The sequence below is a fragment of the Amphiprion ocellaris genome, chromosome 6, assembly GCF_022539595.1.
Source record: "Amphiprion ocellaris isolate individual 3 ecotype Okinawa chromosome 6, ASM2253959v1, whole genome shotgun sequence".
Classification (NCBI taxonomy): domain Eukaryota; kingdom Metazoa; phylum Chordata; class Actinopteri; family Pomacentridae; genus Amphiprion; species Amphiprion ocellaris.
Window position 1 is genome coordinate 3,317,360 of NC_072771.1, and position 203,389 is coordinate 3,520,748.

Below are 203,389 nucleotides of genomic sequence, written 5' to 3' on the forward strand. Positions count from 1 at the left end.
GTGTGTCATGTTTATGTCATTTTCTGTATGATTTGTGTTGTTTTGTCAAAATTTTTGTCATTTTGTGTAGTTTTTATGATTTTTTGTCATTTTCTTTTTGACTTGTATCTTTATTCATGTCATTTTGTGTCTCATTTTTGTCATTCTGTGTCTTATTTGTGTCATTTTGTCTTTTTTTCTTGTGACGTTTTGTTATTTGTTTTGGGTTTTGTTTGTGATGTTTTGTCTTATTTTATGTTAGTTTTGTGTCTTATTTGTGTTGTTGTGTGTCATGTTTATGTTATTTTTCTCTTATTTGTGTTGTTTTGTCAAGTTTTTGTCATTTGTTTTGTTTGTCATTTTTTTGTTATTTTCTTTTTGATTTGTATCTTTATTTGTGTCGCTTTGTCTCATTTTGTATCTCATTTTTGACGTTGTGTGTCCCTTTTATGTAATTTTATGTATTATTTTTGTTATTTTATAAATTTTTTGTTGTTTTGTGTAGTTTTGCGTCTTTTTCTTTTCAATTTGTGCCTTTATTTGTGTCATTTTATGTCATTTCGTGTCTCATTTTTGTCGTTCTTTGTCTTGACAGTGTTATCTCCGGGCATTGTGTGTCTCGTTGTTGTTGTGTTGTCCAGCACAAGCCAAAGGAAAGAAAAGGAAATAATGTCGATGTCAAACTAGCTGCTGGAAGGAAACATGCAAGTGTGGAACATGATGATGTAAATAAGTGACGGACGTTTAGCCTGGACCTTCAGCAGAGTGAAAAGCAGAGTTTTAGGAAGAGAACAACTTACTTGAGGGGAACTGTGGAGGTTTGCAGAACTTCAACGTTCTCAGGAGGAACCGTAAAAGCAGAGAAAAGGTTCTTTAGAAGGTTCAGAGCGAGTCTCATTGATCTACGTTGTCGTTCTGCAGCTTGATGAGCGAGAAGAGGATCTTCGAGATGATCAACGCCTCCAGACATCCGTTCCTGGTCAACCTTCATGGCTGCTTCCAGACCGGAGACCACGTCTGCTTCATCATGGAGTATCTACCTGGAGGAGACCTGATGATCCACATCCACAACAACGTGTTCACCGAGGCCCAGACCAGGTGAGAGCTGAAGGTGTTTTTACCCACGATGACAAAGATCCTCTATGACGTCAAACTCATCTTAGTTCAGGTTCCACGTTCAGCCCAGTTTGATCCCAAGTGACCAATAAAACGAGAACATAATAACCTATGAATAACCACAACTCAACAATTGTTATCTTTTCACAAAACATCATGAACTACCTGAAATTTCTTAAGAAAAATAAATTAAATTTCAGCAACATTCAGCCTCAGTTTATCACTTCCACATAACAACTTCCAGATCACAGAGTGTCGACAAAGGAACACAACATTTAGTCACAGGAATCTGGAACTGAACAATCTAGTGTTTTACTTTATGATCAAAACGAAAAAAGACAAAAAAAAAAACCTACAAAAACGAGGCAAAGTATTACAAAAAATAGACACAAAACGACCAAAAATGACAAAAATGAGACACAAAAGGTCAAGAAATAGACGTAACCCAACGAGGCAGTGTCTAATGTAGTGTGTGTTGTTGTTCCAGGTTCTACTCAGCATGTGTCCTGCTGGGTTTGGAGTTCCTGCATCTCAATAAAATCATCTATCGGTGAGTCACACAGCTTGTAGTGTTACTGTTGTGTAACTAAATACCAGGCTGTCTTTCCAATACCACAACTAAACCTTACAATAATACACTATTTTTATTTTGTGTCATTTTGTCTGTAATAATTGTTGTTTTGTGCTATTTTTTTGTTGTTTAATGTTGTTTTGTGAAATTTTTTCTCGTTTTGTGATAATTTTTTGTTGTTTGGTGTTGTTTTGTGTCTAATTTTTGTCATTTTGTGTTATTTAGTGTCTAATTTTTGCCATTTTGTGTTATTTAGTGTCTGATTTTTGTCATTTTGTATTTTTTTGTTGTTTGATGTTTTGTCTTTTTTTGTTGTTTTGTGTCATTTAGTGTCTAATTTTTGTCATTTTGTGTTTTTTTGTCGTTTTGTGTCATTTAGTGTCTAGCTTTTGTCATTTTGTGCCATTTTTGTTGTTGTTTGTTGTTGTATTGTGTCAATTTTTTGTTGTTTTGTGTCATTTTTTGTTGTTTGGTGTTGTTTTGTGTCTTGTTTGTGTTGCTTCGTCTTCTTTTTTGTCTTATTTTTGCCATTTTGTGTCTAATTTTTGTCATTTTGTGTCCTGTTTGATGCTTTCTTACTGACAGTTTTTCAAGTTTCCGTCATTTCTGTGTCATTTCTGTGTCTCATTTTTGTCGTGCTTTTTTGTCTTGTTTTGTTTTGTGTTCCTGTTTTTGTTGTGTTGACATTGTCATTTTGCAGTAAGCAGCTGTTAACAGTCATTTTTGGTTTTGTCTCCATAAAGCATCAGATTTTGACAGTTTTTAACAGTATTCTGGACAAACTGAACACCACTGTGAGTATTTTAACAGTCATCTATTACAGTTTACTGCAGTTTTCTGTGTTTTATTCAGAGACCTGAAGCTCGACAACCTGTTGATGGACGCAGACGGATTTGTGAAAATCACAGACTTTGGACTTTGTAAAGAAGGTAAACAGATTTCTGATCCAGATAAACCTGATAAAAGTTCATTTTCATTTTAATGTTTCAGATGTAAGGTAAAGTTTCTGTAGCATCGTGTTTAGAGGCTTGAATTTACTGATTATTCCTGATTTAAACCCACTCAGACCTGTTGATTTAAACCCACTCAGACCTGCTGATTATTCCTGATTTAAACCCACTCAGACCTGCTGATTATTCCTGATTTAAACCCACTCAGACCCGCTGATGAGTGGATCTGTGGTGTTTTATCTCTTCAGGGATGGGTCATGGAGATCGGACCTCGACGTTCTGTGGGACTCCAGAGTTTCTGGCCCCGGAGGTTCTGACAGATGATAACTACACCAGAGCCGTGGACTGGTGGGGGATGGGGGTCCTGATCTACGAGATGCTGGTCGGAGAGGTCGGTGGTCCACATTCAGTCCTTTCTGTTCACAATTAAAGCTCTGAATGACAAGAAATAAACTCATTCTAAAATAATATTTGAAATTATAAAAAATAAACATGACTTGCTCATTAGAGGTCCAGGAACTGCTTCATGTTCATTTATTCAACTTTAGCTCTAAATTAGTTAAAATCTAGAAATAATTTAACAGTGTAGGATCTCAGCCTAAAAAACTTGACAGAAAGGACACAAAGCTGTCACAGAGACACACAAGATTACACAAAACAACAGAAGTGAGACACAAAATGAAACAAAACAACAAAAATGAGATAAAAAATGTGACACAAAGTGACAAAAATGAGGCAAACTGTCCCAAAGAGACATGAAACAACACAAGACACTAAAGAAAAATGAGACTAAACACCAAAAATTAGACACAAAACAACACAAATAAGACAAAAAAAGACAGTGACAAATTTGAGACAAAACAACACAAGACACAAAATGCTAAAAAATTGAGACAAAACAATACAAACAAGACAAAAAATAGACACAAAACAACAAACATTAGAGACGAAACAGCCCAAAACAGACACAAAACGACAAAAAATTTACACAGAATGACAAAAATTTGAGCCAAAACAGCACAAACAAGACAAAAAACAACAAAAAATGCACACAAAATGACAAAAATAGACACAAAACAACACAAAAGAGACAAAATGTTATAATATTTTTATTTGTTATTATTACTATTATAATTATTATCAGATAAAGTCACAATAATACAAAAATAAATGTGTAGAATAGTTTGAATATGAAATATCTGGTAAAAAAAATGTGAAAAAAATTATTTTTGTTGAACTTTTATAACCGATTGAGCAGGTTTGACAAGTTGTAGCACCAAAATTAAAATATTGGTAAATAGTTCAGGAGGTTCAACATCATTCTGCAAATATAAATAAATATGAAATGTATTTATTTATTTGTCATTATTATTATTATTTTTTACTTCTTTTGGATTTAATTTTTTCTATGGGTCATATTTTTGACCCATATTTACTCACCTATAATCAGAGATTGTTTGATCTATTTGTCCAATAATACAGATTCTAAATCAATGACATGATGAGAAAAAACAGTGAAAGTTTCAGGTTTTTATCTTTAATAGTTCCTGAGATATTGTGGTTCAAACAGCCTCAAATGTGCAAAATTTAAAAAAAAAACTGCTGAAAGTGGTTTGACAGTCACTTTTTTTACAAATTTCATAAAGTATTTAATACATCAATCTAAAGTTTAACTGACACCATTTTAAATATCAATAGTTTATGACGAAAGTATAGAGAAGAAATTGTTTTAAAAGTAATTTAAGTGTTAAGAATTAAAATCTGACACATAATTATACAAAAGACAACATTCAGTTACATGTGGTTCAGAAAATATCACTAGCTGACTTCTGGATTATCAGTTTTTGTGATCCTTGGCAGGATCCATCATTCTTTATTTGTACAGAACATTTCAAACACTTTAATGCAGGTCAAAGTGCTTCACAGGGAAGGTGATAATAAGTTAAATTAAAAACAATAAAGCAATAAAAAATAGATCTAAACCTCCATAAAATACAGTAAAAGGACAGAAACATGATAAATTTCACTGTAAATACGATCCTCCACCCCGTCCCAGAGTTAATCTTTTCTTTGTGCCTCCTTTAGTCTCCGTTTCCTGGTGAAGACGAGGAGGAAGTGTTCGACAGCATCGTCAACGACGACGTTCAGTATCCGCCTTGTCTTCCTCCTGGAGCCGTCGGCATCGTCCAGAAGGTCGTTTCCTCGTCTTCTAACTAAACCATGACATCCTGAATAGTTGGAGGAAATTATTAACGAAAACGTCTCCTTTCCAGCTGCTGAAGAAGAATCCTCTGAAGAGGCTCGGAGCTGGAGAACGAGACGCCAACGAGGTCAAAGGAGAGAAGTTCTTCGAGGTAAACCAGTTGTCTTTAATGTCGTCTCCTCTCTGAAGCTCTGTTCACTGTTTCTGAGCCATGCCACATTTATTTATTCATCCAGTAGCTTTGATTTTACTCTCAGTGTCTCTTGACGTCTCAGTTTGTCCGATTTTGTCTAATTTTTGTTGTTTTCGGTCCAATTTTGTCTAGTTTTGGCCATTTTATGCCTGTTTATGGTCACTTTGTGTCAAATATTTTTGGTTTTGTGTCTCATTCTGGTCATTTTGTGTCTTGTTTTTGTCATTTTCTGTTTAATTTTTGGCAATTTATCAAATTTTTTGCCATTTTTGGTCTCATTTGGGTCGTTTTGTATCTGTTTTTTGATGTTTTCTGTCTTGTTTTGTGTCTCATTTGTCATTCTGTGTCTCTTTTTGGTTGTTTTATCGCCACATACTACAGATATTTAACTATATCCAGCCTCTCCAGAACTGTCCTCTCTGTAGAAAGATGTTTCACCCTGCTGAATGGATCTTCAACAACCTTCTACATGACTTAATGGCAGAATACTGACATTTTAATGATTGTTTTGTCCTCAGATGTACAATAAAGTGCAGATATTACCGATAAATAACTTGAACTTCTTTGCAGACCATCGACTTTGAGGCTCTTCTAGCCAAGAAGGTGAAGCCGCCGTTCCTGCCGTCCATCAAAGACTCCACCGATGTCGGGAACTTCGACAGCGAGTTCACTCGACTGCAGCCGGTTCTGTCGCCGCCGTCCAAACCCTTCAGCCTGTCGGCCGAGCAGCAGGAAGCCTTCGCTGACTTCGACTTCTGCGCCCTGCACGGGTGAAGTATGAACTAAGAGGACCAGGGCGGGAAATTATCACATGTATGTGCAAGGAACCCCCAAATGGCAACCAAAATAACTCAATTAGTTCACATCATGATGCTGCCACCACCGTGCTTCACCTCATGATGCTGCCACCACCATGCTTCACATCATCATGATGCTGCCACCACCGTGCTTCACATCATGATGCTGCCACCACCGTGCTTCACATCATGATGCTGCCACCACCATGCTTCACATCATGATGCTGCCACCACCATGCTTCACATCATGATGCTGCCACCACCATGCTTCACATCATGATGCTGCCACCACCATGCTTCACATCATGATGCTGCCACCACCATGCTTCACATCATGATGCTGCTACCACCATGCTTCACATCATGATGCTGCCACCACCGTGCTTCACATCATGATGCTGCCACCACCATGCTTCATGTCATGATGCTGCTACCACCATGCTTTACAGTGGGGATGGTTTATTTGTTATGATGTGGAGTGACTATTATTCAATGCTGAAAAGCAGTTGAAGACTAAAATTTCCAAGGGGGTAAATACTTTCATTAGACATCATAACTTGTACCGGCTATTAATTGTCATAATTATTTACAGTTTATTTACGACATCGGCTGATTAAGAAAGCAACAGCAAAAAGCAAGCAATTATTTACAAGAATAGTCTGACATTTTAAGAAGTGAGGGTTGTGGAAGGTGGTATTGATTTTAAAGCCCCAACACTTTATCCTCTGGAGGAAATAAAACCTCTTGAAAGGAAAGTTTCCCACCCTGGTCTTCATGAAACCACCAAACGACCACTTTCATTCTCAAACACTGCGATAACGACTGTTCAGCAGCCAATCAAATAACCAGGCAGCGACTTTTTTGTTTCTACCAGAGCAAAGAAAGTGATTGTAGCCTTTTATAATCCCCGCGGAGAGTCAAACTTTGCAGCAGTAATTCAGCTCTTCCTCCTGCTAATAGAGTTTATTTACGAGGTTTGGTCTGATGAAATGTTGTACAAACAAAAACGTCAGGTGGACGCAGGACGCTTGAAGGGTTTCTGACATTGTTACGTCTTCCTTTCACACCTTTAAAGCCTCTTTACAGGTTATTTCAATACTCCAACACCAGTTAGTTTGCTATGTATGGCTGAAATACAATGGGGTTTACAAAGAAGTGCAAACAATAGTCTAGCAGTACATTTTATCTGAGGTGTCAGGGATAATTTAGATGCAATTAAATAATATAAATACGTGTAGTTTTGTCTTTTTGTTGACACATATGGATCCTGCTGCTGTCTGATGCTGCAGTTATTTAATAAACTCTGAGGAAAAACTCCTAAAGAGTTGGAAACAATGAATTTAAACTTCCTGTTAGACAAAACCTGAAATACATTAATTATCTCATTAATCTGTTACAGATTAATTTGGCAATTAAGTTAATAGTTAATAACTAGTCGATTGCAGCTGTAATAGTAAGCTCAAATATATTGACATTTTTCAAATTAACTTTAAAACATCATGGAAATTATTCCCACACAAATTTAAAATTTAATTGTGAGTTTGGTCTATAAAATGTCAGAAAATGGTAAAAGACATTCCCAAAGATATTTAATTACCCATCTTGGAGGAGGAAAGACACCAGAAAATATGCACATTTAAGCATCTGAAAATATTGAAATTGTTCTTAAAAACTACTTAAACCAATCAAGTGATTATTAAAATAGTTGCCATTTAACTTAATAATTCACAACTAATTGATTAATTGTTTAAAAGCAATAATTCTTTTGATCCAACTTAACTTACTTGGATTGGATCAACTTAATTTACAAGTGTAATTTGGAATTCTGTAAAATTAGTTGGCTCAACCTGATTGAATAACTTTTAAAATAAGTTGAATCGGTCAAAATAAATTAGTTTTACCAACAGAATTGCTTCATACTAGAAGAAAGCTATTTAACTGTGACTTTCAAGTAGCCCAACTTGCCGAGGTTGGATCAACTTCTCCTGTAAATTAGTTGGTTCAACCTAATTAAATGAAGCTCTCGGAAATAAGTTGAATCAGTGATCAATGAAATCATGGTGACTCAACACAAGTACGTTAAGCTTAACCAACATAATACTTTAATACTGAAATAAAGCTAAAAAAGTGTGTGGAAATACTATCCATGATCTTTTGTAGTATTAATTCAAAGAGTTATTTATTTGAGTATAACTAGATATAAACTAGATTGAATCGGTTTAGCTCAACATTAATCTAAAACATTTTTTAAGTTGATGAATATCAGACAAATATTACATGATTTCGTTGTGTTTATCTTGGAAACATAAAATAATATCATAGAAAACCCGCTTTACTAAATGTAACATGCAGCTGACACCAAGTCACGTCCTCTTCAAGCGTCCTGTGCGTTGCAGACTCAGCTTGCTTTGTGGCCTTTGCATATATATATATATATATTATTAATAATAATAATAATAATACATTATTTAAATGTTTAAAGGGACAGTTTGTGCTGCCGTTTCTATGCATCACTGTGACAGGCTTCGCCCACTGCCTTGACCAAACAACGGAGCAAAATAACCCAGTTTCTGTTTTATGAGAAGACGTTAAATCGACCTAATATTCATCAGCGTCACTCCGACCAACAGCGTTCTGTTCCGACTGTAGAAGTGCATGGCACCGTGGTGAACTTGTGCACTAGAGATCCTGTAATCGCTAGAAGCCATAGATAATCTAATATAGCCATATTAGCGAGAAAATATTTTGAATTTAGCCGATTATATTCTGTGATACTGAGCTCTAAGGATGTCCGGGCGATGGGGGAGTTTTTCCTCGCAGCTGTCAAACTCACAGCGAGTTTACAAGCATCGGTTAAAATGAAACAGAGGACTTTAAAGAGTAACTTAACACTTGATTTGCATTCGAATCAAGGTAATGTCATGTAATGTCACTTTTATTGTACTAAGACATGTCAGGTATTCTAGATTAGCTAGTAGCCTCTTATGGTTTGGTACTTTTGTGACCATAAGAGGCAGGATGTTTCATGTTGGAATACATTGTGGAGGTTTAGCTCATAAAGGGGCACCATGACAAAGACTTCTGTGACACTTAATGACGTCCAGGCAGCACACATGCTCAAATCAAGTCAAACATCTTAAAGATAGAACATATAATGTCTTTTTTGGTGCTGAACACATGACTAATACAAAGTATCCTGAATTCTTATGATCAATTAATGATTGACGTTTCTGCATATGTCAAGTAAATGAAAGCAAAATGTCTGACAGCAGACGTAAACAAAAGATTGGACTGAAGATGCTGATAACATTTAGTTAAAAACTGCCTTAATAAACTCCCGACAACCTGAATTATTAGACACATCTGCAGCTTCTTTATTGATTACTATTTGTAGAATTTGAACTATGATAATGTCATGTAACATCACTTTTATTATACTACTATACACGTCAAGTATTGTAGATCAGCTGTAATAGCCTCTTACTGTTTGCTACTGTTGTGACTAGAAGAGGTGGAAAGTTTCATGATGGTAAACAATGTGGACATTTAACTAGTAAAGGGGCACCATGACAAAGACTTCTGTGATGCTTAATGACCTCCAGCGAGCAAACACACACGAAATCAAGTCAAAGTTCTTTAAGATGGCACATATAATGGTTATTTTGATGGTCAACACATGATGAATAGAAAATATCCTGAATTTACATGATCAATTATTGACGTTTCTGTTTTACAAAATGTCCAACAACAGACGTAAACAAAGAATCGGGCTGAAGATGTTTATACCATGTAGTTAAAAACTGCCTTATTCAACTCCTAACTACCCGAATTATTAGACACATCTGCCTATTATCAATATTTAGTCCATGAAGGTTTGATATTTGCTAAATAAATTCCAATATTGATGAATTTAGTCACACTGATGGTCCGGAAATGTGACAATAAATAAGAGAAGCCACATTGCTTTCTTAAAATGTTTAAATAATTCACCTGTCAGGCTCTAGACATTTTTTTTCACAGTTTTATGATCACTTACACTAATTTTTCTCTTACAAATCTGTTCCCTGGGTTCTCTCCAAGGTCATCTTTAATGATTTTTAATGCCCGCTCAGTTATTTTTTTTTTTTTTTTTTAATGGGTAAAAGTGGCATATTTAGGTTTTTACGGGGTGTTAAGTTGCTCTTTAAACAAACAGAACTGATGTCCCACAACTGGAAATCTCCTGAGAGGCCAAAACATCAGAGCTGAAGTGTTCCTGAGCGAAGACACCGAATCACTGAACCTGGGACAGTCAGCTGGTTTAGCTGTTGTAGCACTTTAAGTTAACGCTGCTGAATATTACATGTTACTTCTGTGTCGGTACTGTATGTATAAATGTATGTAACTGACGAGGAATGTCAGCATGTACAGGTGTACTCTGTAACAACATGCATATCATCATCCGTGTTTTAATGTACTCTTGTTGTCAATAAATACAAACAGAACATATATGGTAAAAAAACAACAACACGTTTGTAAAATATTTAGCTCTCAGCGTGAACATTAAGACACAGTTTCAACAGTGAAAACAACGACTGACATCAGGTAAAGGCACAAGACGTCAACAGATTTAAAGGCAGTTAGTGTTAAAAAGGTTAAAAATCAACAAACATTCACAGACCTGAGTAAAAATCAGTGCTTCCATCAGACACAGTCCACAAAACAGCGTAAAAATACAGATTTCTTTAAATGCAGAGTTCAGTTTTGTGGGCAATTCTTAGTCCAGAGAGGTAAATTAGAGATTCAAGAACCAAAAAAAGTTGGACTTTACCAAAAATTAACCACATGTCAATTTTTCATCCAAAGACGCAAATGTCAAACTGTTAAGAGCCAAAACTGAGAGCAGATTATCAGATTTTTAGGTTTTTTCCTGCAGCAAAGTTAAATCACCACCCAAAATGATTAGAATTAAGAATAAAGATAACAGTATGACATATTTTAAGCAGTTTTGTTGACTGGGGCTTCAAAAAAATGGCATTTTTGTTAAATAAATTGACAGAAATTAAAGAATTGTGTAAATTTCTGTCAAATTGCCTTTAAAAAGCACATTGAGCTTCACATGGATAAACACTTTCCTAAATACAGGAAAAAGACTTTCTCCAGTGAAAATCTACATTACACCATAAAAACAACTTATTGACATCTTAGCAAGGTAAAAATACCTTGTTAAGATGTCAATATGGTGTTTTTATATCATAAAAGACACGTCAAGACTTTAAAAAATCAATTAGCTTCATGTATTTCCACGTTTGAACTGCAGTTTACCAATGACAGCCTCAAAAAAACTGATTCAGACTTCAGAGGTTTCATACAAACAAACTTAAAGAACCAATACTCTAAACCTGCAGTTTAAGTTCAACAGTTCAACAATAAAAAACCCTGATAAATCTGACTTTTTAGGAGTTAAATCAACAACTAGTGCTTGGGCATTTGTGCTCTCAGAGAAATGTAAACTTAGCGAGCTGATTATTTAGAGGTTTAGTCGGTGTGTTTACCTTGTTTATATCTTCGTTTGAAACACTACAGTTTGCTAATTAGCACTTAGTTGAGGCTGACGGGAGTGTAGTTAGTTTTGCAGAATTATACTGCATCTGAAACAGTAAAGGGGTATAAAGCACCAGAATTGTTAAAATTCATCCTGAGAGACATAAAAATCCAATCCAATCCCAATCCAGCTGGAATTCCTCATTCAGAACTTCAAACATGAACCTGAAGGTGGCGCTGAAGGAACACTAGATTGAGCAGGACTCTTGTGCCAACCCCTCTGGTACACGTTGACATACTTAAATCAAACACTGTGGTGACATCTTATCTCTGGGTCAGTCTGTGACATTTCAAACAGCGTTTATCTTTGTCCTCGCTACATTTTATGGCTCTGGGAGCTACAGTGTTGATAAAAAGCTTTCACCCCTCTATGGACGTGATGGGAATGTAGTTAGTTCTCTTTTACTGCTTGTCAACACTGAATCATGGCTTTTTTGATAAGAATTTCCAAAATAAACTACTTTCATTCCAAAGTAAAAGCAGATTTCTACAAAGTCAGGTCAGTTAGTTCAAAATACTAAATGTGAAATACGTGACTGCATGAATGTCCACACCCTCTAAAGTGACTAATTCAACACGTGTGCAGCCAGTTGGTCCTAGAAGTCTGACAGTTAGTGAAATAAAGATTATCTGATTAAATGAATCAGTTTTAATGTCTGTAGTATAAAGACTCCAGTATCTGGAAGGTCCAGTCACTGGTGAATCAGTAGAACTACACCCTGAAAACTAAAGAACACTCCAAGAAACTCTGAGAAAAGGTTGTTGAAAAGTATCAGTCAGGACGATACAAGAACATTTCCAAGTTCCTGAATATCTCTTGGAGTCCAGTTAAATCCATCAGTAAGAAATGGAAGGAAGATGGAAGATGAATAAATCTGACTAGAGCAGGACGTCCTCAAAAACTGAGAGACTGAGAAGAAGGAGACTAGTGAGAGAGGCCACCAAGACACCTATGACTCCTCTGAAGGAGTTCCAAGCTTCAGCAGCTGAGATGTTAGAGACTGTTCATACAACTGTCTGTTCTTCATCAGTCAAAGCTTTATGGAGACAAAGAGAAAGACGATGTTGGAAAAAGCTCAAACTAAATCTGGACTAGAGTTCACCAGAAGACATGTGGAGACTCTGAAGTCACCTGGAAGAAGGTTCTTTGGTCTGAGGAGACCAAAATTAAGCATTCTGTCCATCAGGCTGGACACTGTAATTGGCGGACACCAAACACTGGACATCATCACAAACACACCATCTCAACTGTGAAGCATGGTGGTGGCAGCATCATGGTGTGTAGCATGGTCGTAGCAGCATCATGGTGTTCCTCAGCAGCAGGTCCTGGAAGGCTTGTACAGGTAGAGGGTAAAATGAATGCAGCAAAGTCTGGAGAAATCTTGGAGGACGACCTGATGCAGTCTGAAGAGAACCGACACTTGGAGAAGATCAGTTTTCCATCCAGACGATGAGTCGAAGCAAACAGCCAAAGATCCTCAGAAATGGTTTGAAGACAACAAGGTGGAAGTTATGGAGAGAGTCCAGACCTCAATCCAACTGACGATTAGTGTCTGGACTTTAACAGTTTTCCAAGAAGAATGAGGTAAAACTGCAAAATGTAGATGTTCAGGTTGATTGAGACCAACAGGATCAATGATGGAATTGCAGACAAAGTTGCATCTACTAAATACTTTTGCTATTTCTTATTTAACATTGTATATTTTTAATTAATTGACATGACTTTGTAGAAATCTGTTTGCACTTTGACATGAAAGAGTCTTTTTTTTGTACATTCTTGTGAAAAAACCCTAAATAAATTGATCATAATTTGATGTTGAAGAGCAGTAAAAGGGGAAACTTCCTAGAAGGGGGTGAATACTTTTATAGGTGATGTAGTTCTGGAGATTTTGAATTCTTAAAATGGCTTTCATGGTAAGACAAAACTTCTCAGGTCGAAAATGATCAAGTTTCTGGGTTCTAAATAACGAACATCTACTCTAAGGTGCTTCAGTGTTTGGTTGCTCTACTAGTCGACCACCTTTCCATCACTATCTGGCCCAAAGTTTGACCTGGATGTTAACATTTAAACAATGTTCTGAGGTCAGACGGGGTTCGGGGAGTTCCTCTGGTAAACCTGCTCCCACACCACCATCCTGCAGATGCAGAAGAAGTCCCAAAGGTTGCAGAAAACTCCTCGGTCGAACGGGTTCTCCTCGTCCCTGAAGGTCTTCAGGTAGGAGATGCGGTGGCGCGACATGAACTCCCAGGTGGTGCAGTTGACGGACACCAGGTAAAGATGGCAGCCCAGCAGCAGCGCCACCACCACGGAGAAAACCCCGACCACGGCCAGCGCCGCCAGCAGGAACCCGTTCCCTCTGAACCACAGCTCCCAGGTGACGCCGCTGGAGATACCTGAGCTGAAACAACAAATCAGGTCAAACAAACACCTTACATAACAGCATTAAACATTATTGATTTGGTCTTTATACAGCAACAAGCATTTGTTTGCCTTTACTGGCTCTGCTGATGCCCTGAATCTTGGCTGGCAGACAAGACATGACCTATGACCACCAATCAAATACTTCTGTCCAGGTTCAATAGTTTAAAATTGGACTAACCATGGATTTAGACATGTAAGATAGTCGTATGTCTAGTTTAAAGGATTGGATTGGACTGTAGACACACGTTTTATCACTTCGAGCACCAAAAGCCGAGTCCCATCTAGTTCCCCTATATTCAGCAGAAGGCAGGCATCTTCTAAACCCTAATTTACACCAAAACACTCTAGATGGGAAACAGAACTGGAGGGAAATGCGAAAATGTGATTTTTTGAGGTGAACTATCCCTTTAAATCAGTCGGAAAGGGGCAATAAACGGTTTTATAGCATCTTTTTTTATTTATTGATTTCCTGCGGTACAGTATATTAATTGAAGTTGCTCTACATTCGTTAAAGTTGCTCTATATTAAAGTTGCTCTATATTAAAGTTCCTCTATATTATTAAAAGTTGCTCTACATTATTTAAAGTTGCTCTATCTTAGTTAAAGTTGCTGTAAAGGAGTTGAAGTTGCTCTATATTAGCTGAAATTGATATTATTTGTTAAAGTTGCTCTATATTAAAGTTGCTCTACATCCCACTGGAGATAAGTTTCCCACTGGAGATAAGTTTCTGCTGGCTGGGGGCTTCTGTCCGGGCCCGGTGCTGTCCTTGGGTGTGGTGGGGTGGGTGGGGTCTCGGTGGTGCTGCGGGGTGGGTGCCCTGCATCCTGGACGTGCCGGCTCCGGGGTGGGTGTGGGGGCTCGTGGCCCTCGCTCCCTGGTGGTGCGGCCTGGTCCTCCCTCCGGGGCAGGGTGCTGCATGCGGCTGGCCCGTGGTGGGGCTACGGCGTCTGCCGGGGCGCTGCTCCAGCGCTGCGACTTCTGGGGGTTTCGGTGCTGGCCGGGCCGGTCGGGTTCGTGTGGGCCCACCTCGGCCTCTTGCCTCTGGGCTCTGGGGGCCCTCTGCATCAGTACCGGTGGTCTTACTACCTGTCTCCCCCGCTGCTCTCTCCTCATGGGCCGGATCCACACCAGACTGCCTCTTACTGTGCACTTCACATACTTCACACATCACTGTATATAGTTACTCTTAGGCACATATAGGGACACAACAGCTAGGGCCCCGAGAGCAGGTGGGGGCAGGAACGATGGGCTCTGTGGTGGGGCGGATGGCAGGGCTCTACGGCCTTGTCTCTTCCCCATCACCCTCTTGCTTGCCTCCCCTGCTCTCTAATTTCTTTTTAATGCACCACACACACTCACACCTTGGGGGTAGGTCTGGGACGGCTCGGGGAACTTGGGCCAGGGTAGGCTGCAGAGTAGCCATCCTCTGTGGTCCTCTGGCCTGCCCCCTGGACGCCTCGCCCAGCCTCCCCACTTTTAATGCACCACATGACACTCAGGGTTACACTATCACGGTGCAGGGATAATGTCTCCAGTCTGGGATCGGGAGACATATTAATAGGGAGTAATTGGGGGATTTCACTAATATGGCCTCGCTGGTGGGACCCGGCCCCCTTATGGCTATGGGGTGGCGGGGGTGGACCATCATCCATGTTGCTGTGGCTGGGGGGTCCCCGGGACCTGGGGGCTGTGGTCGGGGGGGGTTCTCCTGCGTGCCCGACGGGTCCGGGCAGGTGCGATGGCTCTTGGTGGGCTGCGGGGGCTGGATTGGCCGTCTTGGTGGGCGCTGTGGCTGTGCTGCGGGCTGGTGGCATGTGGTGGCTCTGTCCTGGTGGGTTGTCAGGGCGCATTGCGGGGGGTGGGGGCCCTGGGTGTACTGCGCTCGCCTGGGGCCTGGTGCGGCGGGTATGCGGGGTGCCTCCCTGTCGGCGTCGCCGGGCCCCACCACACTGTCCATTTTTACTCTCTGGACTCGCATCGGGTCCCGGCTCCGATTTCCTCTGGCCGGCTCCCGGTGGTGGCCTGCCTTGTGATGGGCTGGTTGCCGCCCCTTCGGTGGGCCGCTCGGCCCCTGTGTCTGGCTTCCTGGCTGTGTGGGGCCGTTGGCCCCCTCGGGGGAGGGAGAGGGGATGGGGGTGGGCGGGTCGGGTGGTGGGGTGGGGGGTTCGGTGGGGGCTGGGGTGGGCGGGGTTGGGGTTTGGGTGGCGGGTGGGTCCTCGTGCCCCGGGCCGCCTGGGTCGGTCTGGGCGCGCTGGGGGTGTCGGTAGCTGCTCCCTCTTGTTCTCTGGGTCCTCGTCGTTCACGGTGGCCCCGGTGGCTCTCTGGGGGTGCCACCCTGTGGCTCCTACTGCCTGGGGGGGGAGGTGCCCTGTTGGCTTGGCCCTGCCTTGCCGTGATTGCTGTTCTGGGCTTCGGGGTTCTTCACACTTGCATGTTTGATCAGGTCTCGCCAGCTACTGCCGAGTCCCATTTCAGCAAATGATGGGTCCCGCCAGAATGTGCTGAGAATCTCTCCAGTCTCTACCCTAAACTCATTCTCTCTCGCACTAGCATCCTCTTCTGGCCTATTCTATTCTATTCTATACTATCAAGACACACACAATTATGGTGCTCAGTACCGTTTGTTCATTTATTATTGAATCTCTTTTTCTTTTGTGTTGGTTTGGTTTTCTTTTCTTTTTTCAAATTTTTATTTTTTTTTTTCTATTGATGGACAGTTAGTAGTTGGGCATAACACACCACCTTACAATCTTTAATTGCAATAGCAACGCCTGTTATTTTCTATCCCTGTTCATCCTGTTCGTCCTGTTCGTCCTGTCCAGTCTTTGTTTCCCCCACACATCACTGAGGTGTAGCACTGCCCTCCCTGGCTTATAATAGGGAATTCTAATAAAGAAGGTCTGCTTAGCTTTCAGGGAGGGCCGGTGATGGTCACACACATGCACTAAATATTAAAATATTTGGTTGCAAGACTAAAATATGCATCAATCTCATATAATGTTGACTCCCCTTTTGTGGAGTTAAACAATGAGAACAAATGCAGACAAAAAAAAAAAAAAAAAAAAAAAAAAAAAAAAAAGTTGCTCTACATCAGTTAAAGTTGTTCTAAAGGAGTTAAAGTTGCTCTATAATAGTTAAAGTTGACATAAAAACAAAGCTTACGCTCGATAAATCAACTGCAGTTTTAAACAAATCTGCCTCGACCCAACTGGGGGAGGCAGACATCCACCTTCCCTCAGCCTGGTTCTATCGGAGGTTTATTTTCTCTCCCTATCACAGGGTCTTTTTCGTTTCTTCCCACCATCATTCATTGGGAATCCAACAGCATCTTTGGATTGTTTGGTTTTCTCTGTTCTCTGTAATTCATAAGGTCTGCAGGGACGTCCTGATCAAGTTTTCTTTGCCATAAATGCAGTCAGAGTCCTTTAATATTTAACATTTGCTGATACCGAGTCCCAATCTGACACTATTTTCCCAGATAGTACACACCTTCAACTACATTAAGTTAATATTTAAATATATTCATGACTTGCCAGACAAACAAAGCTTACGCTTGATAAATAAACTAGTTTTCAACATATCTGCCTCGACCTACCAGGTGAGGCAGACATCCGCCTTCCCTGAGTCTGGTTCTGTCAGACGTTTTTTTCTTTCTCTATCCCAGGTTTTTTTTTCGTTTTTTCCCACCGTCTCTCATCAGGAGCCCAATGGCATCTTTGAATTCTTGAATTTTCTCTGTTCTCTGTTAGAATTCGTAAAGTAGTAGCTTCCTATGCTAAGCGCCTTCAGCTATATGGATAAAATTGAACAGAACTGAACAAATTCTAGATGTCTTTTTGGCTTTATGCTGTTATCAGCTGCTTTCACTTGGGAAATAGCAGAAAGTAAAAGCCTCTCCTCAACGACATACATCTGCTGTTAGTGAATTAACAGTAAATCTTTATTGTTTTTTCGCCCTAAATGCAGTCAGAGTCCTTTAATATTTAACATCTGCTGATACCAAGTCCCAATCTGACACCACTTTCCCAGATAACACACACTTCCAACTACATTAAAGTTAACATTCAAATACATCCATCATTTGTCAAACAAACAAAACTTATGCTCTTTAAATAAACTACAGTTTTCAACAAATCTGCCTCGACCCAACCCAAACTTTGAAAGTGGACTTGAGCAACACAATAAATCTCATTCTTACACAACCTAAACAATCGATTCGCCGCCGTTGTTCTGTAAAACTGGTGAGTTACCTAATTCCTGCTGCAGAACAGAGTGCAGCTGATAACGTTTCACTGACTCACTGACTCACTGCTGACAGGGACAGCTGTGGTGTGAAGGTGTGCAGATGTTTAGTGGACCTACAGGGCGACGTGAAGAGCCCAGAGCAGGACCAGCAGCTGCACCAGCAGGTAGACGACGAACCAGCGGTGGTTCCTCTCACCGACGCAGTTCTCCATCCACGGGCAGTGATGGTCGAAGCGGCGGACGCAGCGTTTACACGTCTGGCAGTGCTTCGCTCTCATTGGCTGCTGCTCCCAACACACAAAGACAGAATTAATTAACACAAAAGCTGTATTTTAAATCCTACTGCTTTGATCTGCCACTACTTTTGTCATCACATCAATAAAAAATAGAACTTCTGCAAGTTCAAGGCTCCAAAATGTGGGAATATGTCGCTTTTGTTGCACTGACATGACTGTGAACTTAATATTTTAAGATTTGAACTGTTATAATTACTCCGCCAAGGAACAGAGGAGTTATATAATGATCAGCGTACCTTTGTCTGCCTGTCTGTTTGCAACATTACTTACAAACAGACTAATGGATTTGGATGAAATCTTCAGTGAAGGTCAGAAATGACACAAGGACCAAGTGATTAGATTCTGGCAGTGATGCAGCTTATAGTCTGGATCCACGGATTTGTTAAAGGTTTCTGTATCATTGCCAGAGAGCGGGAGTCACTGTAACCATGACAACAAGTGAACACTACATCAGCTGCCTGCTGACGATCACATGATTGTGATCCTACTACAGATCCACCACTGAGGACTTATCAGGACTTATCTGTCAGAAATGATCCAAGGAACAATTGATTAAATTGTGGGGGTGTTTCTGAGTCCATTAATTCCGCTACATATTTAGGTCACATGATTCAGTATCTGTACATAACGTACACATGCAGAACACACGCCTGTACTCAGCGCAAGGTCATTGTGTTTGTGAGTACATCTACATTAAATGGACACATTCTATGGTGCTGTGATTTCTGCCATGAATGTTTAAAGATTTCATCCGTCGGAAATGATACAACGACTGAGCAGCCTTGGAGAAGGACTGCACTCTGAGTGCTTTTCTTGTTTATTTTATTTTCATTATATTCTATTTTATTTCATTTGTGTACATGACAATAAAGTTCTTGAATCCTGAATCTAGAAATACTTGAATTTTTTGTTTCTAGATGGCTTGATTCAAATCATTTTGCAACAGGATGACAAGATGTTCCAGCACGTGTCGTCTGGTTGTCAAAAGTTCATCACTGTCATCAGCCTCTGCAGAAATACCTTCACAAGCTGTAATAAAAATACAAACACACCAGGAGAAGATCACGCCGAGAAAAATAAATAGAAAATTCAATGTGAGCCGGACGGCAAACAGAACCCGTGCCAGACACACAGGCGTACGTGTTCATGACGGACACGTGTCGGAATTCACATGCGTGTGAAGACGCTGTAGGCAGCAGCAGCTGGTTTACCTGCAGCAGACAGAATCCACAGCGTCGTAGTCGAGGGGTCGACGACTCGGGAATCATGGACTCCGTCTCTTCACTCGAACCGTGAACTCCCTGCGTCACAAAGACGTATGTGGGTCACACGTGTACACAAATCACACACGCACGCACGCACGCACGCACGCACGCACGCACGCACGCACGCACGCACACACACACACACACACACACACACACACACACACACACACACACACACACACACACACACACACACACACACACACACACTGCAGCCACTGCGACCTTTATTTTGAAGGACTTTACATGATACATGAGACGACACGTTTCGGTCCGTGTACTGACACACAGGTATGTCGTCAATCATTTTCTGACCATTTCTGGTTTAGGTTTAACTCCACCACTAACATCAGAACAGACAAAACCACCTTCAGAAGACCAGACATGAGGAAAGAGATGAAGAATGACGTCTGGATTAACGACCTCTATGACCTTTAGGTCTATGACCTCCCCCTTAACTGAGGGATCACTTCCCATCGTGTTCTTCTAGCAGAAACTTTCAAAAGCCGGTGTGTGGAGCTGCTAACTGTCCAACCAACCTACACTGATCAGCAGATTCCCTGATCATGTTGTGTAAATGTAGAAACTGCTGGAATTTTTCATCATCTTCTACCACTCTTGTGTCTGACGTCTGTATGTGTTCTATCTTTGTGACCTGTGTGTTGTTCAGTGAGTTTACCTTGACGGTGTCCGTGAGAACGAAGCCCGGATCCATTAATGAAACTGTGAAGTACAACAACACCGACAGGACGACCAGCAGGAAGAAGAGAGCCGGCAGCAGCAGCTCTCCTCGCTCCTCACATCTCCGCAGATCTGCACACAAAGCATTAAAACCAACAAACAACTCTGTTCAGATCGAGATATTATTATTAGTCAAACTAAAAGAATTAGATGTAAAAACACTCACTGCCAGATACAGAAAAATGGTACATGGAATTTTGTTATGAATTAATGGGATTCTACTGTAGTAGTGGAGTGTATTGATTGGTTTGATTAACTTGTAAAGGAAAAAAAAATCTCTGACTGCAGATTCTTTAATGTGAATATTTTAGGCTTTGATCAACATTTTTCATCATTTTAAGTGCCAGTTTAATCAACTACAAAACTAATAAAGTAAATTTACAGCTATAGTCATGTTTAAGTTCAATTTTTATCATTGATCTTGTGAATGTTTCACAGGTGATGCTTTGATTTTGTTTTTTATTTCTGTGCTGCTTTGGCTCTTGTTTGAGAAAAAAAAATCTAAATTCTCTGACTGAATTTTCTAAAATTGAATATTTTGTGTTTTTATCCCTTCTCTATGACAGAAAATTTAATGTATTTAGGTTGCAGACAAAAAACAAAACATAGAAAACACCGATAAATGTTTTCTCACTAATTCCTGACATATTATTAACCAAACAACCAATTGATTAATCCAGGAAATAATCTGCAGACTATTTGACAATAAGATTCAAGGATTCAAGGTTATTTACTGTCATTGCATTTCCATAATGAAACTTTGTTGGCACTTTTTAAAAAAATGACACAGTATAACAGACAACAAGAAACAGCTTTATAAAAACAAGCATATAAAAAAAACAAGTATTTTAAAAAGTGTACAAAGTGCAACAGTGCAATGAGGTGCAATATCAGCTTTAATAAATAAAAACAATCACTTGCAGGGCTAAAGATTATTTGCCTTTATTGATGAACCTGCTGATTATTTTCCCTAATTAATTTAATGTGTAATAAATCAGAAAAAGTGATTCAAAAATGACATTTTCATTGTTTTGTGCAACCAAAGATCCAAATTTGGAAGAAAAAGCAGCAAAAATGATACTTCACACACTGGAACCATGAAAGCATCCTTGATTTATTATCAATTAATCATTTTTCTATTAGTCAAATTGTAGATCTCTACTTGTTTACACCACATATAGCTTCATATTCCATCAGATCCTCATATACTTTGCATCCAAAAACCTGAATTTGCTAAACAACCTGTACCTGCAGCTAATAAATGAAACTAACTGAGTAAAAAGCACTATATTTCCCTCTGATATGTGTTGGACTAGAAGCATAAAGCGGCCTGAAAGCACTCAGAAGAAGTAACAGAATACATGAGTACCTTAACTCTGCTCTAAAGTGTCCTCTGACTAGCCTCCCTCCAGCAGCTAGCAGGCTAATTTGCCCCAGTTTAATGAACTCACCGGTGTCATGTAGAAACAGAACCACGGTTACGATCCAGGTCAGCAGGGTGTGTGAGGCCCGAACCAGGAAACCGGTCCGGAACATGTTCTGAACCATTTTAACAACAAAATCTCTCATTAGCTCCTCATTAGCTCCGATGTTAAGGAGCTAGCTAGCTGCCTAGCTAATGGGGTTAGCTTCACAAAAAACGAAATAAATACATTTAGACAGTATCTCCAAACTGTTCTTGGACGTTAATATTACTATCGAAAGTTTACTAGCAGAGTGTGACGCTAGTCATAGTTATAAATACGCGTTTTATTTGTGTTTGTAACGTATATTTTTAAAAAGTCCATCCTATTGTCGCAACTTCCTTGTTTTGGTACGGCACCCTGGTGGGACAAACTAAAGCGATTTGACCGTAATGGGAAAAAAGCGATTTATATTATATTATATTATATTATATTATATTATATTATATTATATTATATTATATTATATTACATTACATTACATTACATTACATTACATTATATTATATTATATTATATTATATTATATTATATTATATTTTATTATATTTATTATATTATGTATTATGATGTTATGTTATGTTATATTATATAATGTTATATTATAGTATATTATGAATAATACTATAATAGGATTCATTTTACATCAACTAATGTTAAATATCAACACTATTTAGTATTTTTTTTAAGTAATCTTTTACTAATAAAACGTCCAGTTTAAAGTTTTTACTAGTTTAGCCGTTAACTATCAGTTGTCACAGGTAATAAAATTAATACAAATTCTGATGTTAAAATTAAAGTTAAGTACACTTTAAATACACAAAGTTAAAGTTCTCACTATGCAGAATGGCACATTTTATAGAAACCTATATTATACTGTAAGATTATAATTACTGAAGCATTTATCTGTTTATTACTTTAATGTTGAAGCCAGTAAATGTGACTTTATGAACTTTATATCATCATCAAATAGTTTCCAGGAAAAAATCCACTCAGTAAAAAGTCTTTTGTTCCTGTGACACACTAAACCAGCTGTTTGTGTGTGTTCTGTGTCGGTACACTGACTTTAATCTGCCATTTATCTTCCTCCACCCAGACACAGGAGAGTTTCTAGAAGGTTTCTGAAGCTTCTAGGAAACAGCTGATTAACAGAGAACTGCTAGAAGTTCCAGACTAACGACTGATTAACTTAACTTCTGTAAAACATTTGAACTTAAACCACATTTTCTGGAGTTCATTAGGTTTTATTTGTAGACGTATTTAATCCACTGACATCAGAACAGCTCTGGGTACAGTAGAACTGTTGTAAATCTATTATGTAACGTGTAAATCCTGCTGTTTATGGTATACATGGAGGGGATTAAAGCACCATTAAAGGATCAGGTTCAAAATAAGTAAATAAACATATATATTCTGGTTCAGGATAAGAGGCCAACTTCTGTGCAAAACATACAGAAAATTTAAACTCAACCCTGTAAAAATGTGCAGTTTTGTAGATTTTGCATGTATTTATATGCACATTTTCTTCATTTTTATGCGAAATGGTCCCCGTAGAGTGATAAATTAAGGTTTTTCTATGATGAATGCACAGGTTTAGCCTCTTATCTTGTACAAAAAGATAAAAAAGTAGAAACCTTAAGGCGCCTCAGAGGCCCTGAGCTGCTGCTGGTTGAACTCTGGTGACTCATTGTTCATGTGAATCCCAACATATGCAGCTTTATACAACTGTGTCATGCAACTCATGCAGGGCTTCCCCTTTATTTTGTAAAAATGCACTTTATACTGGAAATCAAAATTAGAGAACAGCTTACAAGTTTCTAAATGTCTAAGTCTCCACATAGTCATATTTGAAAATATCCAAACAGGAGTTAAAGAGCAATATTTATCCCTCATGTCGTCCTGTGGGTCAAAATTGACCCGTTTTAAAGTTTGAAAATGTGGAAGAAAAAAAATTTCACAGTGAAACTTCTGATGTCCACATTTTCAACATTTTGGGGGAAATTTTTAAACATTTTTTGGTGGAAAAAAAGAAATGTTAAAAATGTTTCTTAAGAACATTCACATAAAAATCAACCAAAATCCAGAGAGATCCGCTGGATTTTGGTTGATTTTTATATGAATGTTCTTAAAGAAAATATTAGAAGTTTTACTGATATAAATGGAAACACTTTAGATATTTTTAGGATTTTTTTTGGAAGATTTTTACTCATTTTTTGAAAATATTTACAAGAATTTTCTTGCCAAATTTGGGGGATTTAAAAAAAAATTTGTAAGGAGTTATTGGAATTTTCTTCCTGGAGGTTTTGCAAATTTTCAGAAATTTGGGGAATTTTTTTGGCAGATTTTTTCAGACAAGGAAACAATATTTTTTGGTGGGCATAAATGAGGACAACAGGAGGGTTAAAAACTCAAGACAAACAAATAAAAAGCAGCTCATCTGGTTTATTTTTTACCAAAAAATAAAAGTGAGAAACATGCACCAGTCTGTGTGATATTATCGCATTATGATGTGAATTAACTCCACAGGTTTTTTTTTGTGGAACTGTGTTCAAAACATGGGATGAACTTTTAACCAGCCTCCAACAAAGTGTAACTGAAATGAAGAAAACATTACATGAGAGAAACCCCCGGAGCCAATTCTGTTCCCGTTTCAGTCACATGAAAAAAAAAAAAAACATCAAAAACCACAATTATCTTCAGAATGACTCAGATTTTAACACTTTCATGTCCTGAGTTAGCAGGAATTCTGACTTTTGTCATTTTGTGTTTTGCTTTATTCGCTGTTTTGTGCATCTTTTTTGTAGTTTTTTTTGTTGTCTCACTTGTGTCGTTTGTCCATTTTTTGTCGTTTTGTTTCTTGCTTTTGTCATTTTTTGTCTCGTTTGTCATTTGTCTAATTTTATATCTTTTTTGTTTTCTCATTTTTGTCATTTTGCATCTCGTGTTTGTAATATTTTGTTGTTTTTTCGTTTTTCCTTTTTGTCTTGCTCCCGGTTTGTCTTGCTTTTGTCCCTTTGTGTTTGGCTTTATTCCATTGTTGTGTACCGTTTGTGTCATTGTGTTTTTGTCTTGCTTGCGTTCGTCTATTGTTTTTGTTTTTTGCTTTTATCATTTTTGTCTCCGTGTCATTTTCCTGAGGTGCTTGTTAACATATAAATCATAACCTCATTCATAGAACATTTTACTCACAAAACGTGCCACAGATTGATTTTGTTTACTTGTGGTTGACAGTTTGTTGTCAGATTAATGCAAAAAAGAAAATATCTAAAATCCCCCTTTTTTTTAATAAATCTTTGACAGTCATGTCAATAAAATTGTGCTGAAATTGTGTGTATGTTACAAAATGAGACTTCTTTGTGGTTGAAGTGAGAATCTTTTGAAAGAAAAACAAAACCAGAGCTCATCTCGTACAAGAACTTTGCATTTATTTGCATGAAAATGGTCCATTAAAACGTTACTAAAATTCTTTAGAAAAGAATTTAACCCTGTGATGATACGACAGTGATTCCTCGGAGCTTTGATTAAAGTGCATCGTGTCGCCCATCTCCTCCTCAGAAGCCCTTTGCTTTCCAACACTTCAGTGAATTAAACTAGAATCTCTCCCTTAAACCTGAGGTGAACATTTAAAAAAGAAACAAGAACGTCGATCCTAAACCGACCCGCGTCCACAACACCAGACGTTTAGTGTCTCGTACATCTTAAGGCTGTTTTCTGGCGTCCATCCATTCCCACCCTCAATTTCTTTTTGGCTCTTCACATGTGAATCAAACCTGCACGTCCTCTCAAAGAAAAACGATAAATAAATACAGGACGGGTGGGAATAAATACTCATTCATTCATTCAGGACGGGGAAGTTGTGGAGAGAAATCAAACTCCAGTGCAAAAACCCTCTCATGAGTGGGGAAACAATCACTTCAAGGCAGGAGCTTATTCTCATTATTATTAATGCTAAATCTGCCCGGTTACTCTTCTCCCAGCAGCAGCGAAACCGACCAAACAAAACCACGAGAAGAGCAGAAAAAAAACAAACCGAAAACATTTGGTCCGTGATTCACATTCCTCAGCTCCCTCTAAAAACATAAATAGCAGCGATGGTGAGCTCACAGAGTCCACTACTTCCTCCTCTTCGGCCTTTCTCGTCTTTCGTCGGCTGACATTCACAGAATGAGGCGGCTCCTGAACCTCCGGAGGGTCCCGGGATTCCTAGCGGAGCCCTGATGGGTGGAGGGGTGAGGGGGGAGGCGTTCAGCGCGACGTCACCCCCAGCTGGGTCTTCAGGTGTTCGTACACCACGTAGCTGATGCTGACGGCCGGGATCACCTTCAGGAAGTTTGGAGCGAGGCCCCGGTAGAGACCCGTAGGACCCTCGGTCTGGAGGATCTGTCTGAACAAAGCGCTCATGGACACCTGCTGCTGGGAACCCTCCATCGCTGCTGCAGAGACCACAAGAAGAAACACAAGAATTACACTCACAATCATTACATTCTCTGCAAATATGTTGATGCCGATTCATAATTTGACAACAAATATAGGCTAGTTTGAGGTTTTTATATGGCATCCAAAATAAAAAAAAACCCAAACATTTAGATTAATAAAAAGAGACTTTCCAGACAAATAACTGATTTTTAATCTTGTTTGGGACTCTTTAAAGCCACAAAAATGAGCAAAAACAAGCCTGTTAGCACTTTAGCATATGTGCAAATATATAAATTTATAATCCATCGAACAAAAACAACAAAAATGAGCTAGTTTGATGTTTTCACATGGCCAAAAGAGACAATAATTAGCCCATTAATAACACAATTATTCAGATCATTCAATAAAAATATTAGCTGCAGCTTTAAGTTAAACATATTTAGAATTTGAAGGTTTTTCAGACAATAAACATAATTTTTGCTCATTAGAGCTGCAGCTAATGATTATTTGCCAGATTAACTGATTAGTAGTTTGATCTTTAAAGTGTCAAAAAATGTTAAAAAACATAAATCTGTGTTTTCTTAAGCCCAAGATTGTGCTGTAACAGCAAAAATTCTAATTTAAGAAGCTTCAATTAGACTTTTTCCTTTAAAAAAATCGTCAAACCAATTCAAACAGTCAATAATTGTGGCTCTATTTGATATTAGTTGAATATTTCAGGTCAGTTTGTGCCCATAAAGTGGCTTTTAATGCGTTGTTTGTGGGATAATCTCAAAGCCTTTTATAGTATTAACGTATCAAGCATCCATCCTCACCTTGAGCCTGCATGCGGGTCCGGACCAGAGCCAGCGGGTAACTGGCCAGCTGACCACAGGTGCTGGAGACGGTGCCACAGGCCAGCAGGACCAAGACGCCGGGGTCGGAGCTGTTGGTGCCGAACTGCTGCAGGTACGAGTTCTTCAGAGTCTGGACGCAGAAAAACACGACGACAGGTCAGAAAACGACAACTACACTCTGATTTAATAAAGTCTTTAACCCTCGTGTCGTCCTGTGGGTCAAACTGACCCGGTTTAAAGTTCGAACATGTGGGAAGAAAAAAAAAAAAATCTATTTTCACAGTGAAACTTCTGATGTCCACATTTTCAACATTTTTGTGAATTTCGCTGGATTTTGGTAGATTTTTTTCTGAATGTTCTTAAAGAAAATAGAAGTTTTACTGATATATATGTAATCACTGTAGATATTTTTAGGATTTTTTTTTTGAAGATTTTTACTATTTTTTAAAAAATATTTACAAGAATTTTCTGCCCAAATTCGGGGGATTAAAAAAAAAATACTTTTAAGGGAAACTTTTAAGGAATTATTGGAATTTTCTTCCTGAAGGTTTTACAAATTTTCTGAAATTTGGGGAATTTTTTTGCTGAATTTTTAAATTTTTTTCCGACAAGGAAACAATATTTTTTGGTGTCCGTAAATGAGGACAACAGGAGGGTTAAGAAACATTTTTAATATTTCTTTTTTCCACCAAAAAATGTACAAAAATGTCCAAAAATGTTGAAAATGTGGACATCAGAAGTTTAACTGAAGATATATTTTTTTACTTCCACATTTTCAAACTCGATTTTGACCCGCAGGATGACACGAGGGTTAAACAAAACATTTCCAAAAACGTGCAACACTATGTGTCTTATTCAAGTAATCGTGATGTGTGTGTTTGTTTAAAAAGGACAAAAAGGAGGGTTTTTTTTGGTGCTCACCTCGTACACGGCCAGGTCGATGCCGGCGTAGGGGATGATTCCCAGCATGTTCGGGATGTAACCTTTATAAAACGCTCCCAGTCCTTCCCTTCTGAAGATCTGCTTGGCGCAGTCCGAGATGCCGGCGTACTGACCGGTCCTCCTGAGAGCCAGGCGGGTTTTCAGCACCTGGTTGGGTAAAGATAGCGAGTTAAAAACAGGATTCCTTACGCCGTCTGATGAGGAGCGGATCCAGTTAAAGCGATAATCACCTCCATGGGGTAGATGGTGCTCTGGGCGATAACGCCGGCCAAAGATCCAGCAATGAATCGCTCCAAGATGCTCAGAGTCTCCTTATCACTGCCGATTAGACGCTTGATCTGGAGGATTAAAGGAGAATTAAGTCAGAATGACATCGAGAACGAGGCGGTTTGTTTCTAAAACACTGCGAGGAGTCCTACCTGCTCGTAAGCCATGAACTTGAGGGCCGACTCGGGGGCGATTTTGATGACGTTGATGCCGTTCCCTCTCCACAGCGACCTCATGCCGCCTTCTTTGATCATCTGCATCATCCCGGTCATGATGCACATGTTGTTGGTTCTGGAGCCATAAACCTGGCAAAGAAAGAAAAACACACACACAAAAAATTTACAATAAGGCAACGTGGAGACTTAAACTACCCTTCAAAAGTTAGAAACGTCCGTATTTTTGAAAGAAAAGCAGTTTATTTTCAGTGAAGATAACATGAAATGAATGATAAATCCAGTCTAGACATTGTTAATGTGGTAAATGACTATTCTAGCAGGAAACAGCTGATTTTTAATGGAATATCTCCATAGAGGTACAGAGGAACATTTCCAGCAACCATCACTCCTGTGTTCTAATGCTACATTGTGTTAGCTAATGGTGTTGAAAGGCTCATTGATGATTAGAAAACACTTGTGTAGTTATGTTAGCACATGGATAAAAGTGTGAAATTATCTGGGTGACCAGGAACTGGGATAACTGGTTATTTTTGGTACTATATCGCATCCAACTGGGTCAGGTCTGTTTAATTAATTGCTAGGAAAATAAGTGTAGTTGCTAATTGATGGGGCTGAAAGTCGATGACGACTGACGCACATCAGGGCCGTTGACACAGATCCCGATTGTGATCACAGGTAGACCTTCATCCCGTTGACGAATGCCGGGCGGTGAGGGTGTGACGGCCGACCGTGAGCTGTGATTGGCCGACTGTCAGAACGGTTGCTGGACTCCGGCCTCCAGTTCTGACACACCGGTTTTTAAACGTTAACTTTTTTTACGACTCTTAAGCAACTCTTGGGTAACGTTCTCCTCTCTTGTGTCACCCACAGTTACAAAAAAAACTCAATCTTGCTCTGATTTCACCCCTCAGTGTCCAAGAAAACACCTGACTGAGAACATATGAGTTTCCACAACACATGCTCTGGTTCCCACAACACACACACACACAAAAAAAAAAAAACAGCTTAAAAATGCAGATTCTTTACATAATTCCCACCCCGGCTGAGCAGCGGTTTCATCGAGGTTTGGTTTGGTTTTCTGACCTGCATCATGACTTTGAGTCGGTCCAGCGGGGCGGTGCAGGTTCTGGAAACAGCTCCAGCTCCTCCACCAGCAACCAGATGCCTCCACCACATACCAGTCAGCTTCTCCTCCATGGTGAACTCATCCGGTACCATCAGGTTCTCACCCACATCGAATATCTGCCACAAAGAGAAACCATTAGACACAAAAATCTACTCAACTCACAGGAAGAAGTTACAGAAAACACATTTATTTTACTACTCGTAACATTTAAAGTTCATTTTACCTTGTTAATTTGACTATTTGTACTCAAAAGATTAATATTCTTGCTCTGATTTTAATGATGGTAATATAAAAGGTCAAATTGATACAATTAATAAGATGAGATGCCAAGATTTTTATGATTTTAATGGATTTCTTTCAGTCCAATGGAGACAAAACACCCAAAAAACACATTTTTTGCATTTATTTTGCTACTTTTTAATCAATTAGCTTGTGCAGTTTTAAATATAATCCATATTTTTAAATGCAATTTCCTCAAAATAAGTGGTTTCTTCATGATCTCCACTTTAGCAGCATCTACAAACTTCATAGTTTTATTCGCGTCTATTTTTTAAGAGATTTTCCAGAGGTGCTCGTTAATATTTTAATCATAACCTCATTTACAGAATATTTTAGTCGTAAAAATGTGCCCAAGATTGATTTTTTTTTTACTAGTGGTTGACTTTTTTTCTGATTAATGCAATCAGAAAAGGGAAATATCCAAAATTCCCCCTTTAAAAAAAAAAAAAGTATAATTTGAGGTTTTCATATGGCATCCAAAATATATAAAAAAAATAAATAAATAAAAATCAGATGAATCCAAAAATAGATTTTCCACACTCTTGTTTTGGACTCTATAAAGCCACAAAAATGCTCAGAAACTAAGTAAACAGCATAAATATTAGCTAGTTTGAGGTTTTCACGACATCAAAAATCTAAAAAGAAAAATCTGATTAATCATAAATAAATAAATGCATAAAATAAAAATCACATTAGCTGCAACCTCAACTTCAACATAAATCACGATTTGAAGAGTTTCCAGACAAATAACTACTTTTGCACTTTAAAAACCTGTATTTTTAAAGGCCGTTTCCTCAAAATGACTTTTTTCTTCATGGAGACAGAGCTTCTTTTCCTTAGCACTCGAATGAAAGTGTGACTTTTCATGGCAAACATGAAAATGTCTGGGTGACTCCAAACTTTTGAACTGTAACGTAAATCTTTTCAGCATTAAATAAGGGCATGCTATTTATCGTTTTGTTTATGCCTCTTCATCTGTTCTCTAGGATTCTATTCTTAACCAAACATCCAGCTGGTCAGTAAAGTGTCAGCGTCGCATGTGGACTCTTCTGGACATCCGTCTTGTGTGACGGCGGGTTAAGCTTAAAGCAGAAAGGTCGAGCTGGGTGACGGTCAGCAGACACCGGCTCCGTTTTCAGTCTAGGTCGAGATTTAATTGATTACAGCGGGATAATCAGATCCGGTTGAAGGTAACGATCGGCATCAACGCTTGTCCTCTTTAACTTTAGTCTCAGTTTCTACATTACAAGACAGAAATTCAGACTTTGTAGCATAAAAAGGGCTATTTCAGTGCAGCTGACAAACATTTCTAAATGTTTTACTTCTTGAATCATCATTGCACAACTCTGAGTCAATGAAACGGTTCATTTATTGCCCCGTTCTAATTGCAGGGCGTCCTCATGATATCTGCTCGCCAGGCTGCACCCTGGACATCGACCCCGTTTCCGCAGAGCTGACTTTTTGAAATGATCCAACAGTTTAGGTTTCATCATTAATCTAATCCGAGTATTCGCTTCGGCCTTCAGGGAAGAAGCAGTAACTTCAGCCCTAATCTCGACCCCGTTTCACCTGCTCAGGAAATATTTGTAAGATAAAACTCATCCTGTGGGAGCTGTACTACATTCCTTTAACGTCCACCTGCTGCGGCTGACTGACCGACCGCTGCTCTCTTTTACATAACAGCCTGTAAATCCCTCCAGTTTAATCCTGCCATGAATGGACCCAGTTCCTTTCATGGCCTAATAGGGCTTAATTTCTGACGCACAACTCCAAACTGACCCGTTTATTCCAGGCGGCAGCAGCGAGGCGCAATAACACCCCGAGCGATACCGTTATCAGACGTAGCAGGACAGTTATCACACCTGAAATAGGGCATGAAAAAAGTTACAGAAGAGTGTTTTTCCCCTCATCTCCCTGCTTGGGTTCTGACAGTGAAAGAGCTCCTCTGTTCGAGCCACATTACTTCCCTTTTGGGCAGAATTTATGGTTTCGGTGCAGAACAAAAGGACTAACCGTGGAGTGTTTCCAGTACAGGATGATCTCGGGAATGTTCTCGGTCTTTTCCACCATGGGGTAGTCGCTCCAGTCTTTGCTGCTGATTGTTATCATTCCATTCTTATCCATGCTTTAGAGAAGGAAAAAAGTGAGATATTTAATCCTATAAAAACAAAAACATCCAAGATTCCAGTGGATTAAACGGATGAATTAAATTACCTCTTCAGGGCTTTTTCGGCGTGCTGCTGGGAGATATGCACGCCGAGGTCACGAAGGGATTGGATGAACTCTTTGGGATCGACGCGTCCTTAAAAGGAAACAAAAAACACATTTGTTTTGAGGACATTTCTCACACTGCAGCTGCACTGATGACACAAAGTGAAACCAAAGCAAAAACCACGAGGCCGCGGTTTCCTACCGGCATTCTTCTTGTCGAGACTCTTCACCACTAGTTTCAGGTCTTTCTCATAGTCTTGTAGATAGTGAACGAACTCCTCGAAGTCCAGCTGGCCGTCAGAGTCGTTTTCTTCCCTTTTTAAGGTTTTCTGCAAGGAATGAAAAGCAGCCAGTCAGACAAGATATGCAGTGTTTCACATCAGATAAGAAAGCAGGGGAGATTAGGTAGTTAGAAGTACATTTTATCCAGGACAAACCAGTGACTTGGTGCAGTTTTGACACAGTTTCAGTCTGAAAAATCAGTCTGACGAAATATGAAATAGCGAAGTTTAAAAATGAGCAAACAAAAAGATTCAATAAATTCAGGTCACCATGGGGTAAGGACATGGAAAGATGATATAAAATGCAAAGAAATAAAACAAACTCAAAACCCTAACTAGCATTAATAATAATAAAAATAATAATAGGAAAACAGCTCTGTTTTTGCATTGCTTATTTCCAAACCTACAAAAACTACATCCTGAAAATATGATGAAAACAAAGAGTTTAAGTATTTTTTGTTTTTATTGTTCAAAGTTTCAAAAAAACAAAAAAAACAAAACAAAAACGCATTCATTGTAATACATTAAGAATTCTAATTTTAAAAATGGTTCAGTTCAGTTTTCATTATCCTGCATGGCAAATTAGGCCTGCAAAACAATATTTTAATTTAATAAATTAAAAAAACACTGAGGGTTTTTTATTTTAAATTTTCTCCTTCCTTTCTTTATTATTATTAATTTGAATTATCATTTTCTTGTTTATTGTTTACTCAGAGTTTTCGTAATTTATAAATTTTCTCTTCTTTTTCTTTTATTATTGTTAATTAGAATTATTTTTGTTTATTGTTTACTCTTTCAGTTTAATTTATTAATTTTCTTTCTTCTTCTTCTTCTTCTTCTTATTATTATTATTATTATTAATAATAATAATAATAATAATAATAATAATAATAATAATTAATTTGGGGTGGTTTATTGTAAGGTTTTCTGCAAGGAATAAAATGCAGCCAGTGAGACAAGATATTCAGTCTTTCATATCAGATAAGAAGGCCGAGGAGATTTACAGTAATGAAGGTTACTGGGGGAGTTAGAACTTCACTTCACTGAGGCTAAATCAGTGACTTATTACAGTTTCAGTGTGAAACATCAGTTTGAGGTGTCGATAACATCCTGCTGTAACATGCAGAAGTGTCATCTGCACCGACACATCCAGTTGCTTATGAAACAAGTACAGCCAGTTCAAAATGTACCCAATGTCTGTCAAGTGATTAGCCTAATAGGGTAGCTAAAGTCCAGTTCTGAATTTGATACTTGAGATTTCAAGGTGGCCCCCCGGCTCGTATTTAAAGACCCCAGAGGACACCACTCGTGACCCATTTGCCGAGCTGCAGCCAAGGTGGCTTCCTTGAGTGACACACGACGTCTTTTGACCCGCCAAACGTTTTATAATCCGGTCTGGGCCTGAACCTCCTGAGCTAAAAGCAGACCGGGGACACTGGCTGAACTCCAACCTGCCGGCCAGCGCTGATACCTGACCTGCTGCCCACGACGAAGGCATGTGACGGTCACAGTGTAACGCTACTCTGCAGGAACATTGCTGCTCTCCCCTGCAGCTCACATTAAAACTCCCTGCACATCAATGTGGATGTCCAGCCACCACTTTCAGGAATTTACACTCTGCTATTCCTGTCTGAAGGGACACCGAGGTCGGGGCTTGTGCTGCCCTTTTCCTAAAAGACTGAAGCAACATAAACAAAGACATAAACCAGTGCAGCTGATCTTCTCACAGCAAATTAGGCGCTTTGGCTTGTCCAGGAAGCAACCTGAAGGCTTCACACCAACATGAACAAATCATTTTCACTGATAAATCTCACACTGAGGGACAGAAATGAATAATCAGACACGTCGGTAGCAGGTCATTGTCCATCTGATTACAGATGAGTCACAGTCCAGGTGACGCAATCATTCAGAACAAAAGTTAAGCTTGTTATTTGTCAGATTTCAGGAATGTGCATTCAATTGTAAATTAGAAGACAACGCCTTTATTGTCACCATGTTGTGGGGAAAACAATGCAAAGAAGCACTCCATGCAAATGAAACACTACAAATATATCTCATAAATTGATTAAATGAAAAGATAAAAGTTTAAAGTTAACAGAAGTAGCCACAGTAGCTCAACTGCACACAAGTTTGAAAGAAAACTGCACACTATTTATTCATTTGTCTTCATTTAAATTTCAATTATCATGTGTCAATTCACTACATAAGTCATCCCAGGGCACTTTAGAGTGACTTGCATATTTAAATAGCCTTCTAGAGGCCAAATTTACGGTTTAAGACACAGTTTGAGGCCAAATTAATGTGCTATTAAAGAAAAAAATATTCAATCTATGCATATTAAATTAGTTTAAAACACATTTTGTGCATCTGCAAGTTGGACTTCGTGGTGAAAATCCTACATATGAATTTTGATTGAGGATATGGTTGCTTGTGCATGAAAAAAGCCGATGCAGCCACTTTAAAATTCCCCTGGAGAAGCATGCATTCCTTCTTCGGGTGGGATTTCCATGTGAAATGAATGACAGACGACTGGGTTCATTCAAGTTTTCAAAAAAATCATATTTTTTACAAGTGAACGACTGGTAATAACTTCACAAAGCAGTGGATGTTAAATCGACATCGTATGTACAATTATAGCAAAGAATAAGTATAGAAAAATCTAAAAATTAAACTCTCGCCGCGACTTTTCCAGAACCCGCTCAGTTTTGCGGCCTACCCGTAAGGCTTTCTACGAGCTAATGCTAATCCTTTTCCGGCGCCCGGAAAGAAAGGATTTACTGAGGCAAACTAATTGTATCTAAATAAGTAGGTGACTGTAGTCGCTAAGTAGGTTGTAGTGTGACACATAAAGCTAGAAACAGTTAAGTTCCGGTGATTTTTGCTCACCTTTCTCCATCTTTGGTAGCTTGAAAACTCCTGGGACGGCAGGAACACGCTCAGTTTGTTAAAGAGCGACTTGAGCTCCGACGGAAGGCCGTTAGACTCGAAATATTCCACTTCGACCGGGTCCGAGTTGGACACGGGGACGTAAAGGCACAGACCGAGCATGATGAATTAAAAAAAGAAACTAGAATAAATAAATAAATAGCACACGGCGGCGTCGCCTCTTCACGGGATAATACTGAAATGCCGGTGAGAAAACGCCGGCCGGCTTCTAAAGAATGTCAGGAGACCCCGCCCCTTCCAGGAATACACCACGTCATTGGCTGCACAGTGCGCCCGCCGAGAACAGAGACGTCATTTTTACTACTGACCAATAGTAGAGGCCGCCCATGATGGGCTCGGCTCTGTCCCGCCTTCTTCTTGTGAAAGACGGAGAGGACAACTGACCAATCCCGTATCGCCTTTTATCCAGCATGTGAAAAGATGAACCAATCGCGTGTTGGCTTTAATTCAAACTGGGATAGAGGCGGACACGGGGGAAGCTTGGCGGCACGTGTGCGAAGGTCACTTTAAAAGACTGAAACACCCACCAAATAAATATAACTACAAGAAAAAAAATAGAATAACTGGAAAAAAAAATAATGAATGTGTTCTTTGAGAATCATAGCTCTGTAGTTTAAAATGTATGCCATAAGAATGACCTATTTTTTATATTTACTGTTGTTATTATTTACTGTAAACATAATTGCAAATGCTCTAAAAACAATAATAATTTTATAATGGTTATTTTGATTTTAGTCAAATATAAAATAGTGAAAGTTTAAAAGTGAGCAAAGAAAAAAATAAAAGAAATTCAGGTCACTATGGAAGAAGGACATGGAAAGATGAGAAATAAAATATAAATAAATAAACAAAATCAAATCAGAAGCACAACTGGCGTTAATAACAACAACAACAACAACAACAACAACAACAACAACAACAATAATAATAATAATAATAATAATAATAATAATAATAATAATAATAATAATAAATGGAAAATAGCTCTGCTTTTGCGCAGCCTATTTCCAAACAAAAACTGATTCAAATTTTTAAAAAAATATATCAAAGATCTACTCCCATATTTTATTTCTACCTCGTGCATATGATATTTTTCCACACCTACTTCATCTTTAATATGTTTAATCTTGTTAGTCTTGATGTTGTGATGTTTTGAGAAGCCGTATTGTACAGAATTTACACATTAACTATTAATTACACAAAAACTATTAATAATCAACTATATTTACTAAAGCAATGCACTTTATTTGAGTATTTTCATCTTATGCAGCTTTATACCTGAAATAAAAGCACACTAAAATTCAGACAGTAACATATTTATTCTTTAGGAGGTTTTATTATTTATTTAATAATGTTATTTTTAAAATTTTAACTTTTTAGATATTACACATTTATTATTATTATTATTATTATTATTATTATTATTATTATTATTATTATTATTATTATTATTATTATTATTATTATTGGAATTAGTATTATTAGAAATAATTTATTATTATTTTTTATTTATTTTATTTTTATTTAATGTTATTAAATTGAATCTGCTGTTTCCAACCATTTTCCCATGTGATGATTTACACAAAACTTCTATCTGGAGTTTGTTTTTACTTCAGTAACTTTCCCTCCAAATGTGGCTGTATTTAAATATGAAGCAGAATTTCCCAACAAAATAAAATATTAGAGAAAACTATGGAAAATGCTCTAATAAAACTATGTAAGTGTGTGTTGCAGGCGTTTGTTTTTCTGCAGTTTGAGCCTCAGATTGATCTGCAGCCTCTGATCCTTCAATCAATGGATGAAACTGGATTTAAAGACATGATGTCCACCTCCAGCAGCAGGAAAATGCTGTTTGTTGTATCTGGATCAATCTAATAATAATAATAATAATAATAATAACTATAATAATGATGTCACATTTTACTGCAGAATCTGTGTTTTTATTTAGAAGTGCTTGTTGCTGCTGATGCTTTATTTGAGCAGGACTTTAAATGCAGGACTCTGTGGTCATTTTGAGTCACATTTTGCATCTATTTTTAAGCTTTGGTCATTTTCTGTCTATTTGTGGTTGTTTTTTGTCATTTTTGGGGATTTCATGTCTTATTTTATTCTTTCAGAATCTCCTCTGTCTCTTTGTGCTCATTTTCAGCTTTATATTGTTACATTTTTTGTGAAAATGTTGGTAATTTTGTGTCTTATTTTTGTCCTTTTGTGTCTCCTGGTCATTTTCTGTCACATTTTGTATATTTTTGCAGCCTTTCTGTGTCATTTTGTGGTAATTTTCTGTCACATTTGGTCTTTTTCCCTCCTTTTATAGCTTTTGTGTATCTATTTTGCACGTCTCTGTGGTCGTTTTATCTCTTTTTGGTCTTTCTGTGTCTTTTTCAGTTGTTTTTTTGCATTTTGTTTCTCGTCTTTGTTGTTTTGGTTCTCTTTGGGCTTGTTTTGTTACTTTGCATCTATTTTTAGGTGTTCGGCCGCTTTGCAACCATTTGGTTCCTTGTTTTGGCCATTTTGCATCTTTTTGTGGTAATCTTGAGTCACATTTTGGTCATTTTTCATATTTTTGCAGCCTTTATGTATCACTTTGTGGTCATTTTCTGTCACATTTGGTCACTTTTCCCTCCTTTTGTAGCCTTTCTATGTCCATTTTGTATGTCTCTGTGGTCATTTTGAGTCACATTTTGTTCATTTTGCATACTTTTGCAGCCTTTATGTATCATTTTATAATAATGTTCTGTCACATTTGGTCATTTTCCCTCCCTTTGAAGCCTTTCTGTGTCCATTTTGTCTTTCTGTGGTCATTTTGAGTCACATTCTGGTCATTGTTTGGTCATTTTCTACCACATTTTGGACATTTTGCATCTTGTTTACAGCCTTTCTGTGTCATATTGTGATCTTTTCGTGCCTTATTTTGGTCATTTTGTCTCTCTTTCCATCACTGTTGGGTCATTTTCAACCACATTTTGGACATTTTGCATCTTGTTTACAGCCTTTCTGCATCTCTTTCTAGTCATTTTGAGCCACATTTGGTCATTTTCCCTCCTTTTATAGCTTTTCTATGTTAATTTTGCATGTCTCTGTGTTCATTTTGTCTCTTTGTGGTCATTTTCTGCCTTATTTTGGTCATTTTTCCTCTGTTTGCATCGCTGATTGGTCAGTTTTTTTCACATTTTGGCCATTTTACATGTTGTTTACAGCCTTTCTGCATCTCCTTCTGGTCATTTTGTAGTATTTTTAAGTCACATTTGGCCTTTTTCCGTCCTTCAGTTGCTTTTCTGTGTCCATTTTGCATGTCTCTGTGGTCATTTTGTCTCTTTGTGGTCCTTTCGAGTCATATTTTGGTAATTTTTTGTCTCTTTGCAATCATTTTGAGTCACATTTTGGCACTTTGCCTCTGTTTGTATCGCTGTTTGGTCATTTTCTGGACATTTTGCATCTTGTTTGCAGCTTTTCTGTGTCATTTTGTGGTAATTTTGAGTCACATTTTGGTAATTTTCTGTCCATTTGTGAGAGTTAATGTTTGTTTTTTGCCCCTTTTTGGGGCTTTTGTGTTGTATTTTAATCTTTCAGCATCTCTTCTGTCTCTTTGTGCTCATTTTGTGCTGTATATTGTTATATTTTGGTCATTTTGTGCTTTATATAGTTCAATTTTGCTCATTTTGTGGTTTATATAGTTAAATTTTGGTCATTTTGTGCTTTATATTGTTACATTTTAGTCATTTTGTGCTTTATATTGTTACATTTTAGTCATTTTGTGCTTTATATTGTTAATTTTTGCTAATTTTATGTCTTATTTTGGTCCTTTCTCATCTCTTTGTGGTTGTATATCATCACATTTTACACGTCTTAGTAGCTGCAGTGTGTTTCTGCATGCTAACTGTGTAGTTTTATAGGAGCAGGACTTGAAATGCAGGACTTTTCCTCGTGATGCGGAGTTTTCAGTGTGTTTTCAGAGTGTGTTTTCAGAGTGTGTTTTCAGAGTGTGTTTTCTGGCGTGTTGTTGTCTCTGAGTTACATCATGCTGTCTGACGTCTGGTCTGATCTGAAGTCTGACGGAGATGAAGAAGATGCAGAAAATAAACCGACGAGGATGAAGGCCAAGAGACGGAAAAAGGCTCTGAAGGAAGAACGCCAAGAGCTTAACACACACACACACACACACACACGCACACACGCACACACGCACACACGCACACACGCACACACGCACACACGCACACGCGCACACGCGCACACGCGCACACGCACACGCACACGCACACACACACACACACACACACACACGCACACAAAGCACATTTATGGCCAAAAGTATCTGGACAGACGTGATTTATTGATCATTTTAAGGTCCATTCTGCACCTATCTGTGGTCATTTTGTGCATCATATTGTAAATTTTGTGTCTCTTAGTGGGTGTTTCTGGTTATTTTCTACCACATTTTGATCATCATGAGTCCATTTTTAGCCTTTCTCTGTGTCTTAAAGGTAATTTAATGTCACATTCGAGTCATTTTATGCCTTAGTTTGATCATTTTACATCTTTTTACAGCTTTTCTGTGTCTCTTTGAGGGCATTTTGCGTCACATTTCCATCATTTTTTATCTTATTTTGGTCATTTTGTATCTCCTTGTAGATGTTCTATCTTTTACTGTCCATTTTGCACCTTTTTGTGTTAATTTTGTGTCTCTTTGTGGGTGCTCCTAGCTATTTATGTGCTATTTTAGTAATTATGCATCTATTTTTAGCTTTTATCTGTTCCTTAAAAGTAATTTTGTGTCACATTTGAGTCATTTTATGCCTTATTTTGATCATTTTACATCTTTTTATAGCCTTTCTTTGTCTCTCTGTGGTTATTTTGAGTCACATTGCCATCATTTTTTATCTTATTTTAGTCATTTTTCATCTCTTTATGGTCATTTTGTGCCTCATTTTGTTAATGTTGTGTCACATTTTCATGATTTTTCTTCTCTTTTTAGCCCTTCTCTGTCTCTTACAGTCATTTTGTGTCATATTTTGGTCCTTTTCCATATCATTGTAGCCATATTATGTGTTTTTCTGTCCATTTTGCATCGATTTATTGCTGATTTTATCTCTTTGTGTCACATTTTTGGTCATTTCCTGTTTCTTTGTGAGAATTCATATTTTTATCTCCTTTCTAACTCATTTTCTGTCTCATTTTGGTCCTTTTGTGCTTCTTTATAACTGCACCATGTGTTTCTATGTCAGTTTTACATCTCTTTGTGGTCATTTTGTGCCTGTTGTTGATTTACTGTCTCTATTTGAGTGTTTCTGGTTGTTTTTTGTGCTGTTTTGGTCACTATGTGATGCATTTCAGTCATTTTGCGTCTATTTTTAGTCTTTCTCTGTGTCTTAAAGGTAATTTTGGGTCACATTTCAGTGATTCTGCATGTAATTTTTGCCATTTTGCATGTCTTTGTAGTCGGTTTAGATCTTTTAGTGGTTGTTTTGTGTCACACATGGTCATTTTGAGTCTTTTTATAACCTTTCTGTCTCTCACACACTCTTCTCTGCATGTGGTTAAACTATCAGTATTTATGGAGATTCTGCAGTCAGATGTTGTTTGTTTTTCAGTTGGTTTCAGTTTGACTTTTGTCTTAATTGATGTTTAACTGATGCAGAGTTCAGGACTGTAAACAGATTTATAGCCAAAAGTATGTGGACAGATATGATTTACTGTGTAGCATTAGATGTTTTGCATCATTTTAGGTCCTTTTATGGTCTTTTTTTGTCATATTTTGGTCATTTTACATCTTTTTGGGGTCATTTTGAGAATTATATTGTTAATTTTGTCTTTTTGTGGGAATTCATGGTTGTTTTTTTGCCCTTTTGGTAATTTCGTGTCACATTTGATTCATTTTGTGCTTCATTTGGTCATTTTCCATCTCTTTGTAAAAGTATTGTGTATTTTTCTGTCTATTTTATATCGCTTTGCACTCATTTACTCTCCTAAGGATCATTTTATAACAAATTTGATTTATTTTAGGAATTATATTGGTAATTTTGCATTTCTTCATGGTTGCTTTGTGTGAATCTTGCATCTGTTTTTAGGTGTTCTGTCTAATATGGTTCATTTTGCATTTCTTTTTTATTGCTTATTGTCACATTTTAAATATTTCGCATCTCTTTTAGGAAGTTTAGTGTCTCATTTTGGTCATTTTGCACCCCTCTGAGATAGTTTTGTGTCTTATTTTGGTCATTTCGTGTCCTTTTCGTTTATTTTTGCATCTCTTTTTAGGTGTTCTGTCTCTGGAATCATTTTCTGTCTGATTTTGGTCATTTTGCATGTCTTTGTCGTTGTTTTGTGTTAATTTGCATGTCTTTTTCAGTGTTCTTACTCATATTGTTCAGTTTTTACTTCTTTTTCATTGTTTATTGTCCTATTTTTCATATTATGCATCTCTTTGTGGTCATTTTGTGTCACTTTTTGGTTGTTCTGCATCTATTCATGGTTGCATTGTATTATTCTTGCATCTCTTTTTAGGTGTTCAGTCATTTTGTGTCTTATTTTGGTCTTAGAGCCCTCCCAAGGAGGTGCAGCCATCTGTCCCACCTGCAGTCAGGTGACCCCCAACCACCCTCCTAGAGGGCTGGGAGGGGTAACGACCGCCCATCAAAGGCTAACGACTCACATTAACACCTAACGAGTCTGTTGGTTTCGGGTCTTTGTCCACTTGTTTTTGCCACCACCCTCCTGGTGGATAAATATCTGGTACTCCCCACCAGGCTTTCAGAACTGAAGAAGCCTCTTGGATGAGAGGTGAAACGTTTTCGACTCACACGAGGTTAGTCCAGTTGCCATAACTTATGCTTGCTTGAGACTTATCATGACCTGGATGACTGAGAACATCCACAGACTTATTTTGGTCATTTTGTTCGTCTTTTTAAGTGTTCTGTCTCATATTGTTCATTTTTAACTTCTTTTTTATTGTTTATTATCACATTTAGGATGTTTTGCATCTCTTTTTCGATGTTTTGTGCCCATTTTGCATTTCTTTTTAGGCGTTCTGTCTCATATTGTTCACTTTTTTTGCTTCTTTTTCATTGTTTATTGTCCCATTTTTAACATTTTTTATCTCTTTATGGTCATTTTGTGTCACATTTTGGATGTTTTGCATCCCTTTGTGGTTGTTTTGTGTCAATGTTGCATGTCTTTTTATGTGGTTTTCTTATATTGTTCATTTTTTGAAGCTTCTTTTTCATTGTTTATTGTCACATTTTGGATGTTTTGCATCTCTTTATGGTTGTTTTGTGTTATTTTTCATGTCTTTTTTTAACATTCTGTCTTTTATTATTCATTTTTTGTGGTTGTTTACTGTCACATTTTGGACTTTTTGCAAGAAGTGAGCGTTGTTACTGTGAGGTTGAAGGTTTTCGCCAGCAGGTGGAAATAATTAACTGAGGAATTGAGAGCAGCTTCAATAACAGAAATAGATTTTATAATCCTCTGCAGCTAAAGTTCAACACAAACATGTTGCTGCAGTTGTTGTTGCTCGATCTTTGTGCGTCACTTTGACCGTTACCGTGGCGACAGACCGGACCCAGCAGCCCTTTAACCTGCAGCATCAGACAAACAGTCCAGACCAGACTGAACCAGGTGAGAGGTGAGGGGGCGGGGCCTCACAGTGACATCGTTTTACAGGTGAGTTGTGGTGATTTTATGGATGTTTTTATCACAACACGTTCACCTTTGTTATTTAATCCTGACATTTATGACTTTACTGTCCAGTCAACAGGAAACATGGTGACCTTTATCAGTCTTTACAGACATGAGGAGAAAAATAAACAACTTTATCACATTCTTATGTAGAATTACAGTAAATCACAGGCAGATAACTGGTCTAAAAGGACTTTAATAAGAGGTTTATCGTTTTATACGAGACTTTCTAATAGTATATTGTAGTTTTATCATGTTTCTGCTGTAATCAGTGTTAAATTTAACAGACATTTGGTTCATTTTGTATCTTATTTTGGTCATTTGCATCCCTTTGAGGCAGATTTGTGTCTTATTTTGGTAATTTTGCACCAATTTTAAGTAGTTTTGTGCCATATTTGGTTATTTTTTGTGTTATTTTTGTCATTTTGTATCCTTTTGTGGTAGTTTTGTGTCACATTTACATCTCTTTTTAGCCTTTCTGTGTCTCTTTGAGTTGGTTTGTGTCTTATTTTGGTCATTTTGTGACTTATTTTGGTCATTTTGCATCAATTTGAGGCAGTTTTGTGTCAGATTTGCTTCATTTTGTATCTTAGCATCCCTTTGAGACAGTTTTGTGTCTTATTTTGGTCATTTTGCATCCCTTTGAGACAGTTTTGTGCCTTATTTTGGTCATTTTCCATCCCTTCGACACAGTTTTGTGTCAGATTTGGTTAATTTAGTGACTTTATAATGGACAAATGTGCAATATTCTCACAATGTGCAATAAGTATTTTATTGATTGTTGTGTTTTATCTATTTATGCTAACATCTGTATTTAATTTAAATTTATTTAAACTTTTGTGTGACTTATTTCAGAGTTCTTGTTTCTTTTTAATTGTTGCTAAATTGTTATTGTTTTGAGTCGGAGTCACATACAAGAATTCCAATGTACCTGTACTGCGATGCACCTGTGCAAATGGCAATAAATTCTATTCTATTCTATCCTTATTTTGGTCCTTTTGCATCCCTTTGTGGTTGTTTTATGCCACATTTGGTTGATTTAGTTTCCTTTTTTGGTCATTTGGCCATCAATCTCTTTGGTGTTCAGTTTTTTTTTGTGGTTCTTTTCGGTGTTTGTGGTCATTTGTGCTGAGATATATGCCAGTAAATCAGTAAATCATAGAATTTAAAGCTGTCAGCTTGCTTTAAAAAGAAGACAAAATTCTCAAACAGAAGCTGAGCTGAAACTTTCTGACCATATATGCTGATTATGTCTCATTTTTCTTTGCATGTCTCTTTTCTTTTTACCAATTACACCTTTATTTCTCTGTGATATTCAGAAGTAGACAGTGAGAAGGCAAGTCTGCCTTTCACTGCAGCTGTAATGTGTAAAATGACAAACTAAATGTCATGTGTACAAACAGGTGCTGCAGTAGAACTGGAACAGAGAAATGTTAGATAACAGAAACAGATCTGCTCTTTCCTCCAGCGCTGTGCTGCTCTCTGCTGGATCAACTTAGAGTGAATTTATTGATTTATCTGATTAAACTAGACTCTAAAATGTCATTCACCCCTTAAATAAAAACTGGAATTTATAGATTTAGATCAAACCTTTAAGTTTCAGACCTCATTCTGACATAATATCTGTATTTACATGAACTTACTGTTGTAGTTAACTTAACCCTTGTGTTGTCCTGCAGGTCAAACCGACCTGGTTTAAAGTTTGAAAATGTGGAGAAAAAAAAAACATATTTTCACAGTGAAACTTCTGGTGTCCACATTTTCAACATTTTTGGGAAATCTTTAAACTTTTTTGGTGGAAAAAAAGAAATGTTAAAAATGTTTCTTTAAGAACATTCACATAAAAATCAACCAAAATTCAGTGAATTTTGCTGGATTTTGGTTGATTTTTATGTGAATGTTCTTCAAGAAAATATTAGAAGTTTTACTGATATATATGGAATCACTTTAGATATTTTTAGGATTTTTTTGGAAAATTTTTACTCATTTTATGAAAATATTTACAAGAATCTTCTTGCCAAATTTGGGGATTTTTTTTTTTTAAATAAAATATTTAAAGGAAACTTTTAAGGAATTGTTGGAATTTTCTTCCTGAAGGTTTTACAAATTTTCAGAAATTTGGGGAATTTTTTTGCTGAATTTTTGGATTTTTTTCAGACAAGGAAACAATATTTTTTTGGTAAATGAGGACAACAGGAGGATTAAATTCAAATTTGTTGTTTTTGTTCTCTCAGGTTATATATTGCTTGTTCACACACACAACTGCAAGTAAAAAATAATATTAATTTAAAAAGTATACAGTTTAGTGCTGATTTTTAAAAATTTTGTAGAATGAATTTCTTAAAACAACCTAAAAATGCTTTTTTATGATCAAACCTGCAATGATTAATCAATTAGTTGTCAATTATCACATCATTTACAAATTATTTTCATAGTTAATTAATCAATTTGAGCTTTTTTTTAAAGCAAAAATGACTCTGACCACCTTAGAATTTTTGATACCGACTCCAAATGCCAAAAAGTTTAAATAAATACAGAATATTTTAAACATACGAGCTGGAAAATGGTATAATTTTGAGTTTGTCTCACTAAAACAACAACATAATGCACATTAAATAAATGAAAATGAGACTTTTTAAAAGGGTTTAGCAGCTCAGTTCATTAATATCAAAATAAATGACAATAATTTAGTAAAATTGTGGGCAAAAAAAACTTTTAAAAATCCCATTGGAGCAACTTACAATTTTAAATATGTCCCAGCTTAAAAACATTTGATCAGAATTATGATGATCAAACACGTATTGCTTAAAGACTCCTTTAATTTTTACTTTTTAAAAATGAGTAATCAACTTTAAAACCTGTCATTAAATAGGTTGTAATTAAAAGCAGAGAAAAAGCGATTCCCTTAAACTTAAAGTAGTTTGTTCTTTGAACATAATTAATTTTTATTTATTTATTTATTTATTTTTAAATGTCGTTTTCCTGGAAAAGTTTTGCTTTTATCAGACAATAAATCGACCAAATTCTGGAGTTCATGAGGCGTTTAAGTGCTTGTTTTTGTGTCCCTGAAGGCAGCATCAGAGCAGAAAGTCTCCACCTGGTGGCGCTGTTTGACTGAGCAGCTCTGAATGGAGAGTCAAGTTTACCAGAATGAACCAGTGAGAGAAAAGGAAGTGAAGTGGTTTAACTTTAAAAGATATTCTACTGACGACGTCTACAAATAAATGTTCAATATAGTAGGAAGAGTTCAGCCTGTAAACAGATTTAGAAAGTAAAACTACGCGGACAGACGCGATTTATTAAGCATTTTACAGATATTTGCATCATTTTACGTCTGTTTGTGGTAATTTTGTGCCTCCTATTGTTGATTTTGTGACTCTGGGTATTCCTGGTTATTTTTGTGACATTTTGGTCATATTGCATTTAGTTTTAGACTTAAAGGTCATTTTTTTGGTCACATTTCAGCAATTTAGTGCCTTATTTTGGTCATTTTACATGTTTTTATAGACTTTCTTTGTCTCTTTGTGGTCATTTTGTGTCACATTTCCATAATTTTTTGGTCATTTTGCATCTCTTTGTAGATGTTCTATCTTTTAAGGTCCATTTTGCACCTATTTGTGGTCATTTTGTGCATCATAGTGTTAATTTTGTGTCTCTGTGGGTGTTTCTGGTTATTTTTGTGACATTTTTGCATCTATTTCTAGCCTTTCTATGTTCCTTAAAGGTCATTTTCGGTCACATTTGAGTCATTTTGTGCCTTATTTTGGTCATTTTACATCATTTTAAAGCATTTATGTGTCTCTTTGTGGTCATTTTTTGTCTCGTGTTGTCAATTTTGTCGCTCTTTGTGGGTGCTCCTTCTTGTTTTTGTGACATTTTGGTCGATTGTGTCATATTTTCTTCATTTTGCATGTCTTTTTAGTCTTTCTCTATGTCTTAAAGATCATTTTGTGTTACACGAGTCATTTTGTGTCTTATTTTGTTAAGTTTACATCATTTAAAAGCTTTTCTTTGCCTCTTTGTGGTAATGTTGTGTCACATTTCCATAATTTTTTAATCTTATTTTGGTCATTTTGCATCTCCGTGCAGATATTCTATCTTTTTATGTCCATTTTGCATCTCTGAGTGTTTGACAGATATTTTTAAGTAACGTTTTTCTGACTCGATTTTAGCTTTTATTCTGACACCAACCAACCGGAAGTCCCATGACATCACAGCTAACTTGACGGAACTGTTAGCGCAAAAGTTCCGAGAAGGAAAAAAACGTCTCGAAGCGTCTTTTTCTGTCATTTTCTGTCCCGGAGCCGCTGACGGTGGACCTCAGAAGCCCCGAAATGTCTCCGGGTGGGTTCCACGCCACTTTTAAACCGCAAACCGTCGCGTTTTCTCCACATTTACGCGCATTTTAACCCCAAAACTGTGATTTTCTCCGCAGATTTCGGAGCTGAATCTCGACTGGAGCTGGATGAGAACTGAAGCTGCGCCTCTTTTAGCCCGTTTTCAGAGAGGTTTTTTTACTGCGTTTTTTTTTTTTTTTTTTTAAGAGTTTTATGCCGGTGAAAGTATGGCGTTTTTCGTGAAGAAGAAGAAGTTTAAGTTCCAGACTCAGCTGACCCTGGAGGAGCTCACCGCGGTGCCTTTTGTCAACGGGGTTCTCTTCTGCAAGCTGCGGCTGCTGGAGGGGGATTTTGTCGCTACTTCTTCCAGGTAAAAACACACAAAAAAACTCCCTAAAACTCCACTTTTTCCTCCTTTGACGTCTTCTTTTGCAATTTTCTTCACAAATCTGCTCCATTAAAGTCACTTTTATGCACTTAAAAGAGGTTTGAAGTGCATCTGTGTGTCTGTTTACATTGAATTTCGCTGTTTTTGCTCATTTTATATACATTTTCCGACATAGTCTATTTTTTTAATTCTAACGTTGTTTACGATCAGAGCTGCAACGATTAATCGATTATTTGTCAATTATGACTTCATTTACCAACTGTTTTCATATCAAATTAGTCGATATGAGCAATTTCTAAAGCAAAAAATCAGTCTAATCAATGTAAAATTTAAAATATTGTATCAAAATATCAATGTTAAATAGCTGATATTTAATGATTTTGTGAAAAAAAAGACAGAAATTGACTTGGTACATTCAGCAAATATGTGAAATGAGGCTGCAATCATTAATCAGTTTGCATTAATCACCAACCATTTTCATAATAAATTAGTCGATTTGAGCTATTTTTAAAGCAAGAAATGACTCTGACCACCTTAAAATTTAAGATACTGGCTCCAAATGCCACAAGTCTGAATTAAATATAGAATATTTTAAACATACAAGTTGGAAAATGGTATAATTTCAAGAGTATCTTGCTAAGACAACAACATAATGCACATTAAATACATGAAAATGAGATTTTCTTAAAGATTTGGTAACTTTGCTAGTTCATATACGGTATGTAACAATAATTCTGTAAAGTTATGGGCAAAAAAGGCAGGAATCGACCTGGTATATTTGGCAAATATGTTAAATGAAGATGCAACTAATCAACTCAAACTATTTTTTAAGACAAAATATGAGTCTAATCACCATAAACGTCTCCAAATACTGGAAATTCTAATTAAATGCTGAATATTTAAACATATGAGCTGGAAAATAGTATAATTTTGAGATTATCTTGCTAAAACAACAACATAATGCACATTAATTGAATGAAAATGAGGCTTTTGTGAAGGCTTTAGCAGCTCAGTTCATTCATATCAGAGTGAATAACAGTAATTTAGTAAATTTATGGACAAGAAAAGGCAGAAACATTCAACAAATTTGTCAAATGAAGCTGCAGTCATTAATCAGTTTGTTGTTCACACTAGTCGCCATTTATTTTCAACATAAATTAGTGATTTGAGCAATTTTATCCTGCAAATGGCCAAATCATTACCTTGTGGAAAGAGTTAGTTGGATGTTGGACATCTTCAAAACCAAACTAATCAATTATTCCAGAAAATATGCTGGCCAGCTTTTTATTTGAGAGTTTTGTGTTCTTTGATTGACCAACCAACACTCCAGACCCCCCAAAATTCCATTTACTACAATACAAGACCAAAAAAAAAAGATGAAATTCTTGTAGATATTGATGATGTTCTTGGTTTGTACAGTTTTCTGTTGGTAGAACCTGCTTCAGAGTCAACTGTTGTCCTTTAAATTACATTTAAACTAGTATTTAATGCAGTCTTGACATCTAAACACACTATATAATCATGTGTAATCAAGTTTAAACCTAGATTTGTAAACATCTATGAACCTGTATATGACCAAGTCACTGCCTTGTGGAAAGGGTTAGTTGGACGTTGGACATTTTAAAGACCAAACAACTCGTCAATGATTCCAACCAACACTCCAAAATTGCAAAATATTCAATTTACTGCAGTACAAGACCAAGAAAATCATCAAATTCTTAGAGATATTGATGATGTTCTTGGTGTGTATAGTTTTCTGTTGGCGGAACCTGCTTCAGAGTCCAATCTAGTCCTTTAAATTACAGTTAAACTAGTAATTTAATGCAGTCTTGATATCAAATAACTCTGTATAGTCATGTGTGATCAACTTTAAGATGTGCAGACACCTTTGAACCTGCATTTGACCAAATCAGTGACATCTGAAAAGGGTTAGTTGGATGTTTTTCAACATTTTTCACCACTTTGTGACTCAAGAAAATAATCAACAATGTGAGCAATCATTATTTGCAGCCTGAGTTATGATAAATCCGGTCATTTTGCAGTGACCACGCAGGATTTCTCATACTTTCTGAAGCTGTTTTAGGGTTTTTTAGTGTCTGTCAGGTTTCTTGTAGGATCTTTGCTGTAGTTTCTGCTTCCTGCAGCAGCTTCGCTCTTTGCTCAGGTTGGTTAATGAAAGGCTGCTTCCCTCTCAGTCACGTTTAAACGCTGGGTGTTGTCATGTTTAGTGGCCTCTCTGTATATCAGCGCTGGAACCAGACTAAACACTAAACTGAACCCCTGAAACCAGCTCAGATTGTCTCTGAACATCCATGAAACTGCTGATTGGTGATTAAAAGAACTTTATTTCTGTAGCGCCTGTAAAAAGTAGAGTTATAAGATGCTTTTCAGAAAAGAGCAACAACAAAACATGAATAAAAATATGATAAAACATCAGAAACGACAATAAAGCATTAGTAAAAGACAGTGAAAAATCAGAAAATACAATAAAACTTTCATGAAAGACAATTACAGGTCAGAAAAGACATTAAAACATTGCTTAAAAAGACAAACCATTAGAGCAGACCACAGAACATTAATAAAAAGACAGTACAGTTTTACGTGCAAATATTATACAAAAAAATCAGCACTTTTTGTTAAAAGTACAGATTTTTAAGTGGACATTATTTACAGTTTTTCTTTATGATTAACATAAAACTTGTTACTTTTTCAGTGATTTTACCAGTTATTATATGAAAATCACCAAATAACAGTAGAATGTTTCCAAAAATAGACTTAAAAACTGAAAAACTTGCATTTTTCAATTCAGTTCAGTTCAATTTTATTCATATAGCACCAATTACAGGTCAAATTGTCTCAAGACGCTTTACAGAACCCATAAACCTGAACATATTTCACAGCCAGAATGAGAGAAGAGCTTGTTTTAAGTGATTTGTCTGCTTTATTTGTGTCTTTTTGATCTCAGATTTAAACTGATGAACACATGGAACACATTTTTGTTCCGTTTGCTCTTTTTTAAACTCGACCGTCAGACTCTGACCTACTAAACTAACCTCGATGTGTAAAACAACGCGAGTCTTTCTACTGTCGGCCAGCAGAGCGTTTTATTGGCAGCAGCATCACTAACCCGTTTCACATGAAAGGACGACGCTGATTCTCCACTCGGCTTTCTGTTCCGGGTAAAAGATGCCCCACATTCAGGAGTTTGTTTTAAAACAGAGAGGAGGCGTTTTTATCGAGGCTTCGGTTTTCAAACAGAGCTGCTGGAGGGAAGTTTCCTCCTCGTCCTCACGTACAGAAAGAAGGAAAAGCAAACAGAAGCAGCAGCAGCATCTCCATCAGGTTTCTATCAGCAGATGTTTCCTTTTCTTACCTTTCATCAGCGAGGAAGAAGCAGTTTGGAGCGTCTGGAGGCCGAGATAATCATAATAATAATGTTTAGATCAGAGACTTCTGGTTGTTTTTGTTAATTATCAGCATGTAGATTTGACTTTTTCCGATCTTTTTAGGCCGTAAAAGTTTGAGGTTAAAGTTAAATTCCCATCGTGAGTTCCCTGATCTCAAGGCAATGTCTTGCAGTTGCCAAAAAGCTGAAAATCCACACAAGAACCTGCAAATATTTGACAGTTTTAGGTGAATATTTATTCCCTCAGAGGAATTAAAGATATCCAGTAGCTCAGACATAATAAGGAAACTAAAGTGCAGAAAAAGGTGCAAAATTGTGCTGAACAGGGGTGTGTGGTTCCTAGTGTAGCCAGGATTATTGGGTTTTATTGGCTAAATTGCCTAAAGCTGGATTAATGAAGTATTGAATTTAATCTCATAGCACTTTGAATAATGAGTTGAAAACCTTACACCCAATAAATCTTAAATGTTTGGATTCCCTTTGAATCCCTCAGTTTATGTTTCACAGTAAATGAAGAAGAGCACAGTAAAAATGTTGTTGTCGAGGAACGTACTTTTGTGGCGATTCTGTGGCTCTGCTGTACTATACAAAAGTTTGAGGAAGTTTAGATGTTTAAGAAGAAGAAGATTTAGGAGAAAAAGATTTAGAAGATGCAGATTTAGAAGAAGAAGAAGAAAATTGAGAAGTAGATTTTGAAGAAGATTCAGATGAAGAAGATGATTCAGAAGTTTCAGATTAAGAAGAAGAAGAAGTTGATGAAGAAGATTCAGAAGATTTAGAAGAAGATGATTCAGAAGGAAAAAAGATTCTGGAGATGAAGGAGACTGAGAAGAAGATTTAGAAGAAGAAGATTGAGAAGAAGAAAAAGATTGAGAAGAAGAAGAAAGAAGACCATTCAGAAGAAGAAGATTTTGAAGATTTAGGAGAAGATTTAGAGGAAAAAGATTTAGAAGAAGGTTCAGAAGATGAAGAAGATGATTAAGAAGAATCAGTAGAAGATTGAGAAGAAGATTCAAAAGTAGAAGATTCAGAAGATGATTAAGAAGAAGAAGAAGAGTCAGTCTTTGATTATAACACAGAAAACCCTGAAAAACACTAAAATTCTCAAAGTTCTCTAAGATAAACGTACCGAGCAGAACCTGGACGATGTTTTCACCAAATATTGATTTATTTTAGTTTTTCCTTAAATTTACGGCATCTTCACTCTACTTTTAGTGTCAGAAAACCTTTGACTGGACTGTATTTCCATTAAAACACCACTAATCTCCATGAATTCATCGGCTTCAGGTTCCTCCTTCCACACCAAACTTTGTCGTGTTGTGACACCAACAAACCGGACTTCTTGGGTTCTGAGTGCTTTTTTCTGCCTCCACGTGATCGCATCTTCAACGGAGATGTTTATTTGTCCGACTGAAGCTCTGATCTGTTGGGAAACGTCACGGTGAACGACTCCGAGGCCTCCCAGAGGTCGGTTATGTAACATCTCCCTCCCATCTCCGTTATCATCTGTGAAAACAAAGCGCTCTCAGAGGAGGACGGAGGTCGGCGTTACATCACATCTGACAGGCCGGGGCTTTGTGTCGGGGCCTCGGGCACAGAGGGGGGATTAACCGAAACCCTCCCAGATGCAGCTGGATGCAGGATCACGTCATGCTAACATGCTAACGTAACCGATCAGAGCTCCAGTTCTGGTTGATATCTGACTTTATCGATCAGAAAAACACTGAAAAACAGATTTTTTTTTAGTAGTTTCTCATCTGTTTTGGAGCTCTGGTGTCAAGATTCCTCTGAGTGTTTTAGTGCTCCACACGTGTCATGTTTCTTCATGCTGTTGTGAAGATCCTCAAGAATCAACATCAATTTCGCAAGATGCAATCTGGCCCAGCATGGATATTTTTCATCAGCTGCATCATAGAGGAAAGTTTTGCACAAAAACAAACACCAGATTTCTTTCCTCAACGTCTCAACGCACAAATCTGTGTAAGATGAATCCTTCTCGACATTCAAACGTGTTTAAAGCTTGAGGGAACAATATTCGTTACCCAGGTTCACCAGCGTACAGAGTGAAAGTAAATATCTGTAACAGACCAATGATGAACAAATAAATCATTAAATAACCGAAAAACTAATAATGAATGCAGCACAGTAAAAAAAAACAAAAAAAAACAAACAGTGTGTTGATAAATTATTCTTCGAACAACTTCGAATATTAAATTTCAATTTTTTTTAAATGATTGGTTGAATTGAATTTTTCCAGTTATGTGAAATTGCAGATAATATTTATTTTAAAAAAGTAATTTAGGTGTCAATTACAAAATAACAGACCAAAAATTTAAAAAATGTCCAGACAAAAAAAATCAGAAATATGTATTTTTACAAATGGTTAAGGTTCTTTTTCTTTTTACAAATTTATGATGAAATTGCACTTTTTTTTTACTGTATTTAAATTTAAAAAGCTGGCAAATTTTCTATATTATGGATTAAAAAATGATAATTTCTCAAACTTTTATTTTACAGATTTACCAGTTCCATTTAATTACAGGTATTTAGTAAAATCACAGAAAAAATATTATACTTGTCAACTACAAAATAACAAACCAAAAATGTAAAAAAAATCCAGATAAAAAATATCTGAAATCTGTATTTGTACAAATAGTAATAGCTGTTGTTTCTTTTTACAACTTTGACGATGAAATCACAGGTTTTTTTAAACTGTATTTAAGTAAAAAAGCTGTCAAATTTTCTATATTAAGGACTGAAGATTGTTAATTTCTCAGATGTTTATTTAACTGATTTATGTTGTTAATTACAGATAATACATATTTCTAGTAAAATCACAGAAAACAACGTATTAATTTACACGTTGACGGCTTTTATTAGCTAATGCTGATGTTAGTGATGCTGATATCTCTGCATTTTTAATAGTTTATGTCCAAGCAGACAGAGGTTCTTTGTAATTTGTCGCCTCGGTGGATCTTGTGGTTTTACAGTTAGTGATATAACATTAAAAACAACAACGTCTTGCATTGATGCACAAAGATTAGCTGACGGCTAAGGAAGAATTACATAAAAGCCTTCATGCATGTTCTCAGAAATTCAGCTGAACAGAGCTTGAAGGAGGAAAAAAACGATAAGAAAGTTCCTCAGTTAACATTTCTGCATTTACGCTGATCTCTGAAGGTACACAGGACTTTTTTTAAAAATAAAAGTAAGGAACTAAATCTCCTTCTTCTCCTCTGTTAATCGAGTGTAAACTGACCTCCAGCTGTTCTGCCTTCATCTAAATGACAAACAGGAATGTGAAGTCGGCCTCCAGATCGCCCAAAACCTTGTTTTTTTCCAACTTCTGCAACAGATCTGAACTGGAAACACTCAGCTTTTTCTATCGACTCAGACTTTTTCAGCGTTTTAATGTATACATTCAGTATAAAAAGGGATTAAAACGTCTAAAAACAGTTCCAAGTTTGAAATGAAAGCTTGTTTTTGTTCTTGTTTGTGGAAAGTGTCGGCTACGTCCTGCAGACGATCTGCTGGATGTTTTCAATGGGAGCAGCTTCACAAACCAGATGGTCTCCATCTCCATTTGGCAGAAAACTCTGATTTTTCTTTGCCGCGTGACTTCAGCCTTTATCAGCGCCTGTCTGGCTTTTCAGTTGAAGTTTACATTCTGGACCTTTTGGATGATGTTTGCGTCCGTGTTGCTCTTTCAACACCCGAAGACAGTTTTAAACAACAACCTGATAGAATACAGCGATCACATCAGATGAGTGCCAGGAGTCTAAACAAGAGCCAAGGGAGGGAGACGGAGGGGATTTCTGTATTTAAAAGTTCAGGAGAAAACCTCAGAGGAGGGTGAAAGAACACGCAGAAGAAGTAAAATGTTGACATGTAGCGTGTTTTCATGTTTATAACTGAGGGAAACTAGCATGAGTGCATCACATGACCATGTCAAAGAAGAATTAAAACCTCAATTTTCTCCAGTCGACTTCACAAAGCTCCCTGGGGAGCTGTTTAACTGTTTGGTTTTGGTGCACAAACAGCAGAATTACACAGTTAGCAACTAGCTGGTCAGCATAATGAAGCATTTAGCAGCTAAACAGCCCTCAGGAGTCGGTTAAGACCAAAATCAGAGATACAAAAGAGGAAATAAGATAAGATAAAGTTCTTTATTTCTCCCCACTCCAGGGGAAATTTACATTGTTACAGCAGCTTTATTTACAATATATACAAGGGTGGCAAAATTTTTTAACAGAAAAAATAAAAATAAAAATAAAGTTTAAAAGTGCAGAGATGTGCAGTGCAAGAATGTCAGTGCAAATTTTATGGTTTGGGGTGGTAATGATGTAGTCCAGTTTATGTTAACATCAGCCAGTGATGCTGATGTTGTAAAGTCTTATAGCAGATGGGATGAAGGACCTGCGATAGCGCTCTTTCTTGCAGGGTGGATGTCTCAGTCTGCTGCTGAAGGAGCTGCTTAAAGACCCCACAGTGTCATGCAGTGGGTGAGAGGGATTGTCCATGATGGATGTGATCTTTGACAACATCCTCCTCTCACCCACCTCCTCTATGGAGTCCAGGGAACAGTCCAGGACAGAACCAGCCCTCCTGACCAGTCTGTTTAGTCTCTTTCTGTCCCTTTCAGTGCTTTCAGCGCAGAAGAAGTAAAATGTTGACATGTAGCGTGTTTTCATGTTTATAACTGAGGGAAACTAGCATGACCATGTCAAAGAAGAATTAAAACCTCAATTTTCTCCAGTCGACTTCACAAAGCTCCCTGGGGAGCTGTTTAACTGTTTGGTTTTGGTGCACAAACAGCAGAATTACACAGTTAGCAACTAGCTGGTCAGCATAATGAAGCATTTAGCAGCTAAACAGCCCTCAGGAGTCGGTTAAGACCAAAATCAGAGATACAAAAGAGGAAATATTGAGCGAATATTTCTTCAGAACTGCTTTATTTTCAAATATACAGCTGTGTTGCACAATTAAATGACTTCAGAACCTAATTAAGCTAATTTTTGGTTCTAAGCTGCTGCAGAAACTGAATGAAGACTAGAAACTTCTCTGTGCACAGCCGCCTAGCTAGCTTCCAGTTAGCTTGCATGTAAGGCGTTTAGTAAATTATAGTGTCTAGAAATAAGCAGATGTTCAGGAAGTGATGCATTTTAGGTGCAATTTAATTCATAATTTGCCTCCAGAAGATGCTCTGAAGATTATGTTGAGTCTCGTGTTGGAGTGGAAGTGAAATTTAAAAAATATTTTGTCCTCAAACTCATTGAAGAGTCAGTACTGAGCTCCTGTTGCTTAAGAACTGCTTTATTTGCAAATATACAGCTGTGTTGCACAATTAAATAACATTAGAACCCTTTATTTTACAGTTTTAAAACTAATTTGTGTCTGAGCTGTTGCAGTAATTGAATGGAGACTAGAAGCTTCTCTGAGCACAGCTACCTAGCTAGCGTCTAGTTAGCTTCCACATGAGGTGTTTAGGGAACATCGGTAAACATCGGTCTATAAATAAGCAGATGTTCAGCAAAGCGAGATGTTTTGGGTACAATTTTCTTCACATTTCGCCTCCAGAAGATTATTTTGAGTCTCATGTTGATGCTAAAAGTTGTACTTCAGCAGGAATGTAGCGCAAAGTGGAAGTGAAATTGGAAAAATCAGTATTATAATGTCAGTATTGATTGAAACAATTGGCAAATTCATCATAGTTGCTTATAGTGTGATATAAATTCTACATCTGCTATTGCATATGTCAAGTATTTGAGTCTTTTTGCATTTTTGCTATCATATTTGGTGCTTCAAATTAAAAAAAAAAAACTTTAAAATTCCTTTTCTGACTCACCACAAGGTGCAGTTAGCAGCTGTTCTGGAGATTTCAATCATAACTTTCATTCTGTTTTCTTAAACTTTTAAGCTAATGTGTCCTATAAGTGCAGTTTTAACATCCGTAAATCCACAAGAACTTAACAAACGTTCTCTGTGCACCAGTATTGTGGGCTATTTTTTATTTATTTTTAATTAATAATGATGTTTTAAGATTTTTTTAGTGTTGGAAATGTGTCCAGATGACACATGGTTAATGTTTTTTTGTCATATTTGGGTCTTTTTACACCCAAAACCTTATAAAACATTGGAATTCCCCTTTCACATGACCAGTAAGACCATCCGATCTGTACTTGTAGAGCTTCTTTATTGGGTTAACTCGGACTTTAACTGTTCACTGGTTGTGTCAGCGTTTCCCAGAAGTATTTCCAGGATGTATTTCTTAGGACCCTCTAAACCACCGTGAACCTTTGGGTGGAGTTTTCAGAGTTTCCTGACCATCGGCTTTCAGGCGTCAGCAGCACTCGACCAGTTTGAATTATTGGAAATGTCCTTGTTGAGGGTTTAAAGTGAGTTTTCCTCTTTAGGTTCACATTTATGTAATATTCAACAACATGTGACGATGGTTTGTTTGGTTTCTCTCTTGATTTGTTGTTATTCTCCTTCATTTTCACACCTTCTTTTAATGTTTCTTACATTTTTCTACCGTTTTTGCTTCATAGTTTCACGGTATAGAAGGATAAGAAGTGTTTAATCAGTAATTCAGTGGACAGAAAATTAATTTAACCAAGCAACATATGCCAACGCCTCATTGGAATAACTGTGTTTTCTTGTTTGTCGTAGTTTCAAAGAGTTTACGCAAAAACAACACTGCAGAAAACCAGTTTTTAACTCTATTTTTTTAATAATTTAGTGTTGTTTTCCCTGTTGTGTTAAGATTACAGATAATAAATATTAAAAACACATGAAAACAATTAATCTAAAACAAGTTTTTTTTAAATAAAAAACTGCGAAAACTGTAAATAGCTTGTGAAAAATCTGTATTTTTATAAATGATCATTGGTTCTTTTCCAACTTTTAAGCATCAAATTGCGCAATTTGTGTTGTATTTAAAAGAAAATGATGTATGATGATGTAAAAATAGTTTTCTTAACTGGTATTTTACAGAATGTTCAAATTTTGGTAAATTATAGATATCCAATAAAATCGCAGGAAAAAAGTGTTAAATTACATGTTGAACATTCAAAAAAAAACAACTGAAAAAAATGGCAAATACTGTACATGTCTACATCAAAAATCGATTTTTAAAAAAAAAATGCTAATTGGTTGTTTTGAAACATGATCATAAAATGACACTGTTTTACTGTATTTAAATCAGCAAAAAATATAATTACTATAGCGATAGTTGCTTTTATTAAACAGAAAAATGAAATATATTAAGGATCGGGGGTTAAAAAAAGTTCTTTAAGCTGTTATTTGGCATTTTTTTCACTTTTGTTAAGTTACATATAATAGTAATCTAGTCAAATCACAAACCAATGTGCCTCCACATCAAAAAAAAAATAAAAAATCTGTGTGTGTGTGTGTGTGTGTGTGTGTGTGTGTGTGTGTGTGTGTGTGTATATATATATATTTATGTTTTTTTTTTTAACAAATGCTAATTGGTTCTTTTGCAATATTTTTTAAATGTATTTTTACATTGAAAATTAAATTATTATTATTTTTAATTAATTAATTAATTGATTGATTGATTGATTGATTGATTGATTGATTGATTGATTGATTGATGAATGAATGAATGAATTCATTCATTCATTCATTCATTAAAAATAATAATTTAATTAATTAATTAATATTTTTTAATTAATAATGATTTCTTTGATGCTGGAAAGGTATCCAGATGGTACATAGTTAATGCTTTTTGTCATATTTTAGATCTTTTTCCGCCCAAAATCTAGTATGTCTTGTACATCTACACATAAAAACGTGGTTTATTCACATCTTTTAAACTGGTACGATCCCTCAGTTTGGTTATCTGATGCTGTTAAAGCCGCTTCAAATGGGGAAGTTAATGACTAAATTGTTATTTTTGCAAATGCTAATTGGTTCTTTTACAACATGCAACCATAAAAATACACCATTTCAGCATAAATACAGTTATTTTTCCAGATATTTGCTTTAATTTTCACACTCTTCCATTGTTACATTGACATATTTTTCTGGCACTCTTGCTGGCAGTTCATTTTACGAGATTTTTTTCATTTATTTTTGCAGTAAAGACTAAATGTCCCGTGTTGGAACCTCATGAGTGTTGGTTTTAGTGAAGCATTGATGGAGTTCAGTTCAAACACAAGCAGGAAACCATCCTCGTTTTGACCAAACATCCAACAGAACCTACCTGCAGAAGGTGGCGGTTTTCCCACCAGGTCGAAGCTCTCCAGACGTAATCGAGGTTAAACGTTCGTTTCAGAGAAGGGAAGAGACGTGTAAAAAAAAAAACAGTCAGGAAGAAGTCCAGAGAGGAGGGTTAGAAACCGAGCGGGACCAGCAGCTGTTTCCTGTTTTCATCGGACTTTTCCAGCCGTTAGCGTTTTGCTGGGATGTGAGCGTAGGCGTGTTTGGCCGTTATTCCTGCCGCTATCTGACCAGGTAATCTGAAGGAACTTCCTCCGTACGGCGGGAATTCCTGTCAGGTTGATTGTTGGAGCTTCTCTCTGTGAGGTTTGACCTTTTTACGTTGTCGTATGTGTTCACAACACTCAATGACACGGTCAGGTTTAGTCATGTTCAGAACAAAACCTATCTTTGGTTGAGTTCCAGATGAAATGGTGAAGTTCTACCATAAGATTCATGATCTCAGAAACCCAACTTTGGTGTTCAGTTTCACTTAATCCCATTTAAAGGAGGAAATTTGCGTATATATTATAAAGGTGAAGTTATAAACGGTGTCAAGATTAGAGTTAGGATTTGACAAATGGTATATTTTTCATTGTCAATCATCATGCAACAATTGTACAGCTTTTTTCAAAGATAAAATCTTTTTTCTCTCTTATGTCATGGTTTTATTGCTAAAAAGTCAGATTTTATGCTGTTCATTGGACAGAAAAGGATCCTTAAAGACGTCACAACTGGACTCCTGGGAGTTGTGATGGATTTAATGATACTGTATGAGCTGAACAGTTGTTTGATAATTGGTTAAAGTAATGAAAATGCTAGTTAATCGACCAAATTTTCATTGGTCGGACGATCTCTATTGTTGCTTTCACAAGGAGAAAAGCTCTACATCCACAGTTTCCTGGGATTAATCCATCATTTTTAGCAGCGGTTGGAACACAACCACGTTTTCACAACTTTGGACCACGAGGTTTAACTTATTTAACTGAACATTTACTCCAAATAACCAAACACAAGCTTTAATGGTTGATTTGGAGTTTATTAAGGCTAATTATGCTAGCAGGTAAGGTGTATGGATTGCATTTTGGCAGATTTAGTTCTTGTGCAAGTTTGATTTTCCTGCCTTTTCCAATCAATTGGTTGAGGAGTAGGTATAATTTCAGTCAACCAACATTTTTTCTTTGGTTCACGACATCCTTTCTTGCTGTGTTGCATCAACTAAACATATTAGCTTGTGTGGCTATTACTAGCTAGACCTCTATCTTTTCAAATGCTAGTGTGTAATGTTCACTTCATTTTAGGGTTTTTGAAGCTTAGAATGGGCCTTTGATGATAGTAGTAATTTTTTTATGACTCTCATCCAGGCTGCTTTCTCTTGACTAGATCCTTGCTTGTGTTGTACCTACTCTCAGATGTACGTCGCTTTGGATAAAAGCGTCTGCTAAATTAAATTGTAGAGATTGTTGTAGAAAAATGATTGGTACACTGAAGACAATGAGTCTTTGTGACCTTATTTAACAGAAGTTTCTGCATTTTAACATCATTTCGATGAGCAAAAACGCCTATTTTGTGGAAGTAAACTAAACCCCAATATATAAAACTGGTTCAATAACTTACATATTTAAAAAATAACACCATTCTTAACTTTTGATGCTAGATTAAACCTCTTTAGTGGTCATAAAAACTTAGTTAAAACCCTGCATTCATGATGTTTGTGGAGCCTCCACAAACAGGACTCTTTGATTAGTGAACGGATATTTACATCTTCTTCTTAAAGTTCATTCCAGTTCTAAAGGTTACATAAATATAAGGCTAAACACGAGTCTTTGTTACCTTATTTAACAGAGATTTCTGTATTCTAATGTCATTTCTGACAAGGCAATGAATAAAAATGCCCTTTTTTCGAAGTCAACTAAACCCTAATGAACAAAACTGGCTAAAAACTCATGTATTTCAAAAAAATCTCAATTTTTACAACTTTACAGATGGATAAAACCTCTTTAGTGGTCATACAAACTTACTGTATGCGATTAAAACCCTGCATTCAGTGTCCTGTCCTGAAATAACTCGTATATTTAAAGAAAATCGACATTTTTATCTTTTTGTCACTGGATTAAACCTCGTTACCGGTCATAAAAACTCAGTCAAAACCCTACATTGACAGTGTCCAGTCCTTAGAGGTTCCACAAACATGAGCTGAACATGTTTACAGCTGTTAATTTATCATCCAGCAAGAGGAACAGGTGTTTAAATGAGGCTTTTTGCTTAACTTAGCACATTTACAGTGGTATTAGTTGATTAAAGTTCAGTTCAGAGTCTCTCTAACGGTATTTAGGATGCACTGGGTTCGTTATCGTCGGTCCTGACGTCACCTCAGGATCCGGCTGCTTCCTCAGCACTCTGCCGTCGTCGTGTTTATCCGAGGCCTCGGTGCGACCCGACCCGGCCCCCGGCTCTGTTTGTGTTTCTGCCACGGCCCCCAGGAGCCACCAGCCAGGACGGGAGATAAGATCCGACATGTCGAGTCATCACATGTGGAGGATCAGCTAGAATCACCCGGCGACTGTTTACGTCTCAGTCCGACGGTTCAGTCAGAGGTGTTATTCTTCAGCTAAAAAAGACGCTGTAAAACAACAAAATGCATCAATAAGTGGTAAAAATCCAGCAGGTACCACAATATGTTGTATGGAAAAAACTGTGGCATTAACCTTAACTAAAATAGTTACATTTTTAACTGATTTAAACACAGTTCTACAGTGTAATTTTACAGAATTATTAACTATTATTTGCATTTTGAACATTTTTATTGCAGTCAACATGTAAACTGAACCATTTTATTTCTTACTAGATATTATCTGTGATTTTATTAATTTATCTTCAAAATAACAGCAAAAATCTGTAAAACAAACAAATTAGATTTAACATTTAAATGCAGTAAAAATGTGTAATTGTATTTTTTATTTTTTAGCAGTATTTTAGCAGAACATTGAAAATCTGTATCACAAAGATGTTTAAAATGGTTTAATAAACATATTTTTTTCTGTCAAATAACAAACATCTGTAAAATAACATTTTTGCTGATTTAAATGCAGTCAAAATTGTGTAATTTCACACTAATAAAAATTTCACATAAAAGCAAAAGTAAATAATAGTAATTTTTTTTTACATCTGACCATAAAATTGCAGTTTTACTGTCTTAAATCAGCTAAAAATATCATTATTTTACAGATATTTTCTATTTTTTTCACAGTTTTTACAATGTTTTTACAAAATTGTGTAATTTTTCCATTTTGATGGATGCTGAAGCTGTTGAAACTGTCGTGGATCCTGTTTTAAAAGCAATTATTGCATCAAACATACTGAGATAACCAGTTCTGGTATGTTTACACCTAAAGCCTGAGTTCAAAATTGTGAAAAAACAGACGTTGTTCTTGAGTGTTCTGCCAAAAATAATGGATTGATCCTAGAAGACTGTTGATTTAGAGCTTTTCTCCTGATTAAAGTAACTCTGGAGATTGTCTGACCGATGTGAATTTGGTTGGATGAGCTCAACCAGTCGATACAGACACAGTAATCCAGATGTTTTTGCTTCCAGATCTGGTCCAGGATCAATGATCAGATGTTAAAAGACCAGTTGACCTGGAGACTAGAGCTCTAAACTCCACAACAATAATCCTACTTTATATCTTTCTTCCTTGTCTTCTTGCGTCTGTATTTTCCTGTCTTGAGGTATTTTGAAGCTCTAAATCCCGTCTTCTTCTGCTCATATTTGCTTCCTAATCTGTTCTGGATACGAAACAGTCGTAGGAATGTTTGCTTCCATCTCTTCCACTCTCTGGCCTCTCTGCTTTAATTTGGGTGTAATTGCTGATTATGTCGGAATGTGAGCCGCCTGCTCTAGTTTACTACTAAATGAACATGGATTACACGACTCTTGGAGCAGACTTCAGCTCTTCTTTCTGTCTTTTTATTCGTTTTTGTTAACATTTAAAGTGGATGCTGGTGGACAGGACATCAAAAATCTGGATTTATTTAAAAGTAATTTGGTTTTCTACTAGTTTTTTATGAGAATTTTAACAGAACAGGGAAAATCTGTATCAGAGAGATTCATAGACTTAATTTTTCTGTAAATTATCAGCAAACAACTGTAAAATAACTTTTTTGCTGATGTAAATATAGTAGAAATTGTGTAATTTCACCCCAAAAAAAGACTTTTTGTAAAATACAGATTTTTCATGCATAGTTTTGGCTTTTTTTTAAACAGTTAACATAAATATTATCTGTAACTTTACAAAACAGGATAAATCTGTGACATAAAATAATAAAATATTTACTATTTTTCAATCAATTTATATAATATACGTTACTTTTCCTTGAAATAACGATGAAATAATAGCTTTCTCTTTATACAGATTTAAATATGGTAAAATTTATGTAATTTTATTGTTAAATATTGTTTTAAAAAACCAAAACAATTTTTAATGTGGACATTATTTATATTTTTTGCCAGATTTTTCCCACTTAGCTAAATTCCAGATAATAATAACTACTAAAATCACAGGTCTTCTGTCTTTTTAGGTTTTTTTGTGTTTTTGTAGTGTGCTGGTGGTGATTTTGCTGCTTTGTCTTCGTGGCGATGTGTCCGAGGACACATCAGGGTTTGATCTGCTTTCAGATGTTGGGAATTCTGCTCAGTTAAGGCAGTTTTCTGGTAAAAATACTCTTAATTTGTCTGAGCGTGATGAAAGGATTGGCTGCAGGACGAATGCATGGGAGAGGAGGCACACAATGACGTCCTTTGTGTTGGTTTTTTCCTGGTTTTCACGTCAGCCTCCAGTCCGGTGTTTATACTGTCTCTGTTGGGCTGCAGGAGAGCAGCTCCAGTGTCTGTCTACTGTCACTGTGGCCTGGTTTAACTGGGAATCTGCAGAGCTGAAGGGTTTTCTGACTCCGTTCACTAGTCGGCTGCACTTTAGTTTGACTCGGTTCAAAGTTTTCTTCTTCTAGAAAAGTCTGGAAATGCTTCAAGTCACTGCAGAACAATTGTAGATTGCAAAGTTTAGCATGTATTAGCTTCACTCCTGCTCTCTGTGCTAATGTCTACTACTTTCTAATACAGCTGAATTCACTATAAATAAACTCCATTTACATATTTTTCAGTTTTTGTTGTCATACAGCTAAATAAAAGTGAATAGTGACTGAAATGCTTCCTTTTAATGCAACATTTGAACCAGTAGTCGCTTGCTAACTGCTGTTCCGTGCCGCTAACTACCTGCAACGTCCGACAAACTCATAATCAAATACTTTACCAGAACTCGAAGCTACTAACAGAGTCACAATAGCGAGAAAAGTAGTGTTTTTTTTCTTCTTCCTGCTTGTAAAGTATCCACAAACTTTGTTTCCACAGTGTTGGCCAATCACATGTGCATGTTTTGTCTCCTAAAGTGATTTTTAATGTGCATTTGCATTGTATCTGCAACTAAAATTCGGCCTTTCTAACGAAAGATTCGAAGTCTGTTAAGATTTTTCTCTTAAACTGGATCCGACCTGTGCCTGGAGAGCAGGTAAAGTACTTGATTGCAGTGTGAAAGCATTGAATCTACAGCATTTGTAGTATTTCTACTTCTTTCTTTAAGGCCAGTGTTTCATAATCACATGTTGTTGGGTATAACCTGACAGATTCTGGTTTCAGGTTCTCGTACAAGTCGTATGTAGACGTCAAGATTTAATATTGGACATTCGTTGAAGTGCTGGATTGATAAGAGTAGTAGTACTGTCCTTTTACTGTGCGGTTCTGAGGAGAACCGACTGCATCAGAGCCAAAGTAAGTAATTTAATTGACTTAATCTGTCTGAACGTTCTTAGAAATAGACGAGCCTCGAGGAACTCTGTGGAGTTCTTTATCATTGCTACTGTGCAAGAAACAAAATGGTTCTTTGAGGAAACCTCATAAAGGTTCTTCAGTGACTTGTTTTATAGGGTTTGGGATTCCAGAAAATACAACATTTTCATACTTTCAGCTTTGTTATTCCTGCATCATAAAACGAACGTGCTGTTGGGTATAATCTGACAGATTCTGGTTTTAGATTCTTGAACAAGTCGTATGTAGACGTCAATATTTAATATTGGACATCCATTAAAATACCGGATTGATGAGATGTATTGATAAGAATAGTAGTACTGTATTTACAGAGTGATTAAAGGGAGAGAACTGACTGCGTCAGAGCCAAAGTAATGCATTTAATTGACTTAATCTCTCTGAATGTTCTTAGAAATAGACGAACCTCAAGGAACTTGGTGAGATTCCTTATCATTGCTACTGTGCAAGAAACAAAATGGTACCTTGAGGATCCCCTCATAAAGACTCATTTTATAGGGTTTGGGATTCCTGTATGAACTCTAATTGTGGATCAAAGTAAGGTATTTTCAGCCTTGTTTTTCCTGTATCATAAAATTAACATGTCTTTGGGTATAAGCTGTCAGATTCTGGTTTTAGGTTCGCGAACAAGTCGTATGTAGATGTCAAGATTTAATATTGGACATCTAGACTGATTGTAGTGTTGATAAGAGTATCAGTACCGTTAAGATCTTAATGAGACCCATCTCTACTTAAGATTACAGAGTGATGAAAGAGAGAACTGACTGCATCAGAGCCAAAGTAATGCATTTAACTGACTTTATCTCTAAACTTTCTTAGAAATAGAAGAACTTGTAATTCCTGTATCATAAAATTAACGTGTCTTTGGGTTTTAGCTGACAGATTCTGGTTTTAGTTTCTTGAACAAGTCATATGTAGACGTCCAGATTTAAAATCGGATTTCTGTTAAAGTACCAGATTGATAAGTAGTAGTACCGTTAAGATCTTAATGATACCCATCTCTACTTATGATTTCAGAGCGACTAAAGAGAGAATCGACTGCATCAGAGCCAAAGTAATGCATTTAATTGAGTTGATCTCTTTGAACTTTCTTAGAAATAGAAGAACTCAGTGGGCTTCTTTATCATTGCATGGTTCTTTGAGGAACCTCCCATAAAAGTTCTTCAAAGACTTGTTTTATAGGGTTTGGGATTCCAGTTTGAACTCTTACAGTGGATAAAAATAAAACATTATCGTACTGTGAGCTTTGTTTTTCCCGTATCACAAAACGAACGTGTCTTTGGATGTAATCTGACAGACTCTGGTTTTAGGTTCTTGAACAAGTCGTATGTAGACGTCAAGACTTACTATTGAACACCTGTTAAAGTACCATAAGTAGTATTGATGAGTAATAGTACTGTACTTACAGAGTGACGAAAGAGATAATCGACTGCATCAGAGCAAAAGTAACGCATTTGATTGACTTTATCTCTTTGAATTTTTTTTAGAAATAGAAGAACTTCGAGGAACTCTATGGGGTTCTTTATCATTGCATGGTTCTTTGAGGAACCCCTCATAAAAGTCCTTCAAAGACTGGTTTTATAGGGGTTTGGGATTCCAGTTTGAACTCTAATAGTGGATAAAAAAAAAACCATTTTCATACTGTCAGCGTTGTTACTCCTGTATCATAAAATGAAGCAAACAAATATGACGGACAGAGACAACCGACTGCATCAGAGCAAATATAGAGCATTTATTTAACTTTTTTGAACAGATTAGCAAAAATAATGATGCACATGATCAGAAAAATGCAGAATATCGGCTCTGATAATTGGTCGATCTCTAGTTTTTATTAGAAAGCTTTTATGAGAAGCTGAAGTCAGTCTTGGAATAATTAACTGCTAACTAAAAATACAGAATTTTTTTATGTTGACATTATTTAAAAGTTGGTTTTCTGCAGAATTGAAATGTTTTGCTGGCAGATTCAAAGGTTTCAGGTGAGAGTAGAAACAAACTGGTTGTAAAATCCAGCTGAGAGAGAGAGTGTTGGTGTGATCGCCTCCTCCTCCTCCTCCTTCATCGGCCGGCCGGTCGGTGGGTTTCCATGGAGCCTGAACAAAGCCATCTGGACTGAGGAATGTGGTTTTGGGAACGCTCCACCTTCCACAGTGGAGGACCGAAGCCCTGGAGGTCCTGATAAGAGCTTAGGCTGTGTGTGTTCTGGTGCACAATGTTTCCAGGGATGGTCGGATTAACAAATATCCCCCCAAACAAGGACGTTTTCACCTCTTTTCACATCTTTAACCGCTCCGTTTCGTACTCCGGCTTTAAAAGATTTGTAGATTGGCGCTTATTTAATGGTTTACCATCTTTGTTGTGGTTTATTCTAACAAGAAACAAGAGCGGGGGACAGATTTAACACAAATTCGTCTGTTCATCAGTCAAAAGAACTCACATTTAATGCAGAAAAGCAATAAAACTCCATTTAATAAACCGCCACCAACAAATGTTTAGCATTATTAGTCAAGCATCCTAAAATAACCCTTGTCAAATGCTAATAAATCCAATAACTCACAATGGAAAAGATGTTTAATTTCATTTAAATGGCATGAGCATGTAAAATTTTGCACGTTTTTTTAATTTAAACAGTGTGAAAAGTGGTTCAGTGAGGGAAATAAAGTGTTAAAAACCACATGCCATGTTGTGTTGTTGTGATAATAGTGAATAAGATGGAGGGGGAGGGGAGCGTGAGGAGCAGCTGCTGCCACTGTTCACCATTGATTGTGTGTCTGTGCATCATTTGTACCTTTTGTCTCACGTGATAACACAAACTGCCTCATTTATACTCATTAAAAAGGCTGAAATTCAGCTGAAAAATAATTGGTTTTTCCATTTCCCTGGGTGGTTTAATGATTGAACACTTTGCTCCAGAGCCACTTCAGGCCACGTTTCATCTTTGATTTATTATGTATCATATAAAGAAATGCAGTTGTTTTTCTGCTCTGGGTTCATGTTTACACAGTGTTGTCCAACAGCGGGTGCATGTTTTGGCTCCTAGGAGGATTTTTAAAGAGTGTTTGCATCCAGAAATCCTTCAGTGTTCGTGTATCTGCAACAATTCAGCTCTTTGAACCAAAGATTTGAAGTCTCTTAAGGTCTTTTACCAGAGCTGAATCCAACTTGTGCTTGAAGAACTATTAAATAACTTAAATGCAGTGTAAAGACAAAATAAAACACACAAAATTAGAAACAACAACCTAAGATATTGTCTGAAAATGAGCAGGATGAAGTTCAACTAATTAACTCCTACCAGCTACATCTCATATCTTACTGTTTCCTGTTTGCTTCAAACCCCATATACCTCTTTAAAAACCCCAAGAACACTTTTATTATTGTTATCATAATTCTATTTTTCTTTTACTTTTTGAAAATAGTTTCTTAAATTGTTTTGTCGTCGTAATTATTTTGAGATGTAGCCATTTAGTCACATAGAAATTACCTGAGCACATTCACCATCTCCAAATTTTTGATTTTAGGACAGTAAATGTCCTTGTTAAATATTAAATAGAGGCATAAATTCATTTTTTTAGAGCTGTAGTGAACCAAAGAACCTACTTTTCCACCAATCGGTTGTGGAAAAACACAAAGCTGTATGTTATCTCTAGATTGATTAAATTGACCATAATGAACTGAGTTTCTTCTACTTGCAACTTCATTAGATTATATACATTATAAATCAACATAAAATGCTAATAGTTACAGCATGTTAAATTATTTCAACCGAGTTATTTTGTACTATGTGAACAACAACTATTGAGGAATAAAACCTAGAGAAGTTAGCTGTTATTTTTAGATGATCTGACATGTTGGTTGTTGAGCTGCAATACACAAACTGCTGTTTGTAGAGTTTAAACTCAACTTTTTGGAACCAAATGTAATGTTAAATCAATGCAAAATAAGTCAAACCCAGCAATTTCTATTAGGTTGGAGGAGTCCAGCATTATAAAAATAGGGGTTTTCACGGGTAGTTTCTTATCCTGTTGACCAAAATATTGGATTTGTCTTGACATAGGGCTTTTTTTCTTACGAAGGCAACACCAGCAGTTGTGTGACTAATAAGAATTTGGTTGATTTGGTGTAGATGATGGCATTTTGACCAGTTGATTAACCAGTCGAACCTGGAATCATGTACAGATTGTACTATATATAGTCATTATTGTATTTTAATATTAAACAGACACAGAAATCTGGTTTTTATATGTGGTAATAAATATAATTCTTTGGAGTTGATTGAGTTTAGAGGTGACTGCGTTGGTCTTAAACTCATTGGCGCTAGTCGGAGGTCATTTGGCACCACAAAAATCTTTGTCATGGTGGAATCTCTGTTTTAGTGGTAATAGTAGTGTTAACAGTAGGTATAAATACAGCAGAAGTCAGTTTCTTTAGCTTGTTGACCAAGATAATGGATTAATGTTGATGTAGGGTTTCTTTTCTTTGGACAGCAACACCAGCAGATTGTCTCACCAATCAGACTTTGGTTTAGATGATGACATTTTGACCAACTGATTAAGTCGACGTGGAAACTGCATCTCTAATGTTTTTGTTCCCATATGTTGCAGCAAAATATGATTTTTTTAACCTCTGCAGACCAGGTTTTTATCAGTATTTTAAGGAGTAGTTGCACATCAGGATGCTTCCTTTATTTTGATAATTTTGTTATTGTATTTAGGAGGAACTTGCTCATGCTGCCTCAATGGAAATCATTCACAGATTGTACTGTATGTAGTCATTATTATGTTTTAATTGTAAACATGCAGTAATAAATATACTTCTTTGGAGTTGATTTAGTTTAGAGGTGGCTGTGTTGGATGCACTGTTATTCTTGGACTTTTTTTGACATTCTATAGTAGAAATAAGCTCATCAGATGGATTTTTACGTGGTGGAATTAAAGAGGCGTCACATCGTTTAAGTGACTCCAGAAACACTCGGCTGTTCAGTTGATCTTCTCAGCGTGCTGTTGGACAAAAGCCAATCAAAGTTTCCAAAGCAAGCTGTCTGCCATTTAAACTGAGAAAAACAACTTTTTTTTGGTTTCCATTGGTGATTGACAGAACATTTGCAGAAATGACGGAGCCCTTTAACAGGATGGTGTTTAGCTGGAATGGCTGGTTGACTAAATGATGGTGATTCACAGAACAGTGGAGGTTCGTAGCGTAATGAAGGTATTTTTCCTTCCATAATGAGTATGTAGTATTTATAGCTTTTAGAACAACTTCAAACATCCTGACTTTTGGGTTTTCTCTGTTTTAGCAGCGGAGACGTTCATAATTACCTACAAGTAACACAGACAGATGACTACTGCTCTCTGTGAAAACACATTTTTAACCAGGCTAAGAATATATATATGTCTATAGACGACATTGTCAGACTGAAATATCTCAACAAATATTGACTCTGCTACCATGAAATTTTGTACAAACACTCAAAGTTCCCAAAGGGTGAATGACTTTGGTGATCTCCTGACTTTTGACGCTGAAATTTTCCAACAGCTATTGGGTTTATTTATATGAATGTTTGGTGCAAACATCCATATTCCCATCTCGGATGCATTAACCAAAAGGTTGAATGATGCGGCAGAATCAGGACGTTCAGCCTTTTAGTTTACGGCCAAATGCATGGATAATTAATGACATTTCCTGTAGCTACAGGTGCACTTTGCGTTGAGCATTAATGAGTATTTCATTGTACTTCCATATCTGTAGGGTTTTGTTGATTTATGAGAACAAAAGCTGTATATTTTTTAATTGTACTGTGTATGTAAAAAGCCCAACTAAAGACTAAAGTTGAAATCAGTTTCATGCTCTTGCATCTGGTAAAACTGCATCGTCTCTACATTTAAATTAGCAGATGTTTGCCATTTTTTAACTGACTCGTATTGTTTGTATACGTCCACTGTCACATAGGGGCCATAAAGGACAGATTGTGGCAGTACGCTAGTTTTGAATCATTTAACATTTACCCTCTAAAGCTACTCAGAGACCCCTAAATTGTAATGTATGGTTAAGAATGTATAAGATAAGAATGTATAAGTCACAGAGAATGCACAGCATAAAATGGCACAAAAGTGTTTTCTAGTTTCATAGATGTCATGTTGTGTTGCAGAAAATCCTATTTCGATGGGAATCTTGATAGGAAATGCTACATTAATCAATTTTCAGTTACATAACCCAAGAATCTGGATGAACATTTCCCCCCTCCTTCTGCTGCCGTGACAGTTCCCAGGAATTTGTTGACTTGCAGATCATACTTGTTTTCAGGAACAAACAGATCTGCTCTGTTTTTACGCCTCTTATTGATGAGTCTACCTATTAACCAGGATGTAAAGGTCGTTCTCTGGCATTTCTGACGAGACAACGTGTGTTTTTACAGAAGCCCATTGACCATTGTACGCAATTTCCTTCACTGCTTCTCTTGTCAGTTAAAGCAGGAGGGAAAACCAAGATTTCATGGTGGACATGTTGTTCCATCAGTGGATGTGGGGCTCAAGAGGCTGTTTTTGTTGAGAAAATGTCAAAACACTGCGTCTATTTTCAAAATCTTTGAGAGAACGGTCCAAGTTTTCACAATGAGAAACAGTAAACAGCGTCAGGAGTCATGGGAGTCGGCTCTGCAGGCCTGGTAGTTTTGGAAAAACTCGCTCATGACAGGTTTTCTCAGAGTCGCTCTGATTAATTTGATCCTCCGTGGACAAACTGGTCATGAGACTGTGAGACACGAATGACAGGACTGGAAAATATGTGTTGTCCTGAAGTCAGAGCAATGTTTGAGCTAAAAAAAAAATAGTGGAGAAACATCTGATTTGATCCAGCTCAGGGTTTAAATACAGACTTTAGAGCAGGGGTGTCAAATTAATTTTAGTTCAAGGACCACATTCAGCCCAATATGATCTCCAGTGACCAGTAAAATCAGAGCATAACAACCTATAAATAAGCACAACTCCTAGTTGTTCCCTTGTTAAGTGCCATCAAGTACATTCTGAAAAAGTTACATTTAAGGAGTTATCCTTGTACACAACATGATGAACAAAAAAAATTCTTAAGAAAAATAAATTCCAGCAACATTATAACTCAGTTTGTCATTTACACATTACAACTTACAAATCAGAGTGTCTACGAAGGAACAAAACATTTAGTCACAGTTGGAGCTGGATGATACAGTATTTTACTTCATGATCAAAATGACAAAAATCAGACACAAAAGACAAAAAACAACAAAACGAAGACAAAATATTACAAAAATTAGACACAAAATGACAAAAACGAAACACAAAACACCCAAAAATGAGACAACACGAAACGAAAGAGACAAAAAATTTGACAAAAAAATATACAAATGACAGAAACGAGACCAAAAATGACAATAGTGAGAAACAAAATGAGAAAAATGTAGACCAGCAACCCAAGCGAGACAAAAAACCACGCACATGATACACAACAACAAATAAAGTAAAACACAAAATGACATAAATAAGACAGAAAACGCAAGCGAGGCAAAAAGGAAACAAAACGAGAAAAACATGAGACACACCACAGAAGTCAGACAAAAAGCAAGACAAAGTATTACAAAAATGAGACGTAAAACAACCAAAAATGAGACAAATGACATGAAAAAAAAGGGGGGAAAAATTGGCAAAAAAGTTACAAAAGTGACAAAAACAAGACAAAATGCTACCAAAATGAGACACAAAACGATACAAGAACAATGAACAACCTAGAATTTTACTTTATGCTTTAGGGTTTTCATGTTTTACGTAACGTGTTTCAACGTCATTGTGAGTGTTACTGCCTCAGCACGTCAAGAAAATGAATCATTTTTATCAAAGTGAAGACAGCAGAGCGGCATTACGACATGAACAGTTCATTGGAAGGGATTCATCAGAGAGATTCATGTCCTCCTGCTCTGTTTTCTGTGTCCTTCCAGAGAGGAGGTCCAGGAGAACTGTGTTCGCTGGAGGAAGAGGTTCACCTTCGTGTCTAAAATGAGCGCCAACCCTCACACCGGAGTCCTGGATCCGTCAGTCTGCAGGGTTTCAGTCAGGAAGGTACGACTCTAAGCTGGACATAAACCATAAAAATGCATTTATTTGATGGGGGCAGTTCACATTAATGAACGACTGTTTAGACACCAATAGACGTAAATATGCCGCTATTTATGCCAAAGATATCTTTGGACCTGCAAATTACCAAATCAGTGTCTTGAAAAGGGGGTAGTTTTTATCTGTAAGGTTGGGTCTCCTTTTTAAATGACATCCAGACCTACAGAACAGCATCTAAACTTGTTTACCCAAAGAAAAGTACAGACTGTTATAACAGGTTTGGAATAGAACTACAACGAATAATAGATTATTCATCTATATAATATAGTTACCAACTATTAAATTTATCATCAACTATTTTGGTGGTCAATTAAGCAAGTATTTTCTGGTTTGTGTCCTAATCTATGACAGCAAACTAAATGTATTTGGCAAAACAAGACATTTAATGATGTCTCCTTGGACTTTGGAAATACTCGACATTTTGCACCATTTTCTGACATTATATTGTCTGAACAACCAATCAGTTAATCAAGAAAACAATCCACCGGTTGTTCAATAAAGAAAATAATCAGCTCTAATACTCCTGTCTGTGTGCTTCCATTGATTTAAAAACGATTTTTTGAGAAATATATTTCTTCTGCAGCCCAGAAAACTGTAGCATGTGTCTAGTTTGGTCTGACCAACACTCCAAAACCATGAAATATTCAGTAGACTCTACTGCAAATCATAAACAACTTTCTTTTAAGAACCTAGAATCATTACATTATTGGCATTTTGCTAGATTTTTGTTGGATTGTTGAATAAATGGTTAACTTTCTGTTGGTTGATTGACAAATTGTTGTGGCTATAAATGTCGTGCAGACGGAGCTTGCTTTTCAATTATAGGCATTTAAAATTAGGTTTAAACCATTGGTTACAGTGATGTGACCATCTAAAAACTAAAGTTTAAACTTTTATATGTAGATATCTTTGTATTTTTACTATTTAAATCATATGAGATCAACAGAACACCATCTAAACCTAATTAGTGAGTTTAAACCTTGATTTTTAGAGATCTCAGTGCGTTTTGGAAAGAATTAATTGGGTTTTTTGTTCTGTAAGGCCAAGTATCTTTTGGTTTTTATTATTTAAATCATATCCAGACCTACAGAATGCCACCTAAACCTAATTAGCAAGATTAAACCTTGATTTTAGGAGATCTCAGTGCTTTTTGGAAGTAGCTATTTGAAAGTTTTGTTCTGTCAGACTGAGTATCTTTGTGTTATTGCTCTTTAAATCATATCCAGACCGACAGAACAGCATCTAAACCCAATTAGCAATAAGAAAGTATCGACTGTAACGACAGGTTTGGACGTTTTCTCACAGAAATGCATCGAGGATATTTCAGTTCAGTCTCTCCCATGTGAATTCTGCCTCATTGAACTACACAGGAGCCACCGGTGTGGTCCCAGCCTGTAATTTCATGCGTCTCGATGGAGGCCTGTAATCGGAGGCCTCTGTAATATAAAGTTGGATCACTGGCTTCATTACTGTCTTCCTGTTTTCTCCCCTGCAGGAACTCAAAGGAGGAAAAGCCTATACGAAGGTAAGAGTCGCCTCATAAACACATTGAAACAGTTACAGATGAGCTCGTGTCCGTCTCTGTAAACCTTGATGCCACATCGTGTAAATATTAGGATTTCTGCCACCAGCCGGGCGCAAACTTAAATCTAAAACCTGCTCACGTTTTCTGGGAATCTGCAAAACATCCTGCCGACACCTCGGCTAACGGTAATGGCTCCTCCAGTGTGAGTCATGAATGAAACAAGGTCGAAGCTCTTGTGAAGATAAACTCACGTCGATGCCCGGCAGGAACCGTTTCCTCTGTTCTCGCCCGCCTCTCCTTTTAGATTTCCTTCGGTTAAATATACCTCGCTTCCCTCCTTAGAAGTTGGCTTCCTTAAATAAAATACGCACCTATGAAAACAGACGCCGCAGAAAGGGAAACCTGCAGGATGAAGAATGGGAGGCGTTTTGCTCGAGAGAGCTGCAAAGTTAATTTAGAAAAACATCAGACAAAAGCAGCTTCCGCCTGGTCTGAGATAAAGGTCATAAAGTCAGGTGTTGTGGTGAAATCTCTGACCTACTAATGTTAGTGTTGATCTGGGATTTGTAAATGTGCAGGAGTGTCAAAATCTCAGTTTTACAACTTTAATAGAACTTTTACAAAAATAAATGGTTCATTTGAATTAAGCTAAGGGGCTTTTATTTTAAACGTTAATTCAAAGTTTAAAAATTTGATTTAAAGACAAACAAGGACTCGTCTCATTTTTGAGATCCCATATTAAGCCTTTATAGTTAGCTTTTCAAGCTAATTTTAAAATGATTTTTTTCTCTTAAAAACTGCTGAGAAACAAAAACTCAACAAATTTTGTTGTTTATCACTCCAGCAATAGAGAAACTCAAAGATAATTGTGCTGAATCAACCTTAAATCCAGAAATCCATTGATTATACAGCCTGGAGGTACTTTCTACAAGATATATTAAGATTTTTTAATAGCCGAGAAGCTAATATTAAGGATTTGTATTTAGCTTTTCATGCTAAGTTATCTTTAGATGAGTTTCTAAAATGATTTTTCCTTTTAAAAACTGTTGAGAAACAATAAAAATTAAAAAAAAACTTTTGTTGTTTATCACTCCAGCAGTAGAGAAACTCAAAGATAATTGTGTTAAATCAACCTTAATATCCAGAAATCCATTGATTATACAGCGTGGAGATGCCTTATGCAAGATATATTAAGATTTTTTAATAGCTGAGAAGCTATATTTTAGCTGCATATTTTAAATATACTGTTAAATCAGGGCTTGTTTTCTTTATTGAGAATGCAAATACTGTAAACATTCATTTGTTTCCTGCAAAATCACTTTGAGATAAATGATTGGTTCATTAATTAATTAGTTTTCTTAGTGTTGGTCTGAGATTTATAAACGGGCAATAAAAAGCGAAAGTGCAGGAAAGGAGCCAAAAAAACGGGGCATTCATGGCCCAAAAAAGGAGGGAAAAAGTGCAAACGGAAAGTGAAAAGTGTAGAAATGGAGCCCACAAACAGGAATTTTAATGGGTCGTAAATCCAGAATCTGACGCAGGTTTCATCATTACAGGTTTTTTGATACATTTAATTTATCAAGTGGTTTAAGGCTGAATAACATTTTAAAAAGTGACATGAGGGCCTCATCTCATATGGGAGATTCTCATTTTAGTAGCTTGCAATACCAAAAAAAACTGTAAAAAAGCAAAATGTTGAACAACCACAAAAAAAGAAACAAAGAAAAAGTGAAAGTAACAGCAAATATCTGTAAAATGATGGTACTTTTTTGCTGATTTAAATACAGCAAGCCGGTTGTACGTTCACATTCTAAATTAACAAATTAGTATTTGTAAAAATACAGATTTATGATGTGTACATTTTTTCAGTTTTAGCCTGTTAGGTTTTTTTGGTGTTTTTTTTTTTTTTTGTAGATTAATACTTCTTTTCTGTGATTTCTACTTAATATTATCTATAATTTAACAAAACGAGGGAAATCTGTACACTAACAGGTAAAAAAGAAATCTGTATTTGATATTTTCTGATTTAATTGCAGTATAAAAAATAGTGCTATTTTATGGTCAAATGCAAACAATACAGATACTTGATGTGGATGGTACAAGCAGCTGTTTTTTAGAGTTAACTTGCAAATTTATCTTTTTTTATCATTTTGCTGATTATTATCTCTACTTTAATGAAACAGTAGCTGTAAAATAACAGTAAAAACAGTGCAATACAGTAAAAAATTACAGCTAAAGACTGAAAAAATGTGAAAAAAAACTAAATAATGACTTATTTCTGGTCATTTCCTTCACTTTTTTTTTTTTTCCAATTTCTTAGTTGTACAGTCAAGACCAACTCAAGTTGTTTTTGCCTCTGTACCTGCAGAAGCTTTTTTCTTCTCTCAGAGACTTTAAAAGCACAGGTTTCCCTCAGTCTGGTTCGATGTCTGTTCAGACTGACGTGTGGTTTCTGCACTCTGTCATACGGCTTCAAACACTTCAAAAAAACGCTGATGTAAAATTACTCGGTGCGCTAAGTGGTGGGTGTCTCTCCTTTCCCAAACATGCGCCAGAAATAAGGAGCAGTGAAGGCCCAAATTAGCCAATCTACAATTAACTTGTTCTTCACCCTCAGCTGGGTTTCACAGACCTCAACATGGCCGAGTTCGCTGGTTCTGGTTCTACGGTGAGGTGCTGCCTGCTGGAGGGATACGACACCAAGAACACACGGCAGGACAACTCCATACTGAAGGTAAGGAATTGGGCTTTTGCTGGTTTAAAAAATGGGAGGGAAAAGATGTAAACAGAAGGAGAAAGTGTAGAAAAGGAGCTGTACAAACAGGGCATCCAAGTGCATAAAAAGGAGGGAAAAGGTGTAAATGGAAGGAGAAAGAGTAGAAAAGGAGCCGTACAAAGGACATTTGTGGACAAAAAAGGAGGGAAAGTGGTAAATGGAAGGAGAAAGTGTAGAAAAGGAGCTGTACAGACAAGGTATTCATTGGTAAAAAAGGAGGAAAAAGATGTAAACAGAAAGTGTAGAAAAGGAGCCCTAAAAACAACATTTGTGGGCAAAAAAGGAGGGAAAAGTTGTAGAAAAGGAGCCGTACAAATGGGGCATTTAAGGGCAAAAAAGGAGGGAAAAGGTGTAAATGGAAAGAGAAAATTGTATAAAAGGTGCTGTACAAACAGGGCATTCATGAGCAAAAAAAGGAGGGAAAAGGTGTAAATGGAAGGGAAACGTGTAGAAGAGGTGCTGTACAAACAGGACATTTGTGGGCCACAAAAAGGAGGGAAAAGTTGTAAATGGAAGGAGAAAAATGCAGAAATGGCACGTGCAAACAGGAAATTTATCAGGAAATAAGGATGGAAAAGGAATCGGATAAAGAGGCTGTACCAACAGGGCATTTGAGGGCAGAAAAGGAGGGAAAAAGTGTAAATAGACGGAGAATTTGTAGAGAAGGAGCCGTACAAACAGGGCATTTGTGGGCATAAAAAGAAGGGAAAAGGAGCTGTACCAACAAGGCACTTAAAGGGCAAAAAAGAAGGGAAAAGGTATAAATGGAAGGAGAAAAATATTGAAAAAGAGCCATACAAACAGGACATTCATTGGCAAAAAAAGGAGGGAAGGTGCAAATGGAAGGTGAAAGTGTAGGAAAGGAGGTGTGCAAACAGAAATTTTGTTGTGTCATAAATCCAGAATCTGATGCGGGTTTTATCATTAACTTCAACACTTTGACCTTTTCACTGATCGCTCCCAACCCCCAAATTTAGCGCAAAGGCAAGAGGATCAATTATCGCTTTGTCATGTGAAACAGGCAAAAGACTTTGGTTCAAGTGCTTTGGTTTCTCTGTTGAAATGAAAATATAGTTTTTAGGAACTGAAACGAGCTCCGTCAGCTTCCAGAAGAGGTTAGATTGTATTTTAACCTCTTCACCTTTAGTGTTGTGTGTTGTGGTTTTACAATAACAGGGTGGAACCAGTTCAAAAAAAAGCACAAAATATCAAATAAACTGTTTCTACAGCAGCTATAATTAACAATTAACCAGCTATAAGTCAGTGTCATGCAGCTAGTTGACTTCAACTTTGCTATCCTGACATGAATAGTTAAATTTTTAAGAAGAAACTGCAGTGAAAGCAGATAATTTCTAATAAATGTGAACTTAAAGAGATTTTTTTCATGGTAAATACTCTTAAAAAATTTTTTTTTGAATAAGCCTTTAAAAAAACAATGAAAACTCAACAAAATTCAAGATAATTGTGTGTTAAATCCAGAAATCCATTGATTATACAGCCTAAAGATGCTTTATGAAAGATGTATTAAGATTTTTTTAATAGCCGAGAAGCTGTATTTTAGCTGCATATTTTAAATAAACTGTTTAATCAGGACTTGTTTTGTTTATTGATAATGAAAATACTGCAAACATTCATTTGTGTCCTACAAAATCACTTTGAGATAAATGATTACTTCATTAATTAATTAGTCAATTAAGCAAAAATGCAGAAAATATCCGTGTTCTAGCTGCTTCTCTTTGTGTTATCTGATAATAAACTCAGTATCTTTTTGTTGTCTGACCAAAAAGAAAGATTTAAAGACATTTTCCACAACTTCCTGACATCCAGAGATTAATTGATTAATTGAAAACCTAATTTCCTGACAGTAGCTGCTGAAAACAAAGCAGTAACTGAGGCAGTTTATTGTCTGAGTGAATGAAGCAGCTTCTGGTTTTCTTTGGTGAGGAGCTCTGCAGCGCCAACCAGAGGTCATCCACTCAAACTGCTCAGTGAAGCCAACAGAATCTGGAGGAGTTTCGTCATTCATTTTCTCTGGAAAAACTTCATGCCGTGCAGATGTGCAGAACTCACTGAGCTTCATGGGAATTTACTGCATTTCTAGGTAGTGTTACTGCAAAAAAAAAACAACAGGCCCGATTCAATTTATAGACTAAATGGAGTTTCAGCTCCTAGTTAGTTACGCTTTAAACCCTTTTTTCAGATATTCTTGTAATATACAAGTTTTTCTGCAAATATTAATAAAATAGTGATATTCTTTAGTGCATTTAAAATAATTTATCAAGAAAATTGTGACATTTTATGGTCAAATGTTGTAAAAGAACAACTTCCATGAGGCAGAATGAGACATCCAGTCAAGGCTGATGATGTTATGAAAATATGAAAAACAGTAGAGAGGACATAGCTTTGCTCTACCCATTCTTTAGGAAAACTTTGATTCAATTATCACTAATTCTATAATCTGTGTTGCGTCTTTTGTTTTGTTTTGACATCCAATTCTATGTGTGCACATACACTGCCTGTTCCAAAAAAAAGTTGGATTTAACTAAGCAAACAGGTAAGAGCCTTCCATTGGATAATTAACACAGTGATGACAACACTTCTTTAACTCTAGCTGATGCAGTGAGAAGCTTCTCATTTCTTAAACAACCATGTTGGAAGACGTATCCTGTGGTCATAGAAAGGATGTTATCTGTTTCAGAAGGGTCAAATTATTGACCTGCATCAAGCAAAGAAAACAACTAAGGAGATGAAACTGCTAAAATCAGGTTAAGAACCGCCCATCGCATTGTTAAAACCTGAAGGATAGTGGAGAACCATCATCTTCTAGGAACAAACTCTTAGATGATCATAGGTCATAGATCAACAGTAGAACTCACGGATATGTTTAATAGTGAAAGTAAAGCATTCCAACATGTGCAATGTGAAGGGAACTCCAGGGATTGGGACTAAACTGCTGTGTAACAATAAGAAAACCACTAATTAGTGAGGTTAAATGGAAAAAAAAAACGCTTCAATTTTGCCTTCTAGTCCAGATGTACCCTGTTCCAAAGTGATAGGTGCACTAGTTTAGGTTTGGTTTTGGTCCTGACTTTGTGCTGGTTTTTGACTTTTTTAGGACTGGTTTCAGACTCTATTCTGACTGGTTTTGAAAATTTTTTTGGACTGGTTTAGGTTTGATTTTGATCCTGGTTTTAGACCTTGTCAGGACTAGTTTAGGACTGGTTTTACAATGTCTTGGACTTTTTAGGAGTAATTTAGGTTTAATTTTGGTCATGGTTTAAGACTTCTTGAGGACTGGTTTAAGACTTCTTGAGGACTGGTTTCAGACTTTCTTAGGCAGGTCTTGGACTTTCTTTAATCCCAAGAACACCAAACCTACCACCAAGCATGGTGGTGGGAGTATTATGCTCTGTGGAACTGGAGCTTTACACAAAGCAAAGGGAATAATAAAGGAGGATTACATCCATGTTCTTCAAGAAAACCCAAAACCATCAGCAGGAGGTTGATCTTGGACACAGTTGGATGTTTCAACAAGACAACGAGCCCAAAAACACATCAGACGTGGTAAAGAAATGGTTCCATCAGGCTAGAATGAAGGTTCTAGACTGGTCTCCCCAAAGTCCTGACTTGAACCCATCAAGAACGTGAAGCACCTTGTCAGAAAGACGACAAATTTAGTGGAACTGCACCTGAATTGGTGCAGTTCCACTAAATCTGTCGTCTTTCTGTCTCAGACTTGAGTCACTTAAATTGATAGTATGATGATACTGCCACCTACATGCCTGATAGTAGGTGTAGTGTCCAGAGGAGTCAAAGATAAACCAGCAGATGGGTTCATCAGGGTAAGAAGAGAGGCAGATGAAGTGATGCTCTCATCATGCCTAGTGCCTACCAGCCTGTGAGGGTTAGGGTTATGATCTGGGGTTGGTCAGGTTCAGCAACGTTATGTTCCCAAAGAATGAGGTCAGCTGACTACCTGAATATACTGAATGACCAGGTCTTTCCATCAATGGAGTTTTTCTTCGATGATGGCATGGACATGTTCCAAGATGACAGTGCCAGGATTCATGGGGCTCACATTGTGAATGAGTGGATCAGGGAGCCTGAGACATCATTTTCACAAACCAGATCCCACTGAGAGTCTTTGGGATTTTCTGGAGAAGACTTTGTCCGACTCTCCTATCATCAATATAAGATCTTGGTGAAAAATTAATCCAACTCTGGACAGAAGTAAATGGTGTGACATTGCAGAAGCTTATTGAAACACAGCAAATGTTTGCCATAATCAAAGCTAAAGGTGGTCCAACAAAATATTACAGTGCACGACTTTTTTTTTTTGCACTTGCAGTGTATTTGAGCTGTTCAAAGTCATATCTTTGTAGGGATTTAAGTGGGAAGATGTGATGGAAACAGATGTGATGCAGTGTCACAAGTAGGAGAGAAAAGTCTACAGTTGTGCCCGTACATGCTCTGATAGGGGTTTAATTTAATCTGCTGCTGGGGCTTCTTCTTCTACATGAACAGGTCGAGGAAACTGTTTACTGTCCCGTTAGATGTCTCCTCCACAGAAAGTCCCCCACAAAAGGAAGGCACCTCGAGGACCTCAGGGTTCTTGATCCCGCTTTCAAGGTTCATGAAGCTGCAAGAAAGTGATGCAAAAATGACATGGAGATTATTTTTCCTGTGTCTGTGCATCCGATATGTACTATCAAGTATTAAAAGCAGTGCAAAATAAAAATATAAAAACCTGAAAATGACTGTTGTAGACTTCCTGTAGTAGAGGATGCTCACAGGCAAACATCCCTTAGTTACAGAAATTACATATTTGCCTGAAAAAGAGAACATTCAACTTGTAATAACAGGCACATCACGAAAAGGTTTGCATATTGTTTTCATAGAGTCTCCCCTACCTGTGTTGTCGGCCACTGACCCTTCCCACATGCTGAATTCTAATCCCTCTCCAACAATAGATGGATTCCCTAAATTCATCGTAGCCAGGAATTGGGCATCCTCGGGAATACGTAGAGCGTGGTGGTTGTAGTGCAGTTTTTTCTTCTCACAGCTCTGGTTCTTGCTGTTAATCTCGTAGAATATCCCCTGACAGAGGCAGACACAGATCCAGACACAGATCCACATGTCACGATGCAAAAATGGCTTTGAGTGATGTTTACTTTTCTGGAAAAAAGAAGAGATCAGTCACCTCTTCGAAAAACATCAGCAGATCCAGATGTCGTGAAGCGTTGGGGAAGTTCTCGTTTGATCTGAACCGTAGTTTGTTGCCCGTTGAGTCGTAGGTGAATCCACCCAATGCCTTCACTGGATCCTGTAGGTCCATCTGGTTTCAAACATTCATAGAGAAAAAGAGAGGTTCTAATGCGGTGTATTAAAACGCTATAGGAGGATTTTATGAAGAGTTAATCCTGAATGACAAAAAAAAAAAGACTCACCACAGTCATGAGTCCTGTTACGTTGGGTAAATCTAGAAAGAGAACAATTTCTGTTAGATAGGCCAGTATAGTCATTAAATACATTTAGACTAGGAACTTTAACATGTTAGTTTCAATTTATTAGTTACAGAATAACACGTTACAAAAAATAACGCATTTAATCGCACCTTTCTCAGTTCCCTAATTTCTGGCACACCGGTACCACTGATGCACACTCCAGTCCAGTAGGTGGCGATAATGAACCTAAAGTCTCTTTTCTAGCTGCGATGACGATGCATAGGAGGCACTGAATGATGTCAGCGCACAAGAAAGTTTTAGTGAACAGTGAAGGAAGACGAGACGCAGTGAGCTTGTGGGGTGGAAAGTTTTCTTTTAAAAATCCTGATGGCAGCCTGGATAAAATCGTGGTCGTGTCTAAATTGTGCAACAAAGAGTTTTCTGATCACCTAATGTTAGCTACGCCGGTCCCATAATAGACCACTTCTAAGATATTAAAAGTGCTTGAGTTTATAAAATGTTTTATAATGTTGAATATAATTGCTATAATTGGACGTTGAGTTTGCAGTTACCTGTGAAGACAGATGAAAAATGCAGACAAATATAAATGAAACAAACATTTTTGTTGTTTAAGTTCATGTATATGTCTATTCATCAATTCGGTCGTCAACCAAAATTTATTTGAATTGGAAAAAAGGATGTGAAATTTAACACAAAAATTAATGACAAAGACATAAAATGAAGCTGAAATAACTAAACAATGACACAAAAGGATGCTAAAATCTCACAAAAATGACAAAGCGATGCTTAAATGACACAAAATTGACACAAAAAGACATAAAAGGATGCTAAATTTAACACAAAAATATTACCAAAATTACAAAAAAAATGACAAAACAATGTGTAAAAAAACAAAAAAAGACACAAAAAGATGCTTAAATAACTAAACAATGACACAAAAAGGCACAAAAGGATGCTAAAATAACACAAAAATGACAAAACAATGCCTAAATAACACAAAAAGAAACAAAAATTATGAGGCTTAAATAAATAATAAAATGACACAAAAAAGGATGGCAAATTTAACACAAGAATGAATGACAAAGACAAAAAAGGATCCTTAAATAAAAAAAATGACACGAAAAGACAGAAAAATGACAAATGTGCAATATGTGGAAAAAGTTAAATCATACCAGAAAAAGAAAAAAATAACAGAACAACAAATTCTTACGACAGGGCTGTTGATGGTGATGATGATCTGCATGAGTGGTGGGCATCAGGCACATGAACACCAACAGGATTACAGCTGCGTGCATTTTCCTGGTCCGAAGGGAGTCACAAAATGATGTTAGAGATGTCAAAAAGCAATCACAAGCGCGTAATCTAGCTGTCGGTGAAGTTGCAGCTGCTTTTATAGGAGCAGCGAGTTGCAGGAACAACAGGTCTTGCTTAACTCTTCAAGCTGTGTAAACATTTTAGCCGCCGTCTCTGCGGGTGTTGACCCCATTGAGGACTTTTACCCGACTGGCCTATTTTTTTTTTGTGGTGATGCAGCTGTCTTACGATGCTTGCAACACACCGTCGAAGGCACATTTTGCAAACGAGGTGAAATGAGAAGGTTAACCCATAGATGCGCGACTGATTGGACCCTGCACTCTTCTATTAGTGAGTCAAAAATGACCCGTATAAGAATAAATGTGTGTTATGCTATTTTTTGTCATTTTTGTTAATTAATTATTATTATTAATAATTGGAAAATTTGTACTATTAGCAAAGAAAGGATGGAAAAGGTGTAAACGCAAGGAAAAGATATAGATAAGGACCTGTACAAATAGGAAATTTATGCTCATAAAAAGGAGGGAAAAGGTGTAAAGAGAAGAACAAAGTGTAGAAAAGGAGCCGTAGAATCAGGGCATTTATGGGCAAAAAGGATTAAAAAAAAGGTGTAAATGGAACGAGAAAGTGTAGAAAAGATATTGTACAGGGCATTCATGGACAAAAAAAGGAGGGAAAGGGTGTAAACAGAAGGAAAAAGTGTAGTCTTTCATTCTCTGAGCTGTTGCATATGTTTGACACTGAAATGTGAAAGATTCAGAGATTCTTCCAAATAAAAGAAGGAAAAAAATTTGTTTCTGCATTTCTGTGATGCTACAAGTTGTTTTTGTCTTTTTGTTTCCTTTGAGGTGATCATCGGGATGACCCTCCTGTCTGGAGATCCGTGTTTTAAGACGTGAGTCATACAAATATTACCACATTTAGGATGTGTTTCCATTAAGTCACAGTGATTTCTAAACAGATGAACTGCTCGAATAACTTTTTATGTAGAACTTGTACATGAGATCGCATTTATTTAGATAAAAGTGTTGATTGGAGTCAGTGTGAAAGTCTTAATTTCTGAAATTATGTAAGGTTTTACAACTTCATGGGGTTATTCAGTCTCATCATCCTTAATGTGATGGCACTTGATGATATTTTGCTTCTTTATCAATGTTCATGGAAAATCCACTGAATTTCTGGACTTACAACTTGTCAATCTCAACCAAACCACACATTAACAGCTTGATAAACTGCAGATGTCTTTTACAATGTAGTTGTTTTAAAACCTCAGAGTTGTTAAACCTTCATGTTTTTTTTTCACTCTCATAACTTTAACTTGATGGTGTTTTGACACTTTGCTTCTGTCTTTAATCAATGTTCATGTAAAAAACAGTTAATTTCTGCACTTAAAGCTGGTTAATCTCAACCAAACCATATATTTCTGGCTTGATAAACTATAACAGTCCTCTACATTATGGAGTTGTTTTAAAACCTCACAGTTTTTACACCATTATGGGGTTTCTCAGTTTCTTCTTCTTTAACTTGGCATCTTTATTTATCAATGTACATGTAAAAACCAATGCATTTCTGGACTTAAAACTGGTTAATTTCAACCAAACAACACATTTCCGGTCAGATAAATGGTAGATGTCTTCTACAATGTAGAGTGGTTGTAAAATCTCAATCTTTTTGCACCTTTTTGGGCTTCTTCACTCTCTTGTCTTAAAGTTGATGGCACCTTATGGTACTTTGCCACTTTGCAGCTTCCTTTAATCAATGTTCATGGAAAAAAAAACTAATTTCTGGACTTAAAACTGGTTAATCTTGACCAAATCACATATTTCTGCTTTGATAAAGTACAGTTGTCCTCTACATTGTAGAGTTGTTTTAAAACTAAAGTGTTTTTATACCATTATGGGGTTTCTCAGTTTCTTCTTCTTTAACTTGTCATCTTTATTTATCAATGTTTGTTTAAAAACCACTGAATTTCTGGACTTACAACTGGTTAAGCTCAGTTGTAAGTAAACCGCAGATGTCTTCTATAGGACAAAGTTGCTGCTAAACCTAAGAGTTTTATACCTTTAAGGGTTTTTTCACTCATATTTTTAACTTGATGGCACTTGATGGTATTTTTCTTCTTTTTTTTTATCAGTGTTAATGTAAAAAAAAAAAAAAAAAACCCCACCTAATTTCTGGACTTAAAACTGGTCAATCTCAACCAAATCACACATTTCTGGCTCGATAAACTGCAGACGTCCTCTACAGTATAGAGTTGTTTTAAACCTCAGTTTTTATACCAATATGGGGTTTTTCAGTTTTTTCATCTTTAACTTAGCACCTTCATTTACCAATGTTCATGTAAAAAATAACCCATTTTTGGACTTAAAGCAGATTAATTTCAATCAAACCACACTTTAACAGCTTGTTAAACCGAAGGTGTCTTCTAAAATGTAGAGTTGTTGCAAGTTGTTGGTTTTACTCATTTATGGGTTTTTTTTTCTCTCATATCTTTGACTTAATTGCTCTTGTTGATATTTTGCCATTTTGCATTTTTCTTTAATCAACGTTCATGTAAAAAAAAACAACTAATTTCTGGACTTAAAACTGGTCAATCTCTGTCAAACTGCATATTTCTGCCTTGATAAACTGCAAATATCGTCTACAGTATAGAGCTTCACAGGAGTTCTGTGTAATGTACGTCAATCTGTGACTATTTGTTATTGTATTTAATGTGTGTTTCAACCTTCCGGCCAGATTTTGAAGCTCTTATCATCTTCGTCCTCCGCTGTCCGTCCGTTTGTTGCCACAGTGACTCACTTTTCCCTTCGACCAGTGAAGTTAATCTTATCTGAGGATGCCAAACTAAGCAGAGCTGCACCTCTTTGCTCAGTTAATCTTTTCCAGCCTGATAAGATGTTTTTTTTCTGTTTTCCTGCAGGCCTCCGAGCACAGCCAAGTCCATCTCCATCCCTGGACGGGAACACACCCTGCAGCTGGACTGTAAGGGGGAAGGAACCGCCGAGCCTGGCCCGGCTGGAGGGGTTTCTCTGGGCCGAGCCTCCAAACCTCGACCCTCCATCATCAGCTCAGGTACAAGACACGAGTCGGTAGGAAGATTTGTGCTGCAATTAGGGGGAAAAACTGCTATTTTAGTTAGGTTTTACTCAGAGAAATGGTTTTTGATTTGTTTCCATGCTGGCGAAATCTCCTCAGAGTGTTAGTTTCCAAACAGAAAGTTGAAAAATCCGTTCAAGGAGGCAGAATGATGCTTGTGAGGCCATTAATGTTCAGAAAATTTACTCAGACAGAAGAAAAAACAAAACTAACACATCAGTTGAATCAAAAGCATGACTAAACCTTTCTTTCCCTTCAATAGACTGCAGGGATTTCTGTTTTTTAGTGTTTAAACTGTCCTTTTTGTGTTATTTAGTGTTTCAACATACAAGTTTAGCTTGTATTTTTCATTTTGTATATTACATTTTTATTTGTTGACAGAAAAGTTTTGCAGTTTATACACAGGGGCATGAACTGTTTTTGGTTTCAGAGTGGTACCGTGACAGAAGAAATACAAGAACTTCTACATAAAGGAAGGAAATAATTATTTTTTTCCTTCATCAGATCTTCTTCCTTGTTAAGAGAGAAAACTGTATGTCACTGACTCGTAAACTGCTTACTTAAACCCCCACATATGATTTTTATTTAAGTCAAAGGTGGAAAATAATTGGTGATAACAGAATAACATCTACACAACTCATTTATAATGTTTAAAACAAGTTTTGCAGCAGAAATGAACTCTAAATCAACATTTAAAAAAAGCTAATATTTGCAGCATATGAAATCATTTGAACCTTGTTATTTACTACAGAAATATGAAATAGCGCTTTTGTTACTAAATCAGCCAACTTGAATTTATCGAACTCTAAAGAGCAACAAAATAAGAGCAAAAAGCAACCTATTGGTAAAAGAATAAAACTATATAAAATTAAAGCAAAGCATTATAAGCATATGTTAAAAGGTCACAGTTTAAGCTAAAATAAATGTAAAATACTATAAATCAGGGCCATTAAAAACTTGCAAAAAGCCATTAAAAGCATACACATCTAAAGTTTCTTCTCTAAATGTCAACAAAGGTGGAACTTTTTATTGCTTTGGAGCTGCTACCTTAGACTTTCATTGGATGATAGAATATCAACCAACCAGCTGTTATTGAAAAACATCCATACCAATGATGCTGCCGCCACCGTGCTTCGCTGTTAAAGTAGCATTCAGCAGGAGATGCTTGTTGTCCTCCAGATGTGTTGCTTACAACTGAGGCCAACTAGTGTAACCTTGGTTTTGTCATACCAGAAAATCTTGTTTCTGTAGTCTGATGAGACCACATTGCACTGCCCCAGACTAATAAAGAACATTTTAAGTGCCAGAAAACCTTAAGAGCTACAGAACTCTTCCAGAATTCATCAAACTAGCTGATGAAACTTCTAAACCTGCTCCCCCAAAGGTTTTTATAATCAGTTTACCTGGTTTTAGAACTGATATGACAAACAAATCTCATAAAAAATGATGTTATTAGATCAGAGTAAGTACGAAACATCAGATAAAATGTTCTTGAATCCTATCTTTTTGATCTCGGCCCAAACCTTTCCCAGCCAGATGTTTCGCTCTGAACCAAAAATGGTTGGAAGAACTTCTAAAAACATGTCTTTGTTCATTTTTGCTGCTGCTGCTGTTACGGATTTCTCCTGTTTGAAATGATTTATATAAAAAAAGCAACACATTTTTGTTCCAACTTGGAAAACAACTTGAGACGAGGAGGTTTTTAACACCTTTGCCAATGTGAGATTCTCAGCCATAAACATCCAAGAATTTTTAAGGTTTGAACTCAAACAAAAGTAGTTTTGTGACCAGTTTGTTGGAGTAAAAAGCTTCTCCGACTGAGGAACATTTAGTTTGTGGTTGTAAATCTTCGCTGCTGTGTCTCAGAAGTCGCTGCCATCATTGAGTCCTGCATCTCTGCTGCAAGAGTAAACCAAAAACTGCTGCTGTCTGATCTCACTGAAATGTTTGGACTCGCTGTAAACACTCATGAGTTTGTGTTTTCTTCTGTTGGTGCCTTCAGGTCTCCTGGAGGAGTCGGAAACGAATCAGAACCAGTCTGGTTCAGCAGAAGTCTTCCAGTCTGGTCACTCTCGTAACTCCAGCTACGCCAGCCAGCACAGCAAAATCTCAGGTACCAACATCCAGATTTCCTTTTCATGTCTTTTTATATCACAAAATACAGAATTAAACACATTATTTTGTGGGAACTGCGATTTCCTAATGTCTTTAATAACTTTGTAAGTTCAAAAATGGCTAATTTCTAGGGTTAATCACTGTTAAATTCAAGTTCATGTGCTTGTTTCATTGGAAAATCAGTTCATCTACATTAGTCTGTTTTGTTGTATATGTTGCTATGATACAATGTTCTTCTGTACTTGTTCCATTTCTACATTTAAGTTCCTTTAACCGATTTTTACTGATGTGAGATGCCACTTACAAGTCACAATTTGTTAATTATACATGGGGTCCTCGACTTACGTCAGAGTTCCGTTCCTACGGATCGACATAAGTCGATTTTTGCCATAAGTTGGAACTCCAGCGAAAATGTAAACAAAGCTCTTACATGCATCACCATATGGGTTCTGTAAAGCGTCTTGAGACAATTTGACCTGTAATTGGCGCTATATAAATAAAATTGAATTGAATTGAATATTGATCAGTTCTTCGAAAAAGTCATGAACACCAACGACCTTCATGCATGTATGAGTCATTTTACACTTAGGAGCCATAATGAAGAACAAAAAGTTAGTGAATGAAGCACAATCCAAGGTGGTGTACAACCGGAGAATGTAATCAAAGCCGTCTTATAGCGCCGCGTGACGACGTATTCGTCCACTCCGCTCGCCAACTAGTTCCACATAACCAGTTCTGATGTAATGACGAAACACTGTACGTCACAAACCAAGTACACCCCCGTAACCAGTTCCGACGAAACGCTGTAGGTCGAGGACGTCGTAAATCGAGGACCCCCTGTATTAACTCAGATATTACATGAACTTGGTCACTCCATATAAAAGTCAACAAATGTGAAAAAGTTCCCACCTAACCTTTTCAGAATCATTTTTTTGTGCAATTAGGCTTGTCTAAATGTTGTCTTCGCACTATGAATACTTTCAGACTTACAGGCCCTTGAAGTACATAGAGACATAGATCCATATTTCACGCTTTTTAATGGACTTTTTCCATCATTTTTGAGCCTCATAACTTCAACATAACAGCAGATAGACAGCAGATTCTTTATCTACAGTAACTTCAGTATATTTAATGAGTCCATGCAAAGTTTTACCTTCATACTATGAATCCTCCAGTTGGGAGATTCTGACCCGGCTCTACCTGTTTATCGTTGTTCCTGCAGGCTACAGCACTGAGCACTCCTGCTCCTCCAGCCTGTCTGACCTCACACATCGCAGGAATACCTCAACGGGCAGCAGCACCTCTGGTGGCCTTTGTTTTACCACCGACTCACCTCCAGAGGGCGACAAGGACGCTGGACGTCCCGAGAGACCCCCTCGACCCCCAAGGCCTGTCTTACCCCCCAACAGGCCTCCCAGGTACAGAAAACAACCAATACCCCATGCCATTTTCCTAGATTATACATTTTAAGTATCGTAGATTAGATGTAGTGCCTGGCTGTGCCACCAGGTGGAGCCGCTTACTGTTACTGTTACCGCTTACTACTGTTGCAACAAGAGGAAGTGAGCAATTTTGTGTTGGCTAGCAGAGAGCATTGTGATTTAGCTAATAAAAGGGTCACCTTTTTCTTGCTAATACTGATTAGTTAAGCTAAGGATCAGGTTTGGGACATCACTAGTCAAAATCAAACATTATCTGGTAATTTGCCAAAAAATGACACAGAAGACTCAAGATTATCGGCCCGTCTTGCCCCCAACAGGCCTCCCAAGTACAGAAAACAGCCAATACCTGATCAGTTTACTAGATTATACACGCTTAAAGTTTTGTAGATTAGCTGTAGTACCTCGTTGTGCCACCAGGTGGAGCCTCTTACTGTTTCTTACTGTCGCAACAAGAAGAAGTGAGCAATTTTGTGTTGGCAAGCAAGGGGGCATTGTAGGAGTGTAGCTAGTTAAAGGGGCACCATGACAAAGTCTTCTGTGAGGTTTCATGAACTCCGGAGAGCGCATTTGTAATAAATCAAGTCTGGATCTTTTTGGACATCATTCCTACATATCAGAAAACAGCTAATAGCTGATAACATTTTCCCAGATTACACACATTTCAGGTATTGTAGATCAGCTGTAGTACCTGGTTGCAATACCAGGTGGAGCCTCTTACTATTTACTAGTGTCACAACCAGAAGAAGCGAGCAGTTTTGTGTTGGCAAGCAGGGAGCATTGTAGGAATATCACTAGCAAAAGGGGCACAATGACAAAGTCTACTCTGAGGTTTAATTGCTTCTGGGCCGATTGCTTCAAAATTAATAGAAAGACTTTGTTCCAGTTTCATTCCTTTCTTCTTGTGTTTTCTGTGTTTTCAGGAGGAAGCAGGACTCGGTGGAGAATCACCCCTCCTGGGTAAATGACACTCGCATCGATGCCGACGACATCGTGGAGAAAATTGTCCAAAGCCAAAACTTTGCGGATATCAACAACACTGAAGGTACAGCAGAATAGCGACTGGTAGTTTCTGTATGGATCTATCACTGATAATGCAGCTGAAAGCTTTAAGAGTCTGCAACAGTGTTTAAAGGAGCCTGAACAGTACAATCTAAGTAGTTTTACATCTCTAATCTTGATGTAAGTAGTTTTACATCTCTAATCTTGATGTAAGTATAACTGAAACAACAGGATTGAAGGGTTTAGGTACAAGAGAGTGACCTGAAATCACATTACCCAAGAAATTAGCGGACACATTTCTGTAAATGTAGAAGACTTTGTAGATTTTAAAATCAAAATCTAGAATGTTTTGTTGGTTGTTACATCAAGTATTGTAGATTAGCTGTAGTACATTTTTGTTCCACCAGGTGGAGCCTCTTAAGTCTTATTACTGTAGTGACCAGAACAGGCTGCTGCTTCTGCGGAGTTTAGCTAGTAAAGGATTACCATGACAAAGACTTCTGTGAGGCTTCATGACCTCCTGCCAGCACACACATATTACACCAAGTTAGGAACTTTTAGGACATCATTCCTTCTTCTGAGTGGCATTTTCAATGGATGCTTTGCATATTATCTGCGAAAAATTTGCTAAATTCTTTAAATCGACAACACGTGTCACAGTAGATGTAAGCGAAGGATCAGTCTTCGGTTCTTGTTGATCCTGTTTAGTTAACCCTCCTGTTGTCTTCATTTACGGGCACCAAAAAATATTGTTTCCTTGTCTGAAAAAAATCTAAAAATTCAGCAAAAAAAATTCCCCAAATTTCTGAAAATTTGCAAAACCTTCAGGAAGAAAATTTCAATAATTCCTTAAGTTTCCCTTAAAAGTTTTATTTTAAAAAAATCCCCCAAATTTGGCAAGAAAATTCTTGAAAGTATTTTAAAAAAATAAGTAAAAATCTTCTAAAAAACATTCCAAAACTATCTAAAGTGATTCCATATATATCAGTAAAACTTCTAATATTTTCTTTAAGAACATTGACATAAAAATCAACCAAAATCCAACGAAATTCACTTTATTTTGGTAGATTTTTATGTGAATGTTCTTAAGAAACATTTTTAACATTTCTTTTTTTTCCGACAAAAAATCTTCAAAGATTTCCCAAAAATGTGGACATCAGAAGTTTCACTGTGAATTTTTTTTCCCCCACATTTTCAAACTTTAAAATAGGTCAATTTTGACCCTCAGGACGACACGAGGGTTAAGGATTGCCTTGATTAACCCGATCTAAAGCTTTAACTCAGGATTTATGTAGTCAAAATTACAAATATTTTAGCTCAGTTTTAAGTTTTCTGGTAAATTCGCAAAGACAATGTCAAAGAAGAAGAAGACAGAAGATCATCACTGTGTCGATATTTTACTGGGATTACTCTTTCATAGGTCTTTTAATAACTCCAAGGCCACACATCCAAACTAAAACTTGCTGTTTGACAGAGAAAGTCATTTTTGATCCGTTTTACACAACAACAAGCTACATGCTAGCGAGTATCAACACTCTCTCAAACGAGGTGACCTGTTGTTGTCTGCTGTGCTTCTCTTCTGGGAAGTGATGATCTCACTGCTGGTAGTTGGAGGCTGTAACTCTTCATCATGGCCTCTTTTGTTTACAGTGAATCTCCTCGCGTGAAGGTTTTACAGATAATTTGCTGGCAGCGAACGCCGTCTTTGGACGCTCTGCTCTTTGTTTCGCCGCCTTCTCGGCCCTCTGGTTTGTCTCACGGTGTTTTGTGTGTTTGCGGTTTCCAGACAGCAACCTGCGACTGTTTGTCAGTAGAGACGGAACCACGGCACTCAGCGGCATCAGGCTCGGAAACAGGTGAGACCCGACGCTCCGTCACTTCCTGTTGGTGCATCGCTTCCTCCTCAAGTTTGTTTGGGTGTCGCTCTCACTTCCTCTTTTCTTCCTGTCACTTTCACTTTAGGTTCTCAGCTTTGTGTACAGCAACGAATTTACTCAGGAAGCAGTTGGAATTAAAAGGTTCAGATTAAAGAGGAGAACTTTTTCAATATCAGATTTTCCTCAACTGTCTGTTAGCTTAAACTTTTGTAGTTTCCCCTTTTATGGAGGATGATAATGACTGCAGTTAGCTAGAATTAGCATCAGTTACAGGAGATTTCATCAATGACTTGCCTAGTTGGTATGCTCGATCAAAACTTTCCTAGCTTTTAAAAAAAAACTGTCCGTCGACCCACTTGCAGCCCATTTTTTTCACACATTAGAATTAGAAAAATATTTTTTAAAAAATCATGTCTTTATTAGTAAAATGTGGATGCTATATGACCAGGATTTTACAAATTTGTTTATATTCCTCCATAAATCAGAAAATACTGCAAGAAAGTGTAAAAAAAAAAAAAGTTTTTTTTGATGTTTTTAGCAATAAAATGTTCTATAAATCAGACTATGAACGCTATATAAACAAGATTGTACAAATCTGTTTTTATCGCCCAATAAATCAGAAAATTCTGTAAAAAAAAAATTCCCGGAAAGAACACATTTTTCTAGGTTTTTAGCATTAGAATTTTCTATAAATCAGACTGTAAATGATATATGAACAAACCTTTCTATAAAAATATAAAATTGCAAAAAAATGCCAAGTTTGTAAGAGTTTTCTGGCCTCAGATTAATATATATCAAATGTGTTCCTGTTTTTTCTCATATTTAAATTTGAGGCTGTTTGAACCACAATATCTCAGAAACTAGTAAAGATAAAAACCTGAAATTTTCTCTGTTATTTCTCATCATGTCGTTGATTCAGAATCTGTAACATCGGACAAATAGATAGAAGACTCTCTGATTATTGCTGAGTTCAAATATGAAATAAAATTTAAGCTGACATTAAAAGTTCCATCTTGGAGCACAAATTAGCAAACAAATCGACAACTCAGAAGTCAACTAGTGATATTTTCTAAACTATATGTAGCTGAATATCACAATAATACAAAATAATATATGTAGAATACTTTCTAATATAAAATACTGGGTCACAAAAATGAAAAAAATTTGATTTTTGTTGAACTTCTGTAATTTACTTCTAAGGTTTGACAAGTTGTACCACAAAAACATCAATAAATCTCCTAATACATTTTGAGTTCTAGGTTGTAAAAATGGTTCTCCAAATATAACAAAGAAAATATTTTTTGAAATTTGGGCATATTTTTTTCATTTTCAGACAGTAATGATAAGTAAAAATGAAGATTTCAGGCTTTTATCTGTAATAGTTCCTCAGATATCGTTGTTCAAACGGTCTCAAATTTCACTTTGAGAAAAAATCTGCTAAAAGGAGATCAACAGGCAATTAAAAGAAAGAAATCTTGGTTAGTAAAAAGCTAAAATATCACAAATATCTTTATAAATAGCCACATTTTATGCTATAAAAGCTTCAGACAAATTAGCAGAAACTGTTCTAAAAATTTGATCTTGTGCAAAACAAGAAACAAAAAACAACTAATTCACCAGGAAACGGTACATGGAGCACTAAAAGCATTAAAAACTTATACTATGAGTTCACGTGTTCAGTAAATAACTGTTTTCATGTTTGTTGGGGTCCTTGCAGGGTTTCTGCAGGCGGCTACGAGCCCGTGGTGATAGAAAGCCATTAAACGTCGACCTGCGGATCGACTCGTCTTCCGGTTTCCTGGAGCTTCGGCCGGTCTGAAGCCGTGAGAGGAAAACCTCGTCAGTTTGCACTTTATGTCCAGTTTTGTGGCAGTACTAGTCCACTCTCCGTTCAGCTGTTGGTGTGATGTTGAGGGCAAAACGTTGTCGTCGAGTCGTTTTTAGATTTCAAGAGATCCCCAGAGGTTTGTTAGAACTTCATTTAAGTGCCGTTTCTGTTCACAAAGTTTACCATAGGCTTGATTTATGTCCTTTTAAATCTGAAAAATATTTCCATAACTCCTGCAGTACTTGGCGATATCAGTGCCTTTTTGTCACGTTTGACATCAGATCATACAGCACCATATATTTGGCAGCAAGTTCAATTTATTTAGATCAGTTTCTCAACAAGTTAAAAAAAAAGCATCACATCAGATATCCAAGATGCAATCAAGAAGTCTATAAAAAGCAAAAAGTGCATCTAATTTCAATTTAGCCACCATCTCTGTGGACCTTGTGCAGTTCTGCTCTGCTCCCAGTGCTCCTGCAACACCTCGTGACCACTTGTAAAAGGGCTGGACATTGTGAATTCACCATGGATCTTAAACATATTCTGTCAACCGTTCCTTCTCTGCACAAGTTGAAAAATGAACATTATATCGTAGACATATAAAGTGTAGTCAAGAAGTCTGCGCTTAAAAAAAGCAAAAATAACAGCTCCTGCTTTATATGTGGTCTCTATCCCCTTCGACATGGTCTCCTTGTGCAGTTGTGCTCTGCTCCTGCAACACCTCCTGACCACTTGTAAAAGGGCTGGACATTTGCAATTTCACCATGAGTCTTAAACAAATCTGTGTAGTCTGTACTTGTAAAAAGCAAAATAACAGCCTCTGATTTAAATTTGGTCTCTTTCCCCTTTGACATGGTCTCCTTGTGCAGTTGTGCTCTGCTCCCACTGTTCCTGCAACACCTCCTGACCACTTGTAGATACGCATCTGCAATTTCGCCATTGATCTTAAACAAATTCTGTCAACTCATCCAAACTATCATGTCGAGGATCATCACTGATGACGAGAGGTGGATTTGCGGCTACCACATGCAGACCAAACAGCCATTTCCACAGTGAAACGCCCACAATCTCCATGACTGGTTGATAACACAACCAGCAGTAGGCTTGTTGTTTCTTCCAAATTGACGGGTTGTGTTGCGTTAATTCATCCTCCATAGTCAGACTGTCAGAGTTAAATTCTCCTGTAATGTTTTCAGGAGTCTAAAGGTGAAAATATGGCAAAAATGACCTGGATTGTGGCATGTCAGCACAAGTTTTTTTTTTAGCCACACCAACAAAATCGCAGCTCCCCGCTCAACCTAATTTGACTCTTCAAATAACATAAAACCATTTAGTCAGAATTTTGACACAGTTTAGGCGGATGGTGCTTGACACATTTATAGAACAGAGCTTCCAGGTAGCTTTACAGGTGTTGCAGGAGCACTGGAAGCAGAGTATCACTGCACTAAGAAACTACTTTGAAGGGGCCAAATTTTTGCTTTGTATCTGACTTCACTGTGGATTTAGCTTCTTCCCATGTGATCAGAATTAATTTTCATTTTAGTTGCTGCAAACTGTCTAGAATCACAATCAAGAATCTCAGTGACTTAATTCTGTCAACATAAATGTGATGTGATGGAGTTTATCTGATCTGTCGACTTCCTGTGCAGTTTGAATCACATTAACTCCCACTGAACGTGACCAGGAGTTTATAAAACCACTGAACTCGTTTGTTTTGTGTCTTTAGTTTGTGTTTCCCTGTTGATCGGGTGAAACCAGCAGAACCACTGAGTGCCTGCAGTTTTTCTCTCATATGATCCTGAAGCGCCGTTAAACTGTGAGCGCTCGTGATGGTGACCAGAGAAACGCCGCTTCCTCTTTGTTTTTTCTTTTTGTTTCGGCTCCATTATAAACTACAGGTGGAAATGTTGTGTGGTACAGACTGTTCTGCTTTTACCGGCCACACGAGGAAACAAAAAGGGGGAGATTCTGCAGCTGTAAAGCTCTTCGCTGCCCCCTAGTGGGGAAACGTCAGCTTTTACCATCAGCCCTTTGGTGTTTACTCAAAGTGTTTACTTTGAGTTTATTTACTGATGAACAAACACCAAAGAAGTAGAAAAAAAAGGATTTTCTGCTCCAAACAGAAGAAAAATGGCGACCAGCTGGCTGGTTTTGGCCTATTTTATAAGCAACTTTTCAGTTGTTCCCACCTTTTATCCAATATAGTCTTAAAATCTTTTTTTTCTGTTTGTTTAAAGGTTAATAAAGCTAGAAATATGATAAATATTGGCTTGTATTGTCACAAAACTCTTGAAACTAAGTGATAATTGGAAAGTCTGATGGATTAATGGATGCCAGATGGATTTTTCTGGTAATTAAATCAAGTTTTTGTTGATCACTTAAACCGTAATCTTCCTTCTAAAGGTTCTTTCTGCAGCACCACAAACTTTTCTTAGACGCTTTGCAAGTTTTTCAACATGTTCATCTACAGAAACCACATTTAAAACTTCTATATACAACAAAATACAGTAAAATTTACCTGCCACTGGTAGACTTAATCGACATTGTGTGAACTAAACTGGCTTGAATGTAACAGAAGTTCATCTATATGTAGAATTTCTCGCATTTTGGCTTTTAATTTTTCATTTAATGACAGAAAATTTACAATTTTCTTGCAAAAACGTCAAAACTGACAAGTTTTGGACTTTTGGTCAAACAAAAACAAGCAATTTAAAGAAATTGAACACCTTAAGAGACTAAATTTACAGAAAAAAAAATCACCAAATCCTCACATTTTCCAATTTGAAACCAACAAATGATTCACATTTATGTTTAAAAAACACCTGATTAACCCATTCAACCAATTAAAACCAGTAAAGTCGCTAATAAACCATAAAAATCTGATTTTAAGACTCTTTGTTGATAAGTTTATTTTTACAGTAAAGCTGCAGTTTTCCCCCTCGTCGTTTTTTTTTTTTTTTTTTTTTTTTTTTAAACCACACTACAAATGAAGCCACTTGTGTTTCTATTAATCAGACGGTTAATTATTCTCATCATTATTGGGGATGAACCACTGAAAAGTTTCTTCTGAGTTTGGGTTTACGTCACCGCAGCCTTTTGTATTCTCCTGAAGCATTTATTTATATGTTTTTTGTTTCTTTTTATTTTTAATCTTTTTGTCCAGAGGTGAGTTATAAGCTACGCACACGACTCCCAGAGCTTCTCTTTTTGTTCTTCTGTTTTAGTGTTTCTAACAGATTTATTCTATTTTAACAAAGCTAGTATAACCTGAAGTTACAGGAAGTCCAAACGTTTCTCCAGACACTGTTTAGTTAAACCCACAGCTCCGTGTTCGTTGGTGTAAATCTGCAGAAATGACTTCTAAACAATAAAAAAGCTAATCTGACTGTCTTTATTGTATTTTTTATCATTTAAATCTGACAAAATGTCTGTTTTTGGTCATATTTGTGAGAAATCTGGGTTTTTAATGACGTAAAAAAGACATTTTGTTGGCTGAAATATTCAGATTTGACAGATTTGGGGCAAGTTAGAACATGATAAGTAAATTAAATATAATATTTAGTGAATTATTTCAATGTTTGGTTGGTGAAATGTGATGTTTTTTCTGCATCCGAATCAAACTTAAGACAAGGTCCCAATTTTTTTTTTTTTTGTCCAAAATCACTCCAAATCTATTCAAAATGACTTATTTGTCCAAAATAAGATAAAGGGAACTGAAACCTGCCCAAAATGACTCAAAACATATCCAAATGATTCCAAATTTATCCAAACTTGCTAAAAAAATTGGCTAAAATGACTTGAAACTTGTCCACAATGATTAAATATTTGTCCAAAATAAGGTAAAGGCCGTCCAAAGTGACTTTAAACCTGTATAAAACTACTAAAGTTTATCAAAAATGATAATAGTGAATAATGAAAAGGGAAAACCATGGGGGTATTATGTCTCCATAACGTTCCTGCAAGTGTGTATCTATGGATGGATCCATATTTCTACTAAAATCCAGCCTTTGGTTGACATTTCACCAACTTTTGAGGCTCTAACATCAGAAGATTTTGATGTTTGGCAAGACAAGTTGCCATTTTTTGCTATTTTGACATGAAACCTGTCCAAGATGACTAAAAATTGTCCAATAATGCTGAATACCTGTCCAAAAAGACTCAAGATGACCAGAATTTACTAAAGGTTTGTTCACAATAACATCAGGATTGTCCAGAAAGACTCAAAATTAGTCTGAAATGACTTTAATTCAAAATGACTCAAATCGTAAAAAATCTATGTTTTTGGCCCTTAAAAATGGACAAAAATGCAACATATTCAAGAGCAAAATGACTTCAAATTTATCCAAAATGACTTAAAATTGTTCAAAATGACCCACAATTGTCAATAATAAATATTTATTGGCTCCTAGAAGGTCCCAAAAAGTTCCTATAAGTGTATATATGTGGATGGATCCATATTTCTACTAAAATATAGTCTTTGGTCGACATTTCACCAACTTTTGAGGGTCTAACCTTTAAATTACAACCTGAGCAGGCGGAGACCAGGCTTCTGTAGTTTACTGCTGTTTATTTACAGATACCTGATCAATAATCAAGTCAAGGGCCTGCTGACTTTATAGCTACAAAACGAGAACAAATATTAAGAAAATGATCATTTCAGCAGACAAATCTCTTACATGTTGAAAGAAACCTGATGTTGATTCAAAGATATTTCATGGATGATTTATTGATATTTAATTCACCTTTTTATTGGTTTTATTTAATCGATTGACTTCGGCCTAAAGGTGGTATTAAATAGACAAAATGGTTGATAAATATTATTGGTGATAAAAAGTGGTGCCCAGGTTGGGAAATCTGAAAAATTATTTAAATTTTTAATTTGATATTTTTCTGTTATGATGCAGTAGCTTGTTGTTGTTGTTTAAATTCATGTTGTTGTTAAATTTTGGACGTTTAAATACAGGTTTATGTCTGAAAAACACAAAGGGGTATAAAATGGACCCAGAAGCATCAACCAGCCCTGACTATTTTCTACTTCAGGAGATATTTGGGCCGAGAACAGATTAAAGCTGGATATGGTTTGATGAGGTTCATCAATGTTTATTTGTGTAGCTCTTTACAGCAGCCCAAAGAGTGACCAAAATGTTTTACAGTGAAACAAGAGAATAACTTAAAACAATACAGTAACTTAACCCTCGTGTCGTCCTGTGGGTCAAATTGACCCGGTTTAAAGTTTGAAAATGTGGAAAAAAATATATTTTCACAGTGAAACTTCAGATGTCCACATTTTCAACATTTTTGGGAAATTTTTGAACATTTTTTGTGGAAAAAAAATATTTTAAAAAAATGTTTCTTTAAGAACATTCAGAAAAAAATCAACCAAAATCCAGTGAAATTCGCTGGATTTTGATTGATTTTTTTCTGAATGTTCTTAAAGAAAATATTAGAAGTTTTACTGATATATATGTAATCATTTTAGATATTTTTAGGATTTTTTTGGAAAATTTTTATTCATTTTTTTGAAAATATTTACAATTTTTATTTTTTTTTTGAAATTTTTATTTCTTGCCAAATTTGGGGGATTTCTAAAAAAAAATAAAACTTTTAAGGAATTTTTGGGATTTTCTTCCTCAAGGTTTTGCACATTTTCCAAAATTTGGGGAATTTTTTTGCTGAATTTTTGGATTTTTTTCAGACAAAGGAACAATATTTTTTGGTGCCTGTAAATGAGGACAACAGGAGGGTTAGTGTCCCTAATACAGCTAGTTACGCTACTTAGTGCCTCACTTTCTGTTGATTGCTCTGGTAGGTAAATCTGAATGTCGTCGACGTAACAGTGGAAGGACAGAAGATGTTTTGCTGTAATTGACCCAACAGTTTGAATAAGCAGACGAAGATATTTGAGATGCAGATGAGACTTTATTGAATCAAAGAAAGTTAGAATGAAGTGAAACAGAATCCATGAAGAGCACACAGGTTGACTGATTATAGATGTTTGGGGAATAAAACTTGTAAGATCACAGTGATTTAACCCTCATGTCGTCCTGTGGGTCAAAATTGACCCGTTTTAAAGTTTGAAAATGTGGGGGAAAAAAATCTAATTTCACAGTAAAACTTCTGATGTCCACATTTTCAACATTTTTGGGAAATCTTTGAACATTTTTTGGTGGAAAAAAAAAGATGTTACAAATACTTCTTAAGAACATTCAGAAAAAAAATCAATCAATATCCAGCAAATTTCACTGGATTTTGGTTGATTTTTATGTGAATGTTCTTCAAGAAAATATTAGAAGTTTTACTGATACATATGGAATCACTTTAGATATTTTTAGGATTTTTTTGGAAGATTTTTGTTTTGTTTTTTTAAACAAAAACTTTTAAGGGAAATTTTTAAGGAATTATTGGAATTTTATTCCTAAAAGTTTTGCATATTTTCAGAAATTTGGGGAATTTTTTTGCTGAATTTTGGATTTTTTTCAGACAAGGAAACAATTGTTTTTGGTGCCTGTAAATGAGGACAACAGGGGAGTTAAAACATTTCACTGTTTCATCACGGGAGGAAAATTTAAAGAGATTAAAGAGAAATACATTTTGGATTCTTTTGTTTCTGCTCAGTGAGCATGCTCAGCTCTGTTGCCATGGTGACATCAGCGGTAGAAACACAGGAACAGCTCAGGTGCACGGGAGTTTCCTGTGTTGAGGCTTTTTGGGATGACCTCCACACCAACAGCCTTAAATGGACGCACATCTTCTCTGGTGACGACCAGAGTGACGTCCTTGATGGAGCCGCCGCTGCTGCCGTCTTTCTTGTACCACAGGAACACCGGGTTTCCTCCGGTGCCCTTGTTCAGATCCGTGTTCACCGGTGTATACTGCTGGGCTTGGAAGCGCTCATACTCCTCGTCACTGATGGAGACCTGCAGATCTCTGATGGCCTCCTCAGGCTTGGTGGTCTCACGGTACCAGATGAAGACGTAGGCACCTCCTGCTCCTCTGTTGGTGTCTTCGCCCACTCGGATGTAGCCGTTGTTGAAGTAGTCGTCGTCTCCCTGGAAGTCGGAGGTGGCGGTGACGTCACAGATGTAGGTTGGCTTCTCTCTCTTCACCCACACAAAGATCTGATATCCTCTGGCCTTCCGGTTCAGATCGGAAGCCAGTCTCTCCCAGCCGAACTTAAACTTCTGGGCTTCATCGGTAGTAGAGACGTCCAGGTTCACGATGGGAACGTGGTACTCTGAGGAACCTTTGAAGAACCACAGATAGAGGTCGTTCCCTCCTGCTCCAGCGTTGAGGTTTTTGTCGATCTTCTGGTACCCTGCCCTGTTCAAGCCTTCGTTCATTTGATCAGTGAAGGAGAACTGGATCCTGGTGATGGCTCCAGAGTCGCCTCTCTTGTACCAGAGGTAGGTACTTTTTCCTCCGGCTCCTTTGTTCAGATCTACATTAATTTTGCTGAAGCCTTGAGCACGGAGTTGACTCTCATCATTCGGACTGAGAGACACTCCGAGGTCGGTGATGTACTGGGACATGTTGGCTTCCTGCAGCAAATAAAGTAGATAGATAGATAGATAGATAGATAGATAGATAGATAGATAGATAGATAGATAGATAGATAGATAGATAGATAGATAGATAGATAGATAGATAGATAGATAGATAGATAGATAGTTTATGAATCTCGAGGGAAATTCAAGTGACAGGATTCATGAATGAATACAGTAATTTCACATTTCATATGGAACAGCTGACAGTTGACTTATTCAGGCCATAATAACAGCAATCATGAAAAACCAATCATCTGGTTCTACAGTCATTTTAATAAAGCAAAGTTTTACATCCATTCGGGAGTCACAGCCTGAAGAATAGTTCTGATTATTGTTCAGCGCCATCTTTTCTAGAAGCAGCTTTGAGCGTTTCACAGCTGCTGTATAAGCTACATTTGGAAGTGTTAATAGGAATGATCGTGTCTCTAAAGGAATGGTGCTTCTGAGATGATCCTGCTATAAATTCTAGGTAAAAATGAGACCTTTCATTTGCTACAACTTGTTTTGACCAAGCAGTGTTCAGTCATTGTGATGTTCAGCTGTAACCATTATAGAGTCAAAACAAAGAGAAGCAGAAGATGATCAGTGAATAGTTGAACACTTACGTATCTGCAGATGGTGGTTGGCTGGATGAAGTCACCTGATGGATGGATGCTGATGTTCTAACTCACTGTCTGCTGCCTTTTTATATGTAACACAGGTGCTGGTGTGCTGGTGATAAGGTGTGATGGATATTTTTCTTCAGAAATGTTGGTGAAAAGTTGTCCTTATCACTCATTAACCTGACCCACCCTTCTGATCGATTACCCTCTTCTGCAGAATTTACTGTAGGTCACTGGTTTGATTGAATTCCTGCCAGCAGTTGATGACAGATGTACTGTTAGTTGCATAATAATGTGGACTGGAAATAGCCTCATACATAGAAATATAATTATATGTAGCAAAAATGTGTAGTCTAATGCAGCCGCTCCACATAATGGTAGAAACTACACTTCATGATTAAAATTGCACTCGTTAATCATTTTATTTATTTATTTTTTGTAATTCTTTATTTTACCAGGTAAGATCAACTGAGAACAATTTCATTTACAATGATGACCTGGCAAAAGGCCCCAGCAGGAAGAAAGATAACAAATAAACAAGGCTGCTCATTCTGTCATATGGCATTGTTAGAAATGCAGCTTACTTTTGTAGAAATGCAGCATTTTATTGTTATTACTCCACCAAGGAATGATGGAATTGTGTGACTTTCTGAGTCCCATCAGTTCCTGCTGCCTGCTACATATTTAGGTCATGCAACGTAGAGAACCGCAGCCAGACACGATAAGTTCAGCCGTCAGCCTTATTTTTCATCTTTACGTGAATCTTCGGACTTTTCTGCAGCGTCTTCGTCATGTCAAGAAACCGCTTTTTTTTTTTTTTTTTTTGCATTTATTCTCATTGTTTAACTCCACAAAAGAGGTGTCAACATTGTATGAGATTGATGCATATTTTAGTCTTGCAGCCAAATATTTTAATATTTAGTGCATGTGTGTGACCATCACCAGCCCTCCCTGAAAGCTAAGCAGATATTCTTTATTAGAATTCCCTATTATAAGCCAGGGAGGGCAGTGCTACACCTCAGTGATGTGTGGGGGAAAACAAAGACTGGACAGGACGAACAGGATGAAAAGGGATAGAAAATAACAGGTGGTGCTATTGCAATTAAAGATTGTAAGGTGGTGTGTTATTCCCAACTACTAACTGCCCATCAATAAAACAGAAAACAACAACAACAACAACAACAAAAGAGATTCAATAAATAAACAAACGGTATTGAACACCACGTCTTAGATAAACACTTCCTGTGCCGCTGGAATGGTGACAAAATAAAAGCCTGCAACATTAAAACTATGCCTTCAAAATAAAAGCTTGGAGGGAACGGTTATTTTAACACAAGCAAAACAAAGACTTGCCAAGAATGATGAACTGATCAACAGACCTTTATAAGAGTAATTTACACACAATTCTGTATTCGTACATAACATGCGCATGTATAACACATGGCTGTGCTTAGCACAAGGTCATTTTTTATTAAAGATTTCATCCGTCGGAAATTTTCGACAACTGAGCAGCTTTAGCGGAGTACTGCGCTCTCTGAGTGCTTTTCTAGTTGTTATTATTGATGATCAGAAATCATGGCACCATAGAATGTGTCCATTTAATATAGATGTACCCACAAACAAAATGATCTTATGCTGAGCACAGGCGTGTGTTATTCATGTGTACGTTATGTACGGATGTCGAATCATGTGACCTAAATATGTGTAAATTACTCTTAAAAGGTCTGTTGATCAGTTCATCATTTTTTGCAAGGTTTTGTTTTGATAGTGTTAAAATAGTCGTTATACTATTAATACTCTTCATGCTTGTATTTTAAAGGCCTATTTCTTAATGTTACGGGCTTTTATTTTTGACAATATTCCCACGGCACAGGAAGTGTTTATCTATGAAGCACTTTCTTGACACGAGGAAGACGCTGCCGAAAAGTCTGAAAATTCAGGATGGAAGGAAAACTCAGAAACACCCCCACAATTTAATCAGTTGTTCCTTGTATCATTTCTGATGGATAAGTCCTGATAAGTCCTCAGTGGTGGATTAGTAGTAGGATCACAATCATGTGATCATCAGCAGGCAGCTGACATAGTGTTCACTTGTTGTCATGGTTACAGTGATGCCATGACGCTATCTGGCAATGATACAGAAACCTTTAACAAATCTGTGGATCCAGACTATAAGCTGCATCACTGCTAAAATCTAATCACTTGGTCCTTGTATCATTTCTGACCTTCACTGAAAATTTCATCCAAATCTGCTGAAATTTTCAGGGAAGGTCAGAACAATTAAGTCCCATCAATTAATCCTCCTGTTGTCCTCATTTACGGACACCAAAAAATATTATTTCCTTGTCTGAAAAAATCCAAAAATTCAGCAATAAAATCCCCAAGTTTTTGAAAATTTGCAAAACCTTCAGGAAGAAAATTCCAATAATTCCTGAAAAGTTTTATTTAAAAAAAAAAAAAAAAAAACCAAATGTGACAAAAAATTCTTGTAAATATTTTCAAAAAAATGAGTAAAAATCTTCCAAAAAATCCAAAAAATATCTGAAGTGATTCCATATATATCAGTAAAACTTCTGATATTTCCTTTAAGAACATTCAGGAAAAAAAATCAACCAATTAGATTTTTTTGTGAATGTTCTTAAGAAACATTTTTAACATTTCTTTTTTTCCACCAAAAAATATTCAAAAATTTCCCAGAAATGTTGGAAATGTGGACATAAGAAGTTTCACTGTGAAAATATATTTTTATTCCACATTTTCAAACTTTAAAACAGGTCATTTTTGACCCGCAGGACGACATGAGGGTTAACGGTGGCCGCTACATATTTAGGTCATGTGATTCGGTATCTGTACATGTCATACACATGCAGAACACATGCAGAACACATGCAGAACACATGCAGAACACATGCAGAGCACATGCAGAACACATGCAGAGCACATGCAGAACACATGCAGAGCACATGCAGAACACATGCAGAGCACATGCAGAACACATGCAGAACACATGCAGAACACATGCAGAGCACATGCAGAACACATGCAGAACACATGCAGAACACACGTTATGTACTCAGCATGAGGTCAGGGAATGAACAGTCTTGGCGGAGTACTGCGCTCTCTGACTGCTTTTCTTGTGTCTAATTGTTGTTGCTGTATTATTGTTGGTGTATTTCTTTGTTTGGGAACCGGAGGTCAATGAAATCAGAGTTCACAGCTTCTGATAAAGACACTGATTCAGTTCAGTTTTATTTATATAGAGCCAATCACAGGTGGAATTGTCTGAAGATGCTTCACAGAACCCATATGAACCCCCAGAGCAGCCCTAAGGCAACAGTGGCAAGAAAAACTCCCTTTAAACGGGAAGAACCCTTGAACTGATAAACTGTAATCCTAATGTGTAGTTTCTACATATGAAGCTACGTTCATACATTCCACTACAGACAGAAATGTGTTGCTTCCATGTGTGAGACATTTTCACCACAATGATTCTAAATCCATGTCCAGACTGGGAGGGGTTCATGCTGTGTGATGCAACGATGCTGAGTCTAACATCAGGTTGTGGAAAACAACCTCCGTCTGGGTCGTGATGTTTAGATGCTGCTGTGCTGGAGATAAGGTGAGACTGGTCAGTTTTTTTCAGAAATATCTGTGAAACTTTCCCTTATCGCTCATCCTGATCCACCCTTCTGTAGAATTTACTCTGAATTACTGCTTTTATTAAACTCCTGCCAAGATCAGTTGAGGACAGATGGACTCTAATTTCCTGTGCACCAACCGAAACTTTCAGGACTTTCAAACAGCAACAGCTCCATCAAGCCAAGGAGTCTGAGATCATGTTCTCAAAGTGGAAAATAACCTCCGTCTGTGTTGGTGATGTTTAGATGCTGCTGTGTTTATGAAAGAATCAGGTGGTTTTCTTCAGAAATGTTTATGAAAACTATCCCTTATTCCTCAACCCTCCTGTTGTCCTCATTTACAGGAACCAAAAAATATCGTTTCCTTGTCTGAAAAAAATCCAAAAATTTTGCAAAAAAATTCCCCAGATTTCAGAAAATTGGCAAAACCTTCAGGAAGAAAATTCCAATAATTCCTTAAAAATTTCCCTAAAAACAATATTTTTGGTGCCTGTAAATGAGGACAACAGGAGAGTTAAACTCAGTAACTAATAGTCATTAAACTCACAAATGTAGTTGTTTTAGTGTAAATGACTCAAGAATACTTGAAATTCAACCATCAAACCGTTAAATAAACCACAAAATATCAAATTTCTACGACTCAAATGATCTCATAGCTTCTCAAAATCAGTCAAATTCAAAATATTTACTCTAAAAATATCTGCAGCAGCTAAAACAATCTGACATTTGTCTGTAATCAAAGCATTTAATCTACATTTAAATTCCATTAAACACTTTGATTTACTTACTAACTTTAGATGGAAAATTTTGACCTGTTTTTAAGGAGCAAATATGATGTTTAAAACAGTTTTCACTTCTTAAAAGTACTTTTTTGACGTAAAAAGAAGTTTTTATGCATGAAGAAAAGGAATTTAACCAGTTAGGTTTGTTAAAAGCCACTTTAATGTTATTTTAGTGGAGATAATCCAAATTTAAACAGACGTGTGAAGACTCTACCGGCATAAATTTACATTATTTTGTAAATTAAACCCACAAATTGAATTGTTTTAGTGTAAATCCTACACCAGATGTGTAATTCTGCAGCTCCAGCAGCAGGTGGCGCTACACACAACATTAAAACATGAAGAACAGCAGAGGAAAATGCAGTTTGTTCATTTAAACCTTGTGTTTCTGATCGATTAGACTCCAGTTTACAGACAGAAGTAGATTTTTAAAGTAAACCAGATGAGTTGTTCTGAAACAGATGTGACTCCGGACCTGAAATAAAACAGAACAACTCAAATATTCTCACTTTTAATTAATTAAAACATTTTATAAACCAAACAACTAATCTAGAAAATGATTTATAGATAATTCGACAATAGAAATAATTGTCTAAATGCAAATTTACACAACAGAAATCTGAATTTTGGATAAAAGCAGCTTGAAAATGTTAGTTTTCCTTATTTCTTACATTATTTGACTTATTAGAGTCAAAGATTTTTGCAGAAATCTTATTTTCTGACAACATAAATCTGTGAAATCTGTTCTTATAGGCCAATAAATCTGAAAATACTGTAAGAAAAAACAAAAAAAACATTTTTCTGTGTCATTAGCAATAAAATGTTCTATAAATCAATCTGTGAATGTTATGTGAACAAACCTTTCTATAATAAAGTATAAAATTGTAAAAAATGTGAAGTTTGTAAGAGTTTCTTGGCTTCAGATGAATATATATCAAATATTTCCCCACTTTTTTCTCATATTGAAATTGTATTCTGTTATTTCTCATCATTTCATTGATTTAGAATCTGTAATATCATACAAAAAGAGCTCAAATTTACAAAAAAAATGACATTTGGTGATATTTTCTGAACCAGATGTAGCTGCATGTCTTAATAATTTAAACTTAAATATATAAAACCCATTTTAATATGAAATATTTGGTCACAAAAATGAAAATAGCATGATTTTTGTATAAATTTCATAACTGATTGAGCAGATTTGATAAGTTGTACCATAAAAACAAAAAATAGTTCTGCTTTTGTCCCTCATAATATAAAACAATGTGGCATAACAAGCCTAAATTTCACCAATAACCTTTAAAAATATCCATATTTTATGCTAAAATATTCAGAAATTGCTCTTAAAATGGGATTATTTTAGATTAAATGAAGTAGTAAGATTAGTTTTCTTCTTTAAAGCAGGCTCCACTTTTTATTTCAGGTTTAAATTGTGTTTTATCGTCTCCTATCACCAAATAAATGAGTGATTAATCAAATCACCACAAGCTGCCTGGAGCCTTTAGGGTCCTTTTGCTTTATTTAATTGATTATCCATCTTCATTAGAACCTTTGAGTGATTATTTACTCTAATAAAACCATTTATTCTAATTAGAACAAGCCATTAGTGTCATTTTTAAGCTGCCTTGTGTTGTTTTTCTGTTTTATTGTCTTTTCAGCAGCTGAAGCAGAATCCAGGTAAACTCAGGTGGAAGTGATGTTTAATCAGAGCTGCTTCAGGTTTAGAGTGAGTGAATGAAAACGGACTGGAACAGCTTCAGTGTTGATCATTAAACCTGTAAAAACAACATCTGTCAGAGCAGTGAAGGTTTGCATATCTGTAGAGACCAATATAACCAAAACAGGAAACACTGGAGGTGAGTAAATAATCAACAGGATGAATGTTTCTGAGTTAACTTATCTGTCATTTCTGTAAATTATGTTGCCTGACTGTTGAGAATTGTTGGATTTTCACCCTCAGACAAACTATTTTACCATTTTAAAGGTTCAGTATATCCAGGAATTTAACTCCCACAGCCATGAAATTTGGTGAAAGTCTCAGAATAGTTTCCAGCAAATCTAGATGATTGAATTCTCCAGCAGAGGACACATTTTTGATTACTGGGCGCTGACAATTGGGTAGAAAAAAGTGCAAAATTTCCAAACAAGGTTGGTATCATGTCTCCATAAAGTTCCTATAAGTGTATATATATGAATGGATCCATATTTCCCACTAAAATACAGTCTTTGGTCGACATTTCACCAACTTTTGAGGCTCTAATATCAGTGGTATTGGATTTGTGGCAAGAAAAAGTTCAAGTTTCTAGGTGTTTTGACACATCAAAGGTAATATGATTCCATTTGCGCCATTTTTGGGTCAATTTGGGGCATTTGTGAATAATTCTGGATTGATTTTAAGTCATTTTAGACAATTTGGTTGAGTAATTTGGGCCAAATGTTTAATTATATAATGTAAAAGCTTAAAATGAGGATAGTGTTAAGTCCTCCAGAAAGTTCCTGTAAGTGTATATAAATGGATGGATCCATATTTCTACTAAAATACAGTCTTTGGTCGACATTTCTCCAACTTTAGAGGCTCTAACATCAGTAGGATCTGATGTGTGGAAGGAATAGCAAGGCAAGAATCCAGTTTTTATCCAAAATTACTCAATATTTGTCCAAAATAAGATGATGACCGTCCAACATGACAACAAAATTACCATAATGTTCAAATATTTGTCCAAACTAAAGTAAATATTGTCAAAACTGACTTTAAACCTGTTAAAAAAAAAAAATTACTGAAAATGTGTTCTAAATGACAATAATGAATAATTATTTGCCCTTGAAAATGGAAAAACATGGTGATATTGCTACCTCTGAAAGCTCCTGTAAGTGTATATAAATGCATGGATCCATATTTCTACTAAAATACCGTCTTTGGTTGACATTTCACCAACTACTGAGGCTCTAACATCAGTAGAATCTGATGTTTGGTCAATATGACAAGACAAGGTTCCAGTTTTTATCCAAAATTACTCAATATTTGTCAAACATAAGATAAAGACTGTCCAAAATGACTCGGAAGTGTCCAAAATGACAAAGAAATTACCATAATGTTCAAATATTTGTCTAAACTGGAAACAAAGTTCTAGATTTTAGCAATTTTGAGGCACAACAATGGTAATATTATTCCATTTGCACCATTTTTATGTCAGTTTGGACAGATTTAAAAGTTATTTTGGACATTTTGTGTTATGTTTGGGTATTGTGAATCATTCAGGATTGATTTTAGGGCATTTTAGACAACTTGTTTGAGTAATTTGGACCAAATCTTGAATTATTGATCCCTGAAAATGGAAAAAAATGGAAAATCTCAAAATGAGGATGATGCTACGTCTCCAAGAAAGTTCCTGTAATAAATTTTTTAAAAATAACTTTCAAATTTCATGGCTGTGGGAGTTTTATTTCTGGAGATACTGAACACTTTGAATATTTTCCCAAGTAAGAAGTTTTTTGAGGATGAAAATACAGAAACTCCAGGTCTGAAAACATCTGAAATGAGTAAAATTCTACCAAAACACTTTCAGTTTAGTTCATTGTCAGCAGCATGTAGCATCTTTGTTCTGTTCTGCAGCCTCAGTGAGTTTGGTTTAACTGCAGCTTCTGGTCGAACTGGAGAGACGTCAGCAGGATGAAAGAACCAGTTAAAGGAACGCCATGACAGAGACTGGACCATCTGCAGGTAAGAAAACACAAACAAAGCGGCTCTTAGTAGATCAACAGGACTTAACTTTAAAAATCAAACACTTCAATTCAGCAGCTTTAATGTCGTATCTCTATGACTCCTCAAATAATTACATCACATGTCGAACTAATTTAGATTTTTGATCGTACAAAACGATCCTGGTTAGCTTAAATAATGGTGACATGCTGCATGTTTTAGGTTTGCTTTGATTGTGGCAGTTTGACTTCAGGTTTTGTGGAGATTATAAGTCGAATTTTGACCCACTGGGCCTCATCAGCTCAATTTTATACAATTAAACTTTATTATATATTATTTATTATAGATTGAGATGAAACTTGAGTGATTTCAGCGGAGAACATCACAAACTACCCAGCAGAGATAAAACCTTTACCAGCTGCAACACGTCAATTTATCAACAATTACACGCCCTTGGAAATGGAAAAAGAAAAGAAAATTTCCAAACAAAGGTGGTATTATGTCCCCATAAAGTTCCTGTGAGGGTATATATATGGATGGATCCATATTTCCTTCTGAAAATACAGTGTTTGGTCGACATTTTACCAAGTTTTGAGGCTCTAACATCAATACAATTTGATTGATGGCAAATATGACAAGACAAGGTTCCAGTTTTTAGACATTTTGGACAATATGGTGATGCAGACTCATTGGCAGCTTTCATTTTTCTTTTGTTTTTAATCCAAAATAACTCAAAATATGTCTAAAATTAGATAAAAACTCTCCAAATTTACCTGAAACCTGTATAAAATGGCACAAAACTTGAACAAAATGACCCAGAATTGTTGAAAATGACTTGAAACTTGTCCAACATGATTAAATATTGGCCCTAAATAAGATAAAGACTGTCCAAAATGAATTAAAACCTGCATAAATTGACTCAAAATATGGCAAATATGACAAGACAAGGCTCTGGTTTTCAGATATTTTTGATCAAATGGCGATGTGGACTCATTGGTAGGTTCCAGTTATGTTTGTTTTTTAATCCAAAATGACACAAAATGTGTCTAAAATAGGATAAAGGCTGTCCAAAGTGAATTGAAACCTGCGCAAAATGGATCCAAATTTACCTCAAAATCTGTGATAAAGAGCTCAAATTATCTTGAATCCTGTCCGAAATGGAACAAAACTTGAACAAAATGAGATGAAGATTGTCCAAAGTGACTTAAACTTCTTAAAATGTCTTAAAATTTATCCAAAATGACAACAAAGAGTAACTATTGGCCCTTGAAAATGTAAAACCGTGGTTCCTGGACTGATACCATCATGCAGAAATAACATCACCTTTAGCAGCTGCAGCATTACAGTGATAAACACATTCATTTATCAGTATTTATTCTCCAATAATGTCCTTCTTTCTTTAGAACGAGTACTTCGACTTGTAATACTTTAGTGTATTTTGACGCTTAAAAGTTTTTCCTTAAGATAAAACCTCATTAGTCCCAAAAGAATTCATTTTTGTGCCAAATATTGCTGAAAAAGCAGGAAAAACAACAAAATATAAATACAATAAATAAAAATAAACTGAAATAAGAGTAGAATAGAAAAGTAAGAAGTAATACTGGTACTTTTACGGAGGTAGTGAAGAAATATTACACAAAAAAGTTTCATATTGTGTCTGAAAAATGAAAGCGCGCATTAAACTGACATGAAACTTGCTTTTTCTTGCATACAAATTGAAAAGAATAATGTTTTAATGCAACAGAGTATTTGTACACTGCAGTACTGCTAGTTTTACCTGAGTACCAGCTCTGATCAGTACTTCTTCCACCTGTTCAGAGAGTTTTATTGTCCTGGTTTAAGCGGTTTAACAGCCAGAAACAGTAAAAACGCTGAAGGTTTAGCTTTATTCTCAGCTCTCTGATCTAACCTCCATCTGTGAGCGTTTTGCTGATGCAGACTTCATGGTTCACACCTTCAGACTCCAGAAGTGTGAAAACTTTACTGTATCTCGTGAGAACAGCTACAGTAAATAAGAGGTGAGATGTTTCTGGTGTGACGTTCCACTTTCCTCACACCAACAAGGAGCAAACTGAGGAGATTTTAATCACTTTGAGGGGGAAACTTGACGGTTGGTGGAGAAAATGGAACTTTTTTTCATGTCGTTAAGCATCAAATACAAACGCAGAATCTCTGAACTTCAGCAGATGGAAAAAAAAACCACGAGACAAACGGTTTCCACATCTGAGAAGTTAAAACAGGAATCAACGTTTCCAAGATTCCACAGCTTCTACCGACAATTAGGCTTCACATATGATAGAAATGTAACTATTTACATGTTTAAAACCTTTAAAAAAACGCTGTAGAAAGATGTTTCACCATGCAGAATGTATCTCCAACAACTTGCTGCTCTGTTCACTGTTTCTGAGCCATGCTGCATTTATCTGCATAAAATTGTCCAAAATTATTGGAAACTTTTCCAAAACAACTTAAAAAACAGTCCAAAATTACTTTAAACTAGTTCCAAATGATAGTTTTTAAGTGATTATGGGCAATTTGAGTAAATTGTGGATGATTTTATTGATTTTTTTTTATCATTTTGGACCATATTTAGTCCAGTTAAGAGTTTCTGCTCATCATCAGTAGAAAGATGTTTCACCATGCTGAATGTATCTCCAACTACTTGCTCCTCTGTTCACTGTTTCTGATTCATGCTGCATTTATTTTATTCATCCAGTAGCTTTGATTGTCTTTTCAGTCTCTAATGGTCCAAAATGGTTTGAAACTTGTCAAGAGTACCATAAAATTGGCCAGATTGACCTGAATTGAATAGATAGGCCTGCAGTGGCTAATCAGGAGGACTGGGAATATTCCTGCTATGACTAGAAGTAGAAAGAACTCAGATGTCTTCTGCACTGAGTGACACGACCACAATGCCATAAATCATAGAAAAGAAAAGAAAACTAATTTAATTTCTTGGAGGATACATATTCTAAGAATATATAAAACTGGAATCAACATTGTAACATTTTTCAAGTGCTAACAGATGTTAATGATACTGGGGGAAAATGGTGAATTTTTGTGTTTTGGTCAGATTTAGAGACAAGTTGGACCATTATCCGGTCATTTAAGACAAATGTTTAGTCATTTTTTGTCATAATTTAAGTCCTTTTTAGACAAACATTTAATGATTTTAGTCCAATTTGGAGCTATTTTGGTAAAATTCTGAGTTCCTGTAGACAGCATTTGAGTAATTTGGGTCAAATTTGGAGTCAGTTTGGACAACTTTGAGTCACTGAAGACAAATTTTGAGCCATTTTGGAGGTTTTATAGTCATTTAAGACAAATGGTAAATCGTTTTCTTCAAATTTTGAGTCATTTTTGAACAACATTCGAGTAGTTTTGGTCAGATTTGGAGCCATAAATCAGATTGTTTTGCATTAAACTGATATAAAATGGACACAAATCAGCGTGATGAGTCTGTTAAAGCGACGTTTATTTGCTGAACTAAGCAGTAGCTCCTCTGTGGGAGGTTTGACCTTTACTGCTGCTGAAAGGCGGGAAACTGCCTGCAGTGGTTTCCTCTGTTGGTGTGTTTGGTGCAACAACGGGTGGCAGAGGTTTGATTTGTTGGGTAGCTTTGTGTGGTGAGGAAGTGTCTGCAGCCATGCGAAGCTTCTTTCTTCACTTTTGCTTCTGCAGCGGCTCGTAGAAACAACAAAGTGTCGTTTTGTCTCGGAACCGGAGCAGAAATGAAAGCAAGTTAAATCCTTTTTGGAAGGTTTGTCCTTAAGAAAGTGCAGATTTTTCCCTCAGACGTTGCTTTGATGTAACTCATGATCAGACGTTTAGATGTTCCTCTGCTTTGGATTCATTCTGAAAACACATTTCTTCATTGCAAAAGTGCAGAATTTGTGCAGGAGTTTCAGAGTCTTAGTATTTGTTTGCCTCTGTTTTACTTTAAAGACCATCTTAGAGCAACTTGACCCTCTTGTGCATGTTCTGACTGCAGGAACTGCCCTGTAGAACCTCTTTTAGAACCATTTTCGGGGGAGAAAAACATACTGACTCCAGAATAATTCCTGCTGAAACGCCACCATGCAGCCGAGTCTCCACAAAACTACGCTCTAATACAACTAAACTCATTCCCAGTTACATTTTAAGTCATATTTTCTGCTGGATTGTGTTAGTTTGCGACATAATCAATGTACTTCTGCAATCATATGTTAAATGGGATGGAACTTGTCACCATGGTAACCCAACGAAATGGAGGAGAAACTTCAAGCATGTAGTGAAAAAGTCCCAAACCATGACTTTATTTCCAAACCCTGTCAAAGTTTCTCACAAAACTAAACCAGAAAAGCGAGTCAAAAATTAAATAGTCTGTTAGCTAGTTAGTTTTTCCACCTTTAGCACCGTCCCGTCTCTCTAATCCACCACAACAAAGTTCACATTTTCCAACAACTTGCTCCTCTGTTCACTGTTTCTAGGCCATGCTGCATTTATTTGTCTAAAACTGTGCAAAACTACGTGAAACTAGTTCCAAACGACAGTTTCTTACGTGATTGTGGGCAATTTGAGTAAATTGTGGATGAGTTTTTCGTTACTTTGGACCATATTTAGTCCAGTTTTAAACCTCTGTAGTATCATCAGTAGAAAGATGTTTCACCATGCTGAATGTATCTCCAACAACTTGCTCCTCTGTTCACTGTTTCTGATTCATGCTGCATTTATTTGTCTAAAATTGTCCAAAATTGTCTAATTTTTCAATGTAGTAACCCAAACCCACAGGCTGTAATTACAGTTTGAAATGAAATATTCTGCTACTAATAATTTGAGATGTTTCTTTGATTTTTGGTGCCGACTTTAATCATCAAAAATGAACCAGAAAATGCTGGAAACACCTGAATCTAAGTGCACTGACTCCAGATTATATTAAATCATAACTTTCTTGAATTCCTGGTGGAAAATATTCAACATTATGATGATTATTCTAATTTGATGAGATTCACTTTCTTTTCCTGCTTCGGTGGATCTGATGAGTCGTTACTTTCCTCCTTCCTGCCCTGATGAGGATCGTTTCTTTATTTAAAGGAAATTAGTTTCACAGTTTATTAAACTGCGACTCGACTTTTCAGTTTCGTTAATTCTGCCGCATCAGCTCAGGAGAAAAAGCCGCTTTTATCACATTTTCGCCCACAGTTCATGCTTCAGCAGCTTCCTGTTTATTACCAAGCTGCGACCAAGTATCGATTCTATGCAAACGCATTGATGTGTGAATGACTCAGCTGATAATTATGACTGTTTACTTTCCAGCTGCATTAATGGAATATTTAAATCCTGAACTGCTTTTGATTTAAAAATAAGATCATAAAATAAAAAGACCACATCAGCATACAGTAAATGTGTCAGGAGACACAAAACAACCCACCACAACAAAAATGAGACACAAAGAGACAAAATGATGCAAACAAGACAAAAAAATTAACACAAATAAGTCCCAAAATGAAATGACAAAAACAAGACACAAACGAGACATACAACAACAGAAAACGCACACAAAGTACAAACGAGACACCAAACACCCCAACATGACAAAAATAAGAGCCAAAACGACTAAAATGAGACACAAAACAACACAAATTATACTAAACACGACCAAAACGAGATGTACAATGACTCAAATGAGATGCAAAACAACCAAAATGAAATGCAAAATGATTAAAATGAGACACAAAACAAGCAAAACAAGAAGCAAAACGCCCAAAACGAGACGCAAAACGCCCAAAACGAGACGCAAAACGCCCAAAACGAGACGCAAAACGTCCAAAACGAGAAGCAAAACGCCCAAAACGAGACGCAAAACGCCCAAAACGAGACGCAAAACGCCCAAAACGAGAAGCAAAACGCCCAAAACGAGACGCAAAACGTCCAAAACGAGAAGCAAAACGCCCAAAACGAGACGCAAAATGACCAAAACGAGACTCAAAATGACCAAAATGAGATGAAAAACCACAAAGTCTTGAAATGACACAAAATGCCACAAAATGCCACAAACCAAACATACAACGACAAACACAGACGCAAAACAACACAAAAACAACACAAAAACAACAAAAGAACACAAACCAGTCGGATCGATGTGTGAATGACTCAGCTGTTAATTATGACTGTTTACCTTCTGGCTGCATTAGTGGAATATTTAAATCCTGACCTGCTTTAGATTAAAAATGAAATAATAAAATTGAAGACAATAAAAAGACTCTGTCAGGATGCAGTAAACGTGTCGATGTAGCAGGTTGAAGGTGATGCAAGTTTTACTGTCAGCAGAATGAATGTGTTCCACCCTGATTTCTAATTAATCACAGTTTTAAGAAATGGGAAATGAAAAATGCTGAATGTCATTAAGGTTTCAAAGGTGACCTACATTCAAAACTAACTTGTTTTGTTGCTCATGCAGCAGTTTTTAAATGCTGGATGCAGATTTTGTGGCCTGATGACGAAAATACAACAAATTAAACCACAAACCAAAGTAACTTCTAGCTGCAGGGTTTTTCCATCTTAAACCGTCATCATCTGATTTGTTTTAAACTGTTTTATTATTAAATATTGATATTTTAAACAGCATCTGTGAGATTCTACCTTCATATATCAAATATTTTCCAAGAATTTTCATGTTTTTATTTTTTAAAATCTGCCCGTCGACTGACTTTCAGCAGGTTTTTTATTTCCCATCAACTATTAAAGATAAAAACCTGAATCATGTCACCGATTCAGAATCTGCAATATTGGACAGAATATTATTCAGAACCCATTTTTAAGTTAAATTTATTGTTTTCTGGAGCGTTTCTGTTGTTGAAATGTGCGAATTTGATCCATTTTTTTAAAAAAATGATTTGAAAGACAAGAAATTATATTCTTTAAACTGCTTTTACATTATTACTTCTTAAAATTACTTTATTTTATCTTGAACTTAATTTTTTAAAACTATTTTTCCATTATTAATTTTCGAAAATAATTTAGTTTTTTCTTTGTTTATCCGTGTTTTATCTGAGTTTTTTCACACTTAGCCAACATTATTTTTTAAAAATAATTTTATTTTATCTGATCTTAAACCTATTTTTTTTTTACACACATACTGTATTATTTACTTATTTTCAAAAATTTAATTTTATCTCTGTCAAATGTGACACTAGATTGATTATCTTTGGGTTTTGGACTGTTGGTGGAATGAAATAAAGAGTAAAAGTTTGAATTTTTAACCACTTGAGACACAAAACAATTAAAATATTATCTGCAGATGAACTGATAATGAAAATGAAAGGCTTCTTCTGCTCGATCAGTTCTGAATATTTCAAATGGTATCAGTGACTTATTGATTTTACTCCTTTAAATCTCCTCCAGTGACATAAACTGAACTCTTACGTTCATATTTTTCTGCCCTTCAGCCTCTAAGTGACATTTGGTTCCTTCCTTCCCTCTTTAGGAGGCAGAAAAACACTTTTACTGAGGAATTTCCAAAGTGTCTTCAAGTTGTGCTGAACAGACAGAACTAAAAACAGATCCATGATCTGCAGTTCAAGATTAAAATTACACTTTATGCACAAACGTAACAAATAGAACAGCAGCGTTTTATTCATTTATTAAATACAACTAAATAATGTCAAATCTGATGATTAAACAAGAAGAACAAAAAGGCTGCTGTGGAAACTGACAACTGTCCACCTGAACACAAAAACACAAACAAGAAAATAACAAAAACGGGGTACAAAATGAGGCACAAAACCCCAAACCAAACGAGACACAAAGTGCCACAAACTAGACGTAAAACGACAAAAACTAGACCCAAAACAAGACCAAATGACAAAAAATAGACAAAAAAACAACACAAACCAAACATAACATGACAAAGCACAGACACAAAACAACACAGAATTAGACCCTGAACCACAAAAACAAGACGCAAAACAACCTGAAATGAGACACAAAACAAAACAATGGAGACATAAAACAAGACATATAAGAGACATAAAAGGACCACAAATTACACACAAACAACACAAATGAGTCACAAAATGACAAACGAGCAAAAAAAACAAAAAACAAAATGAGAACAAAACCCCAAATGACATACAGCAAACACAAAGTGATGCAAAACACAAACTCACAAAAACGATTCATAGAATGACCCAAAATGAGCCACAAAACAACACAAACTAATACAATCAAGACAAAAAACAACAGAAACAGGGCACAAAACAAGACTCAAGACGCATAAAGGACATAAGGACCAAACGACACAATCAAGAGGCCAAGTGACCCAATGGAGACACAAGACAAGACGCAAGACGAGACGCAAGACGAGACGCAAGACGAGACGCAAGACGAGACGCAAGACGAGACGCCAAGTGACCCAATGGAGACGCAAGACGAGACGCAAGACGAGACGCAAGACGAGACGCAAGACGAGACGGCAAGCGACCCAATGGAGACGCAAGACGAGATGCAAGACGAGACGCCAAGCGACCCAATGGAGACGCAAGACGAGACGCAAGACGAGACACAAGATGACACAATCGAGATGCCAAGCGACCCAATGGAGACGCAAGACGAGACGCAAGACGAGACGCAAGACGAGACGCAAAACCAGACACAAAACGAGACGCAAGACGACACAATGGAGACGCCAAGCGACCCAATGGAGACGCAAGACGAGACACAAGACGAGACGCAAAACGAGACGCAAGACGACACAATGGAGATGCCGAGCAACCCAATGGAGACGCAAGACGAGACGCAAGACGAGACGCAAGACGAGACACAAAACGAGACGCAAGATGACACAATCGAGACGCCAAGCGACACAATCGAGATGCCAAACGTCACAATCAAGATGCAAGACGACACAATCGAGATGCAAGACCACACAATCGAGACGCAAGACGACGCAATCAAGACGCACGACGACACAATCGAGACACCAAACGACTCAACCGAGACACAAGACGACACAATCGAGACACAAGATGACACAATCGAGACGCAAGACAACACAATCGAGACGCAAGACGATGCAATCGAGACACAAGACGACACAATCGAGACGCAAGACGACGCAATCGAGATGCAAGACAACGCAATCGAGACGCAAGACGACGCAATTGAGATGTAACTGAGACACAAAACCACAAAAACAATACATGAAATGACCCAAAACGACACACAAAACGCCACAAGTGAGTCACAAAATGACACAAACCAAACATAAAATGACAAAGCACGGACACAAAACAACACAAAAACAGCAAAAACGAGACACAAAACAACACAAACCAAACACGTCAAAGAAGAGGAACATTTTTAAGAAAACAATTGAAGCTACATAAAGAGTATTTGGTTTAAAACTTCACACAGTGAATTCAGCATCGTTGTGTGTCTGTTCAGGTTGTGTTGTTAAAATAATTCATTCATGACATGAACTTTTCTTTCCTCTCCGCTGATTTAAAAACTTCAGTAGAGTCTATTCTGACGCCTCATTAACATGTTTAAACCTCGGGGGTCTCCACCTGATCCCAGCAGACTTCACTGTTTCCTGTACATGAATTATCTTGACTAAATTTAGATCTGGGACCTGAAGTCTCATTTTCATAGACGGGAAGTCCAGACTACTTCTGGTACTACAGGCCGAAACCAGATTCCCCCAAATTAATTATTCTTACCAGAACAGGAAGTGGTTTGAAGCCAGACACCAACCAGAAGAAGACAGAAGTTCAGACTCTTTATTTCTCTCAAGGATCCACAGAACGATTTCTGTTCCTGATTCTGGACAACTGAACCCAGAACGAATCGGTTCTGGACTCTGAAGTAGTTTATAGAACTGTTTTGTCGTCACACTAAACAACACAAATGAGACAAAGTGACAAAACATGAGATGCAAAACTCAAAAAAGACACAAAGGAGAGACGCTAAATGACGTAAATCGCAATGAAAGACCACAGACAAAAACCAAGACAAAATGACTCAAACTAGACACAAAACAACAAAAACGAAACCAAGAACATCAAAAATGAGACGCAAAGTGACTCAAGACGAGACGCAAAATGACACAAATCACCACAAAGGAGATATGAACCAACAAAGTAAACACAAAACAACAAAGATGAGACACAAAAACACAAAATTACACAAACTAGACACATAAAGACACAAATGAGATATGAATCAATAAAGAGACAAAACAATACAAACCCAGAACAAAAACACCAAAAATGAGACACAAACAGACCCAAGATGAGATGCAAAATGACTCAAATCATCATGAAGGAGATGTGAACCAACAAAGTAGACACAAAACATCAAAATGAGACACAAAGTGACAAAAATTAGACAGAGAACACCGAAAATGAGACACAAAAAGGGCCAAGATAAGACACAAAATGACACAAATCACCACAAAGGAGGTGTGAACCAACAAAGTAGACACAAAACGACAAAGCTAGACACATAATACTACAAACGAGATAAGAAATGACAAAGAATGGACACAAAAAGACACAAATGAGACGCAAAACAGTACAAACATGTCACAAAACAACACAAAATGACAAAAAGAAGACCAAAAATGACAGAAATGGCCACAAAACAACACAAAGTGACACACAGGAACACAAATATACCAGGAACCAGACGGTGATCAACATGAAACAAGAAGTCTTTGTTCTGAGTCTGGTTGAAACCAGAATCTGTGGTTCTGAACCCAGACTTCATGAATCTGTGATTCTAGTTTCTAGAACTGTTCTGTTTTCAGTTATGCCAAAGAACGTGGCTGAGTTATGTGATGATTGGCGTACGTTGGTTTGTCCGTCTGTCTGTCTGTCTGTTAGCAACATTACTCAAAAACAGACCAATGGATTTGGATGAAATTTTCAGGGAAGGTCAGAAATGATACAAGGACCAAGTGATTAGATTTTGGCATTGATGCAGCTTATAGTCTGGATCCATGGATTTGTTGAAGATTTCTGTATCATTGTCAGATAGCGGCACGGCGTCACTGTAACCATGACAACAAGTGAACACTACGTCAGCTGCTTGCTGATGATCACATGATTGGGATCCTACTACAATCCACCACTGAGGACCTATCAGGACTTATCTGTTGGAAATGATACAAGGAACAACTGATTTAATTGTGGGGATGTTTCTGAGTCCATCAATTCCCGCTACATATTTAGGTCACATGATTCAGTATCTGTACATAACGTACACATGCAGAACACACACCTGTACTCACCGTAATGTCATGTTGTTTGTGGGTACTTCTATATTAAATGGACACATTCTGTGTTGCTGTGATTTTTGAAAATCAGTAACTAATAAACAAATGCTGCATCGAGGACGTCGTAAACCGAGGACCTCCTGTATGTAGAATTTTCCTGTTAAGTAACAGGACTTTTTTTTTTTTAATCAAATATCTGTACAATCTTAATAATTATTATATTTTTAGTTGGTTTAAGAAAACAGTAAACAACTAATTGCTGTTAGATGTGGACATTATTTACAGTCTGACATTATTTTTCACGAGTAAATGTAAATTAATACTTATTTGTCTGCAGTTCCACAAGTTATCACTAATTTAACAATTTAATTTATGTTATATGTTGTTTTTCTTATAAATATTAGAAAATATTTTTTAAAATCCATCGATAAAAAGTTTTAAAAAATTCACATATTACAGTTTTGAAGTGTCATCCAGCGTGCTCAGTGCAGCTTTAGTGCATAAGTGTTTACATTATTTTATTTATTATTTATAGATCAGAATAAAACCTACATTATTTAATTATTTATAGATCAGAATAAAATCTCCATTATTTTAATATTTTGTGAGGTTAAACAGCTGATCGGTGGAAACAGAAGTTCAGGAGGAAAAACCCACATTTCTGTCACTGAGCAGAAAACTCCCCTGGAGGACAGGAAGTGTTTCGTTCATCACTTCCTGCTTTTCAGCTTTAAAAACTCACCGGTTTTCTCCGTCGACACTGAATCCTCTCTGAGCTCAGACCTGAAACCTGAACCCAGAAACAAGTCCTTCAGACCTTCAGATCTTCAGACTTCCATCATGAAAACTCTGCTGCTGCTCGTCGCTCTGATGTTCTGCTGCTGCATCTCCAGGCTGGATGGTGAGAAAATATTTTTAAAAAGAACTAATTTTTAATTATATTTATTACAGATAGAGCTGCAGAGACTCAGCAAATATTAAATGAATCTGTTCAGATGCTTCATTAGTCGATTGGAGTCATTTCCAATCAGAAAAAACATCCAAATTCTCAGATTTTAGCTTCTCAAATGTGAATATTTTCATTTTTTTTTCATTTTCTGTAACAATAAACTGAATATTTTCGATGTTGTGGATAAAATAAGACAGAGATTAATCAAGAAAACCTTTGAAATGATTAAAATAGTTGCTAGTTGCAGCAGTTTGATTAAAAACTCAAAATATTCTAATGCATTTTTTTGCAGTCGTGCTTTTTACATTTTTAATTAACTGTTTAAATTTACTGTTCCAATATTTGCTCTGATATTTTACTTTAATGCCATTTTATGAATTATACCACCTTAATACATTTTTAAAAGTCCTTCAATTTGATTCAATGTTACACTTTAACTGTTTTTACTACTTAAACTACATTATTTAATTTTCAAAATGCAAAATTCAGACATTACAGTCATTCAGACATTACTTTTATCCCATTTTATGACTTATTATCATTATTTACATTTTTAAAAAATATTTTATTTGATCAGGTGTTATACTTTTGTACAATTTTACAATTATATAAGCAATTTAATTGATCTGATGCTATATTTTTATTCCGTTTTTTTATTTGTACCATATTATTTAATTTTTTTAAAATCATTTTAGCTGCTCTGACCTTCTACTTTTATACTGTTTTACTACTTAAACTATTATGTTTTTTAAGTGGTGTCATACATTTAAATCATTTAATTTTTGACATTTAAAAAAAACTTTAATTTTCTGTCCTTTTTTTTGCTTTGATGTTGCAGTTTTATATAATTTTACTCGCTATACAAAATTATTTATCTTTATTTTATTATTTTATCTTAAACTCATTTTTTACTACTTTTACATTATTAATTTTTAAAAATGTTTTTATTTTATCTGATCCGAAACTTAATTTTTAAAAAGTACCTGTGACATAATTATTTTTAAAAAATATTTTATTTGATATGATCTTAAGCTTATTTTTTCACATTTATTAAATATTATTTATTTTTTTAAATATTTTTATTTTACCTGATCTTAAACGTAATATTTTCACATTGATCCGAAATTGTAAATTTTTAAAAATACATTTATTTCATCTGCTCTTCAACTATATATATACTTTTTACTATTTATACTATATCAGTTATTTATTTTTAAAAATAATTTTATTTCTTCTGATCTTAAATTAGTTTTTTTTCTACTTCTACGACATTATTCATTTTTAAAAATAATAAATCTAATGTTAAACTTGTTTTGTTACCACCTACTTTACGTTATTCTGTTGATAAACACATTAAATGTCACTATTTTGATTAAAACTGCTGCTAAAAGTACGTTAACAAAGTAAGAAACTGTTGTCTTTAACATTTGCTCATTTAAAACCACCTAAGTTAAAGTATTTTGACAAAAAAAAAATTTCCTTGGAAAAACTGTAGAAAACCTCGAGTCAAGTTGATTTTTACCGTAAAAACATCTTATTTCCAGGTAGTCAGACTGTTTTGAAGCTCCTCAGACTCAGATATTAACATTTAAATCATTTTTTCTCAGCCTTGTCTGGACTCGGCTGCCGCTGCATCCGGACGGTTCCTAATCCGGTTCCTGCTCGAGCCGTGAAGAAGATCGAAGTGATTCCAGTTTCTGGTCGCTGCCGCCGAACCGAGATCCTGTAAGTATTAAAATAAAACCACAGCAGCTGCTCGCAGTAGATTTACATGAGTACTGGAAATCTAACGCTACTTTTACTCCAGTCGCTCCATTTAACGCAACTTTTTCATCCAGTTCATTTCATATTTCTGCTTATTTCAGTTACTTTCAGATAAAAATGAAAAGATAAGATTAACTCACACGTTTCCTCCAAATGTTCGTTTCTTCCAAACTTGGAAGAAACAAACAAAAATTGGAATTTGTGTACGAAAACTGTGGAAAATGATCAAATATTACATGAAAACACACGAAAATCATCGATAAATGTACTTTATGATCTTTTTTCTGTTAAACTGTGAAGCTTTTTTAGAAAATATAATTTTTTAGTCACCGATGGGTTTATTTAAATGAGTGAATTTCTCTGTTGTGAAATAAAACAAATCTTGTTTCTCTCCAGGATCACTAAGAGGAATGGATCCATAGTTTGTGTCCCTCCTAAAGCCAAATGGTTCCCAGAACTCCTTGAAACACTGCAGAGGTAAAAAACTTTCATTTTTATCAACGTTTACATTCAGATATGAACCTTTAACAGAAGCTACTTTCATTTAATTTACAATAGGTTGCTGTTTTTAAAGCTGAAATAGATGTTTATTTTGTAAACTAACCCAATGAAGTTACACAAGTCGACTGCACGGTGTTTGGTGGTGGTCAGGGAAACGTTTATTTAAGTTTAAGGTTCTCAGCAGTGGAGTCAAATTCAACAAGATGAAATATGACAAAAACGACACACAAAATTATAACAACAAGACTCAAAATCATAAATCAGGACACAAAATAACATTAATGAGACCAGAAAGTCCAAAAATGAGATGCAAAACAACACAAAATGACACAAAACAAGTAAAACTAGACACAAAATCACAAATGAAGACACAAAACAACACAAACCAGATACAAAACAACATAAACGAGACCAAAAAGTACAAAAATGAGACACAAAACAATTAAAACAAGACTCAAAATCACAAATGAGGACACAAAACGACAGAAATGAGACACAAAACAAGATAAATGAGACCAAAAATTACAAAAATGAGACACAACACAAACTAGACACAAAACTAAAATCTTCCAGACTTTTTAAAGTATGAAGAATTCCACATACTTGTGAGGACATTTTTGGAAATTAGAGGCATCAAAATTAATTAAATTTGAACTTAATAACTGTTTTCCTCATTTCTGATCATTGTTGTTGTTTGTTGTTGTGTCTGAAGGACGAGATGTGACAGGAAGCGGGCTAGGTCTTGTGTTGACAGTCGATTAATGCCATAATGGTAATAAAACCACATTATTGTGCTTCTTTTTGACGCCTCCCTGATCACCACACTGAGCTGATTCTATTAATGTTCATCCCAGTTTCTAAACTCTTCTCATCTTTATTTTCAGGAGAAACTTGACTCTGAGCTCCACTGCTCTGCCTCCCACTGTTTCAACAACAGACTTCTGATCAGGTTTTGTTGAAGCTCTAGATTAACAGGAGGAAGCTGAGCCACTGAGGAGATTTTTTTATAACGATTTCCTTCAATCAAGCGACTTTTTCTGGTGCTTATCTTATGGAAAAATTCTTAAAACGGTGCATAAACTTGGTCTTAGTGCAGCATTACCAGCCTCAGTGGCCGATGTTCAACAGATTTACTGTTTAACTGTGATAATGAATCATTTTAAGGATGCTAAGTGATGTAAATGTAAAAAAAAAAATGACTATAAAAATGCTTCTAAAATGAAATAAAACAGTGAAACAAGGGGGAAAAAAACAGTGGTTTTGTTTGTGATGAAAGAAATACAATCATGTTGGGTAGAGTTAAGCTCAAGATGCAGCGATGATGCCCCTAAACAGTCAAAAAAAACTACCAGCAACATTACTTTTCCTGGCGTTGCTTTAAACCAGTCACATTCATGTTGACCAAAGCTAAGCCCAGGATGCAGTGATGGTGGCCCAGAACAGTGAAAAAGCTGCCAAAAGCTTCTTTACACAGTCAGACCTTTCTCTACAGTTCTGTGTCATTGCAGGAGAATGGTCTGACTGCACCTGATTATTGGCTTGTTTGTGTTACTCTAAACCAATCACAGTCTTCTTGGGTGGAGTAAAACCCAGGATGCAGTGATGAGGGAATAGTTTTCCCTCTCTAGCAGCAAGACAGTGGGGTGTGGTCAGACCATTCTCCAGCGATGACACAGCACTGTGGAGAAGAGTCTGACTAGGCAGGACTAAGAAAAACGACTAGCTGTCATTGAACTAAAACCAGAACAGATTCAGCTGCTGCACAGCTTATTTCTGACCTCACATGCTTTCAGAAATACTTTGTGCTGAAGTGTTTTCGAAATAAAGGAGAAAGTTTGCGACTTGCTGGAAGCTGTCATGTGACCCGCTAGTGACCGCCCACCAAACGGGCCATTTTCAGATGAGGTGCGTTTACATGTGAGAAAAACGGTACGACACAAAATCACTCAAACTAGACGCAAAATGTCGTTTTTTTAGTAAACATAAGTTCTAATTTGTCAGATTTCAGCCTAAAATGAAAATATTCTCTGTTTTTCTTTCCTTCTTTATGACGGTAAACTGAATATCTTTGGGTCATGGAGAAAATGACACATTTTACAGCATTTAAATTATTTATAGATCAGAATAAAATCTCCATTATTTTAATATTTTCTGATGTTAAACAGCTGATCGGTGGAAACAGAAGTTCAGGAGGAAAAACCCACATTTCTGTCACTGAGCAGAAAACTCCCCTGGAGGCATTTTTAGAGGACAGGAAGTGTTTCCTTCATCACTTCCTGCTTTTCAGCTTTAAAAACTGGCCGTTTTTCTCCGTCGACACTGAATCCTCTCTGAGCTCAGACCTGAAACCTGAAACCTCCAGACCTTCAGTCCTTCAGTCCTTCAGACCTCCAGACCTCCAGACCTTCAGTCCTCCAGACCTCCAGACCTCCAGACCTCCAGACCTTCAGTCCTTCAGTCCTTCAGACCTCCAGACCTTCAGACCTCCAGACCTTCAGACATCATGAAAACTCTGCTGCTGCTCGTCGCTCTGATATTCTGCTGCTGCATCTCCAGGCTGGATGGTGAGAAAATATTTTTTTAAAAACTAATTTTTTATCGTTTTTATTACAAATAGAGCTGCAGCGACTCAGCAGATATTAAATGAATCTGTTCAGATGCTTCATTAGTTAATTGGAGTCATTTTTAATCAGAAAAAACATAAAAATGCTCAGATTTTAGCTTTTTAAATTGGAATATTTTCTGTTTTCTTTCTCTCTCTCTGACAATAAATTCAATATTTTTTGTGTTGTGGATAAAATAAGACATTCTGCACCATTTTCTGACATTTTACAGGCAAAAAAACTCATCAATTATTCAGGAAAACAATTTAAACGATTAAAATAGTCACTAGTTGCAGCTTTAATTTAGATATTTTGCGGTTTATGGTTCAACTAAAAACTCCAAATATACAAATTTATTTTTCTGCTGCAATTTACTGTTTTATTTTTCAAATTTAGCCTTTTCAAATATATATATTTTTATTTCTTTTTCACTTGTTCTGTTTTATTTAATGATGTCAGACTTTCATACCGTCTTACTAAATAAACCACATTAATTTTGTATAATGTAGTTTATTTGGTCAGATTTTATACTTTAAATGTTTTTTCAACTACATACTATTTTATATTGCTGCTTATCAATTTTAAATAGCTTTTATTACTTTATTTGATTGGATGTTAAACTTTTGCACCATTTTTATCACTTAACATGATTTGCTTTGTTTTTAGCATTTTATATGATGTGATATTACTGTTCTTTATACCGTTTTATTACTTAAACTGCATAGTTTAATTTAAAAAATAATAATTTAATTTGAGCTGCTGTCAGGCATTTATACCACTCTTTTTATTTATTGAATTTATGTTATAGCGTTTTATTTGCTCTGATATTGCTCTTATATACACTTTTTCTACTTAAACATTGTTCATTCGTTCGTTCATCATGATCTTGTATCATTCTTTTTTGATACTTATATGTTATTCATTTTGAAAAAAAACCCATTTTCTCTGATCTTTATGTTGTTTTGAAGCTCCTCAGACTCTGATATTAACATTTAAATCTTTTTTCCTCAGCCGGTTGTGTACTTCGCTGCCGCTGCATCCGGACAGTTTCTCATCCGGTTCCTGCTCAAACCGTGAAGAAGATCGAAGTGATTCCAGTTTCTAATCACTGCCGCCGAACCGAGATCCTGTAAGTATTAAAATAAAACCACAGCAGCTGCTCGGAGTAGATTTACTCGAGTACTGGTAATCTAACGCTACTTTTACTCCACTATTTCCATTTTACGCAACTTTTTCATCCATCTTAAAATGAACATTTGATAATATATGATCAGATTCTGTGACTTTTTCTGTCTAAATTTGTCACTAAATTCAAAAAATGTTCTAAAAATCAAAGATTACACGTAAACTAAACACAGATTTATGCATCAGACCTCTCCATGTTTGAGGAACTAAAACCATCTGTTTTGGACTGTCTAGCGCCCCCAATCTTTCCTGTCTGCAACCCCTGATCAGGAAATGGAAAACACTGCAAAAACTCTTGAGACACTAATGGAGTCTGTTCTTGGGAAAGAGAAGTTCCTGGTCCTGGGTACCATCCAAAGTCACAGTTTGATGTTGAACCTAAATAAACATCGGAAAAAGAAAGGATTCCCGATTTGATTTGGCCTCTTCTCTTGGCATTCCAAAGACCAAGCTGTTGGTCGCTACAGTGGTTATAAATCTCAGTTTAGGTTTCGCTGTTATTCTGCCAGAGTTGTGGCTGATTGTGGGATCCCACACCTCCATGCATCTCCACAAAGTAAACAAGAAAAAAATGCTCTTTTTTTGTGTTATTCAATTAATTTAAAGGCAGTAAATAATGTATTGCTACTAAAAGCAAGAATAACAGAATATACATTTTAAAAATATTAAGTAAATACTAATATATTTTATTTAAATTTCATATATTCTTCCTGTTCTGCAAATTTTCTTCAAATGTTTAAACCAAACTGGAAGAAACAAACAAAAATGGCAAATTGTGGATGAAAACTGTGGAAAATGATCAAATATTACATGAAAATACACAAAAATCATCAATAAATGTCCTTTATGATCTTTTTTCTGTTAAACTGTGAAGCTTCTTTATGTTTAACGGCTGCAGCAGCTCAACATTTTATAGAAAATGACATCTTTTATTTCCTCATACGTTTATTTTATTTATTTCTCTGTTGTTAAATAAAAAAATCTTGTTTCTCTCCAGGATCACTAAGAGGAATGGATCCATAGTTTGTGTCGATCCTGAAGCCAAATGGTTCCCAGAACTCTTCAAAACACTGCAAAGGTAAAAAACTTTCATTTTTATCAGCGTTTACATTCAGATATGAACCTTTAACAGAAGCTACTTTCATTTAATTTACAATACGCTGCTGAAAAAGCATCTCTGCTGTCAAAATGTGCAACTTTTGGACGTTTCAATGGTTGTAAACTGAACATCTTTTAATATTAGACTGTTTTTAAAGCAGAAATAGACGCTTTTGTTGAAAACTAACCCAGTGAAGTTACACAAGTCGACTGCACAGTGTTTGGTGGTGGTCAGGGAAACGTTTATTTAAGTTTATGTTGAGGTTTGACCATCAGTGGTGGAGTCAAATTCAACAAGATGAAATATGACAAAAATGACACACAAAACTATAACAACAGACTCAAAACCACAAATGAGGACACAAAACAAAGTAAACGAGACCAAAAAATCCAAAAGTGAGATGCAAAACAGCACACAGTGACACAAAACAAGCAAAAACTAGACACAAAATCACAAATGAAGACACGAAACAACACAAAACATCAATGAGACCAAAAAATACAAAAACGAGACACAAAACAACACAAACTAGACACAAAACTAAACCACTTTTTAAAGATTGAAACATTCCACATACTTGTATCCAATGTTCCCTGTAATTTTTCAGTCTGAGTGTGAGCAAACACACAAACTCCCTGAGCGTCCCTTGGACCACTGTGAGCAACATCAGACGTGTGCACTGTGGTCACACCAGCATCGCATCCATTCAAGTTACATGGTTCATTAAAAGAATCAAATTACAGCATTTACATTTCTGTTAAAACACTTTGTCAACAGGAGCCAGTTGAAGGCTGCAGTGATTTTAGTGACACTACAATGTATAAGAGTGAAGTTATTGAATATTTGTCTCTCTTTACTGTTGCAGAGGTTTTGCAAATTGCAGACGGACCCTGTTCACTCCATAGACACCAATGTTATTCCTGTAGCTTGAAAGACAGCATCCTCTGGTGAATTCACAGCCAGATACTGATGTCCCTTATTAGATCTACTTCAGGAGGTGATTAGATGATGATAAATTGTGAGCTGCTGGTTGGGTTCTCTCTGTTCTCATATTTCTTACATGTTGATGCTGCCTTACTTCAGCCAGTCCATGAGCAACAGAGAACACAGTTTATACCTACTGCCAGGGGTTCCACTCTTCCCACTCCAGTCTGTACATTTGCAAATGTTTTTGCTTCTTTGGACGTGGTGGAGTTTCAGGTGTAGACATTTTTAAACACATGGGAGCAGCAGCGTCTGTAACCAGGCAACCAGAGACAAGACTAAAGGACCTGGTAGGACTGGACACACAGAGACGTCCATCTGCTGGACCTGGCATCAGGTCCTCGCTACAAAGGTCCTACGAAGATCAAACTGGCTGCCCTTAATATTTCCTGTGTTTTCTTTAGTTCATTATACAGTTCTGATGAGTGTGTGACAGACGTGTACGGGGCATTTATGAAAATATGGAACAATTTGCTTCCCGTATTGACTCAATACGGGAAGCAACAATTAATTGTGAAATAAAGGATGATTCCGTATTTTAAGGGACGGATGGCAACCCTAACTCTGACAGCCATTCCATCTTAAAACAATCACATTTCTTTTTTACTGTGGCTTGGTGAGGGGATGTGCTACTGCTATTATTATAAAGGGTCAACATAAGCAGCACTTAGCATCATTAGCATATCTTCCCTCCACATCGGCCACACCGCTCTGCTAGCATATCTATGATAACAACGTTAGCTGCACAGAGGGACGCCTGTCAATGACGTAGATTAGCTGCATAAATACGGATGTGAATCACATCATTGGCTGCAGCAGCCAGTCACTCACTGAAAAACACCACAGAATGAATTATTATGTGTTTATTTTATTTTCAATGTAGGTTGGATTATTTTTTTCTGTGCACGGAGGCCGTGTCAGCAGTGCACAATTGTGCACGCTCGCAGCTTAGAGGGAACAGTGCTTGTAAGGACATTTTTGGAAGTTAGAGTCATCAAAATTAATTAAATTTGAACTTTTACTAACTCATTTCTGATCATTTTTGTTTCCAAAAACCAACCAAGTTGTCTTCGATTAATGCCATAATGGTAATAAAACCAAATTATTCTGCTTGTTTTTGACGCCTCCCTGATCACCACACATCACAGAGATGATTTTATTTCTGTTCATTCCGGTTTCTAAACTCTTCTCACCTTCATTTTCAGGAGAAACTCGACTCTGAGCTGCACCACTGTGCCTCCGACTGTTTCAACACCAGACTTCTAATCAAGCAGATGAAGCTGTGGATTAACAGGAGGAAGCTGAGCCACTGAGGAGATTTTTTATGACAATGTCCTTCAATCAAGCAACTTATTCTAGTGTTTAACCTTTGGAAAAATTCTAAAAACGGTGCATGAACTTGTTCTTAGTGCAGCATTACCAGCCTCAACAGATTTACTGTTTAACTAATAATAATAGCTTTATTTCTATAGCACTTTTCATACAAGAAAATGTAGCACAAAGTGCTTTACACTTTGATAACTGTGATAATGAATCATTGTAAGGATGCTATGTGATGTAAATGTTAAAAAATGACTGTAAAAATGCTTCTAAAATGAAATAAAACAGTAAAACTCTGAGCTGCGTTGGAGTCAAATGATATAATGTGATATATCAGCAGGCAACTGTGAAAAATAGCTGGTGAACAAAACACCAAAAATGAGACACGAACAACTCAAGCTAGATGAAAAATGACAAAAATTAGTCACAAAAGAATAAAAACAAGACTCAAAATCACAAATGAGTCACAAAACAACATCAACGAGACACAAAACAAGAAAGAATGAGACACAAAATGGCACAAACTAAACACAAAATCATAAATGAAGACACAAAACAACACAAACACAAAATCATAAAAGACACACAACACAAACAAGAAAGAATGAGACACAAAATGACAAATGAGCACAAAAAGTACAAAAATGAGACAAAACAATACAAACAAGAAAGAATGAGACACAAAACAATACAAACAAGAAAGAATGAGACACAAAACAACACAAACAAGACACAAAACAACACAAACAGACAGAAAACAACTCAAATGAAACAAAAATCACTAAAATGAGACACAAAACGACAAAATCACAAACGAAGACACAAAACAACACAAATGAGGCACAAAACGACACAAACGAGACACAAAACAATACAAACAAGACAAAAAACAACGCAAATGAGCCCAAAATGTACAAAAATGAGACACAAAACAACACAAACGAGAGCAAAAATTACAAGAGAGACACAAAATGACACAAATGAGCCCAAGAAGTACAAAAATGAGACAAAAAACAACACAAATGAGACACAAAACAACACAAAGACAAAATGACACAAAACACAAATGAGACACAAAACAACACAAATGAGACACAAAACGACACAAAGTACAAAACAACACAAACGACACAAAATGACTAAAAATGAGCCCAAAAAGTACAAAAAATGAGACACAAAACAACACAAACTAGACACAAAACGACACCAAAAGTTACAAAAATGAGACACAGAACAGCAAAACCAACTAATTAATCATTTTAAGGACATTTTGTGTTGATTTTCACTGAATTTAATACAAAGCTGTCAGTCATGTGACTAAATCTGTTGACAGAATGTGCATTGATTATGTCTGTGAAGGTGCTGTAACTTCTCGTGTTTTCTAATAAAGAAATAAACGACAGACACGAAGACTCTTCAGAAAAAATCGACATTTTATTGCCTACAGGGGTTTTTGGGAGGACAGATGAGACAAGTGCTGCTGAGCATGTTTGGTTTCAACTGAGGTGGAACTGCTCACGTCTGAAATACAGATTTCAGTCTTTGTAGAAGTCCTCAACATCGTTTGTACAAATTAGTAGCATCACGAGGCCTCTGGGCTTTAAAAAATATCAACCAAAATCATTGTTTTAGCTCAAAACTTCCAATCAAATTCAAAATTTTGACGGTTTGTAAAAAAGTTGGTCGAATTTTCTGCACTCCATTGTGGTTAAACAGTCCACTATCTCTGGAGAATGGTCTGACTGCACCTCATTTTCAAGAGGGGAATAAAAAAACTCTGGATTAATTGTTTCTATTTCAACCAATCACAATTATCTTGGCCAGAAATAGGCCCAGGATGCAGTGATGGTGCCCCAGAACGGTCAAAAACCTGAATTTTCCTGGCGTAGTCCATACTATCTCTGGAGAATGGTCCGACTGCACCTTATTTAGAAAGGAGAAGAATGATTTGGCTTGTTTTTATTTCTTTAAACCAATCACAATCATCTTGGCCAAATCTAGGCCCAGGATGGTGCCCCAGAATAGTCAAAAATATGACCTTTCCTTGCATAGTAGGATCTTTCCCCACAGTGCTGCATTGTCGCTGTAGAATGGTCTGACTGTGCCTCATTTCGCCACTGGTGAAACGTTCGACCGTTTTTGAAAAATATTCTGTCATCTGAGGCCTTGGTAACATCTTGAAAACATTTTCAAATGATGCTTTGAGAACGTTTTTCATTTGTTATCATACATCTTCAAGGAACATTATTAAAAAATGACAAATATCCTTAAAAGAAGAACGCTGTGGAATCGTTTCCTGCTTGCTGGGACGCAATCTTTAAACAAAAGCCTTAAATTTCCCCAAAGTAAAGCAGTTCTTTACACATTTTGCTTATCGGTCTTGTAATTTTTTTTTGCTTATTTGTCTGTTTGGTGTGAATTTCGTGTCGAATTTCATAAAACTTGGTGGAAGAACCTGTGACATTTTGGTGCAGATACTGATGACTTTTGATGACTATTCTATGTGCAGTAAGTCATACATTTTTTGGTGAAGTTGCAATAATTTTCATAAAAAAGAAACCAACTGGTTTTCTAGTGGGCGGGGAGATTCCTGGACTTCTACAAAGCATGCGTCTGTATTTCAGTTTCTCTTCAGTCAGACGAACACAACAAACAGCATCGCCGCCTACATTAGACAAACTCTCACTCTGCATCAATATCTTCAATTTTACACCTTTTTTTCGCTTTTAATCATCAAACAAGATGCAAACTTTGGCTTCCATGATGTAAAATCTGCAGCTCTTCACCACACAGCTGCAGGCTTTCGCTCCGAAAACCAAAATGTGGTGAAAAGCTGCACGTCAGAAACCTTTCAAATCGAGTGCGGCTCTTTAAAATCCTCCTGTGAAATTAATGTAGCACCTTTTTTTGTTTAAATTGGTGACTGCTGGTGGCTAAAGATCCCAGTTTTACTGTCAGTTAAAACACATCAGAGACACAAATCTGCAGAAACTGTAAAATACCAAGGAATCTGTTCTTTTTGAATTTACAGATTTCCAGAAATACAATTTTTTCTTGTTTTTTAATAGCAGGAAAGACTTGAAACTGAAAACTTTCCCCATTGTAAGTCCAGCAAATGAACCAGTGCATTAAACTGCAAACAAGATTGACTGAAAAACGCATTTAAGTCAGGTTTAGATTGTGCATAATTCTCATTTTCACCAGAATTATTTGGTGTTTACAGGGGGTCTTCAATCTACGGCGCTTCGTTGTTACATCGGAACTGGTTATGGGCTGGTTCTTGGTTTACCAAGTCCTCAACCTACGGCGTTTCGTCATTACTGGTTATGGGCTGGTTCTCGGTTTACCAAGTCCTCAACCTACAGCGTTCCATCGTTACTGGTTATGGGCGGGTTCTCGGTTTACCAAGTCCTCAACCTACAGCGTTTTGTCATTACTGGTTATGAGTGGGTTCCCGGTTCACGATGTCCTCAACCTACGGCGTTTCGTCATTACTGGTTATGGGTGGGTTCCCGGTTCACGATGTCCTCAACCTATGGCGTTTCGTCATTACTGGTTACGGGCAGGTCCTTGGTTTCCAAAGTCCTCGAACTATGTCATTTCATTGGAACTAGCTACGGTGGATCCTCGTTTTACGACGTCCTCGACCTTCGGTGTTTCGTCGTTACATTGAAACTGGTTACATGGAACTAGTTGGCGAGTGGAGCGGACGAATACGTCGTCACGTGGTGCTATAACACGACTTTGTTTACATTCTCCAGTTGTACACAACCTTGGATTGTGCTACATTCACGGACTTTTTGCCCTTCATCATGGCTCCCAAGCGCTATCAAGTAGATGAAGTTGTAAAAACAGAGCAACATATTCTGTTATCTTCTAGTAAAATGATTCATACGTGCATCAAAGTCATTGGTATTCATGACTTTTCTGAATAACTGATTGATATCGTGATGCACGTAACGGCTTTGTTCACATTTTCGCGGGAGTTCTGACTTACGGCGAAAATCGACTTATGTCGGGCCGTAGGAACGGAACTCTGATGTAAGTCGAGGACCTCCTGTGTTTTTTGGGTTTTTTTGCAGTTTTACCTTTAATATGTACAGGTTAATACACTGGGAAGACAACATTTTTGCAGCATCCTTTAGATTCTTGATGCAGTGATTTTAGCGTGTCGGAGCACATTAAAGACGACAAATCCTTTGGCCAGAAAATGCTAAAATGCTTCGTATCAGATCTAACGTAGCCACCACGTAAAAACAACAGTGGAAGAAAGAAATCTGGATTTTTTTTTTTTTTTTTACATTCAGAAATCGCATGTGTGCATTTAGAAACTAGTCAAAGGAAAAACCAGAGGAGGATGTTTGACTTAAACAAAAAGACAAGAGTCGAGCAATGATTCCTCAGTTTGAATTCCTCACAGTCTCGTCTGCGAGAGGACGAACGGATGGATGGAGGATGGTTGATGGATAGATGGATGGCTGGAGGATGGCTGGGTTAACGCCGGGTTAATCTCTGAGCGTCTTGGTCTCATGGGCAGTGCTGCTGTCGGAGAAACTGTACAAACGAGGCACGTTGTTTGTAGAAAAAGTAGACGATGAGGTGCGAAAATCAACAATTTAGGTGATGATGGAAGTTTCTGAGGATGCTGTGGAAGCTAATCTGCAAAAAAAAAAACTTCTGGGAAAAATAAAAAGATTTCAATGAAAAGCAATGAAGACAGGCTGCTTTTGAACATTTATCGTTGTTTTTTCCTCAAAAAATTGAATAATACTGAATCGTACTAATTGAAAAGAGGAAAATAAAATGCCCGCAAGTTCGAAAAAAAGAACCAAGTGTAGACGTCGGTGGAAGTGATATTCACAGATGAGATATCTGAGTGCACTGGGCAAATTAAAAGTAAAGAAAAATATAACAGATTTTCTTAATAGTTTGAGAAAAGTTGCACCCCTTCAGCAGGAGAATGGTACATTCCCCTCACAGATGGAAAGACCCCCGTCGACTCTTTTCTGTACAGATGTTGTATAAAATCAGAAAAACCCTGTGAGGTTAGTTCAGGAGTGAAGTATGAGCCTCAAAATGCTCACAAACGTTGGTGTTTAAAGCTGAGGTTACAGAACGATTATTACGGCTTTTTCTTTTTACGCCTTTACTGATTTCTAAACAGTCAGGGTTCACGAGACACGAGGGCTGGGCATCAAACCATAAAATTTATCTGTACCAATTTTTTTTAAATTTTAAAAAAGGTAAACCTGGCAGCGAATAATTAATTCTAAATCAATGTTAGCAATTTATATCAAAATTCTTCAGCAATTTTATTTTATTTTTATTAATTTCATCAATATATATTTACATGAATAATTAAAAATACTACAGTAAATTGATAATCATTATTATACTTATTCTACAATTGTAGAATAAAAAAATACATTAATGCATTTTATTTTCATGGTAATTAATTAAATATCAATTTATTAATGTATTTTTTTCTCCTACAGTTTCTACAATTGTAAAATAAAAAATACGTTATAAATATATTTTATAGAAAAAATGCATTAATGTATTTTTTAAACCGTAAAAGAAAACACAATAATAAATTATAATTTAAAAATAGATTAATAAATTGATAATTATTAATTAAAAATATTAAAAATAAAAATACATTTAAAAAATAGAAAATACATTCATAAATTATTAATTCCTGAATGTATGTTTTCCCACAACTTCAACAATTGTAGAATTAAAAAAAATATTATTACATTACATTATTAATGTAATTTGTAGAATTAAAAAAATGCATTATTAATGTGTTATTTAATTCTACAATTGTAGAAACTGTAGGATACAAAAAATACATTAAATTGACAATAATAAAGTAATTTACTGCATAAAATACAGATATTATTTTTAAAGATTTTTTTTAGCTTGACTTTTCAAATACGCTTGGTGATATAATTTTTTATAAATTTGCATTTTTATTTATTCATTTATTTTTTGCATAATTGGTGCCTGTAAGGTTTTAGACTGATCATATGAAGTACTTTTGGAGATAAAATGTTTTTAGATACTGCCCATCCGATCCATTTTTAACAGAATATTGTCACACATTAAAGTGTGAAGCCGTAAATAAATCCAGAAATTTTAAAGTAAAAAAATATGGCAACATTTCTTTTTTTTTTTTTTTGCTGAATTATACTTGGAGAATCCTTTTGAAACTTTATTTACCAAAATTTTTGTTTTTTTATGGTACAGTTTGTCAGACCTGATTAATCACTTCTCACTTTTATGAAACAGCTTTAGAGAAACAGCTGTACAGTTAAATGCTTTTACACCAGTGGTTCCCAAACTTTTCTGCCTTTTCAATGCTCTTTCTAGTTCACATTTTACTGTTTGTGTTCTCCAAAGAGAGATTTTAATTAGTTGCAAAGGAAAATCACTGGTGCCAAAATGATTAAAAAAAAAAAGAGAATTTAAAGAAAAAAAGCATTCCTTAACCAGTTTTGTTAATTTGAGTCTGGTTTACTGAAGCAAAATAGACGTGTTTGTTTATGAAATGCTCAGAAATAACATGAAAATGCACCAATTTCTATCCAATAATGTTACTCATTCTCACACCAAAATGATAAAAAATGAAGGATTTAAAGTTTTTTAACCAGTTCTGTTAACTGGAATTTGATTTACTGAAAGACAATCGACATTTTTGACCACAAATGGTGAGAAATAACCTGGAAATGCAAAGATAAAAACCTCCTGTCTGCTTCTTGTCACAGTTTGTCGATAAATTGCGAGAAATTCACAATTAAAAAGACATTTTCTCTTTTTAGAATTTACTGGACTCGTATTACCTATCAAAACAAAAGCAAGAATTAGTAAAAACACAATTTAGATTATTATTGTTGGCGCCATAATAAGTGTCTCATGACAGATTTTCAGCCTCACATCCAAAATTCAGCTTTTTTCCAATTATCTGGATAATTATTTAGCTTTTTTTAACCAACAACTCATGAAATAAATCAATTAAAAAAACACTTTGCCAGTTTTGTTTGATTAGTTAAACATCACGAGTCACATTCAATCAACATTAAAGGACTTATGTTGTATTTTTTTGTAAATAAACACAAATAAAAAAGGCAGGATTGTGCAGAATTATTGTTCCAAATACAAGTTGTTGATAAAAAAAAAACAAAGTCTCAAAGTTCGGAGCCACTGGTGCAGGAAATGTTAAATATTGGCAAAGGACAAAGAAGGATTTCTAGAAAAAAAAACATGTTTATTTTCTCAATTTTTTAGAATTTCTTAAAAACATTAAAATATTGGCACTGAAACTTCGGTACAGCGTGGTATGGATGGACACCCAGCCCTGCCCTGCGTTAATTACGTCACTCCCACATCGATCGTTTCTAAAATAAAAGCCTCACAGCAAAAAAAAAAAAAAAGAATGATTATTTATCGCTAAACCAAATTCATCTCTTTTGGGATTAATGGAGCAAAAAAAGTGCATCAGTAGTTTGTTTTTTCTTCATCAAAAATGCACAAAGACATGGGACTTGTACAACAACAACAACATATGTGAGTACGTACGTTACCTGTGCTTTTATTTTGTTAGAACAGTAGCTTCCTGTTTGGTTGAGTTTAGTGTGAGAGGTACTGCTGGATGCATAGCGGAGCCCTGAGTTAGAACCGACATAAAGGGCTGTTAATCCACAAAACACACAGGAATCTTCTACCAATTTAACGGCGAGTCTTTTGGTGAATACATTCAGCTCCTGGTCAGGGATCAGGAGTTTAATTATTTCCTCTGGCACCAATAAATAAATATTATCTTATTCTACGTCTTTGGCCAGTCGGGGGAAGGGAAATGGGATCTTAAAAGAGCTAAAGCTAAACGTTCGTCGGCAGCTGTGTTTCCGTTTTAAACGCAAACGTCTGAAATGTCGCAAAAGGTTAAATAAAAAATATGTTTTGTTTAGTCACCTAAAGGTGGTGCTGCAGGCTACATGTCTGTAAATAAACAGAGTAGAAGAAGCCAGATTCAAAAAATGGAACAAATGGGAAAAAAAAGTTGTTTTACACGAAGCAAATAGTAATTATTCGTTAATGTTAGCGGGTATTTATACTTTCCGAAAACAGAACAAGTTTTGGCAAAATTGGGGATGAATTTTTTAAAAATTTGCACACATTTTTTTCTAATGTGATACATAAAATTTAATTGAAAATGTGTTGAGAGCTGTTGAAAAACGTCCAAGTTTTACTAAAAACTTGAATTTAAATCTCATAATGGGGATTTGAGTCGCTTTACTTGAATTGATGTACTATAAGTGTGAATTTGAATTTCTAAACTTGAATAATTGTACTAAGATTTTAATGTCGTAATTTAAACTATTAAATTAAAAAAAAGTTTCGTCGTGTCGCCAGATGGTGGTGCTGCAGGCTACATGTCTGTAAATAGAGAATTCAGTTTCAAAATATTAAATTCAAACTATGTGATTCAAATGAAGTTTTTTTCCCCGTAAATACTCAAATTGAGGAATGCAAATTTTTATTACAAGTATTCAAGTTCACCAGTTAAAAATTCAAATATAAATAATTCAGATTCTGTTAAAGCGGCACAAATTCCTACCAGTGAAATTAGCAGAAACAAAACGAGGCAAATACACTTAAAAACGCAAAGTGTTTTTTTAAATATATAAAAATACGTTATGGAAACACGGCTGCCGTCAGAGTTACGGAGGCTAATTTGGTTGCGACGCTAACAAAAATGTGAGTTTTTTGCACATGAATTTGGCCTGAACTGATTGTTTAATTACTTTATGAATCTGCAGAAAACGTGCATCTTCAGAACCAGGTGAAAACAACACCTCTGCATATTTAGCGTTTATAAAAGATTCGCTACCTGGCAGGTTTTGGAGATTAAAACCAGGCAACATAATCCCAATAAATGCAGAAAAAGACAAAAAACTTGAGCGTTTCCCCCAAAACAATGCAATATTATCAGTGCTGTTTGTAAAACCTCCAGCGGTGACGTTACATTAATTCATCTTTTAACCTCCTGCGTGAAATAAATTACTGTTAAAACACCCAGATTGTACTTTTAAAACCTTTAAAAATGTAGCTGTTGAGAACCGAAAACAAACCTTCCACATCCTTGTGTGTAACATTCAGAACTTCAGCTGTTTGTAGTGTTACTCCTGTTTGTTTTTTTATTTATTTAAAATACCTGTCAGTTAGTTTGGGAGCGACTTTAACACAACATGGATTTTGTGGTGCAGCATTATGTTGTAGTCTAAAATAAAAAGAAAAGAAAAAAAATTCAGGCTAAAACAGGCGTTTGTAGGAGCAAGAAGGGGATTAATATTCATCCCCACATTTGGTATCAAGCCTTTTTCAAGGGGAGAAATGAAAAATAACAAAAAAAAGAATATACAGTGTGCAAAAAACACAAAAAAGGAGCAACAAACAGGGCAAATACTTCACTCCTTTTGGTTAGAGGGGGTCGGATGAGTTTTACCATGAACTGTACAGGGTCCTGTATAAAGCTGGAGGTGGGCAGGAGGACAGTGTTTAAAGGTGGAGGTGGGCGGGGCTCTCCGGCTGCACTACCTGTGGACCGGCAGGTGCAGCCCGTTGAGGGGGTTGAGCGGGTGGGGAAGGGGAGGATGCAGCTCCAGCTGGGCCAGCAGGGAGAAGTGGTCCGAGGGGATGTGGGGATGGGGGCAGCCGGTGATGTTGTTGTCCACCAGCCACTGGCTGTCCAGAGGTCCCAGCAGGCCCAGGACGCTCATGTGGGTCTTGGAGAAGAAGATGTAGTCGATCACACCCTGCAGACGCAAACACACACCCACCGGTTTTAGGTCATTAAGGCGTCTGACTGTAATCCTGCACACTGTCCAGCCTGGAAAAATGCTTTTATTAGCCACATTTTGGTGCCAAACCTTCATCACGGGAATGGTTTCTAAAACAGGAAGTGGCTGAATTACAAAATTTTCCTAAAAATCTTCATTTTAAACAGCATGTATGCCAATAGTGTTCAGCTTTTAGGTCATTAAGGGGTCCAACTTCAATCCTTGACACAGTCTAACCTGGAAAAATGCTTTTATTAAGATAAGATAGTCCTTTATTTCTCCCCACGCCAGGGGAAATTCACATTGCTACAGCAGCTTATGTAGCAATAAACACAGTAGTAGTAATAAAATAATCATAAAATAGTGGTAATAATATTTACAATATGCACAGGGATGAGAAGTGAGGATGAAATAGTGCAGTACTGACACACTGTAAACAATACAATATAAAGTGGCTTGAAAAAATAAGTTTAAAAAGTGCAAAGATGAGGGCGTGAATTACAAGACATTCCTCCAAATCACAATTTTAAACAACATACATGTCAATAGTGTTCAGGTTTTAGGTCACTCGGGGGTCCAACACTAATCCAGTACACTGTCTAGCCTGGAAAACTGCTTTTATTAGCGACATTTGGTGCTAAACCTTCATCAGGCGAATGGTTTCTAGAACAGGAAGTGGCTCCACGTAACACTTGAAGGCATAAATTACAAGACATTCCTCCAAATTCCAATTTTAAACGACATACATGTCAATAGTGTTCAGGTTTTAGGTCATTAAGGGGTCTGACTTTAATCCTGCCCACCGTCAAACCTTCAAAACTGCTTTTATTAGCGACATTTTGATTCTAAACCTTTGTCAGGCGAATGGTTTCTACAACAGGAAGTGGCTCCAAACAACATACATGTCAATACACATGTTCAGTGCCAAGACAAAGTATTTGCACCTCCCAAGAAATCTTCAATTTTTGCATATTTGTCAAACTGAAGTTTTATGTTTTGGATTCTTCAATTTTATTTAGCTTTTTCATCCAAAGTGACATACAGGGGGTCCTTGGTTTAGGACATCCTCAACCTATGGTGTTTGGTCGTTACATTGGAACTGGTTACGTGGAACTAGTTGGCGAGCGGAGCGGACAAATACGTTGTTACGCGGCGCTATAAGAGGAAGACGGCTTTATTTTCATACAGTGTTTATTATGTCCTAAATTATGATTTTACCACTGTGTTATACACAGGAGACGCATAGAGTGTCTAAGTTCTGACTTATGGCCAAAATCGATGTATGTCACGCCGTAGGAACAGAATTCTGACGTAAGACGAGGACCCCATTTATACGTGAGAGTAGATACACCAGCAAGAATCTGGTCAGGAGAAAACAACCTGGATAAGATAAAGATCAAGTGTTTAGGTTTTAGGTCATTAAGGGGTCCGACTATGTAAAACAACCAAAATAAAATGTGGCATGGCTCAGAAACAGTGAATTTAAGAAACTGGAACAAGTTTCCAGTAATTCTGGACTGTTGTTAAGTAATTTTGGACAATTTTAGACAAATAAATGCAGCATGGCTCAGAAACAGTGAACAGAAGAGCAAATTGTTGGAAGATACATTCAGCATGGTGAAGCATCTTTGTGCAAATGATGAGCAGAGTAGAGAGGAAAAGTCTGGAGAGGCTGGAAACATGGAAATAGTTAAATATCTGCAGTATGTGGAGACAAAATGACCACAAAGAGACAAAATGGCACCGACAAGATGTAAAACGACCAAAACGAAATGTGGCATGGTTCAAAAACAGTGAACAGAGGAACATGTAAATAGTTAATTATCTACAGCATCTAGAGCCACCATTTTCACAGTTTTTCTAACACCTTGATTGTATTGTTTTGGTAAACAAATACCAAAATGGATTAAGCTTTGTTGTTTTCAATTTTTATGAAGACATTTCTGAGTTGTCTCGACTTCTCTATGGTTGTTCTGTTTCCATAGAGTTGCAGGACTTTAGATTGTATTGAAAAATTAACCAGCAGTGATTTTGTTTTTAACTGTTCCCACACACAGTGTTTAAACCTGGCTGATGGGACTTTTGTTTACCTTGAAGTCGTACGTGTAGTTGGTGTAAGGCATCAGATTGCTGTCATAGGCGCTCTTCAGCTGGAAGCTGTGTGTGATGCTGCCATCCGAGTTGCCGTTTTTGCCGTTGCAGCTGAAGTTGGTCAGACATTCGTTGTAGCGGAGCTCCTTGAAGTCCTTGTGGTTCTCGGCCACACCTCCGTTGCTCAGGTATTCCACCACACCTGGACCAGAGAGCAGGAGAGAGTTTATGTCTATTGTATTCAATATGCGGCTACAGCAGTGCTGTCGTAGTAGATTGCAGATCATTTTGAATAAGAAAACTTCGGTCGGAGGTCAATAAGCGTCACAGCAGTCTCTGTCATGGTGCCCATTTGCTAGCTAAAGCCCCACAATGCCGAATGTAGTCCAAGTGACCACCATCATGGACTCCAACTGTATTAAACACAGTGAACAAGCTGCAGTCGAAGAAGTACGAGGTTCGACCTGGCACGACCAGGTTCTACAGCTGATCTACAGTACGAACAACTCAAATCAATGAATCGTCCAAGAAAATTCAGACAGTCATACCGGAGTCTGGCAGAGGGCTGAGGTCAGCATACAGGACGATGGGGATGGAGGACGGGGTGGAGGTCGCTAGGCACCACATAAGTCTTTGTCATGGTGCTCCTTGCTAGCTAAACCCCAACAATGCCGAATGTAGTCCTAGTGACCAACTTCATGGATTGCAACTATATTAAACACAGTGAACAAGCTGCTGTCTACAGAGCTCTACCTGAGACTCCACCTGGTGGCACGACCAGGTATTACAGCTGATCTATGATACGATATGAAAAACAAATCAACGAATCGTCCAAGACAATTCAGAGAGTTGTACCGGAGTCTGGCAGCGAGTTGAGGTCAGCACACAGGACAATGGGGATGGAGGACGGGTCGGAGGTGGGCGAGTCCGTCGCCATGGAGCCTGAGGCCCTCTCAGCGATGCTCTTCAGCTCCGACAGGAACATCATGGTTTGGATCAACTTGACGTCCGAGTACTCGGGGTCCCAGTGCATGTGGGCGTTGGCCACCAGGATAAGCTGCTGCTCCTGTGGAGGCTTCATGCCTGGAAACAGAAGAGAAGAACTGGATTAATACCCCAGATAGGCAGCAGATACATCACAGAGGCATTTAACTATTGGTAATCATTGGCAGTTACTCAAGAATTAGTAAAATATTACATCATACTAACATTTGCACTAAAACAACGAGGGTTGCTGTTATTTTTAGGTTATTATGCTGCTCCTACTGAACAGATCCTGTAAAAAAAAAAAAAAAAAAACAACAAATAAAGCCTGCTGTGGTTATTTTGGTTGCAGAAAACCACAGAGCTCTGATGCAACTTAAGAAACTCAAAGCTACTGATGTTGTAATACTTAAAATAAAAGGAAGAGAAGGATTTACAGAATGACAGGGAAGTTTTACTGTACATGAATAACACTGAGGAAAAAAAGTCTTTAATATTGACTATATAACAAAAAAAACTAAGCTTACTCATAGAAAATCCAAACAATATTTGGATTTGCTGGGTTTTTGTTCATAATTTTTAACGCTGTAGGGTCTTGGCCTTAATATCTTTAGTTATTCTGTAATTGATAACACCAAAAAGTCTTAGGTATAATATCAAAACAGTCTAGTTAATCTCTCTAATTAATAATTCCATTGGGTTATAGCAATAATATCAAATTTGTTGGGTTAATCTACATAATTTAATGATACCGCAGCATCTGTATAATCAGGTAAACATGTATGCATATATATATGTTTTGTTGTAAGGTTTAAATCATTACTAGGTAAATTACTCAGGTAAAGAATCTTAACTCTAACAGGTAAAAACATCTTTAAACTACAACAGAAATATCCAGCAGAGTAATTTTAATATACATCAGGTCCTTCTTTAGTCCTGAATCAGTGCACGGACTAAACACCCAGCAGACAGTGACACCTTGTGGGAAAACATGTTACTGCAGATGAACGTTTCCTGTATTGCTTTTATTGTGGTCATTTTGTTCGTCATTTTTGTCATTTTTCATCTCTCTTTTCCTGTTCTGTGTCTGTTTTTTCTTGTTCTATGACTGGTTTTTGGTGTTTGATGTCTTGCTTGTCTTGTTTTGTGTGATTTTTGTCTCTCATTTTTCTTGTTTATGTCTAGATTTCGATATTTTGTGTCTTGTTTTTGTCTTTTTGTCGTTTAGTGTGAAGATTCGATAGTTTTAGTCTCTTTGTGGCATGAAACTATGATACATCCCATAATACTGATGCTCAAAGTTGCTTATAGAGCAAATGAACAAGTGTTTAGTGTTTAGACTGTGGAACCTGCAGTGGATGTAAAACTGATCTGGTTGCAGTTTTTAACAGAACTCCAACGTAGTTCTCAACCCTGAAAATTTAATGTCTATCTGCTGTCCTGGTGAAGTTATGAGGCTCAGAAATGAATTAAAAAGGACATCTGGAGCTCTGCAAACACTCATTAACGCTCCACTGTGAGACTATAAAAACAGGAAGCTGGGACACTTGGAGGCGTGGAAAGTTTCTCTAGTTTTAGTTGACATTCTGGAGGTTCTTGGTCCATTCTTACCACCGGAGAACATGTCCTTGTTGACCTCCAGCAGAACGGCGACACCGATGTTGTCTTTGGTCATCACTCTGTTCAGCATGACCTCGGAGCCCTCGGAGTTGGCCATGGCCACCTGGTTGAACTCCACAGTGTGGTTCTGGACCAAAGTAAACCTGCAGGAGAGTGGACAAAGCAGCAGTAAAGTCCACGGTTTCATTTCAAAAATCAGAACTCTTCAAACCAGCATCTGCATACCGTCACATACACAAGCCTACGAAGCACATTTTGCACAGTATGTAACAAAAACAAAGCTGCTGAACTGACTTCTCGGTCTTGAAGAACACCGCACAGCCGTCCACGTGTTTCCTCTCCTGCTCAGAAACCAGTTTGGCACGAGATTTTGGACAGAAGTAGCCGTTGTAGCCGCGTTCCTTTAGTGTTTCCAGAAACATGGTGTAGTACTGCTCCGTCTCCACCTCCTGCAGGGACACAAGGAAAGAAAAATCATCAGAAACAGTCGATAAAACACAACGCAGAGTGGGTATAATTGTCTGGTTTCAGGGGGGAGTCCAGATATTCTGAAACCATCCGCTGGGAAAAACTACTATCAACTATGACTGTGTTGTGGAAGTTCATCAATGTCGAGAGAGGATGAGGAGGGACACTGGAGACTAAGATGATTTAGGTTGAGAGTAAGGTTTACGGATATCAGGAGAAGTGACACCGACGAAGCAGCAGTTCATGCAAGCAACGCCAGCATCAGCTCTGAGGATTCTCTCTGATCTTTGGGTATATATTATAGTTGGGAGGGGGGTCATCGGCATCAGGTACGGTGTCTGTGGAGTGGCAGACCCGGGTGGTGGTCCCCATTTTCAAAAAGGGGCATCAGAGAGTGTGTTCCAACTACTGGGGTATCACACTTCTCAGCCTCCCCTAGTTTACTCTAAGGTGCTGCAATGAAGGCTCCGGCCGATTGTTGAACCTCAAATTCAGGGGAAGCAATGCGGATTCTATCCTGGTCGTGGAACGGTGGACCAGCTCTTTACTCTTGTGGAGCTGCTGAGGTGGTCATGGGAGTTCGACCTGCCAGCCTACATGTGCTTTGTGGATCTGGAGAAGGGCTATGACCATGTCCCCTGAGGGACTCTGTCGGGGACACTGCAGGAGTATGGGGCACCAGCCTCGCTGATACCAGCCATTTGGTCCCTGTACAACCAAAGTGAGAGCTGTGTCCGAATACTCGGCACAAAGTCAGACACGTCTCCAGTGGGTGTTGGACTCCGCCAGGACTGCCCCTTGTCTCTGATCCTGTTTGTGGTCTTCATGGACAGGATCTCAAGGCGCAGCCAGGATGATTTGGGGACCTCAGGATCGCGTCTCTGCTTTTTGCAGATGATGTGATTCTGTTGGCTTCCCCAGGCTGTGACCTTCAGCAGCACAGGAGCCGAGTGTGAAGCGGCGGGGATGTGGATCAGCACCTCCAAGTCTGAGGCCATGGTTCTCTGCTGGAAACCGGTGGATTGCTCCTTACAGGTTGGGGGGGAGTTGCTTCCCCAAGCGAAGGAGTTAAAGTATCTCGGGATCTTGTTCAGAACTGATGGGAAAATGGAGCGAGCGATGGACAGGCGGATTGGTGCAGCGTCAACAGTAATGGTGACCGAACCGTCATGGTGAAGAGGGAGCTGAGCCACACGGTGAAGCTCTCAATTTACCATCCATCTACGTTCCAGCCCTCACCTGTGGTCGTGAGCTCTGGGTAGTGACTGAAAGAAAGAGATTACAGGTACAAGCGGCCGAAATGAGCTTCCTCCTTAGGGTGGAAGCCTTAGGAGCAGCCTTAGAGATAGGATGAGAAGCTCAGACATCTGGAAGGAGCTCGGAGTAGAGCCACTGCTCCTTCGCGTTGAAAGGAGCCAGTTGAGGTGGTTTGGACATCTGATTCCGATGCTTCCGGGGATGCTTCCTTTGGAGGTTTTCCAAACACGTCCACCTGAGAGGAGACCCCAGGGTAGACCCAGAACCCATTGGAGGGATTATATGTCTCATCTGGCCTGGGAACAACTCAGGATCCCCCAGAAAAAGCTGGAAAGTGTTGCTGGGGGGAGGGACGTCTGGAATGACCTGCTTCATCTGCTGCCTCCGCGACCCCACCCCAGAGAAGCTGAAGAAAATGGATGGATGGATGGAGGGATGGATGGATGGATGGATGGATGGATGGATGGATGGATGGATGGATGGATGGATGGATGGATGGATGGATGGATGGATGGAGGGATGGATGGATGGATGGAGGGATGGATGGATGGAGGGATGGATGGATGGATGGATGGATAGAGGAATGAATGGATGCAGGACTTAATGTTGCAGTAAAAAATGAGCTCGAGTAAAAAAGTGACAGAAGCAAAGAAAAATGCTAAGAAACTGCTCGGCTAATTGGGATCATGATTCTTGGACAGCATTTTAAGCTTTTATGCCAAGTTTAATGCTTACAATAATAGAAAAAAAAAAACTTTCTGAGGACTGAAGACTAATATTAACACTTTTTTGAGAAATATAGCTTCCTTTTTACTGATTTGTGTCTTTTAATCCAGCAAATTTACCTGCAGACTGATGATGTCGGCATCACAGCTGGTGATTTCCTCCATGATGCCTTTCTTCCTGTATTCCCAGTTCAGGGCCCAGGATGGACAGTAGCCGTAGAGCTGCCGCGTGGCGTATTTATCGCACAGCACGTTGTAGCACATGACTGTGAACGTCGCTGAAAAGTAGAAAAACATGTTAATTTAGAGAATTTAGAGGAAAAGAAATATATGGGAGATGCTTTTTATGTCAAACGCAGTAAAAAAAAATTGAATATCCGAGTTTCAGAAAGCTACTTAGGAAAAACATCCCGACTTTAATGCCATAAATTATTCTTCATCTGATGAATGAATTTTGATACTCTGGATGGTTTTTATCCACGTTTGATGTGACGAAGGAATGAAATTAAAGCTTCACTCAGAACTCCAAAGACGCATAAAGGAGCCTCATAAATAAAGAATGAGTTCATGGCTGACTTTTATTCTACTTGGCAGTGGAGTGCAACAACAAAAAGAAACACTACGCTCTCTCTGCTCCAAAACCATGTCATATTATTTTGTTTTGACAGCTTTTTCTCTTCCTCTCATCTGTGTTCAGGCCCAATTTACAGACAATATTCTGACTGAGATGCTCTAGACAGCTTCCTGTCTCTGCAACCCTCAACTTTTTTACAATTCTGTCTTGTTTTTCTTCATTTTAGGCTCATTTTTTTTTACTGAAATATAAAATCTTGGACCTCTGTAGAAACAGAACAACCATGGCTAGAAGTTAGAATGCCATAAATCATAGATAATATAATTATTTGTTTTACAAAAATTGGAAACGACCCTGGAATCAGCATGTACAGCATTTTTCCAGGTGTCCACAGGTGTTACCAACAATGGAAAAAATGAGGATTCAACATGCTTTTTTTTTTTTTGTTAACAAACTCGAAGCTTTTTCTGATGTTTCACCATGCTGAATGTATCTCCAACAACTACCTCCTCTGTTCACTGTTTCTGAGCCATGCTGCATTTATTTTATTCATCCAGTAGCTTTGATTTTACTCTCAGTCTTTCTTGTCATCTCCATTTTGTGTCTTTTGTTTTAAATTTTTGTCATTTTGTGTTTTTTTTTTGTCCAATTTTGTCTAGTGTTTCTTGTTTCGATCATTTTATGTATCTTGGACACTTTTTGCCTCTTCAAGGTCACTTTGTGTCTCAGTTTTGTTGTTTTCTGTCTTATTTTTGATAAGTTGTGTGTTGTTTGGGCTGTTTTGTGGCTCTTTTTTGTCTTTTTCTTGTTTCTGTCATTTTGTCACTTTCTGTCTCCTAATTTGTGGCATTTTGTCGCCACATATTGTAGATATTTAACTATCTCCATGTTTCCAGCCTCTCCAGACTTTTCCTCTCTACTCTGTTCATCATCAGTAGAACGATGTTTCACCATGCTGAATGTATCTCCAACAAATTGCTCCTCTGTTCACTGTTTCTGAGCCATGCTGCATTTATTTGTCAAAAATTGTCCAATATTATTTGAAACTTTTCCAAAATAACTTAAAAACAGTCCAAAATTACTGGAAACTAGTTACAAATGACAATTTTTTCAGCGATTATAGACAATTTCAGTAACGGTGGACGGGTTTTTTGTCATTTTGGATCATATTTAGTCCAATTGTGAGTCTCTGCTCATCATCAGTAGAAAGATGTTTCACCATGCTGAATGTATCTCCAACAGCTTGCTCCGCTGTTCACTGTTTCTGAGCCATGCTGCACTTATTTTACTGATCCAGTAGGTTTTTCCTCTCAATAACCCAAATTTCTACATTGATTTCTAATTTATTTCCATAAACACAGCCTGTTTTTTATGGTTAACATGTAAATTAAGACATTTTTCAGTGATTTTATGAACAATTACTGCAACTTAGCTTCTAAATATAAGATGCTTTTTATATTTCTCAGCAGGTTTTGGGGTGTGGACGGTTGAATAAATGTAAAAAAACAAATATTAAGGCAACAGGAGGTTTCAGGTGTAACTCCACTGGTGGTAAACTCACCTGTGGGCATCATTTGGTCTCGCTCTTTCAGAGTGATCCAAGGTCTTTGGGGGAGCTGCTCTGGGTGAACTGGGAGGACGGGGGAACGCCAGGATTAGTGCTGGTTTGTCCACAACAATAGTGTTCCTGTTATGAAATACCTGCAGCGTGCGGTGCTACAATAAACCCTTAAATAATGCATGAGTTGTGACGACCGGCTGAGCGTCGGATGATCCGGCCGAGGCTTTTACCTGCTAGATTGTCGAGCATGTAGTTCAAAAGCTTCCTGGTTCCGTCCAGCTCCTGGTACAGGTTGAGGATGTCTTGGGACAAAGGGTTTCCTGCAGAAATGGATGTTTTTGTTTTTTTTTTGTTTTTTTTTTTTTAAACAAATATCATCTCAAATGATCGTACTTTTAGAGCAATTTCTACTCTACAATCTCTAATTTGCTATTGCTATTTGCTTGATATGGCTAATTACTATTATTATTTTTAAATAGTCGATCCACTTTAAAACACTGAAATTCAAGGCTGTTTGAACAACAACATCTCAGGAACTATTAAAGATAAAAACCTGAAATTTTCAGTTATTTCTCATCATGTCACTGATTCAGAATCTGTAATACTAGGACTCCTTCAGAGGAGTCACAGGTGTTGATCATGGTTGGAATTATTGGCAATAATAAATTATAGACTCACCTTTTAGCCCCAGAGTTTGTAACTGGAAAAGCCTCCCAAGTTCATAAGGCAGAACTCGTAAAAGATTGTTGTTTAAAAGCAATTCCCTGCAAGAAAAACAACAAAAACACATCAGGATTCTGTCTGATACACAAACTTTATTCTCAGTGTTGTAATGATGCTGTCACCACCATGCTTAATATCGTATTGCCACCACCATGCTTCACATCATGATGCTGCCACCACCATGCTTCACATCATGATGCTGCCACCACCATGCTTCACATCATGATGCTGCCTCCACCATGCTTCACATCATGATGCTGCCACCACCATGCTTCACATCATGATGCTGCCACCACCATGCTTCACATCATGATGCTGCCACCACCATGCTTCACATCATGATGCTGCCACCACCATGTTTCACATCATGATGCTGCCACCACCATGCTTCATATTATGATGCTGCCACCACCATGCTTCACATCATGATGCTGCCTCCACCATGCTTCACATCATGATGCTGCCACCACCATGCTTCACATCATGATGCTGCCACCACCATGCTTCACATCATGATGCTGCCACCACCATGTTTCACATCATGATGCTGCCACCACCATGCTTCACATCATGATGCTGCCACCACCATGCTTCATATTATGATGCTGCCACCACCATGCTTCACAGTGGGGATGGGGCATTTGTGGTGGTGTGCAGTGTTTGGTGTCCACTAAACATAGGGTCTAGTCTGATGGACAAAAAGCTCCATCCTGGTCTCCTCAGACTAAAAAATCTTTTTCCAGGTGACTTCAGAGTCTCCACGTCTTCTGGTGAACTCTAGTCCAGATTTATTTTGAGCTTTTTCCAACAGAGTCTTTCTCTTTGTCTCCATAAAGCTTTGACTGGTGAAGAACAGACAACAGTTGTTGGATGAACAGTCTCTTCCATCTCAGCTGCTGAAGCTTGGAACTCCTTCAGAGGAGTCATAGGTTTCTTGGTGGCCTCCCTCACTAGTCTCTTTTTTCTCGGTCCTTCAGTTTTTGAGGACGTCCTGCTCTAGTCAGATTTATTCATGTTCCATCTTCCTTCCAGTTCTTAATGATGGATTTAACTGGACTCCAGAACATATTCAGTGACTTCCATCCCCTGATTTATGCTGTTTATTAAACCTAATGCCTATTTTGAGTCTCCAGAATACAGAATCTGTAAATACCTTTGTGTCATGTTGTGTCTACGCTGCATGGTTTACCTGAGAGAGACCATGTTGCCCAGTTCGGCGGGCAGACTGCGGAGCTTATTGGACGACAGGTTCAGGTAGACCAGGTTGGGCAGCTTGGCGATGTCCGGCGGGATGCGGGTCAGGTTGTTGTCGTTGATGTGCAGCGCCGTCAGGTGGGTTAGAGTCCACAGAGAGCTGCTTAGACTCCTCACCCGCCCTGGAAATAATAAAAAAAAATACACAGAGCGCCTTTAAAAATACATCAATATTAACTTTAATCTGACTTTGATTTGTATCGAACCAGGAAACAAAACAGAAGCAAGACGTCTACTGAAAACTGATTTGGTGGCAGGTATCTGTTTCCCACAAATAACTGTATAATAATAATAATAATAATAATAATAATAATAATAATAATAATAATAATAATAATAATAATAATAATAATAATAATAACAACAATAATACAAATTTGAAGAATAACCATTTATATAGCATTTTTTGTTAAAATTACAAATTACTTTACAGACAGGGCATAAAAAAATGAAAAAAGCAGCAAAAGTGGAGAAATTGAGATTAACATGGTAAAAGATTTTCAAAATAAATCAATAAAACAAACAACAATGGACAGAAATCAAAAAAGCACCAAAAATGTCAAATTGCGTTAAAAAAAGAATAAATAGACTGGAAGGAGTAAAACCATAAAAACAAGGGTGATAATGATAGTTAAAAAATAAGAAACAAAACCACAAAGACGAGGCTAAAAGTAAATAATCATAATGCATATATAAATTTAAAAAATCTGTAAGTAAGTAAATAAAGAGTAAAAGATAGAAAATTAACAAGCAAATAAATTACATAAAATTAAAAAAACTAAATTAGACCAAAAAAAAAGGCAACATCACATGAAAACAAGCCAAAGCTTAGATTATTATTTTATGCTACAACAAGAAATAAATTCCGTTTTTCTGAATCAGAATTGAACTATTTCCAGGATGAAAAATCACAATAACAATATTTCAACCCTCATGCGACACTAAAAGCCACAAATAAAACCAGACTGAGTGGATTTCAGAGGTCGGTGGAGATATTTGACAAAAACCAGACAGAATAAAAAGATAAATTCACAGTGAAACTGTATTTCTCCGCTTGAGTCCTAAAGAAACTTCAAAGAGACGCTTCAAAGGTAAACGAGTCACATTCAATAAATCAAAGTTCAAATAAAATAAAAACCTGATGAACACCTGGTTTATTATTAACTAAAACCAAATGAAACTTGATCGACCCTGAACACTTTCTAAAGTTTCACTTTCTCTCAGCAGGAAACTAAAAAGTTCACATCTGAGGGTTTTGTATGTAGTTTATGGATCTTTACTTTCTGAACAAGTGCTTCACATGATGCTGCCACCACCGTGCTTCACATAATGATGCTGCCACCACCGTGCTTCACATCATGATGCTGCCACCACCATGCTTCACATCATGATGCTGTCACCACCATGCTTCACATCATGATGCTGCCACCACCGTGCTTCACATCATGATGCTGCCACTACCATGCTTCACATCATGATGCTGCCACCACCGTGCTTCACATAATGATGCTGCCACCACCGTGCTTCACATCATGATGCTGTCACCACCATGCTTCACATAATGATGCTGCCACCACCATGCTTCACATCATGATGCTGCCACCACCGTGCTTCACATCATGATGCTGCCACCACCATGCTTCACATCATGATGCTGCCACCACCATGCTTCACATCATGATGATGCCACCACCGTGCTTCACATCATGATGATGCCACCACCGTGCCTCACATCATGATGCTGCCACCACCGTGCCTCACATCATGATGCTGCCACCACCGTGCTTCACATCATGATGCTGCCACCACCATGCTTCACATCATGATGCTGCCACCACCATGCTTCACATCATGATGCTGCCACCACCGTGCTTCACATCATGATGTTGTTGCTGTTTGGTTGGAAAACGTGTTTAAAAGTCTTGTATTGTCCCAACCCACTAAGATATTTGGTTTACTATCACGTACGACAAAAAAAAGCATAAAATCCGACATTTAAGTAGCTAACACAAGCATATATTTCACGTTTTTGCTTGAAAAACAACCCGATTATTGACTCGCGATGGATGAAATTGTAGTTTCCGTTCATCGTGTACTTGTTTGGGCTTTAACACATTTTGATTTCTTATCTTATTATATGTAGTTATCGATTAATTTGCGTTTAATTTTATCAAAACGCCGGATAATACGTCTTTAAAAGTCTAGTTTTGGTCGACCAACAACCCAAAATGCTACATTAGTGACATTTTTTGCAGAAGAAATTAGAAACTGTAGCTTTGCTTCAGTTTAAATGCACATAAAAACAGTACAAAAACATGCAGAAAAGGCAATAGAAGCAGCGTGACTGAGATAAACATGCCAACAAGATGAATAATTAATAAAAATGACGTGATATTTTGCATCATCTCTCAAATTAAAACAATATATTTAAAGTTATTGCCCTTTAAGCAGTCATGAGCCCCGTTAAACTGGTTTTAATGCAACTTTTCTAACTCTAAAATCATTTTGTTTGTTTTCATATTGCAAAAAAATCAATGGTAGTGATTCTAAATTCTGGGTTTTGGGGCTCTGCTGGTTTGTTTTTTGACAGATTCACATCTGAGCTTGGATGTTTCTGGTTCTGGATGTTCATTTCATGCACCCCGAGGTGGAGAACGTTGGTTATACTGACCAGAAATCTCGAGCTCGGCCCAGTGAGACTTCTTCCCACTGGACGCCTCCTCGGCCGACATGATGGTGTAACATCTGCGGGGATCTGGAGGATCATATTTTTCCTTTGGCATACCTGTTAATCTGAAAAACAGAGCAGCAACACAGAAAAGGTATTTTAAATTCAGACACGAAGAAACAATCTTGAGCTTTCTGCACTAAAGAAACATATAATAATACATTTAAAAATTAATAAAATAAATAAAAGGCATGTGCACTAACTTTGTTCTTCAGACTCGCACTCTTTTTGAAACTTTATTTATTGTTGTTTAAGATAAAATATAATTTCAGTTGCACTTTTAAGAAGAGGACATATAAGTTTGTAATAAGTATTGCACAGCTACCTCAGAGAAAGAAAGAGATTCTCTTTATTTTGATAAAGAGAAGAGGAAATATAATTTGTAGTTTTTATATATCTAAACATGTATGCTCATTCTGCAAAAAAATTGTGAGAAAATCGTATCGTTAACCAAGTATCAGAAATCGTACCAAATCGTGAGTTGAGTGTATCATTACATCCCTTTTAATTCATAAAAATATTTGCTAGTTTTGTATTAGGTTTCATTATTAAAGTTGCAGCCACATTTTAAACGATATATTAATTAAACACAACAATAATTGGAGACCATTAATTCATGATCAAAAATAGTTGATTTTCAACTTGAATGATTAATTGCTTCAGTGTTCGTAAATGTACGAAAAAAGAGAAAAATCCTGGATAAAATGCTTCACATCATGATGCTGCCACCACCATGCTTCCCATCATGATGCTGCCACCACCATGCTTCATCATGATGCTGCCACCACCATGCTTCCCATCATGATGCTGCCACCACCATGCTACACATCATGATGCTGCCACCACCATGCTTCACATCATGATGCTGCCACCACCATGCTTCATATCATGATGCTGCCACCACCATGCTTCACAATGCTAACCTTAACCCATGGCTGCATAAACTGAACAGTAGGGCAACACTTAATAATAAAAATATAGTTTATTTCACATTTAGAGGAATCTGTCCAACATCTAAACTTCTGCAAATGCAACAATCTGCACAATAACAACAGTAATTTAGTATATTTCTTGTTTATTTTTATTTTTTCGGCAGGTATCCCTACATATTTGCACTATCATCCCTTTAGCTGCTGCATTCTTTCACCGTGGGATGAATAAATAATCATCTTATCTTGTCTTTAAATCTACTTTTCTCAACAGCAGATTTATTATTTGTTCTGCTGTGTCTGGTATTTTCCCAGCAGCTCAGATAACTCATCCTTTTTCATGTGGCTGCTGATTTTACCGGCTCTCTGACTAAAAAACGGAGGTGATTTCCCGACGTCTCGACCAGAACCGAAGCCAAACCAGAAAAACTCACAGAGGAAACACCTGGAGGACGACTGGCCGCCGATCCTCCACATCTGCTCTGAAGGAATCCATCTCCAGGGTAAATCGAGGTTTTAGCAGCAAATTAAAACGTCTAAAATCCTCTCTAACTTGTTCTGTTTGACCAAACGAGTGGATTATCCGGAGCAGATCTCTAATGCAGCAGCAAATTAGCATATTACAGCCCAAAATAAAAATATATTCAGTTTAATTTCATGTATGACAAAGAAAAGCATAAAATCTTTACATTTACGAAGCTGAAACATGCGTTTTTTGCGGTTTTTAATTGCAAAATTACCCAATAATCATACAGTTGTATGATTATTGGCAAATATTGCAAATATTACTTCATTTAGGCAGTAAAACTGAAAACTTCCTGCAGTAATAAACTTCACGCATCAATAAAAACACATTGTGTGGTATTTGGACTCTTTGAAACTGTGAATCTGAGCAGGAAACGTTTCACTAATAGGCTGTCGGATCATGATATCATGTCAGAGGATTTAAGGTAATTAAATTACTGCTGGAGAGCCTCAGAGTGGAAACTGTTTGGATCCTGAAGCTGTTTAATAAAGATTTAGAGGAGAAGATTAGGACATCAGCATAGAAACAGAATATAAAGACAAGTTTGTTGAGTTAAAATGTCAGAAATGTTGAAAATATCTGAGAAGCAGCAAAATAAATCTGCTTTTCTGAAGACAAGTTCACTTCTGTTGACTCAAAACTGAAATCAGAGTGAATCAAGTTCTGTTAAAGAACAAAATATACCTGAATAAATGTAGATTTATGAGGAGATTTGGCAAATGTATTCAAAGTTACAAGTAAATAGATCTGCAATTTAGTGATTTATGTCTCACTTTTGAGCCAAAACTCTCTTAAACTAACAAGTTTGAAACAAAAACTAGAATTTTACCTCTTCATAATCAATGACTGCATCACAGATTAAGCACAACACTCAAAATATTATTATTTTTTCAGCTTCTAGGAAGATTTTTATAAGTATCTGCATTTTGGGCTCTTTCATGACATTTTGAAGACGTGATCCAACTTTTCTCCATTTTCTAACATTATGTGGACATGATGAGGAAATTAATGCCGAATTATTTGATAATTACAGATAATAAAATCAATAAATATGGCAAATATATTAAAAATTACAAGTGAAATATTCAACAATATGCACAATTTAGTGAACTATGTCCCACATTTAAGCCCAAACAAACACATGGCAAACAAAATTAATAAATTTATACTTTGCTAATCAATAATTGTTTCACTTTGCAAACCAAAAAAAAAAACTGAAAATGCATGTTTCAGCTTCTAAAATGTGAAGATTTTATGTTTTTCTTTGTCATACATGAAATTAATGTGAATATATTTATATTTTAGGCTGTTGGTCGTACAAAACAAGACTTTTATGACTTTTTCGAGGTGTGCTATGGAACTTTTCTCTCCTTTTTCTGGCACTATATGGGCATATTGAGGAAATTTAAGGCAAATTATTCGATAATTTTAGAAAAGAAGATGATAAAATCAATATATATGGCAAATTTATTAAAAATTACAAGGAAGATAATCTAAAATATGTCCAATTTAGTGACCTATGCCCCACATTTAATCACAAACAAACACATGGCAAACAAAAACAAGAAATTCATAGCTTGCTAGTCAATAATTGTCTTTTTTGTCTCATTTTTTTTGTCCCTTTTTTGTTTTGTTTCATGTCACTCGTCTCATTTTTTGTCATTTTGTTTTTCTCTTTTGTCATTTTATGTCTCGTTTTTGTAATATTTTGTCTTGTTTTGTCTGACTTTAGTCATTTTGATCATAAAGTTAAATACTAGATTGTTCAGTTCCAGCTGTGACTAAATGTTGTGCTCCTTTGTAGACACTCTTGGTTTTGTCATTTTTTTGTCTCATTTGTGTAATTTTTTGCCTTGTTTTTGTTTTATTGCATGTTGTCTGTATCATTTTTTTGGTTTTGTGTCTCATTTTTGTAATATTTTGTCTTTTTTGTCTGACTTTTGATTTTTGTCTTGTGTTTTTGTCATTTTGTGTTTCCTTTTTGTTTTGCTTGTGTTCCTTTGTCTTTTTTTGTTTTGTTTCTTGCTTTTGTCATTTTTTGTCTCGTTTTGTTTCTAGTTTGTCATTTTGTGGTTTTTTGGTGTCGTTTTTGTCGTTTGTCCATTTTTTTGTCACTTTGTAACTTTTTTGTCAATTTTTTGTCTCTTTTTGTTTTATTTCATGTCGTTTGTCTCATTTTTGCCATTTTGTTTCTCGTTTTTGTCATTTTGTGTCTTGTTTTTGTCATATTTTGTCTTGTTTTTTTGTCTTTTTGATCATAGAGTTAAGTACTATAACGTTCAGTTCAAGATGCAGCTAAATATTGTGTTTCTTTGTAGAGACTCTGTGATCTGGAAGTTGGAATGTGGAAATGATAAACTGAGGTACAATATGGCTAAAATTTCACTCATTTTCCTTGAGAAACTTCAGGTTGTTCATAATGTTTTGTAAAAAGAGAATTCCTTAAATGTGAACATTTTTAGAATGTACTTTTTTGCACTAAACCAACAGAAAAATCTGGATCATTTATAGGTTCTTACGCTGTGATTTCACTGGTCATTGGAGATCAAATGTGGCCCTGAGCTAAAATAAGTTTGACAGCTTGCAGGTTATTCAAACTAACTTTCTGTCTGCAAAAAAAGCATGCACAACTCCTTTAGTTCTTGCAGATTGGTCAATAAATGACTCTTACAACAAACTTCTAGAGTAGAACAAGTGCAGAGGAGCTGATATGAGGCTCCAGCTGCCCGGAGGTTCAGGTTGGCAGTGGAGAGAATAAGTTTGGAGAAGACTTACATAACCTGTTTACACACCACTGGGTCACAAGCAGGCAGATATATGGCCTCCTGGCACCGGTTCATATCACAACCATATGGAGATGGAGGAGGAGCTCGGATAGTTCCAACAATCCAGACCCCACAGATACTCTAAACATCACGGCAAACCCTGAATCTGTTGCTTCACACTCTGAGGGAGTTGATATGTTTGCAAAGTTGAGGAGGGGAGGGCAAACTATGTAGAGATGGCAACTGCACCAACCAAACAACCCACCAACCACCAACCAACAGCTGAGTATCCAAACATAGCTTTAAAGTCAGGAGTGACATTAGGAGGCCGGAGCTGCTCGGCAGCTGTCACACCTGACAGCGAGGTAAACACGCCTCCCGGCTACACGTCCGTGGAGGTATTGAGTCGCTAATTCCACCAAAATAACCCCGGGATGAGGCGAGAAGCGGCGCCCGTCCGGAGCTCCTGTCGAAGCCGGGCGCTGGAGTAGTCGGGCTAGCGGCGGCAGGGCGCACGCCGCCCGGGCTTCACCGCGGCGGAGGCGGCTCGGCACCGACGGAGGCGGATTTAAGTGTTTAAAATTAACGTGGTTGAAGCGGCAGCGGCTTAGAAACAAACTAAAACGGGATATTACCTTCATTCGGGGGCGGTAGAAGACGGTTTGTGGGGGGAACTGGCAGAGACATGCAGACGCGGCTGTTGAACCCGTTTAGCCCCTGAACGTCTCGGAAACACAAGGAAGAACAACAAACGCCACTTCCGCTCGTACCCGTCAGTCCCGCGTCCACGCAACCGCCGCGTTTCCAAACACACGCAAAAATCCACACACGCATTTTTATTTTTTATTCTTACCGCAAATAACTGGATAAAGACTGTCAAAATGTAACAAATGCGGTAAATTAAAAATATGAATAAGAATACACGAAATTTACACCATGCTAATCAATAATTGTGTCATTTTGCAAGTAAAAAAAAAAAAAACGAAAAATGCGTATTTCAGCTTCTTAACCCTCGTGTCGTCCTGCGGGTCAAGATTGACCCGTTTAAAAGTTCACAGTGAAACTTCTGATGTCCACATTTTCAACATTTTTGGGAAGTTTTTGAACATTTTTTGGTGGAAAAAAAGAAATGTTAAAAATGTTTCTGAAGAACATTCACACACAAAAAATCGACCAGAATCTAGCGAATTTCTTCAAGAAATTTGCTAAATGTTCTTAAAGAAAGTTTTACTGATATATATGGAATCACTTTAGATATTTTTAGGATTTTTTTGGAAGATTTTTGCTCATTTTTTGAAAATATTTACAAGAATTTTCTTGCCAAATTTGGGGGATTTTTAAAAAAAAAATAAAACTTTTAAGGGAAACTTTTAAGGAATTATTGGAATTTTCTTCCTGAAAGTTTTGCAAATTTTCAGAAATTTGGGGGATTTTTTTGGTGAATTTTTGGATTTTTTTCAGACAAGGAAACAATATTTTTTGGTGTCCGTAAATGAGGCCAACAGGAGGGTTAGCTGTTAAGATTTTACGTTTTCCTTTGTTATACGGGAAATTAAACTGAATATTTTTATATTTTGGCTCTTTTATGACTTTTTAGAGGCATGTTATCTAACTTTTCTCCCAATTTTCTGACATTAAATGGACATATTAAATACATTATTTGATATTTACAGATAAGCAGATAAGAAAATCAACAAATATGGCAAATGCATTCAAAATTGTTAGTAAAAAAAAAAATCTCAAATATGTACACTTTTAAGCCCAAACAAGCACAAAATAAACAAAAACAAGAAATTTATAGCTCGCTGATCAATTATTGTGTCATTTTGCAATCAAAAAACTCCAGAAATGCATGTTTCAGTTTCTTAAATGTTAAGATTTTATACTTTTCTTTGTCATGCATGAAATTAAACTGAAAATATTTATGTTTTGGGCTCTTTTTTGACTTGTTCGAGGCGTGTTGTGCAACCTTTCTCTCAGTTTTCTGACATTATATGGAATTAATGACGAAACTAAAGGTGGATTATTTGATCATTACAGATAAGAAGATAAGAAAATCAATATGTATGGCAAATATTTTAAAAATTACACGTAAAACATTCAGATTTATGTGCAATTTAGTGAACTCTGTCCCACTTTTAAGCCCAAACAAACACACGCAAAACACAATGAAGTAAATTAAAAATGTGAATAAAATTGTTGTGCGTCGCATTTATACATTAGCAAAAAATTACACTTTAATAGACAATTTTATGTTTCATAATGAATGGCTTGATGTTTTCATAATATTTAGAACACGCCATAAAATTCGGAATTAATTCAATCCGCATTGCAACTCTTCTTATGCAATGAAATATTATTTTCCACAATTTTCTCACTGCTTAAATGTTCATATAGCTCATTTTTTCCACTCTAAACAGTAAAGATTACCACAACAAATATATGCCGATTATAAGAGTTCATCCTAAATATTCTTTCGAGATATGTTATTTTTTTCTTTATGTTTAATGTGTTTACCAAAAGGGAAAATATCTGAAATTGGACTATTTTCGAATAGAGATTTGCGTACAGTCCGAGGCGGAACCATTTAAGGCGTTCCGTTGTTTTCACACGGACAAGCGGTATTCCCAGATATGGCATCCTGCACGCGGACTGTGTGGAAAGGTCAGTTATTTTTGTGTAAATTTACGTTTTTGTGACAAACAGCGAAATTACCTGTATGTGTTTGTTTGTTTTTTCAGATTTGCTGTTTAGTTTTTGGGTTTCATTAGAAGATTAAATCTGCTGTAGTCGCGTTTTAGTTAATCCGCTGCTGCTGCGCTAGCTAGCCCTGTTAGCCAAACTCTTAGCGACAAACGTCGCATTTAAGAATCTTCTCGATTTTTCGCACGTATTCTCTACGACTGAGCAGTTTTTAGTATTTCACATGAATTACTCAGTCTCCTGCTTTAATTCGGCTTGACTTCCATTAGCCAAATACGTGTTAAATATATAAAATGTCCCCTTTTATGAATGACATAGGTGGTGGTGGGCGGTAACAAGCAGGTCAAAAGCTGTCATTTAGTTGTATTTAAGAGTTGTTTGGTTCAGATTATGTATGCCGCTTTTAAGATTTAAGAGTCAGCACTGATTGCTAATTAAATGTCTTCACAATTAGCTTGGTGGCGTAGCTTTTAGTAAAAAATGGAAATATGTACATTTAACGGTCAGATTTCTGAACTCAAATCGACTAGTAAAGAATGAAAGTTTATTGCAGCTGTGAGGGGTTTTAGGATGTAACTGTGGGTTTCAATGAAAGTAAAAGAGACCAAAAAGCATCAAAATAGAAAACTGTATTCCCAGTTTAGTCACCCAATTCCACTATATCTCGTCTTTGTCGGAATAAAATGTGATTTTCATCGATTGTTTTGAGTCCTGACATGAGTCTGTTGAAATGAAGGCATTTTATAATTCAGACATTAACTCCTGTATTAACGTTCCTCACAGTTTAATTCTGATAGAAACGCAACGTTTGCCATACAGATCGGTCAGTACATCAAGTAATGGATTTGAGTCCGCTAATAATAATTTAATAACAATGATAACTTTATATAGTACCCTTAATCCTCGTGTGGGGGAAAAATTTTTCACAGTGAAAACGTCCACATTTTCAACATTTTTGGGAAATTTTTGAACGTTTTTTGGTGGAAAAAAAATGTTAAAAAAATAATGTTTCTTTAAGAACCAAGCGCTTCGACAGCGAATTTCACTGGATTTTGGTTGATTTTTTCCCGAATGTTCTTAAAGAAAATATTAGGGCTTTTACTGATATATATGTAATCACTTTGGATATTTTTAGGATTTTTTTCGGAAGATTTTTATTCATGTTTGAAAATATTTACATTTAAAAAAAAAAAAAAATCTTTCCAAATTTGGAGATTTTTTTTTTTTTTTTTTTTTTTTTTAAATGAAACTTTTAAGGGAATCCTTTAAGGAATTTTTGGAATTTTCTTCCTAACGATTTTGCAAATTTTTATAAATTTGGGGAATTCTTTTTTTTTGTGCTGAATTTTTGGGTTTTTTCAGACAAGGGAACAATATTTCTTTGGTGCCTGTAAATGAGGACAACAGGAGGGTTAATAACAGCATTCACCAAGTGCTTCGACAGTCAAAACATGAAAACTGACAATCAGGCAAGACAGCAGACGATGAAAATAAATCATAAAAATGATAATAAGTTAAATGAAAAATTAATTAGAATAGCACACATCTCAAACAAGGGAAATAGGCAGTTTAAAAATTAAAGAATCAGACTGAGGGTTAAAATTGGAAGTCAAAAATCATCACACCAAAGAACCAGGCAGCTAAAATCAAAATAAAACAAGAGAGAACATCTAAAATAAACAGGATATAGTACGCTAAAACTAAATAAATCTAAAATAGACTTCACATAAAAGCACGCCTATAAAAATGGATTTTCAGAAGTGATTTGAAAGAAGTTACTGACTCTGAAAGCCTTTTCTCCTCAGGCAGGACTAAATAAACAAAAGACTAAATCTACTCCTAAGCTAATTAATTCAAATAACTGAGTCTCGGTTTCATTTATGATGCCATAAACAATGAAAATTCTGTCCATGTGTGATGATAATCTAGCTTTACCAAGAGTAAATAATAATGTCCAGACTTTTATAATGAAACTCATAATTAAACCTGTGAATGTCGGCTTTGTAACGAGTAATTTACCTACAGCTGATAAAGACTGTGTGAAAAACTCACCTGTCTGAGGTGAATGAAAGCTTTCAGTGTGTTAGATCCTGATGCATCCTGTCTCTGTGTAGGAGATAATTTATAATTATAAGTAATCAGTTGGGTTATTGCTGTTGTTCACCTGGATAATTAGTGCAGTTCTCTGTCTTTGGAAATGCTCAGCTGTTGGTTTCTCCAGTCCTAACAGGATGTCAGCTGCTGAACCTTCCTGCCCACACAGGTGTACCAGCATCCAGGAGCTTACCTGTCAGGACGTTTGCAGCTGTCAAGTGAGTATGCAAACATTTACAACTGGGCTGTCCAACATGCGGCCCACAGGCCAAAACCGGCCCTCCAGAGGGTCCAATCCGGCCCTCAAAGTGTAAAAATTCCAGAGAAGACATTAACTGCAGATTGTAAATTAGTAAAACTATAAATTTAAAATCATTTCTAGACTATGACAAGTTGTTTTGATCATAAAGTAAAATACTAGACTGTTCATCATTCTTTTGTCGTTTTGTCTTGTTTTTTTTCATATTTTGTCTTGGTTTTGTTCCCTTTTTTTGTCATTTTTTTGTCTCTTTGGAAATGTTTTTTTTGTCGCTTTGTAACTTTTTTGTCAAATTTTTTTGCTCTTTTGTCTTTTTTTGTGTCGTTTGTCTCATTTTTTGTCAGTTTGTGTCTCATTTTTGTCATATTGTCTTGTTTTTGTTGTTTTTTTGTCTTTTGTCTGACTTTTGTCATTTTGTCTCATGTTTTTGTCGTTTTGTTTCCTTTTTGTCTCGCTTGTGTTTTTTGTCTCATTTGAATCATTTTGTGTTTTGCTTCATTCATTGTTTTGTGTATCATTTTTGTCATTTTGTTATCTTTTTATCTCGCTTGTGTTTATTTTTTTGTCGTTTTGTTTTTTGCTTTTGTCATTTTTGTCTCGTTTTTTTTATTTGTCCATTCTTTTGTCGCTTTGTAATTTTTGTCTAATGTATGTCTCTTTTTTGTTTTGTTTGTCTCATTTTTTGTTTTGTTTCTCGTTTTTGTCGTTTTGTGTCTCATTTTTATCATATTTTGTCTTGTTTTTGTATAGTTTTGTCTTTTTTCAGATTTTCGTCATGTCTTATGTTTTTGTTATTGTGTTTCCTTTTTGTCTTCCTTGTGTTTTCTGTCTTATTTTTGTCACTTTGTGTTTTGCTTTCTTCTTTGTTTTGTGTGTAGCTTTTGTCATTTTTTTCTTGCTTTTGGGATTTTTTTTGTCTTGTTTTTGTCGTTTGTCAATTTTTTGTGTCTTTTTTGTTTTGTTTCGTTCGTCTCTTTTTTCTTTTTCTCGCTTTTGTAATTTTTTGCCTCGTTTTGTCGTTTGTCCATTTTTTTGACACTTTGTAACTTTTTGTCAAATTATTTTGTCTCTTTTTGTTTCATTTCATGTCGTTTGTCTCATTTTTGTCATTTTGTGTCTTGTTTTTGTAACATTGTCATGTTTTTGTTGTTTTTTTTAATCTTTTTTTTGACTGACTTTTGTCATTTTGATCATACAGTAAAATATTATATCATTCAGTTCCAGATACGTATGACTAAATGTTTTGTGTCTTTGTAGATAAACTGTGATCTGTAAGTTGTAATGTGAAAATGATAAACTGACTAATAATATTGTTGAAATTGAACTTTTCTTCAGAAATTTCAAGTTGTTCATAATGTTTTGTTAAAAGATAATTCCTTTAATGTGAACATTTTCAGAACGTACTTTTTTACACTAAAACAAAGGAAACATTAGGCGTTGTGGTTATTTATAGGTTATTATGCTGTGATTTTACTGGTCACTGGAGATCAAATTGGGCTGAATGTGGTTCTTGAGCTAAAATGAATTTGACACCCTGCTTTTTAAAACACAGCTTTTAAACTCACAGTTTTTCCCATTTGTTCAATATACATTTAAAAAACTGTCCAAGCAAACATTTCTCAGTTGAACCTGTCCTTTATTCACTGTCAGGGCACAAAAGAAAAAAGCTGATGCTGAGAAGGAGGCCAAGAAGGAGAAGAGGGTCATCGATGACAAATACAGACATAAACCTTTTGGAAAGACGGCGTGGAAGCCGATGGACGACGTCTACATCCTCAGATATTACCCCAGGACCGTCCACTCTGCAGCCGAAGCCATCGACATGCTGAAGAAGTTTCAGGCGTTGGACTTCACTGCCCTCAGTCAGCCCATTTACATTGACCTGAAGCTCGACATGAAGCTGGAGAAGAAGGTAACGACAACACCAGAGTGGTTTTCTTTGCATCACACTGGAAAAAATGCCCCTCTCAAAACAAGGAAAAAACAACTTATTTCAAGGAACTTTTACCCTGAAATAAGTGAAAAAATCTGCCAATAGAACAATTGAAAAATGGCGTGGTAAGATTTCTTGAAATAAGATATGATATTTAGAATATTGACATCTTAAAATTAGCTGAGAAAACTTATTTTAAGCTCTATTTTACCAGGATTGTCAAGCTTAGCTGTCTTAAAATAAGCCAGACATGATTAAAAAAAATTAGCAATTTTTCCCTCAAAAATAGATTTTTGCTTTCATGTAACCTCCTAATTTGAGATGTATTAACCCTCCTGTTGTCCTCATTTAAAAATGACCAAAAATATAGTTTCAAACGACACAAGTGAGACAAAAAAACAACAAATAAAGCAAAACACAAAATGACAAAATAAGGCAAAAAACTCAAGCGAGACAAAAAGGAAACGCAAAACAACAAAAGTGAGAAGCAAAGCGACAAAAACATGAGACAAATGACAAGTCAGAAAAAAAAGACAAAAAAACAACAAAAACAAGACAAAATATGACAAAACTTAGACACAAAATGACAAGAGTGATACAAACGACATGAAACAAAACAGAAAGACAAAAAAGCGACAAAAAAAATGGACAAATGACAAAAACGAGACAAAAAATGACAGAAACGAGAAACAAAATGACAAAAAATAGACTAATAACACAAGTGACAAAAGTCAGACAAAAAACAACCAGTCATAATATTACAAAGATGAGACACAAAATGACATAAGTGAGACAAAAAAAAGACACAAAGCGACCAAAACGAGACAAAATATGACAAAAATGAGACACAAAACGAGAAACAAAATGACAAAAAATAGTCAAACAACACAAAACAACAAAAACGATACACAAAACAACGAATAAAACAAAACATAAAATGACAAAAATAAGACAAAAAAACACCAGCGAGGCTAAAAGGAAACGCGAAGCCACAAAAACAAACAAATGACAAAAATCGGACAAAAAACAACAAAAACAAGACAAAATATTACAAAAATGAGATGCAAAATGACAAAAGAACAACGAACAATCTCGTATTTTACTTTATGATCAAAACAACTTGTCATGGTCTAGAAATGATTTTAAATTTATAGTTTTACTAATTTACAATCTGCAGTTAATGTCTTCTCTGTAATTTTTGCTCTTTGAGGACCAGATTGGACCCTCTGTAGGGCCGCTTTTGGCCCACGGGCTGCATGTTTGACACCCCTGATGTATACGGTGCATCTTGTGTGCTTTTAATCTTCTATATCGTCAGTTTCCTTGTAAAAGAGGTTCTGCTCTTTCTCGTTAGATAAAGGTTAAATAAATACAAACAGCTGCCATCTGCACCCAAAGCCGACTCTGCAGGTCCACGAGTCGTATTTTTAGACACATCTCTGCCTTTTGGATTTCATGGATTTGCACCTATTTGCTCCATGGCATTTTAAAATAAACCACCAGCTGCTGTTTTTCCTTTCATCATCTGTCTGCGTCCTCAGAATAGAAGAGAACATCCCAACGAGGCTGATCGGCTGCCAAACACACCCATTTTTAGCAGCCAGACTTGGCTCAGTGTATTTTGGATTCATCTATCTGGCTCCGCTGCCATCACGCCTCGCCTCCGCCGGTCTGAGGGATGTTCACCGCATCAATCTTTGCAACACGAAAGTTTTTTTTTTTTGTTTTTTTTTTTGTTAATCAGCTAAAAACGGCACGACACAGTGGAATAAAAAACCTCATTAGTTTGTTTCCACATAAAAGGACTGCGGAGCTGCTGTGACGTCCAGGCGGTTTCTAACTCCGTCTAATGCATAATGAATCCTGAACACTCCGGAGAAATGAAAATTTAAACAGATTTAATGCTTGATTATCGAGGCTTGCTGCTTATTTTCTGCCAAATCTGTTTTTTTGTTTCCCCCTCAAACCTATACCTTGTTTTCATCTGTTCTTAGCCATCTTAGCCATCAGATGTTCTATTAACACTTTATGATCGTTATTTTAGGGTTATTCCAGCTTAATTTAACACTTTTTTTTAATGGTCTGACATCAGTAAACCTCATACAAAACTCTGTCATGGTGCTCCTTTACTAGTTAACAATAACAGGTCAAGGACAGGGATTTTGTAATTATTGGTATTAGAAAAAAACGATACCCGATTCATTGTTTTCGTCTATCCTTACGCAAAAACATAAAGAAAAGCTACAAAAAAGGCTAACAGATGTTCTACTAACACTTTATGATCATTATTTTAGGTTATCCCAGCTTAATTTAACACTTTTTTAATGGCCTGACATTAGTAAACCTCAAAGAGATCTGAATTCTCTGTCATCGTGTTCCTTTACTAGCTAAACAACAACATGTCAATCACAGGGATTTTGAAATGGTTGGTATTGATTGGTATTCAAAAAAGCTTATACAGGGCTCCTTGGTTTACAACGTCATCGACCTACGGCGTTTCGTCATTACGTCAGAACTGGTTAGATGGAACAAGTTGGCGAATACGTCGTCATGCGGCGCTATAAGACAGCTTTGTTTACATTTTCCGGTTGTACGCCACCTTGGATTCTGCTACATTCGCTAACTTTTTGCCCTTTATTATGGCTCCCAAGCGTAAGTCAGACTCTTCTGATGGCAGTGCTTTGAAGAAAAGGAAATCCATCTCCATGGAAGTGAAATTGGATGTAATAAAACGCTGAAGTTATAAAACCAGTGCAACATATTCTTTTATCTTCATGTAAAATGATTCATACATGCATGAAAGTCGTTGGTATTCAGGACCTTTCCTAAGAACTGATCGATATCGTGATGCATGTAACGGCTTTGTCTACATTTTTGCCGGCGTTCTAACTTTTGTTGAAAATCAACTTACGTCGATCCGTAGAAACGAAACTCTGACGCAAGTCGAGGAACCCCTCTACCTGACTCTTTGTTTTTGTCTATCATTATGCGGAAACATGAAAAACGGGCACAAAATCATCCAACAGATGTTCTACTAACACTTTATGATAATTTTTTTAGGTTGTCCCAACTTAATTTAACACTTTTCAAATGGTCTGACATCATTAAACCAGATGCAAGTATCTGTCATGGTGCTCCTTTACTAATCAACAACATAACCATCACAGGAATTTTGAAATGGTCCCTTTTGATCAGTATTAAAAAACGATACCCGACTCTTTGTTGTCATCTATTTTTAAGTGGAAACATGAAAAACAGTCACAAAAACAGCCATTAAATGTTTTATTGGGATGTAGGATTTTTACCGGGGGTCCTCAACTTACGTCGGAGTTCCGTTCCTGCGGTGCAACGCAAGTCGATTTTTGCCTTAAGTCAGAACTCCCTCTCTTTACGCATCTCCTGTGTATAACACAGTGGTAAAATCATAATCTAGGACATAAAAAGACTGTATGAAAACAAAGCCGTCTTCCTGTTATGGCGCCACGTGATGACGCATTCGTCCATTCCTCTCGCCAACTAGTTCCACGTAACCAGTTCTGATGTAATGACCAAAAGCCTTCGGTCGAAGACATCATAAACCAAGGACTCCTGTGTTCTAGTTTATTCCAGCTTGATTTGACATCACTAAACCTGATACAAGTCTCTGTCATGGTGCTCCTTTACTAGCTAAATAACAAAATGTCAATCATAAGGGGTTTTAAAATGGTCAGTATTGATCATTTAGAAAAATATGATACCCGACTGTTTTCATCTATCCTGACGTGGAAACATGAACAGCCACAAAAACTGCCACCAAATGTTTTATTGGGATGTACGGTCATTATTCTAGTTTATCCCAACTTAATTTAAGACTTTTTCAATGGCCTGACATCACTATGACAAAATCGACTTGCATCGACTTAAATTACATTGATCCGTAGGAACGGAACTCCCATGTAAGTCAAGGACTCCCTGTACTTGGCTCTTTGTTTTTTGTTTCTATCCTTGTGCAGAAACATGTAAAACAGCCTCAAAAACGGCTATCAGATGTTCTATTACCACTGTACGATCATTATTGTACTTTGTCCCACCTTAATTTAACACTATTTCAAAGGCCTGACAGTAAATCTCAGAGATATGTCAAGTCTCTGTCATGGTGCTCCTTTACTAGCTGAACGTGTCAATCACAGGGACTTTGAAATGATTGGTATTCGAAAAAAATGATACCCGACTCCTTATTTTCATCTGTTCTTAAGCAGAAACATGAAAAACAACCACAAAAAACTGCCATTAAATGTTAATTTAACACTTTCAATGGCCTGACATCACTAAACCTGATACAAGTCTCTGTTGTGGTGCTCCTTTACCAGCTAAACAATAACGTGTCAATGACAGCGATTTTGAAATTATTGATATTGATCGGTATTAGTAAAAACCTATACTTTTTTGTTTCCTCCCCCTTGCAGAAAAAAGTCGACCCCTTCGTCAGCACCGTCCACCTTCCTCACCCCTTCAAGACGGAGATGAACAAAGTTTTAGTTTTCACCGAGGTAAGAAAAAAGTTCTATGTTCTCACCCCGCCGGTCTCGCTGAATCTTAATTTCATAGCCGATTGTGTGTCTGCTGTTGAGGAATTGTTTTAATTTTGTCCAAGCATGATTCAGATGTGCAGCGACAGCACCTTTTATTTGTCACCCTGTTTGTCTGTAACGAATGGTGCTTCTGTAGCGGCTGTTTTCATCCAGCAGGGTTTGATTAATATTCCTGTCAAGCGGCGCAGGTTGTGGGTTGTAACTTAGATGTTAACGAGCATAATGAATGACACCGTTGGGGTCTGCCAGGCTTTGACACGCCCAGATCAGATTTAAATGGGTGACGGTGTCTTGGTCACGTTTCTTTTTTAAATTTATTTATTTTTTTCTTCTGCAGGATGTGAATCAAGCCAAACTGGCCCAGGAGAACGGAGCTGTGTTCGCAGGAGGAGCCGAGCTCATACAGCCGGTGAGTTCTTTAAAGCAAAGGTACATCACAAACTGGAAGTTCACATCAAGTTTATTTAGTCCGTGAAGGGAAAGCAGAAGAACTTTCCTTGGAATCCGTATTTTTCTGCAGATTCCTACCTTACATGTGGTCACTTTGGCTCAGTACAGCAGGTGGTTAAATTACTAGAAACTGGAGGCTACAAGGAAAAAATGGATTATTGTCAATACGTTGAAATCGAGCAGGTTTAAGATAATTTAGACACAAATGAATGCATGTTATCAGATTTGTGGATCATCAGACTCTGTCAAAAGTTAGTTATTGGATGTAAAATCCTTCTTACTCGATCAAACTTGCTGTTAAAACAAAGCTGGCCCACATTTAAACGGCTTAATTTAGATTTTCAAGGCTGTCATTTGTTTCGTCATAAAGAACATTTCCTCTTTAGTCTTTTTAAGCCTTAAAAATATTGACCAGAAATGTGGATTACAGGGATTTTGAAGTGATCGGCATTAGCGAAAACCTACGCTGAACTCTGTTTTCATCATTTCTCACTTGGAAATGTAGAAAGAAACCACTAAAACAGTCATCAGATGTTCTTCTGGGGTGCAGGATCCTTATTCTAGTTTATCCCAGCTTAATTTAACATTTTTTCAATGGCCTGACATCACTAAACCTCAAAGATATGTCAAGTCTCTATTATGGTGTTTCTTTAGTAGCTAAACAAAAACATGTCAATAACAGAGATTTTGACATGATTGGTATTTTTTTGTTTGAAAAAAATGACAACTGACTCCTTGTTTTCATCTGTTCTTATGCGAAAACATAAAGAACAGCCACAAATACAGCAACCAGATGTTCTACTAACGGTTTACGATGTCCTCAACCTACAGCGTTTTGTTGTTACGTGGAACTAGTTGGTGAGTGGAGTGGATGAATCCGTCGTCACGTGGTGCTAAAAGACGACTTTCTTTACATTCGTCGGTTGTACACCACCTTGGATTGTGCTACATTCACAAAGTTTTTGCCGTTCATTGTGGCTCCCAAGCTCAAATCAAACTCTTCTGATGTCAGTGCTTCGAAGAAAAGGAAAGCCATCTCCATGGAAGTGAAATTGGATCAAATAAAACACCCGGAATGGGGCAGAACACCTACAAACATTGGTCAAGTTATAAAAACAGTGCAACATATTCTGTTATCTTCTTGTAAAATGATGCATACATGCATGAAAGTCGTTGGTATTCATGACTTTTCTGAAGAACCGATCGATATCATGTTGCACGTAACGACTTTGTCTACATTTTCACCGAAGTTCTTACAGCGAAAATTGACTTACGTCGATCCGTAGGACCAGGACTCCAACGCAAGTCGAGGACCCCCTGTATCCTAGTTTATCCCTGCTTAATTTAACACTTGTTCAATGGCCTGACATCATGAAACCTGTTACAAAACTCTGTCACGGTGCTCCTTTACTAGCTAAACAACACCATGTCAATGACAGGGATTTTGAAATGATCAATATTGATTTGTATTAGCAAAAACCTGTACCTCACTCTTTGTTTTCATCTATTCTTACACAGGAACATGAAATTCAGCTATGAAAACAGCTATCAGATTTAGATGACAGATTTAGTTTATCTTAGCTTGATTTAACACTTGTTCAATGGCCTGACATCATTAAACCTCATACAAGTCTCTGTCATGGTGCTCCTTTACTATTAACCAGGTACTACAGCTAATCTACAATACTCAAAATGTGTGTATTATCGAGGGAAAGGGTGTAGACTTATTAGATGTCCAAAAAAGACTACACAATATGAGGCAACCAGTGTTATTACAGGCATAAACATGATTCTTTTCCAGATCTTGGACGACAAGATTTCGGCAGATTTCTATGTTGCAGTTCCAGACATCCTCCCGAAGCTCGTGCTGCTGAAAAACAAGCTGAGGAAGAAGTTTCCAAAGGGCAAGAGAGGTAATCGGTTTCTCATCAGTGTTTGTCTAAATATATTAGATCTTAACTCGTAGAGCGATTTGAGGTTGTATCTTTCTGTCAGTCCTTCATTGCTGGAGCAGATTGTCTTAATTCTAGCACGTTATATTTAATTTGTTGTTCCTCATTTAACGGCTAATGGTTTTACTGCAGCCAATCAAATTAACAACAGCTACTGAGTGTCTAAATTGGAAAAACATCCCTGCTGATTGTATTAATTCTGTGTTATTCCTGGTGCAGGGTCGGTCGGTGTCGACATTCCCAAGATGCTGCAGTTGTTTAAAACGGGCCACGAGTACCTGGTGGAGGATGACTGTTACATCCGGACGAAGATCGCTATGGTAACGGAATAATTAAATACCATCATTATAGCTGAGTAAAGCCACGTGTGGAGGACATGTTTTAGTCATCAACACTGAGTTTTCAGAGACCAGGGAAGGAGCAGATTTTAAATATTGCAAGTTGCAGTGCTTGACAGAAAACCCTGATTAAAAAAAGCATAAGTTGGTTTCCCCAAAAGGAATGTAAAACCGGTGCACCCCGAGAAAGATTGTGGGGAAATGTTGGGATGTATTTAGGCATGAAATACATCTTAAACCAGCTTTTACATCTTTTTCCCCCCACGTCTTAGTGCTGGTACTTATGAGCTACTTTATGACCTATTTTAGTCCAAATACTTTGAGTTTTAAAGGTTTATTCCCTTTGAAATACTATTTTCTGTTCATTTCCATACAGTTTTGAAGATTTATTCTACGAAAAGTACCATTTTTAGTCCAAATACTTGTAATTTAAAAGGTTTATTCCCTTTGAAATACTACTTTCTGTTCGTGTTCATAGTTTTGAAGCTGTATTCCAACTGAAGTACTGCTTTTTGTCCAAATGCTTATAGTTTCAAAGATTCATTCCCTCCCAAATACTATTTTCTGTTTAATTACATCCACTTTTGAATATTTATTCCACATAAAATACTTCTTTTAGTCCAAATAGTTATAGTTTTAAATGTTTATTCCATGTAAAATACTACTTTTTATACAAATACTTATAGTTTTTAAGGTTTATTCCCTTTGAAATAGTACTTTTTGTTCAAGTATTCATAGTTTTAAAGGTTTATGCCAACTAAAATACTACTTTTAGTCCAAAGATGTAGAGTTTTAAAGGTTTATGCCATGTAAAATACTGTTTTTAGTCCAAATATGTATAGTTTCAAAAATATACTCTAACTGAAATATGACTTTGAGTCCAAATACTTTTAGTTTTAAAGTCTTATTCCCTTCGAAATACAGTTTTCTGTTCAAGTATTTATAGTTTTAAAGATTTATTTCACCTAAAATACTACTTTTTGTCAAAATATGCAGACTTTCAAAGACTTTTTCCCTATGAAATACCATTTTCTGTTCAAGTGCTCATAGTTTTGAAGCCTTATTCCAACTTAAGTATTACTTTTTGTCTGAATACTTGTAATTTCAAAGATTTATTCCCTCTGAAATACCATTTTCTTTTCAAGTATTCACAGTTTGGATGGTTTATACCCTCTGAAATACCATTTTCTTTTCAATTACATACACTTTTGAAGATTTATTCCATGTAATATGCTTCTTTTTGTCCAAGTATTTATAGTTTTAAAGATTTATTCCCTTTGAAATACTACTTTCTGTTCAAGTATTCCCAATTTTGAAGGTTTATTCCGACTAAAACACTATTTTTTGTCCAAATATACATAATTTTAAAGTTTTGTTTCATCTAAAATACTACTTTTCCTCTGAATACTTATAATTTTAAGGGTTTATTCCCTCCAAAGTACAATTTTTTGTCCAAGTATTCATAGTTTTATAGATATAGTCCAACTAAAATACTACTTTTATTGGAAATGGAGTCATTTTAAATAGTAAAAATGAGTCCTTAAACATGCAGAAAACACAAAATCATAGCATCACGCAGTGATATTTGGCTCCCAGTGCTCCTGCAACACTGAGTTTTAATAACAGCATCAAAATGGCTGGATTTTAATTTTGGTGAAGAGGAAGAAGTGGTTTTCCATAAATAAAACATGAGCTCTGAGTGTTGTTTGTTTTCCAAGCTGGGAAAAAATAGGAAAATACGAGAAAACATATCATGTATCGCGCTGTAATTTAAAAAATTAAAATAAAAAAAAAACAATGAAATTTTATGAAAAATTTCCCTAATATCTAAGGTTTTGTTGTCCATTTAAAATGCTTTAAAATATTACTAAAATTACATAAATATACTGTGAATTTTCCTGTTTAAAAAAACACAAAAAACCTGTAACCATAATACTTTCTTAAAAATTTAAATGTTTTATTTATTTTTGCATAAAAGACTGATAAAATACCTTTGTAATTTGATCATCATAATAAATATATTTCTAAAGTTAGATCCAATTACAGAAAATTAATAGAAAATGAAGTGTTGGTTAATTTTACAAAGAATTTTTTTGCTAAATTAGAGAGATCTCGTTTAATTACAGATGTTTTAATAAGCAGGAATGTTGAATCGACGTGTTTTCATTAGACTGTAATTTTGGTTATTCCTTTTAATCTGTCAAAATACAGTTTTATCATCGTCAATCATGATTTCTATCTATATATATCTATAGGTGTATAAAGAGGTACATATTTGTATTTTGATACGTTATCGATTATATGTAATTTTATTGTTTAAAATCTGGAAATTATCGCAAAATTACTCCAAAAAATACTGTGACAATTTACACACCTAATGTAAAACAGCATTAAAAACCTATAATGATAAAAATTAAATTTCTTTAAGGAAGACAGATATTTATTTATTTATTTATTTTTACATAAAAACACAGTTAAAATACATTCGTAATTTGACCGTAAATTTCCAAATATTTCCTTTAATAAATTGAAATATTCCATTCAGTTTGCAGTTTAATACTGGGAACATATTTCTATAATTAGAATAAACAACAATTTGTGAAAATTAACAGAAAAACAAGTAGAATTTTACATTTTTAAATGTGTCTAATATCAGTAAGCATCAGTATCATTTAGAATTGTTTTTAGACAGGAATATAGACATACACTTTATTGCCAAAAGTATTGGCTCACCCATTCAAATAATCAGAATCAGGTGTTCCAATCACTTCCATGACCACAGGTGTATAAAATCCAGCATCTAGGCTGCAGACTGCTTTTACAAACATTTGTGAAAGAATGGCTCGCTCTCAGGAGCTCAGTGAATTCCAGCGTGGAACTGTGATAGGATGCCACCTGTGCAACACATCCAGTCGTGACATTTCCTCACTCCTAAATATTCCACAGTCAACTGTCAGCTGTATTATAAGAAAGTGGAAGTGTGTGGGAATGACAGCAACTCAGCCACCAAGTGGTAGGCCACGTAAACTGATGGATGCTGAGGAGCATAGTGCCAAGAGGTCACCAACTTTCTGCAGAATCACTACAGACCTTCAAACTTCATGTGGCCTTCAGATTAACTCCAGAACAGTGCTTCAGCAGAGAGCTTCATGGAATGGGTTTCCATGGCCCAGCAGCTGGTGTGGATGAACTTGACTGGCCTGCACAGAGTCCTGACCTCAACCCCATAGAACACCTTTGGGATGAATCAGAGCGGAGACTGAGAGCCAGACCTTCTGGTCCAACATCAGTGTGTGACCTCACAAATGTGCTTCTGGAAGAATGGTCAAAAATTCCCATAAACACACTCCTAAACCTTGTGGACAGCCTTCCCAGAAGAGTTGAAGCTGTTCTAGCTGCAAAGGGTGGACCGACATCATATTGAACCCTGTGGATTAGGAATGGGATGTCACTTACCTTCATATGCCAGTCAAGGCAGGTGAGCGAATACTTTTGGCAATATAGTGTTTTATGGATTATAGGTCATTTCATTGTTTTTACACATGTAAATATCCTTTATTTAACATTAGAAATCTAAAATAATACCAGATTTTGTGTGAAATTAAGGCGATCAAATGCATTCTTGGGTTATTTTCTGTTATTTTACGGTATTTTTTGACTCTCCAGCTGCTGGAATTTTACCGTTTTCATACAGTTATTTACTTTCCTTTTGTAAGCGCATGCATTTAGTTTAACTAAAGAGACTTAATTAAATAGTTTTTCTCCTCTGTGCAGCTGGACATGCCGAGTGATCACATCTTCTCCAACCTGCAGACCATCCTGGTGGACGTCTGCTCACACCGACCTGCCAGTTCTGGTACGTTAATATGTTTATATATTTAGAATAACTCCAGATATCTCCACAGAATCAGCTCCGTGCTGTTGATGAACTCTGTGACGGTTCTGATGCTGCTCGGGATAAAGTAGCAGCTTGTGGATTGATTTATATCTGCTCCAATGGTTGTCAGAGAGAAAAAGCTTTGACACAATGCCAGCTTTCATCTGCAGGAAGGTTTCTGATTTCCCTCCTCGGTTCAGTTTCCAGCCTCTGATGATCCACGCTGGTGGCTGATATTCAAACAGAGTCTAACAGCAACAAAACAGGATAAGTTCAGTACAATTTAATGAATTAAACTATTATTACGTCTATTTAGGAGCAGTTTGAAACCATTAATCAGTCTTCAGTACTGAAATTTTTCTGTTTAACCCTTGTGTCGTCGTTTTAAAGTTTGAAAATGTGGAAAAAAAAAATTATATTTTCACATTGAAACTTCTGATGTCCACATTTTCAACATTTTTGGGAAATCTTTGAACATTTTTTGGTGGAAAAAAAGAAATGTTAAAAATATTTCTTAAGAACATTCACAAAAAAATCTTTATGTGAATGTTTTTAACCCTCCTGTTGTCTTCATTTACAGGCACCAAAATATATTGTTTCCTTGTCTGAAAAAAATCCAAAACATCAGCAAAAAAATCCTCCAAATTTCTGAAAATTTGCAAAACCTTCAGGAAGAAAATTCCAATAATTCCTTAAAAATTTCCCTTAAAAGTTTTATTTTAAAAAAAATCCCCCAAATTTGGCAAGAAAATTCTTGTAAATATTTTCAAAAAATTAGTAAAAATCTTCCAAAAATGTCCTAAAAACATCTAAAGTGATTCCATATATATCAGTAAAACTTCTGTTTTCTTTGAGAACATTCACAAAAAATCTACCAAAATCCAGCAAATTTTTTTAAGCAATACTTTTAAGGGCAGCTTTTGAGGAATTATTGGAATTTTCTTCCTGAAGGTTTTACAAATTTTCTGAAATTTGGGGATTTTTTGGTAGATTTTTTTGATTTTTTTTCAGGCAAGAAATCAAATGCTCAGCAACTATAAAAGCTGTGAAAGTAACCACAGATAATAAGAAAAAGTAAAATAATATTTTTAGCTAATTTAAATACTGCAAAACTGCAAAAAAAAGATAAAACTGTCATTTACTGTCACACATAGTAAAAGACAAAATTACTATTTATTAAAGAAAAAACGGATTTTTGATGTGAACATTTTTTATAGTTTTTATTTTTTAAATCAGCATGTAAATTTATCTGTTTCCTATGACTTTACAGATTTTTAAAAAGAATAAATTACGTATTTGTGAAAATACACATTTCCATATTTATGGTTTTGGCTTTTTTTAATTAAAAAAATTACATTATTAATTACATTATTTCATTTCTCATAAAGAAGTTGCTGCTTTCACACTGGATTCATTTATTTCAATCCCTCCTGGCTCTGCTCTTCTGTTTTCAGGGATATTTTCTAATATTTTGTGCTGCTGTCTCCACAGTTAGCAAAAAAAAGATGGATTTTTTGCTAAAAATGCAATAAAACTTTGAACTGGATTAAAACCCAACAAGTGAAAAAGTTCAAATAAGTCTAAAAATGACAGTAAGAACCTGTAAATGTCCAAAATATGAGCTGTTTAAGTCTGAAAGTGTCTCCCAGTTTTATAAAATCTTTAAAATGTGTAGATTCAGACTCGTTTCTTTGCTCCGTCCTTCTGACAGTTTCTTCTCATCCTGCTAATTCCTGAACAAACAAACCTGCGTCCTCGTCGTCGGTCGTTAAATCGTCCTGTCAGCAGCAGCAGCTGTTTAAAATCCTCACAGTGAACAGAGTAGAGCAGTTTTAGTCCAACCATGATGATGATGATCCCGGTGGGACTCTTCATCCTGAAAGGTTTACGCTTCGCTGGACCTCCACGTCCTCAAACAGCCCAACCAAACGTCTGAGTCGGTACTTTTTAGGAGATGAAGCCTCCTGAGTTTCACCAAGACGTCATTCTGTAACACCTGGAGGGACGATGAAGACTGAAAGTAGGATTTATACTGGAATATATTTAGAAAACTGTACATATAAGGACTAAAAGTAGGATTTATACTGGAATATATTTAGAAAACTGTACATATAAGGACTAAAAGTAGTCTTTATGTTGGAATAAAGCTTCAAAACAATAAATACTTGAACTAAAAACTGTATTTTAGGTGAACTAAATAAATCTTTAAAACTCTACATATTTGGACATAAAATAGTATTTTAGTTGGAATAAAGCTTTAAAACTATGAATATTTAAACAGAAAGTAGTATTTCAGAGGGAATAAAACTTTAAAACATAAGTATTTGGACTAAAAGAAGTATTTTAAGTGGAATAAACCTTCAACACTGTATTTGGGAGAGTAGAAACCATCCAAACTGTGAATACTTGAACAACAAATTGTATTTTGGAGGGAATAAACTTTTAAAACTATAAGCATTCAGACTAAAAGAATTATTTTACTTGAAATATATCTTTGAAACTGTCCATATTTGGACTAAAAACAATATTTTCCGTGAACTAAATCTTTAAAACTGTATGTACTTGAATAGAAAGTAGTATTTTGGTAGAATAAACCCTTAAAACTCTGAATACTTGCACAGAAAATACTATTTTGGAGGGAATAAATCTTTAAAACTATAAGTATTTGGACTAAATGCAGTATTTTATGGGGAATAAATCTTTAAAACTCTACATATTTGAACAAAAAGCAGTATTTTAGTTGGAATAAGGCCTCAACACTATGAACACTTGGACAGAAAATAGTTTTTCCAAAGGGAATGCACCCTTAAAACTATAAATATTTGGACTAAAAGTAGTATTTTAATTAGAATAAATCTTTAACACTGTATGTATTTGAATAGAAAATAGTATTTTGGCGGCAAGAAATCTTTAAAGCTAGAAGTATATGGAATGAAAGCAGTATTTTACGTTTAATAAATCTTTAAAACTCTACATATTTGGACAAAAAGTAGTATTTCAGTTGGAATAAACCTTTAAAACTATGAACACTTGAACAGAAAGTAGTATTTTAAAGGGAATAAACTTTTGAAACTGCAAGTGTTTGGACTACAACTATTTTAACTATACTACTAACTATTTTACATGGAATAAATCTTTAAAACTCCACATTTTTGGACAAAAAATAGTACTTTAGTTGGAGTAAACATTAAAAACTATGAATACTTGAACAGAAACTAGTATTTCAAAGGGAATAAACCTTTGAAACTATAAATATTTGGACTAAAAGTAGTTTGTTTAGAATAAACCAAGAATACTTGAACAGAAAGTAATATTTCGGAGGCAATAAACCTTTAGAACTCAAGAAAGTAGTATTTTAGATGGAATAAATCTTGGAAACTATACATATTTGGACTAAAACTAGTATTTTAGTGAGAACAATTTTTTGTGTACTTTTTTGTGAGCTTTATGTATTTTAAAAGAAAATAGTATTTTGGGTGGAATAAACCTTTGAAATAGTGAATACTGGAACAGAAATTGGTATTTCGTAGAGAATAAACCTTTTAAAACTAAGTATTTGGACTATAAGCAACATTTTACATGGAATAAAGCTTTAAAACAAAACGTATTTGAAGCAAAAATAGTATTTTGGGCTCGAATAAATCTTCAAAACTGAATATTTGAACAGACAGTAGTATTTTCGGTTGAATAAACCTTTAAAACCAAGTGTATTTGGACTAAAAGTGAAAAAATCCCAGGTTTAGTCTCTTAAATGTGCAGATTTTTCGTACATCATGTAGAACTGTTTATCTGTGGACTTCTGGACGTATACAACTTGTATTTTTGCTGTTTTCAGATTTTTTGTTCAGGAAGCAAATGATCAATAATGCAAATAACGGTTGTCTGCTGCTCATGAAAAATCAGCTCTTTTCCCTTCACACCTCGTTCCTCCACGTTTAATCTTCAAATCGACTCTCGGCTCTCCGACACGAGGCGACGAACCTCTGCGACCGCGACTCTCGGCGTGAATTAACGTCTGTATTCCCATTAACGTCCTTTAAGAGGCGTCGGGACGCTGCAGCGTGGGCAGAAACAGGAAACTTCACAGATAAAAGCTCAGAAAAGCAGCGAGTGGGTGAAGAAGAGAAGAATCCCCCCGAGGGGCTGATGGGAATTATTCATGACAAAAGCAACGACGCACAATATGTGGGAAAATAAAGACGCTTAAAAACAGCCGACGACGGGGAGCAACGGGATAATTATTCATAAGGAGAAAGTAAACAGATGAGAGGAATAAAGACTGCGAGGGAGTTCCTCTTCTGATCCAACATGTGGGAGAGAATAAAAACGATGTTTAACGTCGTCTGATGCTCCGTCTGATCGCTATCAAGCTGATTTTTTTACTTATGCAGAAGGATTCTGGCTGTTTTATGTTGTAAATAACTTCTCACAACACTTTGATTTAGCAGGATTCAGTGAAACGTTATCCAGTCGGTTCACTTCACAGAGAAATCAGTCAATTCTGATGCAGAAAACTAAGAATTTGTACTTGATTTCCTCAAATAAGGTCAGTTTTAGTCGCTCAGGTCTCATTTTGAGTCAATTCTTTGATCGGTTTGCGCCGTCAAAATGATTCAGATGGAAAATTAAACAGTATTAAGCATCTTCAGATGCACCGTTTTGTCCAGAAATATACAAATATACAGTTTAGAATCATGTAGACCAAAGAAATATGAGAAAAATCCTCATATTTATGTCATTTATGCTTAAAAATACATTCAAAATGGAGCCATCAACTATATATTATATTAATTTGCAGTTATTGTGGATGTTATTCATCAAATTCAAGCCGACAGTGTCTGAAAATAACAAAACTGCCAGCTGTACACGTCTTCAGATGATTAATTTTCTGATTAATTACAATTAACAGATTTTTAAAAACCATTTTCACCTGTAAAGTATTAGAAAATAGCAATAATTGCCAGTTATACACCTCCTCAGATGCACTGTTTTGTCCAGAAGTCAGCAAATGTCCAGTTAAGTATCATGTACATTTAATAATGTTCCCACATTTAACAACCTGGAACCTAAGAATTTCTGTCATTTATGCTGAAGATATACAAAAACGTGGAACCTTATGACAGGGCTGCAACTATCTATTAAGTTATTATGCAGTTAATAGTATAGAACTCAGATGTGTTTTTCAGCCCTGAAAATGTCACACGTATATCTGCTGTAATGATGAAATGACTCAAAAATTGTCCAAAACTATTCAAAACTTGTCCCCAACATCTTGAAACTTGTCCCAAATGACTCGCACTTTGTCCAAAATGACAAAAACCTCTTTGAAATGACTCAAAACTTGTACAAAACCAATTAAAACTTGTAGAAAATATGTTGAAACTTCTCCAAAATAGCTTAAAACATGTCCTAAGTGACAAAAACTTGTCCAAAATGACTCAATCCTGATCCGAAACTATTCAAAACCTGTCCAGAATGTCTTGAAACTTGTCCTAAATGACTCCAAATTGGTCCAAAATGACAAAAACCTCTTTGAAATCACTCAATACTTGTACAAAACCAATCAAAAGTTGTAGAAAATACCTTGAAATTCCTCCGAAATAACTCGAAAATTGTCCAAAATGACTCAATCCTGATCCGAAGCTATTCAAAACTTGTCCAGAACATCTCGAAACTTGTCCCAAATGACTCAAAACTGGTCCAAAACCAGTCAAACATAGTAGAAAATATCTTGTGTATTTTTAAGCATAAATGCAAAAAATCACAAGTTGTTACATCTTAAATGTTGCAGTTTTCCTCTTTTCTTTGGTCTACTTGATGCTAAACTGTAGATTTGTGGACTTTCTGACCCAGAAATGCATCTAAAGACGTGTTTTTTTTTTTTTTTTTCAATTTTCTGACATTTTAAATGTGAAACTAATGGTCTGTTGCATGAAAATGATCAATAGTACAAATAATAATTGGTTGCAGCTCATCAATAATCAATGTGTTTGCTGTTCTTTAGTGTTTCTCCTCCACATTAAACGTTAATATCGAGTGTTTTTCTTCTCCTCAGGACCTTTCATCGATCGAGCCATCATGACCAGTCAAACCAGCGAAGCCGTTTGGTTCCACGGCAACGACGTTTTACCGAAACCAGCAGAGGACACGGAGGACTGAGGTTTCACTCTGTATTTATAAATATATTCACCCAATAAAGTGTTTGTTCCTGAGTTCTGCCGTTTATTCTTCTTCTTTAAACAAATCCCAGGAGATCAGAGCAAACGTTGGAGGTGAGCAGGACTTTTAGTAATTCTCAGCCTCAGGAAGCCGCAGCCCATAAATCAACAGAAACTGGTTTTGTTCTTTCAGGAGGGTCCAAAGTCTTTTAAAAGTACTTAAAATGCAGCTCTTTCATCTCCTTTAGAGAAACTTTTACCAGCAAAGAGTGTCCAAGGAGCAGCTTTTAGGGCTGGAAAATGAAATCAATGTAGAAAAAAAGTACAGTTTGTTGAATTTTCACAAGACAAAAAGATGTAAAATGAACTAAGTGAGACATAGAATGACCACAAAAACTTGAATATTGACAAAATGAGACATAAAAACATAAAAATGGCAACAAAGACATGTAAAATGACCAAAATGTGACACAAAATGACCACAAAAAGATGAAAAATGAACAAAATGAGACACAAAATTACCAAAAAAAGTCAAATGACCAAAATGTGACACAAAACACATAAAATGAGACACAAAAGTACCACAAAAACACGCAAAATGACCAAAATGTGACACAAAACAACCATAAAAACATGTAAAATGACCAAAATGAGACACAAAACACATAAAATGAACAAAATGAGACATAAAACAAGTGCAAAAACATGTAAAACAACTAGAATGTGACACAAAAGACCTAAAATATATGTAAAATGACAAAAATGAGACAAAACTACCACAAAAACATGTAAAACAACTAAAATTTGATGCAGAATGACCACAAAAATGTGTAAAATGACCAAAATGTGACACAAAACACACAGAATGAACAAAATGAGACACAAAATGACCCCTAAAACATGTAAAACGAACACAATGTGACACAGAACTACAGAAAAGATTAAAATGTGAAGCCCTCTTTTCCCTGGTGTAACCCTGCTACCTGACCAGCAGGAGGCGCTGTTTGTTCAGCTGCTGTTGAGCTCAGATTTAACCAGTCAGAGGAGAAGTTAGAGTTTCTCTTGGTGAAATGTTCCACTCAGCAGTGAGTCATCCAGAGCTGTTTTCTGGTTTTAAACCGTCGTCACGTCGCTGATCTCTGACTCCTTAAACCTGTGATTTATGTTTCTACAGCAGCAGCTCCGAAGGGATTCACTCACAAACTTCACTTTCATCTCCTGAATTATTTATTAAAGCGTAGGAATAAAACAAACACAAGTTAGACCAGAGAGTTGACACTTTAACTGACACCAGTTTTTACTTCAGGCATGAATTCTTCTCCTAATTGTCTCAATTTTAAAATAAGAAATGGAGCACAAAAGAAAACACCTCCAGATTTATAAACTGTGAGGCACAGATTCAAATAAAATCAAAGTATTTCCACATTTAAAAGAGCTCAGTGGCCACAAAACACATAAAACGGCCACAACGAGACTAAAAGACGACATAACAAGAACAAAATGAACAAAACGAGGCACAAAGCGACCACAAAAACGTAAAATGAACACAGAGCGACAACACAAACACAAATCACATCAAGTTGCAACAAGAACATTTAAAAAGAACAAAATGAGGCACAACAAGATGTGAAATGACCAAAATGATACGGAACGACCACAGAAACACATCAAACGGCAACAAAGATGTGTCAAATGAACAAAATGAGGCATAAAGCTGCCACAAAAACGTAAAACGACCCAAATTTTCTGAGAAACACTGATCATCCACTTCATATCTGCCTCAATGAGCAACGAAACATCGGTGGTGGATGGATCCTATCCCTGCACTGCAGGACAAAGATTCAGAAAATCATTCCTACCATCAGCAATTAGACTATTTCATTCTAAAGTAAACAGATGACAACCCAGACGACTGAACTTCCCTTCAGGCATTAATGTATTGTATTATTGGTTTGCAAATGTGACACAAAACACTCAAAATGAGACTCACAAAGACCACAAAAACATGTAAAATGATCAAAATGAAACTCAAAACAACCACAAAAACATTTAAAATGACCAAAATGTGACATAAAATTACCATAAAAACATAAAATGAACAAAATGTGACAAAAATTTGTCATAAAAACAAAGTGACCAAAATGAGACACAAAACTAACATAAAAACACATAAAATGATCAAAATGAAACTCAAAACAACCACAAAAACATGTAAAATGACCAAAATGAAACTCAAAACAACCAAAATGTGACACAAAACACATAAAATCACCCAAATGTGACACAAAATATATTAAATGACCAAAATGAGACACAAAACTACCACAAAAGCATTTAAAATGACCAAAATGTCACACAAAGCAAGCACAAAAAGATACAAAACGACCACAGAGTGACAACACGACTACAAAAGCACTTCTCGTGGCAACAAGGACGTGGAAAATGAACAAATAAGACACAAAATGACCACAAAAATATGCATCTATATGTAGCTATAAATATACTACCAGTCAAAACTTTCAGAACGTCACGATTTTTCCATTTTTTTAAAAATTGAAATTCAAGTAGTTCAAGTCCAGTGAAGAGCTTGAAATGGTACAAAGGTAATATAAGTGGTGAACTGTCAGAGGGAAAAAAAAAAAAAAAAAAAAAGGTAAGGTTACCCAAAACTGAAAAATAATGGACATTTCAGAATCAGACCCAAATTACCACAAAAAGATGTAAAAAGCTTTGATATTCTCAGTTTTCAGAGGTCGGAGCTGCAGGTCTTTCCGTTAATCTTCCTCCTGCTTCTAAACCGTCGTGCAGAAGAAAGAAAAAAAGAAAGAAGCTGTTCAAAGGTAAGAAAAAGCCTGATTCTGATCCCTGTTTCTGGCCGAGGACTAAAGGGCCGAGTGGAGATCAGGTTACTGACATGTGACACTGAGGAATCTCAGTCCTGCCTCCCTCTGATTAAACATTACACCCAAGAAAAAGCAGAAAACAGGCGGCAGACGACCCACAATGCACCACGGCTCTGTTAGTAACTGCACAAAATACATTTAAATCAACATTTTACACGCATTTAAGCTGCCAGATGTGGCTGAAAGCTGTAAAAAAATGCAGGAATTTGAGCCGATATGTTGATTTTAGAAGATTGTTTGTGTTTGTTTTCATCATTTTGTTGTAATTTAAAGACTGAAAGCTCTAAAACATCCTCCTTGAGATGGTTCTACACCTTCACTGGAGTCCAGCTGTGTTTCATTCCACTGACTGCACTTGATCAGGAAAGGAACACACCTGTCTAGATAAGACCTTACAGCTCACAGTACGTCAGAACAAATGAGAATCAGGAGGTCGAAGGAACGTCCTGAAGAACTCAGAGACAGAACGGTGGTGAGAAACAGATGTGGTGAAGGTTACAGGAGAGTTTCTGCTGCACCAGTGGCCTCCAAGATCCTTAAATGGAAGACGTTTGGGACGACCAGAAGTCTTCCTAGAGCTGTCCATCGGGGGAGAAGAGTCTTGGTGAGAGGAACCCAAAGAGCACTGTGGATGAGCTCTGTTGATGCAGTGGGAAGATTGGAGAACGTTCTAGAAAGTCAACCATCACTGCAGCCCTCCACCAGTCAGGGCCCAATGGAAGCCTCTCCTCAGTACAAGACACATGAAAGACCATGTAGAATTTACCAAAAAAATACACAAAGGACTGCCAGACTATGAGAAATGAGATTCTCTGGTCTGATGAGACCAAGATGGAACTTTTTGGCCTTAATTCTAAGCGGTATGTGTGGAGAAAACCTGGCACTGCTCAATAGAATCCCAACAGTGAAGCATGGTGGTGGCAGTAATACATAGTTGGTTAAAAGTCATAAATAGTGAGCTAAACTAGCAAACAGATGGCTAATATTAAAAAAATAGCTGAAAATACAAAATAATTGGCTAATAATAATAAATAGTTAGCTAAACATAATAAATACTTGGCTAAAAGTCATAGTTAGCTAATCTAGCAAACATTGGGCTAATAAGAATAAATAGGTAGCTAAAAGTAACAAACAGTTGGCTAAAATCCATAAATAGTTAGCTAAACGAGCAAATAGTTGGCTAAAATTCAGAAATAGTTTGCTAAGCTAGCAAACAGTTGACTAATAGTAATAGTTAGCTAAAGTAGCAAACAGTTGACTAATAGTAATAGTTAGCTAAACTAGCAAACAGTTGGCTAATAGTAATAAATAGCTTAAAGTAACAAACAACTGGCTAAAATCCATAAATAGACAAACTAGCAAACAGTTGGTTAATAGTAATAAATCATTACCTAAAAGTGACAATAGTTAGCTAAACATAGCAAATGGTGATTCAAAATGTTAGCTAATAGTAACAGATAATTGACTATGTAATGAATAGTTAGCTAAATGTCATAAATAGTTGACTAAAAGTCATAAATAGCTAAACTAGCAAATAGTTGGGTAGTAGTAATAAATAGTTACCTAAACGTGCAAACAGTTGGCTAGTATTAATAAATAGTTAACTAGCAAACAGTTGGCTAATAGTAATAAATAGCTTAAAGTAACAAACAACTGGCTAAAATCCATAAATAGACAAACTAGCAAACAGTTGGTTAATAGTAATAAATCATTACCTAAAAGTGACAATAGTTAGCTAAACATAGCAAATGGTGATTCAAAATGTTAGCTAATAGTAACAGATAATTGACTATGTAATGAATAGTTAGCTAAATGTCATAAATAGTTGACTAAAAGTCATAAATAGCTAAACTAGCAAATAGTTGGGTAGTAGTAATAAATAGTTACCTAAACGTGCAAACAGTTGGCTAGTATTAATAAATAGTTAACTAGGAAACAGTTGGATAATATTAATAAATAGTTAACTAAAAGTAACAAAGAATTTGCTAAAAGTCATAAATAGTTAGCTAAACTAGTAAATAGTTGGCTAATATTAATAAATGGTTAGTTAAAAGTGACTAATAGTTAGCTAAACATAGCAAACAGTAGGTCAAAATATTAGCTAATAGTAATAGATAATTGACGGTGTCATGAATAGTTAGCTAAATGTGATAGTTTCCTAAAAGTCATAACTAGTTAGCTAAACTAGCAAACAGTTGGCTAGGACTCATAAATAGCTAGCTAAGCTAGCAAACAGTTGGCTAATAGTAATAAATAGTTAGCTAAATGTAATAAATAGTTAGCTAAAAGTACCAAACAATTGGCTAAATCTTATCGTTAGCTAAACTAGCAAACAATTGGCTAATAGTAATAAATAGTTAGCTAAACTAGCAAACAATTAGAGCGACTCTGTGTCATGTTTGAATCATTTGAATTATTGACACTCAGAGAGGAAACTGTCGAGTCTGTCAGAGAAACTGAAGGATTTACTTTTCCAGACTTTGTAAGATACATTTTTTAACATCTTTGAGTGTTTTGAATTTTATTCTAGATTGTTTTATCTCTTGTTTGTGTCATTTTGTGTCTCATCTTGGTGTTTTGTGTTTTCTTTGTTGGTTTACATCTCCTTTGTGGTGAGTTGTGTTGTTTTGCGTCTCATTTTTGGTCTTTTTGTGTCTCGCTTTTGTCATTTTGTGTCTTCTGTGTTGGTTTACATCTCCTTTGTGGTGATTTGTGTTGTTTTGTGTCTCATTTTTGGTGTTCTTGATCTCATTTTTGTTGTTTTGTGTCTCATTTTTGGTGTTTTGTATCTTCTTTATTGGTTCACATCTTTGTGGTGATTTGTGTTGTTTTGTGTCTCATCTTGGGTCTTTTTCTGTCTCATTTTTGGTCTTCTTGGTCTTGTTTTTGTCATTTTGTGTCGTTTTGCCACTACTTTGTTGGTTCACATCTCCTTTGTGGTGATTTGTTTTGTTTTGTTTCATCTTGGGTCTTTTTGTGTCTCATTTTTTTTGTTTTTGGTCTCGTTTTTGTCGTTTTGTGTTGTTTTGGGTCTCATTTTTGGTGTTGTTGGTCTTATCTTGGGTCTTTTTCTGTCTCATTTTTGGTGTTTTTGGTCTCATTTTTGTCTTTTTGTATTGTTTTGTGTCTCTTCTTTATTGAGTCATATCTCATTCGTGTCATTATGTGTCTAGTTTGTGTAATTTTGTGTTGGTTTAACCCATAATTCTAATAATTTTAATGATTTTCCAACACCTACAGTGGAACATCTTCACCTTAAAGCTGCTCTGCGTTTAGATAGACTTTGTTCAATGAGATAAGAGTATAATAGAGGCGTTTATGCAGGATTAAATGTCTTTATGTGAGATAAAGGCACTATCAGTTCCCTGAAAGAGGCTAATAATTATACAGCTGGGGATAAAAACACCATAAAGCGTGTTAAGGTCACTATAAACACATAACTCACAGCAAAGTGGACGCAGAGAGACACTCTGAGGTCCTGATGCTCATATAACAGCAGCATTAACGACTCCAGAGGTGATAAAAGTGGGTTCAAGTGTGATAAAGGGAAGCAGGACGCTCTCCTAGAATTAGCAGGAACTCTGGGGATGTTTAAAGAACCCTGGAGGAACCTTTCAAAGCTCAGCTCAGAGACAGGCTGCTGGGAAGGCCTGACACTTTGCCCTGCATTTACACTTTGTCCATTTATTTTTTAAAGTTTGTTTTATTGTAAATATGTACATTGTAAAAAAAATAAATAAATAAATAAATAAATCAGCATGTACAATAATAACAGCTAAAAGTAATAAATAGTAATAGTATAAATAGTAGACAGTTGACTAATAGCAATAACTAGTTAGCTAACAATGCAGTCAGTTGGCTAAGCATAATAATCGGTTAGTTTGTGATAGTGAGCTAAATATAACAAACAGTGGGTTAAAGTACGAGCTAACAGAAATATATAATTGGCTGTGTAATGGATAGGTAGCTAAAGATAAATAGTTGGCTAGAAGTCATAAATAGTTAGCTAAACTAGCAAATAGTTGGCTAATAGTCATAAATAGTTAGCCAAACTAGGAAACAGTTGTCTAATAGTAAGAAATATTTAGTTAAAAGTAAAAAACTGTTAGCCTAAATCCATTAATGGTTAGCTAAACTAGCAAACAGTTGGCTAACATTAATAAAAAGTTAGCTAAATTAGCAAACAGTTGGCTAATAGTAATAAATAATTAGCTAAAAATAACAAGCGGTTGACTAAATGTAACAAATGATTAGCTAAACTAGCAAACAGTTGGCTAATAGTAATAAATAGTTATCTAAACTAGCAAACAATTGGCCAAAAGTCATAGTTAGCTAAACTAGCAAATAATTGGCTAATTGTAATAAATAGTTAGCTAAAAGTAAAAGCAGTTTTCTAATAGTAATAAATAGCTAAACTAGCAAATGTTGTCTAATGTTATTAAATAATTAGCTAAAATTAATTTTAAAAAATGGCTACAATCCATAAATAGTTAGCCAAGCTAGCAAATTGTCAGCTAATAGTAATAAATAGCTGACTAAATTATCAAATAGTTGCTGAATAGTAAGAAATATTTACCTAAAAGTAACAAGTAGTTGGCTAAATGTAATAAATAGTTAGCTAAGCTAGCAGTCGGCCACCAGTAATAAATACTGAACTAAACTATCAAACAACTGGCTAATTGTAATAAATAGTTAGCTAAAAATATCAAACTGTTGGCATAAATCCATAAATAGTTAGCTGAACTAGCAAACGGTAGCTCAAAATGTTAGCTAATAGGCATAAATAATCGGTTATATAATTAATAGCTAAGTGTGATAACTAATTAGCTAATTATGTTTTCATCATTTAATTTAATCAGTTATTTTTTAAAATCTGCTAATACATTTAGCTAATGCATTACTTTCACTGATTTCTAAGTTTTAGCTAATCATTTAATCATTACTTTTGTCTAAATATTACATTTAGTGAACTAATAATAATAATAATAATAATAATAATAATAATAATAATAATAATTGTACCACAACTGACTGACTGACTGGAGTAATTGAAGAGAAAATCTGCACTTTTTTCTCCATATATGTCTATATTTTTATATTTCTGATGGGCAGATTTGCGTCTGTAAATGGGATTAAACGGGATGAATCCGTCAGATGATCTAAGATCAGCGAACTGCCGTCAGAAAAAAAACTAATTCTGGTGTTTTAATCCCGGCGGAGTCTCCATCATGTGAGATTATGAGGCGGAGGGGGAGAGGCGGGACGTCCTCCCGGCCGGAGAGGAGGGGAGGCCGGCCAAGGAGCGGGGAGGAGGGGGAGAGAAGTCACTTCAAACACCGCAACCTTCGCTGCGGGAGCGCACCAACTCCGACCGCCTGTCTGCGCCTGTTTCCCGGCTGCTGCCGCCGCCGCACCGAGGAGGAAAAGGAGGAGGAGAACGGAGAAAGGAACCGAAGCTCCTCGCCGGGTTTGGTGGAGCAGAGTTCGGTGCGGAGGGAGAACCGGCAGCGGACGGAGCTCCTCCAGGTTCCGCCGCTGCGCCGCATTCCTGCCCAGAGCGCAGCGCTCCGGAGTCGGACCCGGCGCGTTCCGAGGCTCCGGAACATTCCTGGATCTTTTCTTTTGTCTTTTTGTTTCTCTCCGGGATGCACCGAGAAAACCCGCGTTAATTCCCCGCAGATCTGAGCTCTCACTCTCCGGATTTTGGATTTAAAGCCCCCGTCTGGCTGCGACCATGACCGCTGGATGGTGGATGTTTGTGGCCGGGATCCTCTCCGTCCCCGGCGGGATCCACGGTGGGTGATTTTTTCACGTTTCTTTGCTGCTTTTCTTTCCAGTAATCCACTTGTCCGGTTTCTTATGTAGGTCAGGAGTTATCCCGGACACTCCGTTAAGTCACATTTCTACTACTTTTCCAGCTGAATCTGTCCAGAAATGCAGAAAGTTCTGATCAGAATGATGGTTTAGTTTCACTAGAAGGGACAAAATCCACTGATTTCTGCAACAGGGAAGCTCATTTATTCCCCAAGTAGAGATAAAAACAGGAGCTGCATCCAAACTTTAAGGTTTGCAGATTAGATGAAGTGTTTATAGAGTCAATTAGAGAGGATTTCTGAATGAACACCTGCAGAAGGGGGGGATTTTACAGCCAGAATTCATCATCTAGTGGAGATTTTCAGGTTTGCAACACCATTAGAGTTTGGGTTTTATGGAAAAGCATCAATATATCACATCAAAAGCACAGTAGTCACATATCACCACTCTAACCATGTATGTTAGTTGATATAATGCTAAATATGTGCTAGAATAGGTTAAAATTTCTATAAAAATACGCGAAAAATCACATTTTAGCTGCTTTCCTGCAGTTTCCTATGTGCAAAACTAACATTTCCAGCTGTAAATGTAACTTGAAGGTCTTTAGATTCTATCAGAAGACTAAATCAATGAATTTAAAGAGTCATTAGAGAGGATTTCTGAATGAATGCCTGTAGAAGGCGGGGATTTTGCAGCCAGAATTCATCCTCAAGTGGAGAGTTTAGGGTTTGCAGCACAATTAGGGTTTGGGTTTTATGAAAAAGCATCAATATTTCACATCTAAAGCACCATGTAGTCACACATCATCACTCTGAAGACATGAAATGATTGATAAAATGCAAACTATGTGATAAAATATGTTAAAATTGCTATAAAAATGAGCCAATACTCACATTTTGGCTTCTTTCCTGCAGTTTCCTATGTGCAAAACTAACATTTCCAGCTGTAAATGTAACTTTAAGATCCTTAGAGTCTATCAGAAGACTAAATCAGTGAATATTAAGTCTCATTAGAGAGGATTTCTGAATGAACACCTCCACTTGGGATGAATTTTGCAGCCAAAATTCATCATCTAGTGGAAATTTTAGTGTTTATGATGCAATATATCACATCTACAGCACCATATAGTCACATATCATCACTCTAATGACATTAAATGCTTGATTTAATTCAAAATATGTGCCAAAACCTGTTAAAGTTTCGACAAAAATGAGTGAAAATTCACATTTTTGCTGCTTTCCTGCAGTTTTCTCGTGTGAAATTAACATTTTCAGTTGTAAACTTAACTTTAGGGGTTTGAATTCTCCCAGAAGACTAAATCAGTGAATATAAAGTGTTATTAGAGAGGATTTCTGAATGAACATCTCCACCAGGGATGAATTTTGCAGCCAAAATTCATCCAAAGTGGAGATTTTAGGATTTGCAGCACCAAAAAGCATCAATATATCACATCTAAAGCGCCATATAGTCACATATCATCACTCTAAAGACATTACATTATGAATAAAATGCAAAATATGGGATAAAAGAGGTTCAAATTGCTAAAAAGTCAAGTTGTCAGTTTTTTTGATATTATTGTTATTTATTATTATGTATTTTTTAAACATTTAAATTTTTTTCCGTGTATTTGTTAGATGTGATGTAGAAATGAACAAAACAGAGAAAATCTGTAAAATAATAGAAAAAAGAATCTATTTTATTTATAGTTTTTTTCATTTAGTATAACTTTAAAACATCCTTAATATACACATTTTTTCTTTCAAATACTGCCAAATATTTGTAGAATAATGATATTTTTTGCTGATTTTAATACAGCAAACATTCAAGTTGTCATTTTTGACATTATTATTATTTTACATTTTTATAAACATTTTAATTTTTTTCTGTTTTTGTTAAGAATGATATAGAATTTAACAAAACAGAAAAATCTGTAATATAATAGAAAAAAATATTTTAGAATAAATTTTTTCATTTAATATTTTTTAAAAATCCTTAATATATGCATTTTTGTCTTTCAAATATTGTCAAATATCTTTAGAATAATTGTATTTTTTTGTCAATTTTAATACATTCAAGTGGTCGAATTATTTTGTGTTATTATTTATTATTTTGAATTTTTAAAACATTTCTAATATTTTTTCCCATTTTTGTTAGATATGATCAAGAATTTAACAAAACAGAGAAATCTGTAGAATAACAGTAAACTCTTCAAAAAATGTGTTCAATTAAAATTTTTTTAGAGTGTAAAGCAAATTCAGTGGAAAATCTTCTTGTCTCTTGATCTGCAAACTTGAAATCCAGCTTGGAATAAACTTTGCAGACTAAAAACGTGCTTCAGGCTGCTATAATCCAGTAAAATATCGTCCCAGAGGAGTCAGAACCCAGCAGCAAATAAAACCTGTGGACCAGAAGCAGTAGCACTGGTTTCTTCTGGAAGATCTCCACTGGTTCCTGACAGATCTGAGCTGGGAGACGTTTAAATATTCATGGAATAACGTGAAGCTCAGAGCTCCGTCCTGGATCCAAACCCGGCTGGTTAAATATTCCAGATCCAGAGGGACCAACCAGAGATCTGCCTCCTGAGACTTTATCTGTCAGAAACACAATCATCAGCTTCAGTTTCTCCTCGTCTCGCCTTCAGTTCAACCTGCTGGACAGAGATCCTCAGAGTCAAAGTTCTACAAAGCTCCTCCTTCTTCTTTTCCTTCTTCTTCTAATTATTATTATTAGTCTTCTCCTTCTTCTTACTTATCTTCTTCTACTTATTCTTCTTCTCCTAGTTATTATTAGTCCTCATCTTCTTCTTCTCTTTCTTCATCTCCTCCTTCATGCTCTTCTTCATCTTCTGCTTCTTAATTTTCCTCTTCTTTTCCTTCTTCTAATTATTATTATTATTATTATTAATAATCTTCTTGTTCTTCTTCTTTTTGTCTTCTACTTCTTTTCCTAATTGTTTTTCGTCTTCTTTGTCGTCCTTCTCCTCTTTGCTTCTTCTTCTTCTCCTTCTTTTTTCCTTCTTCTCCTCTACCTCCTCCATCTTCGTCGTCTTCCTGTTGGCCAGAAGAGCAAATGTTTTAGATGTTGAAATGTTTTTGGTTTTAAGTGCTATGCATAATAAAACATGACAAAAGGCAACAAAAAATCCAAAAATTTTGAATAAGTCAACAACACAGTCAATAAAAAGATACTAATTCTTGAGAAAATGCAATAAAACATAAAAAAAAACAATACAACTGGTAATAAAATACTGACACAGACAATAAATAATTTAAAATGGCAACAAAAACATAAAAAAAAGAAGAATAAATCAATAAAACTGGTAATAAAACATTAAAAATGACAATAAATGATTCAAAAATGAAATAAAACATTAAAACGGGCCATAAAAAACATCAGTGACAGGATAAATAAAAATATTTTCATGAATATCCGTCTTTTTAAACACCTGTAAACTGGATTTTATGACATTAAATTATAAATTCACCGTCGTTCTCATGAAGTCAGCGGTTATTTGAAGTGTTAATTAGCAGCTCAGGCTCAGACGCTGCTAATAATTCCTAAAAATCTGAATTGTAAATGGCTTTTTGTTGTCTTCTGCGATGTGAACCACGTCTACCTGGAACTGATTAAACTGCCGGATCGTATTTTTCAGAGAAAAAACCCAGAAAAGCAGAATAAACGCCGTCAGGCTTCTTTTATAAGAACACGACTGTAACTGGACGCCGTCTCCGTAAACGTTTACCTCTCGCTCTGCTTCACCCCGAGGCCACGCTCCGTACGTTCTTTTTCTGTTTTCTTAACGTTTAACTTACAAATTCTGCTGAAATAATCACCAGCATCCCGACGTTTTAGTCTGAAGGTCGCAAATTTACCGTTTCCTTCCAGAAACGAGGCTCTGTTTGTACATAAATCATCATGTGGCAGCAATAAAATGTTAAAAAGAGACAATAAAACCTGAAAAACAACTCAGTAAATCATCACAAAAGGCAATAAAGCATTAAAAAGGAAGAATAAGTCATGAAAAAAGGTAATAAAACATCAAGAGGCAAAAAGAAAGAAAGAAAAGACAGAAAGAAGTGACAATAAATCCTTAGAAAATGAAATAAAACATTCAAAATAAAACAATAAATTAATAAAACAGACAGAAAAACGTTTAAAAAGGACAATAAACCATTAGAAAAGGCAATATAACATTAGAAATACAACAATAAATCAATACAACAGAGAGAAAAATGTTTAAAAAAGACAATAAATCATAGTGCAATAAAACATTAAAAATAAAGATAATAAACTGATAAAATAGGCAATAAAACTTACAAAAGGACAATTAATCATCAGAAATGACGATAAAACATCAAAAGGAACAGAATGAATCAATTAAGCAGACAATAAACTTTATTAAAATGACAATCATTAGAAAATACAGTAAAATATTAAAAATACAACAATAAATCAATAAAACAGACAGAAAAACTTTAAAAAAGACAATCTTTAGAACAGGCAATAAAAATATTAAAATATTTGGCTGCAAGACTAAAATATGCATCAATCTCATACAATGTTGACACCCCTTTTGTGGAGTTAAACAATGAGAACAAATGCAGACAAAAAAAAAAGAACAAGCAATATAGCATTAAAAATAAAGACAATAAATCAATAAAACAGACAGAGAAATGTAAAAAAAAGGATAATAAATCCTAACAAAATGCAATAAAACATTAAAAATAAGGACAATAAATCAATAAAACAGACAGAAAAACTTTAAAAGACAATTAATCATTAAAAATGGCAATAAAACATTAAAAGAAAAAGATACATGAATAAAACAGTCAATAAAAAGACAATAATTCACTAGAAAAGGCAAGAAAATCAAACAGAATAAGGAAATTAATAAAACCCATAAATAAAGCTCTCAATTAAAAAAAAAAAGACAATAAATCATTAGACAAGGCACTTAATCATTAAAGAAAGGCAGTAAAGCACCAAAAACAAACTATAAACATCAAAAAACAAACTATCAAAAATAAACTCATTAAATCAGAAAACAAAACTAAAAAACTACAATAAATCATTATAAAAGACAATAAAAACCTCGTAAAACACTTTAAAATATGATACAAAAGCTCATGTGTTCAGAGACATGGAGGATTCAGTGCTGGATTCTGATTGGCTGCTGGAGAGGCCCAGGGGGCGGGGCTTAATCAGGTTTGCAGGACCCACGGGTGGAGATGATTAAAGTCAGACTTAGATGGAGGATGGAGGTCGTGAGTCTTTCTGATGAAGAAATACCCCATTAGCACAATGCTAACTAGCTAGCGCTGATAGGAAAGCAGTGTTTTGATGCTAAAGCTAGCATGTAGCCGCTCCTGTTAGCCAAACAGAGCTAACTTCCCACGCAGGTAAACGAGTGTTTGGCCCAATGTTTGTCTTTGTGGTGGAATTAAATGAATCCTGTTTGTGTTTTTAGACAAACTTAAAGCAGTTTAGGAGCAACATTAGCTTGTGTTAGCGTTAGCATTAGCAGCACGCTAGTTAGCCTGATTAGCATTTTGCTGTTAGCCTCGTGTTCAGCTGAGAGGTTGATGCAGACGGATTTTCTTTAACTAAACCTGCTAAAAAATCAATATATTAGACATTTGCAGTTATTTTTACAGTTTTTTTTTTTACATATACACAGACACACAGCTGAGAAGAAGCTGCTGCTGTTCAGTTTTACTGCAGTTTGCACCAAAAAAGTTTTTCTTTTCTGTTATTTTAGTGAAATTTGTGCTGAATCCTGCATCAGAAACGGCTTCATTTTACACATTTTCCATCCTGATGAAGATGTGAAGGAAAAAAAAACAGGAAACTGAATATTTTAGAGAAATTCACACATTGGAGCTCGTGTCTTATTAAAAGCTTCACACTCAGAATAATATGCAGGTCTGAAGGTCGTCTCCGGATACAAATCAAACCCAGTTATTCAATATTTATCACTCACAGAACAAACTGGTTTATACGTTTATCCTTAAATCTCAGATGCAGTTCAGAAGAAAATGTGTTGAAGACATTGTTGGGTTCAGTTATTGTGTTTTTATTGCAACCATAAGAAGCTTTATCAATTAATCAATACATCTTTGGTTATACCCTGTAAAAAAATATTTAAAAAAGATTAAAAATACAATGCAAAATACACAGTATAGAGTAGCTTCACAAGTATTTATTTCTATTAATTTAATAGACAAAACTTTTAAATTACTGAAAATATACGAATGTGAATGTATATTGTATAAATATAATGAATTTACTAACTTACTAAACAAAAAAAATGCTGAATGAATGTGTTTGCAACCATTTTTATTACAGATTTTTATTGATGTATTTTACAGTTTTTTTTATATATATAGTTCAGATTTTTTTGATAGATTTAACAGATTTTTTGCTAGATTTTACAGATTTTTTAAAATACATTTTACAGATTTTTGCTGTTATTTTACAGAATTTTTGGTGTTATTTCACGGTTTCCTTTTTTGCTATATTTGACAGATTTTTGCTGTTGTTTTAAAGATTTTTGCTCTTATATTACAGATTTTATATTTACAGATTTTTAAAAATGTATTTTACAGATTTTTTTGATATTTTACAGATGTTTTTTGGGTATATTTCATAGATCTTTAAAATATATTTTACAAATTTTATTTTTGCTATATTTTACAGATTAAAATACACACACACATATATATATATATATATTATATATATATATATAATATATAAAAATAAATTTTTAAAATATATTTTACACATTTTTTTGCTGTTATTTCACAATTTATTTATTTGCTATATTTTATAGCTTTTTTGCTGTTATATTAGAGATTTTTGCTGTTATATTACAGATTTTATTTTTGCAATATTGTACAGATTTTTTGTGGTTTTTTGCAGATTTTTTGATATATTTTACAGAATTTTAAAAATGTTTGCAGATTTTTAAAAAATATATTTCACAGATTTTTTTGCTATATTTTACAGATTGTTGCTGTTATTTTACAGCTTTTTTGCTGTATTTTCCAGACTTTTGCGATCACGTATCAATCAGAAAGTCCTCAATCTTTGCATCATTAAACCTCCAAATCTCGAGTCTCCGTCCGTCTAAACATATTTATGCAGCTGCATGTTTTTCTCGTATCGATCACCCTTCCAAACTCGACTCTGACGTCTTTCAGAAAGTTCCAGTTTGAAGGAATCGATGGAGGCTGATCTGCTGTTTGACCCGAGCCTCTGCAGGAATTACAGCGACAGATTTCCATAATCCCCGCGATGGAAAGAAGCTGCTTTCCATGACACGTATCGACTCCAACGGGCCTCTAACGCTGTGTTTCTGTTTTATTCCAGGAGCTTGTGTCTACGAGGGATCTCTGCATGCGGTAGGTCACATTTTACCGGCTCTGCTCGCCGTTTCCTCGCCGTCTCTTGCAGGATTTGTGCGTTTGCTCATGTTTTATTCACGGGTGACACCGGCAGGTTAGCCGGAGCTCGTAGGTGGTGAGGAAGAAGAGAGGAGTTTGTGTTATCGGTTGGTTTTCACTGCTCGTCCTTCTGTTGTCTGAGGAGACGTCTCATCTATTATGCATGCGTTACTTTGTGGATGATGATGGCGAAGCAGAAGCCCGGCTGAAGGTTAGAGAAGCTTGAAGAAGTTTAGGTGATCTTTTAGTTTTACATTCTGCTGCTGGAGACTCCAGATGGATTTCAGTGTTTAAAGATGTTCGGCTGCAGAGATGAGAAGTGGATTTTAAAGCTTAGCGAGTTCTGTTTCAGCATTTTTAAACATAAATGTCTTCTTATGTTTGTGTAATTTGAATTCCAATGAACAAAACTGGTTGATTGTTGTTTATATGCTCAATGTCTGTCAATTAAATTCTTTCAGGGATGCCAAAACTCACTTTGAGCATGAAAAACCCTGATAACTGTATTAAAATTATATTTTACAGATTTTTAAAATATATTTTATTTTTGCTATATTTTACCAATTTCTTGCTATATTTTAGAGATTTTTGCTGTTATTTTATAGATTTTTTCTTTATTTTACAGTTTTTTGCTTTAGTTTACAGATTTTTTTGTTGTATTTTACTGATTTTTTTTGCTATATTTTAGAAATGTTTGCTGTTATTTTACAGATTTTTAAAAATATATTTCACAGATTTTTTTTACTATATTTTGCGGCTTGTTCGCTATATTTCACAGATTTCTTTAACTATATATTATGGATTTTTTTGCTATATTTCACAGCTTTCTTTTGCTATATTTTACAGATTTTTTGCTGTATTTTACAGATAGTTGTTTTGCATTTCTATCAATCAGGAGGTGTGAAGTTGGGTCACTTCGCATTTTTACAGAAATCTCTGCATTTTACGGTCATTTTGGTGCATGCTCAAGTAAATGAAACTCTAATCAACAAAACTACTATTTTTATTTGCAGTTCTTGCTCATAGAGCCTTAAAAAATTCCTCTGCAACAAAAAACTACTGTTGTACTTTTGCTGTAACTCGGGCATGGCCTGTTTTTTAGTTGTTTTTGGGAAATTTATGATAATAGTCGGCAAT

The 203,389-nt window shown here is 36.2% G+C and overlaps 11 protein-coding genes and 1 long non-coding RNA gene across 20 annotated transcripts in view; 7 read left to right on the forward strand and 5 right to left on the reverse strand.

Annotated features, from left to right (window-relative positions):
• LOC111563074 (serine/threonine-protein kinase N1-like) overlaps positions 1 to 6,065 on the forward strand; it is a 32,898-nt gene extending 26,833 nt beyond the window's left edge. The window contains exons 12-18 of the mRNA XM_055011339.1: positions 882 to 1,077; positions 1,583 to 1,645; positions 2,519 to 2,595; positions 2,865 to 3,007; positions 4,702 to 4,809; positions 4,890 to 4,970; positions 5,583 to 6,065. Of these exons, the coding sequence (XP_054867314.1) occupies positions 882 to 1,077; positions 1,583 to 1,645; positions 2,519 to 2,595; positions 2,865 to 3,007; positions 4,702 to 4,809; positions 4,890 to 4,970; positions 5,583 to 5,786 (872 nt within the window). The 3' untranslated portion in view covers positions 5,787 to 6,065. The remainder of the gene's footprint in view (positions 1 to 881; positions 1,078 to 1,582; positions 1,646 to 2,518; positions 2,596 to 2,864; positions 3,008 to 4,701; positions 4,810 to 4,889; positions 4,971 to 5,582) is intronic.
• Positions 6,066 to 10,241: 4,176 nt separating this feature from the next.
• On the reverse strand, positions 10,242 to 22,183 carry zdhhc12a (zinc finger DHHC-type palmitoyltransferase 12a). 2 transcript variants are annotated; one of them, XM_035944300.2, is made up of 5 exons: positions 21,817 to 22,183; positions 20,304 to 20,437; positions 19,568 to 19,657; positions 18,178 to 18,344; positions 10,242 to 13,786 (listed from the first exon to the last, which is right to left on the reverse strand). In XM_035944300.2, exons 1-5 carry the CDS (start codon positions 21,932 to 21,934, stop codon positions 13,423 to 13,425), a joined length of 873 nt encoding a protein of 290 aa, XP_035800193.1. In that variant the 5' UTR covers positions 21,935 to 22,183; the 3' UTR covers positions 10,242 to 13,422. The 2 variants fall into 2 exon arrangements, with proteins under 2 accessions (XP_035800193.1, XP_023117732.1); XM_023261964.3 differs by having other exon boundaries at positions 10,242 to 13,791.
• Positions 22,184 to 25,231: 3,048 nt separating this feature from the next.
• Positions 25,232 to 35,496, reverse strand: slc25a25a (solute carrier family 25 member 25a). Of its 2 annotated transcripts, none has more exons than XM_055011758.1 (10): positions 35,249 to 35,496; positions 32,284 to 32,410; positions 32,085 to 32,172; positions 31,884 to 31,995; positions 29,549 to 29,707; positions 28,442 to 28,594; positions 28,253 to 28,360; positions 28,002 to 28,169; positions 27,060 to 27,210; positions 25,232 to 26,258 (listed from the first exon to the last, which is right to left on the reverse strand). In XM_055011758.1, the coding sequence occupies exons 1-10, from the start codon at positions 35,408 to 35,410 to the stop codon at positions 26,074 to 26,076; spliced, it is 1,413 nt and encodes a 470-aa protein (XP_054867733.1). In that variant the 5' UTR covers positions 35,411 to 35,496; the 3' UTR covers positions 25,232 to 26,073. The 2 variants fall into 2 exon arrangements, with proteins under 2 accessions (XP_054867733.1, XP_023117730.1); XM_023261962.3 differs by having other exon boundaries at positions 25,232 to 26,261; positions 35,249 to 35,495.
• An 11,679-nt stretch (positions 35,497 to 47,175) lies between these two features.
• eeig1a (estrogen-induced osteoclastogenesis regulator 1a) lies at positions 47,176 to 99,171 on the forward strand. 2 transcript variants are annotated; one of them, XM_023261952.3, is made up of 12 exons: positions 47,176 to 47,329; positions 47,421 to 47,692; positions 73,175 to 73,295; positions 74,845 to 74,874; positions 77,492 to 77,608; positions 85,278 to 85,324; positions 87,350 to 87,501; positions 89,528 to 89,638; positions 90,863 to 91,058; positions 92,003 to 92,124; positions 93,868 to 93,937; positions 95,676 to 99,171. In XM_023261952.3, the coding sequence occupies exons 2-12, from the start codon at positions 47,550 to 47,552 to the stop codon at positions 95,719 to 95,721; spliced, it is 1,155 nt and encodes a 384-aa protein (XP_023117720.2). In that variant the 5' UTR covers positions 47,176 to 47,329; positions 47,421 to 47,549; the 3' UTR covers positions 95,722 to 99,171. The 2 variants fall into 2 exon arrangements, with proteins under 2 accessions (XP_023117720.2, XP_035800191.1); XM_035944298.2 differs by having other exon boundaries at positions 47,219 to 47,329; positions 47,530 to 47,692.
• Positions 80,517 to 84,482, reverse strand: LOC111563066 (ependymin-1-like). Of its 3 annotated transcripts, none has more exons than XM_023261954.3 (7): positions 84,326 to 84,480; positions 83,265 to 83,383; positions 83,098 to 83,129; positions 82,851 to 82,985; positions 82,561 to 82,747; positions 82,398 to 82,479; positions 80,517 to 82,289 (listed from the first exon to the last, which is right to left on the reverse strand). In XM_023261954.3, the coding sequence occupies exons 3-7, from the start codon at positions 83,104 to 83,106 to the stop codon at positions 82,163 to 82,165; spliced, it is 540 nt and encodes a 179-aa protein (XP_023117722.1). In that variant the 5' UTR covers positions 83,107 to 83,129; positions 83,265 to 83,383; positions 84,326 to 84,480; the 3' UTR covers positions 80,517 to 82,162. The 3 variants fall into 3 exon arrangements, with proteins under 3 accessions (XP_023117722.1, XP_035800192.1, XP_023117721.1); XM_035944299.2 differs by having other exon boundaries at positions 83,265 to 83,666; positions 84,326 to 84,470; XM_023261953.3 differs by lacking the exon at positions 83,265 to 83,383 and having other exon boundaries at positions 84,326 to 84,482.
• A 2,514-nt stretch (positions 99,172 to 101,685) lies between the features above and the next one.
• LOC118469727 (uncharacterized) lies at positions 101,686 to 103,995 on the reverse strand. Its single transcript, XM_035944302.2, has 2 exons — positions 103,936 to 103,995; positions 101,686 to 103,324 (listed from the first exon to the last, which is right to left on the reverse strand). The coding sequence occupies exon 2, from the start codon at positions 103,313 to 103,315 to the stop codon at positions 102,434 to 102,436; it is 882 nt and encodes a 293-aa protein (XP_035800195.1). The 5' UTR covers positions 103,316 to 103,324; positions 103,936 to 103,995; the 3' UTR covers positions 101,686 to 102,433.
• Positions 103,318 to 159,121, forward strand: LOC129349118 (uncharacterized). The gene is made up of 5 exons (XR_008601978.1): positions 103,318 to 107,551; positions 110,011 to 110,208; positions 111,966 to 112,073; positions 157,398 to 157,629; positions 158,783 to 159,121. It is a non-coding gene; the product is annotated as an uncharacterized LOC129349118 (long non-coding RNA).
• On the forward strand, positions 124,055 to 127,771 carry LOC111563068 (C-X-C motif chemokine 13-like). 2 transcript variants are annotated; one of them, XM_055011220.1, is made up of 5 exons: positions 124,055 to 124,207; positions 125,863 to 125,980; positions 126,416 to 126,496; positions 127,233 to 127,292; positions 127,405 to 127,771. In XM_055011220.1, the coding sequence occupies exons 1-4, from the start codon at positions 124,147 to 124,149 to the stop codon at positions 127,288 to 127,290; spliced, it is 318 nt and encodes a 105-aa protein (XP_054867195.1). In that variant the 5' UTR covers positions 124,055 to 124,146; the 3' UTR covers positions 127,291 to 127,292; positions 127,405 to 127,771. The 2 variants fall into 2 exon arrangements, with proteins under 2 accessions (XP_054867195.1, XP_035800196.1); XM_035944303.2 differs by lacking the exon at positions 127,233 to 127,292 and having other exon boundaries at positions 124,058 to 124,207; positions 127,405 to 127,762.
• Positions 127,952 to 134,155, forward strand: LOC111563069 (C-X-C motif chemokine 13-like). The gene is made up of 4 exons (XM_055011221.1): positions 127,952 to 129,084; positions 130,135 to 130,252; positions 131,306 to 131,386; positions 133,597 to 134,155. The coding sequence occupies exons 1-4, from the start codon at positions 129,024 to 129,026 to the stop codon at positions 133,655 to 133,657; spliced, it is 321 nt and encodes a 106-aa protein (XP_054867196.1). The 5' UTR covers positions 127,952 to 129,023; the 3' UTR covers positions 133,658 to 134,155.
• cnot6l (CCR4-NOT transcription complex, subunit 6-like) lies at positions 135,127 to 162,507 on the reverse strand. Of its 2 annotated transcripts, XR_008601977.1 has the most exons (14): positions 162,391 to 162,507; positions 157,479 to 157,600; positions 154,743 to 154,929; positions 153,509 to 153,594; positions 153,061 to 153,150; positions 152,831 to 152,899; positions 150,816 to 150,973; positions 148,540 to 148,694; positions 148,237 to 148,388; positions 146,497 to 146,724; positions 145,641 to 145,843; positions 143,309 to 143,526; positions 137,245 to 138,265; positions 135,127 to 137,186 (listed from the first exon to the last, which is right to left on the reverse strand). XR_008601977.1 is itself a non-coding variant. In XM_055011219.1 (13 exons), exons 2-13 carry the CDS (start codon positions 157,588 to 157,590, stop codon positions 138,217 to 138,219), a joined length of 1,707 nt encoding a protein of 568 aa, XP_054867194.1. In that variant the 5' UTR covers positions 157,591 to 157,600; positions 162,391 to 162,507; the 3' UTR covers positions 135,127 to 138,216. The 2 variants fall into 2 exon arrangements, 1 of the variants encoding a protein (XP_054867194.1); XM_055011219.1 differs by having other exon boundaries at positions 135,127 to 138,265.
• A 1,838-nt stretch (positions 162,508 to 164,345) lies between these two features.
• mrpl1 (mitochondrial ribosomal protein L1) lies at positions 164,346 to 186,144 on the forward strand. 2 transcript variants are annotated; one of them, XM_023261963.3, is made up of 9 exons: positions 164,351 to 164,419; positions 166,680 to 166,770; positions 168,462 to 168,723; positions 173,190 to 173,273; positions 173,653 to 173,724; positions 175,567 to 175,678; positions 175,937 to 176,037; positions 179,830 to 179,911; positions 185,988 to 186,144. In XM_023261963.3, the coding sequence occupies exons 1-9, from the start codon at positions 164,389 to 164,391 to the stop codon at positions 186,089 to 186,091; spliced, it is 939 nt and encodes a 312-aa protein (XP_023117731.2). In that variant the 5' UTR covers positions 164,351 to 164,388; the 3' UTR covers positions 186,092 to 186,144. The 2 variants fall into 2 exon arrangements, with proteins under 2 accessions (XP_054867678.1, XP_023117731.2); XM_055011703.1 differs by lacking the exon at positions 179,830 to 179,911 and having other exon boundaries at positions 164,346 to 164,419.
• Positions 186,145 to 194,727: 8,583 nt separating this feature from the next.
• fras1 (Fraser extracellular matrix complex subunit 1) overlaps positions 194,728 to 203,389 on the forward strand; it is a 263,784-nt gene continuing 255,122 nt past the window's right edge. Inside the window, exons 1-2 of the mRNA XM_055011340.1 lie at positions 194,728 to 194,788; positions 202,179 to 202,210. Coding sequence (XP_054867315.1) covers positions 194,728 to 194,788; positions 202,179 to 202,210 — 93 coding nt within the window. The remainder of the gene's footprint in view (positions 194,789 to 202,178; positions 202,211 to 203,389) is intronic.

What these genes read in the sequence shown, in the direction of transcription:
- LOC111563069 (XM_055011221.1), top strand. Translation starts at nt 129,024, where the DNA reads ATGAAAACTCTGCTGCTGCTCGTCGCTCTGATATTCTGCTGCTGCATC. An exon ending in CTGCATCTCCAGGCTGGATG is followed by an intron (nt 129,085 to 130,134) that starts GTGAGAAAATAT and finishes TTTTTTCCTCAG; the next exon opens with CCGGTTGTGTACTTCGCTGC. An exon ending in CTCTTCAAAACACTGCAAAG is followed by an intron (nt 131,387 to 133,596) that starts GTAAAAAACTTT and finishes CTTCATTTTCAG; the next exon opens with GAGAAACTCGACTCTGAGCT.
- LOC111563066 (XM_023261953.3), bottom strand. Translation starts at nt 84,410, where the DNA reads ATGCACGCAGCTGTAATCCTGTTGGTGTTCATGTGCCTGATGCCCACC. An exon ending in TGCTGATGTTTTTCGAAGAG is followed by an intron (nt 82,748 to 82,850) that starts GTGACTGATCTC and finishes TGCCTCTGTCAG; the next exon opens with GGGATATTCTACGAGATTAA. An exon ending in TCTACAACAGTCATTTTCAG is followed by an intron (nt 82,290 to 82,397) that starts GTTTTTATATTT and finishes ACTTTCTTGCAG; the next exon opens with CTTCATGAACCTTGAAAGCG.
- cnot6l (XM_055011219.1), bottom strand. Translation starts at nt 157,590, where the DNA reads ATGCCAAAGGAAAAATATGATCCTCCAGATCCCCGCAGATGTTACACC. An exon ending in GGCAACATGGTCTCTCTCAG is followed by an intron (nt 153,595 to 154,742) that starts GTAAACCATGCA and finishes TTTTTCTTGCAG; the next exon opens with GGAATTGCTTTTAAACAACA. An exon ending in GTGTTCTTCAAGACCGAGAA is followed by an intron (nt 148,389 to 148,539) that starts GTCAGTTCAGCA and finishes ACTCTCCTGCAG; the next exon opens with GTTTACTTTGGTCCAGAACC.
- LOC111563068 (XM_035944303.2), top strand. Translation starts at nt 124,147, where the DNA reads ATGAAAACTCTGCTGCTGCTCGTCGCTCTGATGTTCTGCTGCTGCATC. An exon ending in CTGCATCTCCAGGCTGGATG is followed by an intron (nt 124,208 to 125,862) that starts GTGAGAAAATAT and finishes ATTTTTTCTCAG; the next exon opens with CCTTGTCTGGACTCGGCTGC. An exon ending in CTCCTTGAAACACTGCAGAG is followed by an intron (nt 126,497 to 127,404) that starts GTAAAAAACTTT and finishes CTTTATTTTCAG; the next exon opens with GAGAAACTTGACTCTGAGCT.
- zdhhc12a (XM_035944300.2), bottom strand. Translation starts at nt 21,934, where the DNA reads ATGAGAGATTTTGTTGTTAAAATGGTTCAGAACATGTTCCGGACCGGT. An exon ending in TTCTCACGGACACCGTCAAG is followed by an intron (nt 19,658 to 20,303) that starts GTAAACTCACTG and finishes TTTGTGACGCAG; the next exon opens with GGAGTTCACGGTTCGAGTGA. An exon ending in TGGGCTCTTCACGTCGCCCT is followed by an intron (nt 13,787 to 18,177) that starts GTAGGTCCACTA and finishes GTTTCAGCTCAG; the next exon opens with GTATCTCCAGCGGCGTCACC.
- mrpl1 (XM_023261963.3), top strand. Translation starts at nt 164,389, where the DNA reads ATGGCATCCTGCACGCGGACTGTGTGGAAAG. An exon ending in TCCGGACGAAGATCGCTATG is followed by an intron (nt 176,038 to 179,829) that starts GTAACGGAATAA and finishes TCCTCTGTGCAG; the next exon opens with CTGGACATGCCGAGTGATCA. An exon ending in ACACCGACCTGCCAGTTCTG is followed by an intron (nt 179,912 to 185,987) that starts GTACGTTAATAT and finishes TCTTCTCCTCAG; the next exon opens with GACCTTTCATCGATCGAGCC.
- eeig1a (XM_035944298.2), top strand. An exon ending in GGAGATCCGTGTTTTAAGAC is followed by an intron (nt 85,325 to 87,349) that starts GTGAGTCATACA and finishes GTTTTCCTGCAG; the next exon opens with GCCTCCGAGCACAGCCAAGT. An exon ending in ACCCTCCATCATCAGCTCAG is followed by an intron (nt 87,502 to 89,527) that starts GTACAAGACACG and finishes TGGTGCCTTCAG; the next exon opens with GTCTCCTGGAGGAGTCGGAA.
- LOC118469727 (XM_035944302.2), bottom strand. Translation starts at nt 103,315, where the DNA reads ATGTCCCAGTACATCACCGACCTCGGAGTGTCTCTCAGTCCGAATGAT.
- slc25a25a (XM_023261962.3), bottom strand. Translation starts at nt 35,410, where the DNA reads ATGCTCGGTCTGTGCCTTTACGTCCCCGTGTCCAACTCGGACCCGGTC. An exon ending in GCCGAAAAAGCCCTGAAGAG is followed by an intron (nt 31,996 to 32,084) that starts GTAATTTAATTC and finishes CCTTCTCTAAAG; the next exon opens with CATGGATAAGAATGGAATGA. An exon ending in TGTACTGGAAACACTCCACG is followed by an intron (nt 29,708 to 31,883) that starts GTTAGTCCTTTT and finishes TCTTTGTGGCAG; the next exon opens with ATATTCGATGTGGGTGAGAA.